Genomic DNA, 288,358 nt, shown 5'->3' on the forward strand with positions numbered 1-288,358 from the left:
TTAAGAAAACAGGCTGTGTAGTCATACAAACCTCAATTTTTAAAAAACTGGTAAAAGTATTTTGAGTCTTTGAAAACTACAGAAAGTGTAACATAAATATTTTAAGTGAGTAATTTTCCACACTTTTTACATAAATCAGTCACAAATGGATAACCCACTGTGTATGATCATCGTGTGCTACAGTTTGGTTTGGTATACTGGAGTGGACCAAATCAACAATGTATTAAAGCCAGTTTTCTTTTAAATACATTTATTAACCAATGTTAACACATTAAATGAATCTATATATTGCTAGTCAGAGCAGCTTACAAAATGCCAGAATGCATCATAGAACTGGACAGCCACAATGAATAATTACAATGTGCATAGTGGCTAAGCTCAACATCTTGATATAGCTTTATGATTTGCAGAAAATTTTTAATAATGATTCCTAAAACAATCAATTGTAATTTTACCTAAAACTTTTACAAAACCAGGCCACAATCTCTTTTTTTTAATTTTGTATTTTTTTAACACACAGTTTTCACACTGTAGTAACTTGGAAATGTGCAACCGTGTCAACGGAGACGAAAAAGCCAAAGTAACACGAATCTTACGTTCATGCAGCTATCAGTAAATAGTACACACTCTGGAATGGTTTTACACCGAAAGTATTTCCACAATAACTTGCTCTCATAGGGGTGGATCGAAGTTTTAAAACTGGAAAAACGATCAAGGGAAGGTTAAGTGTTCTTGGTTACAATATCTCAACCAGACCACGACACCGTGGCAACGCTGACTAATGACACAGCAACAGGGAGGGCCCGAGATGCTCAGCTGCTGTGCAGTTCAGGCGTGGTGTTGGAACAGGGCTGCGGGCGGGCAGTTCTCACAAGCCATGGGGCACTGCTGGGCAGCAGCTTGTCGATTAACTTGTGTCACCGCCATCTGCAACAGCACCAGGACTGGGTGGGTGATTATTTCACAGAAGACTTAAGTTATATTTTCATCTTTAGAGTGACCCTGACAAACCTAGAGAAAACTTTTTAAAAGGTTTTTCTCCTGATTTTTTCACTTCCGTTGTGTGTAATTGCTTTAATAAATATCAAAGGTCTAAATAAATATTTACAAATTATTTCTCTAACCTTAAAAAATAACTAAATGATAAATGGGAATTTGACTTGGTCTAAGATCAGTCTTTGAAAAAACATAAATTGTGAGATTTTTTCTTAAAAAAAAGTAATTTTTCTGGCTGTATTTAATATATCTATGTATAAAAAATCATTATTCAACTATCGATCCATTCCTATTGGTAATGCTTCTTCATCCAGACATTCCGCAAAATACAGACTTTTTACAAACCACGGCATCTTTAATACAAGAAAATTAACATGCATTATTCTTCATTCTGTGTACAGTGATGGGGTTCATTAGTAGGCAATGACCCATTACCACAAACATAACGGCTTCTGTGAAACTTAAGTGCTTTCTTTCCTTTTAGCATTAACTTACAATATATGAGGTGACACCAGATAATAGGCAATCCATATTTGGGGAGGGAAGGGAAGCATTAAATAAATTTGTATGCCTCATCTATAATTTCATGTATGGATTAAGGTAGTTTTTGGCTTATTTTTATTTTGTTACAAGCACTCATGTTAGGACAAAGATGAAATGTGCAAACTTTAAAATTTAAATATTCATTTTCTCTAAGATCCAGCTCAGTAAAAGATTACCCCAGTTCCCTGCAATTTTAAACTACAAGATCAAAGCTAATAATTTGTTATAAAAGTTATATATTGAAAAGAAATAATGAAAAACACAATTGGGAAATATTTAAGAAAAAATATGCAGGACTAGCACCTGCTGTGTCAACCCTGTTCCCTAAATTCAATCATATACCCACTGGCATGACCAATAGATAATGCCTTTAAACAGTAAATTAAGCTGAACAAAACCAGCTCAACAAGGTTAAGAAATAAATTTCACATCAAGGTAGTATGTTTTATTTCTGAAACAGTTCTGTAGTTCTTACATTCAGATCTATTTTAAATGTGTATTTGTTAAACTCACTTTATTCACCTGCTGTTTTTTTAAAGATCTGTTGTTTAAAGTTTAAAATCTCTGTAAAACCTAAAAATGTTTTAAAATTTGCTGTAAATGCAACAAATTCTCAATTAAATTTTATTTAAAATAATACCCTCCACTGATGTTTCTTTTACACCCGAAAAACTCCAGAGGGACGTTAACAAAAGATTTAAACTACTGTGCAAAATCTCTTCACGAAAAGTGTTTAAAGGCTGGTGCAAAATGGGAAGCAAATTCTAAACAATTTTGGCTTCTTGGAAACAAAAACCGTTGTGTCTGAGAAGAGCAATCATCGGTGACTCTTCTGCAAGAACCCGCCTTCATCTTTTCCGGCGACAGGTGCGCTTGTGCTCGGCGTGCCAGTGCTCCTGCTGGCACTTAATGGAGCAGTAGGACGTGTTCCAGCAGCAGTGGTACATGGCCTCCTCCTCACAGTTGTAGCACTGCAGAAGGGAAATCATGAGCAGCGTTTAAACGTGAGACTGAATGCATAGGAAACTGGTTAAAATGCAGACTTTTAAAGTTGTCATTTTAAAGATCTTTCTGGCTCAGTCTTAAACTAACATCACCACCAAGAACATTAGAATATGTTTTATGTGCTCAGTAGAATGGCAGGGAACAATGGAATGACTAAGGCCGCGGTATATAGTCAGGTATCAGCAAATTGAAGCTTACCAGGCATAACAACTTGTTTTATTTCTACGGGGTCATTCCCATCAGCACACAAACATGAACAATTTCTATTTCCCTACAGAGGTCTTGAGAGGAAACTGGAAAGATGACAAAACAGCAATCTGTCTCCACACCTGGACAACAACTACACTGGTGGAATCTGTCCGAAGTAACTATTTTGGAACTCTGCAGTCTACTGGAGGACCACAACTTCCAGGGGAAAACTTGGACAGTAAGTTGCAGTTAATTTTGGTCAGTTTCAGTTGGCTGGGGAGCAGCTACCCACCACCAAATAGGGAAGCCACAGGGGACAAACAGGACCCTGCCCCCAAAGTATCAGAACTGTGCTGGCTGCTACTTCTAATCACAGAAATACACACAGATGGGGTTGGCCAATGATGTCTCTCATTGTTACAAGCCCCTTCCACTCCAGATGAAGTGACCTCAATGAAAGTTAAAAAGGCCAGTGCCCTTTATTTTCCCCTTTTGGGAGCCAGAAATTAAAAATTAGGACATTCAAATCCAACTGCATATACAGGGACTATTAGTGAATGTGCATGCCCTGGCTTGGAAAAGGCCTGGGATACATGTACAGTTCAGGCTGCTTGTTCACACAGCCAACAACAAACCCTGAAGAAAGGGAGAAAGACAGTTTCAGAGTTACCATTATATTAGATTCAAATATCCAGTATTCAATTTAAAAAAATCACAAGGCTTACAAACTGAAAAATCAACAGAAACTGTCCCTAAAAAGGTCCCAATGAAAGACATATTAGACAAAGACTTTAAAACAATTATTACAGACACTCAAAGAACTAATGGAAGATGTGGAAAAAGCCATCAAAATGATGTGTAGACAAAATAGAAATATCATTTTAAAAAAACAGAAAATGTGGAACTGGAAAGTCCATTTACTGAAGTGAAAACTTCACTAGAGGGATTCAAAAGATTTGAGGAAGCACAAGACAGGACAATGGAATTAGCAAGTATGGGAAAGAAAAAGACTGAAGGAAAGTCAATAAAGCCTATGAGACTTTGGGGCACAACACCAAGATACACGTTTTTGGGTTCCTTAGAAAGGGGCGTGGAGAATATTTGAAGGAATAATGCCAGTTGACTTCCAGTCAAGATGGCAGTGTAGGCAGACATGGCTCCCCTCTTCACACAGCCACATCAAAATTTTAACTCAAATATAGAATGATCACTGAGAACCGTCAGATACCGACTTCAATGGAAGTCTCACAACTACAGAATTAAGGAAACCACATCCATCCAGACTGCTAGGAAGGGTGGAGATGCAAAATGGGCTGTTCCCACATCCACACGTGGTAGATAAAAATTTGAGAGGGATATCTCAGGAGCAAAGAGTACCAGCCCAACCCCAGGCCCTCCCAGGCCAGGATTCCCGTGCCAGAAAGATAAGGCCCCACAACTTCTGGCTGTAAAAACCAGCAGAATTGAGTCGAGGGAAGAAACTTAGTCCCAAGCAGTTGTTCCTAAAGAACCCACACACGGACTCACTCCCTCTGAGCTCCAGCACCAGGGGAGAGGCTTCAAAGGCACCAGTGACATACAGGGAGGAACTTAAAGAGTCTGGCATCAAGGCAAGAGCTGGGGGACAGCTCTCTCTCAGAAAGGTGGGCAGAGGCCACTGTCCCCTTCTGAGCCCTCTCCCCACAGAGCCACCAGGCAGGGCCATATCTGAGACTGCATCAACCTGGCTAACTGTTTGCCTGTCCTGGAGAGCCCAAGACCCTGTCCCACCCAACTTACAGGCCACCAAGCTGTTAACCGTGAGTTTTCCACATGAATGTCTGGTCTTGGCCCATGCTTCACAACTTCCTAAATCCTATCAACCAAGCAACAGCTGGCTTCAGTGAGCCCCACAGCATCTGTTTCTCTTGCTAAGTGGCCACAGGCCCAGCACTAGCAGCAGCCTGCCTAGATTCACAGCTTGGCTTCATCTGGGAATCTCCACACCCAGCACAAGTAGCAGCCGTCTCAGATTACTTTATAAGTTAGACAGGGTGGCCCTGGCAAAACACAGATGGGGACTGACCTTGGCCTGCACCATCCGAGAAACCCCAAGGGCAGCTCACCCACTGGGCAGCTACAGACCACATACGTATGTAAGCAATCAAAAACAAAACTGAAAAATCCACAAAATTTTGGAAATTAAACACATACTTCTGAATAACCAATTAATCAAAGAAGAAATAACAAGGGAAATTAGAAAACACAACATACCAGAAGAAATAACAAGGGAAATTAGAAAACACAACATACCAGAATTTAAGAGACACAGCAATGCAGTGTTCAGAAGGAATTTTTTAGTTACAAATACCCACCCCTTAAGAAAAAGATCTCAAATCAGTAACTAAAATTTCATCTTAATGAATTATGAGAAACAAACTCAAAGCCAGCAGAAGGAGGGAAATGACAATAAACATTAGAGCAGAGAGGAAATAGAGAACAGAAATACAGAGAAAAAAACTAATGAAATAAAGTTGGTTGTTCAAAAAGGCCAACAAAACTGACAAACCTGTAGCTAGATGGACTATGAAAAAGGACTTTACAAAATCAGAAATAAAAGTGAAGACCTTACTACTGATTGCATATAAATCAGAAAGGATTATAACAATGCTTTATTAACAATTACAACAAATTGGGTAAGCTAGATAAAATGGACAAATTCCTAGAAACAAAACCCACCAAGACTAAATCACAAAACAGAAAATCTGAAGAAACCAGTAACTAGTAAGGAAATTTAATTATTAATTAACAAAAATCTCCCAATAAAAAAGAGCTCTGGACCTCATGTCTTCTCTAGTAAATTCTAACAAATTCTTAAAGAGTAACTAAACCAATTTTTGTCAAACTTTTCCAAAAATTAAATAGGAGGAAAAACTTCTGAACCTCATCAGACAGACAAAAAAACAGCCCTACAGATCAGGCCTGATCAACACTGGGATAAATTCCTCAACAAAAGCAAGCAAATGGATTTCAGCTGCTGTATCTGAAAAGATGCACCGTGACAACGGGTTATACAATCCTGTAAATACGCAGATGGTTCAAAGGAAAATTAATGTAAATAGACCACATTAATGTGATGAAGAAAAACAGCACATGATCATCCAATTAACGGTCAAAAGAAATAGCATCTGACAAATTCAATACCTTTCATGCTAAAGACATGAAACAAAACAGGAACAAAAGGAAACTACCTCCACATAATAAAAGCCACATGAAAAACCCACTGTGAACATCAAACTAAATGGTGAAAGACAAACTTTTCCCTCTAAATCGGGAACATGACAAGGATGCCCACTTTTTACTTCCATTCAACAGAGTAATGTTCTAGCCAGAGCAATCTGGCAAACAAGTAAAAGCCCTCCAAAAATTGAAAAGGAAAAAGTAAAATTATCTCCCTTTGCATGTGGTATGATCTAGGATGTAGAAAATCAAGATTCCAGAACAAAGCTGTTAGATCTAATTAATGAATTCAACAAAGTGTAGCAGGATACAAAAATCAACTCACTAAAATTACTTTCATTTCTTCATACAACCCATGAACAATCTCATAAAAAAATTATGAAAACAATTCTATTTGAAATAGCTCAAAGAAAGAATAAAATACTTACAAATTAACCAAGGAGGTGAAAGACTTGTACAATGAAAACTAAAAAATATTGCTGAAAGAAATGAAAGAAGACATAAATAAATGGAAATATATCCCGTGTTCACAGGTTTAAAAGACTTCAAATTGTTAAGACGTCAATACTAACAGAGAGAGATCTATACATTCAGTGCCAATTCCTATCAAAATTTCAATGGCATTTTTAGTAGAAAGAAAAGCCCATCCTAATATTCCACATGGGATCTCGAGGGGCCTTGAAGAGTCAAACAACCATGAAAAAAGAAGAGCAAATGTGGAGGACTCCCACTTACTGATTTCAATAGTTACTACAAAGTTACACCACCAAAATTGTGTGGCACTGGCACAAAGATAAAACACAGACCAGTGGAACAGAATACAGCACCCAGAAATAAACACTTACATTTTTGGTTAAATGATTTTTGCCTTTCACACGCCCCCTACTGGGGACCTGGCCCTCAACATAGGCATGTACCCTAACTGGGAACTGAACCTGTGACTCTTTGGTTCACAGCCCATGCTTAATCCATGGAGCTACACTGGGCATGGCTGGTTAAATGATTTTTAATGAGGGCACCAAGACCATTTAATGGGGATCAGTCTTTTAACAAATAGTGCTGGAAAGAAACAATCCTTATTTAACACCCTGTAAAAAATTAACAGTTAATCCCAAGGCGGCAGTGTAGTCAGACATGGCTCGCCTCTTCACATAACCACGTCAAAAATTACAAAACAACCATCACTCAGAACTGTCAGAAATCAGGTTGAATGGAAGTGTGACAACTTAGAAAAACCACATCCATCCAGGCTGGTAGGAGGGGCACAGACATGGAAGGGGTGGTCCCACACCCACCTGTGGGGGATAAAGATTCAGGAGGGAATCTCAGGAGCAAGGAGTCCCAGCCCCCATGCCAAGCCCCCCAGCCCAGGGTTCCAGTGCCAGAAAGCTAAGTCCCCACAACTTCTGGCAGCAAAAACCAGCTGCAACCCTAAGAAGTTCCTCTTAACCCACAGAGAGACTCACTCCCTCCCTCCGAGCTCCAGTACCAGGGTGGCAGCTTGAAAGGAACCAGTGGTGCCCAGGGAGAAAAAAACTGAAGAGTCGGCCATCAAGGTAAGCTGAGGCAATTGTCCCTTTTCTAAATGCTCCTCACACAGAGCCAGCAAGCTGGTGCCATATCTGAGACTCCATCAATCTGGCTAACACTGTTAAACAAGCCTTGGAGATCCTCAGAGACTCTCTCCCACCCAATCAGGGGCCAACCCAAGCTGCTTTTTCCATGTGAATGGCTGATCTTAGCTCATGCTTCACAGATTCCTAAATTATTACAGAAGAGCCATGGGGATGTAAAGGAAATGGAGTAGCCAAAGAACTTATCTGCATGATTGGTGAAACTGAACAATGGTGTGGGAATTGTTTGAGTGGGTAGGGGTGCTAGGTGGAATGGAGCAAAGGGGGAAACATCAGGACAACCTTAATAGCATAATCAAAACAATGGATCAAGGATGTAAATGTCAGACCTAAGTAAGACAATAAAACATTCAGAAGAAAACATCAAATAGTAGCTTCACGACACCAGGTTTGTCAAAGATTTCTTGGATATGACACCAATGGTACAGGTAACAAAAGAGAAAATAGACAATCCTATTTTATGAAAATGATCCACAGAATGGGAGAAAATATTTGTAAATCATTTATCTGATAAGATTACTAGTCAGAATATTTAAAGAGCTCCTAACACTCAAAAGCAAAACTTGAATTCAAACATGGCCAAAGGACTTGAATAGATACTTATCAAAAAAGATACAAGAATGCCAATAAGCACATGGAAAGATCCTCAACACAACTGATCATGCACCTTCTACCCATTTGGATGGCTACCATAGCACTAAAATGCTGCAGCTCCTGTGGAAACACCATTGAGGTTAAAAAAAAAATAAAGATAGCATTACTGTATGACTCAGCAATCCCACCCAACAGAATTTAAAACCAGGGTCTCAGAGATCTGTACAGCCATGTTTATAGCAGCACTGTTCACAACAGTGAGTGGCATGTTAATGAAAAAGCAAAATGTGGTATGTACATACAAATGAAGTAATTTTTAGCCTTAAAGAGGAAGAAAATTCTGCAATATGCCACAACATGGATGAACCTTAACATTATGCTATGTGCCAAAGGACAAAATACTGTATGATTATACTTTTTAGAGGTACCTACAGTAGTCAGAATCATAGTGACAGAAAGTGGTTGGTGGTTGCCAGGAGCTTGAAGGAGGGAAAAGGAGGATTGTTTAACAGGTAGAGAACTTCAGTTTTACAAGGTGAGAAGACTTATGGATACAAATGGTGGTGATGCTTGCACAACAATGCAAGTTTATTTAATACCCCTGAACTGATTACTTAATGATTAAAATGGTACCTTTTGTGTATTTTACCATCAGCCCATTTTTCTGCTCCCCTTTACAAATTCCTTGAAAGAATGCACAAACTTGCTATTCTAAGGAGCTCCTTATATATTCTGATTTGGCCTTTCTTAAAATTACTTCAGTCTCTCAACTGTACTTCACCACTGAACATGCTATTATCAAGGGCACTTATGACCCGAAACCAGTGGTCAATTCTCAGCCCTTACCTTATTGGGCAATGTTGGGGTATATTTTGATTATCACAACTTTGGGGGACAGAGGGGAAGAAGTGCTACTAGCATCCAATGGGTAACAGGCCCAGGATGCTGTTAAACATCCTATAATTTTCAGGATAGCCCTGTCCCCCATGAATTTTTGGTCCAAATGTTAATAGTACTGAGGTTGAAAAAGAGGTCTAGACAAAGAGGAAGAGTGTATATAATTTAGACTGCTTGGACCTGAGAGAAGAAAATGATGGAAGAGTAAAAACTAAGATTTCAAGCTGAGTTGGTAAAAGAATGGTGATATCATTAACAGATACCCATAATGAAGATGAATGGGTAATGGCAAGGGAGACCGAGTTTTGGAAATAAGTACTTGAAAATGCATCCATATAAATATGTGAGTTCTAGAGAGAGACAGCTAGAAAGACAGGTATATACAGACTGATATAGATAGATGGCAGATATATACATATGGATTTGACAGTTGATATTAAGAGTCCTAGGGACAGGACCCAAAGACAAAAGCCTACATTTGGTACCTAAAATTGTACCCTCTGATCTTCTTCATTTCGTATTCTACGTTCTCTCATCACTGATCTTTTGAGGATTCTTGTGATCCGATTACGTCAGCATTGCAACTTCAGTATAGTTACTGTTAGAAAAATGTGGACAGCCTGTTTTAAGTTTTGGAAATGGTTGTATTAAGTCATATCTGTGTTTGAATATTGGGCCTATGTTAATTAGTCATGTGAGTTTGGACCAAATTTATTTAACTTCTATATCTTACTCATTTTAAAATAATTTAAACAGCACTTTCCTTTCTCCTAAATATCCTATTACCTTATTTATGCATTCACTCACATTTTATACCTCTTTTTTGTGGATATATTTAAAAGATATCTTTCTTACCAAGTTTCTCTTTTGTTTTGTATCTCATTTTAAACATACATTTTTTTGGTATCTGACATACCTACATACTTTCTGTCCTACAATATTGTAGCATCTCTTACAATAATGTCAAATTTAATTGTAATACAAGAGTAATTCTAAGTATTTTACTAATCTACTTGAAATGAAATGATGAGCAGAAGCAGCTTAGAAGGGTGAGTTCCAGCTCTACCAACCAGATTTTTAGTCACTTTTTTCCAGCTCGTAAGCCTCAAATTCCTCACCTAAAAAAATGGGTGTGAATCGAAGTGTACAGTATTGGCATAAAAACAAACACACAGACCAATGGAACAGAATAGAGAGCCCAGAAATAACTAATGCACACAGTCAATCAACTTAAGATAAAGAAGCCAAGAATATAAAATGGGGAAAGGGGAGTCTCTTTGATAAATAGTGTTAGAAAAACTGGGCAGCCATATGCAAAAAATTTAAATGAACCACTATCTTACACCATATAAAACAACACAAAATAGATTAAAGACCTGAATGTAAGACTGAAATGGTAAAATTACTAGAGGGAAATGGGTCAGCTCCTGGTCATCGATCTTGATGATTTTTTAAAATTTCTCATCCAAGCAAAAATAAACAAGCTGGGCACATTAAACTAAAAAGCTTCTGTACAGGGAACAAAACCATCAACAAAATGAAAAGGTAACCTGTGGAATAAAACAAAATATTTACATATCATATCTGATAAGGGTTTAATATCCAAAATGTATAAAGAAATCATATATGTAGATAAAAACTTAATAACCCAACTTAAAAATGGGGAAAAGACTTGAATAAACATTTCCCCAAAGAAGATATACTGATAGCCAACAGGTACATGAAAACCTGTTGCCCATCTCTAATCAAAGCCACAATGAGATTACCACCACACACAGGTTAGAATGGCAATTATCAAAAATTTATGGGAGTTCTGGTTAGGATGGAGCCGTAGGTAAACACAGTTCACCTCCTTGCACACCACAGCAAAAATCACAACCAAATTACAAAAACAACTATCACCCAGAAAATCAAGCTGTCTGGAAGTCTGACAACAAAGGAATTAAAGAAGTCACGTTCCTCTAGACAGGTAGGAGGGGCGGAGCTGCACAGAAATGTAGAACAGGCAGTCCCACACCCACATGAGATGGGTAAAAATCAGGAGGGATACCTCAGGAGCAAGGAATCCCAGCCCCACACCAGACCACCCAGCCCAGGGTTCCAATGCCAGGAAGATAAGTCCCCATAACTTCTGGCTGTAAAAACCAGTGAGGGTTGGGGTAGCGTCAGAAACTGGGATTCTCAGGTGTCTCCTCTTAAAGGGCCCACAATGGACTAAGGACTTAAGCAAATTTACTCCCTTTGAGCTCCAGCACCAGGGCAGCAGCTGGCAAAGTACCAGTGGCATAGGGGGAGAAACTGAACTGTCTGGCATCAGGGAATGTGCCGGGGGACAGCTTCCTCCTGGACAAAACTCCAGAGGCCAGGCAGTGGCACTGTCCCCTTTCTGAGTCCTCCCCCACCATACTGGAGACTCCATCAACCTGGTTCACATGGGTTGCCCCACTCTGACAATTACCTAAGGCTCCACCCCATCCAACTTACTAGTGAGCTTTTCTACAATAGGCCACACCACTAAGGGAATCAAAGCAGCTCCACCTAATACATAGAAACAAACAGGGAGGCTGCCAAAATGAGGAGACACAGAAGATAGGCCCAAATGAAAAGAACAAAACTTGAGGGGAAAAAAAACTAAACAAAATGGAGATAAGCAATCTATCAGATACAGAGTTCAAAACACTGGTTATAAGGATGCTCAAGGAACTCATTGGGTACTTTAACAGGATAAGAAATGAAGGTTACACTAAGTGAAATAAAGAAAAATCTATAGGGAATCAACAATGGAGTGGATGAAGCCAAGAATTAAGCCAATGATTTGGAATATAAGGAAGAAAAAAAACATTCAATCAGAACTGCAAGGAAAAAAAAAAACCCAAACCAAGGCTAGCCTGGCTAAGGAGGACAACTTGAAATGTACCAACATCTGAATCATAAGGGTACCAGAGGAGAAGTGAAAGAGCAAGAAATTAAAAATTTTTTGAAAAAATAAGAAAACTTCCCTAATTTGGTGAGGGAAATGGACATACAAGTCCAGGAAGCACAGTGTCAAAACAAGTTGGACAAAAAGAGTACCACACCAAGGCACATCATAATTAAAATGCCAAAGGTTATTAACTTCTTTGAAGTCTAATGTTCACTTTCTGGCTTTCTCTTGTCTTTGCAAGAAGGTAGACACAAACATGGTGTTGGGATACTGTGCTTATTTTATCTTGAGCACAACTTAATTTCCATCTAATGGTATTTATTTCATGTTTTTCCTACCAACTTATTTTCATAGATTCTTCTAAATTATATGCTAAATTTCCCTCTTCCTTCTTGACCAAACTTTATAACAATTTTTATGTTTACCTCCCTAATGAAACGTTTAGTTTTACATGTATTTAAAAATTTTATTTTTTTTCAAAATAGTTCATTTTTATTGTATTTTTTCCATTATCATTTATTCCTCCTGTTTCCTCCTCCACCTCCCTGCTCCTCCCATAAAGACTCTTCCTCAAACACAGTCTGGGTCAAATGAAGTACCACTAGACTCTGTACAGTGACTCATTAAAATTAAAACCAAGTTATGAGCTTTGGGGAGCAAAACTTCTGTTCCCTGCAGATTATCTGAGATCTGTGGAGAATGTATGTGCTCAGAAGTTTGTAATCTAGGTGGGAGACAAAAATCACAAATAGAACACAAAGGAAAATGAACTATTTCTTAGATTCTAACTGTAGTTAGAAACCAGTGAGATGTTACTATTATAAAGTAAAAACAATTAACTTCTTTAAAAGACTCTAACATATAAATGTGAAGTGCAGTAAATTCTGAAAATCCTTCATTTGTTACTGTGATATATACATTTATAATTTCACAATTTAAATATTAGCTATAAGGAGCTACCAGGCAAAAATCAAAGCTGGCAAATTTATCCAAACAAAATACTTGCATACATAGAGAAGTTATATAAATTAATTATACTACATGTTATTAACTAAAGTATCATAATTTCAATTTAACAAGATAATCCTAAACAATACTCACTACTGTGGGATCTGGAGTTGAGAAATTCATAGGATTTTTTTTAATCCTCACCTGAGGACATGTTTCCATTGATTTTAGAGACAGAAGAAGGGAAGAGAAAACCATACTGATGAGAGAAACAAACACTGACTGGCTGACTCTTGTACACACCCCAACCAAGATCAAACCCACAACCTAGTTTTGTGTCTTGACTGGGAATCAAACTGGCAACCTTTTGGTACACAATACAACACTCCAACCAACTGAGCCATGCAGTAAGGACAAGAAATTATAAGATTTGAAATGAAACTTTAAAAATTAATTAAAGCTGACAATTTCACATTTGACCTCACTCATGGATAATATCCGCATATGCCACATGTATCTTTCTGATTTGATTTTCATCATATCTGTGGTACATTTTTGAATAATCAGATGCTGAAATGTATTGGTATTTACCCACTGCTTCTTCTTGGTCTGAGAAATCAGTTGTTTGTGCTGTGTTGCTAGCTTCTTGATTTCCTCTACAAACTCTTCTTTACACTTTTCCTTTACTTGTTTACATTTTCTGTCCATCTCACCCTGCATGTTGGCGACAGCTTTATTTACAGCTTGTCTTTTTTCTTCTTCCATTTCAGAACGCAGCTGAAATGAAAAACAAGTTAACACACAGTATTTCAACTTAAAATTAAAGACCTTAATACATGGTTTCTACTTAAACAATATACCTTTTCCCTTTATATCACTGAGAGCTGTGGATATTTAGGCAAGAAAAGTACTATTGTTGATTAACATATTATAAGAGGTATTTTATTATACTTCCAGTTTGAGTGTAGTTCCAGTTTTAAAAAGTAGCTCCATGGTTGACACAAGAGTGAAAAAAGCTGAACTGTTACACAAAACAAATCACTCACCATGCCCAGGGGTAAGAGGGCAACATGTGCTAGTTGAGTTCCTTACCTTTTCCAGAGCTTCTCGGACAACTCTTTCAGTTTCTCGCTTGTGATCAGACTTCATTCGGTCTTTAAAGTCATTGAAAATTTTGGTGTATTTGTCGTGGCACATGCTTTGACACACTCCATCACTGGTGGTCTGGGTGCTTCGATGCAGCATTCTTGGTGAAGAGGCACTTAACTTCTTGGTCTGCGTTGACACTGAAACTTTTTCAATTGGCTGAGGCATTGTGGGGATTTCCTGGCTAGAACTGACTGCTTCAGTTTCAGGCTCTGGTTCCTAAAGGTAATGAAAGTGCTTCAATGTAAAACAAAACCATTAACTCACTAGGTTCAAGAATAAGCTCTATCAATATAACAGTGATATACATAAATGGCCATATTAAGAAACTATTTTTAAAAACCCATGTAATTAAATGGTAAATTCTATTAGGTGTATTTTACCACAATTAAAAATAAACAAAAATAATGATAAAGAAAACACGTGCAATTAATAGCTACAAAAATTCCAAACAGTAACTTCATCTATACTTTCTTATGTATTAAATACCATAGCTTTTGCATTTAAAAGACTAAACAAAAAATTATCATACAAAGTCATTATCAATTTATACTCACTTTTTTGGACCAGATTCATTAACAAATTCCCTAAAATTCTAAACCATTTTTCATATAACATGTGTTTAGATTACACCCCTGTTTACACCTAGTTTTAAAACATGCATGGATTATACACTTTTAAGAGGCTTAACCATTGTTTTCTCCAGTTTTAAAATGATGGTCTAAGTGACGTACTAGATAAACACCTTGTGTTTAATAATGCTATGAGAACATATCAGAGTTACGGGAAATGCCAAAATGCCCTCTGACTTGGCCAGACTTGGTCAGTGGTTGCTTAATTGAGGCAAAGACTCTTGGCACAAATGCATTACTCCAGTGATTGCACATAATGACAGAAAGACAAGAAGACTGGATTCAAACGTGGTTGGTATTATCTGACTGATGGCAATGCATTTCACAAGTACGCATCACAAGCAATTGTCTTGACCATAACTTTGAAAATATTTCCTGTGTCAATGCTACCTGGAAATTGCAAGGTGCACAACTTACTTCTTTTTTGGGTTCCACACTTTGATTACGTCGCCCTTTCTTTGCTCTTGGTTCTTGAGTGACCTTTAGCTGTGGGCATCATAAAAGAAAGAGCGTATTATTCCAGACACTATGAAGCACTTCTCTGCTGAAAATACTAGCCATGGACCCACCGGTAAGTAGTAATTTGGTCTGTTTCACAAAGCTACTGCTTACACATTACTGCTCTGACATGCAAGGCCTGAAGGAGCTAATGCACCTTCAGAAGGTGAGCAGTGCGCTTAAACTCTCTTCAGACTGGCAGGGTCAGATCAGGGTTGTGGGTGGCTTAGCTATGTGAATTGAGTTCGGTTTCTTTTGCAGAGCACTTTACAAATGTTTACATGAAAGTAAGAAAAAATGTCAGAATCTGCTCGACAGTGAGGAGTGGGCACTAATAATGTTCACATTTACAATAACAACTGATAGATTATTTCTGTGGGGACACCACACACCTGCTCGTTGCTGGTGGAGGAGATACTGGACTCAGCCTCCTCCTCCCCACGGTCTTCATTCTTAGACTTCCAAAATCTTCCTTCACGAAGAAAACGCTGATGCAGTTCCAGCTCATCACAAGCCTTTTTCCAGCCCATACTGCGCTTAACATGCAGCCGATGGACGTTGACTGTGATGTCCTGTATGTTTTCAGAAGGAATCCAAGCCCTAGCAATATTTAAAGGTACAGTCAGAAATACCAAATACTCTAACCACTGTAAAGTATAATTTGTGGATATTAATTTACTGAGGCTGTTAGTTGTGGCTTAAATTAAAACTCTTATCAAGTAGAAAACAGGTGAGGTAACTTTTGTGTTTTCAGTCATCAAAGTTCTCAGACTTGAAATGATTCAAATATCTCAGAACTGTTTAATGCTTTCTTTAACCAGCTTAGGCTTGTCATGATTTTATATATATATTCATTCTACATAAGTCCTTTTTAAAATGTTACTTCTTCTTGATCCAAATACTGTAATTAGTTATTTCGAAATCTAGTTATTTGCAGATGAGAACTATAGAATCATTTGAAAATGTGAAGAAATTTTCAGGGGATGCGTACATTAATATGAGGGCTTTCAAAAACTTTTATCTGTTTACTTATATTGGTATCACACTCCTATTCACTAGATGAACCATGATTAATAGAAGTGTTTGTATCATTTAGCAACCAAGTAGGCAGTTACGAATACAACTTCAAGTGCCTCTGAATTATGTGTAATATTGATCTAAAACTACAGAATAAAAACTGTATTTGGACCCTGGCTGGTGTAGCTCAGTGGATTGAGCACGGGCCTGCAAGCTAAGGGATCGAGGTTTGATTCCCAGTCAGGGCACATGCCTGGGTTGCAGGCCAGTTCCCAGTGGGGGACACACAAGAGGCAACCATATATTGATATTTCTCTCCCTCTCTCCTTCCCTCCCCGCCCTAAAGATAAATGAATAAAATCTTAAAAAAAAACAAAACACAAAAACCCTGTATTTGACTTTATTGGGGAAAATGCTAAAAATTCAAGAAAATTTTCCTACGCACTAATCATTAGATTGGCCTTAAATCAGTACCATGTAGAATGTTGCTTTCTGTGCAGTGGTGGAAGGCCCCATAAAGCATACAAAAGTAAACGAGAACTATCTGATCTTGAGTGTTAACTGTCTCTTTGACAGATGAAGGAGAGAGATGATGTCCAGATGGAGTTAAACTGGGCTGGAGCCCAGTGAGGGTACTCACTGTGCCTAATTACTAGGATGGCACTTATACACATCTTGCCTCTGCCTTTAAGGACTTTACACTTTGTCAGATGAGAATGAAATGCAGCAGGCAGTCAAAGTGATGCTAGGGTGCTCTAGAGAAGAAGAGAATTTCATTTGGTTGTAAGTAGTCACTGGGTTTCATCTGGGCTTGATCTTCAAAGATATGTAAGATTTATATAGGTGACCAATTGAGGGGAGAAAGTTGAGGCAGAGGGAATGTCACAAATGAGAAGAAAACCCCAAAGGTGTGTGAGCAACAGTGGGAAGACATTTTCTAGAGCACAGTATGGGATGGGATATAGCACTATGAATACACAAGGATTTATTCTGTTCGGCCTTCTGTTTAAAATGTATAAGGTGTTACAGTTTTCATTCCTGGCCTATAATTATGGAGTTCTAGAAACATGGGGCCTGTGGCTGTTCTGAAGGAGTCTTAGAGAATCATGGCACATAGGCCTATGTCATAAATAGCAGTTTCTACAAGCAAGTTAGAAGTCAACTGCTTTAGAATTTAAAAGCACGTTTTATATAATAATCCATATACTGTGACAGATAAAATTAAGCTTGAACTGTCATGTAAATATTTATAAATTTCACATCAACAATGTCTACTCTGATGTAAGTGCTTTATTAGAAATCACAGTAAAATACACTTTGAAAACTCTTAACTCTAACACAGAATGCATAGGAAATTTTGCTTGTGGAAGGGTTCCTTGTCACTAAGATCTTGAATGAATATTGTATTTACTCTTTCAGTCCCAAATATTTTAATTATTGATGAAGTACAGTTTTCTGCCTTTTGCACCCCCATTCCACCCCCTTTGTTACTGTCCATGGGTTCTTTATACTGTCAACAAGTATTTATTGAGTGCCTATTATGTACCAGGCAATCAATATAAGTATTTTAGTTCATGTTTTAAAAGCAGTGGGTTTTTAGAGATGTCTGTTATGAACAATGCTGACTACCAGGAACAAACTCCTGAACTATGAGAGTATTTCCCCTTATCCATTTATCCCTTGGATATAATAAAATTGAGTCATACCTATTCTTGATATGGGAATTAATTCTCAATGTAGTTCATAATACATTCCTATGTTTTTTAAAAGGATTTATTTATTTACTTTTTAGAGAGAGGAAAGGGAGGAGGAGAGAATGAAACACTGATGCAAAAATATTGATCCATAAAAGGAACATCTTCTGGTTGCCTCCTGAATGCACCCTGACTGGGGATGGAACCTGCAACCCAGGCGCATGCCCTGACCCAGAATACAACTGCCGACCTTTCACTCTGCGAGAAGACATCCAGCCAACTGAGCCGCATTGGTCAGGGCCCTATCCTCTTTTAATCAATACCATTACTGTAGGTAATCAGATTTCAGTTTTAAAGAGTATCAGTGGGTATGAAAAGTTGATCTACGAAAGATAAAAACCAAAATGGCAAATACTCCATAATTTAAAGAGTTTAATAAACTGAGGTATAATCTAATTTGGCTGTATCTATACTATACATCTGTCAAATCTGAATGGTCTGAATATATGCAGAATAAACGGCTCCGAGATCTGATGGCAAATGAACTCAAAGCGTTCTATTTTCTTCTTCATAGAACCGAATTTCCTGCCAGCTCCTTCTGCCTGTGCTGTCCCACCCTCCGGCTGTCTGCAGCAAAAAGAGTTAGCCTTGTTAGCACAAATAATACCTTATCAGCTTTTCTTTTCCTCTGGCAGGCAAAGCCTTGCAAATCCTACAAGAATCCCACTTATACTCAGAGGGATCACAGTCACCTTTCTTCCTGGAAACTTACAACATGATCAGGGTCAAAGGGATGGAGAAGCACATTCTGAGTGTACAGAAGGGACTAGTCTGATACCATTTAATTTTTTTCTCCTACCTACATGTAAAAATATGATAAACTGGCAAAAGAATATTTATTGCTGGTGACTGCTGCATAGCAATGTCAGTGTATTTAATACTACTGAATGTACACTTTAAAATGGTTATGACACTAAAATAAAATGTTTATTAATGACTTGGCTGGTGTAGCTCAGTGGACTGAGCACGGGCCTGCGAACCAAAGGATCATGGTTCGATTCCCAGTCAGGGCACATGCCTGGGGTGCAGGCCAGTTCCCAGCAGGGGACGCATGAGAGGCAACCATACATTGCTATTTCTCTCCTATCCTTCCCCTCTAAAGATAAATAAATAAAATATTTAAAAAATGTTTATTAATGAAAACTTGCAGCTGGTAGCCCTTACTGACCATCCCTTCTTGGTGTATAAAATACTGTGTAAGTAATTAAAATTCATGGGTACAATTTTTATAAACTTTGTTTTTCAGTAAATCAAATATTCTAACATGATAAGAGTATAATTTTTTAAGGTACTCCCTCATTAATCCTTCACTTCAAATACCTTATTGGTCATTCTGTAACCAGGAAAGGAAAAGACTATACTCGTAGTAAAACTGTAGAGCTTTTATTTTCTAAAATAAAAGCCTCCGAGTCCCACCTGTTAGGAGTTTTCTAGATAAAATCTTCCAGAAAATAAGACATTTCTGGCAAAAAAAACCCCCCTCTGGATATGTAATTTTGTTTTAATTCTCTCTTTAGATGGCATGTTTACTCTAAGGACTCAAGTAGATTAGATTGAGTTTTCTTTTAAAATATTTTCTGCATATTCTACTAAATAACAAAGACATTATTAATAAAGTATCACTCACAATTATAAAGATACTATAAAATCTGTTTGAAAACTGATGAAAAAAATTACAGTTAAAAATTCTGATTGCTATTCTAACTTAGCAGTACGGTCCTAAAAAAATAACTGAATACTTGTTTTTTCTTAGTTACCTGTGTTTCATTTAGTGAAATTTAAAAAATTAAATCAATGTTTTCCTCTGTAGTTTGCACATTTGTATTGTAATGCTAAAATCTTTATAATGCTATATACTAGGCTCTATGCTTAGGTCTCATATATAAAAATTTCTTTAAACCCTGCAAACTCTTATAAGCTAGGTACTGTTGAGGCCCCTATTACACAAGTGAGCAAACAAGGCTCAGAGAGACTAAATAACACGTCAAAGACTGGAGTAGTAAATGATGGTTCAAGGACACAAATCCAACCACTTGACCTTCCTTAGTATCAATTTAGAGATTTCTACAGATTAGTGTTTCTACAGGGTGACTGCCCTTAACTCACAGGCCTGTTTGATGGGAAACTGAAACAAACTGAATATAATGTCCTGAGCATGAAACACTGAGTAAGGAACACAGTAGGTATAAAGGACCCGTGCACAAAGACAATGGGGAGGGAGGCGAGGGAGAAGGACTGAATGTGGGACAGGGGTGGACCTGGCAGGGGAGAGCAATGAGGGAAAATAGGAACAACTGTAACTACACGACAATAAAAAAATTTTTAAAGAAAAAATTACCACTTACTAATCATCTACTTAAAACATTCATTTTCTATTGAATTATGGTTATTATTTAGCTAATGGTTCTTGACATGAAAGCAGTGTCAACTAAGCACACATCTATGAAATAACTACTTTTTAAAGAAACTTAGTACTTTCACAGGTTTCTTAGAACTAAAGTTCTATTTATATGAAGACTAAGCAGTCACTATGGAAAAGAATAAAGTCCCTCATTCTGTAGCTTCTCTTAAAAAAGTAATACCAACTATACAACATACTTTTCCTCCAAGCATGACAGGTGACAAGACACTTCACAGATTGTAAATTTAAATCCTTGTACAGTGTGGGAAATAGATCCATGTGACTGACTTTTGCCACTGTTCCCTTTAATCTAATATTTGTTAAATGAACCCCCCATCACAAATTTCATATGAATTATATTTCCTATTATGCCTTAATTAGTTAGACTCAACCTTTGAGTACTATGATAGTTCGCAATACTTGAATTCACTTTTAGAGTCAATGCTATTATGACACATTATTTAGAACAGTGTTTTAGACTAATTTTCAATGTGAAGTAAAATTTAAGGGCTTAGTATCACAATAAAGGAGGTAGCTCTAATTTTGTACTATAGTTTAGCATTTTTGTGAAATACCTAACTATGCAAACATAATTTTATAGTAACAAGAATAGTCTTTAGCCTTGGAATACATATATTATTATATTATGAAAATGTACATTTTTAGGCTTTGGTGTGTGTGTATATATCCCTAGCAACAGAAACATTAAAATCTAGACTGGAAACATTGTCTGACAGTTGTATGCACATAATTCATATGCACACAAGACAGATATTCTATACATTAGATCACAAGATTGACATTCTCTTCTCTCCTGAGTTGGTTATTTTATCTATAGCTTTTTAACAGAGCCTTGAAAAGATGGTCAAAACAACCATAATACCATTACGATACTACAAAATGGACACATATTAAGAACCATTCCCCTTCCACTGCCCTCAGTATTCAATATGAGCATTAACATGGATTTGACTTCAACAGTGTCAGTTATTAAAATTGCCTTGCTTATTATTAGTAAACAGTATCTGAAATATGCCTAAAATCCTAATTAATGGAAATATCATTGTTAGTTGCCTATTCCAGTTATGTACTGACTTGTTTCTTCAATTTAAAAGAAATTTCATGCTATTTCTGATGAAGAAGCCACCAAACAGCAACAGCAGCCAGACTGGGTCTCAAGAATACCCCAGAAGCTCAGCTATGACTACTGCACATGGGAACATGATTACCTTTGATGGTGGTGACCGAAGAAGCGGACGTCGACCTGATTGTCCTCTTTCTGCATGACTTTGGCTGGCCAGAATCCAAAACCTTTCATTTTAGCCCAAACCAGTTCATGATTAGGTATCTGGAATAAAATGCATTACCCTGTCATATTACTTTCAAAGTATTAAATACAAGTCTATCATTAAATCTGAACTATTTAGTCAAGTATAATTCATTATTTTGAAATATTTCTTTCCAACTTCTAACTAAACACAAAGAGCTTTTTATCCCCCCTAGGATTGACTGGTTTTGCCCCGAAGAAAACCACCAAAAATTAAAATTTGCATTGTAGTAGGATATGGCTCTTCATTTCTGAGAAGAGATAGAAAAAATACTCGCTTAATATAATGTAGCATTACGGAATGAGGTAATGGGGCCAAAAGGAAGGGCCTTATTGTGTTTCGTGAGCCTGTTAGAAATGGGAGAATTTTAAAGCCCTGATTCAAACCTACCTAATCAGAGATCCAAATTTTAATATAACTTTCAAGTGACTGAGAAGCACAGTAACTTCTCAAGACCGGCTGCTCTCAGATGGCCTTTTGTAATACACCTGTACCTTTAGGGACCCCAGAACATTCACAGGCTTCTTGTCAGCACCTTTCCAGAAATGATGTCATTTTAGGGAAAATTATACACCTATAAACCTATATAAAGCCAGAGAGTTCTTATGAAAAGAAGTTTTTCCCATGTCTGTTTTTATACTCATTAAAATCATATGTACTGATATAAATATAATTAGAATCATAATCTTTGAGCAAACTGAAAATAAACTTCCTTAGAGCACCATATATTTAAGAGATAAAAACAAAAATTACAAAATATCACCTACACAAGGATAGCAGAACCAATTATCAGGACGAGCATTTGACAAATAGAAGCAGTTCTTGCAAAGCTGTAGCTCATCCAGCTGAAAAAAGAAAAGCCACTATTTTAGCCTACATAAAATGCATGTGTGCATTAAACTATATAAAATTGATCCAGTAAATTAACATTCTCATTCATCTACATAAATAGCCTTGAATCTTGTTCCTAAGCTTTAGTTTTCAACAATACTGGAAAAGCCTTCCCCTTTCCTGTTCAAACCACCCCCATGGTCACAGCCTGCACTTAAAACAAAAACCAAATGCCTTACACAGGCCTGGCATGTTTGACCTTTCTTTTCCAGCCTCACTGGCGCCTTTGACCATTTAGCACTTGGATTAATGCAATTTCCTCAGAAAGGACTTCCTCATCCATCATATAAAATATCCACTACCAGTAATAGCAGTCCTTACTTTTGCCTCATTCTCCATTTTAGTCCTTGTTTTCTTTCATAACATTCTTTTACAACCTTAAAGAAACATTTTCGTCTGTTTCTTTTTTGAGCCTCCCTCTTCGAAATACAGTTCTATGAGCACAAAGCCAGTACCTTGATCACCATTTCCTTCCTCCTAATGCACTGCATAGCACTTTAGTAGACACTCAAAAAATATTTGCTAAAAGAAATTTTAAATGAATTCAAGGGACAAAACTTTTATATAGTTAAGATACTTTTGCAAAGACTATATTGTTACAGGTGAATGCTTCAAATAAGAAAGACCACACACACACAAACCTTCCCAAAATATGTATTTCATTTATTGTATAAATATGAACTTTGTTATTTGGTTGTTTTGCTTGTGTAGTATCTTTCATTCAATGAGTGTAACATTTGTTGAGTGTCTGCCTCATACAAAACATGTAAATGAATTATGTATCTAATACCTTAAGAGAAGTTAAAGACTAAAGTTTCTTTGCAGAAGTTACTTAGTAACTAAATCTTCCAGGATGTCTCTGAGAATAATCTGTCAGAATCACGCCCCGCATTTGCATTATTTCCCATGTATGCCAAACATGGACATAAAATTATATTTAAAGGAAATGACAAAATTAAAATATATTTAAAATGAGTGGAATTCTGAAATAAATTAATTTGGAATACAGTGAGAGTTTAATGACTAGGCATGGACAGTACCTCATGACAGGTGTCTTTATACAGCATCCTTGCTATGTCAGCTTGCTCACTGTCTGCTATAATTAAAGGAAGATACCTATTACCAGTAATCTAGAAACACAAAACTATCAAAATTAATAAACTCATTCAAATTTTCTTGCAGTCTGACAAATGTGGACATATACCACTTAAACCAAAATGTGTATTTTAAATGAAGTTCAGGCCACAAAATAAAACTGTATAGGTAGCTTTAATTTCACAGCCTTTCTATACCTTTAAATGATAGAGTATTAATGGGAAAACGACCAGAATTAGTCACGGTCCTTATAAAAGAAGCCTCTCAACTAAGTTTATAAATTTATACATAAAACCAAAAAAAGTAATACTTTCATCATTTAGTATACTAGTGTTTTGCTTCTAGACAATTCTATAAGCTATAACTACATTACCAAATATTTTAAAGATTAAACCATAACTATTACTTAGAGATAATTAAAATATATTTTATATTTTATAAAATATATTTCTCAACATAGAATGTAAATGGTATGTAAAAATGCAAAAGAAAAAACAAAAAAATACTCAACCTCCATAGAAAATCACTGTGTTGTGGAGAAGCAGCTGAGCATCAGCTTTGAACTCTTCATAACTTCGGTATTTCCCTTCATTTACTTTCTGCAGCGGTCAAAAACAAAATGGCAAAGGAGTTACTAATGCAAATATTTGTCTGTGTTATGTTAATATGGTTAGAGTATGGGACAATAGAATTTTCCAGAATGACATCATGGCTACTCCCATGTCCCCCAGTATTGATGGACCATGTGTAAGAGAAACCCACAACTTCATGTGCAGTTAGAATGTGACAGGATAGTAAAGTGTGGCAGGTCTGATCTACAGCAGCCACCACCGTCCTCGGTATTAATTTACTACTAGAGTGAACCCGGCACTTGAACATTTCATTGCATAGCAATGATAAAAGCTACTGCTAAGCTTTGTAAATAGTGAAAGCTTTGGCCAGTGTGGGGTTGATGAGACCCTATCTACATACCTGTTAATTTTATAACACAAGACAATAAAGACTAGGGAGTGGAGTGGGAGATGGGGAAGAACTATGACAGTTTAACATAAATAAGAAGACATGTTTATAATTCTGAATTTAGACTAGATACTAATTTATAATTTAAAAATAAAGGCCAAGATGTTCCTGTAGGCACTGAGGAAATGTCAGGGTTTCTCTCCTACATTAGAGTGGTCAAGGATTTCCATTATTGAATTCTAACTTTGTCTTTAACCACCAAAGAAAAGGATTATGGAATAAATTTAAGGGGTTTCTGGAGGACGACAGAATTTTGGGAGGTATGACAAAGTTAACTTGACAGCAAGAAAGCACTTTCTTATCCTGTCAATATTTTCACGAAATAGGTTTGAAAACTGCTTGGCCTCTAAATGCTAAAACGGTAAGGCCTCTAAAATATAATTAAGAACCCACCTTTCTGTTGAAATTCCCCAAAACCCAATTCAGTTGCCCTTTTTACAGGAAGGCATTCCCCGATTCCGAAGCTGAAAGTACCTGCCTCTTATCCGTCATGTAGGGCCACGGGGCTTATTCACAAATACTGCATTTCTAATTGTATTGGGCTCCAGTATGCTCAAGTGTTGGCACTGTCTGGAGATCCCCAGGTGGCCCAATATACACCAAGGTAGAAGAAAACTGCCCCTTTGCAATTTGTGAAGTATGCACGCACCCCAAGGCTTGCATTTCTGTCTAGACTGTAAGCTCCTGAAAGCATAAAAATCATGTCTTCCTCTACTTTCCTTATGGGCTTTTGCTTATGACCATCATTTGCCAAGCACAGGACCAAGGCACCATCCACCCACTTGCTGTTCTCAATGGAGAAAATGGGATCAGACTAGGGGATCTGAGAAGGTAAAATGCAAAGACAGGAAAGGGAAATGGAGTTCATTCTTCAGAGGCTTCAGGGTTTAGGAAAAGAGGCTATACAATCCATCAGAAGTAAGTAAATTTTAAATTACTTGTTTTTATTCCAGCATTTGACAGTTACTTTAGGGGAACAACCTTCATTTACCCTTTCCTTCCACTAAAATAATACACCTCCAGTCTTTCTCATCTGCTAAGGGGTTTAGGAAACTTTTAAGATAATTTCAAATAAATCCTGTGGTCTTCCTGTAAGCTATTATGGCCAACCATAGGATTTGAACATTTCAAAATGACACAAAAAGTACAGAATTAGTAATTTGAAAACCCTAACTGAAAACATGTCAAGTGTTCTATGGAAATTTATTGTAGTCAATAATTAAATATAAACAAACCTAATAATCCTCAGCTAGCATTGGTGAAATGAACTTTAAGAATTTTGTTCAAGTTCATTTCATTGTTTCCCAAGACTCCAGATTAGTTCTATGCGCTGATTTTTCCTTGAAACTCCCAAGTGCTACTGCTAAAACTAAAAATCCATGTCCAGAAATGAATTCTCTAAACCTGAAATTTTAAATTGCCCAGACTTCGATCCATTTCCTTTAACCAGCAAGTATCAAGAATCTACAGGTTGCTTAAAACCAAACCTTTTAAAAGATAACACCCAATTAGCACTAGAGTGAGCATACAAAATTTAAAACAGCAGCCATGCACGTGTGGTGGCCATGCCTGGCCAATTTTACTAAGAGGCTAACTAGGCACCCCCTCGTCAAGAAGGAATGGCAGCCAGAATTACCCTGGGCTGTAAGTCTCTCAGTGACCTGGGAGCCACGGGGTGAGCACAAAGCAGGACAGAAGGCTGGGCTTTACCTCTTGTATGGTGGGGACATCGACCGCTGAGTGCACCAGCCTCCGGTACATCGGGTGTTTGCTGTCCTTCCCCTTTTTATTAAGGTCTATAGCCTGAAAGGTCATTAGATACATCAATTTTAAACGCGGCTAGAGACAGACAGGTAAACATCAATTTCTAAATAAATACTTTAGAACATAATGGGAAAATGTATACAGACTATAGTTTAACACACCATTTCTTAAGGTTTTGATAGAAGTTATTTTGGAAAGTTCTATTTCATTTTAAACACTATCAATGAAAATGTTCATTGATAAGTGAATTTTAAAGATGTAATTATTTCTAGTCTAATGCTGCCAAAGAAATGCCTGCTCTAAAACAAACACACAAAAAATCTAAAAGCCCACTGTAGAATTATCCATTGTACAAAAATAAAAAAGACAGCACTGGTTCCCACCCTTCAAACTGCTTTACACATATTTGTTACTTGTCAGTCATTAACTTTTATACAATGAACCAGAGTGAAATCTAACGGGAGACTTGAAAGATCCCGGGGGACAGGACTCACCCTCTCCTTCATGCGAGAGACAATGAACCTCAGGTATGTGCTCATCTCTTGTTTGTTTGTATTTTTCTTCTTGATGCTCTGTTAAAAACAGAAAAGGCCAGATATAAAATCTGATCTATATGTCTATATTCATGTAAAAGACTTCTAAATATAAAAGAATATATTCTGCAAAGATTTCACTAAAAGATGCACTACTTCCAACATATTTGATACAGAAAAATCTATGACATTTGCATAACAAAAATATTTACTGTACTTAGAATCAGAAAATATTACGTTGTATTTGATGTACTACCTTAGAGAATAATGCATTTGTTTCTTGGCATTTTGAAAACTTAAACCAGTTTTCAGATGAAAAGAAATGACAATAATAATGATAAGAAATAATGACATAATGTAGAATCACTCGTGTTCCACACAAAGAAATCAATGGCTGAAGTCCATTAGTGTGCATTTTAAATTCGCACTAATGAATGGTGAATTTCAAAATAACACTATTTTTCATTAAACATGTTATTAAAAGTCTGTGTCACTTATGAATTATGTGCAGTGCAGTGGCACACACCTACTTATCTATTTTAAAGTGCTATTGATCTATTCAGTAATAACTATTACTCAGGCCTAAAAGCTAATTAAGTTTTTCAATTTATCCTCAGAAAATCTAACTTTATATGAAAAACAAAACAAAACAAAACAGAAATCTACCTCTTATGTTTTTCTATACAGCAAGAAAACAAACATGGCAGGCACTTGGCCATAAGTTAATAGCACAGCAAAGGACTGAGTAGGTCTGGAGCTCTACTAGACAAATGCTTTAACTTTTTCAGGCCACTACATTATTGCTCCCAAAGAAACTTTATACGCAGAAAGTCATCTTAATATGCTATATACAATGTAAGACATTTCTCATGTAACTAAGAAGTCTTAGCTGGAGCTTAAGCAAATTGATTATACACACAATATTAAAATATACCTGAAGAAAAAACCCTGGCCGTACTCAAAGACTCTGGTGGAACGTCTTAAAATGTAGTTGGACTTTACCCTCTGAGAATCTGAGTTGAAATTTCTAGGGAAGGCCCTGCGCTTGTTCATTTATCTATTTAATTCCTCAGGTGGTTGTGACACATGGCTAAGACCAAGCACCATGGGTGTAGATGTGGAGTTTAAAAGGCAATGGCATTTCTTAGACCCCAGGTTTACAATTTCTGAAGGAGGGGGGTTCTGATATGGCTTGTGAATTCTCATTTTTAACAAGATCCCCAGTAATTCTCATGCATACGAACATGTGAGGACTATTAATTAGCCTCGTTCTGTAAACCAGAGCACATCAGAGAACCAAGCTCGGTTCCTGCATTCTGCAAATCACACTGGAATGTAGAGGAGTTCTCAGTGGATCTGACATACAATAAGCTATTAATTTTTTTTTTTTGCAAAATGGGCATCCTCCCATACACTACTTTTTATACTAAACAGTTTGACAAACTTTGGGATATAGGGAAGAGCAATATAAGAGGGCCAAGAAGGCTGCTTTTTTTCCCCCTCACCTCTTAAAAAACCTACTACAATTCCTTTAAAAGAATAAAATAATGCTTCCAGCTACATGCTCTATGACATCAAATATTTTGGGCACAGTACTGAAAAGGCTGATTCCAAACAGCAGTTTGATCATTAACTTGTAAATTTGTACAAATTCAGATATAACAGCAATGTACATCAGGTTAGAAGTCTTGTATGATACTATCTGGGGTTATGTATGGTTCTTACAACAGAGAACACACTTAGGGAAAATATACAACCACCACTTTATGTAGTACTGAAATAAAATGCCCCCAAAATATTGTCTGCAGTCACTTGAGTAGTGATGGTGGGGATGAGAGCCTCACTGCATCTACCCTGACACAGTCCTTGGGCTGTTGTGTATGCCACGTATATGCAGGAATGTTTTTCTCCTTCCTGTGCTCTAAACATCATCCCTGTGAAATATGAAGTAGATTCATACTTCACTTTAGTAGGAATCTAACCTCTTCTGCTTTTAGAGCCTTAGAAAATAAAGCAATTCAATGTTTCTCTAGGGGCAACACTAATGCAGTGCTCGACTCAGAATGTTAGTATAGCCAAAGCATCCTAACTATACTGGTTCTTTGTGACAAAAACACTGAAAATACTTTGAAACAGTAGGGAAAACCCTTTTACTCTACTCAAGTTTAGCTAAATTGTGCACTAAATTGTTTCTGTTTAAATAAAAGTCCATATTAAGTTCCCACTTTCTTTCCACAGAGAATCTACACGAAACGTGGGTGTCACATCTCTTACAACGCTTCACTTTGGATTTACCTGTTTAAACATTCTTAAATGAATTGCTAAATTAGTATAACCATGTGCAGCAACATTTCTTTCTTGTTGGGAAGACTGCAAATGTAGTGTTCAGACTGAGGGCCTTAATTTCACAAAGTCATACAATAAATCTAGGATAATGATCTCATTTGTATCATGTTTAAATTTGCTTAAGTCAAGTTGCTTAGGTATCTCTTTTCTACTATGTGCAATTAAAAGTGGTGATATGACGTTGGAAAAATGACTATTTTGAGCAAAATGTAAACGGAAACACAAGGGAGACAGCTGACTTCCATGGCTAAATAGATATGACCTACCTTATCCTTCACAGACCCAATTCCTTCAAAATATAACTCTAAGAGGTGTTCTACCAGGGTAGATATCAATGCTGATCAATTGTAGTTGTGTGTTAGAACCACCCAAGGAAGCCTTTAAAAAAATACCAATATCCACTTACACAAAGTTCAAGAACTTTCCACCAACATATCTGTGGTGGAAAGTAATAAAAACAATGACTGTCTGGGGGAAGGAGGATTCAATGGTCACATTCTCTGCCTCAGTGGGACTTGGGTGTACAAGTGTGTGTGCATTTCTTCATCAAACGGTACATTCAAGACTTGTGCAACTCCCTGCAAAGTGAATTTTACCTCAAAGGAAAAGCCTGCAGATGTCCAGGGGCCACCCCAGAGAGCTAATAATGCTACTTGGAGAGAGGCCTGGGCACTCACCATGCTGACATCCCAGGTGTTTCTAACATGTGACTCGGACTGAGAACCATGGCCTGGCATTAGTATATAGCAAAGATGCTATTTACTTACACAAACAGGTGCAGTGGTTCCATTTGTAACCACAGCTGCTGCACTGAGAAGTGTCATGTGTAATATTCAAAAGTTCTTTTTAAAGTGATGCCAGATCTTTTTAAAGTGATGGAGATCTTACTTCTCCATCTACTTTTGCTCAAACAAACAGAAATAGATCTATTTTAACTATATATTCATTCTTTGCAGGTACTGTATTAGAAACTTCACTGGTGTGAGCTGTATATAAAGATTCACCTTGTATAAAGGAGTTTCACAGCCAAAAATATATTATTTTGTTGAAAGCCTCTACTACTTGTTTATTTTCTACTGTTGCCCAATATATCTTTTCTGGTGACAAATATGAGATTCTACTGCAGACTTAGGACAAGAACTGAAATGCATACAAGCTCTTGGGTTGGTAAGTAAACAGCTGCCCTGGGGCTTAGAGCTTGGTGCCTGGACCTTCTGTGGCTCAGGGCGTGCCTAGGAGGCTGAAAGGGGCCTGTTTCCCAAACCTGGAGCTAAGGACCCTGAACAGATGAAAAACCTTTCCCAACAATCTGTAGGGACATAACATTTGCTATATGATGCTTTCACATTTGCTAATCTTTTGGGCTTTCTTTCTGGCAGTTCCCAGTTACATTCAGAGAAACTTTTTCTTTCTTTAAATTTATTTAATTATTGTTCAAGTACAGTTTTCTGGAGATTTAGTATTTCACACAAGAAATCAACAAAGCATTGCAGCTTCTGTCCCAGGCACTGCACTCAAAGCCTTCTGGGGATTTCCTAGGTAACATGTTGTGAGCTGCCTTATGTGACTGACATTCACAGCAGAGTGTCTCAGTTGGTACCTGTCAAGTCATTTGAGAAAAAGCTTAAGGAAAAGCCACGCTGACTAAAAGAAATTAAAGGGTTAGCTGTTAAGGTAAATAATAATGTGTTGTCCAAAAAAGTTCATTCAGTTTTTTTTCCATATAATAGCTCTAATAGTGCTTAGCTGTCTTTAACTTCATTCAAAACAATTTTGTTAAGATTATATTGTGACAGCTGTCATGAGTGTGGATTTACAAAAATAATCAATATTGGTGAATTCTTGTGTAGCCATTTTAATGTTGGAGATGGAAGAAAATATACATTTTCATTGTATTATGCTTTATTATTTCAAAAAAGGTAATGCAACTGAAACACCAAGATTTGTGCAGGATGCGGAGAAGGTGCAGTGACTGACAAAACATGTCAAAAGTGGTCTGCGAAGTTTCTTGGTACTACTGACATTTCGGCCAAATACTTCTGTGCTGTGGGGCTGTCTTATGTACTAGAAGATGTTTAGCAGCAGACCTATTATGTCTGTTTAATATGTAGGCTATCTCCCTCTACTGGCACTAGAAGCCAATAGCAGAAGATGGCTGTTATACTAAAAGTATCTAAATCAATAAAGTTATTGGTGAAAATAAAAAATGTGTCTCTTATTTTATGGAAAAAACAGACTTTTTGGCCAACCCAATACTATTATGTTTGTAACATAACTAGGCAGATAGCTCTTGATCAGTTCTGAAAACATGAAAGTAATGCTGTATATTAATCTGCAGATTATCTCAGATCCAATCCTTTCTCAGGCTTTGAAGAATTCTACAATCTACTTGCAGACCTCAGGACTCGGCAGTTAAGGCCTCTCTGTAACAGTGTGCAGCACAGAATCCACCCTACTAAAACCCAGTAAAGTTGTGGTAATCGTTCATATTACCTAGTAGCACATAGGAGTGATTTGGGTCAATATCTGCACATTATCAAGAGACAAACTTCCCATTCCATGGCCAAAGTTGTTGCAACCATTTGGTTGCAACCATTCACAATAACAATGTGCAAAATGACTATAATCACATGGCTGAAGCTGTGTTACAAATGTATGTAAGATACCCACTAAAGTGCAATGCTCATAAGTACATTACAGACAACTGAGGGGCTGCTTTCCTCTACTGTAAGGGAAAAAAAATTAAAAATCTTAAGCATTTTCCTGAATAAGGGATTCTTAAGCCAGTTACAATTAATTGCTGGGATATAGCAAATTAGATGTGTCCAGTTAGATACCATAGACAAAACATGAATAAAGTGTCACACTCAGTGACTTACAATGTTTCTGACTGGAAGAATGTAAAAGTAACTTTTGATCCACATCTGGTCATTGACTATAACATCCAAACATCATTATTCAAAAGGACACTTGGGATTAAATGGTCTGAAATTTTCAATGTTCCCTACATAGAACAGAGACCCTACTTTAAATTGCAGAAACATGTAGAGAATGAACTTGTGGAAGTATTACAACAAATACCCAAAAGTGGGGGTGGGGGGAGAATGTGCAAAATCAGAAATTGCGTTATCTTCTCCTTAGATAATGTATTTACGCTGCTAGAGTTCAAATTCAAGTTTCCAAGTCTGAGACTAAAGACAGACAGAGGCCTCACACTTTTGGGGGGTTCCCAATATCCAGAATGTTCTTCGTCAGCAGGCTCTCCAGGGTTGGCACACTTTATGGAATGCCATACAGTAAATATTTTAGGCGCGGAGGACACACAATTGGGGTCCTTCTCAGCTACTCAACTGCCATGGTGGAGAGGAAGCAGTCATACATAATGCAGATATCCCATAGTGCGGCTATGTTCTAACAAAACTTGTGGAAACTGAAAGTGAAATTTCTTATAATTTTCACATCACAAAATATTATTCCTCTTTTGTTTTTTCTTCAACCGTTTAAAAATATAAATCCCATTCTCAGCTTAGCAGCAGTATAAAAACAGATAAAGGGCTTGATTTGGCCCCTGGGCTGTTGTCTGCCAACCCTTGACTAGTTTTAAGTTCTGGAAAGCAGAGTCCATAATAGCCTAGTCAGTCTTCTTTTGCCAGGCTTTTATATACTATCTAGCACATAGTAAGTGCAAGGTGAATTGAACTCAGTATAGTCAATACTAAATAACTTCACTGCCTACCAGAAAAAAATATTCCATCTCCAGTAGTTTAACTCAACATACAAGACTCATTCAAAATGAAAAACAGTTAATCACATACCCAAGATGTGTTAGCATATTCTAGCCACTATAACCTATTTTGCTTACTTCTGGGTGTGAATCATTTCATTGCTTTATGACACCTAAATATCTCTGTTGGTCTCCAACAACCAAACACTCACTTAAATGTTAATGAGCTCACAAATTCGGGGCACTTGCTAAGAAGCAGATTCCTGAGCCTCAGCCCAGAGTCCTTGTTCTAAACACATTTAGAATACCAGGTGATTCTGGTACAGGTGGCCCCTGTATGTTAGGAGAGAAACACTAATCTGCATCTAAATTACCTGCATTGTTTGAGGAATCAAGATGCTTCGAGCTCTCTTCAATAACAATGTGTAATCACAGAAAAAAAATACATTTCACAATACACTTTATCTACACATAAATTGCCTATGTTGTTACTGAAATCAGACGCTCTAAAGTATTCTCTAAAACCATTTGTAATGACTGCATACAAAGGAATGAAAGTAGTCCTAAGACTCCAAGGTCTGAGACTTTTAACAGTAGAGTTGTTCTGGTGGAAGTGGCCCAAAGTCCTGTCATTTCTCCTCCCATATCACTGGGACTTCAGTAGCTCCATCAATGACAATCATATTCTAGGATAACTTTCTAATAATATACTACATTCCGTCTTTTTCACCCTCAGTACTGAAATTAACTCTCTATTAAGATCAAAAGATCAGAACATCACACCTACTGCCTGTTTTAATGGTGGAAAACGTGGCTTACTCACTTCGGTATGTGAGGTGCACTACACATCTAACCATATGGATTCCCTTTAACTCCAATCCTCAATCTCTACAACCAATCAGCAAATTATCTGCACTTGAGTTTCTGGCAGTAGTTTTTTTTATAAGTTAAAGAAAGGTAAATTTAAGTTTTTAAACACCTCTTAAGCTGTCACAAATATGTCTTCTTACACACAACTACAAGTTGGAACTCTGAGGATAATGCAAATCACTAAGAACATCCTGAGGTGGATACCTGGAGTATGCTAGCAAATGCAGCTCCACTCACAGCCCCTGGTTCCTACTGTGTGAAAACTGGTCTCACAGAACCACTAATGCATAGTATTTCTAGATGTGTTCATCCAGATTTACAAACTGCACTGAATGCTACTCCAGCTCTATCTATATTTATTAATTTTTACAAACTCAGCTCGTTGTACTGATTGAGGTCAGTAATTTATAACTAAGTCCGGATGATATAATCAGTTTTTAGCTTTGAAGCATCCAGTGTGGGATGACTTACAAACTATTAAAGCATCTCTAAATTCTACAGGCCACAAAACCAACTGGTATTGTCAAAATACGTAGCATTTCTAAATCCACTACATCTGCATACTCACAAAAAATTGCTGAAATATTAGCTACAGAGAGGAGTGTTATTATGTATGTCAGAAGTTTTATCATTCAATATTAAAATGCAGTTTGGAGGGAACTTTAAGCTCCTTTGTGGTATTATTATAAGAACTAGAGAATAGAAAAGGCACATTCAGAGAAACTTTTTCTTTCTTTAAATTTATTTAATTATTGTTCAAGTACAGTTTTCTGATTTTTGCTCCCATCCCATCCCACCCCCCCCAAGAGAAACTTTATGCAACCAGGTTTTGTACCTAGTTGTTCCTCATCCTCTACACAGTACTAATTTTTAAAGAAAGAACAAAGTTCAAAAAGCAGAGAGAGAATGTATTCCTCAGTGGAGTAAACCTTTCCATTATTTTCTGAAAATAAGTTACCTGTCTCTCTGTTTTCAGGTCAAGAAGTGAGTATTATTTGTTCTCTGCTCACAGAGGTTGACACCAGCCAAGGGGAATACTACCTGCCCACCTGTCCACATCTCCCCCTCCCACCTCAAGCATTTGCAGACAATACAAGGGGAATTCCCCCCAAGCCCAAAGAATTTATATATAAAAATTGTGTACTTATTCTTACATGTTTAAACTTCAGTCACCACCAAAGTACTCTCCAATTCATGCATTTACACCTATTGAGACTTTTTTCCACCGCTCAAAACACGTTTTAAATTTGTTGATTTTGATGGCCATTAGTGCTTCCGGTGTTTTTTGTTTTACCTCTTTCACATGTTTCCCTTCGAGGGCTTTTTTCATCAGGAGGAACAACAAAAATAAAGTTGCTCAGGACAGGATTAGATGAATAGGGAGGGTGGGGCACAGGCTTCACTCTGTTTTTGGTCAAAAACTGCTAAGAACGGTGTGGGCAGGCGTGATTTGGAATCACCAATCACGAAACAGGCAAATGTGTTGAAAGAGTCTTCAAAAAATTTCACTGAAGTTGCACTCAGCCTCTCACAACACCACCAACTAGCACACTAATACGGATGGGTTTCTAGAACACTCATCAGGGAAAGCATGTACTACAAGAGACCTGCCCTCCGGAAGATGAATCCTTTTTTGGGGGGATCCTACCCTTGTGAAAGCAAACTACCCTTTGTATTATTTTCAGTTCATCATTACTGAAAACACTAAATGAGCTTTCTGTTTATCTAGATTAAGTAGTAAATATCCTAATAGAACCCAGCCCACCTGTATTATATTCTTAATCCCTTAAAATTAAAATTCAAAGATACCCTGTTGGTGTAACTCAGTGGCTTGAACGTGGGCCCAGGAACCAAAGGGCCTCCAGTTTGTTTCCCAGTCTGGGCACATGCCTGGGTTACCTGCCAGCCCCTGGTGGGAGGTGTCGGAAAGGCAACCCACACACTGACATTGATGTTTCTCTCCCTCTCTTTTTCCCTCCCTTCCTCTCTAAAAATAAATAAAATCTTTTTAAAAATCAAAGATAAAATTTAAGATTCTAAACAAGCCACCAAACACATATATCATGAAGACAAAATACACCATTACCCAAAACATTTCACAGTCATATTCAAAGCCTTCCTGACCATACACTGGTAAATTCATCATGGTAAGATAATTAGAAAACATGGGCATTTTGTTTTTCTTTCTTGCTTGGGTCCAGATAGTTTTATGAAGAGATTAGATAACACTACGTGGGATTGTACAGTTTTATATCCTAGATCCAATTTTTAAAACCCTTTGGCGTTTATCAATGTTCCCATTACTTTTTCCTCTAGTCAGGCCAGTGATGATTGGTAAAACTGCATTATAAAGTACTTGATTTAGACAAAGGTCTTTCAAATTAATTTCTACTTTGTTAGAAAAAGGTAATTTGATTCAGCTGGCTTTAAAAATAGTTTAAATACTTCATGTTCATTCATATTCAATACTGTGAATACTGTCCACTGATTTAAAAAAGAAAAAAAGACAACCCCTCCCCTAAAACATGGCTTCTACTTCTATTTTACTTAAAAATCAAATCCCCATTTTGGGGGGGGGGGGCATAAAATCCTCTCAATTTAATAACTATCTTGAAGGCAAAGGTACTTCCTTTTGGGTCAAAACAGTAATAAACTTCCCATATTAACAAAGGAAGACTAACCAGAAAGAACAGTTGCAGTTTCACAGCAAATAAACAATAAAGAATTTATGTTCAAAATACTTTCATTTAGCATTTTGTCCCATTTCATTATGACTATTAATTGAGCATTCTCCTGACTTTTGGAATTAAGAAAATTATACTGCCTACCTTCCCAAAAGAATAGAAAATCAGTTCACAAGTAAATTTCTATCTCCAGCTTTCAAGAAAGCAGCTTTCATGAAGCACCTGTTTCAAGAAACAGCTTTCATCATGACTTTTCTTTAGCTACCTGAACAAGCAGGTCACAGTGCAAATGACTTGGAATGTAACTTTACCCAGAACTAAGTTCACATTGAAAAGTTGGTATGTATCCTTTTATGTACCCATAAAACCCTAAGTGACCTCCTAATAGTAATTTAGTCTTGGTTTGGTTTTAGTAGACCAGTTCAATTTCTTCATTTTCAGTATCTCCCAAATAAGTATAGTATAACTGTGTGTGTGGCGGTTGGGGGGGGGGGAGTATAATATCTAGGACTTACCATCCAATTTCAAACTTAATTTGAAATGCCTTCTATAGCCTTCTTTCTGTACATGTATTTTTAAATTATTAAGATTCCTGTAAAATATATTTTAAAGAGAAGCTGCAGTAGGGAACTTTAGGAATAGTTGTAGTTAATGTTAAAGTACCACTAAGGGGCGCTCTTCCTTAGATCATCAGAAAAACGAGATACAAAGTTGGGAGAGCTTTTTGGATTTGATGTAGCACTAATATATTTTTAAATTATTACTTCTCAGATAAGATCAAATTCAAGGAGTTCATCATCACCAAGCCCTTATTATATGAAATGTTAAAGGGACTTATCTAAGAAAAAGAAGTTAAAGAAACATGAACAGTGAAATGACAACAAACACACAGTTATTAACAACCACACCTAAAACGAAAACAAACTAAAAGGACAGCTAGATCAGGAGTGGAAACATAGAAATGAAGATCTCAAGGAGGGTTAGCAACAGGGGAGTGGGAGGAGGAGAAGGGGGGAGAAAGTACAGAAAATAAGTAGCATAGACAGTAGATAGAAAATAGATGGGGGGGGGCAAGAATAGCATGGGAAATATAGAATCTAAAGGACTTGAGACACATGGTCATAAACTAAAGGGGGGGTAATGGTGGGGATGGGGGGGTAGGGTGGAGGGGAATGAAAAGGGGAATAGAACAACTGTAACAGCATAATCAATAAAAAAATTTTAAAAATAAAATAAAATAAAATCCTGCCACATAGATTTTTCTTCATTTCCTTTACAGTTTCTTGTGTTCGTCTATTTTATTAATGAGCTAGGCTGATTTACCATACAATATGTATATTAACAATTTAAAATTTATGATCCTTAAACAAAAATGCCACCTGAAACATGTTGGGGGATGAGTATTTTCTAGTTTTTAAGGACACACTGGAATAATATGCCCCCATATATTACCCTGAATATCTTTTTCTTTGTGACTTACATTGGTACTTTGCATAAAATTTACAATAAGTATGTCTTAAATGGAATGTAAAGTGAAACAAAGTTTGTTAAAGGATATAAAGAACTTTAACAAAAAATTTTTATATTATAAATACCTAATATAAAAATATTTGGGTAGATTTGAATTGATATTTGGGTGGATTTCACTGAATTAATATTCCCTTTTAGAGGCCCAAATATGGTAAAGGGGAAAATTAGGTAACTGTGGTCTTCCTATTCTAGCACTTTTTATGTAGTTACAGAAAAGGCACATAGTGCAAAAATTCTGCTTCCCTAGTGACAAATTTTAGTCCACATATAAAATTTTAATGTATTTGAATCTAAAAGGAACAGTAATATGAATATATAACTCATCCAAGTTATGAAAACAACATTCATTTTATGTAAAGAACATGAACATGTTAAAAGAGGAAAGAAGAAAATAGTAGTCCACTTTCAAAATACATCTCAAAATTGTGAAGCTGGAAAGTGGCAACTAATTTGTTTGGCCATACATAGTTTCTCTTCCCCAAAAGTTAACTTTCTGACTTATGAGGTACCAGATTCAGGGCAAATGCAGCACTTTCAGGTATTCTAGTCATTAACCTGTGCACTGCCCTGTATTTTACAGCCATGATGCAGTGTCTGCTACACAACCTGCTGTGTACATGAGGGAAACGAGGGGCAGTGGCAAGGAGCGAGCTGATTTATACCCTTCCTTTAGAATTCTTCCAAGTCCTAACTATGGCCTGACAGGGAAAAAAAAAAAAAAAGCCAGACCAGTCATTAGGCAGACGTTTCTACCAGATGTTTCTGTGGGAGTAGTACAGGCATTAAGAATACATGGTTATAAAACTTCACGGTATAATACAGTAGGTAGCCACAGCCACGTGCCAAATTAAATTTCGTTCCTGGGTCTCAGAAGCTACATTCAAGTGCTCAAAAGACACACGAAGACAGTAGTTCCTACTGAACAACTCACAAAGGACATTTTTCATCCCCACAGAAAGGTCTCCCAGAAAGTACTGCTCTAAAAGGCAACAGGGTGCGCCAACATCAGGGGTGATCAGAGAGTTTCTTATGACTACACATGAACCTACCCATATATTGTTCTAAAAATTGCAAGTAGTCAGCACTCTAAACAGTATCATAATGTTCACCAGCAGGACTTGAAGCAAGTGTGTGGTACATGCACACACTTACATCCCCATATGAACATGTGCATGCACACTTACATACACACATCCATGCACATACAACACTGATGTGCATATGTCCCCCCTCAACACAAATACTTGTGCTTGCACAGGCATGCACTACTGTAGGTACATACACCAGCCATGGATGCTTGTGTGTATGTGCATGCACACACAACACGGACATACACACACACACAGGCTTGTGTAACCCACCCAGGACTGCCTTCTGTAACCACAGCATCAAAGGATAAAATGAGCTTATAATTTGGAAAATATGCATAAGAAAATGAAGCAACATTAAAATTAAGACAGCCATTTGTGCCCTTTCAAATTAGCAACAAAAATTCGACAATACTTGCATGTTAACATAACTGGGCATAATCTTCTGCAGGACAATTCAGTGATTTTTATCACAAATCTACAAGTGCCTAGTCTTTAAATTTAAGAATTCCACTTCAATGAATTTATCCTATGAAAGTGATCAGACAGAATCACACAGATATAAGTAAATTAATTTGTCTTTTAAAAAATACAATTGACTATATTGCTTTTTAAAGATATTATCTTCTAGGCAAATAAAATCTCAAAATCTCAAAAAAACTTAAAAGTTAAGGTTTTCTCATTATTTTTCCTGGAAAACTCATGGCTATTTCAAAGAATATAAAATTCAAATATACCCAATATAAAATTCAAATATACCCAGTAATGAGAAGACCACTCCTCAAAGTGGAAAGTGTGGCATGATTCTAGACATAGAAACATGAACAAGACTCCTTCGACAGGTTAAGTTTTTGTGCAATGTTACTGATCAGACAGGCCAGTGGAAACAACATAATAAGCACCAGTGGGGGACTGGTTAAATAAATTATGGCACATTCTGACACTTAGAAAACAGATTGGGACATCACTGAATATAAACAAACCGGCTCCATCCGGCAATGTACATAAAGTTCCACAGATACAGATACAAATGGGTAAGTGGTGGGAGGTGAGGGTATGGGGGATTTGTATGAACATTTGCCTATGTGACAGCATTTTCAAAAATTGTATTTGTTTTATTTATCTTCCTCTAAGTTATTTGAATTTTTACAGCCAAAGCCAACTTTTTTAAAAAATCAAATCTCTCCCCCTTTTTTTTAACTAGTGAGAGTGTTCGGTAACAAGAGTGTTAAACAGAACAATACTCGATTTTCTTCAAAGCAAAATGCTAACTTCATATTTATAAGCTATTTTTCAGTAACAATCTACTACAACTGTAAAGTAATACTTTAATATATTTAGAAAGGCAAATATTTCAAAGAAATATGCTCAGAATCGTGAAGTTTCTAAAAATTATAAAAACTGACTAAATCATTTTAAATTGAGAAAAATTCTTTTATCATTGCTGTCTTGAAATATTTCAGAACAGTCAGGTATCTGAAGCTGCTTCAGCTGAAGTAATTCTGGTAACAACAACTGATAGCTGTGTGAGAAAGAACGTATTCTAAATGACTTTCTAAAACAAATCCTGCTCTGGCTGGTGTGGCTCAGTGGATTGAGCGCTGGCCTGTAAACCAAACGGTCACTGGTTCAATTTCCAGTCAGGTCAATTGCCTGGGTTGTGGGCCAGATTGCCAGCAGGGGGCGTTTGAGAGGCAACCACACACTGATGTTTCTCTCCCTGTCTTCCTCCCTTAAAAAATATTTTTAAAAAATGAATCCTCACATGTACTCTTAGTATTTTTTAATTAGAATTGACATTCTTGGTGACTTTTTCAATGCTGTAAGAGCAGAGATTATATGAAAACAAAATTATATGAAAACAAAAGCTGTTTGGTACTAGAAATGTTTTAAACTTGAATTTTAGGTAGTAATGGTTGGGTTCCTTCTACTATTTACTATATCTGCATTGACATTTGGTTCTGGGCATCTTATCTTCAAAATTCCTCATCAGTTTACCTAATTAATCTATACTCTTTCCAAACTTTAATTTAAAAAAAAATAGAAAATATCATTATTCTGGTTTGGAACCACAATTCTGAAGTTTCAGTCTCTCAGTTGTCTTAGTCTACGAATATTTAAATCTCATGATAGATGAAAAAAATGACTGTTTAAAAATGAATCAAGCAAAACTTTTACCTTAAAGATGTTTAAAATTCCACTCAAATTTCAAGGTTATTATTACCTCTTCTCCCAGGAAAAGAATTGTTAACACTAATCTTTTTTCTTAAAACTAGCAATTAGAATAGAACAGTTCTAAAATAGAAAAAAACTTATTTGGAAGGTTTAAAGCTGAAGATAAAATCCCAACCCAGACATAGGTCTCCTGAGCCTAACCAAAGAGCAGCTAACAGTACATGAAACAAATGTGTAAGTAGCAATTTTTTATTGACTAAGCATCATTTCAGTAAGTATAATAATATCACAACATGACAGTATCTACAACTGACAAAGGCAAAAAGAAAATCAGAGAAAATAAAATAAGACAGAATGGGATAAGCTAAATTCCATTTTTGGCTATCCTGTTTCTGTGTGAGCCAGTAAAACTCTCTGAAATTAAAAAAAAATGTAATTAGTAAAAAGTAGAACAAACACATATAGAAAATGGAATCTGAAAACTTGATGGTAAGTTCTAATGGAAAAAGTATCACATTTTCTTCAGATGTAGAACCGTTCAATTTCCATTCTTCATGTAAAGAATTTAAAACACCCACAATAAAATTTAATTCATGCTCAAAACTCCTGTTGCTGTTTAAATTCTTTACTATGAAAGAATTAAATATCGAATATTAAAAAGCTAAGGCTGTAAAGACACAAGTATGTCCAGAATTGTATTTCCTAAGTTTGTGAGTCCGTATTATTTGATCAGTGACACCATCTCTTTTATATATTTATTATCGTTATTGCTTTTGTTCTTAAGATCCCATTGTTCTTTAGTGTAAAGTGTTACCAGAAAACAGGAAATATCTATTTTTAAAATGCACAAATGAGAATAAAATATAAATATTAAATGCAGTTCCCACATCACCAATTACAGTAATTTTTGTAGACACATAAATTTTTGCAGACCTCAAAGGAAATATCCACAATTTGAGATTTGACTCTTGATATATTCAGATCTAGGAATTTATCACTGTCATCTGTACACATGATTTTTTTAATGCTATCTCAACTGTCTTTTGTCTGCCTGTGGAATATACAAGTATGCAGGTAGGATGAAGTACACTTCAGTAATACAAAACCACAGGCGCTAAGGGAAGACTGGAATGTATACTACATTTTGCTCATCACACTGGTAGAAGATGTTTGGCTGATACTAAACAAAAGAAAAATTATGAAGACAAAACTTTTTTTGGAAGAATAAATGAATCTTTAAGTTACTCCAGTATTATAAAGTATATTTACAAAATGAATTCATTAGTAATCAGGCCAATTTGCATGGTTCCAAGTAAGTACATTCATAATGTTAAGTACAAAATAAAGAGGTTACGACCAAGTAATTCCCTGCTAATCACCACCACTGCCATATGTAATGTAGTATTTAGGTATCACACATCACTTGTATACCACACACACACCACAAGCACATCCATGTATACTTTTCAATGGGGAAGTAATATGAATGAAAATAATTATGGAAAGTACCTATTTTACCTACCAGCCTATTTCATTTTGCTTTACATCAGCATGCTTTATATACACCTGTTCCATCCCCCCACCCTCCAAATGAAATATAAGGAAAAAGAAACTAACCCATGGTATGACAAAAATAAAGGCAATGTTACATGAATATAAATGGGAAGTAGATACAGACATCTCCAACAATGCGCCTTTAGCTGTGTTTTCTGAGTAGCAGAGGACACATTGAACAGACTTGGTATAAAAGAGTTTCTTGATCCCCAAAGGCTATTTACTGAAGCAGTCATACAATCCAGAGGCAAGTGTAAAGTACAGGAAGAGAGGGTATTTTTATGTGATTGCAACTTTCTAAAATCGATACCCTGAATATGTCATGTGTTCTGTGATATCCATTTATGAGTGCTCGATGTTCATATACCATCATTTCAGCAGATAACCCCCACCCTCCAGTATTTTATCCATCAACCTGGCACGACCACCTAGGGTATTTTTGTGCAGCTATTGTCAATAAACTCCAACCCTCTGACCACATTAAAGCTCATATAGGTACTCACCCTGCAAACTGGGCACTGCCAGTGACTACTGCTGTCTCTAAGCCTGTACTCATCAGACAAACACTTGGAATGATACACACGAAAACACAGGTCACATATCAACACCTCTCCAGGCAAATGGCATTCAAAACAATACCAGTCATGATTTTCTGTTTCCCAGTCCTACAAAAAATACAAAATAATTTTGTATGACATTTTGTCAATATCTGCAATAACTAAGAACAAAATTGAAACTAAAGTCCATCAGAAGTTAAGCATTTTAAACAATTTTAGACATTTAATGTGTTAAAACAAGAGGGAAAAATATCTAGAAATTTGCTTCTTTAAATTTTAAATTCTTTCCTAAACAGTATTAATATTCAAAATAACTTAAGGTGATTTGAAAGCAAAACCAGTTAAATCCAAAGCCAATCCCAGTTCTAACATTATCTTCCTTTTTCAAAAAGTATAATCTATGGAATAACTTCTTCAGTGAACTGAAAAGCCCAAACAAACATCTATACCTTAGTATTTCAAATAAACAAACCTCTGTTTTGTTCTGTTTTTAAAAAATATAGAAAAATTTAATTAGCACACTGTGGCAACAGAGAAAATAATAATAAATGGTGATGCTCACTATTCTTATCTTCTCATCCATGGTATTGGATGCTTTATTGAAAATAACCATTAATCAGAAAGTCCATGTTTTGATAGGTTGTCAAATTTTCAGGGTCTGTTGAATTTGGAAAAATAAATTGAAAATGTGAACTAAAGGTTTAATCACATTCTCCAAAGGACATTGCCATAAAAAAACAAAAAAGGAAGTAGGATCATTTTTTAGCATTATTTTCTTACTGGGACTATTCCTGGAAATAAAAGAACATAACTACAGGTATACAGGTTTTCTTCAACCTTTTTTTTTGTCCAGCCAAAACCATTTAAAAAGGAAGATGTTGTAAATTCTCTTAATTTAGAATGCATTCTTCATAAATACCACACTTAGCTTTTGTCAAAAAATACCTGGATTAAGAATGATGGATTAATTCTCAGCTTTCTTTTGTAGATATGGCTAACTAAGAGAATAATGGTTTAATCTACATTTAGCATAATCAAGCTCACTACCAATGAAGGTCTTGAAATTCCAAACAAAGGCTCTGTCATCATTATTTTAAAAATAAATCACTGTCTATACTCTGTTTCTGAAGTTGAGCAGTTTTCTTTTATGTCAATTACTCCCCCCAATAAATGGGCTTCAATAGCACTTGTTTCTGTGACACTCTGGCGGTTAAGGTTGAAATGTATTAATTACTGCCTGACCAACGTGACAAGGCAACTACCCAACCCTTTAGAAGAAAAGAATCGCTAATGTTCCAAAATTCACATTCAGAGTAATGCCTAAAGCACATTAGTAAATTCAGCAAAAATGTAAAATTTTTGGTTTGCTTTTAGTTCAGAAATTGTGGTCTTTACTGACCAAAGTATTAAAGAAAAACATAACATTTCTAGTTATTTGCTGCAGATATAAATACTATAATAAACTTACACTGGAGTAATTTCAGTCAGGATGCTTAAAAAATCTTAAGATACTGATTGGACATAAAATACTAATGTGTGCATGATAGTAAAAAACCTACCTCACCAAGTTTGGCATAGTGGTACCAGAGACAAGTGTGTGTGGTGACTGGCTGTACTAAAACAACAGTCACTGTGTAACATTTCACAAAGTTTACTTATATGTGAGATGAATTTTAGCTATTTTAATTTTTATACTGAAAATCATTGATAGATTAGTTTCCAGTGGAGATAGGATACTTTGTTCTATTCTGAAATAACAGAACTCTTTTCAAGTGGAAAACAAAATTATTTCAGAATATTTCTTCAGAGTTATTCAGAAATATCTAAAGGATTTTGGTGGCTTATACTACACTCATTATTAACAAAACAAACTGCCAGTTTTCATCATTTGAATTTTTACACTAATTCATCTTCCTGTGATTCACAAAACATTCTAGGAAAACTAAGAGAAGGAAGCAAGAGAGTGTTAATTTTGGTGCACAGCTCTTCAGCCTCTCCACATTACCTCCTCCCCTTTTCTATCCTTACCCTCTCCCAAATACCCATAAAGCAAGATGCAAATGAAATCTTTCCTTATGTATGTTTCATGATAGACCTAGTTTTCATAACAATTATAAATGAAAATATAATTCAAATGAAGTAAAAGCAGAGAAACATCTGGATGTATTGTTTACATAATATATGTAACTAACCATTATCTGATCTAAGAGAAAGTATGGGCACAGAATGTATGTGCTGTTCATTTTTTTAACCATAACAGTAACTGTTTAGAATATACAAAACATGCAAAGTTCAAAAGTTATTGAATTGAGCGCGGGCCTGCGAACCAGACAATCGCGGTTCAATTCCCAGTCAGGGCACATGCCAGGGTTGCACACAGGTTCCCTGCAGGCCAGTTCCCAGCAGGGGACGCACGAAAGGCAACCATACATTGATGTTTCTCTCCCTCTCTCCTTCCCTTCCCCTCTAAAGATAAATAAATAAAATCTTTAAAAAAAAGTTACTGAATTATGAACCCAGGGCACTTTTCTGAGGTATAAATGTTATAATCATGTTTATGATAGGCAGAGTTGCCTACAATTTTTCTTTTACTACATAGAATTTACAAAGTGCTCTGACTTAATACTCAATAATGTATACCCAAAAGCTAAGCCTGCATTTTCCCTGGATTTCACCAGATGTCAACAACTACTTTGATACAGCCTGATCAAAGCATAATATGTGAAATGTCACTTTAATACTTAAAGAAAGTTTTTAAAAAGCAAACCTATTAGTACAAAATCCCAAATTAGAAGCAATGTAAAGATAGTATGGTTTCAATGAACAATTCTAACAAGTTAACTAAGCTAGGCTAAAGAAAGATAGAAATGTAGTATTTTTAAAAAGCAGATTTAAAGTAAAATAACATAGTGCAAAATCAGTTCACCTTGTTTGGGGTTGCTGTCCTGAAGAAAGGCTGCATACTGTAGGCCTTTCAAAATAAAAACAAAATAATCTTGGTCTCTCTACTGTAACTTTGCTCAATATCAGGCAATATACACAGCTAAAAGGATTTCATATAGGGTCAAGCTGTTTATTATTTGCTATACAACTTACATTATTTTGAGGATGATATCAATTGATAATCTATGAATGTGCTATTCATGAATGAAAAGACAGTAGCATGCAAACTCAAGAGTCATTACTAGTTTAAGAGGAAACTTTTGATACTAACACAAAAGCTACTACTAATGGACATAGAGAAAATCTGTCTCTTCAGAAAGTCCTGTGCCATGAAAGCTATCATGACGTTAGAAAAACATTTTACTAACAAACGAAAGCAGTGCCATTATAAATTTCATTAAAGCCATGAATGCATGTCTTTTTGATAAAGCTTGATTTTTTTTTAAGTCAGGGCTGATGAGTATGAACATGGTAAACTCAATACTTCACCAGGGATGTGAAACAGACACAGGCTGTCTTCAGAACATACTAGAAAACATTCCACGACTTAAAGCAGCTTGCTGCCCTATATATCTCTGTCATTGTTCACAACATTTGGTTAAGATTCTTAAGCCAAGACTGGCTCAATTCCCAGCTCCAGCACTCATGGGCTCTATCATCTAGGGCACAATATTTAGCTTCTCTGTGTATCAGCTTAGTTACAGATTTTTCATAAGAGTCAACTGAGTTACTATGCTCAGTAAGCATTAGATGGTGTCATTAAGATGATCTGTTTGCTGCGGTCACAAATAGGAACCAACACATCACAAAAAGATGTGACACTTGTAATTATTCATGTGCAAAATTTCTTCAGGACTTTATAATGACAGCTGATACAACATTTCTATAAACTAGATGGAGCAAGAAATACAGTTAAGTCAATTTACAGGTAACAATGAAGCAAGATGGTTTATGAAAGAACACTGTCTGGAACAAAGGCCTCCTAAACTATAATTCACCCTCATTACATTCAAAAGAAAATACAACTTTTAAAGTGATTATTTATATGCAATGAGCAGATAAATCTTACATTATCAGATGCATTCGTTTGATGGGGTATTTTAACATAAATGTTAAATTAATTCTCTATAATTCAAGGTTTAGTTTAATTCAGTTAATCACTGAAGTAATAAGAATTTGATGATTAAATATTTACAGTATTTTAAATATTAATTTTAAATAAAATATTACAACATTGCTTAGTGAAACAATTTAAACAAGAAAGAAAAAAGGTCTCTCATTCACATACACACACACACAGTCAATAAGCTAAAAAGACTAAAACAGAACAGCCTGACCCCCGAAATTCTACTGAGTAAGGTGGATAATATTTACCAAAGCAACAATAATTTTTTAAGTACAAGTACATTGAAGTCTGAATATATATACAGAATCACAGTAAACTGGTTTGTAATTAATGATCACTAATACTTAATATCGTATTTAGTAAATAAACAATTATTTTTGTATCTGAGATAGGTAATGAAACTTGGAAAGAAATACATCATTCTACACATAATTAACATAAATAAAACAAAATATATGTCACTTAAAAAATCAAAGGTATCCAAGTAGCATGAATTTTTCACTTAGGACACTGAAAACATGACTGATTAATTTATGACAGCTGTAATATATAACGAGGAAAATGCAAAGATCTAAACTTCACTATGCTATATTTATGAAGTGGGCTGGGAGAGTCAAGCTGTTTTGAATTCAGCGGGCCTCTCAATATTTCTTCAAGAACAAAGCCAAAGGGCATACTGTTCAACGGTGTGATTTCTGAAGAATAAGACATAAATCCAATCTTACCCCTTATCTAAAAAAGATAGGAGCTTAGCTAAATTTAAAGAGGTACATGAACCACAGTTTCTTTTTGATTGGTCATTCTGAATCAGGATAAGCAGATGACAACAGAGGAGAAGTGTCAACGAGGGGGGACCCAAAAAAACTGGAATTATCTTTTGGAGGGTAAGTCCCTTGTAGTACAGGCTTCCCCTGATAGGTAACTGTTCTAGAAACCCATGTATCAGTGTACCAGATGGCACTGTTGTGAGAGGCTGCATTCAGCTTTAGTGAGTTTTTTCTGAAGACTCTTTCAGCAGTTTGCCCATTTCATGATGGGTAATTAACAAACACACCTGCCCACACTGCACTGAGTGTTCAGCAGCTTTTGACCGAAAACAGTATAACCCCTGTGCCCTGCCTTCCCTATTTACTCCATCTTCCTCTAAATCACTTTTTTTGTTTCACTGATGCAAAAAAGTCCTCAAAGGGAAACATCTTTTGCCAATGTGGAAAAGGTGAAACAAAAATGGCAGAAACACAAAAAGGCATCAAAACCAGCAAGTTCAAGAACTGTTTTGAGCAGTGGAAAAAAGTCTTGACAGGTATAGTGCATGAAATGGAGAGTACTTTGAAGGTGACTGAAGTTTACATATGTAAGAATAACTACACAATTTTTATAAATAAATTCCAGGTTTTTTGAGGGTCCCCTCTCATATCCTGCCTCTGTGTAAGTTAAGACTAAATCCATTTATCCCCAATATAACCTGTTATTTTCTTCAAGAAACCATAAAATATGTATTTTCATTAATTTTGCTTCTTAAAAGGTGTCAAATTTTAATGAAAAAAGCAAAAATATAGAATTATTGCTACCATTTCATTTCAGACTACTTTTGAAGTAGTATGAGGTCCTGCTTTTTGGTGGGACAAACTTGATTATATAAAAAGTAAATACTCAAACTGAAGCAGGCATAATAGCTAAGACCTAAGCTCATGTTTGCAGTTGCTTTTGAAATATAAGCAACAAAACTGGTAGAAGACTTCTAACTGAAAATGCAACCTGTGGTTCCTACACTGATACATTATTTTTTGAACTGGCATTAAGTATGAAAGAAGAAATGAGACCATGAGTCTGGATATGGCAGGTGAGTAAAGACAGAAATTGTTTCATAGCAAACATTTTTTTTTACACTTTTAAGTCATCCTCTACACTGGTAACCAAATTATTTAATGTTGGATCAAAAGTATCTGTCAAATAATAGGACAAATCATAACTTTGTGCCAGAATTTTGAACATAGTTGGGAGTCATCAAGTAAACACTAACTGTCTCAATATCAAAACACATATTTGACATGTCAAACTTATCCACAAATGATCCATAACTCAAGGTTATCTGTGAACCTATATTACATTAAATACTTTTTTATAAGACCTACCTATGTTTAGTGAGCCCTTTATGAGTTAAGAATTTAACTCATAAGAAATTAACTTGTGTTTATTACAAGAGAAGTTATTAAATACCAAACTTAACTGAGCTTAGGAAGTGGTAAAATTCTGTCCAAAAAATACATTTTTCAAGCTGTTAGTATAAGGGCATTTAATACTGTAATCAAATGTGGACTAAATGTACCATTCATATGTATTTATTTCTTTAGAGAAAGCAGATAATGAGGCAATCTATCAGAACATGTATAATTCTTTTTTAAAAAATCAGAAGAAAAAGACCTTGATAGAACAAAACACTGAATGGGCAGGTATTAGAAAGTTTTAGTCTGTAATTTGATCTGTGGCCCTTTACCAATATAATTTCAAAAGCTATAAAAACTATCTGTAGAAGAATTACTTGGACCCTGGCTGGTGTAGCTCAGTGGATTGAGCACAGGCCTGTGAAGCAAAGGGTTGCCGGTTTGAGTCCCAGTCAGAGCAAATGCCTGGGTTGCAGGCCAGGTCCCCAGTAGGGGACACATGAGAGGCAACCACACATTGATGTTTCTCCCTCATTTCCCTTCTCTGTAAAAATAAATAAATAAAATCTTTACAAACAAAAACAAAAAACTTTAAAAATTTATTTGGATTCTATTGGTGAATATTAATAACATACAAATCTGGAAATTTAAGATGACAACAGAAAACTTACAAAAGTTTCTCAGGTTCAGAAAGCTTGTCATTTAAAAAATTGGTGGGTACATACACTTTTGTTTGTTTATTGACTAATATTTATTAGGCAAACCATTTAAACTGAGAGTGGCTTCATTTTTAATAATTTTATTTTTCACTCTACTAGCTCCGACAAGTATAATTGAAATATCACCATAAAGATGCTTTTCTACTGCTTAATTCCATCATAATTTCTCCAAAGGAACTATCATCTCAATAGGGCTCAAAATGGCAGTGGAGAATAGCATTTCAAACTGTCTAAAAGTCACTCCAGTCTTAAAGGAATCTCAGTACAATGAAGGCCACCATGTTTGACTTACACAGGTGTCTTACTCTTATACATGACATACAATTCTATCCTGACATATTAGTAGAGTTAGGCTTATATCATTGCTTAATTTTATAAAAATAATTTTGCTCAAGATATGCATATTTTTCCATTGAATCAAGTTTAAAAAAATAAGCACTGTGGGGGGGGAGCAAAGGTGAAATAAAAATACAACACCAACAAACTCTTTGCTCAACTATAGTTGAGTGACATAAACAAAACTGCACTCTTGCCTACCTTGTCTTTCTCATTGTAATTGTGGAAATGAAGACAAGGAGAGTCCAACCTCTTTGCTAATACAAAGTTATTTCAGGGGATGTAACCTGTGGGACTTTTCAAAAGAAATCAATTTTTTCTACATCTCTGAGATCCTGCCGACTATTTTTAGAGGCTATAGAAGGAAAAGAGGAAGTGCTTTACTACCCATTTTTTCAAATGACAGAATTTCCCTAGGAGAATATTTGTAACTTTGAATTAAATATTTAAAAATGAATAACCAAAAAATCTGATACCATTCCTTCCCAAGGCTATATAGATCTACTTGACTTTTCTTTTTTTGATTGAGTCAGAAAGTTAACAAGATGAATAATATACATCTTTCAATTTAAAAACTCAAATTTTTAGAGGCAGCATATCATATACAAGGTAGAGAAATGACAAAGAAGGGTCCCAGACTCAATTACCAGCATGCAGGGCTGTCACTCACCTAAGATTTCCTTTTGCAAATCAGAAAAGGTGACCCTTCCCTAGGACTGGTTTTATTAGAAGAAGATACTTTTACTGCCATAAGCTAGAAGACTGATGAATAAGCATACAAATATATGATGTATCAGAACTGAATGGTACTTTCTATGTTGTGTGGTTCACAACTGGCCCCATACATAGTGGCCAACCTGCATGTACACACAGTTCCTAAACACAGAACTGCCACGTGTGAGATGACTGTGCTGTGCTGAGTGCAACACAGGTGTCCTTCTACAGTATTTTCAGGGCATGACAATTGTAGCACACGATAGTCCAAGTAGCCAGGTTGTATACCAGCCACAGTCATGAGATACACAAATAATTAATCTCATCATTTTATAGTTATGCCTGAAATACAGATCCAGTGACTATCTATTACACATATAAGACCTTACCTCTTTCTGCTATGTAATGTTGCCTTTGAAATTTTAATATCTGCATATTTTATAAACTAAGCACAATTTTTACATACTCACTTGTACTTACATCATACATGTATACTTTGCATAAAAATGTGAATAAGGACCAACATGAATTAACAAAATCTGTATATCGGTTGTTTGATTTACATATAAGATTTCATCTAGAAAAAAGAAAAGGATGCTGCTATAAATATATGCAGTAAGAACATGTAAAAATAAAAAACAGAATATATAACCTAAAGCAGTTGTGAACATAACTCAGCAACTGCTCATTGAATTAAACTGAACAAGGAAACTTCAAATCAAAGAGGAAAAATGCATGTGGAAAAGCATTAATCTAAAAAGAGAACTAAAATCACTTTTATGAAAAAATGTATGTGATCCACAAACCAAAATCCTGTGGATTAAATTGTATTTGCTACTGGTTAATTACTATATAAATCTCAGAAATTATCAGGATTGCCTTCTGTACTAAATATATAAATTTCCAAGAGTTTTGAGATTAGAAATTTGATATTATCTAGATTATTCTGAGTATAAGTAGAATATTAATTATCAATGGCCTTCTTTCTAATATCCAATATAGACAGATATTATGTGTTGACATCCAGAATTTCTTTGTTGGCAACAAAGCTGTATTTTTCTGTATGGAAGTCAAAAGAAAAATTATTCTGATGTAAATATTTTTTACTTAGGTTTACAAGAACACTTTCAGTATGTAAATCAAATAATACCACTGAAATTAAACATTTTTTCTTCTGTGTTTCATTTGTGGAAAATGTGAATTTTCTTTCCTGAAACTGTGAAGGCACAAACTGACAAAAACAGTGTTAACACTGAACAGGTTTCTCTAAGTTTGTAACTTGTTGTAGCTTCATCATGTGACCCAGCTCTCCACAAGGGATGTGCTATGAACTCACTGTACAGAGCTGACCATTTCAAGTGTGTTGCTGGCTCATCTACTGCAAAGCCAGAAAGTGAAACACTATTAAAAGGTTTTAGGAAATGTTTCCACAAAGAATTAATTTTAAGATTTTGTGTTGTTGATTTCAGAGAATTCATGAGGAAATACTCTTGAAATATCTAATTACTAAATCCATTCCTTTTAGAAACTAAAAAAAACAACATGTATTAAATCTGAAACTTATCATTTTAAATGATGTTCCACTGCAAAAAGACTTTTTAATCAAGGTGTTAGAAATATCAAAAACTAATGAGATAAGAAGATGGAAATTTTATACATGAAATCAGTCTTTACATAAGAAAAAACTGTACTTCTTACATAACCCTGAGTATAAAATTATTTACTAAAAGGAAATAGAAGATTAAAATATAACTTAAAAGAGAATTCAAAATAGTAAAACTAGGTAAAAATGTAAAGGAAATTAACTTTCTTTCTTATGATTTTTGTCCAAGAGCCACAAAACCCACTTTAGTCACACTAATTGAAGACGACATTAGTCAGGGATGTCTAACATTTGGAACCTTGCCCCTGCACACCCTCCTGAAGTTTGGCCCTAGGCTCTGACATGATCCCTAAGAAGACTTAGGGACTCAACCAATTCAATATGTTGAGAGAGCATCAACATTCTCCTGCACTGAAACTTTTTTTACTAATATTTATTAAAGAAACACTCATAAATACCATTAATTGTGTGTACATTACAAGGGCTCTTGCTTGTTTTGTTTGAATTTTTCAGATTCAAGGTAACCTACTCAGAAGTAGGCACTTTGTAAAAGTGAGGTTTCTTTTACTAAAGAAACAAGAAAGCACGTGTCCACCCCACCAATGTAGGTCCTTAATATTAATAAAAACATTTTCAGTGAAATATTACTAAACTTCTGAAAATGAATTTTTAAAGGTTGTATTTAATGTTCAAAAAGTTAAAAGTCAGTTTCTCCAAATTTATCAAATAAAACATACTTACAATCTCATCTCCTGGCAACCAATATCCTTCTTGTTCAATACCAGCTTTTGAACCTTTGCAGCCCACAGTGAGAGTTTCAACAATAAGACCATCTTTGACAGCCAAGCTCAGCTGACGGGTGGTCTCTTTTGGATGCATACCGTGGACTCGTGACATGTACCTGAACACAGAAAAAAAAAAACAACAAAAATCCTTTAGTACTAATACATAAAAATGAACAAAAATAAGAAAGCAGAGGTGATTTATTAATTTTTTTATTACGACTAGTACTTATGAGAGCCCTGCAGGAAGGAAAGAAGGAGGAAAGGGAGTCCTGAATACTGTCCCAATTACTGTATTTTAAACCTCAATCCTATTTTGTAGATTTAGAGGAATATTTGTTCAAAATAGTACCAAGCCAGCAAATATACACATAAATCAGATTATATTCACACATTCCATTTAGTTTTAGTCTCTGAGGCAATTATCACTAACTTGTACTCTGTAGATTCTAAACTCAGAATTTTATAATCTCCAGCCACAGAACTTTAGAATGCAAAATGCTTTTATTCAAAACTTAGGAAATGTCACCAAAGAAAACACAGGAATTACATGAGTGGTTCTTACCATATAAAGAAAACAAGAATATTTATGATTAATAAAGCAAAAACTAATTTTTAATAAATTACACTTTGGACTGGATCACTAAAGCATATAAGCTCTTTCTGACTTGCAGTTACATGGCAATTTTTAAATATGAAAAAAATAATATTTCAAATATACCCTGTACCACACAGAACAGAATACTATCAGAGATTCCCTTATTTTCACCAATTATACTAAACTCATGTTAACTTTTTGTCATATTTGCTTCATATATGACAAAAAGCAAATATATATATATATTTATATATATAAGCAAATATATATATATTTTAACTTTTTGAACATTAAATACAACCTTTAAAAATTCATTTTCAGAAGTTTAGTAATATTTCACTGAAAATGTTTTTATTAACATTAAGGACCTACACTGGTGGGGTGGACACGTGCTTTCTTGTTTCTTTAGTAAAAGAAACCTCACTTTTACAAAGTGCCTACTTCTGAGTAGGTTACCTTGAATCTGAAAAATTCAAACAAAACATATATATATTTGCTTTTTAAGGAAATAAAATGTTAGAGACTGGTGAATTTGTCCCATTTTCCATTCCGCTCAAATCAAACCCTCTATCAGTAAACTATTGGATAGCCCAGGGTCTGTTTGGATACCCAGAAACAAAAATGTATCATGAGCCCTGACCAGTATGTCTTGGTTGGAAGTTACCCTGCAAAGCAAAAGGTTGCTAGTTAGCTTCATAGTCAGGGCGCATGCCCGGGATGAGGTTTCAGTCCTAGGTCGGGACACATATGAGAGGCAACAGAGAAATGTTTCTCTCTCACATTGGTGTTTCTCTCCCTCTTCTCCCTCCCTTTCCTCTCTGTAGAAATAAATAAAAAAGGTCTTTCAAAAAAGTGTTTAAGAAAAGACATGAGAGAAATCAGGCTAGCCCTAGACTCTACAGAGAAACATTCCATGGTGGAAGACTAAGATCAACACTTACAGTCCTCACAGAAAATAAGAAAGAATGTATACCAATTTATTTGTCATTTAAGTACCAGCATTCAAAACAAATCTTTTGAAAAATGCAAGAACGCATCACTGAAGAACCTTCTAAACTCAGAAGACAAATTTCAACAAAGAAAAGTAGTAAACCTTATACAAAGGACTTATGGTGAGCCTTCTGTGTTTGCAGTTTCAGGAAGATAATAAAATGTCTAGTTTCTCTGCCAGTGCATTAACTGAAATGTTAAGAAGAGACATGGGATTATGGTGAAGCTAACATTGGCCCTGACAAAGGAGACTTGCAGTAATAACAAATGGGGGTCGGAGAAGATGAAGGTGAAGTGAGTATACATACACTGATTTTGTCACTTTTACTGACTAATACTAACAGTCTAAGGTGATAAATCATGTATATTTTGATATATAAAGGTCATCACAAACAAAAATAATCAACTGAAGTTTTGAATGTGGAGATGGGAGATAAGCCAAAGTAAAAGTACTAATATTCTCCCTGTTTACTATACGGAGCCAAGAGAGATTATCTTAGGAAATTAAGTATACTATTTAAACTTGTGAAAATACAAGAAAATACAAAGCCCTTAGAAAATACAAACTTTTCAAATTATCTAAAGAAACCCATAAAAGACACATTATCTTTAGTAAAATAAAGATAGTAAAATATTTTAGTAGTAAAATAAAGATAAATAAAAACAGTATATTAAATAATCAGAGGAGCAAAACTAAGTAAATTTGTCTTTTTCATAAACACAAATTGGATAAGTTCAACATTTAAACAGACAGACTAAATCACAAAGCAAAAAAAAAACAATGTTTAGGAGAAACACACTTACAGTGACAAAAAGACTGAAAAAGAATGGGCAAAGTCATAGCACAAAAATACAATCCAAATGAAGCTGTGATCAATACTGCAACTTGGAAGAAATAATTTTTTGAAAAGGCAAACAGGGCACAGGCAGTTAATATAGCAAAACTGGAAGAAATAAGAAAATACTGACAGGAATACAGAATTATGAAACTTTAATTCACTTCTCTCAGTCCACAAAACCATCAAGTGAACAAAATTAAGGACAAAGAAGACCTTTAATTAATTAAGTTTACTGATGAAATAAATCTAGGTGAATTTATTCTGAAACACAAAAACTACCTCTAATAGGTCCAAATAAGGCATTAAAACTGAGCATAAAATCAGCCATAGATAACCTTAACAAACTTCAAAAGTGCGAGACATTTGCTAGTCACCATGAAATTAAACCAGACATTAATAACAAGACGAGAAAACGCTCATAAACCACTGAATCAAAAAGATTTTCTAAAAATTCCAAAAAAGTTATTAAAAAGCTAAAGCAGTGCTAAACAGCAAAAATTATAGAACTAATAATATTAATCCAAGAGCTCCTTCTTAGGGAAAACTAAGATATCATTAGCTAATCAACAATGAAAAAATAAAGTACAACAACATACAAAATAAGAAATGTCTACAGAGACATAACACTATGTAAAAGAAAAGTTAAAATAGCCATAAGCAACTACAATGTTAATTTCTGTACAAAAATATATGAAAAACACTATAATTTTCTAGGAAAATATAATGACCAAAACTTGCCCACAGAAAAAATACAATTGTTAAAAAGGAAGTTTTCAAAGAAAGATGATGTTGAAAAAGAACTTCCCCCAAAACACAAGGTAAGGATAAATTCCTACGGTAATCCTAACAAACTTTTAATGACCAGATAACTGCAAAGTGACTTAAACTCTTCCAACAGAGTAAAAAAGAAAAAGCAAGGGATCCAGCAAAATAATGGTAACAACCCTCCAAAAAAGGCATAGAAAAAGAAAGTCCCATAGAAATACTGGTAAAAATACTAAATAAAATATTCAAATATACAGTCTAATGTTAAATAGGGCCCTAAATTAATAAATGTTAGTAAATCTAAATATCAAAATAATATACCATAACCAAGTGTTTAGTTCCAGGATTTCTAGGAATACTTAAAATATTAAGAAACCTAGAAATATAAGTTATTCAATTCATAAATCAAAACTGAGAGATTAGGAACTCTGTACATGTTAAGAAGGTATTTAGTAAAATTCATTATCCAGCCCCTAACAAAACAGAAATGAGTAAATACTTCCTTAATCCAATCAGTAATATTCAAAGATGTCTTTAACACTCTGCCAAAGATAACCAACATGGCCAAAATAGAGGAAGAAATGGGGTATAAAAGTTGGTTAAGAGTTAAAATGATTATTATTTGCAGATTAAATATCAAGGAAACCAGCTGATGTACAATAATAATCAAATAATTTTATCAATTATTTGTATGAGTACAAATTAATATACTAAAATTAACAGCCTTCATCTATACAAACCAAAAAACTAGTTAGGTTTCAAGTAAGACAAGACCACGATCATTTACAAAAATTGTAAGAAAAATAAAATACCTAGTAAAAAATAGAAAAAATGGCAAGATCTGAGTAAAAAGCCTGAAATTCTACTGATACTAAAGAAGATGAACAGATGGAAGACATATCTGGTATGTGGATGAAAGATAAAATCCAAATTGCCTTTAAAATAATTTAACACCACCCTGGCTGGCATAGCTCAGGCCTGCGAACTAAGGGATCGTGGTTCGATTCCCAGTCAGGGCACATGCCTGGGTTGCAGGCCAGTTCCCAGTGGGGGACACATGAGGCAACCATACATTGATATTTCTCTCCCTCTCTCCTTCCCTTCCCCTCTAAAGATAAATGAATAAAATATTTAATAATAATAATAATAATAATAATAATAATAATAATAATTTAACACCACCACAAAGTAGAAAAGTACACTCTAAATTTCTGTAGAAAATTCAGTAAGAAACTTCCCAGGAAAATTCTTTAATAAGAGTTAAATCACATTTGAAAACATTATAGTACAAAAGTAATTAAAATACCATGGAACCAGTGCATGGAGAGCAAACTAACGGAACAAAACATCAAGTTCAGAAAGAGACTCATATACACATTAAGATTATAATAAAGACAGCATTTTAAGTTAGCAGGTAAAAGACTGATTAATCCATTCATCTCACTGGGACCTTGGTCGAGCTAATTTTTAAAAAAATAGAGATGTAGTCCTAGTCTGTACCAACAAATAAATACTGAAGAGATCAAAATGAAATATTAAAAACAAAACCAAAAATTATTAGAAGGGAAAGACTGAAGAGTAATCATGGTGTGAGAAAACCTCCCCAAGTTTATAAGAAACGCCAAGGAGATATGATAAAAGATTAAAAATTTACCACAAAATCAGCAATTTCTACATAGCAAAAAAACACAAGCAAAATTAAAATACAAATGATGAGCTGGGAAATACAATTTTAAATCCTCATCGAGAATATGTTTATTGATTTTAGAGAAAGGAAGAGGAGAGGATAAGGAGGGTAAGAAGAGAGGGAGGGAGAGGAGGAGAGACAGAGAAAGAAATGTCGATTGACTCCCTCCTATACACACCTCAACTGGGGACTGAACCCTCCAACCTCTTGGTACATGGGATGATGCTCCCACCAACTGAGCCAACCAGTCAGGGCTGGGAAATATACTTTAACGTATAACAAAAGACCTAAGAAAAACCACAAAATAACATTTTGTATCTGTCAGATTCCTAAAGACAGAAAGTCTGACACACTGCACCACTGGTGGATTGGGCTCAGAGGGAAAACACATCACTGGTGAGATTTAAATCAGTACTGCAGAGGCATGTGTGGTAGTACCACAATTCCGCTTTTAGATATAGTTATGTATGCGTGAAATAACGGACAAGAGAAAATTCATTTTGACATTGTTGCCAGCAAGAAAACATTAAAAACAATCTCAATATACATTTTAGGGGATTGGCTAATTTATAAGATAACTGTATCAAGGGTTGTTATATAATCATTAAAGAAATGAAGCAGTATTATAGATGCCTCGATGCCATAGCTCTAACACGTTATGTTTTTAAAAAATCATGATACTGGAGCTAGGATCTGAAATAAATAAAGAATTCATACAACTCAACAGCTTTTCAAAAATCTTGTTTTTAAAATGGAAGAAGATATGAATAATAGATATTTTTCCAAAGGCAGCATTTAAAAAAGGTCAACAAGAGAAATGAAAAGATTTTTCAACATCAATAATCATCAGAGAAATGCAAATTAAAACCAAAGATTTTTTGTGACTATGTACATGTCACAATGTATTTAATATGTGGCCCAAGACAACTCTTCTTCCAGCATGGCCCAGAGATGCCAAAAGGTTGGATATCCCTGATAGAGGGAATTATAGTGAAGTAAGTCAGACAGAGAGAGACAAATACCATATGTTCTCACTTACGCATATGTGGAACCCTCAAGGAAGGAAGGGAGGGAGGGAGGTGGGAGAATAGGGAGCGGAGGGGAGGGGAGGGGAGGGGAGACTGAAATTCACACATATAGAAAACAGACTGGTCATTTCCAAAAGTAAGGAGGTGAAGGGCGAAAACAGGTGTCAAAGGTGCAGACTTTCAGCTCTAAAATTAAGTCATAGGGATGTAACATACAGCATGGTGACCATAGATTATAATACCATATTGGGTATTTCAAAGTTACTAATAAGATTTTAAAATTCGTCATCACAAAAACCAAGTATGGTAATGAATGTCAGATTTATTGTGGTGATCATTTTGCAATACATACAAATATTGAGTTGTTACATTGTACACATGAAATTAATATAAGGTTATTTGTCAATTATACCTCAATTTTTTAAAAAAGAAAATCAGTGGGAAGATCTCATTGTATTAAATGAGAAACACTTCTGGAAAACATTATATAATAATCTCTGTATATGTACAAGAGCTTAAGAGGTATATTCCAGGAACTGTTCACAATATGCCCATCAAGATTTTGTTGATGTATCTATTAGCTAAAGATTAGTTTTATTTTTAAAAGTAATGACCATTTACCATCATCACTCCCGCAGTGTATGACAAGTTCCTTTCTCCCACGTAAGTTTTCCAATCTTAGGTAGTTCCCCTCCGTTTCAAACTCATCTTGGCTCTTCTTGGCCTTTTAGTCACCCAAAAGTATTTTAGCATCAGTTTTCCACTATCCATAAAAAAACACTGCTGAAATTTTGATTAATCTGAGAACAAGCATCACAAAATTAAGTCTTTCCACTGATGAACTTGGTATATCTACTCATTTATTTGTATGTTCCTCTATGTCCTTAATAAAGTTTTATAATATTTTTCTCCATAAAATTCTTACATGTCTTTTGGGTTTTTATAGGTGGTATTTTTTTTATTGTATAATGCCAGTTTTATTTATTTATTTTACTAGTTTGTCTTTATTTTAATTGCTGTTCAAGTACAGTTTTCTGCCTTGTACTCCTATCCCAAGTCCACATCCCCAGCCCTCCTGTCCTCCCTCCCACTTCCACCAGCCCCCCTTTTTGTCCATGTGTCCTTTATACTAGTTCCTGCAAACCCTTCCCTTTTTCCCCTGAAATTCCCTCCCCTCTCTCCTCTAGTCATTGTCAGCCTGTTCTCTATTTAGTGTCTTTGGCTACATTTTGCTTGCTTGTTTGTTTTGTTGATGAGGTGCCTGTTAAAGGTGAGATTATATGGTATTTGTCTTTCAACACCTAGCTTATTTCACTCCTCATAATGCTTTCCAGTTCCATCCATGCTGTTGCAAAGGGTAGGAGCTCCTTCTTTCTTTCTGATGCATAGAATTGCATTGTGTAAATGTACTACAGTTTTTTGATCCATTTTGAAAAAGGGATTTAATATTTTCTGGTTGGTGGTTGCTGATACCTATTCAGAAACCTCATTAAAACTGACTGATTAGTTTTGTTTGTTTAATTTAAGACTGTTGTCTAAGTGAGTCTATTAAACTTATCCTTATTGTACTGATGAGGTCTTCTAGTACAATGTACACCCGAGGTAATAGTGTGTATCATTTCAGATATGGAAGGGATTCTTACAATAGTTCAAGCATTAAACATGACACTTGCCAAAGGTTATTATTGACCAACATAAACTGATAAATATAAATACAAATATGATGCTGGCTACAGGGTATTGGTAGCTATCTTTTATTAAGCCAATTCCTTTTCAGTCCCAGTTTGCTGCATTTTTTTAAAAATGAAAACAAAAATAGCACTACATTCTAGTATTCCTTGTCATATTTTAATCTACTGAATTTAACCACATAGATGGTCTTCTTAGCTTCTGTGCACACCAACATCTTTACAGTTTGGTGTCAAGACACAGTAAAGAAAGAGCTTTCCTTTCCCCTTAGTAATAGCACATTGGGCTCAACTTCCTTAGTTCAAAGAGAGCTGAAGTCAGCTAAAGGCATTTATTATAGATTATTGCTCTTCAATAGCCACAAAAATGTTCATGAGGGAGGGATTTGGGATGGACTCAGGCAGCCCTTTTCACAGGGACAGGATGATCAGCAGAGGATATGGATGAAGGATTGGTTCTATATAGAACATGATGACTCCATTAATGCCAAATAGTGCTTCCTCCTAGTACTGTTACAGTCTGGGAATGTTATAGTCTGGGAATGTAACAGCTCAGACACGGGGATTTCGCTTTCTGAATGAAAAGTCTGAGGTTAGGAAAATTAAAGTGTTAAGTTATCTAATGTGCATTAAAAAGTGTTACCTAGAAACTAAGAACATGCATACATTACTTTAAATATGTTACATTTGCATTTAGTTTTTTTTTAATAGACACTATTTACCTCCCTTTAAGGCCTTCCAATCACAGGACCTATTTGCTGACCCTATCTGCAGTTGCAGCCAGGAAATGTGCCACCAGTGTGAGCAGAAGACAAATTACAGAGGCTTGAATATACATGAGTATTAGAAAATTTCAATGCATCTTATAAAATCTTTCATTTCAAATTCATTTTGCACTTGCAGAAGGGTTGCAAAAATAGTTAAAATTTGCATATAACCTTTACCCAGCTTCTAATGTTAGAATCTCACATAAAATAATACAATTATCAAAATTTCTTTTTAGGCTTCCAGTCAAGATGATGACATAGGCAGACATGGCTTGCCTCTTCACACAACCACATCAAAATTACAACTAAAATATAGAACAACCATCATTCAGGAATGTCAGAAATAGACTTGAATGGAAGTCTGAGACCTAGGAATGGAAGAAACCATATCCATCTAGATTGGGCCCCACACCCATGTGGCTAAAAATTCAAGAAGGTATCTTGGGAGCAAGAAGTCCCAGAACCACACCAGGCCCCCCAGCCCAGAATTCCAGTGCCAGGAAGGTAAGTCTCCACAACTTCTGATGTGTAACCAGTGGGGAGGGATTAAGTCAGTGGAGGAGGCTGCTTGAACCCTACAGTTTCTCTTGGGGAACCCCCACACGTACATACTCACCTACTCAGACTCCCTCCCTCTGAGCTCCAGCACAGAGGTGACAGCTTGAAGGGCATTAGTGGCATATAGGGGGAGACTGAAGTATCTGGCACTGGGCTGAGCAGAGGCCATTACCCCTTTGCTGAGCTATCCCCCCAGAGAGCTGGTAGGCTGGTGCCATATCTGAAACTCCTGGCTAACACTATGTGAGCCACCTTGAAGATCCAAAGAGGCTCTACCCAACTCAACCCAAGGAGGCCAACCCAAGCTGCTTTTCCATACGAATGGCTTGTCTTGGCTCCTGCTTCACACAAAGTCCTAAATCCTACCAAACAAGAGCTGGCTTCAGTGAGCCCTAATAGCAGACAGATTAGAGTCACAACTTGGTTTCATCTGGGAATCTCCAAGCCCAGCTCAAGTAGTAGACATCTCAGACTGCCGTACAGCTCAGGTAGGGTGCCACAAGCAAAACACAGGTGGAAGCTGACCTTGGCCTGCACTACCCAGGGAAATCCCAGGGCCAACATACCCAGTGGACAGCTACAGACCATGATGGAGCACCACCACCCTGCCCCTGAACAGCTGATCCTCCACAGAGGTCAGAGGTCGGTGGTTTAAGTGGCCACAGTTAGTCCTTGCAGCTAGTTGGCCTGGGTAAATCCATCCCACTGATTTGCCAACAGCAACCAAAGCTCAACTACAAGAGGAGAGTTTACTCATCCCACACAAAGGGTATACCTCGAGTACCCAGCTTGGGTGATAAAGGAGGCTGTACCATACAGGGCACCTACTACGTTAGGCCACACTACCAAGACAGAGAGTTGCAGCAGATCAACCTAAGACACAGAAACAAATACAAGGAGGCTGCCAAAATGAGGAGACAAAGAAATATGGCCCAAATCAAAGAACAGAACAAAACTCCAGAAAAAGAACTAAACAAAATGTAGATAAGCAATCTATCAGATGCAGAGTTCAAAATAGTTTATAAGGATGGTCAAGGAAGTTAATGAGGACCTCAGCAGTATAAAAAAGATCCAGTCGGAAATGGAGGATACACTAATTGAAATAAAGAACAATTTACAGGGAAACAGCAGCAGAATGGATGAAACCAAGATTCAAATCAATGATTTGAAACATAAGGAACCAAAAAACAACCACATAGAACAAGAAGAAAAAAGAATCACAAGTCCAGGCAGCACAAAGAGTACCAATTATAATGGATGCAAAGATGTCCACTCCAAGATACATCATTATTAAAAGGCCAAAGGTTAAAAATAAAGAGACTCTTAAAAGCAAGAGAAAAGAAGTTAAATACCAGAAGGCTGTCAGATGGGAGGGAGAGTAGGGGTGAAGAGGTTAAGGGAATTAAGAAGCACAAATAGGTAGTTACAGAATAGTCATAGTGATGTAAAGCACAGTAAAGGATATGGAATACCCAAAAAACTTACACACATGACCCATGGACAAGAAAAATGGTGGGGGGACTGCATGAGGGAGTAGGGTGTGTTGGGTGGATGGAGACAAACGGGGGATCAGAACAACAGTAATAGCATAATCAATAAAATATCATTTTTTAAAATTTTCTTTAGCTCTGGCTTATGTGGCCCAGTGGCTTAAGTGCTGGCCTGAGAACCAAAGGGTTGCAGGTTGGATTCCCAGTCAGGGCACATGCCCAGGTTGCGGGCCAGGTCCCAGGAACAATCCTTCCTCATGAACATGAGGTATGAGAGGCAACCACACACTGATGTTTCTCTCCCTCTCTTTCTCCCTCCCTCCCCCTCTCTCTAAAAATAAATGAAATCTTGAAAAAATTTTTAAATTTCTTTTTAAAAAATTTACTTGAGATATAATATACATACATTATATTAGTTTCAAGTACACAGCATAGTGATTCAAAAATTATATATACTGCAGAATGATCACTACAGTATTGAGTTAACATCCAAACATTCCTTAATTTATTAACTGATTCTAGTACACTGGTATACCTTGAAGATTTTGGGAGCATGGTTCCAGACTACTGCAAATAAAAACAAGTCATAATCTTTTTGGCGAAGGTTGGTCTTGCCTCTCATTTGTAAACATTGCAGCATCTGTTCAGCACAATAAAGCGAAGTGCAATAAAACAAGGTATATCTTGTACTTCAGTATTTTAAACTATGGACTCTATTTAGGCTTTCACCAGTTTTTCCACATTTTTCTGTCCCAGAAACCAATTCAGGATCTCTAAAAATGTGATTTTATGAACTTAAAAAGCATCCAAAAATCAAACAGATGCTATCGTAAAAATGTTTAAAAGAAAAAAAAGAGTAATGAATAATTCTGCCCAATAAAAATTATGATATAACACTGTTAGAAAATGACAATAATAAAGCTAGTATGAAATTGGTTATAGGTGGCAATACCAACAATTTAAAAACAATGCAGGTCACAAAAATTCAAAGAAAAGAACAATACAAAAGGTCAGAATATCTAAAAATGGGTCCAAATACACAAGAATATAAATGTAAAAGATAAGAATTAATAAGGAAGGGAAAGTATAGATGCAGGTGGCTCTGGGGGCAGGCAGTGACTTGGTGCATGGCAGATCTCCCAGAGCTTCCCGAGGAGCCTCCCCAAGACCTATGGGTGCCCTCCTGCCTCGATGGCTTAGGAAGCCCCCCAAGTCTCAGGTAGGTCCCCAATTTTGCAAAGCAGGAGACTGGGAAAGGTAATAGAAGTATGTACAGAAACTTTCAACACAACAAAAAAAAGAGAGAGAAAAATGTAACAATATTTAGCAAGTGACAGTGGAATAACTGAATAGCTAACTTATATGTATATAATTTACATGTAAATTTACATACATATACATTTAAATTTTGAATGACTTGTATAAATATATTACAAAATAAGAATTAGAACAAAGTATCAGCTCTTTGGGGGGCAAACTGTAAATGGAACAAAGCAAAAGGTAGATTTCAACACAAAATTAAGATTATAAATTGTAAGAGTAATAAAACAAAACAGGAAACAATGAATTCGCAAGAAGACGTTACGTATGACAAAGGGTTAAAAACATACTTATCTACACAGCTGATGTGCCAGGTTTCTTTATGTGTGCATGGTCTATGCCGGGGGTTCCCAACCTCCAGACCACAGACTGGTACTGGTACAGGCATGTTAGGACTGGGCTGCACAGCCGGAGGTGAGCTTGAATGTAATGTGCTTGAATCGTCCTGAAACCAAAGCCCCCACCCCCTGTCCATGGAAAAATGGTCTTTCACGAAAATGGTCCCTTGTGCCACAAAGGTTGGGGATCTCTGGTCTACACAATAAATCCAAACCTTATATGAGCAATGTAAATTGCCTGGTTCAATACTTACTGTGACAGAAAACACAAAGTGTCAAGTGTCAACAAACACAAGCTCATAAAGTAATGCCTAAACTTGAAGAATTCCTACTTTTCCCCTACTCTTCTACACTTTTAGAAAATATATTGATTCTTATCAATTTTCTTAAAATGTAGAAATGAGCCAGAGGGCTCTAGAGGTTACTGAGAAGTAATGTCCTTTTACTGTGTATTGCAGGCTAAGTATATCTGAGTAAATCACAAATAAATTCTGAAGAAATGAGTAATTTATTTGATACCTTAAATAAAACAAAGGGTCCCAAATCCACTATTTCTTTCCTCTGGTCATTAAATAGGAAGGTTTTCTGCAAGTACAAATACTTTTGTGCTAATAAATCACGTTAAGGTCACTCCAGATTTCTTTTTATTTTTACAGGATGCCTACTCAGGGACTTTTCTTCTTCAAATAAAGAGGCAAAAATAGCTATTTGGATTTGAGATGCATGCATTTACAGTGGCCTGTTACTCTATTTTAATTTCACTTAGTATAAATCATGAATGGTGTGTAAATATCTATTATTTCAAATGTTATATACAATTTCTGACCTTTTCTTTGACTTTTTAATTTTCTCCCATTCCATCCATTTCCTTTCCTGTAATTTTCCCTATATCTCCCCCAAGATAACACTTCCCAACTGCTGCAGAGCACTAGAGTGTATCCAAGCAACAGACTGCAAAATCCTAATTTGTTTCATGTCCCGTGAGATAACTCAGCATGTTCTAAGACAAAAAACATATAGCTAATGGTAACACCTATTGCGGATTTCACGTTTTTTACCAAAGTAAGAAATTTCAGCCATAATTTTCTAAAAGTAACTGTCTATCTCTAACCCTTATAATGATGATTCATTCTCAGAATTGTGTGTCACACTGTTTGCTATGAACATTTCGGGAGGTGAGCACACCAATAAGAAAACCGTAATTACAATCATATCCTGGGGGAGAAGAAACCACCACAAAATGCAATGATGTTTTCGACTAACTAGAAAACATAATGAGCACTCGTACTGTCCTCTTGTCCTGACAAACAGCTTCACACTATCATGGAATCCAGAGGCCACCACTGTGATGGAAATAGAACAAAGTTAAGTGTCTAGAGGACTTGGATAAGGTTAGTACTGCCCCATAATTTCAGTACCCTTGGCTCCCAACTGGCCCTGGTAAACTGACTCGAGCTGAAAAAAAGACTCAACCAAAAACATCAGAATCATAAAATTTGAAATAAAAATTTAAGTGAATACAGATCTAATCTCTTGATATCGGAGCACATTCTGAATAAATAGTATAGGAAAAACCCAGAGAAGATTTAAAATATATGACTTGGGTAAGAAATGTGGAATTTCTCCATGACATAAGCATTACAAACCCATTTTTTCAAAGCCTCTGGAGAAATAACCATCAATTAAATTCTTCAAATCAACAGCAAACAATAAAAAAAATTTATCATAATATGACAGAGCTTACATCCTTAAAATGCAAAACTAAAAGAACTCAGAAAATTATTTTGCCAGTGAAGCAAGCAAGATATTTAAAATCATTCTCAATGCTGATAAAAATGCATTAAGACAGCCACTCTCAACACAGTGTTACTGAAAACACTTTCTAGAAAGTACTTTTCAGTTATATATCAACACCTTATAGATGACCCTATCATTTGACTCAGTAATTCTACTTCTTTGGAAATATCTGGGATGGTACACAGATTTATGTAGAAAAATATTCCTCACATCACAAAACTGTATAGGGCAAAAAAAGATCTAAATGTCCATAACAGTAAAATAAGTTATGGATATAAAAATAAGTTTTATATATATATATATATATATATATATATATATATATATATATATATATATATCCCACAGAATACATTTAATAAAATTAATGTTTAAAAAAGTAACGTGAGAAAATGCTCACAGTATATTGTTAAAAATAGTAAGGACAAAATTTAAAATTGTGTGTGTGTATTCATACACATGTTTACATAGAAACAGTTCTGCTATCATTAGTGGTTGATTAGCTTATTTAGATCAATCCTTCCACTGAAAATTACAAAAACCAAACCAAACACTTAAAAAAAATCATTTAATTTAGGGGCATCTGCCTGTGCTGAAAGACACAACCTAGAGTCTCAGAAATTAAGTAGAGCTTTAAAACCTCAAGGGGGGCCAGGGAGATAAACACTATAGTTGAGGCCCACCAGGAAAGGAGGCCTTAGTGATTTAACAAAAACCACAGATTTTGGGTTGTGATCATGAGGGACTATACCATGATCCCATTAGAGTGAAACTTATAAAGAGACTAGTTCACAAGAGCAGAAAAAGAGTCTACATCCATGCAACATTCAACAAATATTATTGTAGATTGTTGACTAAATGTCATATACCAGTCACTACTTTTTGGTACTTGGCAAATACCAATACACAAAACAGAAAAAGACCCTTACCTATATAGCTTACACAGTGATGGGAAGAGGTTTCAGAGGCTGAGGGTAAACAAATTGGGCACTGCTAATACATAATTAAACTATACTGCATGCCATGAGGGACCCTAAAATATCTCCCACAGGAGTTTGTAGCTTTAAAGTTTAAATTTTAAAGAAGAAAGCAGACTCATTATGGAGAAAAACACTGGATTACTTCCTACCACCACATAAAAAAAAAGAACTACAGATGAACTGAAGATTTAATTGTGAAAGGTAAAATTATAATTAATAAAAGAAAATATTTGGGAATATTCTTGTGACCTTAAAAGGATTCCTTAAATACAATTTCAAAAGCACAAACATTAGCATAAAAGACTGAATTGAAATAAAAAATTTCTGTTCAACAAACAGATGATAGTATGAGAGAACATGTTTTACAAAGCATAAAGTATATCAGGGACTTAATGTCTAGAGTAACAAGAGCTTCTGCAAATCAACAGAAAAAGAAAACAACTCCAGTGGGAAGATGGGCAAAGGACAAAAACAGGTATCCACAGAAAAGCAAGCCCCAAATCATCTAGGAACACCAGTAGCTGCCTAAAACTCATTACTGCAGAAATGCAAACTGCAATATCTGAGTGACATTTGTGCAAGTGAACAATGTCAAATACATGCAGATGCATGGGGAAACTGAATCCTGGTTCACTGCTAATGAACATGTAGAGTGTAGTGTCCTCTCTTGAAAATCCAGTGAAATGAAGTGTACAGATATTCTATAATCGATGAGAAATATGTTCCTGGATATACACACTAATGAATTCCTCATATAGATAAAAAATAAAATTATTATCGTGGTAGTAAAAAACTGGAGCAATGCTTAGTTATTTGAGGTAGAGGGAAAACTGGAGACAACCTGAATGTACATCATAAGGAAGTAATTCAAAGCATGGGGAAAGACTACAATGCAACATCACTGAACACAGTGAAAAAAATGGAAATACAGAAGTTATTCAAGAATATAACAGTAGCAAAATGGTGATAAAGAAAAGCAAATGATAACAGGTACCTATAGAGTTGTAATGAAAGCTAAATGATGTAATAAACATACAGAGCTCAGCCCAGTGCCCAGCTCTTAATGTGTTCTAAGTGAATGGTTCCTGCATTAATTACCATTTATTCAGCTTTTACCTAATTATTTGTATTACTGGATATTTGTATAATAAATATCGGTTCAAACACTAGCTCTCCAACTTACTAGCTGTAAGATTCTGGACAACTTACCAAACCTCTTTGCATCCCCATGTCCACTTTTGTAAAGTAAAACTCAGTGTCAACACATGCAGTTATTTTAAGGTAAAAAGATTATAATGTAAAGCTTACAATAAATGTTTGTCTTGCTTCTCTCATCCCTCCTCTCTCCCAAAGTATATTAATGAAAACTCTCAACAGAAGACTATCATGCAGCAATTACCAATGGTAATTTATGGTGACCATGTAACAACATGGAAAAAAGGCTAAATAATGAGAGAAATAGACAAGCATGAAAAATGGCCAAAAATAAATTAAAACGGGTCCCTTACTTGAGTTTGGGTAGAAAAATTACAGGCAATTATTTTCTGCTTTCTATTTTATAATTTTTATTGTGTATTTTTATTATATTTTATCATTATATTATATTATATTATATTATATTATATTATATTATATTATATTATATTATATTATATTTTATCATATCATATCATATCATATCATATCATATCAGAGAGGAGAAGGGAGAAAGAAAGGAAGAGAGAGAAACATCAATAAGAGAGAAACACTGATTGGTTGCCTTCTACAAGCACTCTGACCAGGGATGGAGCATAGAGTCCAGAACCCAGGCATGTGCCCTGACTGGGAATAGAACTGGTGACCTCACAGTTTGTGGTTTGTGGGACCTTGTCCAACCACCTGAGCCACAGCCACCACAGCTGCTTTCAATTTTTTAAATATCTGGCAATATGGTTATAATACTTTTAGAAATTAAAAAAAAAAACCTTCAACCATAATGCTCTATCCTGGATGGTTTATAGATGCAAGGCTGTTTCTACCTATACAAATCAATAAATGTGATAGACCACATTAATAAAACATAAAAAATCATGATCAATCTCAACAGATACAAAAAAGCATTTAACAAGATTCAAGAAGCTTTCATGATTTAAAAAACTCCACAAATTAGGTACAGAATGAAACTACCTCACCATAATATAAGCCATATATGAAAAACCCAAAATGAACAACATATTTTAAGACAAAACTTTTCCTCTAAGCTCAGAAAAAAAGGCAACTTTCACCACTTCTATTCAACACAATATTAAACTTCTAGCCAGTGCAATTAGACAAGAAAATATAAAAGGCATTCAAATTGGAGAGGAAGAGGTAAAATTATCTGTGCAAATAATATTACCTTATTTATATGCAGAAAATTCGGAAAACTTCACAAAAAAGCTGTTGTAACTGACAAGTAAATCCAGAAAAGTAGCAGGATACCAAGTTGATACACAGAAATCAGTTCCATCTATTATTTTTATTTACTTACTTATTTATTTATAGACAAGTGGAAGGGAGGGAGAAATAAACAGAGAGAAACATCAATGTATGTTTAACTCTTGCATGCCCTCTACTGGGGACCTGGCCTGCAACTCAAATATGTGCCGTAACTGGGAATCGAACAAGCAACCCTTTGGTTTGCATGCAGGCACTCAATCCATTGAGCCACACCAGCCAGGACATCTTTATCTTAAAAAAAAAAAAAAAACACACACACACACACACACACACACACACACACACTCTCTCTCTCTCTCTTTCTTTCTTATCTGTTTGTTTGTTTTTTAGCCTCGCCTAAGAACACGCTCACTGATTTAAGAAGGAGAAGAGGGCGGAGAGAGAAACATTAATTGGCTGCCTCTCATACCTGCTGAAACCAGGGACCAAACTCATAACCTAGGTATGTGCCCTGACCAGGTTGCAAACCCTGCAACCTTCTGGTTTATGGAACTGAGTCATACTGGCCAAGGCAAATTCCATTTCTATACACAATCAACTATCTGAACAGAAAATATGAAAATAATTTCATTTACAATAGCAAAAAGTATAAACTACTTAGGCATTAATAAGGTGAAAATGTATACAATGAAAACTACAAAACACTGCTGAAAAAAATTAAAAATATAAACAAATGGAAAGATATCACATGTTCATGAATTAGAATAATTAATAGTTAAAATACCAATATTACCCAAAGTGATCTACAGATGCAATGAAATCACCATCAAAATCCCAACTTTTTTTTCAGACACAGAAAACCCATCCTAAAATTCCTATGTAAATCTAAAGAGATCCCAAATAACCAGTCTTGGGGGGGAAAAAACAACCCCCCCCCCCCAAACTAGAAGATTCTTACACTTCCTAATTTCAAAACCTACTACCAAAGCTATAATAATCAAAACTAGGTGGTACTAGCATTAAGACAAATATATAGACCTATGGAATAGAATACAGAGCTCAGAAATGCACATATTACATACATTCAAATGATTCTGACAACACTGCCAAGACCACTCAATGGAGAACAGTCTTCTCAACAAATTGTGCTGGGAAAACAATTGGACATCCATGAGCAATAGAATAGAACTGGACCCTTACATAACATCATATACAAAAAATTAACATTAACATGGATCAAAGACCTAACTGTCAGACCTAAAGCAATGAAACACTTAGAAGACAACATAGGACCAAACACTAGACTTGGCCATGATTTCTTGGATATGACACCAAAGGCACAGGCAAAAGAAAAAAATAAACAAATAGGAATTCCTGAAAATTTTAAAATTTTGTACTAACAGATACTGTTAACTTAGTAAAAAGGCAACCTACTAAGTGAAAGAAAATATTTGCAAATCACATATTTGATAATAGATTATTATCCAGAAAATATAGAAAACCCAGTAATAAACAACTTGATTGTACAAAGGACTTGAACAGACATGTTTGCAAAGAAGATTTATGCATGACAAATAAACACATGAAAAGATGCTCAACATCACTAATTATTAGGGAAATGCAAATCAAAACCACAATGAAATACAACCTCCCACCCATTAGGGTGGCTGCTATTAAAATAACAGAAAACAAGTGTAAATGGGGATAATGAGAAATTCAAACATTTGTACACTGCTGGTGAAAAGGTAAAATGTGGAAAATAGTATTGTGCTTCCTTAACAAATTAAAAATAGCATTACCATATAATCCAGTAATTCTGGGGATATACCCCCAAAAAATGAAAGCAGGGTCTCTAACAGATACTTGTACACCCATGCTCAAAACAACACTTATTCACAACAGGAAAAGCAACCCAAGTGACAGATAAATGGAAAAGTAGAATGTGGTGTATATATTCAAAATGAAGAAAATCCTGGAATATGCCATGATATAGATAAATCTTGAGGGCATTATGTTAAGTGAAATAAGCCAGTCACAGAAGACAAATACTATATAATTCCACTTCTACACGGCACTTAGTCACAATTATAAAGACAGAAAGTAAAATGTTGATTGTGGTTGCCAAGGTTGGGGGTGATGAGTTTGTTTTACTGGACTGAGAAAGTTCAGGAGATGATAGTAGTGATGGCTGCACAATTGAACTGTGCACTTAAAACCAGGTTAAGATGGTAAATTTCATGCTGTATTTTACTACAATTAAAAAATTAAAAATAGTAATGATCTGCCACAAGGTGCTTTATATACGGATAATATACAAGTATTTTATTTATTTATTTGTTTGTTTATTTATTTATTTTTATAGAGAGGGAAAGGGAAGGAGAAAAAGTGGGAGAGAAAGATCAATGTGTGGTTGCCTCTCATGTGTCCCCTACTGGGGACCTGGCCTGCAGGCCAGGCATGTGCCCTGACTGGGAATTGAACTGGTAACCCTTTGCCTCATGGGGCCATGCTCAATCCACTGAGCTACACCAGCCAGGGGATACAAGTATTTTAAAATTGTGTTGAACAAAAATTAATAAACTTCAAAACCTAAACATCTCTGAACCTTAATCAATAAATTTATTTAAAAATTTAGAATATACACTGAAGAACTGGGTTCTTCCTAATTCTAATACATAAACCTGGGACAAATAACTTATTCATACATCCTCATATTCTTTACCCATAAAGTGAGGGTAATTTAAAGACAGTTATTAGGGTGAAATGAGATCATATGTAAGTACCATGTAGAAGACAATGTTTTTAAAACTTCAAAGTGTACAAATATAAATTCATTAACAATCAAAAGAAAACATTTAATGGTTAAGAGCTTAGACTCTGACATCAGATAGACCCTATATTCAAATTTCAGTTCTTTGACAACCTGTGAAGCTTTAGACAATTAATTTTACCTTCTTCATCAGGAAAATGAACATAATGACAACAGACCTCATGGAGTTGCTGTAAAAATTAAATGAGGTGAATCATGTAAAGTACAGTGCTTGTCAGAAAATAATGACTCAATGGCCTCTAACAGCTACTTCAGTTAATGTAACTGAATATTTATTTAAAAGACCTTTTTCTATGCCTTGTCCCAGCTACTGTGCTTCACACTGAGATCCAAAGATAGGAAAGATGTATGCTGTACCCTTGAAAAGTTCACAAGCAGCAAACGAAGCAAAAAGATTTTTAAAAGTTTATAAGAGACTATAATAAATAATAAAATTGAATTTTATATATGTTAAGTTATGAGCAAAGAGTAAGGGGACTGAGATTGATTATATTGAGAAGTGAATCAGAGTCTGAAAGGAAATGAAATTTCAGTTGGCTCTTCTTAAAAGAAAGGGCATGTCTGTTTTGTCCATTAATAAAGGAAAAACACAAAATAAATAATCAAAATAATAGAGCACTCCAGTTAATTGAGAATAGTCTCATCATATGGAGGTCTGAGTGGGCAGAAGCAGGGCATAAAAAGGAAAATATATGAGGGTCTAATAGTGAAGGGCTCTGCACAAAGGCCCTGTTCAGGTATGTGCACTCACATTCCATGGGGAAATCAAGAGGATTTTAAGATCACAGTAAGACTTAAATTAGAATACTAATAAAATGTGAAACGTAAGTTGACTGAAAGATGTCAGGAACAACTATCTAGGAGATTTACCTTGAAAGAAGAGCATGCCTTACAGATGATCCAGAAAGGCACCCCAGACAGAGGGAGAGCCCACTGCTCCTGCAGTGCAAAACACTGAAGAGAAAGGCGAGGCATTAACACCTAGATGGGAAGCTGAACTTCACAGCAACAGAAAAAGGCTTTCAATCATGGAACTTTTAATAAAATGGCATTTTAAAAGAAACATCTCTGACATCAATGATAGGAAGAAACTGACTAGCAAGACCAGGAGCCTGGAAGACCAATTAGGAAGCAATGCCACTGTACAGACAGGAAATTACAAAGGCTAAAACCAGGCCAAAAGAGGAAAGAGCACGCTGACTCAAGAAACTCAATTTATTTGCCATATACTTGGGGAGGAAAAAAAATTAAGCCTGTTTTACCATTTCCATATTTCAAACACATTCACTATTCCCTTCTAACTACAGGATCATAATCTCAAAGCTGGTATAAAGACCCTCCCAATCTGGTCCTAGCCCTTTCATTACCTTTCATTTAAAGCCCTACCAAACCTCTTCCAATTTGCGAGGACTAATTCACTATCTCTCCATAAAGCTCTCCTGACTCTCCCACAGTGACCACCGCGCCCCACCACAGATCTGCGGAGAAATGTCATACATGAAAACAAGTTACACAATCCAAGTCAAGAGGAGTGCCATAAGAATATGGCATACTGGGAAAAAAAGCACTAAGGAACTGTGAATTATGGTTATTTGGAAGTTAGTTCTTCTATAAAGTGTTATTATGTGAAATAACATAATAATGGTAACTAGCAACGGTAAAGTGTATCTGCCAATCTGCAACCATAAGAAGATGTACAAAAGAATAAATCAATGTAGACTGAAGTGAGAATGCAGTTAGTAATGCTGTGAAGAATTCTTGGGATTACATATACAGCATAATATTAACTGGTACTTATTAAAAAGAAACTTATTTCCAAAGAAGTAATTTAGGCAACAGCCTTTTTCCTCCTCTAGAATAAGTCTAATGAGGGAACAGAAATTATCAGAGAGACAAAACAAAATTATAACTTTGGTGAACAGTTACTAGAAATCATATCATAATTAAATTGTAATAAATAAGTAATGTCCTGGCTGGTGTAGCTCAGTGGATTGAGTGCGGGCCTGTTGAGCAAAGGGTTGCTGGTTCGATTCCCAGCCGGGGCACATGCCTGGGTTGTAGGACAGATCCCCAGTAGGGGACACATGAGAGGCAACCACACACTGATGTTTCTCTCCCACTCTTTCTCATTCCCTTCCCCTCTTTCTAAAAACAAACAAACAAAATATATTTTTAAAAAATGCTAAAAAAAATAAATAAGTAATGTGCACCTGGTTGCAACCTACAGAGAAAAAGGACTTACAGTTTGGGTTTATGTCTGTCTGTAGCGACAGGATGAAGATCTCAGAAATCTCAATGCCAAACATGTCACAAGAGGTCAGATGTCACCTTCTCTAACTGGGGGTTGACCCTAAAGTAGGCAATACATGTAATTAATCGATGCCCTAACTCTGAAACATTGACCTGACTGGTACTAGTCTACCAATTCAAGGTGAGTCTAATTATATTAGCCATAAATATGATTACCTCTAGAGACACAAATTCACTGTTAAGAAAGGAAAGAAATATAAAGGGTCAACTGTTTTTTTGGCAACAATCAACAAAAAAATAAAATTCTCTCTCCCAATGATACAAACCGTATCAAATGATACAGCCAATAATACTGGTAGAGACTAATATAAAAGCCATACTTACTTCAAAGTATGTTTTCAAATGATCTTGTAAGTAGTACTGATAATACTTATGGAACTCAAATGCCATGTTATAACCATCCAAACTAGATATGAATAATTTATTTGGATTAAAAAGGAAAAGGAAATTATATATGTAACTTCTTTTTAATATACACTAAAATATAGGTAACATTTTGTAAATACGACAATGAGTTATAAATCATATTGTGATTCTTAGAGATTAAAAGTAAATTTCAGCCCTGGCTGGCATAGCTCAGTGGATTGAGCATGGGCCTAGGAACCAAACGATCGAGGTTTCGATTCTCAGTCAGGGCACATGCCCTGGGTTGCAGGCCAGTTCCTGGCAGGGGACTCAGGAGAGGCAACCGCACATTGATATTTCTCTCCTTCTCTCCTTCCCTTCCTCTCTAAAGATAAATAAGTAAAATCTTTTTAAAAAAAGTAAATTTCATTTGTTTCTCATTTTGTTATATGATTATCCGTTTGATTTAAAACTGTAAAACACTGGCTGCTCTGAAAAGCCATCTTTGCATTGTTCCTGTGTCTCCCCCTCAATTCGCTGTAGCCTCCGCTACACGCCTCCTCAGTCGCCGCAGACTATGGCAACATTTTTGCCAGAATCCTCGAACTCTCACTTTTTTTTTTAATCCGCTGTATAGGATCACCGGCTTGTTTACCATGTCAGACGCGACTGTGGATACCAGCTCCGAGAACACCACCAAGGACTTAAAGATGAAGGAAGTTGTGCAGGAGGCAGAGAATGGAAGAGATGCACCTGCTAATGGCAATACTAATGAGGAAAATGGGGAGCAGGGGAGGAAAATGGGGAATGAGGTAGATGAAGAAGAGGAAGAAGGGAGAAGGCAGAAGAGGAGGAAGAAAATGATGGTGAGGAAGAGGATGAAGATGAGGAGGCTGAGGCAGCTACGGGCAGACAGCTGAAGATGATGAGGATGATGATGTTGACACCAAGAAGCAGAAGACCAATGAGAATGATTAGATAGCAAAAAAGGAAACGTTAAATTTAAAAAAGGCCGCCATGGCCTATTCACCCTCCACTTCCGGTCTCAGAATCTAAAGGTGGTCGCCGTGGAGTGCAGAGTCCGCCCACCGCAAGCAGCGCCACCAGCAGAGGACATGCGCTCTCCACACCCAACCAAAACCACAACATGAATTTGCAACAAGGGAAAAACCGAAACCTCCATGGCCCTGCTTTTAAAAGTATTTTAAAAAGTAAAATGTGTTTGTATTTTTTATTTACATTTTATATTTTTGTACATATTATTAGGGATCAGCTGTTTTTGTTTTTAATGGTCTCGGGATGACCAAACCAGCCTTTGAAGCGTTCTCTGTCCTACTTCCAACTTTACATGTGCTGTGACCATGTTCATTATAATCTCAAAGGAGAAAAAGAACCTTGTAAAAAAAAAGGAAAAACAACAACAAAAAATCTTCTTTCAAGCATTCCAGTAACTTTTTGTGTATGTACTTAGCTGTACTATAAGTAGCTGGTTTGTATGAGATGGTTAAAAAGGCCAAAGATAAAAGGTTGCTTTTTCCCCCTTTTTTTAATCTATGAAGTTGCAGTTTATTTTTTTGGCCTGTTTGATATATATGTGGAAACAATGTTGTCCAACAATAAACCGGAATTTTATTTTGCTGAGTTGTCCTAAAAAATAAAAATAAAAACTATAAAACAAAGGCTAACATCATGATCTTAAGCATAAAAATGTTTTCCAAATATCTGTTTACATAAATGTTAAGTAATGAGATATTTTTAAACTTTCATGACATCAAAGTATCATAAAAATTGATGGAAAAAGTGATAATTATAATTTAGTACTTAATCTTTTTTAATCTTTTTTATTTTTTAAGATTTTGTTTATTTACCTTTAAAGGGGAAGGGAAGGGGAGAGGGAAAGAAATATCAATGTATGGTTGTCTCTGGTGTGTTCCCTGCTGGGAACTGAACCTTGATCCTTTGGTTTGCAGGCCCACGCTCAATCCACTGAGCTACAGCAGCCAGGGCTTTTATTACTTAAATCATTTTTTAACTAAATGAGAAAGCTGCTCTTATATAAACCTATGCTTCTCTTCATCTTAACTACTGTACAGGGTCTTTTTTATGATATAATGACTCTTTGTTTCCATTATGATGATGGAAACAAAACATCCTTCAAATTTTATGAATGTAAAATGTTTTTACTGAGTACCAAAATTTACTATACTTATTTAGCTTCCAAATGAAGATATCTATATAATTTTATACTATCATTAAATCAAACTTTTATAAGAAAATAAGCTTTTAAATCAGAGGAACAGCTTACCCATTAACTAAAAAAAAATTCAAACTTAATCCCATATACATTTAGTTTGATTTCAGATCAACTTTTTGTAAAAGTACTTTCCATTCCCAAATAGAACTTGCTAAAAAAGTTTCTTAGTTATAATTTTTAAGTATCTGAAATAATCAAATGTCAACAGTGAATCTCTAACTCTTAATTCTTTTTTTAATATAACACTCGCAGTTAAAAAAAAAAGACAATTAAAAGAAAGTGGTAAAAAGGAGTCAGGAGTCTTTCCTGAAGAAGTGCAGTGATGCCCAATAGGAAACTACTGCTATGAATGCTTAAGTTAGATATCATCAAATTAGGTGAAGAAAAATCTGCAACTTAGAAAAATTCTCCTGTTTTGTTACAGAAATAAGTTTTTATCAATCTCTAATTGTTCAACTTTGAGAATCTGAGGCTTCTACTTATGGAATTTGTAAATTTTAACATGAGTTAATATTTTAACCATTCCTGTGTTCCAAGATAATAGTGCTATAAAGTATGATATTGTCTAGTGTTACCTAAAGAATGTCCCTTGGATTTGCTTCTGCCAGAAACCTTTATTACTTTTAGTTCTGCTTTTGGACTCTAGAAAATATCCAGTGCCTCTACCAACTATCTTTTTTTCCAAAAAAAAATCACAAAACTGCTGTGAACTGGGAAGAGAGTGAAAGTAGCAGAGTTCTTAATCTCTCACAAGCCTCCTAAAAAGTGTTACTAAAATAGTTAGCAAATAAACAAAAAAACCCACCCTTGGGCAACATAAAAAACAAAATTAAGTGATGAGTAATCCCCATGAATCCCAAAATTCCAGCAGGTGAGGGTAAAATTCCAAAAGCTACAATCCCAATTGGTACTGACACCTGTGTAGGGGGGCACAGATGGGCATAACAGAGTATCTAATGAAAAGAGTATAGAAGAATAAAATAAGCAACAGACAGTCATTGGAAAGTACCATGGGACAATGTAACAGGAGCTGGAAGCAGATACACTTTTACGCACTACCATTTGCGGGTGAAGCGTGGTAATTCATGAATTCATGGTAAAGACTAAGGGGCTGAAGCATAATGGGCCCCATGAACATTCAAACTTAGCCAAAGCTGCCTTCCAGAATGGAGCCCTATCATGCAGAGAAATTGTAAGCAATAAAAATATCAAACACTATAGGACAAAAAGATATTCAATGTAAAGACAATGAGTATAAAGGAAAGGTGGTTCCAGAAAAAAAGCACCGGGGAAGAAAGTGAAGAAACAGCAGGAAATCATGGGAAGTATGAGCCCATATTTTGAGTACTTCATAAAAATGACATAAGGAGTTTCAGAACCATAAATCTAGAAAAACTATTCTAGCCACCTTACCCTGCAACAAGTTCAGAAAAATTGATTTCACATCAAAATGACCAATATGATGGCTGTAATCAAAGGAACAAAATAAAATCCACACAGTGAAAGCAAGTCTGAGATGTGTGCCAACAAGACAAATGAAAACTATAACTGTTATTCCAAACACAAAAAAGGACATGAAGAAAATGATGCAAGACATAAAGGATATACATCAAAATTACAAAAGCTAAGAAATGAGTTAAATACCAGAAGTAAATTTTAAAAGTCACTTCAGCAGTGAAGTCTAAACTAGTAGGTACACAAGAGTAAAAAAACAGAAAAATGTCACAAACAGAAGTTGCAAAAAAGGAAAATGTTAAAAATAAAAAATATATTGCAGCTTTACCCATAATTGTCAGAATGTGCAAGCAACAAAGAGGTCCTTTAAGGTGGGGAGACAAATAGAAGTCCAGCCAGATAATAAAATATTATTCAGTGCTAAAAAGAAATGAGCTATTAGGCCACAAAAAGACATGAAGAAAAATCTTAAATGCATATTACTATGTGAAAGATGATCTGAGAAGATTACATCCTATATGACTCCAACTCCAGGACATTCTGGAAAAGAAAAATGATAGAGACAGCAAAAAAAGTAGTTGTTACCAAGGATATGGGAGGAACAGATAGAGATGGAGCACCAAGAAATTTTAGGGCAGTTGAAACTACTGCCCTAAAATTGTGTGATGCTATAATGGTGGATACATGTTGTTGTACGGTTGTCCAAACCCACAGAATGCATACCGAGAGTAAACGCTAAAGTAAACTATGGACTTTGGGTGAAAATGATGTAGTCCATCCTTGGTAAAAAATGTAGCATCTGGTGATTCATGCTGGTAGCAAAGAAGGCTGTGCGTGTGGAGAGGCAGGGTATATATGGAAAATCTCTTTCTCTCTTCAATTTTTGTGTAAAACCAAAATCTCTGTTTAAACAAAGTTAAAAAAGACAAAAAGAATTCAGTAGAAGCTTACAAATTTAAAAAATGGGAAAAAAAGATACAGTGCAGTATAAGAGAAGGCCCCACTTAATAAATACTAAATAAGTATGTATATAGTAAAATAATAATATATAACTTAAAATTTTTACTTGAAAATTTTATGCATATATAATTTAAAAAACACTGCATATCCAAGAAAATCAACCTAGAATGACCGACTGCAACTTTAAAGAAAAAATAATCTTTGTCAATCTAGGCAAAAGAAAAAGTCTCAACAAAAAGGAAATCAGGTTTTTAAGACTATATTTTACTGATTATACTATTATAATTGTTCCAATGTTTTTCCCTTAATCTCCCTCCACCTGGTACCCCCATTCCCTCCAGCAATCCCCCTTAATTCATGTTTATGGGTCATGCATATAAGGTCTTTGGCTTCTCCATTTCCTGTAATATTCTTGACATTCCCCCTGTCTATTTTGTACCTACCAATTACGCTTCTTAATCCCTGAACTTTTTTGCCATTCTCTCCCCTCCCCTATTGATAACCCTCCACATGATCTCCATACCTATGATTCCATTGCTGTTCTGCTTTATTGTTTAGTTTGTTTTTCATATTCAGTTGTTGAAAGCTGTGAATTTATTGTCCTTTTAATGTTCATTAAGTTTTAATCTTTTTTAAAAAATAAGTTGTTTAACATTTTATAGAATAAGGGCTTGGTAATGATGAACTCCTTGAGCTTTACCTTTTCTGGTAAGCACTTTATCTGCCCGCCCATTGTAAATGAGAGCTTTGCTGGATAGAGTAATCTTGGATGAGTCCTTGCTTTTCATGACTTTGAATTCTTCTTGCCAGGCCCTTCTCCTGCAAATGTTTCTTTTGAGAAATCAGTCAAGTCTTATGGAAACTCCTTCATGGGTAACTTTCAATTTTCCCTTGCTTCTTTAAGATTCTCCCTTTAACTTTAACTTTTGGCATTTTAATTATGTGTCTTGGTGTGGTCCTCTGAGGACAACCTGTTTGCACTGAGTACAATTCTGTGCTTCCTGGACTTGCATGTTTATTTTCTCTACCACATTAGGTAAGTTTTCTTTCATTATTTTTTCAAGTAAGTTTTCAATTTCTTGCTCTTTCTCTTCTTCTGGCCCCATGATTCAGATATTGGTATATTTAAATTTGTCTCAAGAGGTTCCTAAGCCTATCTTCATTTTTCTGAATTCTTTTTTTCTTCCTGTTCTGATTGAACGCTTTTTCGTGTTCCAAATCATTGATTTGATTCACAGCACCATCCTCTCCACTACTGGTTCCCTGTAAATGTTTATTTCACTTAGTGTAACCTTCATTTCTTCCCTAACATTTTTGCCATATTCAATGAGTTCTTTGAGCATCCTGATCACCAGTGTTTTCAATTCTCCATCTGATAGGTTGCTTATTTCCATTTCCCTCAGTTCTTTTTCTGGGGTTTTGCTCTTTTTTTTTTTTTCATATGGGCCTTATTTCTTTATCTCAATTTGGCAGCCTTCCTGTTTGTTTCTGTGTATTAGGTAGAGGTACTTTGACTCCCTTAGAAAAGGCACCTATAAGTTGTATGGGGCAGGGCCTTAGGTAATTGCCAGGGCAGAACCCACTTTACCCCTTTATGGCTCTGTGTGGGAGGAGGGCTTGGAGAGGGGACAGTGCTGCTCACTGGCTTCTAGAGATTTGCCGGGCACTGACCCCATTTCTAGTCACTTCCCCCACTTCACATGTGCAACATGGAAGTAGATGCACTTCCAGCTGTTGTCCTGTGGTGAACCCCAGTGGGTGACCTTGCATACATTCTAAGCCCATGTGGTTCCTCTAAACGGACTCTCCTGAAAATCCTGCAGTTTCTTCCACTGGCCATTTCCCCACTAGTTTTTTTTGTGTTTTTTTTTTCCCATTGAGGCATTTTATTTGCACATATGTATTACATCCCCAGAAAAAGAATCCCAAAATTTTCCCTCCTGTGTGTTTTCATCTTGCTTCTTCATGGTCCATGACGCCTGCTGAGGTGGTCAGTACAATGAAACCAAACTGATGAGATGGAAGCAGGTTGTTCTGCCATTTTTTTAGATCTTTGAGTTGCATATCAAATCTGGGGCTGATTACTCCACATTTATTCAACCTGTCTGTGAGGTTCTGAGCCACCTTCCCAGCTCTGTGGTCATTGATGATTTCAAACTAGCCAATATAAGTATGCTTTATCATGACAGCTAGGGACAGGACAATGACTTTGGAGCATGGCCTGTTAAGAACCTGGCATTTGCCTCTCTTTTCAACATTGTTGATACTCTTGAGACCATCACCAGGACATTCATGAGCACCATTATGGTGGCACAGAACGATGGCAAACAGAGTCCTCACTGGTTTTTATAGCCAGAAGTTATGGGGGATCTATATTTCCATCACTGGAACCCTGGGCTGTGCTATCTGGCCTCGGGCTGGGATCATTTGCTACCAAGGTAACCCTCCCAATTTTTATCCACCGTATGTGAGTGTAGGACCACCTGATTTGATACTTCTGTGCCTCCCACTCTCCACGCCATACCACATCCCCAAGACTCCACCCCTTCGACCCACCTGGATGTACAGGGCTTCTTTAAATCCTTGGTTGTCAGACTTCCATACAGCTTGATTTTTCTGAAAGTTCTGTTTATTTGTTTTGAGATATAGTTGTAATTGTCTATGTGGTTGCACAAAGAGGTGAAGTGTGTCTTCCTATACTTCCATCTTAACCAAAAGTCCCCAAGTTACATTTTTCTACAGCAATGCTTTAAGTGAAAATACGTAATATACAGGGTGGGGGGAAATAAGTTTACAGTTATATATATGGAAAACAATATAATAATAAATAATATTGCAGGAATAAGCTGTTTTCTGTACTCATAACCAGTTTTTATGTCTAAAAATGTTTTTAAAGATTTTATTTATTTATTTTAGACAGAAAGGAAGAGAGAGAGAAAGAGAGGGAGAAAAACATCAATGTGTGGTTGCCTCTTGTGTCCTCTACTGGGGACCTGACCTGGCCCAGAACCCAGGCATGTGCCCTGACTGGGAATCGAACTGGAGACCCTTTGGTTTGCAGGCCAGCGCTCAACCCACTGAGCCACACCAGTCAGAGCTACATACTCACAACTGTTAACCTACTTTTGGCGCCACCCTGTATAAGAACCGCCCCCACACAAAAAATTTATAAGCTCTGGATTCTATATCTAGTCAAACTGATTTTCAAGTAAAAAAGCTGCAGGAAACAATGCAGAACTGAAAACTTGTTTCCATGAAGTCTTAAGAATCTACTACTAATGTTACCACTGTGGAGAAGAGTATCGTGGTTCCTCAAAAAAATCAAAATAGGCCCTGGCTGGTGTAGCTCAGTGGATTGAGCACAGGCCTGCGAACCAGACAGTCGAGGTTCGATTCCCAGTCAGGGCACATGCCTGGGTTGCAGGCCAGGTCCCTGCAGGGGATGCACAAAAGGCAACCATACATTGATGTTTCTCTCCCTCTCTCCTTCCCTTCCCCTCTAAAGATAAATAAATTTTAATAATCTTAAAAAAAATCAAAACAGAATTACCATATGACCCCAAAATTGCATTTCTAGGCATTTATCCAAAGGAAATGAAATCACTATCTCAAAAAGATGTCTACTCCACCATGTTCCCAGCAGCATTATTAACAGCCCAAATATGGAAACAACCTAAGTGCCCAATGACAGATGACTGGATAAAGAAAAAGTGGGGTGTGTGTGTGTGTGTGTATACACACATGTGCACATGCACACACACTGGATTATTAAAGAACCATAAAAAAGGAGGCCTCTATCATTTTGTGACAATATAGATGGACCTTGAGGGCAGTATGCTAAGAGAAGTAAGAAAAAAAAGACATATTATGTAATCTCACTTATATGTAGGATATATAAAAACAAACTTAGTCCTGACCAGATGGCTCACTTAGTTGGAGTGGCGTCCCATTCACCAAAAAGCTGTGGGTTCAATCCCCGGTCAGGGCATGTACAAGAGGCAACCAATCGATGTTTCTCTCCCTCTCTCCCCTACTTCCCCTTTCTCTAAAATCAATATGCATGTCCTCAGGTGAGGGGATTGCCCCCCACCACCAGCACCACACCAAACACATAGATACAGAGAACAGACTGGTGGTTTCCAGGAGCACAAGGTGGGGGGAGGGTGGGAGAAATGGATGGGGGGGGTCCAAATGCACAAAATTCCTGCATATGATAACAAAGTTCTGTGGATATAATGTACAGCACAGTGGCTATAGTTAATAATATTGTATTATACATTTAAAAGTTGCTATGAAGCCCTGGCTGGCATAGCTCAGTGGATTGAGCGCGGGCCTGAGAACCAGAGTATCGCAGTTGATTCCCAGTCAGGGCACATGCCTGGGTTGCAGGCCAGTTCCCAGCAGGGGACGCATGAGAGGCAACCATACATTGATATTTCTCTCCCACTCTTTCTCCTTCCCTTCCCCTCTATCGAAAAATAAATAAATAAAATATTTAAAAATAAAAACTAAATAAATAAATAAATAAATAAAAGTTGCTATGAGAATAAATCTTGAAAGTTCTCATCACAAGGGAAAAACAGTGTAAGTACATGGGGTGATGCATGTTAACTAAACTTAGTACATTCTGCACTATACACTATATTAAATTGTTGTGGTGTACAATCTAAACTAATACATTAATTATATCTCAATAAAATAGAAGAAAAAATTTAAAAATTACTTGACCCTTACTGTGTGAGGAAAAACAAAGATTTTAGATAAAAGTTAAGTAATACCTAGTAGCCATAAACTCAAGTGGAAAATAAGAGTATGAAATCATGAGATTTTTTCTTTTACAATTATACCTATTTCTTAACCGTGTCTTCTAAAGTCCTAGAAAAAGAGACTGACCTAGCATTAATGAGCACAATGAGGACCAGAAAGTAGTTTTGAAATATAGTTCCTAACTGAAAGAGGAAAACAACAGGTCTCTGGAAAAATCTGGGGCAGTATGTATATAAAATGAGCTTGAAAAATCTTGTATTGGAAAGCAGAGTAACTTAAGGAAGCAGTGTGAAGAAGCTCCAACTGGTCAAAGATGGGAAATGTTGAGTATCAATAAAAATTGCATCAACAATGAACTGAAGTCTATCAAACATGTTTAAATGCAGGAATTCCAAATAAAAACTTTACTTTGAAAAACTAATTGATTCCCATTAAAGGACACTATTTTGAAACCTGGCAAATAAAAGACTCAGTTATGCTACTTTTCCAATATGAACCATACAACAGAAAACCAAACAGTAAATGAAGGGAAACTTATGTAGCTTATGTTCTTATAGAAATATTCTAGTTTAAAAAGGAAGGATAAAATTAGATCATCACCATTTTATAACCCTTAATGAGTTACTGAATCTAATTGTTCTGTAACAAGGCCCACTGCCCTCACATGAGAAATAGAGATTATGGCCTCCTAACAGCAGAACACAGTCCCACCTATAAGGGAGTCTCACTCCATCCCCACGCCTGTAGATAAAATATCAATTTCTATGAAAGGCAGAGGGGGAGCAAAAAGCTTAAGTCCACCACAGGGTTGGGATCAGCAAAACCCAGACTATGGGAAACTATGGAGCAAGTGAATCAGTTTCTTCAGTAAATAAATTGCAAAGGAAAATGCCAAAAAAGAGATGAATGAGAAACCTACAGATTAAAAGTGACTTAAGTTACACCAGAGACAAAACAAGCAGAACTAAACTATATACAGGTAAACTATAGTGTTTAAAGTGTAGCTTTCAATTTTATAATGAAATCATTCACCAGTCATAATAAAGAATGAAATGTAATAACTATATATGCACTCTCTATAATAACTTTACTACAGTAAAGTTAGATATCAGTGATTTAAGATATTTGTAAAGATTAAAAGATACCTGTATGTTCAGAATTGGCAGTAACTAAGCAGAGCAAGTTGATATGAAATTAGTCTAAGACTTGAAAAGTTCCTAAATTTAGAATACAGAAGAGGAATGTTACATTAGGCTTTAGAGCAAAATACCCCACCTTCTTATCATGGTCCAATGGTTCTTCTTAACTTACCTTGGCCAAGTGTAATGATAATGAGCAAGCCAAGGCACTGGGATAGGCAATTAGCTAGACAGCCCCTTCCTGGGGTTAATGGTCTAGCAGGGAAGTAATTACACATGTGACTAATGTTATTAAGAAAAATTATGGCACGCTATGAAGCGTGCACCACTAATAAAAAAATGGCATGCTCTCAGATTAGGCAGGAGGAACACTAGGAAACACTCTTAAAACACTTACCCTGATTTACTTAATTTTTCCCACTACCTCTGGATGAGACCGATAAAGTAATGACTATTTGGTAGGTAAATAAACTTATCCATATTTATCCATATTTATCTCAAGATCCACAGACCTTAAGACATGAAGAAAAATAAGCTTGGCATCTTTCAGGCTTACTGATAAAGAAAGGAGCAAAGAAAATGCTTATCAACAATACAAATATACATACAGATAATACGATCATCCAAAGACACCTGCACCCACTGCTGTGGGGTTAACTCTCTGACCCCTAGATCAGCAAGTTGGTACAACCTAACAACAACCTTGACTGCCAAACTATGTACATCTCACAATGGCAACTTCCTGGAGACTGTCCCTAAAACTTTTATAGAAACATTCCATGGCTAACAAAGAAGTAATAGCCTGAAAAATTGATTTAGTTCAGTAAAGTTTAAATAACTTTAACTTTAAAAATTAAATCCAAAGAACAGTACTTTATTTCCACTTTCATCTATAAATAATTTTTATATACATAACCTATGATTTTACCTTTTTAAAAAAATTCCGACCATAGGAAACTAGTTTCAGCTTTTAATTTTTAGATTTTTAAAAAATGTTTTTAATACAATGTCACCTCAAGTAACTTGTATTTAGTTACCATACCTCAACTAATTTAAATTTAATTTTTACATACTATTTATTTTATTCTTATTTTCCACATAGGTTTTACTTTTTTTCTATTAGACTGTAAGAACTATGACTTGTACATGGGCAACTTAAAAATATTCAAAGGGTAAATACAGACTTAAAATAACATATAACATCTTTTTTTCCCTCTCCAGTTCCTTTCCTCTTAACTTTATAATCTTCACCAGAATATATGCAAGGGACAAAAAAATTCACTTTCATTACTTACAAATAAGGACCAACATAAGTATTTAATTAAATGAGATTTTGGAAGTAATCTGTTTTACATCTTTACAGATAATATCTAAAAAATGTGTGGGAGGAATTAAGTATAAACTCTAACTTAGCAAAAATGATTATTTAAACATTTTTAAAAGATAAATTTAGCTTTAGTCCTTTAAAAATACCCAGCAAAACAAATAAAACAAAAATCAAATTCTATTTGAAGACTCCCCTATAACTAATATTTAACAAGTATATCAAGTATTGATAAAGCAATGATTGTTTTCTATATTGACTCTTGGTCTACCAAGGTAAACAGGATTAAAAACTAGAGAAAAAAAAAGAACTTCCTTTTTTATTTGAAGATTTACTTACTGTATTTCTAAACTATAGAATAAAATTGTTAAAAGTTCTTGGTTAGTGAACTATGAACTAAAAAGGTGTTTTTTACTATATGTACCATGCTTGTCCTATATTAAAATAATGAACAATAGATAGTTTTTAGATAGTTTATATAAAAGAAATTAACTAAAAGCCTTTTTAATAAAAGACTTATATACCTTTTCCCCCAGTCTTATATGTAATTTTATAGGGATATTTTTGTTTAAATTTACTTACTTTGTAATACGGTCAATGTTGGCAATTTGCTTCTGATTCCGTATAATTTCAATGGCTGCCCAAAGATGCTGGATAGCTTTTGTATCCGCCTGTCGTCTTTTTGTTAAACGTGCCATGACCTGTTAACTGCTTTAGCTGTAGGAATATACAAAAACATGAGGGAAAAAACCATGGATTACAAAATGAATTACTATCAACATAAGTAACACTATCAGTACCTGTTGATTATTGCTGAGTACACTAATATATTATGTGGTATGGACACTTTTTATTTTGTTTTTGACAATTTTGACAATCATGAAAATTATCATTTACTTTGTTACTTCATAAAGAATGACAGTGTAAGACCCAATAGTTAAAAATGTCTTCCTAAGCACAACTGTCACCTCCTTTATTCTATTATATTAAAAATAACACATTTAAATTTTACTCTAAAACAGAAATATTACAACATAAAATTCCATTTTTGACATTACATGTTACTTTACAGATCAATACAAAATGAAATTTAAATGTCCTAATTATTTGATTGTTTAGTCTATTATACCAATGGCTTAAACATTTCAATTTTATATAGACATACTAATAAATGAATAGAACATTCTCCTGTTAAAAAAATAAAACCATAGCCCTGGCTTTTGTGGCTCAGTGGATTGAACACAGGCCTGTGAACCAAATGGTCACTAATTCGATTCCCAGTCAAGGGCATATGCCTGGATTGTGGGCCAGGCTCCCCAGTTGGGGGACACGCAAGAGGCAAACACATTGATGTTTCTCTCCCTCTCTTTCTCCTTCCCTTCCCCTCTCTCTAAAAATAAATAAATAAAATATTTTTAAAAATAAAATAAAACCATAACAGAAAATATATGGCAGTAAGTTTTTCTGGCTGAGGTGTGAAAGTCTGGGGCAGACAGACCAGAGGAGCCACATCATTAAGATATATTCATATGCTTGGATTAGTATTGGTCAGTCATTACACTGTATGGAAAAATTACATTGCTATTTTATTCAAATTGAAATACTCTGAATGAATGGGGGAAAATGGATACCAATGTGTCCTAGCAAAATGGAAGGAGGGGCAGGGAACCAGGGTTGCAGCATGGATGTCTGACAGGTGATGGCACTACAGGAAGAGGCGCGCCAGGACTCTCAGCCAGGCATGGACCTAACTGTTAGGAATGTCCTAGGCTACTGAGACACCTGATTCCTAAAGCACACTGGTTATGCTCTTGAGGCCAGTAGGCATGAGGTAAACATTAAACTCAGGAATGGCTGAAATCTCCCTGACCTGACCTTTTCTATCTTTTAAAGGAAGAGAATTAGTGAGGAAAACTCATTCTTAACACTTTACTGTGTTCCATGACTGGCCGACAGAGCCTTACAAATCTCATTTTTCTCTGCCTCTATTATTTCTTTTCACAGATATATCAGTTATTCCTCTTTCTCTGGAAAACCCAAATAAATTCACTTCTGGTAAATCTGGATCATATTAAAACTCAGGCTTCTGGAATGAGAAGGTGGTTTTCAGGACTTCACTACTAACAGAAAAAATTTTGAACATGTTTTAAAGTACTGCTGAACATGTTTTAAAGTACTGCTGAACATCCTTCTTCTTCCCTTTGTTCCACGAAAGCAATAATCAAAAAATAATGCCAATCTTCAAGTTTTAAAGAAAAATTAAGGAAAATCATCAGTAAAAAAATTAAACGATATTTTTTAAGACATATAATCCTAAAAGATAACAAAAATCAGTTGGATATAGACTTAAGACAAATAACCCTAAAAACATACTAAAATTTCTAGTGCACGAATGTGTCTGTTTTAGAAAAAAACCCTTTAAAATGTAGGGAGACTTCTCAGTTTAAATGCACTTACATGGGAGTACATTACATGTTACTTACAAATCTAAGAAGCATTAAATACTATGTAATTTACTGATTAAGAATAGGAAATGTTAAAAAGTGACATCTAATGGTGAACTATAATAATACAACTTATAAGATTACACAGTAGATAATACGAACAAAATTTCAGTATTCTTAGAGGTTAAAAAAAATACTTGCCTATTTTGTGTAAGGCACTGTGCTAGACACAATGAAGTATTTAAAAATCAATACTGTAGTCCTTGCCAGGAAAAAAAAAAACCCCTGAAACTAGCACAAAAAAAAAAATGACGTTTTGACGTTATGACACTACATGTCAGACATGACATAAATGGTGCAAAATACGTGCTGTGGTATGTGAGAAAATATAAAAGAAATTAATTTCTTTAAAATGTAACTGGCTGTTTAAAGCAGACATAAAAGTAATTGTTAAGTATAACACATGTAGACTTAAAATAAATTACAATACCACCACAATCGGGGCACAGGTAATAATGAAAAAAAATACATCATGTAAATTCTTACACTTTAATGTGAAGTGGTATTATATTAATTCAAGAGGGACTATGGTAAATTGAGGATGCATACTGTAATCCCCAGAGCAGGCACTATAGAATACAAATAGAAACAGTCAACATTAATTCAACTTTTGAGATCTACATGAACCAATGCACACAGGTGGATAGATATGACCTGTAATGAAAGTACACCATAAGGAAGAAACTCATAATTATCAGAGCCCAAAGAGAACCTTGCAAAGAATGCAAAGGTGAAAACAGTAATACCTGAATCATTAATAGTACCAAAAACAACCTTACTTACTAGGACAACATCTCTATAACCACTAAAATTCTCCTTGCTTATGAAATTTTAAAACCATTCATCTCACTCTTCTATGCTGAGATTATAGCAGTAAGAAAACAGTCAAAGAAATTTCCATTATCTAGTAAATATGATTAGAAATTTGAGTGTTCATCAATAAAAAAGAAAATGAATTTTTTATATCCTACGTACAGACAGCTTCGTTTAAAGTCTTTATTGATGTGGCCAAACCAAACTTTTCCACCCATTCTTCCCTAAATATATTTTATATTAATACTAAGCTGAACTACTCAAAATTCCTAAATATGTCAAAAAATGTCACATCTCTATCCGTTGAATAGTTCTCTTTGCCTAGAATGTTTGCTCTTGCCCCTTTACTAATTAAAAACTTCCTTGTTCTTTCTGAAACTTAATGTAATGCAACTGTTCTGACCAACACTTTCCCCAGAATCACAGTCACTCATACTCAATTATCTCACGTTTTACAGAGTAACTTGTTTACGCATGCCTTCAAATTTCCTCATATAAAATACTTATAAATCCCCCCAAAGAATCCATTAATTCAGATAAGGATAAATCTTGTTTATTTTCATCTGTCTTTCAAGTTGCTGAGCATAGTTATAAACATGATAAACTTTTGATATGGAATTATGAAACAACTTTTCTAGCTATACTGTATAAACAAAGTCCCAGAATAAGCATTCACTTATGTTAGATCAAAGATTAAGACACTAAAATGAAAGATGAGAAGACTTAGAGATATTTAATACAACCCTCAACCTTTTGGGCTTCAACAATCTTTTTTGGAGAGGGGACTCCAACACATTTTTGGGGAATATACTATGACTCCCCTTAGGAGAAGGAGCTCCTTTGGTAGTAATTCTCAAGAGGCCTACAATTCAAAAGATATAAATGCAAGCCAAAAAACTTCCCAATAAAGTTCTTCCATTTTCTTTTATTGTAGTTAAATACATAAAACTAACATAAAATTGCCATTGTAACCACTTAAGTGTACGGTTCAGTGGTATTAAATATATTTACATTGTTGTACAACCATCACCACCATCCATCCCCATATAAACTCACTTCCTCTTGTAAACCTGAAACTCTATACTATTTTACATTAAGTAACTCCCAGTTTTCCCATTACCTCCATCCTTTTCTATTCTAAGGACCTCGCAGAAGTAGAATCATACAGTATTTGTCCTCCCTCTTGTGACTGAGCTATTTCACTTAGCATAATATCCTCGGGTTTATCCATACTGTAGCAGAGTGTAGAATTTCTTCTTCTCCCATCCAAGTACTAACCAGGCCTGACCCTGCTTAGCTTCCAAGATCAGAAGAGATCAGGCATGTTCAGGGTGGTATGGCTGTAGACGAATTTTCTTCTTCTCTAAGGCCAAATAGCATTTCTTTGCACACATGCATCGTTGCTATCCACTCCACTGTCAATGAAACTGGATTACTTCCACGTATTAACTACTGTGAATAATGCTAAGAACATGTGTGTACAAATATTTCCTCTAGATCCTACTTTCAATCCTTTTGGATATGTGAATGACCAGAAGTAAAATTGTGGAATCATATGGTAATTCTATATTTAATTTTTTGAGGAACCACCATATATGTTTTCCATAGCTGCTGCACCATTTCACATTCCCACAAATACTGCAAAAGGGTTCCCATCTCTCAATATTGTCATCAACACTTTTTTAAAAAAATTTATAAATTTTATTTATTTATTTTTTAGAGAGGGTAAGAGAGGAAGAAATGGGGAGAAAGATCAATGTGTGGTCTTTCATGTGGCCCATACTGGGGACCTGGCTTGCAATCCAGGCATGTCCCTGACCCAGAATCCAACCTGCAACTGTTTGGTTCACAGGCTCAATCCACTGAGCCACACCAGCCAGGGCTGTCATCAACACTTCTAATTGTCTGTTTTTTTGATAGTAGCCATCCAAATGGATGTGGTTGTCCAAGTAAACTCTGGCAAGGCCTCAGGTAATACTAATATTCTCTACCCCTGTAATTCCAGATTTAATGCTATCAATCTATTTCATCTATGTAAATATCTTAATATTTTATATCATACAAATGTTATAAACAGAAAAAAGGACAATAGAGAAAGCAAACCAGGAAAAACTTAAAATAAGCAAAATTTAACAACACATTACTTAAATACATTGTATTTATCAAGTTACTTGACAAATACACACAGAAAACTTTATTGCAAGGAAATAATAAACATGATAGAAAAATAAGAAACTATTTGGGGGAAGGAAAGAGAGACTGCATTGAGGAGAAACACCCGGAGGATACATAAGATCAAATACACTCTGATTTTTACTTCCTGGTGGTAGGTTCAAGTTGTCACTGTTTAACATAAATAAGTAACTATTTTCAAGTGTTTATATCCTATATTATATAACATTTAAAATTAAACTCACCATATAATGTATATTTCCTTGTTAATGTGAGGTTAGGTTGAAATTTTCCCAGTATTTATTAATTACTTTAAGTTAGAGATGGAAAGTAAATACATGCAAAGTAAGATGTCATTCTCATTTAGTTCAAAACTTTTTTTCTTTTGGATTTCTTCTTTGACCTTTTTAAATATATCTGTTAAAACAACCTGACCTGTTCTTTAATATCCAAGTATTTAAGGGTCTCAAGGTATCCTTCTGTTACTGATTTGTAGCTTAATTTCACTGTGGTCTAACAGATACTGTATAACTTCCATTTTTTTTAATTATATTAAGTTACATTTTATGGCCCAGAATGTACTCTGCCTTGGTGAATGTTCCATATCAAATTGAGAAGTATGTGCATTCTGTTGCTGTAGGATCAAGCATTCTATACATGTGAATTATACCCAATTGACCGATCCCATTGTTGAGTTAAACTATGACCTTACTGACTGTAGTCTGTCTACTGAATCTGTTTATTTCTGAGAGAGGAATATTGAAGTCTCCAACTATAAAAGGGCATTCATCTATTTCTCTACGCAATTCTATCAGTTTTACCTCACATATTTTGTTAGGTACTTACATATTAATAATTATAATGTCCTTTTGGAGTATTAATCCCTGTGTCAAAATATAATGCTCCTCAGAATTTTGATTAAATACCTTACTCTGAATTCTGCTCTATCTGAAATTAATACAGTACTCCTTTCTTTTCGTTAGCATGCTGTATATATATATATTTTAATTTTTATATTATAGATTATGCCATTACAGTTGTTCTATATATTTCTCTATCAGATATCTTTTTATTATTGTGTTTTATATTTTAAATGGGCTTCTCATAGACAACACATAGTTGGGTCTTGTTTTTGGATCCACCCTGACAATCTCATCTTTCAAATGGTGTAATTAAACCACCGATGTTTGGAAGTTCCAGACAAGAAGAAGGCATAGGTAGAAACGCTTCACTTTCTCTCACAACTAAAAAAAAGGATAATCACCAATTTAAAAACAATAAACAACTAGAACTACCAGAACATCAAACTGCATGAAACTCCAACAATCGAGGAGTTAAAGAAGCATTTATCCAGACCAGTAGGAGGGGCAGAGGTGGGCAGACTCAGGAGAGGAGGGGCTGACTGAACAGGAAACTAAAGACTCAAAAACTCTGGGTGTAAAATACTGTGTGGGCTTCAAAGGAAGGAGAAACTCCCGGTCTCACAGGAGACTTTGTTGGAAAGTGGGGCTAGCACGGAGCCAGAAAGCAGCATTGTTCCCTCTCCACCACATACAGCACCACAATGCAACAAAGAGGGTTGCCCCCAGCCTCGAATATCCAAGGCTCTGCCCTCTTACAACATAACAGATGAGCCAAGACAAAGAAATATGGCCCAAATGAAAGAATAGATCAGAACTCCAGAAAAAGAACTACACAATGACGAGATAGACAACTTATCTGATGCAGAGTGCAAAACTGATAATCAGGATGCTCACAGAATTAGTTGAGTATGGTCCCAAAACAGAGGAAGAAATGAAAGCTTTTCAAAGTGAAATAAAGAAAAACACACAGGGAACCAACAGTGACAGAAAGAAAACTGGGACTCAAATAAACAATTTGGAACAAAAGGAAGAAGTAAACATTCAGCTATAACTAATGAAGAAACAAGAATTCAAAAAAATAAGGAAAGGCTTAGGAACCTCTGAGACAACTTTAAATATTCAACATGTGAATATAGGGGTGACAGAAGAGGAAAAGCAAGAAATGGAAACTTATTGGAACAAGTGATGAAGGAGATCTTCCTCAATCTGGCAAAGGAAACAGACTTCCAGGAGGCCCAGGAAGCTCAGAGAGTCCCCAAAAAATTGGAACCAAGGAAGCACACACCAAGGCACATCATTATTACATTACTTGGGATTAAAGATAAGGAGAGAATCTTAAAAGCAGCAAAAGAAAAAGAGACAGTTACCTTCAAAGGAGTTCTTATCAGACTGTCAGCTGGTATTTCAAAAAAAAAAAAAAAAAAAAGCCTTGCAGGCAAGAAGGGGCTGGAAATAACTATTCTATTCAAAGTCATGAAGGTGAGGACTTACATCCAAGATCACTCTATCCAGCAAAGCTATCATTTACAATAGAAGGGCAGATAAAGTGCTTCCCACATAAGGTCAAGTTAAAGGAGTTCATCATTACCAAGGCCCTTATTGTATGAAATATTAAAAGGACTTAAGAAAAAAGACTATGAACAGTAAAATGACAGACAACAACTCACAACTATCAACAACTGACCTAAAAAACAAAAACAAACTAAGCAAACAACTAGAACAGGAAAACAATCACAGAAATGGAGATCACATGGAAGGTTATCAGCAGGGAAGGGGAAGAATGAGGGAAAATGTACAGAGAATAAGCAGCATAAATGGTAGGTACAAAATAAATAGGGGGAGGTTAAGAATAGTATAGGAAATGGAGAAGCCAAAGAACTTATATGTATGACACATGAACTAAGGAGGGGGGATGCTGGAAAGTGGGGGTGTGCAGGATGGAGGGGAATAAAGGGGAAGAAAAAAACTGGAGAACTGTAATAGCATAATCAATATACTTTTAAAAATTAAATAAATAAAAAATACGTAAGAAAAAAAGAATTTATGAATTCTTGCCATCCACAACAACATGAATGGATCTAGAACCCTCTAGGGTTGTGCTGAGTGAAGTAAGTCACACAATGATTTCACTTCTGCGTGGAATCTATAAAAACAAAATGAAAGAACAAGCAGAACAAAAACAGACTCACAGATACAAAGAACATTCTGATTGGTGCCAGAAAGGGTTAGGGATAATAGGTGAATAAATTAAAGGGACTAAGAACTACAAATTGGTAGTTACATTAACTGTTATGGCAATACACAAGGTCTGTCCAGAAAGTATAAGTTGATAAGCCATGAAAAATAAGAGACATTGTACATAGGACAATGATGCCTCAGTCCCCTTTAAAGTTATGACCTTTTTGAGCAAATCTGGCTCATTGGTAGCATTTGGAATCAAGTCAGCAACTGCAGCCTGATGTTTCTTCTTCTCTAGCAGCAGAAGCCACAGAACAAATTTGGCACAACACGTTTCAAAGACAAGATCCTGAGTCAACATCTCAGATACAGTAGATTTTTGGAATCCCCACATAAGCCTCTTCTTGCACTATCCACTAATCTGTTAAATGAGGCCCATACAACGTTCACCATTCTTAGATGTTCTGTTTGTTGCAGTCCTCCCAGAATGTGGATCACTTTCAACAGATTCTTGACCATGTTTGCAGCATTTGTGCCACACTTTTATTTGTGCTGCACTCATTGCATTGTCCCCAAAAGCTTGAGTCATCCGAATAGTTTCTGCAGAGGAATTTACAACTGTAATGTAAAATGTGATACAGACTCGTTGGTCTACTTACTCAGTCATTTTGAATGCAAGGGCCACAAAGTACACATGCCAACTCAACAGTGTTACTGCCCCCACTGACTAGTACAGTAAAGTTGTCATTGTTCACACATTCCACTCTAGTCTATTCCCCTTGGCTGCCAGGTTACATCAATGTCACACAAATCCTTCTCGGTACAGGAACAACCACTGGACTTTTTCCAGACTGATCTTGGACTAGAGTAGAGGGATTACAGTCAATAATACTATAATAAGTATATAGGTGTAAATTTACTGGAGTCATCACTTTTTAAGTTACATAGATGGCTAATTACTCGATTGTACACCTGAAACTAATATAATATTGTGTATCAACTATAATTTAAAAATAAGTAAGTTTTAGAAAATCTGTTTAAAGGCATTAAAGAATTAAGATGGAAGAAAACAGAACAACTATAAAAGGCACATAGACAAAACCAAGGGGCAGGTAAAATCAGGGGAAGGAGGTGGGGATGGCTGGGGTGGGGGCAGGGGGGAGGGGAAAAGGCAGACAACTGTACTTGAACAATAAAATTTCTAAAACTGAGAAAAAAGTTAGTAGAAACAAAATAAAACATCAAGAAAAATAAAAGATTCATGCCTCCAGTGATCCAGAGTAAGGTTCAGACACATTTCTTTCACATGCTGTTGGAACCATGAATAGCACAGTAGCCAAGGGCATGGGATTTTGAGGCAGTGGCCCTGGGTTTAATAATTTAATAATAATTATAATAAAATCATAACAACAACATCTAATGTTTACTGAGAACTTACTATGTACCTAGCAGTATCTCAAATCCTAGCTCCTTGACTTAGTAGGTATATGACCTTAGGCAAGTGACTTAACCTCCCTAAGCCTCCATCTGTAAAATGGGGGTAAATAATAGTTCCCTTACCATGGGGCTTTTGTGAGCACTGCACACTTGAGTCAATGAAGATGAAACACCAAGCAAAATACCTTGCACATGTATTGTAAAACATTCTTCCTTACCTCATATGCCCAGCTCAAATATCAACTATTTCACACACCCTCCCAGTTGCCCTCCACCTCCCCTGTACTCACATATCACTTTACTACTGCCTGCTTTTGTCTAACCTGATGTTGGCCTGCATTACATTCACCTCCTCCTCACTCCTGGCAAACCATGCCTTACTTATCTTTGGGTTTCTGAAGCATAAATCAATGCCAAACACACAAGAGGATCTCAACAAATTTACATGGATTGCTAGACATAATATTTATTTATCAGTCTCTCAAGAAGAGCAGTCTGATCCGTACATGGCCAAACCTTTTGGTTTTAAGACCTCAGTGGGCATTAGGAATTTTTGTCTGGCAAAACTCTGATGTGTGGTTATAAAGCTGCTCCTCAGATGAAACAGCAATTGCTCAAGTTAAAGTAACAACTCCTCACAACTGGCAGGCTAACCCGTCACTAACCAGCATGGAGGCCCAAGTTAACAAACGCAGTACTGCTGGGTTGGAAGCTGACCAAAGACACAGTAAACATCATGGTTGCCTGGGTGCATTAAAAAGAAAAGAAGAAAATAAAAACAGAAAGGTAAACTTTACTTTTGGGATTACATTTCTCCCATAGAGACACCTTGCAATTCTGTAACAGGCAGTTAAAAACATGAGCAAAGCTTTCAGAGACACAAGGCTTAGGGGATTTTTAAAAACTGGAATTCAGTGTCTACTTAGGAGGAGGGGGACATTATAATCATTCTCAATTTAGGGTTAAAATACCAAAAGTCTTCACCCTAGAAATATGAGAGAACTGCAAAGAGTTCAGTCTTCAGGTACTAAAATAATTACTCAGTAATAAATGAAAGTAACTAATTAACTGCAAAATGAATAAACTACCATTATTCCTAAACTTTGTACCATTAAAACTGTTGATGGGCCCTGGCTGGTGTGGCTCTGTGGCTCGAGAGCCAGTCTGCAAACCAAAGGGTTACTGGTTCAATTCCTAGTCAGGGCACATGCTTGGGTTGCAGACCAGGTCCCCAGATGGGGATGGGTGAGAGGCAACCACACACTGATGTTTCTTTCCCTCTCCTTCCCCTTCTCTCTAAAACTAAATAAATAAAAGCTTTAAAAAAAAAAACTGTTGATGGGATTAATGTGATCTAAGATTACTGGTGCTCCTGGCTATCTGTGAGAACCAAATACAAATCCTCTCTGGGTAACATCATCCTGAATCTCAATTTGTATATTTTTTCTTATACAGTATGTGGAACACTAGTAAAAATAACCAAATAAAAAACAAGCAAGGCAGTATCACCTTAAGGCAAGAAAACAAAACAAACAATGAAAAAAAAAATCGCTGAAATGAACTTAATGGAAGAGTTCCAGAGGACACAATTATTAGAGACAGACTTCAAAACAACTAAGATTGATATGTTCAAGAAATTTTAAAAAAAGCCTGATAATTTCATCAGAGAATAACAAAAGAAGTGAGAAGGAGAGAATTGAAAAATCTTCAATAACTAATAAAGTACTCAATGGATGTGTTTAAAATCAGATTAGAAAAATAAAAAGGAAATCTTACCCTTTGCAACAGCATGGATAAACCAGGAGGGCATTATACTAAGTGAAATAAGCCAGTCAGAGAAAGATGAATACCATACGATCTCACTCATATGTGGAATATGAGCAAAATTAACTAATAATCAAAATAGAAACAGACTCATGGACAGCAGAGATAGCTGTAAGAGGAGAAGGGGGATGAAGGGCTGGAAGAAAACTGTGAAGGAACTGGAAAAAAAAAAAGACAATGAAAAAATTCATAGACACAGAAAACAGTACAGTGATTACCAGAGGGAAAGAAAGGAGGGTAAGGGGAGGTAGAGAAGGTATGAGGGGGATAAATGGTGATAGAAGGAGAGTTGACTTGGGGTGGTAAACACACAACTCAATGTGCAGGTGATGTATTATAGGACTGTACCTGAAACCTACATAATTTTATTAACCACTGTCTCCCCTATAAATTCAATAGAAAAGGAAAAAATTTTTTAATTAAGAAAAAAAGATTAAATACAGATGAAAAGACAATTAGTGAACCTGAGGATTATTTTCAAAAGGAAATATCAAGAAGAAAGCATGGAGAAACAAGAACATAAGAGATATATAGATGTTATATAAAGTTTAACTCACATTTCAATGTAATCCCCAAAGAGAAGGGGGAAAAGAATGGGTAACAACTAACTTTCCAAATAGATAGTGGCAGAATGATTGCTCATCTTCCATTACTGATGAAAAGACATCACACTAGAGTCAAAAATCATTTCTAGAAAGCAAGCCAGACACATACAAAGTTAACTACACTAGGCACTACAGAGTAAACTATTTAAAGAGAATAAAAAAAGAAGAACTACATCCTAGTTGTTATATGAGATCAATGTAACCTTGATATCAAAACCTAACAAAATGACATTGGGAGAAGATCAAATTATAGTCCTATCTCATTCATGATGATAAATATAAAAATCCTAAACAAACTACCAACAAACCAAATTCCACAATACATTAAGGACAACGATACAGCATGACCAAGTTTACTACAATTGCAGCAACTCACCAACTGAAAGAATAAAAGAATCCTGGTTGGTGTAGCTCAATGGTTTGAGCACAGGCCTGAAAACCAAAGGATCGCAGTTTGATTCCTAGTCAGGGCACATGTGTGGGTTTCAGGCCAGCTCCCAGTAGGGGACTCACAAGAGGCAACCATACACTGATATTTCTCTCCCTCTCTCCTTCCCTTCCCCTCTAAAGATAAATAAATAATTTTAAAAAGTAGTTCTAAATAAAGAATAAAGGAAAGTAATAATATAAACAGCTCAATAAATACAAAAAACACTTGGATAAAATTCTTCATCCATTCAAAGAAAACACTCAAAGCAAAATAGAAGTACACAGAGGAAAAACTTCATGTGAAAAAGAAAATACTCATAAAAGAGCAGAAAATTCATACTCAATGAAATGTTGAAAGCTTTCTCTCTGCAAATGAGAATGAGTTAAAATGGCCATATTCATTACTTCTATTAAACACTGTTTGGGAGGACCTAGTCAGTGCAATAAAGCAAGGAAAATAAATGATGTTAGAAAAGATTCAAAACCCATTATTCGGAAATGATGTGTCTATTCATAAAAAAACTTTAAAAGAAACCTACAGATGAACTATTAAAATTAATAAGTGACTTCAATAATGAGTCGATACAAAGCCTGTAGAGAAAATTATTTTTATATACCAGTAACAAATGAGTAAAGAAAAACTTTAAGATATTATTTACAATGTCACCAAAGTAATCCAATAATAAATCTAACAAAAGATACCAAAGATTTCTATCCAGGTGCCACAACATTTTATTGGGAAAAAAATTTAAGTGACCTAAATAGTGAAGTCATAGTCAAAGGTAAGAGTAATACTGTAAAAAGTGCTAATTTCTCAAAATAATTACAAAAATCAATACAATTCTAACAAATATTCTAGTGTAACTTCTAGACTAAATTAACCAATACTGTAATTTATACAGCCAAGAGCCAGTAAATAAGATAAAAAAATAAGTAACAAATAAGACCATAACAGATATAACTGGAAGGTCTGATAACATATATCGAGATTTATTGTAAAGGAATAGTAATTAAGACAGTGTCAAAAAGAACAAGAAAATTCATATAAATTCATGGAAAGTACCAATCCAGAACACACTCATGCATATATGGATACTTGATTTATGTGACAAAGATGGCACTACAGAGCAATGAATTTAAGATAACTCCATAAATAATGCTGGGTAATTAGATATCCATGCTGAGTGGGAGGATCAAACAACCCTTACTACACACAATAAAACAAATTACCTGTACATTATAAACATACAAGCTTCTACAAGAGTATATTTAGCACACACTTTCATGATCTTGAAATAGGGCAGGACTTCTTAAGCAGGATACATACTCCGAAATGTTCAATAGAACAGAATTAAAATTAAAAAATTATTAAAGAGTTATCATGCCCTGGCTCATGTGGCTTAGTGGACTGAGCACAAGCCTGTGGACCGAAAAGTTGCCAATTCAGTTCCCAGCCAACGCACATGCCTAGGTTGCAGGTCAGGTTTGCGGTCAAGGGCGTGTGAGAGGCAACCAATTGATGTTCCTCTCACACATCAATGTTTCTCTTCCTCTCTTTCTCCCTCCCTTTCCCTCTCTCTAAAAATAAATAAACTCTTTTTTTAAAGTTATCAGTAGAACAGTAAAAATTAAGAGAAAAGTCAAACATGAGCAAAGTGAATTCTCATACACTGCTAATTAAAGTGTAAATTGGCACACTGCTTTGGAATACAATTTGGGATTATATGTTAAAGTAGAATGTTCTGCTCCCAGGTATTATTGGCAAAAGAAATGCATGCATAAAGTCACCAAAAGAAAATGTTTAAAAATTTCAAAGCAGCCATATCTGTAATAACCCAAAGACAGAAGAATCCAATGTCCACAATCAGTTGACTGGATATGTACATTGTGGTTTAGCCACAACATGAAACATAATAAAAATTACAGTGAATCTTAATGAACTAGCCCAATGTGGTAAAAATAAATTCCTCCTAAAACCACTCATAGAATAATATGACACCAAACATATAAGGTTCAAAACACACTGAACATCAGAGAAATTCTAAGACCACAGAAGTAAACAGAGTAGGATACATACTATCCCCTACTCTGCAGTGAGGGCATATTCTATTATGCTATAAAAGTCTACTTTTTAAAAAATATTTTATTTATTTATTTATTTAGGGAGAAAGGGAAAGAGGGAGAGGAACTACAATGTGTGGTTCCCTCTTATGTGCCCCCCGGGGACCTGGCCAACAACCCAGGCATGTACCCTGACTGGGAATCAAACTGGCAACCCTTTGGTTCACAGGCTGGCGCTCAATCCACTGAGCCACACCAGCCAGGGCCAAAACAGTCTATTTCTTGATCAAGATGGTAATCATATGGAGATATTTATTTAGTGATGATTGAGCCATATAGCACAATAATGTTGACATGTTCACTTTCCTGTATGATTGTCAATTTAAAAAAATTTTTAAAAGAGAAATAACACAATGTAAACAATTTCCTTGCCTATATTTAATCCATTAAAACACGTTATTTAAGTCGATCACAAGTAGTTCTATACATATTTATCATTTGTATATAAATCTGCAAAAAGAAACTGGGCCTTACAAATCTTTTAAGAGATACTGATAATTCTGTATTCCTTTCAAATTGCCCTGAAACGTTACACTAATAAACACCAAACCATTTCCATCTAGAATGTACGTTTGCCAATTAGAAATCTATTTACAACAGATGAAAATATACTGAATCATACACAAAAATGTGACTCTACAAATTTTATTGCCTTTGAAGTTAAGCCAGTGCCTGAGCTGTTTATAAACAGAATGGATTATTCTCTGACACATTCCAAGGAAATACCTGCTAAAAAGAAAAGAGTAAGACAGTCTCCACAGAGATGTTGTGAGGACAACAACGGAATGGCAGAGACAAAGAAACTTGTCTTCCACCAAGCTGTGTACTTTATACTCCTTCAACTGGAATACAAAACTCTACTTTCAAGATATTTCTAAATTAAACTAATAGTGCATCTGTCCTTTCAGTGATGCTTCCCTTTCTCTACTCACTAACACAGAAATACAAACAGGAAGATATGGGCTCAAAGCAAGGTGGAAAGTAATGATGGCAGCAGCCTCCAGAAACTCTGATCTGCCAGATTCATCAAAAGTGAAAGTATCATAAAGGACCAAATAACCTGGCTGGGGTAACTCAGTGGACTGAGCACGTGCCTGCGAACCAAACGATCACAGTTCGATTCCTAGTCAGGGCACATGCCTGGGTTGCAGGCCACTTCCCAGCAGGGGACTCACAAGAGGCAACCACACGCTGATATTTCTCTCCTTCTCTCCTTCTCTCCTTCCCTTCCTCTCTAAAGATAAATAAATGAAATCTCAAAAAAAAAGGACCAAATAAGTATTATAAAGTCAGAAATTAAGAAAAAATGAAAACCAAAACCACAGTAATACAAAATATAGTAAGAAAATACTATAGCTCTGACTGGTGATGGGTGTCATGCCATAAAGCAAAAGATGCCAGTTCAATTCCTGGTCAGGGTACATGCCTGGGTTGTAGGTTCACTTCCTGATCTGGGTGTGTGCAAGAGGCAACAGACCAATGTTTCTCTCACAATCAATGTTTCTCTCCTTTTCTTTCTCCCTCCCTTCACTTCTCTCTGAAAAAAATAAAGTCTTTTAACAAAGAGAAAATACTAATTTTTTGCAATAATTTGGACAGCCTAGAAGATGAGTAAGTTCTAAGAAACATTCAATGTTTTAAGGCTCAATCAAGAAGAAACAAGGAATGGTAACTATTAACAAAATCAGACCAATTACCAAAATATTCCTCAAAAACAACAACCTTGTACCATAATGAAATCACAAGAGAATTTTACTAAGCATTCCAAAAACAATTAAATAACTATCTTTCTCAAACTCTTTCAAAAAACTGAAAAGAGAAAGATTCCAAATTCATTTTATGAGGCCCATATATTACCAATACTGAAATCAGACAAAGACTCTAATTAAGAAAATTATAGGCTAATATCCCTGATGAACACAGACACAAAAAATCCTCAAAACTACTGGCAAATCAAATTCAGCAATATATTAAAAAGATCATACACTATGATCAACAGGAATGTATTCCAGGAATGCAAGGATGGCTCAATATATGCAAATAAATTAACTAATATGATATGCAACAAACTACATAAGTCATATGATCATATCGATAGATGCACAAAAAGCATTAGAAAAAATCCAGCATCCACTTAGAATAAAAACTCTCAGTAAACTTGGGATAGAGGGCACAAATCTCAATATAGTAAAGGCCATATATGAAAAACCCACAGCTAACATCATACTCAATGGTGAAAAGGTGGAAGTTTTATGATTAGGAATAAGAAGAGGATGTCCATTTTCACCACTTATGTTTAAAAGAGTACTAGAAGTACTAACCAAAGCAATCAAACAAGAAGAAATAAAAGGTTTCTGAACTGCAATGGAAGAGGTAAAACTGTCATTATTTGCACATGACATAATGATATTATAGAGAGAGAGCCCTGTGGGATCTACCAAAATTCTATTAGAACTTACAGATAAGTTCAGTAAAGTAGCAGGATATAAAGTTAATATTCAGAAATTACACTGATATCAAACTGTCAGGCAAAAATTAAGAAAACAATCCCATTTAAAACTGCATCAAAAAGATAAAATAACTGGTAACATAACAAAGGTGGTAAAAGGCCTATGATATGAAACCTGTAAGACATAATGACAAAAAATGAAGACAGCACAAATAAATGGAAGGATATACTGGGTTCATGGACAGAAGGTTTGATATCATTCAAATGTCCATAATGTGCAAAGCAATCTACAGATTCAATGCAATCTCTACCAAAATACAAAATACAATTTTTTTATGAACTAGAGCAAATAATCCAAAACTTTATATGGAATCACAAAAGACCCAAAATAGCCAAAGCAATTTTGCAAAAGAAAAAAACAAAGTTGGAGGTATCATACTCCTTGACATCAAATTATACTAAAAAAGCTGTAGTTATTAAAACAGCTGGCAAAAAAATAGACACAAATCAATGGAATATAATAGATGTCTCAGAAATAAGCCCACACCTATATGATCAATTAATCTATGACAAAGGAGGCAAAAGTATTAAATAGAGTCTCATCAATAAATGCCGCTGGAAAACTAGAAAGGCGCATGTAAAAATAATGAAACTGGATCACTTTCTTATACTATATACGATATAAAATTCAAAATGGATTAAAGATATAAAATGCAAACCCAAAACCATAAAACTCCTAGAAAAAAAACATAGCCAGTAAACTTGTTGACATCCCTCTTAGTAATACTTTTATTCAATATTTGTCTCCTTAGGCAAGAGAAACTAAAAAAATAAATAAACCAATGGAATTAAATCAAACCATAGCTTTTTTGCACAGTGAAGGAAACCACCAACAAAACAAAAGGACGGCCTAATGAATGGATGAAGACATTAACCAATAATCATTTGAGGAATTAATGTCCAAAATATACACAGAACTCATACAACTTACCACCAAAAAAAAAAATCTGATTAAAAATGGGCAGAAGACAGACATTTTTTCAAAAAGGAAAAATTACAGGAGCCACGTTCTGCAGCGTTTCCATTATCCATAACATGAAGAAAGAAAGCACACCATATTATAAAGAGTTTCTAAATCTTCCAAAATAGAAGTGACATAAATCCCTTTTACTCAGATTTCCATGTGCCAGATCTAGTCACATGGCCAAACCTAATACCAGGGCAACAGGGGAAGTGCAGTCCTACCAGTGCCCAGGACAAGAACTAGAACTATTTGGTGAACAACATTAATTAATGACTGCCATAACAACTCTGACCAACCAGTGTAAAGTAGCTGTATTAGGGTCTTCAGAGAAACAGAACCAACAGGGGACAACAAACACAGAGATGAACTGTGAAGAATTTGCAATGTGGTTATAGTACAGAGGCTGACAGGTCCCGTGATGTGCAAGCTGGAAGTCAGGAAAGGTAGTGGTGAACTTCTTGTCCAAGTCTGAACACCAGTCTGAGGTTAGCAGAAGATGGCATGAGATGTCCCAGTTCACCCCTGAGGCAAAAAACAAAAACAAACAGACCAAACAACAACAATAACAAACAAACAAACAAACAAAAAACCCAGGGCAAGTTCCTCCTTGCATCTTTTGTTATGTTCAGGCCCTAACTTTACTAAATCCACTGGTTCAAATATTAATCTCCTCAGAAACACCCCCACAGTTATACCCAGAAACAATATCTAATCAGCTATCTGGGCACCCTGTATGGCTAGTGAAACTGACACTGGCATTCCCCATCACAGTAACTCTCCTCATTGTCTGTTCTTTCATTATTTTCCTTTCTTTATTGCCAGTAGACATATGAAAAGATACTCAGCATCACTAATCATTGTAATAATGTAAATTACAACCACTAGGAGATACCACCTCACACCTGTCAAAGTGGCTGTCATCAATAAAGCAAGGAACAGCTGGCAGGATGAACAGGAAAGGAACCTTTGTTGTCTGTTGGTGGGACTGTACATTGGTATACCAATATGGTAAACAGTATGGAGGTTCCTCAGAAAATTAAAACTGGAAATATCATATGACCCAGCAGTTAGTTCCCCCTGTAGGGATTATTTTAAATAATTAATTATTTTAAATAATCCCTACAGGGGGATTAATTTGGATTTCTTTAAGAAATTCAAAACACTAATTTGAAAAGACATATGCACTCTAATGTTCAAGGCAACATTTATAGTAGCCAAGATTTTGAAGCAACCTAAGTGCCCATCGACAAAGAAATGGATAAAGATTTGGTACATATGAACCCTGCCTTGTGTGGCTTAGTGGATTGAGTGCCAACCTGTGAACCAAGGGGTTGCAGGTTTCATTGCCACTCAGGGTGCATGCCTGGGTTGCAAGCCAGGTTCCTACGAAGGGGGAACGTGATAGTGATAGGCAGTCACACACTGATGTTTCCCTCCCTGCCTTTCTCCCTCTATCTAAAAATAAATGAATATAATCTTAAAAAAAAGACTTGGTACATATGACACTGGAAATCCTCCTTACACCACACACAAGAATGAATTTAAAATGGATCAAAGAATCAAAGACTTAAATGATCCAAAACCATAAAAATCCTAGAAGAAAACATAGGCAGTAAACTCTCAGACAGTGCTTGTAGAAATTGTTTATCTTATATATCTCCCCTGCAAGGTTTACAAAACAAAAAAATAAACAAACAAGGCTACATCAAAATAAAATGTTTTTGTGCAGCAAAAAAAATCAACAAAATGAAAAGACAACCCAGAGAATGGGAAAACACAACTGCCAATACATCTGATAAAGGGTTAATAGCCAAAATTTACAAAGTACTAACAAAGCTCAATGCAGTAAAAACAACCCAATTAAAAAGGGAGTAAAGGGACTTGTACAGACACTTCTCCAAAGACGACATACCAATGGCCACTAGATACGTGAAAAGATGCTCAACATCACTAATCATCACAGAAATGCAAATTTAACCAGAATAAGATACTACCACATACCTGTCAGAATGGCTATCATTAGTAAATCAACAAACAAGTGCTAATGAGATGTGGAGAAAGGCGAACCCTTTTGTACTTGGTGGAAATGAATGCAAACTGATGCAGCCACTATGGAAACAGTACGGAGATTCCTCAAAAATTAAAAATATATCTGCTTTTTGACCCAGCATTCCCAGTCCTGGGACTGTATCTGAAGAAACCAAAACACTAGTTCAAAAGAATGTAAGCACCCCTATGTTCATTGAGGTGTTATTTATAATCACCAAGTTATGGAAGCAACTGATGTGTCTATCAGTAGAGGAGTAGATAAAACAAGTATGGGCCATTCACACAATGGAATTCTACTGGATTTTTTTTTTAAATAAAATAAAATTTTACCCTTTGTAACAGTATGGCTGGACCTGGAGAACATCATGCTAAGTGAAATAAGCCCGTTAGATAAAGACAAATACCATATGATTTCATTTATATATGGAATCTAATGAACCAAACTGAATTAACAAGCAAAACAGAGACAGACTCATAGATGGAGAGCAGACGATAGTGGGGGAGGCAGGCTAAGGGGTAGAGGGTTCGAGCAAAATGATAAAGGACTCATGGATATGAATAAGTGTTGTGATAGCTGGGAGTAGGGGAGTATAAAAGGACTAAATGGTAACGGGAAAAATACAATGAAGATTAAATTAGGGAAAAAAACAGTTTGAAGGCCTAAAAGAAAGAAAATATTTGACTAGTTTTGCTTTTCAAAGTTTGTATAAGCAATATGCTGGATAAACCAATGCTAGAAGAGAAAGAAGCCCTACAAAAAACAAGAAGAGCAAGTCACATAAAATAATATATACTTTATAGAAAGGGCACATAAAAATGTCTCTCCATACAAAAAATTATCTGGTTGGCCAGATAAATGTCAGAAGAGTAGGCATACCCTTGACATGAATAATAAAATAAAAACTAATATTGATTAAATAAAAAAATAGATTTGGCACATATAGTGTGGGACAAAAGTAGGTTTAGAATTTGTATGGAAAATACAATAATTAATAAGAATAAACTAGGTTTTGTGTACCCAAAACTGTAAACATACTATTGCCACACCATCTACATACAATGGAATATTACTCAGCCATAAAAAGAATGAAATCTTGCCATTTGCAACAACATGAATGGACCTAGCTAAGTGAAGTCAAATAGGGAAGCACACACAAAATGATTCCATTTATATGTAGAATCTGAGAAAGAAATGAACAAACCAAACAGAAATAAAGTTAGATACAGAGTCCAAATTGACGGTTGCCAGATAGGAAGGAACTGGGTGGACGGTGAAAAAGAGGGAGGCATTAAGGTGTGCAAACTGCCAGTTATGGGGTTGGCCCAAAAGTCTGTTTCGCTTTTTCTATAAAAATAAATGACAAGAGTTTTCATTTGCACTAATAACTTTATTGATTGGAATATTTTGAGTGTGTCAGCTCTCTCCCTTGTGGTATATGTTGATTGTTCTCAGTGTCTCGATTTGATTGCTGTCAACTTCAACTGGTCTAACTGACCACAGAGCATCATCCAGTGAGAAATCTGTAGGATGAACCTTTGCAAACCACTTCTTATATGTTCAATCAATCACAGCATATATAGAACAAATATTTTTTTTGCATTTCAGTTGCATTTTTACTTTTTGAGATAATAAAGCATAGTATGACAAAAAAGTGCTTTTTCTTCCACCTTCATTAAAATGGCTACACAAAAATTCACCAGTTTTGCTTTTTTTTAATGCACTGTGATATGACAGGTGTCACAAAACAATCTAACAAAATGTTTTGAATGAAGTTAAAGACAACTAAGCACTACTACAGCCATTTTATGGAAAAAGCCAAATGAAATTTTCGGCCAACCTGACATAAAAGCACTCACAGGAATCTAATGTACAGCATAGGGAATACAGTCAATAACACTAATAACTATGCATGGTGTCAGAGTGCTACTAGACTTAGCAGGGTGATCACTTCATAAGTTATATATGTCTAACAACTATGTTGTATACCTTAAACTAATGTACTATTTATTGTATTTCAATTGTAACTGAAAATTAAATTCTTTAAAGACTATCATTTAAAAATGTGATTGAGTTGTTACAATCACAGTTAATGGAAATCACAGCTACAACGAGGCACCACATACCCATTAGGATGTGTTAAAATAAAAAAGGAGCAATAAAATAAGTGTTACTGATATGGAGAAAAGAGAACTGTGGTACACTGCTGGTTAAAATGTAAAATGGTACAGCTGCTGTGGAAACAGTGTTGTTCAAAAAGTTAAAAATAGAAATCTTTTATGATCTGGCAATTCCACCTCAGAGTATATATCCAAGAGAACTGAAAGGAGAGTCTCAAAGAGATATTTGTATACCCATGTTAACAGCATTATTATTTGTAATAGCTGTAACATGGAAAGTAACCCAAGTGACTACTGAATAGATAATCAAAATGTACACACATGCAATGGAATATTATTTAGCCTTAAAAAGAAATGGAAATTCTTACAGATGCTATTATGTGGATGAACCTTGAGGTCATTATGCTAAGAGAACTCATTCACAAAAAGATATGTATTACTTCACTTAATATGAAGAAGGTAGATGACTAAAAATTATAGAGACATAAAATAGTAGTTTCCAGGTGCACAGGGAAGGGGAAAAGATGAGTTATTGTGTAATGAATATATAATTTCAATTTTACAAGATGAAAGGAGTTATATGGGTATGGATGGTGGTGATATGTGCACAACAGTGTGAATGTACTTAATACCATTGAATTATACCTTTTAAAATGGTTAAGGTTGTAAACTATATGCCATGTGTTTCTTACCTCAGCAAAAAAAATTTAATATATTTCAGTGTCCAAGAGTCTTTTAACAGATTGTTTTTAAAATGCCTTTCCCAGTTGTCTCTGCAGTGATTGTTTATCGCTGGCAGACTTTTTTTTTCCTGTTAAGTTAAAGTTACAGATGTTTATATTTGAGTTCTCCAACATTATTTTAAACTATTACAACTTTTATGACATTTAGTTTGTCTGCACTGCTAGCAAAACCACAATCAAACTTCTGGCAAATGTGTCAGACAATAAGAAACCACCACAACTGCAATGCACTGTAGCCAAGAATTTTAAAAAGAAACGCACAATGTTAGTAGAAAACATATAAGAAGCAGGAAGTCACCCTGGCTGGTATAACTGAGTGGATTAAGTGTGGGCCTGCGAACCAAAGAGTGGCAATTAGATTCCTATTCAGCATACATGCCTGGCTTACAGACCCAGGGCCCCAGCAAGGAATGTGCCAGAGGCAACCACTCACTGATGTTTCTCTCCCTCACTCTTCTTCCCTTCTCTCTCTAAAAATAAACAAATAAACTCATAAAAGAAAAAAAGAATAAAACATTTAAAGAAAAAAAGCAGCAAGTATTTTTTTTAATTTCATGCCTTTTACGTTCTATATACTTGATTCACTTTTAGAAGAAATAATAATACTTAGCCATAAAGATAAGTTTACATATAGACTCTAAGACTCCTTTTATTTTTATTTTTTAAAAGATTTTATTTATTTGTAGACAGAGCGGAAGGGAGGAAGAGAAATCTCAGTGTGTGGCTGCCTCTCCTGCAGACCTCAACCCAGTGTGCTGGGGACCTACGTGGTCTGCAACCCAGGCACGTGCCCTGACTGGGAATCGAACTCTAAGACTCCTTTTAAATTACATGTCTTGCCAAAGACTAGGGATGGAGTGCAGCTATTTGCATTTTAATTTCAGAACAGATTCTGAAAGGCAATGAGAAATTTTGATGAGCAGTTATTATAGAGCTTATGTGAATTATGTTTATATTGAATACCTAGGTGGTGTCAGAATTTGTGTGTCATACTAAATTTAGCTTTAATTTAGTTTGAGAGAAGTAGTCCATTAGCCAGGGCTTAAAAACCATTGTTATTTACTTTGTTTTAAAAAGAGCTTTATTTACTTATTTTTAGAGAGAGGGGAAGGGAGGGAGGAAGAAAAAAGAAACATCAGTGTGTGGTTGCCTCTTGCATTCCCCCTACTGGGGACCTGGCCTGCAACCCAGGCAAGTGCTCGGGCTGGGAATTGAACTGGTAACCCTTGGCTTCCCAGTCCAATGTTCAGTCCACTTAGCCATACCAGCCAGGGCTATTATTTACTTTTAACTCTTATATACATATATTCCTCTAGTCACAGATATGTATTGCACACTAACAGGCAGTAGGCTAGACACTGGAGATTAAAGATGCTTGTGTCAGGCATTAGACAAGCCCTCACAGTGCTTGCTGTCTGCACTGGGGGACAGATGTGAGGAGACATCACTCAAGGGATCCACAGAGGTCAGTTTATCATGGGTGGGAGAGGAGAGTGAAGAGGGACGGGCTAGCTTCATTTAAGTCTCAGGAGCAATCAAGTCTCAAAAGTAACTTATGAACACCGTATATGCAGAACTTCTGTTTTTAACCAAACACACTGAAAACCAGTTATTAGTACTGTTACCTGAATCTGTGGAATTAGTGGAGTAGTCTCAATGACCACATGTGCCTTCTGGTTTTGCATAAAAATCTGTGGCCATGTGCACAACAGTTAGTTCTCTGAAATACTGAGCTGGCCAAAAATTTGGTTAGTTTTTCCCATATGAAGGCTCTAGTAGTGCTTAGTTGTCTTTAACTTTACTAAAACAGTTTTGTTAGATTGTATTGTGACAGCTATCATATCAGTGTGCATTTAAAAAAATCAAGACTGGTGAATTTTTGTGCAGTCATTTCAATAGTGAAGATGAAAGAAAACACATTTTGGTGTACTATACTTATTATTTCAAAAAAAGGTAAAAACTCAATTGAAATGCAAGAAAAGACTTGTGCAGTGTATGGGGAAGGTGATGTGACTTACTGAATGTGTCAAAAGTGGACTGTATGTTTCTTGGTACTATTAACATTTTGGCCAAATAATTCTTTGCTGTGGGGCTGTCTTATGCATTGGAAGATGTTTAGCAGCAGCCCTGACCTCTACCCACTAGAAGCCAATAGCAGGAGATAGCTGAATACTCAAAGTATCCAAATCGCTAGTTACTGGTGAAAATGAAAAATGTGCCCTTTATTTTATAGAAAAAACTAAACAGACTTTTTGGCCAACCCAATAGTTCTCTCATTTTTATGTCTCTATCACAAATCATCATCCCTACCATTCTCAGGGGCGCCACCAATAGAATCCAAGCATCCTGATGATACAGTTGTTAATATCCAAGAAAGAAAATAAAATAACCTGTATGTGAATTTGAGCTACAGCCATCTACAACCAGAAAGAGCAAACCTGACTTCACAAAAGGTTAAAAAGAAAGAAAGAAAAGGAGGGGAAAGCAGGGGGGAGAATTGGGAGGGGGATGCAGAGGGCGTAGGTTGGGCAAAATGGGTAAAGGAGGTTAAAAAGTACAAAATTCCAGTTATAAATAGCCCTGGGGATGTAATGTGTAGCATGACTATAGTTAACAACACTGCATTTGTAAATATGAAAGTTGCTAAAAGAGTAAACCTTAAAAAGTTCATTTCTGCAGGAACAGAAAGAACTGGAAATATCTGGAGTAAAAGGTTGCTGGAATTTCTTTAGATCTTGTAATATAAAATTATAATTGCAGATAATACAAATGGCTCTCCTTATAGAGCAAAGATAAATACCATAAGAATATAAAATAGCTAACAAGTGAAAATATTTGCTTTTAGAAAACACTCCTGATTTTGCATTTCCATATTTCAGGGCCAAGAAAGTTCTTTTTACCACTGATCTAAATTGATGGTGCAGTTGGAAGTTTATGAAATTATAAGCATAATATACTGTATTTTGCTGTAACTTTCTGTTTTATATTGATTAATGGTAGTAATCCTTTAACTACTTTTTGTAAAATATCTCAAATACCAAAAATTAACTTTACTGATAAGGAAATTACTCTCAGTTTTCTATAGTAATTCATACTGAAAGAATACCTATTTTTGTTTAATGAACATTAAAAAGTAGAACAAGGAAGCATTTTATGAAAGTATAAATATAAACTCATTTTAGTGGATAATGCTATTAAATGCACTTATTTTAAAAATCAGTCTATAGTTATGTATCTAATGGTTGTGAACACCTGCTCTTAGCACTGCCCTAGATTCTTGGGATAGAGTGGTGAACAATTCAAAAAGGTTTTTGCACTTAAACAGCTGGTGGCAGGCAGACGATAAACATAAAAACAAGATTTATTCATATAGTGATTAAGTTCTATGAGAAAATATGAGAAATAAAATAATAGGCAATGAGGAGAGTTACTGTGATGGGGAATGCCAGTGTCAGTTTCACTAGCCATACAGGGTGCCCAGATAGCTGATTAGATATTGTTTCTGGGTATAACTGTGGGGGTGTTTCTGAGGAGATTAATATTTGAACCAGTGGATTTAGTAAAGTTAGGGCCTGAACATAACAAAAGATGCAAGGAGGAACTTGCCCTGGGTTTTTTGTTTGTTTGTTTGTTTGTTATTGTTGTTGTTTGGTCTGTTTGTTTTTGTTTTTTGCCTCAGGGGTGAACTGGGACATCTCATGCCATCTTCTGCTAACCTCAGACTGGTGTTCAGACTTGGACAAGAAGTTCACCACTACCTTTCCTGACTTCCAGCTTGCACATCACGGGACCTGTCAGCCTCTGTACTATAACCACATTGCAAATTCTTCACAGTTCATCTCTGTGTTTGTTGTCCCCTGTTGGTTCTGTTTCTCTGAAGACCCTAATACAGCTACTTTACACTGGTTGGTCAGAGTTGTTATGGCAGTCATTAATTAATGTTGTTCACCAAATAGTTCTAGTTCTTGTCCTGGGCACTGGTAGGACTGCACTTCCCCTGTTGCCCTGGTATTAGGTTTGGCCATGTGACTAGATCTGGCACATGGAAATCTGAGTAAAAGGGATTTATGTCACTTCTATTTTGGAAGATTTAGAAACTCTTTATAATATGGTGTGCTTTCTTTTTCTTTATGCCATGGGTAACAGGGATACTGCAGATGGTGGCTCCTCCATCATCCTGGGTCCCAGCCAATCCACGAGAGACATGTCAATGAGCAAGACTCATTATTCCTTTAAGGCACTGAGACATGGAGGCAATGTTATACCAACCATCCTAACCAATCCTGTCATAGAACATTTAAAATTTTCTACTTAAGACTTGAATGATAAAAAAGACCTAGCCACACACAGGCTATAGTAACAAAGACATCAGATGTTTGAGGGGCAGAAAGGACAGTGGCTGAACAGTGGAGAGTAGAAACAGCTGTAGTGTGACAAAAGGCAGAGAGGTAAATGAAGATAGAACCAAGCAGGATCCAAAGGCCAGAGTAACCAGCTTGAATTTCCACCTAATTTCCATAGGCAGCAAGTGAGAGAATTCTTAATTTCAGTAGAGTCAGAGGGGTAACATAATCTGATTCAAGGTTATCTTTACACTACAGCTTTTAAAAAGACAGTAAAAACCTTGCTACCTGTCTCTAAAATAACAAAAACATATTTGATTTAAAAATACTCTATAAAAAAATGAAGACAATGGATAGACACAGGAATTTTAAATGTTTTGGCCAAACAGAAGATGAAATTTACATAAGAAATTGGTGATGAGAAGCCAGCCACTTGCACACAACTTGTTGCACACAACAAGATTTAGGAACAGGATACAGAAGATACAGGAGTATTAGAGATGCTGAATAAAGAGTATTTAACAGGTTGGATAAGCATATAAAGCTCTGGATTTGCAGTGCCATCAGGTTCATACAGACAGCTACCCATTCTCAGCCCTGAGGGAAAAGGAGATAGAGGCTATGACTAAGTTTAACCAAAAAGACTAAACCCAGCAACAGAGAAGGGTAGTAGTGAGATTCACACCAAAAAACAGGGCGTTAGATAAAGCTACATCATAAATTATAAACAGCTGGCAATCTTTTGGACTGCCAAATTTAAGAGGCCTGACCTTACACTTAGGCAAGAGTCCAAATGAGACCCTTCTGGAGAAATTAAACTATCCTAGAGAAAGGACCTTTCATACATGGACATTTAAGGGAACTGAAACAAACAGCCACCTAGCCTCCAAACATCCCTCCAGGAAAGCCCATTCACAGAATTTTCAATTAGTTTTTGAGTGTCTCACCCTAAAATATCAACAGACAAACCATGTGCACCAGACATTTACAAATGGCTTCTCCAAGGAAAGCTAACAGAAAAGAGGAGAGTATGCAAATAAAATAGGAGCAGTAAAGACATCAAAATGTAAGAAAAGAAATTGCATCTATGAAGCCACAAATAAGGTACTATAAATAGGAATACTCAGCGGTTCGATTCCCAGTCAGGGCACATGCCAGGGTTGCAGGCCGGTTCCCAGCAGGGGACGCACGAAAGGCAACCATACATTGATGTTTCTCTCCCTCTCTCCTTCCTTTCCCCTCTAAAGATAAATAAATAAAATCTTTAAAAAAAATTAAAAAATAGGAGTACTCAGCAAACTGTTAAATATAATGAATGACAAATTCAGTTAAAGGGAAAGAAAATAAAGTTGAGGCAATATTCCATAATGTAGAACGAAAAACAAACAAGAGAATTAGAGATGAAAACTTTGTGTGGTACAATACCTGAATAACAAAAGCTTCAGGATGAATTTGAAGGGGAGAAAATTACCCAAGAAAAATTCAAGAGTAGTACCTAGCACTGAAAATAGGCATTTGCAAATAAAAAGGGACTTTCAAGGGCCCAGCCTATGAATGGACAGAGGCACAAAGCACATCAACTTAGAATATCAAAATACCAGTAGGAAAAAGAGCTTCCAGGCTCCCACAGTGGTAGGGAGAGGTAATAAACCAAAATGTACCGGATTTCTCAACAGCAACGTAGAAGCAGGAAAAGGTGAGTGCCTTGTAAATTGTTTCCAACATACATTTCTGCATCTATTCAAATGATCAACTAGTGAATGTTGAACAAATTTTTCAGTCATTCAGAAAACTCCAAAATTTATGCCCTATGTACTCTTTCTCAGTAAGATACTAATATGAATAAAGAACTCATGAGATCCTGCATGGTCCAGGAAGCAGGACTAAACACAGGAAGGGGGCAAAGGGAATTCCCAGACCATGAACTCTGACCCAGAGAAAAGGCAGTATTCCTCCCTAAGACAAGCTCCCTTATCCTCTAGGAAATAGCTATTTGATTTCATTCTATGAAATGAATAACTTAAAAACAAACTCTGAAAAACTTCAAGCTTATAAATACAAAAGCAGAATCATACAAATCTTTTGTTCTTCAGTAACTAACATTTTGTGATATACTTTAAGTCTAATTTTTTTTCTGAAAAATTTCACAGACCTACATATCAGGTGTTCACTATTGCACATAGCAATTTATCCTTACTAACAAAAAATAATTAAATGTAAGTTATAAAAGAGTTAAAACAACTGTTATTTTTTTTAACGATTTTTATTTTTTCAATCACAGTTGCTATACGATATTGTAATCAGTTTCAGGAGTACAACCCAGTGATTAGACATTACACAACTTACTAAGTAATCATCCCAATAAATCATACCCATCTGACACCATATGTACTTAGATCACTGACTACATTCCCCATGCTCTACTTTACATCCCATGACTATTCTTCAACAACCAATTTGTACTTCTTAATCCCTTCACCTCTTTTTGCCCATTCTCTCCAAAGCCCCTCTCATCTGGCCACTGTCAAGATATTCTCCGCACTTATGAGTCTGCTTCTTCATTTATTTTGCTTTCTAGATTAAACTCTTCGTAGATATGTATTTACTGACATTTTATTGTTCATATTTTTTCTTTTTTAAAACATTTTCTGTAATAGTGGTTTGGTAATGATGAGCTCCTTTAGCTTTTTCTTGTCTGGGAAGCCCTTTATCTGCTGTCCCATTCTAAATGATAGCTTTGCTAGGCTTCATTGCAGGTACTTGCTTTTTATCACTTTGAATATTTCTTGCCAATCCCTCTGGCCTGTGAAGTTTCTCTGGAGACCTCAACTGACAGTCTTATGGGAGCTTCCTTGTAAGTAACTAACTGCTTTTCTCTCACTACTTTTAAGATTGTTTTTAACTTCTGGCATTTTAATTACGATGTGTCTTGGTATGGGCATCCTAGACTTGTATGTTTATTTCCTTCACCAGGAAGGACAGTTTTCTGTCATTATTTTTTCAACTACCTTTTCAATTTCTTGCCCTCTTCTCCTTCTAGCACTCCCATGATGCAAATGTTGGTATGCTGAAGTTGTCCCAGAGGCTCCTTACACTATTCTCATTTTTTAATTTTTTTTAAAGATTTAAAAAAATTTTTAAATCTTTAAATTTTTAAATTTGTTGTTCTTCTGATTAGGGGTTTTTTTTTAACTTCCTTATATTGTTGATTTTCTACTTCATCTTCTCTACTGTTAATCCCCTATAAATTATTCTTCATTTAAGTGTATCTTTCATTTCTGACTGGGTTTTTTTTTTTTTATGGTTTCCATGTCCTTCTTTATGCTGTTGAAATTCTAAGTTCGCTGAGCATCTTTTCATTTCTACATTTTAGTAGGAGGAAAATATGTATTTTATCAGCAATGCTGAGCCACCATTTCTAAATACAATTGACCATTTGTATTGGTCAGATAGCCTGAGGATGAGGTTCACTCAGGCAATGTCATCTTTCGTCTTTTTCATGTGTCTCTTCAGCAGAGGAGTATGATGTAGCAATCCTGGCTGCTGAGGTATAGGCTTCACCCTTCTCCATTTAGATGAAAAGCTCAACCTTATCAGACAAATCCTTGTTGTATAGCTTCTGTGCCACATTTTTCTTGTGTGTGGCTCTGAGATTTCCATATATATCCCTAAGTCTTCTCCAGAAAATACCCTCCTCCATCTTGCATTCCAGTGAGCATCTCTCACGCCAGAGAAATAAGGAAAAGAAGCCTTGAGCTTCCTTCTGTACCTTCCTTTGATGATGTCCTATGACAAATAGCAACGTGACAAAAAAGTCACAATAAAAATCATTGCTACTGCAATCACAAATACTGCCACAATGAGTTTGTTCTCATACCCATACCCTGGTACTTCTTTTGTGAGCTCACATGACTCCTGCTCTTCCTGCTCACCCTGGGCTTCTGTCCTCTTATTTTCCCATTAAAATCTTCACTTCTTGCTGCTCACTGAAAAGCTTCATCAGGAGGTTCATGAAGGCTGACAAGGATACCCTTCTTGCCTGAAGATACCCTCTCTGGCTCAGCAGTCAGGCTCAGTGCTGGTGTTCTTTACCTAGCCATGTAATACTTTCAAGAACAATCCTTCTTGCCCTGGCTGGTATGGCTCAGTGAATTGAGCGAGGGCCTGCAAACCAGAGGATTGCAGTTCAGTCCCCAGTCAGGGCACATGCCTGGGTTGCAGGCCAGTTCCCAGCAGGGGACTCACAAGAGGCAACCATACACTGATATTTCTCTTCCTCCCTCCTTCCCTTCCCATCTAAAGATAAGTAAAATCTTTTTTAAAAATTGTCTACAGACGTTGCTAAATGTCCCTCGCCTGGGGAGGGTGGCTGGGGGGCTTGGATGGGGGAGAGGCAAGCTCACTCACTAGCTGCAAAACTAAATGGTCGTCTTTTTGCAACTTGGTACTTGATTTTTTTTTTCTTTTTTTTGGGGGGGGAGTTACTTGATTTTAATAATATTCTATCTTTTCCCTCAGTGCTCACCTCTCAATTGCACAGTAAACTCTTTCAAGTATGCATGTTTCTCAGAGAATTTCCTTTTCCTTTTAAAATTATTTTAAATGTATTGTTCACCAAAATATCAGAACACCTCTCTGGTTATAGTTGAAGAGGGTAGAACTCTCATCTGAGTACAGGGTATGAGTTTTCAAATCATAACTCTTACAGATATTATTTAGCCTTTTTAGATAATTTGGTCTTTTTTTTTAAATAAAAAACATCATTGATCATTATTTGATTTGACAAAATCAGCATTATTAAAACACCGGTAACAAAATATGAGTTTAGATTGATTCTGACAAATTAACCACAATAGTACGTAGAATATCACATAAGAAATATCAGCCTTGGCTAGTGTGGCTCAGTGGTTTGAGCACTGGACTATGAACCAAAGGGTCACTTGGTTCCATTCCCAGTCAGGACACATGACTATGTTGCGGGCCAGGTCCCCAGTTGGGGGGCACACAAGAGGCAATCACACATTGATGTCTCTCTTTCTCCCTCCCTTCCTCTCTAAAAATAAATAAAATATATTAAAAATAAAATATTACCTGCCTTTTGTTTCAATTGTTCTATTCTTAAGCTATACTAGTGACAGCCTTTTCTTATTGGCCACTCCAGCCCATCTCTTTCTGGGAACACTGACCAGATAAACACCTGTTTACAGTTCTTCTATTGACTTCCCATATCATAAGGAAAAACAAAGATTTCATATAGTTGAGAATACTGAATTCTATCTTTAGCCTTCTTTTGATCCATGATTCAATGGAAGTTTGGTTTCTAAGAATTATTTTCATCTGGATAAAAAACAACATGCCAATGGCTACAGTTGTTCCTAAGGCTAATCCCAGAGCAAAAATGCAGCTAAATGAAACAAAATAACTGGAAGAGGATCTCTCCAGGCTACACTCACATCAATCTTTGCCCTGTTCCACCCAAATAAGAGCCAGTTATAAAGCTGCATATACACAGTCATAACAAAAATGAAGGCAACATGAATACAACCCCAATGGTATCAGAAGCAGAAATGGTATGAACAAAGCATAGTTTTGGTAACCATAACAATTGTTAATCCAAGGACAATGAGGGTCCATCTTCATCCTGCATCTGTTACATGTTCAGCTATGATGTGAGTCTATGTTTGAGAGACTTGACAATACTGGAGGTACATGCAGTCCTGAGAATTTTCCAATTTCCACCCAGAGGAACAAAGCCAAGACCAACAAACATGGCACTGAAGTAATTATAAAGAATTATGACAGTCCAAAGAATTATAGATTTCCTTTTTCCGTGCACACATTTCCATGTGCCTCAAGTCTATACGTGTTCCTTAATTGTCATGTCTTTAAGTTACACAATTTTTAATGCAGCTTGTGCCATTTTCACTGTTACATTCTCAGAGTTCTTTATTTAAACTATGAGAATCCAGGCTCTGTTTGAAATGAAATCTGTCTGGTCCTTGGTCATCACATTTCTGGGGCACCCCTAGGCTCAGCTTATCTTCTTTTTTGGTAACTCCATCACAGGTACACCTCAGTCCACAGAAAGCAGAAAGCAAATCCTGGTTGCAAGAGGCTGGGGTGCAGGACCCAATACCACCTGCTGGTCTCTCAGCTAGCACTCCAGCTGCTACTTCCACTCAGACCCAGTGTGCAGTGTCTGTGACCTAGCTTATTTGGTATTGTTTTAGTTTTCACCAAAACCAAAACTACAAAAACAGCATCCTGTTTTAATTTGCTTTTCTTATGATTGCCATTGCAGCCAAACATATTTTTAAGAAACTGTTGTTTTTCTTTTCGCATTTGCAGCTCTTCCTTTTAAAAAAGTGCTTGTTAGCCAGGGCTGGTGTGGCTCAGTGGACTGAATGCCAGTCTGCAAACAGTAAGGTCACTGGTTCAATTCCCAGTCAGGGCACACGCCTGGGTTGCGCCATGTCCCAAATTGGGGAAGTGTGAAAAACAACCAACCGCTGTTTTTCTTTCTCCTTCCCTCCCCCTCTCTTTAAAAGTAAATAAGTAATTTTTTAAAAAGTGCTTGTTTGAAATATATGAAGAACTTATATGACTCAACATCAGGAAGCCAAACCACCCAATTTAAAAATGGACAAAAACCTGAATAGGACTTCCGCCAAGATGGAGGCGTAGATTGGAACACTTTTCGTCCTCGCACAACCAAATCTAAAAACAACAAAGTTTCAACAACAATAAACACAACCAAACCACACAGAAAATCGAATAAGGAGTCCGGAAACAACGGACCACTCAGCTAAACCGGTGAGAGGGGCGAAACCAGCAGCGAAGCCTGTTGGGCAAAAAAGATCTCGGCGGTGCACAGGGAGCTGGGGGCGCTGATCCCAGGTGCGGGCTACGGGCGGAACCCAGGTAAGAGGCGCTGCTGGCTGTCCGCAGTCCGTTGGGCATTTGCACGCAGATAAACCAGTGAAGAGGTGAGCTTTGAGACAGATCTCACAGGCCCCAGCGACTGGCGCAGGGTGACAGACTCACACATTTGGGCTTGGATAAGCAGCCGGGGGGTGAGCGGTGAGGCAGAGCACAGAGGACAATGCTCCCTCTCTAACCCCGCCCCCACATATGGCATCACAAACCTGCGACCTGGGTGGCCCCGCCCCGGTAAACACCAAGGAGCCTCTCCTCATATGTAACAGGCACGAACAGATCAAAACATGGCTCAAGAACAACTCAGAGCCCCAGAGCTGATAAATCTAAGTGATGAAGAAATAACCAAACTTTCAGATGCAGAGTTCAAAACACTGGTGATCAGGATGCTCACAGAACTCGTTGATTTTAGTCACAAATTAGAGGAACATATGGAGCTAAACTAATTGAAATGAAGGGAAATGCACAGGAAACCAATAGTGACGGAAAGGAAACTGGGTCTCAAATCAAAGGAGTGGACAAGAAGGAGGAAAAAAAACGACCAAACAGAAAAGGATGAAGAAACAAGAATTCAAAAAAACGATGAGAGGCTTAGGAACCTTCAGAACATCTTTAAACGTTCCAACATCCAAATTATAGGGGTACCAGAAGGGGAAGAGGAATAGCCACAAGTGGAAAACTTATTTGAACAAATAATAAAGGAGAACTTCCCCAATCTGGCAAAGGAAATAGACTTCCAGGAAATCCAGGAAGCTCAGAGAGTACCAAAGAAGTTGGACCCAAGAAGGAACACACCAAGGCACATCATAATTATATTAGCCAACATTAAAATGAAGGAGAGAATCCTAGCAGCAGCAAGAGATAAGGGGACAGTCACCTACAAAGGAGTTCCCATCAGACTGTCAGAGGATTTCTCAAAAGAGACCTTCCAGGCCAGAAGGGGCTGGAAAGGAGTATTCCAAGTCAAGAAATGCAAGGACCTACACCCAAGATTGCTCTATCCAGCAAAGCTTTCATTTAGAATGGAAGGGCAGATAAAGTGCTTCTCAGATAAGGTCAAGGTCAAGGAGTTCATCATCACCAAGCCCTTACTATATGAAATGTTAAAGGGACTTATCTAAGAAAAAGAAGATAAAAAAGATGAACAGTGAAAGGAGAGAGCAAACTCACAGTTATTAACAACCACACCTAAAACAAAAGCAAATTAAGAGGACCGCTAGATCAGGAGTGAACCACAGAAATGAAGATCACATGGAGGTTTAGCAACAGGGGAGTGGGAGGGGGAGAAGGTACAGAAAATAAGTAGCATGAACAGTAGATAGAAAATAGATAGGGGGGAGGGTAAGAATAGTATGGGAAATATAGAATCTAAAGAACTTGAGACACGTGTTCATGAACTAAAGGGGGGGAGAATGGTGGGGGAGGGGTGTGCAGGGTGGAGGGGAATGGAGGAGGGGAAATAGAACAAATGTAATGGCATAATCAATAAAAAAATGTTTAAAAAAAAATAAATTTGAATAGACACTTCTCCAAGGTGGATACAGAGATGGCCTACAGACACACGAAGAAATGTGCAATATCACTAGCCATCAGAGACATGCAAATTAAAACCACGATGAGATACCACTTCACACCTGTCAGAATGGCTATCATTAATAAACAAGTGTAGAGAGAAGGGAAACCTAGTGCACTGCTGGGAGGAATTAAAAAACTAAAAATGGAAGTGCCTTTTGACCCAGTGATTCCACTTTTGGGAATATATCCTAAAAAAAAATCCCTAAACACCAAAAGAATACATGTACCCCTATGTTCAGGGCAGCATTATTACAATAGCCAAGATCTGGAAACAGCCTAAGTGCCTACCAGATGAGTAGATCAAAAAGCTGTGGTACATTTATACAATGTAATACTATGCAGCAATAAAAAACAAGGGGACTCTTACCTTTTGTGACAGCAAAAGGGTAGACCTGGAGACTACTAAATATAGTCATGGGTAGACCTGGAGACTATTAAATATAGTCATTTCATTAAATGAAATAAAGTCAGTCAGTCAAAGACAAACATTATATGGTATCACTTGTATGTGAAATCTAGTGAACAAAATAAATTAATGAGCAAAACAGAACCAGAAGCACAGAAACATGAAACAGACTGACAGCTGTCAGAGGGGAGGGGTGTATAGGGACTTGAAAGGAGGTAAAGGAACTAGCTAAGGAACATAAATATGCATTGCTCACTGACATGGACAATGGTGTTAGGATTGCCAGAGGAAGTAGGGGGGAGGGTAGGAAGGGGCAAAGGTGGAAAACTGGGACAACTATACTAGCATACACAAAATATTTTTTTAAAAAGTGTGTCTGTGTATTGTATTGTTTGCCATTTTCTTAATGATTTTTCAAAAATTCTTTATACACCTGAAGAAAAGTACACTTGGGGTTATCATTTATATTGCCAATATTATCTCAGTTTGTTTGTTTATAATGGCCTTTTTCCAGTTTCAAATGTTTGTGTAATCAAATGTCAATCTTTTAAGATTTTTATCCCTGACATCATCGATCACCTTTTTGAACTTAAAATTTAAAAAAAACATTCCAAAACCATGTACACTTCTCCGCCATAAAAATCTAACTCCTTGGAAGTACATCTGACTTAATCATATGAAATGTTTTCTGAAAAAAAAAAAAAAATTCTAATCCTTTTTTTTAAAGCCAAATTTCCAAGGGCATATGGTTGAGGGAAAAAAATAAAACACAGGAAAAAATGTTCAATTAATAGAACTCAAAATAAGAGAAATTTCCTCATATTTATAGCCATGAAATTTTAGCACAAAATTTTTTATAAAAGAATTAAAAAACATGAAAATTATAAAAACTGACACCGAAAAACTTTGATTTTTATATATCTACAGCAGATTGTCATTGGCAGATTCCACATGTGCCAATTCTCCAACTTGCTAAAATTATTTTTAAGCCCACATTCAATATTGTGTGGCCTTCTGCAGTCAAGCCCACATTCCCAGTTGAAGTGGAGCAGGGGTGACACTTTGTTTTCTCCTTCCAGCTTATACTTTTTGCAATCCAGTGCCATGTTTTTGATATTTTTGTTGCTTTTGCTGTTTAAAATGGCCCCAGGGCCCTAACCAGTATGGCTTGGTCGGGCATGCTTCTGCAAAACCTGGTCACAGCACATACCTGGGTTGTGGGTTCAGTACACAATCATGGCACATGTGAGAGGCAACCAATCAATTTTTCTCTCACACTGATGTTTCTCTCCCTTCTTCTTCCTCCCTTACCTCCACTCTAAAAATAAATATAATCTATAAACTAAAATAAAATGGTCCCAGGCATGATACTGTCTAGTGTTCCTGAGCACAAAAAGGCCATGATATGTTAGATGAGCTTCATGTAGGTCCAAGTTTTGATGCTAACTGCTACCAGGTACATCCAGAACAAGAAGATTGTGTCATCTGTGCCAGAAAGCCTTCTGGAAAAGTGGTACATAATATTTATAGTATATGAAAAAGATGAGAGAGTGGCTAAATTTGTGGATCCACAACCAATAAAAAGTGGAATGGAGGGTCGAGGCTGAAAGCCAAAGAAATTTACAGTCACATTACCCAGGGTCAGGAAAATACTAAATCTCCTCAGCTAGTACTGGCTATCATGTTTCAAAAGGTGGTGAAGAAAAAAAAATACAGGCGAATGTTAGTACATGAAAAAGGTTATGTAGAATAGGTTTTTGACACTGAGAAGTCTCAGGCTTGTTTTACAAGGATGTTGGCAAACGGACCTATAATGGAAATGGCATTTTGGTTTACAAAAATACGATCTGAGGCTCCAAGGGGAAAAGGGTCAGTAAAGACTAAATCAGTGTTTGTGGTGATTTTATGGAACATAACTGGAGCAAATAACAAAAACTGACTAATTATAACAAAATGTGACCTTTACTTTTTACATATTTTGAATAGCCATTTTTATAACATTATAAAATGAACCATCTGAAAACCATTTTAAGTAGAGATGGAAAAAAATGAAACTTTATATTTCCAGTTAGAGATGGCCAACTTTGATGATAAATATCAGCATGATAGAACAGGAATTACTGTACTCCTATACTGTGCTCATAATATTATTTCTTAACAAATCGGTTAAAATAATACAATCACTTGTCTTCCAAGAATTTAAAAATCTTAAAATTCTGGTATATAATGTTTGTATTGTTTTTAATTAACTATTCACTAATTCCATAGCAATCATACTAGCCCAAGCTAAAGGTAACCAGAATGCTCATTTCTCAAATACTTTTTAAAAGGAATTAGTCATAATTTGTGGAATGATAAACTTCAAATCTGAAGAAAATTACAAATAAGAATTCTAGATTCCAAAATTGATGGAATATGAAGCACTTAAGAGTATATAATGGCAACTGCCATGGTGAACGTATTCAAGAGCAAAGAGACAAAAAAAAAGTCAATTTTATCTGACGGTAATAGTTTACAATAAAAGTAACACATCTTGCTTATTAAGTGTTGAACGAATTTAAAAGGTACAATTCAAATAATGATTTGTTTAAACTTTCATGCACAATAATATACACAGGATACTTCTAAAGATAAGATTTAGGTGATGTCTCAATCTGTACTGACCTCTTTCTCCCTAACACATTTACCTTTAAAATTGTCATCTTTGCGCTGGCTGGTGAGGCTCAAGTTGGTTGGAGCATCATCATGTAAACCAAAAGACTGAGAGTTCAATTCTCAGTCAGGGGACATGCCTAGGTTGCAGTGAACCTGGGTTAGGGTGTCTGTGAGAGAGACCCAATCAATGTTTCTCTCCCTCCCTCCCTCCCTCCCTTCCCCTCACTCTAAAAAATCAATGGGCATGTCCTTAGGTGAGGATTAAATAAACAAAATTGTCATCTCTTAATTCATGAAATTACACCATCTTACAAGTAGACTTTTCCACTATTCTGATGACATGAATATTAACTATAATTTTTTAAGACCCCCAATTATTTAGCACTCTACATAAAAGATATTCTACCATAACAATGGATTTACTGTATATTTTGCCATAATGATTAAGCAACAGAAGCAACTAAGAAATTACACAACCACATTCTAGATCAAAGATGGCAAGTCCACGCAGGGGGTGAGAACACCACATGGCACAAAGGCTCCTCATATGCACTCTGCACCAGTGCAAACATCATCCAGAACGATATGCATTGAGGATGACATTCCACCTCTGAGCAGGATTCAGTTATTTTGTTTTCCAAATGTAGCACTGAATTGATGCAATGTACATCTCAAAGTTTATCTTTGAAAAGGTATTAAATATTTTATTAAATATATCTTTGAAAAGGTATAAAATATTTTATTAAATATGCAAGAAAATCTGAAATCTTACAACAATACACTGTAAAGTATATGGCAACAGTGGACACAGGCAACAGCAGACACTGACAGCTTCTGCAAGTAAATATGGCACACTCTATAGCTAAGTTGCCAAATACCAGTTATTTTTAAAATGTCTGTTTCTAAAGTACTTTGCATTTTAATTTGGTTAATATGTTTCCCACAAACTTTCCCATAAAGTTTAATTTCACTTTTCTAATTGATTTGTAGTGACTACCTAGAGCACCATGTTAAGGATTTTGAGGTCAAAAAGTAAACTCAGAGGTTATTGGGAAGGAGAGGGGAGGAGATTGAGTCTCCATGGAACTAAAGAAAAAAGTATGTAATTATTAACTATGGTTAATAAAAGCATATTATTTTCTAAAATAATCCCATCTCATCAGCATTAAAAATGGCCACAGGTTAATACATAGCTCAACTGTCGAAGCTGCCAGAATGGCACTGATCCAGCTCACATCCATCATGCCTCCTTGGCTAACCTTGGTGCAGCTAGCAAACAACTTCCTTCACTTAATAACTACATTTCTCAACTTTCTCCCTCTCTGCTTTTGAAGATAGGGTAGCAGGATAATTGGGGGTCACTCACTAGTCTGAGAAGCAGAGTTTCATAAAAAGGAAGAGAAAAAAAGAGTGAAAATAATTTATTAGATTCTGATTCAGACTTTTTCCTCTCATAGACTAACTGCCCTCCTCCTAAGTGATATAATATATAAAGTATAACACTTGGTAAAATATAAAACTCATTACCAAATATATCAAAACAAACCTAAAAATTTCATACAAAAATATTAAAATGATAAGCTAAAAATATATTTAGTTATACTTTACTACTGTGCTGTTCTCCTAAAAGTAAACTCTTCAAATACATTTAAAAAACAGTAATCTGCCCTGGTTGGTATAGCTCAGTGGATTGAGCATGGGCCTATAAAGCAAAGGGTCACTGATTCAATTCCCAGTCAGGTCAACATGCCTGGGTTTCGGGCCAGGTCCCAAGTAGGGGACATGCAAAAGGCAACCACACATGGATGTTTCTCGCCCTTTCTCCTACCCTTCCCCTCTCTCCAAAAATAAAATCTTAAAAAAAAAAAAAAAAAAGAAGTCTAGGCTTTAAAAAAAAACAATAATCTAACAAGCTAACACAAATGCTATTTGAGCACATGCAACACTAGTTTTGTTTTTTTTTAAGATTTTATTTATCTTTAGAGGGGGGGGATGGAGAGAGGGAGAGAAATATCAATGTATGGTTGCCTCTCGTGCGTCCCCTGCTGGGAACTGGCCTGCAACCCAGGCATGTGCCCTGCCTGGGAATTGAACTGCAATCCTTTGGTTTGCAGGCCCGCACTCAATCCCCTGAGCTATATCAGCTAGGGCTGAAACACTAGTTTTAACCATAAAAGTGACAATAAGGGGTATCTTATAGCTCCCTACCATCAATTCTTTCATTATTGTATGTTAAAATACCTAAGCCACTTAATCAGTCAAGACTTATTTACATTAAACAACAATTTTAGTTGTTCTAAGTACAGATGGTTTAGGAATGCAGAATGGGTAGAGAAACAGTTTGTGTACTTTTACCTCAATTTGTAGGATCATTACAGTATCCCTGAAGAATTGACATTTTACCTGAGATCTCTTGAACATTTAGGATTGGTCAGCAAGGTAGAAGCAAAAAAAAAAAGACTAGATAAAGTTATCACAGTACATAGGGTCAAGTTATTTGTGGAGTTTCACACACCATTATAAAGGACTTGAAGCTTGAACCTAACGGCAATGGGAAATTACTAAAGAATTCAGCAAAACAGACAGATTAGTCTCCTAACAAATATTCAACTTAGAGGTTTAGTCCACACCAACCATTGTAATTTCATCTTTCTTATCACTTGATATCAGGTTCAGCACCTGCTATATAACTCAGTGAGAGAAAAGTGTGCTAGGGTTATTTTTTAGGACAGATACCCTAGCTCTTATAATCACTCAGGCTAGATATGATGCCCCAAACTGATGCAGCCATCTTGAAACTATGAGGGGAACTAGCCTCGGAATAAAGCTGAGAATTATGGACTGGACAAAGGAAAAGTTGGTCCTTTGGCATCGTGGAGGTCAAGACAACCTCTCAGGAGCAGCTCCAATCATATGATGGCTGAAGAAACTGAGCTGGGAAGAAGAAAAATAAAGACAATGCTTTTGATGAATATTCAGAGAGGGCAAAGATTATAAATAGGAGAAAAGAAAACCAAAGCAGTGGGTGTAGAGTTCAGAAAATATTTTTGTTGCATTTGTTTTGTAATGGTACAAGATGCCTGAGTTTATCTGAACATAAATGAAATGTATAGCACCTTACATACAGGTATCATACAGATACTTAAAAAGTAACAGTTTTTTAACTTAGTGAACTGGGAAGACAATTACAGGGATAACATTGAAGTAATAATAAAAGACAACAGAGTAAGAACTAGTTAAGGCCAACTTTAAATGCTATAGAAGTTAAATTGAGAGGAGACATCACTGTGGCCTAACAATAAGATGAATGATGAACTTGACAGAGATCTCAAATGCCAACAAATTTTAAATTAAAGTTTCAGCATTGGGGGTGGAATGAAAGGGATGCCTCAGTAAAAGTTATAAAACAATATTTATACAACCAGTACTATTTGTTTTTTAAAAAAACACTTATTTTAAAAAAACAAACAAAATGGCTGCAGTAAACATTTTACTTAAGGAAACAGGAGATGAGACTGGAAAGTCAGACTAAAACCAGGCTTCAAAATATCATGTATGACAGGATTATAATCTAGGGGAGGCAGAATGAATGAGGAGAGTTTTACAATTACTTCATCTTACTGCCTAGTAGCAAATTCCAGGCCACAGTGCAGGGAAAGAACCAGCAGGAAGTCTGTGACAGAACCTAGTGGCCAGTTTTCCCTTTAGCATTTCAGTTGGTAGAATCCAAACTTTTAAGCCAATTACGTCTATGAATCATACCTCAGATCCTCTTTCTTTCCTATTACTAATAATATTTAGGATTATTCTAGGAAATAGTACCTCTAAGAACAAATACTGACTCATAATAGCATACCCATTTAACATTTCCACACTATTCCTCAAGGTAAAATATTCTATTCATAGCTTCCAGTCAAGATGGAGGTGTAGGCAGATACACCTCACTCCCTCACACAACCAAAAGGAGGATGAGCCCTGGCTGGTGTAGCTCAGTGGATTGAGCACAGGCTGTGAACCAAAGGGTCGCTTGCCAGTTCGATTCCTGGTCAGGGCACATGCCTGGGTTACAGGCCTGATCCACATTGGGGGCCACATGAGAAGCAACCACACATTGATGTTTCTCTCTCTTTCTCCCTCCCTTCCCCTCTCTCTAAAAATAAATAAGTATTTTTTATAAAGGAGGATGACCATCAATTTAAAAACAAACCACAACTAGAACTGCTAGAAAACCGAACGTATGGAAGACCTACAACTGAGAAGTTAAAAGAAGAGACATTCATCTACACAGGCAGGGAAGGTGGAGATGAGCAGCTGCGGTGGGGCAGATGAGCCACAAGGCACCCACTGGTGGATCAAGGCACCCACTGGTGGACCAGTCCCACATTCACATGCAGATAAGCCTGAACAACTGAGGAGCCAGATAGAGCATGCAACACACAGTTTCAGTGCAGGGAAATAAAGCCTCAGAATCTCTGGCTGTAAAAAGCTGTGGGGGGCTGAAAGGGCAGGAGAAACCACCAATCTCACAGGAGAGCCCATTGGATGAGCCCTCGGGGTCCGAAAACATACACAAGCCCACCCACCCAGGAAAAAGCACCAGAGGGGCTCAATTCACTTACAGGTAGCAGGGGAAGTGACTGAAACCAGGGCAGGAGCCAAGCAAGTTGGCATTGTTCCCCCTCTGAATGCTCCTCCACATATAGCACCACAAGGACAGTTTAGTGGGTTGGCCTGACAAATGCCTAAGGCTCCACCACTTAGGTGCACTAAGACAAAAAAATACGGCCCAAATGAAAGAACACATCAAAACTCTTGACAAAAGAACTAAGCAACAAGTAGATAGACAAACCTATCAAATGCACAGTTCAAAACACTTGTAATCAGGATGCTCACAGAACCGGCTAAATATGTGGCAAAACAGAGGAAGTAGTGAGGGTTTTCAAAGTGAAATAAAGAAAAATATACAGGGAACCAACAGTAAAGGGAAAGAAACTGGGACTCAAATAACAATGTAGAGAAGGAAGAAATAAACCTCTAATGAGAAGAGAATGAAGAGACAAGAGTTCAAAAAATAAGAGGCTTGCCCTGGCTGGTGTAGCTCAGTGGATTGAACACGGGCCTGTGAAGCAAAGGGTCGCAGGTTCCATTCCCAGTCAGGGCACATGCCTGGGTTGCAGGCCAGGTTCCCAGCAGGGGACACATGAGAGGCAACCACACATTGATGTTTGTCTTCCACTCTTTCTCCTTCCCTTCCTCTCTCTCTAAAAATAAGTAAATAAATAATATTTTTTAAAAATAATAGTAAGAGGCTTAGGAACTCCTGGAACAACTATAAACATCCCAACATCCAAATCTTAGAGGTGCCAGAATAAGAGGAAGAGCAAGAAATTGAAAACTTATTTGAAAATATAATGAAAGAATTTCCTCAATCTGGCTGAGGAAATAGACATAAAAGTCCACAAAGCTCATAAAGTCCCAAACAAGTTGGACCCAAAGAGGAACACACCAACACATCATAATTAAATTACCAAAGATTAGACTTCACCCAAGATTGAGGCACAGATAAGTACACTTTGTCTCCTGGCACAACTAAAAGAAGGACATAATATTTAAAAACAAAAAGTAACCAAACTGCCAGAAAATTGAACTATATGAGAGTCTGACAACCAAGGAGTTTAAGAAGAAACATTCATTTAGACTGGTAGGAAGGGTGGAGATGGGCAGCTGGGACAGAAAGGACATGTGGCAAGGTAGCAGCTGGAAGACTGGGTGGGCACAGTGGCAGCTGAAGGACCAGACAGACTCACATCCGTGTGCGGATAAACTGGGAGGAACAACTGGAGAGCGAGACAGACTGTGCAACCCAGGGTTCCAGCACGGGGAAATAAAGTCTCAAAACCTCTGGCTATAAAAACTTGTGGGAATTGCAGCAGCAGGAGAAACTCTCAGTCTCAGAAGAATTTGCTGAAGAGATCCACAGGGTCCTAGTATGTATACAAGCCCACACACCCAGAAATCAGCACCAGAAAGGCCCACTTTGCTTGTGGGAAGCCGGGGCAGTGACTGAAAGCCAGCCGAAGAGTCAAGCAAGCAGCATCATTCCCTTTTGGACCCCTGCCCCACATATCCTGCCACAATGCAGCTACATGGGTGTCCTGCCCTGGTGAATACCTAAGGTTCCACCCTTACTACATAACTGGCATACACACTCAAAAAAAATATGGCCCAAATGAAACAACAGATCAAAGCTCTAGAAAAAATATAACTAACTGATGAAGAGACAGCCAACCTATCAGATGCAGAGTTCAAAACACTGGTAATCAGAAGGCTCACAGAATTAATTGAGTATGGTCCCAAAATAGAGAAAGAAACAAAGGCTTTTCAAAGTGAAATAAAGAAAAACACACAAGGGCCCTGGCTGGTGTAGCTCAGTGGACTGAGCATGGGCTTGTGAAGCAAAGGGTCACAGGTTCGATTCCCAGTCAGGGCACATGTCTGGGTTGCAGGCCAGGTCCCCAGCAGGGGACACATGAGAGGCAACCACACATTGATGTTTCTCTCCCACTCTTTCTCCTTCCCTTCCCCTATCTCTAAAAATAAATAAATATTTTTTAAAAAAGAAAAACACACAAGGAACCAACAGTGACAAAAAGGGAACGGAGACTCAAATGAACGATTTGGAGCAAAAGCAAAAAATAAACATTCAACCAGAATAGAATGAAGAAACAAGAATTCGAAAATATGAGAAGAGCTTAGGAACCTCTGAGACAACTTTAAATATTCAACATGTGAATCATAGGGGTGACAGAAGAAGAGGAAAAGCATGAAATGGAAACTTATTGGAACAAGCAATGAAGGAGATCTTCCCCAATCTGGCAAAGGAAACAGACTTCCAGGAGGCCAGGAAGCTCAGAGAGTCCCCAAAAAATTGGAACCAAGGAAGCACACACCAAGGCACAGTATTATTACATTACCCAGGATTAAAGATAAGGAGAGAATCTTAAAAGCAGCAAGAGAAAAGCACACAGTTACCTACAAAAAAGTTCCCATAAGACTATCAGCGGATTTCTCAAAAGAAACCTTGTAGGCAAGAAGGGACTGGAGAAAAGTGCCTAGTTCCAGAAGGGGCTGAAAAGCAAAGACCTACATCCAAGAGTACTCTACCCAGCAAAGCTATTATTTAAAATGGAAGGGCAGATAAAGTGCTTCCCAGATAAGGTCAAGTTAAAGGAGTTCATCATCACCAAGCTCTTATTATATGAAATGTTAAAGGGACTCGTAAGAAAAAGATGATGGTCAAATCTATGAATAGTAAAATGACAACAAACTCACAACTATCAACAACCAAACCTAAAAAAAAAAAACCTAAAAACTAAAACTAAGCAAACAACTAAAACTGGAGCAGGATCACAGAAACGGAGATCACGTGGAGGGTTATCAGTGGGAATGGGAAGGGGGACAATGGGGGAAAAAGGTACAGGGAGTAAGAAGCATAACTGGCAGGCACAAAATAGGGGGAGGTTAAGAATAGCACTGAAAATGGAGAAGCCAAAAAACTTATATGTACAACCCATGGACATGACCTAAGGGGGGAGGAATGCTGGAAGAAAAGGGGTGTACAGGGTGGAGGAGAATAGAGGAGGGGAGAAAAAAAGAGACAACTTCAATAGCATAATCAATAAAATATACTTAAAAATTACAAAGCAAAGGAAAAACTGAAAAACTATCACAGAAGACATTATAACTCAAAGCAATGTAGTAGACTGGACTGGATTCCAATACACTAGTGGAGAAACTAGTGACTCAAATAAAGTCTGTAGTTCACTTAATAATATTAATGAACTGTCTTGGCTGATGGAGGTCAGTGGACTGAGCATTGGCCTACAAACCAAGAACATCCCCAGTTTAATTTCATGCCAAGGCACATGCATGGGTGTGGACCAGGTCCCCAGCTAGGGCATGCAAGAAGCAGCCAATCAACGTTTTTCTTGCACATCAATGTCTCTTTCTTCCTCTTTCACCCTCCCTTCCCCTGCCTCTGAAAATAAATAAAAGTCTTTAAAAAAATTATTCTATTTAAAATGCAATCCTAAATGAAGCAAAGAATTTGACTCTTGATTGTATCTGGTAATCTAAAACTGAGAAAAGTATATATATTTAAGAAAATATGACAACACAGTTTAAAAACAGATAAAACTTTGTTTTATCACATGAGCATGTCTAGAAAATAACAGTAAAAGGACGGACACCAGTGTGGAAAATCAGCTGTGGATGGTGTGTGCCATATGCTCAAAAGAGCAAATGAAACATGACTCAGACTTTGTTGGACACTTCAACAGTCAGTACCAGGCCATGAAGCCTCCTGGGTCACTCCCTCCTCCTTTAAATCCCATCTGCCAGGTATCCTGGCTTTTGCAGAACTGGTAAGACACTGGATCAGAGAGGAAGAAAAAAACCCTCAGACATTATCAGACACTCCAAAGGTTCCTAGAGCCACCAATATAACTCAGTACGCTCAAGTAAGAAATTCAGTAGCCAAGAAGAGGAGCAGACATTGGCCAGCAGTGGTTTGAGTGACAGGGCTTCTTCCCTCATAACTCTTCTGGTACTAAGCTCAAACAGTGAATCTGCTCCTGCAATGCTCATGTCTCTGGGGAACAACATGTAAATGATAACCCCAATCTGAAGAAGCATCACCTGAAATCCAGATAAAGACCAGGGCTAGCCAGATTGCCAAGAACCAGGAAAACCATCTGGTATGGTCTCAGCCCCACCTAGAGACACAATCCACCACAGTTGGCATGACTGTCACAGGAAAGACATCCAAGCTCTGATACCTGTCAGGGTCACTTACTCCAGCACCCGCAAAAACACTAGGCTGCTGCTCAAATCACAGAAAAATCCAGACACACTGAAACTGTGTGGCAGTGTATCTCCTGAACATCATTCACCTCAGACATAATGTAGGACCATCAGGAAACACCAACTAACCCTACCTTTGATATCCACCTTTCTCAACCACAGCAACAATACAGGAGCATTTTAGAGGAACCAGAAAAAGACGTGAGGTTTTCTTCTAGGAAGCATTTATTTTTCAAGTTGTTAATCCTCTTTAAGAAACTTCATGAATATTATTCTTGAAAGACAATTTCTGAGACATAAATATAAAGGTCACAAGGTATATCATTTTCTATAAGCCATTTCATAAAGAAATATGAGAAATATATATCACAGCCTAATTTTAAAAATTTGAAACTAAAGAGAAGTTTTTAAAAATTGTGGAACTTCTAATAATAGAGCTCAGATCCATCTCTGGAGTTTGTGATTTAATGTTTTTCTTAAGGAAAAAAATAATTCAGATGCTCGGTCATGACTGAGAACCAGTGTACTATGAGGGTATGCCAAGCCACTCTTGGTTTCTAATGTGTCAGCTAGAATCCCAAAGAATCTCTTTAAAAGAGTGAGATCCAACTACCACTGCAACTAAAGCTTACAACACGGTATTTTTCATTAGCATTTGTTTAAAATATGCAAATGAACCAGGAGAAAGTCTAGTATTAAACTGGATTGGTGGTTACTCGGATTTTAATTCACTGGAAAATCACTGAGACTAAAGCTAGTAACCCTAAGTAAAATTTAACTTTCAAATTATTCGAATGGGAGTTTCTTACATGAAATAATCCAGCATGAATACAGATCACAAGCAAGAGGCTTCTTAGTATTTTGTGTGCAGAAAATATGTGTGCAGGATAGTAAAATAACTAGATACAGTAATTGCAAACTAAAACGTACCAGGTATTTTGACATAATACTAAATGTGGTATTTTTAAACAAAATATTAATTGTAAGTACAGAAGTAAATCCCCTTAAACTTTATATCCTCTAGTACATAAAAACAAAATCTCTAATGGTAAATAAAATGCTCCAAAAATCTTTTAAATGATATTAATAGAAATCCAACAAAAAATCATCTCACTTGTTTCTACCAAAAGAATGCTCCCCCAGCTGGTGTGGCTCAGTAGACTGAGTGCTGGCCTTGGAACCAGAGATTCACCAGTTTGATTCCCAGTCCGGCCTGGGTTGTGGGCCAGGACCCCAGTAGGGGATACACAAGCAGCAGCTACACATTGCTATTTCTCTCCCTCTTTTTCTCCCTCCCTTCCCTTCTCTCTATAAATAAATAAAATCTTTTTAAAAACTGACTAATTTTTTTAATTCTAGAAAGGCTCCATGTCGAAAATCAAAATTAAAGATCTGATCTCCTAAACCGCATTTCACAGATTCAGTTTTTAGAGAGAAAAAACAAAACAATGAACAGGCAGATAAATCAGTCAATTAAAACTAAAAAGTTCATAATAGCTTTTAAGTTGAGAGTTTCCCCATGCTTAGCCTTCATTATTTTTTAATTTTCCCATAGCTATTTAATAAGGAAATCATATTTACCAAGTAACATCCCTACTGATAAAATGTTAGGATAATAGGAGTCTATGAATGCTACAACTCAGTTGATCTATTTCCCTCCATCCCATGCTTCTCATGTTTTAGATTATAGTAAACACCTACTGAACTTAGAAGCCTTCACACTTAGAGCAACTTTTAAGAAATTAGCTGTTTTAATCCAAAGTGAATTTATCCAGCAGAGGGAATGCTAAAAAATTCCTCAAGACAAGAACTCCCCTTCTCATACAGTGAGAACACTTTAGTGTTGGAATTAATTCAATGTATTTTCAAACATTTCTCTCCTTTACATAAGTATTAAAGTTGTAAGTTCCTCCCCTCCCACCCTATGCCAAGTACCTTCATAATACAAACTGACAAAAGTGACAGCAAGAAAACGAGCCAATTATAGATGCTTATTCTTAGATTACCAATAAAACTGGAATTAAACAGATTAAACCAGAACTTTATGTATGGAACATTCTGATTACCAGGAGGTTTCTAGTATTCCTTCTTTCCACCTCCTACTTTTGTAAAGAAGAGGAGGTTTAGTTTTACATTCTTTTCTTATCCCCAACTTTGGCAGATGTGTAAATAAATGTATATTTGGGAGATGAGGGTGCATCAATATAAAGGCCCAAAATTTTAGGGTACAGAGCAGCCATAGGTTTGGTAGTTATACACTTGAATTCAAATACCAACTTGACTGTGTATTCTGTGTGACCTCAGGCACTGGTAATTTGACCCTACTGAATCTGGTCTCTTATAAGTTATAGAATACTTATAATTGTACTATAACATTGTAACTTATCTAATCATACTGTAATACTACTTCCCTCATGCTGTTGTGAGGAAAATATGGAGTATATAAATTGCCTACCATAGCAGGTACTCAGTAAGTGACATATTTTTTAAAAATGATGCTGCCACAGCAATATTTATGATGAAACCCAGATTTCTAAAAACTGCTTTACATAGATTTCTGGCAGAGCGAAAACCCTGGACTCCAAGATGGCATCAGTCCTACCACTGAAGGAGAAGAGACTCATGGATGTCAAAACAGGGGAGCTGCCAAGCTGGATACTGATGCAAGATTATCACCCCTAAAGGCTATGCTGGAGCATTTCAAAGAGGTCACTACCAGTATTACAACAAGTATGTCAATGTGAAGAAAGGGAGTGCCACTGGGGTTTCTGTAGTGCCGGTGGCCTACCTGCTTTTCAACTACTACCTGTTTTAAAAGGAACTCAAACAGTGACACAAGTTCCACTGAAGAGGATCCAGTGTGGGCTCTATATTCCTGATCATTATTATTTTTGCACAGAACCTCTGAATTCTTTCATATTGTAATTGACACCTAATAAAAGACACCTGATGGCCCTGGCTGGTGTAGCTCAGTGGATTGAGCATGGGCCTGTGAACCAAAGGGTCGCTGGTTGGATTCCTAGTCAAGGCACATGCCTGGCTTGTAGGCCTGGTCCACAGTGGGGGGGTGTGCCAGAGGCAACCACACAGTGATGTTTCTCCCCCTCTCTTTCTCCTTCCCTTCCCCTCCCACTAAAAACAAATAAGTAAAATCATAAAAGATAGCTGGTAAATTGTGTGTGTGTGTGTGTGTGTGTGTGAACTGCTTACATAGATTTCTTTTTTTTTAAAGATTTTATTTATTTATCATTAAAGGGGAAGGGGGGAAGGAGAGAGAGAGAGAGGAACATCAATGTATGGTTGCCTTTCCTGCAACTCCTGCTGGGAACTGGCCTGCAGGGAACTGGCCTGCAACCCAAGCATGTGCCCTGACTGGGAATCCAACTGCGATCATGTGGTTCGCAGGCCTGTGCTCAATCCACTGAGCTATACCAGACAGGGCCTGCTTACATAGATTTCTAAAGGGACCTAATGTCAAATTAAAATATATTTATGCCATTTCAAAAAAACACATTTTAATCCCAATTGTGAGCTATCCCAATTTCAATACAAATCCATTGAAAAATACTTGTATATCACCCTGGCTGGTGTAGATCAGTGGATTGAGCAAGGGCCTGCAAACCAGAGAATTGTGGTTCGATTCCCAGTCAGGGCACATGCCTGGGTTGCTGGCCAGTCCCCAACAGGGGACGCATGAGAAGCAACCATACATTGAAGTTTCTCTCCCTCTCTCTTTCCCTTCCCCTCTGAAGATAAATAAAATCTTAAAAAACATATTTGTGTATCTTCTTTCAGTGTTTACACGATACACGCTTGAACTAGAAAAGAACCTTCTTCCTTCAAATTATTTTCCGAATTTACTTAGTATAAAAGATAGAAAGAACTAGAAAAAGCATCAAAAGTTTTAAATGGGTCTAACTGTAAATACTTAGAAAACATCTGGAGAATATAAAAACTACTAATCATAACAAAGCTGTTTTTAAAAATCCTTAGGTAGTTAATATAGTGAAATCACAAAATTAGAAATCATCAGTGTTAACACCTCAAAAACAATCTTCACTCAAATACAATGTACCATACTTAACTCACATACATAGCTCCACAATACATGTACTTTGTTGTCCCCTTTCATCGCACTTGCTTCAATAATTATGCTACTTAGCAAGAGTCTAGTAAAGTTTCAATAAATGATAATGTTTAATGAATGAACAAGATGTTAAAACATTCTACCCATTAAAAAAAAACACAATATAATACTTTAATGGGATCTTGTTTATACAAGTATTTATTCAAAACAAATCAAGTGTACAAGTTTTCAGGAACATTTTCAAACTAATGTATACTAACACATAATGGGAACTTCTAAATATACTCCTGTAATTACTGAATAAACAAAAGTTAGTATGTTCTCCTAAAAATGTTCATATGAAATAACTTTGTCATTTTCTTCTTTTATTTCACATAAAGTTAGGCAAACATTTAGCTGTTTATTAAAAAGAAAATATACCCCCCAAATAGGTATAAAAACTAAATATCTATAGGTATAAAACTAAACACCTAAATATTACTAGTTCTGTATAAGTTATATTACTTATAAAACTGAACTAAATTATCTGGCATTATGCTAAATTCCCTACCAAACACATAATGAACTATACAAATATTTTACGTTCCCAAGTATTCTTTGTTTTACACAGTATTTATTTGCCTTTGTAAGTAATTTTGATATTAAATATTGTATAGCATTTCCACTACACAAATTAGTAAGTTAAGGTTTAATAAACTAAAAAAATTAATTAAGGATATTCTTAGTGGAAATTCAGTAATAGCAGCTGCACATGCATGCAGAAAGATCTTCCCTAAGGTACTACTTATGTTTACATTGGTTGAGACTTGACTATTCAAAGGCTGCATTACTGGACATTTTCATCTCTTTCCCACTATCTCCATTTTTATCATTTTACCTCTTATTATGAAGATTTTGCTATAAGGATCACATTTTCTCTCAAAACTCCTAGTTCATTTACTTCTTTTTAGAGAGTGTGTGCTGGGATGGGGGTGTGTCATAAGAAGGTAAGACATTCCATAATTAAAGCAAGAATTATAATAGAGGTTCCAGCCAAGATGGAGGCTTGGATTCCTCACACAACCAAAAGAAGGATAACTACCAATTTAAGAACAAAGAATCACCACAAATGCCAGAAAATCATTTGCATGGAAGTCCAACAACAAAAAGGTTAAAGAAACATTCATCCAGACTGGTGCAGAGACAAAGAAATATAGCCCAAATGAAAAAATTGATCAAAACTCCAGAAAAAGAAATAAGGGATGAGGAGAAAGAATCTATCTGATGCAGAGTTCAAAACACTGGTAATCAGGATGCTCACAGAAATGACTGAGTACAGATGCAAAATGGGGAAATGAAGGTTATACAAAGTGAAATAAAGGAAAATATACAGGGAACCAACAGTGAAGAGAAGGAAACTTGGACTCAAATCAACAGTTTGGAACAAAAGGAAGAAATAAACATTCAACCAGAACAGAATGAAGAAACAAGAATTTTTTTAAAAATGAGCAGAGACTTAGGAACCTCTGGGACAACTTTAAACATTCCAACATCTGAATCACAGGGGTGCCAGAAGGATTAGAGGAAGAACAAGAAACTGAAAACTTATCTGAACAAATAATAAAAGAGAAACTTCCCTAATCTGGCAAAAGAAATAGACTTTCAGGAAGTCCTGGAAACCCAGAGAGTCCCAAAGAAATTGAACCCAAGGAAGCACACATCAAGACATATCATAATTAAGTTACTCAGGTTAAAGATAAGGAGAGAATCTTAAAAGCAGCAAGAGAAAAGGAGACATTTACCTATAAAGGAGTTCCCATAAGACTACCAGCTGATTTCTCAGAAGAAACTTTGAAGGCAAGAAGGGGCTGGAAAGATGTATTCAAAGTCATGAAAGGCAAGGACCTACATCCAAGATTACTCTATCCAGCAAAGCTATCATTTAGAAAGGAAGGGCAGATAAAGTGCTTCCCAGTTAAGGTCAAGTTAAAGGAGTTCATCATCACCAAGCTCTTATTATATGAAATGTTAAAGGGACTTATGTAAGAAAAAGATGATCAAAACTATGAACAGTAAAATGACAACAAACTCACAACTATCAACAACTGAACCTAAAAAAGAAAAACTAAAACTACGCAACCAACTAGAACAGGAACAGAATCACAGAAATGGAGATTACATGGAGGGTTATTACCAATGGGGAGAGGGAGAATGGGGGGAAAAGTTACAGGGACTAAGAAGCATAATAGGTAGGCAAAAAATAGACAGGGGTGGTTAAGAATAGTGTAAGAAATGGAGAAGCCAAGGAACTTATATGTACAATCCATGGACATAAACTAAGGGGGTGGGGAGATACTAAAGAGTATAGGGAGTGGTTCAGGGAGGAGGATAAAGGGGAGAAAAAAAACAGACAACTGTAATAGCATAATCAATCAAATATACTTAAAAATAAAAAATAAAGTAAAATGAAAGCAACACTACTATGCTTTTAAGATGATCATGTGCAGTATTTCTAAAAGTGGAAGTATTTGTAAAAGAAATTTTTACAGTGGCTGAGATCATGGTAAAACACACAGTATGTGACAGATGATACTTATTTTGCGTAATAAACTTCTGAATACCAAAACATTTCTAACATCAAGACCAAAGAAGGACATATCACTGATATGAATATACTTCAGATCACTAATGAATATTCACAGAATCACTGTACCAAAGCTGATTTAAACTGTTTCAAAATTTTGACACCACTAGTGCAAGGAAGTAACTGAAAGTTGTCATGCAAGAGACAAAAAAAGCAGAAATTAAACCCATATCAGTTTTTTACTTGTCAAAATTCCTAGTAAAAATGTTAGTGAGGGATTAGTTCCACAATGATCAAATGAAGTAATGCCAAGCAGTGTTTATTTAGAAAGTCCATCTGCTTCAAGCAAAAATACATTACAACCCGAAGCAGTTACAGATAGGGTGACAGATGTGGGAAAAGACAAAAATATTGATTTTAAATCAATGGTTAAAATAAAAATGCTCATGCTATGTACTTCAATTACCTATACTCTTCATCAAATATTAAGAAGTAATGATAGGCAGCTGCTAGAGGCTGGGAAGAGGAGAGATAACCAGTTAAGTGTTATGGATATGGAGTTTCATTTTTACAAGATAAAAAGAGCTACATATGAATGGTGGTGCTGGTTGGACACCAGTGTTAATGTATTTAATACCACTGAAATATACACTTAAAGCATGGTTAAGATGTCAAATACTGTTATGCATACTTTACAATAAAAAATAAGTTTAAAAAGTAACCACAGAAAGAGCCTTCAAGTTGCTTCAAGTAAATGAGGTTCAAGGAATGTAATAAATGCTTCTTTTCCAATCTTCTGAAGTAAATAAAGAGGGAAAAAAAGATTCAGAGGTATGCTACGACACTCCAATTCAAATCAATAATACAGGCATATATGAGAGCCTGCCATCCGGTAATTTTAAAGCTTCAGTCCTTCCCACACTAGTTAAATTATTATTAACACTGTATTTGATTCAAATGAATTGAATTAGTATAATAGTCATTTAAGTCAATAAGCCTATAGTACGATTATTATCATTTTTCAGACAAGGAAAATGACAAGTTTAAATAATTTGCCCAAGATCACTTTGCCAGTAAATGACAGGTGAATTTCAGACCCATGTCATCTGGCCTCCACTATGCTACATCTCTGATGACAAGAAATCTAATTACCTTGTAAAAAATTTTGCGTTAAGTTCAAGTTAAGGCTTTCAAACAGTGAGAAGTTCTTAACTATCACAAGTATGACTATCCATTTTCTCCTTAATTGTTTTTCTAGATAATCCTCTTTGGTTGAGTGTTTCCCCAGCAGAATTCAACTGAAGGACGCTAATGGTAAATAAGGAAAATCTGATGTCAGAAGTTTATGGCTCTAGGCAGTTATTAGGCTGAATTCGATATTGCCCTTACAAATGTTAAAATACTTAATTAGCTTCAGTTATTGTTTTAGTTAAGGTATGCCAGAATGTTTCTATTTTATTATGTGTACCTGAAAAACCCTTAAAGGAAAAGGGAATAGGGTTACAAAAGGGTTAGAGTTCAAACAACTACAGAAACAAGCAAGATAACATCCACTCAAAGTACCAACATAATGCTATCCTAGAAATATTTAGTATTAACAAAAGAGCTAAATTTCAACATTTTAATAGATTTGACTTTGTAAGCTGGGAAGCACGTGATTAAACACCTCGTAACAGGTAGCTGCAAAAATACATCACCCAATTACACAATGTAAAATAGATTCAATTTCCATATGAAAAATATCTGTGGCAAAAATAATACCATGTAAAAGATAGAAATCCTCTATTAACCAAGCACAGGTACAGCTAAGCAATAAAAATATTTTGATTGTCAACATCACATTCCATATCTTGTAATCCTTGATTCACTAGTCTGGCCATCTTATGACAAAAGAGTTCAGCAAAATAACGACTGTAACGAGCATATGTTAGCCAAAGACAAGGAAAATTACACCTACACAACATTCTTATTTTATCTACTGCTTATACAAATTAGAATTCCGAAAAATCAAAGGTAACCTTGCCGACCAGAAAGCACTCAAATTTTTGAGGTACAACCAAGACTACCTCCCCAATAACTTCCAACCATTAGTTAGAACCCATGACACCAAAACCTGAAAAGATTTGCATATATATATACATGTATATATACACACACACGTATATATATATATGCATATATGCATCCCAGGATTACTATACAACTACTATATTCCTCAGTTTAAAAGAAAAGTGTAATTTCTGCCTTTCAACAACAAACATACTAAATTATTTCTAAGCAACCTCGTGCCTCCGTGGACACAGTTTACTGTGGGATGAAGAACACCTGGATGAGGCAAACCCGAGGATCCAGTACCCAAACCTCACAGAGTCAAATGGGCCCCTCCAAGCCATTTGGCACCAGTCCTTGAAGAGGCTATCTTCACAACTGATTTAAGCTCACAGACACTCCATATATGTGCACACCCGGCACCATATAACACCAGTATCACAGGCCCACACCAGGTACTATTAAGACACTGTACATAACACAGGGCACCATGGCACCACGCATACCTTGTGCATCTTGCCCACACCATAGACACACCAGGTATCACGAGCACAGCCCATAAAATATCAGACGCCATGCACAATCGGCGTCTGATATTTTGATATCGGCCATACACACATCCATAATAACACCGGTTACCACGAACACAGCGAGTATCATGAACACACCATGAGCCACGCACACATTGGACACCACGCACACGTTCGGCACCGTGCCCACACCGTAAAGCGCCATCACTGCTGGCCCAGGAGAGGCGTAAGGGGGCCGTCCACGTGGAAGTTGGGTCCCCCGGACATCCCAGGAGCCCCGGTACTGCAGCGGCTCTCCGGACGCCCAGCAGAGGAGTGGCATACGCCGCAGGCAGTCCCAGAGGCCTGGAGGACCTGCTAAGGAAGCTGAAGCTGAAGCCGCGCCGCCTTGGGTTCCCAGCCCCCGGGGATGCGGAGGGAGCCTCGCCTAAGTCCCTGGGGACCGCCACCCTAGCCTGGGTTATGGCTCCCAAACAACAAACCACGACGGCAAACACCCTCTCCTGCCCTCCTCACACTCACAGGGCCGCGTTCCGGCAGACTCCGAATCGGGACCGCGGGCCCTAAGGCCTGGCCGCGCGCGGAGAACGGGCCTTGCGTGCAAAGCTCACGCGACACCCCGGCTTCCCGGCCCAAGCAGGCCCAGCGCGGTCACCCTCCTTCGGCCTTCCCTTCCTGGCCCGCCGTAGGCGAGGGGGCGACGAGAGAACCCCCGCAGGCCCCGGGCCGCGGCACACAAAGCTCCACGGGCAACTCGGGGCCCTTCGAGTGAAGGCATGGGGTGGTCACACCCGCATGGAGCCTCGGGGAGGCTGCAGCCGGCCCGGGCTCCACAAAGCTCGGCGCCAACGCCACGGACGCCCCAGCGATGAACGCCCCCGCCTGCGCCCCCTTGCCCGCCGCGGAGCCTTTCCCTACCATTATGCTCCGGCCCTAGTCGCCGCCGCGGTGCCCGCCCTTCCCCTCCGCGCCCAGCCCCGCCACCGCGCCGCCTCCTCTCGGGTCTGGGCCGCGGGCGCGGGGGGGCCACCGGCCTCCGCCTCCCCGCCCCCCCCCCACAGGCTCGCTCTTCCCGGCTCTCCGCCGCCTTCTCCGGCTCCGGGGGGACGGCCTCCCCATCTACTCATCGCCGTAGGCCGGCCTCCCGCTCTCCCCAGTGTCTCCCCTGCACCGCGAGCCAGGCCTCCCTGGTATCTGCCGGCCGCCCTCCTCCCCGGTTCCATGGGCTGGGCCTCCCGCTCTCCCCGGGGTCTCCCCGCCGCCCCCCAGCCACCCGTAGCTTCACAGGGCGCCATGTTTACAGCTCGCACCTCGGCAGTGGGCGAGCGCCGGCGAGGGAAAGAGCGGCGGTGGTGGGCCGGCAGGGCCGGGGACGCGAAGGCCCCGCAGCCCGGACTTACGGGATCTCCTCGCCGAGCGGCGGGCCCGGGCGGGGCGGGAAGTTGGGGCGCCGCCGCCGGGAAAGTTTCCGTCCAGCGAGGACGCCGCGCGCTGCTCACATGTCGGTGTGGGCGCGGGAGGCCGCTCGCGGGCCGCCTCCTCCACCTCCGCCCGCCCCCGGACTTTATTGTGCGGCGCCGGCCGCACTGTGCGCTCGGGCTCCGGAATCCCTCCCGGCGGCCGGCGCCGCGCACGCCCACACCCACCTTCCCTCAGTCCTGTCCGCAGCGCCTCTACCCGAATTTGTTCCAGCATATTCTCACATCGCTGCACATGCACTTCACATTCACACACGTGGAAGCTACGTACGTGCCGGCGCGCGGTCGCGGAGCGGTGCACAAAGGTCCCGGCCCGCATTGTTCCGCGCGCGGGCCGCAGGTCTTGGCGGCGCCCGCCGGCGTCCGTCTCCTGTTGGAAGGACCTGTTTTATCGCGTGCAGCGAACCGAATTGCAGTCTTTACGAAGCATTAATTTTTATATTAACAGAATTGGAAGAGGTGTTTTAGTATCTCTTTAATTCTACCGACAAAAATAATTGCAGGGCTATGCTGATTCCTCATTCTAAACATACATAAATTGGACTTCGAAAAGAACAGGACCACCCATTGTCAATTAGACAAAAATACTACAAATTTGTGTAAAGAGAGCTAGGTTATCTTTAATGGTTTGTAATTCTAGATCTAACCAGAGAAGACCTCAATATGTGGTATAAGAAAGTCTGGAAGATAGCATACTGTTACGGATTCCACATATTTTTCCCTAAGGACCTTTCTCCACTAGGAGTTTGGATGGAAGACCTGTCAGCCAAAATTTCTGTTCCGATTCCCAGTGGACATATATGTACCTGAAAATCTTTGGGAAGAGACTGTCCAAGAAACTGTAGAATCCTAATCCAATCTTTGGGAAGAGACTGTCCAAGAAACTGTGGAATCCTAATCCAATTCATTAATCTTCTTGCATAGCTGGTCTCTAAGGCTAAGTTAGAATTTAGAAATGGGTGATGCTTGAATAGGTGTTCCTGTGCTGAGGTACACCAGTCAAAGAAGAAATCTTTCAGTCATCATAGCCTGGTTCAGGACATCCCAGAGTGGTTTTGGTTATCTCAAGGGACACCACAAAATAATTTTTTGACTCACTTAAATTTTTCAGATGAATTCAACAGAGGCCTTAAAGGATATCAGATAAAATCAAGCCAGACCTAGTTTGAGTACTGGACCAAAAATTCTAACAATAAACAGCTTTCAGTAAATCACCACCCCCCTTTCTTTGTCATCTGTAAAATAGAGGACTGCATGGCTCCACATATTTCACTGAGGCAACTCGAGTGAGACAACATACAATATATGTATAAAAGGAAGCTTACCTTTTAGGAAAGAAGCAACTGTGTAACTCCACATTTTTCTGCAATTAAATTTTGGGGGCATAACTTCAGTTTTTACTCCCAGATACTATCTCTCATTCCTAATACAAGTTAGAAAGCTTAGCCTCAACTTTCCCATTGATTTTTCCCTAAAATTTAAATCTTGGCTCCCTTTTCCCTTCAGAACAGTTTAATTTACCTCATTTCCGCCTCCACTGAGTATGTGGAAGCCAAGAGATCTGGGGGACAATGGTTTGGGATTGAGAGTTGGGAGGAAGCCAAATAACCAAATAGTTACATCCATACAACTTTGGTTATGTATTTACTTGCCAGATTGCCAAGAGGGGGTAAGGGGTGGAGGTGTCGGGAAATTGAGGAGAAAACAAAGAGCAGCAGGCTACAAGGATTGGTGTCAATGCAAATATTTTAGAGACAGTATCTGCCAAAGAAGGCCCCCCCAACACATAAAACTTCTCATTCTTCCCTAACCCTAACCAACACTCCTTACACTTAGCTAGTACCTGATTTGATTAGCATATCACTTTTTCCAGATTCTGTTTTAACAAATATGTATACAGAATAGGTATGGATTATTCAAAAAATTGATATGGAAATTTTATCTCAAAAAATAAACCAAATTATATATTTTTATCTTATACTACATACTTAAAAATAATCCAAATGACTTAAATAACATAATTGTAAAAACAGAAAGTAATTTTTCAAAAGATAGAAGAAAGTAGAGGTGAATATTTGTAATAATGAGGCTGGAGAAGAATATCCTAAGCCCTAAAGCAATGACTTTAGCACGAAAGAAAAGAGCCATAAAAGAAAACAGTATTAAATTAAAAAGACAACCAACTGTATGGGAAAACATATTTGCCAATGATACCTCAGACAAAGGTTTAATCTCCAAAATATACAAAGAACTTACACGACTCCACTCTAGGAAGACATCGAACCCAATTAAAAAATGGGAAAAGGACTTGAACAGACACTTCTCTAAAGAGGACATACAGAATATCCAGAGACACATGAAGAGATGCTCAATATCGTTAGCTATCAGAGAGATGCAAATTAAAACCACAATGAGATACCACTTTACACCAGTCAGGATGGCTATAATAGACAAAGCAACAAACAACAAATGTTGGAGAGGGTGTGGGGAAAAGGGGACCTTAGTTCACTGTTGGTGGGATTGCAGACTGGTACAACCATTATGGAAAACAGTATGGAATTTTCTCAGAAAAATAAAAATTGACCTGCCTTTTGACCCAGCAATTCCACTGCTAGGATTATACCCCAAGAATCCTAAAACATCAATTTCAAAGAACCTATGCACCACAATGTTCATAGCAGCACAATTTACAATAGCCAAGAGTTGGAAGCAACCTAGGTGCCCATCAGTAAATGATTGGATCCAAAAATGTGGTACATATACACCATGGAATTCTATGCAGCAGAGAGAAAGAAGGAGCTACTACCTTTTGCAACAACATGGATGGAAGTGGAAAGCATTATGCTGAGTGAAATAGGCCAGGATTGAAGGACAAATACCATATGATCTCACCTTTGACAGGAAGCTAAAGAATAAAACAAACAAGCAAACAGAAGAAAAACAAAGACGCTGAAATAGAGAACAAGTGGGCAGCGACCAGAGGGGAGAGGGAAGGGAACTTAAGGGGAAAAAGGGGGAGGGATTTTGAGGAACAAGTATGAAAGACACAGAGATGAGGACTGGGGGGGGGGAAATGGGAGGGAGGGGGGAGACCGGGCGGGGAGGGGGGTGGGATGGGAGAAATAGATTAAAAAAAAAAATGTACTTGAAAAGTAACTAAATAAAATTTAATATAAAAAAAAAATACTGAGGCAAAAAGAGGTTAAACAAATTGCATACAGAGCCACAGAACCAGTAAGCCCAGAGTTTCTGCTGCATTAAACTGTTTGAATTTTTCAAATTATCTTGGGAATACTTTTAAAATTCATATTAAGAAAATTAATTTACAAAATTAACATAGAAGATAAATATATTAAAGAAATTAATTTTATACTAAAAAAAAAAAGAAAAGAGCCATAAATTTAACTGTATAAAAATTTATGAATCCTGTATGTCAAAACCAAAAAAGACATACTTTCAAATATTCCCAGCAGGATAACAAATTTTAAAATTTATAAGTTTCTTTTAATACTCTTTCTTTCATTTTCTTTACATAATTAGGACTGATTCAGATGACTTGGGACTGGCTTAGAAAGGGCAACTTCACCACCATTAGAGTTGGGGTCTCCTGCTAAGTTCTGGCCTCAGAGTGCTCTTGCTCTGCTAGTGTGTAGCAATAATAAACTCACCCACTAACTCCTGAAAAGTGTGACTTTTATTTCTTTACTTTGCCTTTACTATTATGTTAGGTTTTATGATTTTGTTGTGTGTTAAAGGCTGAATTCCATACTCTGTATGCTTTGTTTGAAAACATAGTTTGAAGTATATGGTGCAGAATAAGTATGATAAAACTTCAGGAATGCAGATGAACAACACATTATAGAGAAAGTAGTGAACAGAAAGTGTTATGTGGTATAGTCATAAGTAATGTAAACTAGTGATGTAAACAAGTGTGTTTCAACGACATGGTGCTTTTCATTTATACTGACTCAGGAATGCACAGCATTTTTCCTTAAAGTTAGTAAGTGCATTTTTAATGTACAAGAATGGTTTTTCAATAACAAATTGCCCTTTTGAGGTAGGGAATACTATACAAATAAGGTTAAAAGACAAACAAATTGGGAGAATATATGTGTGTGTATGTGCAAAAATTTAGCAATGAGAAAGAATGCAATTCACAAAGCATTTCTTTTATACCAAGTGTCACATAATACTTCTCCTGTCTTGAGGCCCAGACTGTGACAAAAACTCTAATATTCTAAAGAAAGTAAAATAGGCGACTGAAACTGGCTTTTTTGGTGCTTAACCAGCTCCCATTTCAAGCCTGTATACAGATCTGTCCAGAGGTATCCAGCCATGTAATATGAAAAATAAAGACACTGATTGAAGAAGATACAAGATACAAGAAACATTGTACATAGGACAGTGATGCCTCTGTCCCCTTCAAAGTAGGCACCTTGGGACCTCCACACAGTTCTCCCAATTGCTATCAGCTGCCCTGTCGTATTTTCCTGAATCTCAAGGGTTTGAAATGTCTTCCCTTTCAAAGGTAATTTTAGTTTTGGGAAAAGCGAGAAGTTGCAGGTTGCCCAATCTGGGCTATGGGGGGGGCTGAGTCACCTGGGTAATTTGATGTTTTGCCAAAAAACTCTTAACAAGACAATGAGCAGCCACATTGTTGTGATGAAGCTGCCGATGACCAGTTGCCCATAGCTGTGGCCTTCTGAATCATTCGAGTAGCTTCTGTGGAAAAGTGTTCAAACTTAACACAAAATTTAATGCAGGTTCATTGCGCTACTCAGTCATTTTGAATGTGATGGCCACACAGTACACATGTTCACTCAACAGCGTCTACCACCCCCACTGACTAGCACAGTGCAGGCATCATTGTTCACTCATGCACATTCCAGTCTACTCTGCTTGGTTGTCAGGTTACATCAATGTTGTCCAAACCATTCTTGCTATATTAACAACGGCTGGAAAAATTAACAATTTTTCCACACAGAATATATATATTATATATATTTATGTACATACACACATATACAAACATATATATGGAATAAATAATTATGGTAATGTCTTTAAGTATAAAAAGCTATGTCACATCAATAAAATAAACCTCGACATCCCCCAGCCCCCCAAAAGGACAAAAACCATGGATGACTCACAAAAGAAGTAATATAAACAATCAATAAATATTAACAAATGTTCAAATTCACTCATAATAAAATGACAAAAATAATACAACATTGCTTTCCTTCAAATGTCAGAATTCTACAATGATAATGCTATTTAGAGTTCACAGAATGGACACTCTCTCCTACACTATTGATAGAAAATTGAATTTGTATTACTGCTTTTGAGATACCAAGAGCTTTAAAAGTATTCATGTCTTTGGCTCCCGATGTCCACATTTAGGAATCTCTCCTAAAGATACTACCTGAAAGACAGGCAAAAATGCATAAAGTTATTCATGTTCTTCCCTTCCGAAAAACTGTCAATTATTTCCGTCTGTATCTATAACAAAATCAAACCCTGTTCTCTGGCTCACAAAGCCCAGCATCATTCAGCCCCTGCCTATCTCTTAAATTTAACCTCATTATGCATTTCATTCCCACCTCTCTGACTTGCATCCCGTCTCAGGAAGATACAAAGTTTGTCTCCTCTTTCCAGAACAAACTTACCCTACTCATCCTTCAGGTTTCTATTCAATTGTTTCAAAAAGGCCCTTTCTCAGTCCCCAGTCTAAATTGGCCCACCGTATTTTTCTCCCTAACACAAGATTATTTTTAATGATATATTTACATTAGTGTTTAGAGACTGTTCAGAGGGTTTGTTCTTCATAACATACCCAGGCTCCTCAATAAATGTGGTTAAATGGAGAAATGCCACAGATAAAATTGGCAGTCTCATTGCACTCGACAGAGCACTATCTAGATATTAGTGTTTTGCTCTTACATAACATAATACCTGTGGCTCTCTTCTTAATGCGTATTAATTAAAATTACATATTCATTAGTTGATGTTATACTTAGGCCAATAGCTCAAGGCTGTGAAGTAAAGGATCTTATAACTGTAGTTCTCCCAACCCCCAAGAGGGGCTATGTAATGTTATTCTTGCTCAGGGGTGCAGGGTTGTGTTCACATATAGTTCAGAAGAACTATAGCTATCTGGGATGAGCTTTCTTAAGCACATTAATATGTTTTTCTCTTTTGTATCTCCATGCATGAGGTCTCCAACTGGCCCAAGGCACCCAAGTACCTTGCAGAGCATTAGGATTGTCACAGCAAGAATGTATGTAGAAGAAAAGTTAATATTAACTTGCAGACACCACACATAGAAAATTTTGATCTGCAGCAACATTCAAGCATGGCTTTACTGATGGATAACAGAACCCTCCAAATTATTCTTTCTGTTTAGAAACCCATTTTAACATATTTAGCAGACCACTGATCTTTATGACCCATGGTAGGAGCTAGGGATGAAATTGGAGGAGAGAGGAGGCAGGAAGCTGGTAGTGAGGTGTGTAACTACTCAGTGTTAGGCACTTTTTCCAAACATTTGGAACTCAGAAATATTTGGTATTCAGAACTAGTTGGTGAATTAATGAATGAGGTTTAGCACAATGGTTTTTTTTTGTAATGTCAATAAAATCAAATGGAAATAAGATAAAAATCCAACATTAGAGACTTAACTGAAAAGGGATATTAAATTACATATGAATATGATTTCCATTTTGTTAAGTATTAAAAAAGGGAATGTTAACAATGCATATTTCTTTGGGTTACAGGTATCTTCTTTTTAAAAAACTCTTTGTTCACAATAAGGAAAAAAATTACTGGTATTTAACTAGCCTACAAGACTTTTTTTCCCCATGTATGGAACAGCAAACATAGGTATCCCCTACTGGAAACAATATATACATATAAAATTGAGTTGTATATAATCTTATTTTCCATTGATTTCTTAGTACATTGAGATATTTGTGGCTGCAATGTATACATAGTTTACATTTCAAAATGTATGTAAAAATTCAAAAAATTATAACTTGGGCAATGGAAGCTAATAAAAATAAATGTAAACTACATGTGGATAACTGTCATAGGAACAGCTTGCCACCCACAAGAAAAAGGTTTATAAATGTGTTACTTATCAGTGATACTAAACTACGCTCACATAAAGTGAGTTTAAGTAATTATCACCTTACATTTACTAAATTGTCACGATAACAAGGCAACGAAATCTTATCTGTAGAGTCATGTGATCTGTGATCTCTTTGAGGAACCCAGGGCTCCGTAGCACTCATTCTGGAATTCACCATTCCCAAAAAGGAAAACAAAGAAGTAAAAATCTGTCTGTGTTCAATACTATAAAACACATAGTTTTGTAATGTAAGGTATTACCACGAGCAATTAGTTACTGGTAATTGTAGTATACTGCGGCAAATGACTGCACGTGAGCATGAATCCAGGTGTATCCCTGTGGTCACATCCTCCGCACTCATTGCCCTTAGAAGTATTTTTCTGATATGAGAGAGCAGGAGGGAATCAAAACACATCCGTGGAGATGTGTGGCCTAACGTGAATGTCATCTTGTACATATGCAACAGCCCTTCCTCCCACCCCCCCCATAGAAGGATAAAAAACCAATGGGCACTGTTTTTGTCCATGTGTCCAAAAATTGCTCATGTGGCTATATTGAAACACAGGCTTTGCTTCCATCACAGTAACTTTGTTGCAGTGGTGACAATGAGACCTGTAACATTAAAAAAAAAGAAGAAGAAGAAAAAGAGAAAAGGATAAAAACCCCTATTTAATAAAAGAGAGAGACTGAAGTGAGGGCAGTGGAGCTGGCCATTACAGAGTGCAGAGTGATAATGCCTTGTGGGTCAGCAAAATGTTTTCTAGGGCTGTGCTTCGATTTTTCAAATGTTCTTTGATTTTATTGTTTACCTTTCTGACTTCTGACTCAATTTTTCCATAGTCTTTTGTATTTCAGGTATGAAGTACAAAACATTGATATTTCAGGTATGAATATAGTTGTTCCTATCTTCTCTAAGGATAAATCAGCATTCTGGTATTGTAAGTCACGGCTACATAATGAATTTGGTTAGTGTTGCTTAGTTTCCAAGTGTCAAATCACCTGTGGGTGTTTAAAAATCATGTTTTTGAAACTAGAGAGTTGTGAACCAAACCTTGTAATGGCAATTACCATTCACTGAAGTTGCGATCCTTTGTGGCTAAGCCTGAAGCGCACACTCTGCATCTATTAATTTAAAAACCCTTCCAGTACAAAATGAGAGCTCTATTTTAAGGGACTACTAAAGAAATACCTGGGCCTGGGCAGAAGGGCTCCTCTGGACCATGCTCTTCAGGCCTGTTTCTCCTGCACAGACCCAGGCATTTCCTCAGCACTCCCGGCCTGTGGCTCCTTCAACTTGTCTCCTGACTTTGTCTGCACATGTACAGTACCTACTAGAAGTAGGACCTACCACACTGGGTTAATGTGTGTCAGAACATTTAAAGGAAAGCAACTGATCATACACAATGGGAAGGGTGTTTGTGCATGTGTGTCTTTTCCCCCCAAATTGGGATCTTGCCCCCCTCTCTCTCTTCTCTAGCACAACACAGCAGAAAGCATGGGCTTTGGCATAGAGCACCTGAGTTCAAACTCCAGCTCGCTGTGAGACCTTGAGGAAATGATTTCACCTTATGAACCTCAACTTCCCCATTTGTCAGGAGCATGGATTTTTGGCATCAGATTACTTGGATTAGAATGTCGACTCCACATTCTCTAGCTGTTGAACTTCAACAAGTTATTAACTAATTTGTGTCTCATTTTCTTCATCTTTGAAATAAGAATGATACCATTAACCTATTTCATGGTCACTGTGAGGATTAAACAACAAAACGCATGTATGATTCTCCTAACAGTGCCTGACCAAAATAAATGCTGCTCAACGATTAATAGCACCAGTTGCTATCATCATCTGTAAAATGGGGAAAATAATATCCACTTTACAGAGTAAACACAGATATTAAATGAGCTGAAGACTGTAAAATGTGCTCCCCTTTCACTATGACCTCGAACCCAGCACACAGGACAATAGAAGCAGGAAACCTGATTCTATTGTGAGGATGTGCAGACGTGTCACTCAGGTCCACATCTCTCCTCAGCCAAGTCCCAGGACAGATGCAGGGGTTACCCCTGCTTCTCATCCAACTGCAACCTAATTGCTATAATCTGAACAGAAGAAATTTAAGTAGCAGCCTGGATGGATTTTTCTCCTGTGTAGGTGAGGTTCACTAATGGTGCTCCAAGGTCCCCGTGAGCACTAAAGCTGTAGGAACTCCTGGGCTGTTCTCACATCTGTTCCTCCAAACCTCTTGTCTGCCTGTTCTGACCTAGCCTGTCCTAAGGTCCTTTGTGAAAACTCTTTTATTCGATATTCCTTCTGGTTCACGCACCCCTATTTTTCTTTACCCCTAGTTTCCCTTACTTTCTTTCCCCCCTCCTGGTGATTGTTTTGTTTGGGTTTAAATGACCCCTGGCCTCTGCATCATCAGATTGATCGGCTCTAGGTAGAGTTCTATTTTCCTCTTCTTCATTTAAACATATAAAACTCCAGATAATGCATATTTACATTTTTATATGCATCCCATAACTTCTCATCAGGGATGCCTTTTCAACATGTCACTTTTTTATTTTAAAGATTTTATTTATTTATTTCTAGAGAGAGGAGAAGGTAGGGAGAAAGACAGGGAGGGAAACATCCATGTGTGGCTGCCTCTCCAGCACCCAGCACTGGGCACCTGGCCCACAACCCAGGCATGTGCCCTGACTGGGGATCAACCCTGGACCCTTTGGTTTGCAGGCCAGCACTCAATCCGCTGAGCCACACCAGCCAGGGCCCATATTGTCACATTTTAGGGAGGACAAAATTTAGTTACATTCTACACACAGGACAATATTATGAAGGATTTCGTGTAGGAAGTTTATATAAAAGGAGACGCCAGCATTACCCATTGCTACTAAGGTTCACAGTCTCAGTGTTGGGGAGGAACACCATCTGACTAGGCAACTGCGAAAAGAGGCCTTTCTCAATGCCACACTTTTTGTTGTTGTGTTTTTTCAAGGTGCATTTTATTCTCATTCGAGAGAGAGAAACACTGCTGTGAGAGAGAAACACTGACAGGTTGCCTCCTGCATGCGCCACAGCTGAGGACTGAGCCCGCTCCCTGGGAATGGACTGTGACCCGGAATCTAACTGGTGACCTTTCGGTTCCAGATGATGCTCCAACTCACTGCTCAATGCTAATGTTTTACAGAATTTCTTTGATCTCATTACCACCTATTGTGGTAACAAGTGAGAACCTGTGGGAAATATTCTGGGCTTCTTTAAAACCCCATACTGTGGCCCTGGGTGGTGTGGCTTTGTGGGTGGGAGCGTCATCTCCAACGGAAAGGTAATGAATTTGATTCTGGTCCAGGCGCAGGCCTGGGTTGAGGTTCGACTTGTCAGGGTGCTTAGAGGAAGCAACCGACTGATGCTCCCCTTTCCTCTCCCCTGTCTCCTCCCCCTCTCCTTCTCTCTCTCTTTCTCTCTCTCTCTCTGCCTCTCTCTCGTCAATGTTTCTTTCTCTCTCTTCCTCTTTCTCTTTAAATGCCCTCCGGAGAGGATTAAAAACAAAAATCGTACTAGGTCTCTGGCTAGATGGCTCAGTTGGTTGGAGCGTGGTCCTGTGCACCCCAATGTTGCAGTTTCGATTTCCCCTCAGGGCAGCCACCTAGGTTGTTTGTTCATCCCCCATCCAGGCGTGTCGGCGTGTCCGGAGGCAAGCAATCAATCCCCGTGGGGGCTCCTCGGAGAGGTAAGGAGTTCATGTTTCTCTCCCCCTCTCCGCGGTCCCCACCCCCAGCCCCGCCTTCCTCTCTTCCTCTCTCAAAATCAACAGACACATGCTCCGGTGAGGATTAAAGAAAACAGTACTGTGGAATATAGTATTTAAGATTTTCTTTTTTATTCTCCTCCTTAACGATAGCTGTGACTGGATAGTCATATTGCTCCCCACACAAATTCATATTTAAGAAAACATCGATCTTCCGTCAATGACCTGGGAATTGAATCTCATTCTGAAAGATCCACTATCTTCTAATATCTAGAGAAGATTTCCTCCGTATTTGAATAACTGACATAAAAATAAAAGTGATATTACCTTTATGTATGTTTCAGGTTTGTAATACCAATAGAGTTGAGAGAAGCTTTAGGAGTCTTTTGGAACAGGAACATTACAGGTAACAATGACAAATAAACAGTTCATGAGAACATTACCTTCCGGAAGTAAATATAAAACACCCTTTTGTATTCTTACCTTCTCTCTGGTATTTGAGGGAAATACCCATCTCTCACTGAATTGCCTACTGAAAAGTTCCTTAAAGAGTTGATGAAAAATATATAAAACATTTTAGATCTCTCAGGTGAAATGTGTAGAAAATAAAAAGCTAGGGAAATAGTAAAATGAAAGTAAATAACTGTAGCACTGAATTACACTTTGTTAAAAATTATTACCATCCAAAAGTATTTTCTGAATTATTTGGTCATGGTCACTGCATCTGCAGTTCGATGGGATCTCTCGTTCATGAGCAGGAGCAGTAAAGTGGGAGAAAGGCTGCAAACGGCAGAACTTCCTTTTTCTAGTTAACTGTGCAAACAGGAAGTTCTGCTTCCTCGACAGCTACATGTAGAAACTTGTGAGTGCATTTTTCTGTTTCTGACCCTGGTCGGTCGGCTGCCTCTCGTAGTCGAGGCTTTTTCTGCTTCCCTCCTCACTGGGGAAGCCTGTTAACTTCCGCAAACGTCATTCAGGGTTGACCGTCCTAACTTACCTGTGTACCTTCCCAATTTTCTTACGTCTACTTTGAAAATTCCTGCAGAATATGGACAAAGAAGGTGAAAGAAAAAGTGAAACTCAGCATACTTTTAAAATCAGTAATTGTACTTTTTAAAATTATACCTGTGTTTTAAATGATTTTTTAAATCAATTCCAGAGAGAAGGGAAGGGAGGGAGACAGAGAGGGAGAGAAACATCGATGTGAGAGATAAACATCAGTCGGTTGTTTCTTGCATGTGCCCTGACCGGGGATTGAACCCAAAACCCAGGCATGTGCCTGAGCAGGAATGATGCCCAGGGATCTTTCAGATCTTTCAGTTTGCAGGATGATGCCCAGCCAACTGAGGTACACCAGCTAGGGCTGTAATTGTATTTTTTAAATTTTTATTAATTTTAGTTTTTTTCATTTTGTTATTGCTGTTCAAGTACAGTTGTCTCCATTTCCTACTCCTCCCCCACTCCCTGTGTAATTGTATATTTTTTAAATATTTTATTTATTTATTTTTAGAGAGAGGGGAAGGGAAGGAGAAAGAGTGGGAAAGAAACATCAATGTGTGGTTGCCTCTCATGTGTCCCCCAGTGGGGACTCAGCCTGCAACCCAGGCATGTGCCCTGACTGGGAATCAAACCGCGATACTCTGGTTCGCAGGCCTGCACTCAATCCACTGAGCCACACCAGCCAGGGCTGTAATTGTATTTTTTAAAGGACAGATGCTGAAAGAGAAAGTAATTGGAAATATAGATTACAAGATTTAGAAGTAAGCATAGAATTTCTTATATGTTCACTAATGTACCAAGTGCTAATTATAAAACTGTTTTAGTGTGTGCCTCCACTATAGGTAAATATAAAACTAAAGTAAACTCTTTGTTTATTTTAAGTACACGTGTATTTATTTCTATTTAATATTTAACCAAGAGTTTCTATTATAGGTACCTAGTTGTTATGGGATAAACACATTTTGAAATATTTCTTTTTTTAAAAGATTTTATTTATTTATTTTTAGAAAGAGGGGAAAGGAGAAAATCATCAGTGTGTGGTTGCCTCTCATGTGGCCCCTACTAGGGACCTGGCTCGCACCCCAGGCATGTGCCCTGATCGAGAATGGAACTGGCAACTCTTTGATTTGCAGGCCGTGCTCAATCCACCGAGCTACACTAGCCAGGGCCCTGGAATACTTTATATAATATAAACTGCCTATTTTGTTAGCAAGTTCTCACCCCACCCCCACCATGCACAATAGCAACATGACTACATAAGTTGTGATTTATTCATGGATAGGGTTTGTGAAACAATTATAGATGCTATTTTCCTATATTAAGTCAAAAACTAAATTAAGATATACATCAGATAAAATGATCACATCATATCAAATAAACATACCCTAGAGGGAAATATGATAAAATACTAAATATATTAATGTCTGGGCAATAAAACTATACGTCATTAATTTTCTTTTTATGTTTTTATTTTCTTGATCTTGTATTCATGATTATTTAAAAATTCTGAAAATAAATATCTGATGTTAAAATATTTCCTGTGTAGCCCTGGCTGGTGTAGCTCAGTGGATTGAGCAAGGGCCTGTGAACCAAAGGATTGCAGTTCAATTCCCAGTCAGGGCACATGCCTGGGTTGCAGGCCAGTTCCCAGTGGGGGACACATGAGAGGCAACCGTACATTGATGTTTCTCTCCTTCTCTCCCTCCCTTCCCCTCTAGAGATAAATAAATAAAATCTTTATATATATATATAAAGATTATATATATATAAATTATATATATATAATTTTGCTGTATAACTTTAAATGATATTTAATGGTAATAAGACTACCCTCCAATAGAATAAAATAGACTGCAATAGAATAAACTGGATTCTAATGAAAAGAATGTGGTCATAGTATTTCATGTAAGTTTTCCCTCAAACTCAACTTCTAGAAGTCAGTTCAATAGTTTACACTGAAAATTATGATGTTGAACTCATATAGCTTGTGAAGCTTAAAAACTCTCAATAATATAATGAAGAGTTGTAGTTAGAAAGTTCATTTCTTTTATAAATGCACCTTCAATGGTTTTTTAAAAAGATTTTATTTATTTATTTTTAGAGAGAGGGCAAGGGAAGAAGAAAGAGAGGGAGAGAAAATTCAACATGTGGTTGCCTCTCACACACCTCTAACTAGGGACCTGGCCCACAACCCAGACATGTGCCCTGACTGGGAATTGGACCCTCAACCCTTTGGTTCGCAAGCTGCATTCAGTCCACTGAGCCACGCCAGCTGGGGCCACCCTTAATTATTAAACCCCTTTATCTTTATAATAGGGACATTTATTCACAATAAGATATCTGTAGTTCCATGTGGTAGGGAGGAGGCTATCCTTCATAACAGGAGGAAACTGAGATTTAGAGAAATAAAACATCTTATCTAGGTTCTGAGCTGGCAATTGTCCGACTTGGACTTGAGTCCAAGATTGTCTATTGACAGAATCTGGAGTCTGGGCTATTCCTGATATCATTTGAAATGTATTCCTTAGGAAAATACTTCTAAAAGAATTTACCTATTCACACACACAAGAAACCTCCCTGTATTTGCACTGAAGTTTCTACTCATTTAATCAGAACAAAATAATACAATGTTAAAATAAAAAATGCACAGTGTTCTCTTCGGCAGCACACATAATACAGTTGGTATGATGCAGAGAAGATTAATGTGACCCATCAGGGATGTCAACAAACTTGTGAAGTGCTTCCATACTTTTTATAAAAAGACAAATAGATAAATAAAGTATATTCACTAAACAAATCCATGTGAAGAACTCTAAAACAAACAAAGCAAAAGAAACTCAACATATTGTATTCAGATAAATCACCCAAAGTGAAAAAGAAAATCTTTCCCTTGGACCATTTACTGAAGCACCGAATTTGCAACTGGGTCTATCTTGGTTATTTTGCTTATTTCCTTTGAGACATTTAACATGCTGGGACAAGTGTAATTGAACAATAATAAAGAAATTTACTTAAAAGACATTTAACATGCTTAGATTCTCCTTTGGCAACATTAGGTTGATAATGACAGATGAGGAGAAGGAATTCCAAAGTTAAGGTCAGTTGTGAAAATTACAACTATTATGTTTTTTTAGTAATAATACTCCTCTTTAATCAAAGCACTAAAAATTTGACCAGACTGTAATCAAAACAGCCTGGTACTGGCATAAAAACAGTCACATAGACCAATGGAACAGAACAAAGAGCCCAGAAATAAACCCAAGTCTTTACGGTCAGTTAATATTTGACAAAGGGGGCGGCAACGTAAAATGGAGTAAAAATAGCTTCTTCAACAAATGGTGTTGGGAGAACTGGACAGGTATGTGCAAAAAAATGAAACTTGAGCACTGACTTACACCATTCACCAAAATAAATTCAAGTTGATAAAAGACTTAAATATAAGCCGTGACACCGTTAAAGTCCTAGAGGAGAACACTGGCAGGAAAAGCTCAGATATTTCATGAAGCAACATTTTTACTGATAAGTCCCTGAGAGCAAGGGACATAAGGGAAATAAACAAATGGCATCTCATCAAAATAAAAAAGCTTGTGCATGGCTAAAGAAAACAGCATTAAAATAAAAAGATAACCAACTGTATGGGAAAACATATTTGCCAATAATACCTCAGACAAGGGCCTAATCTCCAACATATACAAAGAACTCACATGACGCCACTCTAAGAAGACAAGCAACCCAATTAAAAGTGGGCGAAGGACTTGAAGAGACATTTCTCCAAGGAGGACATACAGAGGATCCAGAGACACATGAAAAGATGCTCAATCGCTAGCTATCAGAGAAACACAAATTAAAACCACAATGAGATACCACTTTATACCAGTCAGAATGGCCATCATAAACAAAGCAATGAACAACAAGTGTTGGAGAGGTTGTGGGGAAAAGGGGACCCTAGTTCATTGTTGGTGGAATTGCAGACTGGTAAACCATTATAGAAAACAGTATGGAATTTTCTAAGAAAACTAAAAATGAATCTGCCTTTTGACCCAGCGATTCCACTGCTAGAATTATATTCTAAGAACCCTGAAACACCAATCCAAAAGAACCTATGCACCCCAATGTTCATAGCAGCACGATTTACGCTAGCAAAGAGTTGGAAGCAACCTAGGTGCCCATCAGTAAATGAATGGATCAAAAAACTATGGTAGATTTACACAATGGAATTCTATACAGCAGAAAGAAAGAAGGAGCTCCTACCCTTTGCAACAGCATGGATGGAACTGGAAAGCATTATGCTGGGTGAAATTAGCCAGGCGGTGAAAGACAAATACCATATGATCTCACCTTTAACAGGAATCTAAACAACAAAACAAACAAGCAAGCAAAATATAACCAAAGACACTCAAATGGAGAACAGGCTGACAGTGACCAGAGGGAAGAGGGGAGGGAATTTCAGGGGAAAAGGGGAAGGATGTACAGAAATTAGTATAAAGGACACATGGACAAAAACTAAGGGGGGTGGAAATGAGAGGGAGGTGGAGAACACTTGGGGGGGTGGGCTGAGATGGGAGTAAAAGACAGAAAAGTGTACTTGAACAACAATTAAATAAATACAATTTAAAATATATATTTCACTTACCTTAAATGATTCATTTGGTTGAACTGCATGGTATATTAAGAAATAAATAAAGCTCCACTGATTTAAAAGAAAAAAAATTGGCTGGGATGATAAGTTTTAAAATTTCAACTTAAATTGAATACTTTTATTATTGTGCTTTTATAAAATCACATTCACCTTTGTGTGTGACTCTGTGGTAATCCCATTTTCATGTTAGACAATTTGGTTCATATTTAAGTCTACAGCTTCCCAATTGCTTTCACAATGTTATATATAGTAAAAAGATGCGTTAAATTTTGGATGAAAAACCATAAAAGAAACTAATTTTAAAATGAAACGTGAAGTCAGAAACAACTTAGCATACATCATACATAACCTAACTAAGGAAATCCAGTAATATCACATTTTCTTCATCTCTATTAAACCAAATTTACTGCATGTGTTCTTACAAGCTGTATAAAGTGTACTGCCCCTACTCAGCAAAAGATGAAGACTACTTCCAAATGACAAAATATTCAGAAACTATAGAGCTATTCATTCTTCCTTCCTTGCTCTTTTTCTTTCTTTTACCTTATGTGAATGTATTTCTTCTCACTATCCGCAGAGTTCATACTCTTTAAACTAGCTAGACTACTGTGATCTTCCCATAATAAGTATTTCTAAAATACAAGCCAAAAGCATACAATCTAGCAATGAACATCATGTACAAGAGAGGTAGAGGAGGCCTTCAAACCTCTCTTGGTCCAAAACTCTGTCCTTTGACCCCTCGGAGGATGGAAGAAAATAGGTTCCTCGCTAACATCATGGAGTCCGAAATATCCATCCTTGGACTGGGGCAGAAGCTGGACCTGGATGAGAGTCAACACTGTTGTAGTACATTTATGAGGTAGAAGTAACAAGCTTTCTTATTGTCTTAAATTGAGGCAAGGAGGGATAGGAAAAAATTAACTATGTCTCCCAAATTTTTGGACAGAGTCACTAGAAGGATGATGTGGATTCCAACCAGCGGTGTCCACGGTGTTGGGTGGATGCGATAAACAAATTCACACAAACTGCAGAAGTCCTGTGGAGAAAAAGGAATGGCACAGTCACTCTCTGAGTGAGAGAGAGCACCCCAACCCCTGCCTGGACAGGCTTTTATTGCTTCTCTGGGAGCATTACCTCAAGGAAGGTCTTCATTTGTCATTGTCAGACAGTGATGATCAAACAATAGATAATATTCAAAGAACTATAAGGGCTTATCTGAGTCAGGGTCAGTTGGCTAAAGGGCTATAAAACTTTGGGAAACAAACTTATTTCATGCTTGGACCCTTATCAGAAACTTGAGGACATTCTTAGCAAAGCAGTTTTCACAGGATTTTATGCATTCTTTCTCAGGCCTGATCGCCCCCGGGAACTGCCCATTCCTGCCCAGGGCTGCACTGCCCTCCAGCATTGTTTCAGGCTTAAGTCAGGTGGGGGAAGTAAGGCAGCCAAGGGATTAGGAGACTTCTTGCAGGCAGAATGAGAACTCAGGCTATGTCAAAACTGAGGGGTGAGGGCCCATCACCCCCTTTTTCTATAGTCCCCCAAGTCCTTCTCTGAGGGCCCCTTCATGACCATGCCTGTCTTAGGTCATCCCTCCCTTGAGGAATTTTACCTGTCTTTGGCTAACCAGTCATCTGCCCAGAGCGAAGCAAGGTGAAGTAAAAGGGGGCAGAGATGGTGCCTCTGCCAGGGAGATAAGCTTTGTTTCCATAGTAGCTTATGGTCCCAGGTTCTCTCGCTCAGCCTTAGCCATGGTGGGGGGGCAGGGTTACAGCTTCTGAAACCAGGCAGGGCTGTTCCAAACAGAAGGATTCTGCTGCCATTTTTTGGAGGTGGAGAATGTGTTGGAAAGAACGGTTCTTAGAACAGATTCAGGAATTCTATTCTTGAGGTTTAGTTTGCTCAAGACATACAGAGAGGTAAGCACATGGATATAGATATAGGATTCAGGAGCTTAAGAGAAAGGTAGGGACTGGAACAATGCTTCTGAGAATCCTAAAGCGCGTAGATTTACTTAACATGGGACTGGGGGAAGCTGCCTTTAGAGCGTATATACAGGGAAAAGAAAGATACTTGAATAAAAGCCCTGTCAGATCCGTAGGAGGAGTCAGCAAAAGGGACCAAGAAGTTGGCTCATGAAGGAGGAAAACAGGTTTTGTGTGGTGTTGCAGAAATGAAAGAAGAAAATATTTTCATCATAGAGCATGATGTCTTGTAGTAACAGTTGCTGAGAGGCAGAAGGGATATTTGGAGCTTACTGGTGACCTTCACACAAGAAGTTTCACTACTGGAGTGAGTTGAAGTCAGAGCAATGTGGGTTAGATTAATTACTACTACTTTCCTTACTTCAGAAGTGAAATTTGAGAAAAAAAGCTTAATATATTTGAGAATAATCTATTGTCAATTGGGATAGCAGATTATAGAGAAATGTTTTGGTAAAGGGGATTGAGAACTCTGTTCCTGAGCTATTTCAAGTCAATAGTTTGATATTCTACAAATAAAACCATAGTCGAGAGAAAGTAACATGCCATTCATTTTACAATTACCTCTAATATCCACTTTGTTGTATTCGTATATCTGTTCTCCGTTATTGGAACAATAAAAAATAATATTTCTGGCCATTCACTAATGTATAATTGAGGTAGCAATTACATAAAATATACATTTAATATAAATTTATATATAACATATATCAATAACATATTTATAAAGACATATATTATTTTTTCACAGAAACTGTATACATAACATTTAGATATCAAAATTAACATAAAACTTGTGTCTTTGTGTTCCTAAATTTAGGTTCCTAAGGTAAAAAATTAGATGATTGATTTTAGAACTTTCTTCTTCTCTAGTTTATGTACCTAATGCTATCAATTTCCTCCTAAGCTCTGCCTTTTCTGCATGCCACAAATTTTGATGTTGTCTTTTTATTCTCATATATTTCAAAATATTTTCTGCATTTCTTCTTTGAAATGCCAATTTAAGCTTATACAGATTTTGAGAAAATAATATTGAATTTTGCTTACTAACCTGGAGAACTGTAATTCAAATTATAATTCAATATACATCATGTCATGTTATTGTGTATACTAGAGTAAGGTACACATCCTGGTATGTATGACATGACCACATGAATTAGTTGAACATGTAACTAGTATGTAGTATATGTGCCTAACAAACTAGGGACTCAATAAACAGAAACTTTGGGGGCTATTGGGCAAATAATCAGTGCTTAATTAAGATTTGTTCATTTAAGAGATGATAAAGAGGAAAGTGACTTTTCATTATTAATACTTGTAAATTTCTCAAATAACTAAGGTCTTTAGCTGGAACCACCTTTATGGAACATAAGAAAGTTTGGGAGGAAAGGGGATTTCTTTGTATCGAATTCCATGTCACTATGTGATTAATACAGAGGCAAACTTCTTAAGGCTAAGTCAGGTTAAACATTTCCATACCAGACACAGACACTTTTACCTTGCTTAAATTAATTAAAAACACAACGTAAGGGATTTCTTTCCCATTCTCTTGTTTTTCCTGTGCAGAACAAATGCTCGGCAGGAATCGCTAGTCCTTTGGCTTGTTGAAAATGAAAGAACACTAGGAAGGGGATTGTCAATGTTTAATGCTTCTTACAGAAGCATCAATCCCAGTGTGATTTTGCTCTCATGTAGGAAAAAAAGCTGCTAAAGTGCTTCATAAGACACAGGAGCCACATTTCTGCTAAATTAAACAGAATGCCTGCGGGTATAGTTTTCTAGCTGTTTCAACCCTGGCATTTTCCTTTCTGGATTTCTGATTAAAATTCTTAATATAGCTGGTAAATTCTCCCTCCGTCTCAATAAAACTAAAATACTTATAAAATGGATGTGCCTCACAAGTGCAGAGAAACACTTATCTAATACTTTAGTGACTCTAAACTCACAATGAATTCATTCAAATTGTATGGTAGAATCTCATAAACCTTAGAGTTTCATTTCAGTGTGTTAAATTGACCTAAAAATGATAACAATGGTTTGGGGAACTTTATTAGTGCAGGAGGGTGAATGCTGACTATCCTATCCTCTAAGCATCAAGAGAAATGCTAGAGAGGTGCTCACTCACATCCACTCAGATTATACCCCAGGTGATGAAGGACTGTTTTCTAGTGTCCCATTACTTCTGATATCTTATCTTAGAGATTTTATTATGAATCTAATGTTATATTTAAGTAGAGTTAAATGTAACAGAAGACATTTGATAATGTTACATTTCATGATCAGAATCAGTTAATAAAGAAATTCCTCTCCAACTTTCAGGGTTTATTTTCATGTGGAATAACTCTTTTATTTCTTAGCATTCCAAATCAGTTATGTGTCATCTTTTGATGACTAAAGTCATGGAATTCTTTGTCTCCAGACATTACTGCAGATATGAAAGAAAAAACCACAATGTGTTTTTAATTTATTCATTTTAATTTATTCTTTTACCAGCAGTTGAAGTAGATTCTTAAATTAGCAAAGCCACTTGTATTCCTATTTTTTTCTAATTGCTGGAGGCTTTTTTTTATTGTGGTTCTATTACAGTTGTCCCAATTTGCCCCCTCTGCTCTCCCTGTCCCTTGTACAATCGATTCCCACCCTGTTGTCCATGTTCGAGGGTCATTTATACTTGTTTGTCCCTTCTGTCCTCCCCTTTCCCCTCCCCCTCCCTAAATTTTATTTATTTATTTTTAGAGAGAGGGGAAGGGAAGAAGAGAGGGTGAGAAACATCAGTGTGTGGTTGCTGCTCCTAACCCCCTAACTGTGCCCCCAGCTGGCAACCTGGCCCACAACCCAGGCATGTGCCCTGACTGGGAATCGAACTAGAGACCCTTTGGTTTGCAGGCCCAAGCTCAATCCCTGGAGGCTTTTTTAGTGCTGTTTATTCATCACCTTTAGTATAACAATGGTAATAGTTCAGGTGCTAAAAAGCCAGGGGAGAACAACTTGAAATCATTTTTTGTTGTTGTTAATTAAGGGAGCTAGAAAAGTGATTATTGGTGATCACTAAACTTGACTTTAGTGAATGTAATTGCATAGTAAGCAGATACTTTTCATGAATAAAAGTACTTGAAGGACCATATCGGAAAGGGATCTCGTCTAACACTTTGCCTTTTAAGTACATAATTTCCTATTGCTGGTATTTATTACTGCAAAATTTCTACCACTTTGTGTGTCAACCTACAAAATATGCTGTGGTCTTTCTCATCATTGGTGAGACACCAATGATGAGAAAGCAGTAAGCCTTTCTAGAGTTTATGTAATATAGTTATAGTTAAATTTTTGAAGTTTATAAAGGTATTAAAATTTCTAAAAGGTAAATTCCTTATTTTTATTTTTATTTTTATTTTATTTTAAATCTATATTTTATTGATTATGCCATTACAGTTGTTCTATTCCCCCCCTTCATTCCCCTCCACCCTGCACACCCCCTCCCCCACCATTCCCCCCCTTTTAGTTGATCATGTATCTCAAATTCTTTAGATTCTATATTTCCCCTACTATTCTTGCCCTCCCCCCATCTATTTTCTAACTACCGTCTATGCTACTTATTTTCTGTACCTTTAGTATATGCGCATTATTAATTTATAATTTTGTAAAAAAAGAGTGAAATTTAATAGATAATTTATAATTCTGATTTCATTCTCTTCCATGGCTGTTCTCCCTCAGCGTAAGATCTGGAATGCCTCAGAGAAGGGGGCTCTGTGAAGGGCTTGTCCGATGGGTGTGGGCAGGGTGTGCAGCGAGGGTGTTTGAATGTCCAGGATGATTTATTGGGTGATGGGAGATGTGCATATGATTATAATGGGGTGTAGGCTGGGAGGCCATAGGGGCCCCCAAAAGTGGGATTTATAATGGGATCCAGAACTTGGGGTGCCTGGGAATATAAGATATCTGCCATAAATCTGGCTGGGGGATGGGAGACAGGGAGCAGGGCCAGTGAGAGTTATTTTGCATATCAACAGCAGGCTAGCTAGGGAAATGGGTGGTCTCAGCTCAAGAGCTTGGAGATGGTTCACTCCATGCCACCTGGCCACGCCTGCCTGGACTAACTATGGCAGCTCAGAAAGACAGAAACTGCAGGAGTGCAGGAGGTATCCCACGAAATAAAATCCATATTTAGACATGAGGCTAATTTTGATTAATTTTACCAAGGCAATTTATTGGTAATTTCAAAAAGTAGGTGCTGCCCTGGCTGGTGTGGCTCAGTGGACTGACCACAGGACTGGGAAACAAACAGTCACTAGTTCTATCCCCAGTCAGAGCACATGGCTGCGTTTCGGGCCATGTCCTCAGTAGGGGGCGCTCAGGAGGCAACCACACATTGATGTTTCTCTCCCTCTCTTTCTCTCTCCCTTCCTCTCTCTAACAATAAAATCTTAAAAAGTAAGTGCCAAGTTTTAAATCTACATAATAGTGTCATAAGGAGTATTTAAAAATACTTTAAATTAAAACCGGTACAGTCCCTATTTTACATAACCACTGAAGTCAGTGGAATATTGTAATGCTTGTTTCCTTCCCTGGACGATGCAGAATTAAGTCATTTTCACTGAAGTAAGAATAGCAGTTGGCCTTAGCAATCATTTTAGAAATGGTATTAGCAGATATCATTACAAACATTTTAATTTGAAGCATGAAGATACATAATTCTATGTAGGTTTAAAAATAAAATAACATTATTCTACAAAATAATAATTCTAATAACTGAATTTATTGTAGATTACTTAGAACCAAATTAGCATAGCATGTCTGATGAAGTATCAAAACAATGTAAGGCTTACACAGTATATTTTGCTAATTTCAGAAAAGTAAGGCACTATTTTCATCCGAGGCCCACCCGCACACCTGTATCAGTCACGGAACATTTCACTTTTGCCATTTCTCTAGTGGAAAGCACTGGTGTTAAAGTCCTGTGGTTATGAAACACAAAAGCATTCTTTTACAAAATATTTATTTATTTTTAGACAGAGTTGGAGGGAGGGAGAAAGAGAGGGAGAGAAACATCAATGTGTGGTTGCCTCTTGTGCACCCCCCCCCCACTGGGGACCTGGCCTGAGACCCAGGCATGTGCCCTGATTGGGAATCTAACCAACGACCCTTTTGGTTCTCAGGCTGGCACTCAATCCACTGAGCCACACCAGCCAGGGTAAAACACAAAAATATTCTTTGTTCTAGTCTCGGGACTATTTTCTAAAAGTTTGACAATGTAACAACATGAAATAGAAATAAATTCCCACACTGGAACTGACTCCATTCTGATAGAGAAGTTCTCATTCTTTTATCTGAAGAGATCACATAAGAAGCTGCTTTTTAAAAATGATTCATGATTGGCAATTGCCCACTTACTTCATCATTCTAATCAAAGGTTTTCCTTCACTCCTTCTGTAATATTTTCATAGATTGCAGTTTTTTTACCACTGTGTGGCTTAGATCCATTTCCTCAGGGCCAGTGAGCCCCCTCCCCCACACTCCCTGGACATGGAAGTGGAGATGACCTTCGGTTTGTGCACTTGGCTGTCCTTTCCCACAAGAGTGCAATGTGTACCAAAGAGAATTGGGAAGCTTTTCTCTACTAAAATATATTCTTGTCAAATAATGTGCTTTAGAAAGAAGTAAATATGCTTATCATGTATGTTAATATACTTGGGTACAGTTAAATTCCAAGTCCTTGTTTGAAAGTAATCACTGCTAAAGAAGAGCTTAGCAGATCTGCTTAACCCTGGAAATGAACTCAGTAATAGAATCTCTGCATATATTGACAGCACGTTGGGAGTGTTCTCTCCCAGAAGGCACCAGCTCCACATGCTGTAAAGAATTCCCTCTTTTGAATCTCTGTGGCTCTTGGTTAGTGGGCTCCCACTGTAACCATTAAACAAACCTCCTTGTATACTCAGCTTGCATTTTTATGCCTGGCTGGAGGGAATAATGGCCCTGTAGTCACTGTGGCCTGCTGTGTGGTTGCTGGGAGAGTGGATTAGCTATGCCTGTTTTGGTTTTGAATGAATATACCCCCTGGCAAGCCATGTGGCCCAAATAGTTTCTTAGGTGTCACATGTACAGAACTGGTAGCTCACCCTTACAAGTGCCCTGTATTCCTGTGAGGCCAAGCTGCAGTTATCACAAATGTACAGACACAGATACAGCACTCACAGTCGTTCTGCCTGCCTGCCTGCCTTTCTTACTCTCCTCCTTCTATTTGAAAGAAGAATATAGGGAGGGACATGTCTACAGCTTTTATGTTGTTCCATTCCTATCACATTCCCAGGAAAGTTGGAAGAACTAGTTTACAGGAATGACCTACATCAAAAGGTTAAGAATCAGTGAGACCAGCTGGTCCTGAATTTTTGCACTGAAATATATTACTCATGGTGAAAGTATTTGCCTGAAGCCTCTCTGCCCCCCTGATTCCCCTCCAACCTCTCCAACGGAAACGAGTACATTGCCTGAACAAATCTGGGACCAGTGTGTATTCAGGGATAATAGGAAGGGGAAGGGCTTGTGATGCTTTCTCTGGGCGGAGGGTCCCAGCACCCAAGGTCCAAAACACTTGCTGGGGTGGGGTGGGAGGGTGGGATTAGAGAGGAGTCAGTCCCACTTGGGCTGTGGGGCCAGCTAACTTGTGGGGACTGAGTCTCCAGTGCGCTCCATAGTGCATACAGCAGTTATGAGGATGTCTCTCCCTTCCTGTTTAGGTTTGCATATTTAAGGATCAGTAGAGTCCTTGAAGAAGAAAATACATTCCAATGAAACCTCTCTCAAGACAAAAACACTTCTAACAAATTAGAGGGAATAGTTAAAAATGATTGAGGAAAGTTAATAGACAGCATTGTTAAAGTGTTTACAGTACCGATTCCAGTAAAGAAGAGCTCTAATCAGTGTCCCTGCTGGGTGCCAATTTTCAGAGATATTCGTGGGGTGGGGGGGGAGAAAGGTAGACTTCTTTTCTTTAGCTAAAGCAGAGGTATATACTTAATTCAATCATGTATTGTGCTACACTGATTATATTAGGTAGGATAGATAGCCAACAAAGGCAGGGAGGAGAAGGGATACATGTCCCACCCGTTAGCTCAGCAGTCCTTGAAATTCTATGTATCTTTTCCATTATCTGGGAAAGAAAGACTTTGACACTGCTTTCATCCCAAGGCCTGAAGGCCACAGAGGGCCCATGGGGTCTAAAGGAAGAAGCCCATTAATACCTTTGGGTATTCACACCCACATCGTGGAAAGCTTGCACCACCTTTACCTGTGGTAATCAATATTAACTTCTTCACCCTCCCCCACCCGGCCAACTAGGTAAGTCCTCAGGACAAAGGACTCCAGAGTTTGGTGCTCTTGTGTCTCTCGCCACCTGGCCTCTGGCCAAGCGAGGCTTGCCACCCTGGCCTGCAGCCGCCCTTAACTTCACTGCCCTTACCCTGCTTCACGCTGAACCTATGCCTTTCAGTCCCCCACCCCCACCTTAACTAGGCTGGTTCTCTTCCAAGAGAACAGATCACCAATAAACCCTGTGTGCACGTTAATAGACTCGGCGATCTTTAATTCTCTACTGCACTGGTGAGAAGAACGAAGTTTCTCGGAGTTTCTCCCATAACAATTATACCAATATAACCAAGAAAATTAATAATGCTTTTATGTACAAGGAACTATGCCAACTTCCAGAGGGTATCAAAAGGATGAGTTTTAATTTATTATTATTAAAAAGGAAAGGAGTGGAAATTTATCTTTATTCTCCTTTTTCATGCAGAAATATGATTTTTATTTTTTCTTGCTATGTGCATAATTTTTTAAAAGAAGATTTTATTTATTTTTAGAGAGCGGGGAAGGGAGGGAAAAAGCGAGGGGGAGAAACAGCAGTCTGTGGTTGCCTCTCACACAGTACCTGGCCCGGCCTGCAGCCCAGGCATGTGCCCTGACCGGGAATTGAACCTGCCTGCTGTCGATGTGCAGGAGGATGCCCGACCCACTGAGCCACGCCAGTCAGGGCATGCAAGGTTTCTTTCTTGACCTCACTCTAGGTTTATGCAGTTGCTTTCCGCTTTTTAAAGTTTGTTATTTTGTTCTCTCACTTCCTAAAGCCAGTCAGCCCCGCCGCTCTGTGATTTTTGCTTTGCTGTTGAGTATCTTCCCGCGATGAGGTGAGGCCCAGTGGAGGGTTTACTAAGAGCTCTGCGGCTCCCACTGAAGTTTGCCTTCTCGCAGCCTGGTCCCTCCCATGTGACAATGGACCCAGCATGCACACAAGCTCAAGTGCGTAGGGGAATTTTCTACTTCAGTAAATGATTTTCGTACTTTTTTAACTCAGGGAAGTACTTTTGTCACGAAAACACACATCCTTGTTTATCTAGCAGCTGTAGGAAAATAAATGCAATCATCTGGCCCAAGTTCAGAACCTTCTGCATGAAATCATTGAAGATTCTATATCAGTTCCTCTGCAAGGAGTGTTTTTTCTCTCTCTCTCTCCATTTTGGTTATATTTTAGTGTAAATACATTTGCATCCTTTAGTCCCTAAAGTTTTCAACTGAAACATCTTTCCCCCTCTCTTTTCCCAAACTGCCAGTGCCTATTTGAACTTGCTGAGCAGCAGTTTAAAAACCACCCGCATCCTCCGTGCAGAGGCCTTAGGAGGCTCTAGAGCTTACTGATGCTTTTTGTTAGAAGAGGCCACTGATATTTAAGAGAGCACTAAAACGTTAAACTAAACATCTCCCGGTTTGTCAAGGGTATATTTTTCTCTTCTAATTGGATTCCTTATACTCTTGTTAGCTGTTAGTTTAAAGTTGGGTGTTTAAGGTAACTTCACACTGTCTGAGTCTTACTGGACTACATCCTGAATGTGAGGGTGAGGCACCGTAATTCCACTTTTCTGACTGAGCTCAGCACAGGGCAAGCAACATTGCTTTCAGACTTTGAAAGACAGAAAACCGTTTACCTACTTCCTCCCTGATAAAGCGGTATAACTGGTTTTAAATCTGCCTACCGTCCTGTGCTTGGAGGCTTGTCCTTGCAGCAGCGATGACCAAAAGAACTCTCGGAGAGGCCGCCGGTGTTCTGTGTCTGCGCCATCTGGTGTGAGAGCCACCAAGCTACCTGTGGCTATCAAGCCCTTGACCTGTGGCCAAGTGTAAATGATAGACTGAATCTTTAGTTTCAGGTAATTTAAATTTTAGTGATTAGTGGCTGCCACTTGGATAATACACCCTTGTATTTGTTTATCTTTGGCTAGTTAAAGAAATATTTGTTCTCTTCAGATGTGACTTTTTCTTTATTTTTATTTTTAAAAAATATTTTGGACTTCCGCCAAGATGGAGGCGTAGGTGGAAGCACTGTACCTTCTAGCACAACCAAGTTTAAAAACAACAAAGTTTTAGCAACAAAAATGCAGCCAAACCACAGAAAACTGAACTACACGGAAGTCTGACAACAACGAACCCTTCAGCCAAACCGGTAAAAGGGGCAGAGCCAGCAGCAGAGTGGGGTCGGGCAGGAAAAATCCACCAGACGAACCCAGGCACATGACCCAGGTGCACCAGGCAGATCCCAGGTATGGAGAAACCGGCGGACCCACTGAGGGCTAATCGTGGTCACACATTCACACGCAGATAAACCAGTAGAGGGGCTAGCAGTGGTGAGACGGGCCGGCCCCGTGCAGGCCCCAGTGGCGGGAAGCAGCAGAGGGAACCGCCACTGTCCCTCTCTGACCCTGCCCCCACATATAGCATCACAAACCAGCGACCTGGGTGGCCCCGCCCTGGTGAACAACTAAGGCTCAGCTCCTCATACCTAACAGGCACAAACAGATCAAAACATGGCTCAAGAACAACTCAGAGCCCCAGAGCCAATAAATCTAAGCGATGAAGAAATAGCCAAACTTTCAGATGCACAGTTCAAAACACTGGTGATCAGGATCCTCACAGAACTGGTTGATTTTAGTCACAAATTAGAAGAACATATGAAGGCTAAACTAATTGAAATGAAGGGAAATGCACAGGAAACCAATAGTGATGGAAAGGAAACTGGGTCTCAAATCAAAGGAGTGGACCAGAAGGAGGAAAAAAATGACCAAACAGAAAATGATGAAGAAACAAGAATTCAAAAAAACGATGAGAGGCTTAGGAACCTTCAGAACATCTTTAAACGTTCCAACATCTGAATTATAGGGGTACCAGAAGGGGAAGAGGAACAGCCACAAGTGGAAAACTTATTTGAACAAATAATAAAGGAGAACTTCCCCAATCTGGCAAAGGAAATAGACTTCCAGGAAATCCAGGAAGCTCAGAGAGTCCCAAAGAAGTTGGACCCAAGAAGGAACACACCAAGGCACATCATAATTATATTAGCCAACATTAAAATGAAGGAGAGAATCCTAGCAGCAGCAAGAGATAAGGGGACAGTCACCTACAAAGGAGTTCCCATCAGACTGTCAGCTGATTTCTCAGAAGAGACCTTACAGGCAAGAAGGGGCTGGAAAGAAGTATTCCAAGTCATGAAATCCAAAGACCTACAACCAAGATTGCTCTATCCAGCAAAGCTATCATTTAGAATGGAAGGGAATATCAAGTACTTCCCAGATAAGATCAAATTCAAGGAGTTCATCATCACCAAGCCCTTATTATAGGAAATGTTAAAGGGACTTATCTAAGAAAAAGAAGATAAAAAAAATGAACAGTGAAAGGACAGCAAACTCACATTTATTAACAACCACACCTAAAACAAAAGGAAACTAAGAGGACAGCTAGGTCAGGAGTAGAACCATAGAAATGAAGATCACATGGAGGGTTAGCAACAGGGGAATGGGAGAAAAAGAAGAGGGGATAAGGTACAAAAAATAAGTAGCATAGACAGTAGGTAGAAAATAGATAGGGGGAGGGCAAGAATAGTATGGGAAATATAGAATCTAAAGAACTTGAGACACGTGGTCATAAACTAAAGGGGGGAAGTGGTGGGGGAGGGGGTGTGCAGGGTGGAGGGGAATGAAGGGGGAAATAGAACAACTGTAATGGCATAATCAATAAAATATATTAAAATATTTTATTTATTTACTTTCATAGAGAGGGGAAGAGAGGGAGAAAGAGGAGAGAAACATCAACCTGTGCGAAATACATTGACCAGTTACCTCTTGCAAGATCCTAACTGGGGACCTGGCCCACTACCCAGGCACATGTCCTCATTGGGAATCAAACCTGTGACCTTTCAGTTTGCAGGGTGGCACTCAATCTACTGAGCCACACCAGCAGGGCCAGACACACTTTGTAGAAGATTATAATTCTTGTCCTAAAAGAAGAAGAGTAATCTGGGCAGTTATTTCTGGGCGGGGGTGGGGACGGGGCTCTGCCCTCAGGGCCCTCTGTCCACCATGAATGAAAAGAAGTCTATCGAGACATGATCTGCTTGGGGAGGAAAAGTAGCAGATCTCCAAGGAGAAGGGCCAGGAGCCTGTTCTTCGGTGGGTTTTTAGTGGGTTCAATTTGCATAGGAATACAGGTAAAGCTCATCAATCATTGTTAGGCAGTAAGGATCAAACAATAGATAACATACAAAGAACTATCAGGGCTTATTCTGAGTCAGGGTCGGTTGGCTAAAGGGCTATAAAACTTTGGGAAACAAACTTATTTCACGCTTGGACCCTTATCAGAAACTTGAGGACATTCTTAGCAAAGCAGGTTTCACAGGATTTTATGCATTCTTTCTCAGGCCTGATCGCCCCCGGGAACTGCCCATTCCTGCCCAGGGCTGCACTGCCCTCCAGCATTGTTTCAGGCTTAAATCAGGCGGGGGAAGTAAGGCAGCCAAGGGATTAGGAGACTTCTTGCAGGCAGAATGAGAACTCAGGCTATGTCAAAACTGAAGGGTGAGGGCCCATCACCCCCTTTTTCTATAGCCCCCAAGTCCTTCTCTGAGGGCCCCTTCATGACCATGCCTGTCTTAGGTCATCCCTCCTTTGAGGAATCTTACTCATCATTGGCTAACCAGTCATCTGCCCAGGGTGAAGCAGGGTGAAGTAAAAGGGGGCAGAGATGGCGCCCCTACAAGGAAGATAAGCTCCGTCTCCTTAGTGACTTATGGTCCCAAGGTTTTTCATTCAGCCTTAACCATGGTGGGGTTACAGCTTCTGAAACCAGGCAGGGTGGTTTCCAACAGTTATTACAATGTAACAAATTTGACCCTTAACTTTTCTATAGTTTAATTACTTGACACGGACTTAAAAATTTTTGTTACTCTTATGTCTAAGTATGACAATAAGAAATAGAAAAAAGTGATTTCATCATCATTATTATGGTACAATAATATAATTGATATATTTTTTAAAAGGTAGACTTTAAAAAAACTGATTTTTAGAGAGAAACATCGATTGTTTCTTATATGTGCACTGACTGGGGGTCAAACCTGCAAACTTGGTGTATGGGGATGATGTTCTAACCAACTGAGCTACACTGCCAGGGCTACGGTTGATATATCTGGACATTACTAATATATGTTTTTAAAGATTTTATTTATTTATTTTTAGAGAAAGGGGAAGGGAGGGAGAAAGAGAGGGAGAGAAAATTCAACATGTGGCTGCCTCTTGCACACCCCCTACTGGGGACCTGGCGCACAACCCAGGCATGTGCCCTGACTGGGAATCAAACCAACAACCCTTTGGTTCCCAAGCCAGCACTCAATCCACTGAGCCACACCAGCCAGGGTTCCATTACTAATATTTTTATTAATAAAAAGAATTTATCTAGCCAACTTGCTGTTACTATTTTGACTGTCCCCTTAGCTCTTGCTGCTTCTAGGATTCTCTCCTTCATTTTAATCTTGGCTAATGTAATTATGATGTGCCTTGGTGTGTTCCTTCTTGGGTCCAACTTCTTTGGGACTCTCTGAGCTTCCTGGATTTCCTGGAAGTCTATTTCCTTTGCCATCTTGGGGAAATTCTCCTTTATTATTTGTTCAAATAATTTTTCAACTGGTGGTTGTGCCTTTCCCCCTTCTGGTACCCCTATAATTCGGATGTTGGAACGTTTAAAGATGTCCTGGAGGTTCCTAATCTTCTCCTCATTTTTCTGAATTCTTATTTCTTCATTCCTTTCTGTTTTATCATTTTTTTCTTCCGTCTGGTTCTCTCCCTTGATTTGAGTCCCAATTTTCTTTCCATTATTATTGGAATCTTTTGTATCCCCATTCATTTCAATTAATTTAGCTTCCATATGTTTCTCTAATTTGTGGCTAAAGTCAACCAGTTCTGTAAGGATCTTTATAACCAGTGTTTTGAACTGTGCATCTGAAAGACTGGCTATTTCTTCATCACTTAGGTCTATCGGTTCTGGGGCTCTGAGTTGTTCTAGAGCCATTTTTGGTCTGTTCGCGCTGTTAAGTGAGCGGAGCGAAGCCTTAGTTGTTTACCAGGACGGGGCGACCCAGGTCGCTGGTTTGTGACGCTGTGTGTGGGGGCGGGGTCAGAGAAGGAGCAATGGCGTTCCTCTCCGCTAGCCCAGAGCATCCAGTCACACACACAAACGCCTCGGGCTTGCTTATCCGATCCTAATTTTGCGAGCCTGCTGCACTGCGCTCGGGTTTCCCTTCTCACTGGTTTCTCCGCACGCAACTGCGCGCGACCGACCGACCCACCGCGCCTCTTCCCTATGCGCTCCGCAGCCAGCTCACTGGCGATCAGCCCCTCGGTTGCCGCCTCGCGCGCGCCGCGCACCGCCGCCCGGGAATTTTTTTCTTGCTAACCTGCTCCGCTTCTGGTCTCGCTGTTACTATTTTACATGTGACTTTTAGAAGTTGCTATTGCAGCAGTTTGGCAAGGCGCGAGTACACATATGTCATGCTCCCTCGATTCTTCATGAGTTAACAGATTTTTCCTTGTTTCTCTTGTCTTTTGCATGTTTTCTTCTTTTTTTGAACACTTGCTAGGCATTGTCAATCTTACCAATTAGATTCAGACTTTGTTCTATGAAGAGATTATTTATTACATTGGAAAAGCAATCAGTCTTTCACTATCGAGTATACTGTTCATTCTGGTTTTGTTTTTTTAAAAAGATTTTAAAATTTTATTTTTAGCGGGGAAGGGAAGGAGGAAGAGAGGGAGACAAACATCACTGTGTGGTTTCCTGTTGTGTGCTCCCAACTGGGGACCTAGCTCCCAATGCAGGCATGTGCCCTGATGAAAAATCGAACCAGCAACCCTTTGATTTGCAGGCCGGCACTCAATCCACTGAGCCACATCATCCAGGTTTTTCATACATGGTTTTAAATTGTGTAGGTAGTTTCCTTTGTTCTTATTTTGTTGAGTGTTTTTATCGTGAAAGGCTTTGAATTTTGTCCAAGTTCTTTCTGCAATAATCGAGATGATCATGCAGCTTTTTTTGACTTAATTTGTTGATGTGGTGTGTTATGTTAATCAGCTGTGCATCAGTGTTCATAAAGGCTGTTGGTCTACAGTTTTCTTTACTTAAACATTTTTATTAAAGTACAATTGGCATACAACACATTAGTTTTGGGTGGTTTGACATTTATATACCTTACAATGTGATGTCATCAATAATCTAGTAACCATAACAGGTACAAACTTCCAGTTATAACATAAACCCCAGGATGGAGTGTAAAGCACAGGGAATACAGTCAATATTATGGTTTTCTTTTCTTGTAGTTTCTTTGTCGGCTCTGGTATCAGGGTTACACTGGTCTCATAGAATTAGGAAGTAGTTTCTCCTCTTCAATATTTTGGAAAAGTATGAGAAGGTTTGGTATTAGTTCTTCTTTACATTTTTATTTATTGATTTTTTTAAGAGAGAGACAGGAATGGGGAGAAAGAGAGAGAGAGACATCATTTTGTTGTTCCACTCGTTTATGTGTTCATTGGTTGCCTCTTGGAGGTGCTCTGACCTCAGTGGATGGGGATGACACTCCAACCAACTGAGTACCAGCCGGGGCAGTTCTTTAAATGTTTGGTAGAATTCACCCACGCAGCCATCGTGTCCAGGGCTTTTTGTTGGGAGACTTTTGATTACTGATTCAATCTCTTTACTAGCTATAGATCTATTCATGTTTCCTTTTTTTTTATGATTTTGCCTTGATAGATTTTGTGATTCTGGGAATTTGCTCATTTCATCTAGGTTATACAGTTTCTCGGCATGCAATTGTTTATAGTGCTGTCTAATAATCCTTTCATTTCTGTAGAACCAATTGTAATGTTCTGATTTTCATTTAAGATTTTAGCAATTTGAGTCTCCTCTCTTTTATATTTTTAGTCCATTCAGCTATGGTTTTGTCAGTTTTCTTGAGCTTTTTCTAAGAAGTAACTTTTGGTTTTATTTATTTTCCCTATTGATTTTTCTATTCTCTATTTTGTATTCCTGTGTTCTAATCTTTATTATAGCCTTCCTTTTGGTGGCTTTGGGCTCAGTTTGCCCTTCTTTTTCTAGTTTAAGTTGTAAAGTTAGATTGTTTGAATTTTTTAAATGTAATGTTGATAGCTGTAAATTTCCCCCAGCTCTGTTTTCACTTTCTCATAAGGTGTTTTTGCTTCATCTCTCTAATCCTGTCTAAATTCTTCTTGTGACTCTTTTCAGCCATTAGTTGCTCAAAAAAGTATTGCATGATTTTCACAAAATGCCTGTTTTTTTAAAACTTTACCGATTTCTACCTCATCCCACTGTGAACAGATTCTTTTTAAAAAAAAAAAGATTTTATTTATTTATCTTTAGAGGGGAAGGGGAGTGGGAGAGAACATGAATGTGTGGTTGCCTCTCGTGGGTCCCCCACTGGGAACTGGCCTGCAACCCAGGCATGTGCCCTGACTGGGAATCGAACCTCGATCCTTTGGTTCGCAGGCCCGGGCTCAATCCACTGAGCTACACCAACCAGGGCCAGAAAGATTCTTTACATCATATCTCTATTTTAAAATCAATTGAGACTTATTTTGTGGCTTAATGTACGGTCTCTGCCTCCAAATACAGCATGTAACATTTATATGCTGTAATCGGTCCTTCTTTGTACATCATCCACCAATGATTCTCTGAGGGATCAGAACCATTTGGAAGCCATGTCTAGCCTTATGTTGTCACATTCCCTCCCTGGAAGGAAGAGTACTGGTTCCCAGGTGGGTGTGTTTTTGTGAATATAGCAAGATTGATTACTGCGTGTTTAGTGTGACAGAGTAAAACTGAGAAATCTAATGTTGTTCCTGATTTCTTAGCTCTAGGACACCTTCAAGAAATGAAAATGGTTCAGTCAGCCTATGCTTGGAGCATTTGCACAGCATTTGTTCTTAGAAGTGTATGGTGAATATAATCAATATACTGTATTATTCAAAGTTCCCTAACCCAAAGAACTTATCATAAGATGCCATCTAACATGTTGAATTAGTCTGTGAATCAGCTGAGTCTCTTTAGAATACAACTGAATTAGACATTTGAGAAGGGTGAGTGATAAGAAACACCTATGAAATTACAAAACAGTGAGCGATGCAATCAATCCAGGCAGAAGATACATTTTCTGAGCTCACAACACAACTTTTAATTATTGTGTCAAAGGTATCTGTTTATATGCCTTTCTCTATGTTGAGTCTATGATCTCCTCAAGTACACAGACTTTATCTTACTCATCTCTGTTTGTGTCTGGCCAACAGTAAATACTAAATTTATGTCTCAGTAAAAAGATGAATGTTAAATATATTGCGTACACACAGAGAATTACTTATTTAGAGCACATAAACATAGCAAACATATTTTGAGCAAGACCACCAGACCATAAAACAGCGATGGTCTTTGTAAATGACCCTGGGGACTAACCCTGGAAGAGAGCAGTGGTGGAAGTACTGCATGTAAAGCGCGGCAGGTCAGCGTCGGTATTCACTGTATGATGTGCACACAGTGCAAACAGCAGTGTTAGGAACGGAACACCCATTTGTACGCTGCACACAGAACAATCACTTTGAGGTATCTATCTTAAAATGAAGCCGGTGTAATTATTTATGTCTGCATGTAAACCTTTGTTTACAACTGTCTTTCTCTCCTAAATGTGTGGTCCAAGATAAAGTGCTCTTTCGGATTCAGGTTTTTAAGTGATGAAAGGGAAACTATTTCCACAGATGAAATAAGAAATTCATCACCCACTTATTGAAGTTTCATGGAGAGGATGTTTACAGTAAACATATTGCCGAGTTTAGGGACGAGGGCAGAGACCACAGATAAGATTTCATCCGGTACCACGTGTCTAGAAGGACCGTTCTTGAAAACTTGGGAGTACATGGAATGAGGGAGTTACAGGGTTGTGTTGCCAAGGATTCCAGGAGATACTGTGTGAAGAGAAAAGATGTTTGTGCTATGAGAAATCAACTTAAAAGCAGCCTTTTAAAAAGTAACATTTTCCTGGAAGTTTGGAAAATTAAGTAGATTAGATAACTGACGGTAACTATAATACTTACATTGTCTGGAAACTATTATTCCACAACAAAAAATAATTAGTTCTCTCTGCTTTGTAGTTCTTTTAATTCTCTGGACTTGTGTGCACATAATTTCTTCTCCACACTCCTGTGCTCCCACTTCCCAGGGATACTAATGAGGGCTGTGTCCAGGGTCCTGCGTGTGATATTCTTCTCACCCATCTTGGCCCATTTAGGCCATTGCTCTGCCCTGAGAAGTGTGTAGAATCAGTCTTCAGTATAAATATATAAATACCTGTAAAATGGAGATAATAATCGTCCCGGCTTCATCTGACAGGTGGGAGTAGTAGGTGAGATGAAGCCTGTTAAGGGCCTAAAAAGGGGATTTATCTCAAAGTGAGCTTCGCGTCGGGTCTGGATTCTCATTTCAGTGCAGAGTGGTCAGTGCATCCTAAGGTAGAAAAATGATCTTCTCTTCTGCCATCTTGTGTCCATTTTGGGAATAACGCCGGAGTGGAAGTCGCCAGAAAAAAAAACTTGTTTGTTGACATCTAGTGGTCATTTTGGGAATAACATCGGAGAAGAGGTCGCTCTGTTGCCATCTAATGTGCATTTTATGAATGACAACTGGGTGGAAGTCACCAGGAAAAGTTCTTTCCAAAGGCTTCAAAGCCTATAAATATATCCGACGTAGGGCATGCCACAGCTAACAGTAGCGGTGCCCTGGAAGCTGCCCACTGGAATGTGAAGTTCTCAAGGTGAAGCCTGATGCAGTCAGTACTGGCACACCATCAGCTGCGTTCTTGCCTGGCTGTTCCAGGTGTATGCCTTAGGCCAGCCTCCCTTCTTGCCAGAGATGGTCCTGGGGAAAGGTGGGTAAGGAGAGTCCTGCAGGCGATTTCTCCCTTCCGGCTCCAGCCAGTTTGTGAGGGGCAGAGAGGGTTTCTGAGGAAGAAGACAGTAGAGACCTTGGGGTGAAACCTCCATCCTGGATCCTTCCCATCTTGTAACGGGCAGCTTGGGTGCCTGGGATAACGTTTGAGGACAGACTGGAGGTGAGTTTTTCATCCCTGCTTCAGCCAGTGTGTTCTGGGTAAACGGGCAAAAAAAAAAAAAAAAAAAAAAAAGACCAGGATGCATCTCTCCATCTCAACTCCAGGCATGGCGTGAGAGGCAGCATGGGTCTTGGGGTAAGGTGTCAGGAGAGAGCTGGAGACAAATTCTGCATCCCAGCTACAGCTAGTCTGTGAACAGCAGAGGGGGTGGCTGGACCAGTTTCCTGGGTACAGGTCCTCTGGGCCCAATTTAAGTGAGTACTTACTGTGGGACCACTTTTCATGAACACATCCTCCCGACTGAATTTGGGAGTGCGCTACTTCTGGTCCCAGTGTATTCAAGACTATTAAAGAATATTTTTCATTCTGTGTATATATTATAATACAGCACCATGCAATTTTTGGATGCTCAAGTTGTTTCAGATTGGCACAGCAGCATTCCTTGCATGCTGGTCTTGGCATCTTGAAAAGTCCCAGGACTTTTCAAGAAACACCTCGCTCTTTTAAAAAATTTTTATCAATAACATTTCCCTGGTGGGAGTGGGGGGTGGAATAACATTTCCCTGATGCACTTGGTACTTTTGCTTCCCCAAAGTGAAAAGTAGTGATTTTTTTCAAGGAGCCTGGGGAATAGTGTGTAGAAATGGAGATCTCGTACCTGCAGTTCCCATTGAGTGCCGAAAATTGTGTCTCTCCTCTGATATTATATATTTTTAACTTTATTCTCCTACCTAAAAACCAATTTTTTCCCTAAGATATCAAGGGGGACCCATAAAATCCTGGAATTTATTTATAAAAATCATACATTTATTCTTACATGTTTAAACTTCAGTCACCTTCAAAGTGCCCTCCTTTTGATGCAGCACACCCATTGAGATCTCTTTCCCACTGCTCAAAACAGTTTTTGAGCTCGTCGATTTTGATGCCTTTTAGTGCTTCTGCCATTTTTTATTTCACCTCTGCCACATCGGCGAAATGTTTCCCCTTGAGGACTTTTTTCATCCAGCGAAACAAACAAACAAACAAACAAACAGGTCACTGGGGGTGAAATCAGGTGAACGAGGAGGGTGGGGCACAGGGGTCATACTGTTTATGGTCAAAAGCTGCTGAACACTCAGTGCAGTGTGGGCAGGTGTGCTTGTAAATCACCCATCAAGAAATGGGCAAACATGCTGAAAGAGTATTCAAAACAAATTTACAAGCCAAACACAGCCTCTTACTATACCACCGGCTGCTTCACTGACGCAAGTGGGCTCCTAGACACTCACCTAGTGGGGGGCAGCCTGTGCTTCAAGGGGCCCACCCTTCAGAAGGTAATTCCAGGGTTTTTTTAGTCCCGCCCTCACATCTTGTCATTTGTTTACTCAGTTCTACATGCAAAATAATTGCACCATAGAGAGATTGTCCTTTGGATGGAATCTGATTGATTGGCCTCTCCTATATGTTGTTATAAGGCATTTCTTACCACCATGTTTTAAGCTTTACCTCTTTATTTTTAAAATAATATTTTGTTTTTTCTTTGACAGCATTCTAATCCAAAGTAATTTATGACTAAGAATGTTGTGAGGATGAGCCCTGGCTGGTGTAGCTCAGTGGATTGACCACGGGCCTGCAGACCAAAAGATTGCAAGTTCGATTCCCAGTCAGGGCATTTACCTGGGTTGTGAGCCAGGTCCCTGGTGGGAGGCTCATGAGAGGCAACCACACACTGATGTTTCTCTCCCTCTCTTTCTCCCTCCCTTCGCCTCTCTCTAAAAAATAAGTAGATCAAATCTTTAGGAAAAAAAAAGAATATTGTGAGGTTGAGATGTAGGTATTTTTCTTTCAGTTAGTAGCATATTGGCCAATGCAGTTTTTACACACTCCATGTTTACCTGTGATCCGAAAAGTTGTTTTTGTCACACCGTAAATGCACAGATATAAAATCCTCACATTGTCTACTTTCACATCTGCTCTTATATGCATCTGTACCTTTTTTAAGAAAAGATTTTCTTTGTTCTTAGAGAGAGGGGAAGGGAGGGAGAAAGAGAGGGAGAGAAACCTTGATTGGTTTCCTCTCAAAAATGCCCTGACAGAGGGCGGGTCCAAACCCAGGCTTGTGCCCTGATCAGGGAGCGAACCAGTGACTTTTTGCTTTGTGGAACAATGCCCAGCCAACGAGCCACATGGGTCAGGGCTGTCTCTGTAGTTTTGAGGTGATCATTCATCACACCAAACTCTTCTAACCAAATACACATTTATATTATTACTCGATTAGTATTGTGAGAAAACAGTTATTTTCCTAATACTACATTTTCTGCCTGTAAAATTAAGAATACTTTTGAAGAATACTCTTTTACACAAAATTCTGGATCTTATTCAGAAGCTTCATAAAAATCGGTTTGAGCAGTATGGTATACACACACACAAGGAGACTATAATATTTTCAAAATATATTTCCATTAACCAGTAACATTTACAAAGGTAGTTATAAGATTATAACTGCATAATGTTATGTGGTATTTTATATGAAGAAAATGGAAGATTTTAATTTTTATATTTGTAACAGAGGTGTGAAACTTCATAAAACACTTAGTACATTTGCAATCATGTTCTGCACCAATGAACACAAGTAATTTTATTGTGAAGTCAAGTAGGAGGAGTTTGCAGCTCCTGAACGACCCAAATCATGAAATTTGGATCGGGAATACCAATGCATGTAGTGAAGTGTTGGACGAGACTTCTAATAAAGATGTTTCTCCTGGCTGGTGTAGCTCAGTGGATTGAGCACGGGCCTGCGAACCAAAGGATAGAGGTCCGATTCCCAGTCAGGGCACATGCCTGGGTTGCAGGCCATTTCGCAGCAGGGGACTCACAAGAGGCAACCATACATTGATATTTCTCTCCTTCTCTCCTTCCCTTCCCCTCTAAAGTTAAATGAATAAAATCTTTTTTAAAAAAAGATGTTTCTAACAAGTCACTAGCAAGCTGGGTTCCTCAGTGTTCATCCAATAAATGGAAATCGTACCCATTCTGTAATAGAAGAAAGGACTGTTTGACAAGGCTCATAATCAAGGCATTTTTAGCAAAGCACTTGCAAGTTGGGTTAAGTACAGTGTGTTTTTTTCAAGGATTGGAAGTCATGCTCATTCTGTAATACAAGAAGTGAAGCATTTCACAAGATTTATAATAAAGATGTTTCCAACGGGCTACTCAGAACTGCATTCAGCACAGGGTTCTTTCCTTGAGTGGAAGTGGTGCCCGTTCTGTACTGGTCGACAGACTGTAACAACAATGTCTCTTTATCCTAATGTTCTTTTAGCATGTTTTCACAAATTAAAAGATAAGACTTTATAAAGGTGTTAGTGATACTCATTAAATATTAAACACTACAAATTAACAAGTCTCGATTGGTTTCTACTGTCCTACCTGTTTACAGAATGGAGCCAATGTATTGGCAGGTACTGAGTACTAGTGTACAATTATATTCATCGTGGTGAGACATTTTTCATGTGTACTAAAAATGTAACATATATAGACCAACAGATGAGTCTTAAATTTCACTTTGGAATCAAAGCCAGAGATTTTTTGCAATTCTGTAAATATAACAATACTCTTGGCCTAGTCAATGAATTAAAGCTTAGAAAATTATTCTCATTTAAAATTTTATTTTGTAAATTGTTTAAATACATGGCAGAATTGTGTATACTTTGGTGGTTATAATTCTGCACCTAAGTTTACTGAGTCAAAGGAGCATCAGGAAATGCATGAAATTGTGCTAATAGGGGTTTAAAAGCAACAGAATCTCTCATTAAAGAAGGTATGGTTGCATACAGCACATTTAATTTTTATTCAACTCTAGCTTACTCATTCCTTATTTTTACGACAGCTTAATTCATGAAGCACTAATAGATAAAATTAATAAGATCATTCACATATACATCTATCATAAATTTTGGAATCACAATATTATGATAGAATTTCCTTGTATTATTCACATTTTGACAATATAATAATCTGAACTTTTATGGCTTAATGTATGAGCTTCCATGGGTAGTGAACTATTAATATCCTCTTTTATGTGTGAATGTTTATATTTAACAATAATGATTGGCATTTATTTAAAGCTTGCTGTAAGTCACAGTGATAAGCTATGCAATGATGTAATCAGTATGACAATGACCTCATTTTATAGACAAGGGTCTTAGAGTTTAAGGAAATGTGGGTATGGCTTATACGAAGAGTACAGTTAGTAGAGTCATAAATTTGGGTATGACATAAGTGATCTTTTTATCTAAAGGTTTGTTTGTATCATATGTTGTTCTAATATATTCCTATAACTAAGTGGAGAGTTTATGCCTAAATACCATGATAGTTTTAGTATGTAACTGGCTTGGGAGCAGTGTCTTCCTCGATCTTACCCACTCTTAAGATTCCAGGGATAAAATTAGTGGTAAAAGTTACTGTTAGGTGCCTTCAAAACATTCTGGGCCAAGACTGGAGAAAACTCTTTTCAAGTTCCTACTGAATGAACAAGTCTGGCTATTTGTGGGAGGGCTCCACCAGCAGAGCTCCCCTGGCCACTGTGGATGAGAATAATTCTACCAAGACATGATCTGCTTGGGGAGGAAGGCTGATCAGTCTGTCAGAAGAGAAAGGTGTTTAGCCTCTCTCTGTCAACGGGGTTTTATTGAGTTTAACTTGCATAGGGATTCATATCAAAGAAAGGAGGCATGATTTACAGATAACATTTCTAGGATCATGGGGGTCCTTTTGAGTCAGGGTCTGGTAGACAGGGTGACACCAATTGGCTGTAAAGCCTTGGGAAACAAACTTATTTTGTGCTTGGACCCTGAACATTTAATTTGAGGACATTCTTAGCAAAGCAGGTTTCACAGGACTTTATGCATTATTTCTTAGGCCTGATCGCCCCACTCTGGAAACCATCGGTTCCAGCATAGGGCTGCACCCCCCTTTTTCATTGTTTCAGGCCTGAATCAGGCAGGGGAAGCAAGGCAGCCAAGAGATAAGGAGACTTTATACAGATAGAATGAGGACTCAAGCTATGATAAAACTAAGGGGTGAGGGTTTTTTGTTGCTTCTCCACAATCCCCTAAATCCTCCCCTGATGGCCCCTTCCTGACTGTGCCTGTTTTAGGTTGTCCCTCCCTTGAGGAATCTTATCTGTCATTAGCTAACCAGTCATTTGCTCATGGCCAAGCAGGATGAAATAAAGAGGGCAGAGGCTGTGCCGGGAGTGTAATTTTTATGTCCTTAGTGGCGTATGGTCCCAAGGTCCCCTGGTTGTGGGGCCTTTTCACCTGTCCATGGTGTTACAGCTTCTGAAACCAGGCAAGATGGTTCCCAACTGCTGTTAAGGTCTTTTGTGTGAAAAATAAGCAGGAAAGGACCGCTTAGGGCCAAATCTCCAAGTCATCAGTCAGTTGCAATAGTGTGCTGGGAGCGAAAGGGACATAGTTTCTTTACAAGTGAATTCTGCTCTCCCATTATAAATCTTATTTTAAACATGCTCCAAAAGTTTGAGGATTCCAGCTGCTTTGGAACTTGGGAAAAGGGCAAGATAGCATGAACCAGACTTATTTACATCGAGATTTAAATCTACTCATCTTCCAAAACACACCCGATGATGGCTTGCCTGGAGTCTTCTGAGGTGCTATTTGGGGGACTTAGTAGCTTAAGTGTTAGTCTAAGCAGTTTACATGCATGGATTTCCTTCTCCTTTTAATGAATGGTGTTTTATGTCAATCATGTATTCACCTGTTCTTAATGCCTCCAAGCCTTTGTGGACCCCTGGGCATACTGTTTACTCAGCTGAAGCTTTCCCTTAACTGGAGTCCCAAATTTCGTAGTTGAAGCAGTCAACACGAGACTTAATGCTGTACCTCCAATTTTTAAATCCATTTTTAACCTGTAAGTTTATGATTCAAATTAGTCATCTTCACACTGTACTTTGAAGAGTGGTTTTCATGGAAGTGATTCATGGGAAACAAAAATATCTGGGTCTGTCACAGGTGGGCACAGGTAACCAGGTTCTTGGTGATCGGAACAAAGAATTGAACCAAACACCAGAATTTATAATAGAGAACATGTAAGTAGGCCAACTCCAAGCAGAGAATGGCCTCATGGGCTGGAGGGACTCTATTCTTATAGGCCAAATCCTTCCTGGCTAGTTTTGGCAGGCTTTTCCTACACATGTACAAGTAGTTGTATTACTTTAAAGCTGCTGCACATGTGGTCTCCCATGATTTTCCTGACTGGCCGCTAGAGAAGGAGGTTCCACAATGTTACCAAATTGACCCCTCCTTCTCCTGGGATACCCCTGTAGTAGGTTCGCCTTTCCCATTGCCAGAGAATTATAGCTCTCCATGTTAGAGATTGGTGAAAAGGAAAGGAATTATGTATTGAAGTTATACAGACTTAAGAGTAATAACTTAATGTCTTCATCAAAATTCCAAGGTCCCTTAAAACACCCACAAACACACACAGTTCTTCCTTTCCTGCTTTGCCCAGTCTGGGGTATCGTATCTCAGGAAAAGAAATAAAAGTCCATGGCTCAGGCATCCCCTGGTTCTTCCCAGTAATCCATGCTTGGCCGGTAGGCCTCCCTTAGTTCCCAGCACCATCAACTCAGGATCTCCAATTAATCCAAAGTCATGTGGCGCCTTCCCATGGCCCATTGGTAAAAGTCCTTTCTCCTTTTTCTTCCAGGCAAAATCTCTCCTGTTTCCTAAGCCACGTGCCAAAGGAAGCACCCCAAAGCCATGGGGCCCTCACTCTCGCAAAGCTGAGGGGGTCCGCCATCAAAGCTGCGGGGGTCCCCACTCTAGCAAAGCCGCATAGTTCTCCCTGCAGCAAAGCTGTGTGGGGGTTCTCATGCTAAAGCTGCATGATTCTCTCTGCTGCATGGTGATTCTCCCTCACATGGCTGCAGGAGTCCCCACTGTGGCCAAAAGCTCATGGGTCTCCCCTCAATGGCTGCTGCTTGTGGGTTTAAATCCCCAAGCCAATCTTCCTCTGCAGCCCCATTTCTGACTCCTCCCACAATTGGCTACACTTGCCAGGACTCCCATATCCTTCCAGCTTCACTGGGCTGCCATAGGGAGTCTGGGCAGGTGTGGCCCCATGGCGTGGAGCCAATCACCTCCAAGCTCTCATGCAGGAGCTATAACGGGAGCTGGGAAGTTACCTCCCAGTTACATCTTGGGTGGAAGTCACTCCCTTCTCCCTGGTTCAAAGCTTGGCCACAGCTATTTAACAAAGCTATGAAACCAGTTAAAGGTTAGAGATATGTTAAATGACCATTGTACAGATTATCTGCAAAACTGTTACTATTCAAAACAATTCTCAAAGGCCCTGCTCCATGTGTCCCATCCCCCAGCTCAGACTTGTGGGGGTGAGGACATCCCATGCTTTTAATATTTCCTGGACACCCCGAGTTCTGGACCCCATTACAAATCCTCCTTTTGGGGGCCCCCAGGCTGCACTCTCTTACACTTACGTGTATACTCATGTTTTTAAAAGCTGAAAATAGTCTTGGCTGGTGTAGCTCAGTGGATTGAGCATCAGCTTATGAAGCAAAAGGTTGCCAGTTTCATTCCTGTTGGGTCGGTTGGGGCACACACCTAAGTTGCAAGCCAGGCCCCCAGTAGGGGACGTGTGAGAGGCAACCATATGATGTTTCTCTCTTTCTCTTTTTCCCTCCCTTCCCCTCTCTCTAAAAATAAAATGAAATCTTTTTAAAAAGCTGAAAATATATTAATAAAATCACGAATGTTTTTGATATTACCTATGTAAAACCCCTAACATATACAAAAGAAGCAATCATGACAGACCAGAGGGCATTCAGCAGATGGAGCGTATTCTCAAATATTTTATGTATCCGATCCTATCTCTATCCCCCGCCCAAAGGATTTTAAGAGTTTGTCTTAAACTATGGTATAAATAAGTATATTATATATAGTTAAAAAAACTCATTAATAAGTATATTAATAACTTATTCATAAGTATATTATAGTTTTTTAAAAACTCACTCATTAATAAGTATAACTTATTCATAAATAAGTATATTATATATAGTTTTAAAAAAACTCATTCATTAAAAAAATTCTCATTAAAAAATATACCATCAACTAATTAACCTCTTGTAATAGAGGAGTGAACCAATAACTGAAGAGGTGAATGGTCATACGATAAAAGTCACTGTATTCTGTGGTGCTTTGGAAAACTAGCACGGAAATGATCAACTAATTAAGTTGCTGAAAGTTTAAGTGATAACCTTTAGCTGCTAAAAACATAATTCAAGTTTAATGAGCATATGAATGACTAAGTTCCGGATTTTAGTAGGCTCCTGTAGAGCTCGCTCGGCAATTCTGATTTGTGCAACAGTGAAGAAGAAATACAGCTCGGACAGAGGTTGATTTTAAATTGGGTTTTCCTACTTCCTTATTGCCTGGGAAGCTACCCACACAGCAGGCCCTGGCTTCCTGGGCCAGCCATATGGAGAAGGAAAATAAATACGGAGAAGGAAAATAAATAAGCTCTATCCTGTCTTCAGTTGTGTTGTTGCTTTGGCAATTTTCAAATCTGATGTGGCGGCAATGAACTGATTAGTAGAACATGATGTAGGCAGTCAGAAGAGAGACTCGGAATGCAGAGCTGTGAAAGAATATTATTTATTAGAGAGAATAATGAAGTATTTTATATATACACATTTGTGTTATTTAACATTTATTATCTGGGCTACTACACATTCTAGTAATGAATTTATTCTGGAGCCTAAGATACCAAACTTGGATATTTGAGAATTCTTGCTCACAACTTCTAAGCTTTTTAAAAGATAAAAATTTAGTACATAAAGGACTATTGAAAAATACTGGAAAAATATGAAGTTTAGGTAGCACCACTGACCATAAGCATGTTAAAATATCTTTTCTGGAGAAACGGTGATTTAGTCAAGCACTGAAAATACATTTTTACCAAGGTGAAAGGATTGAGAAACACAAATTTCCAGGTATAAAAACAGCCAGAGGGATATAAATTACACCATAGAGAATACAGGCAATAATAATGTAATAACTGTGCATAGTGCCAGATGAGTGATCACGTCATAAGTATGTAAATGTCTTATCACTATTTTGTACACCTGAAACTAATACAATATTATACATCAACAGTAATTGGAAAATTTTCAAAAGAGAGTACATTTTATCCTAAAAATGGAAGTGTATAATAGCAATACTGTACACATGTAACAGTAATATTCTTCTGGCAAAGGTGAATAAACTTTATAAATGACAACATATAAATTTATCTACTCTCTTTATACACAACAAGTATTCTTCTGAGTCCTAGAACTCTCAAGTACAACAAACTCTAGGTCTATTTGTTAATGCACGATAGGGACAGCATGAATACATGAAGTTGATTTATTCCTTTGACAGATATTTTGAGCACATGAGGTCTGTCCAGAAGGTATCCAGCCATGTACAATGAAAAATAGAGACATTCACCGAAGAAGATACAAGATATAAGAAACACTGTACATAGGACGAGGATGCCTCAGTCCCCTTCAAAGTAGGCACCTTGGGACCTCACACAGTTTTCTGAATCACCATTAGCTGCCCCATTGTATTTTCCTGAATCTCATAGATGGTCTGAAATCTCTTCCCTTTCCAAGGTGACTGTAGCTTTGGGAAAAGTCAAAAGTCACAGGATGCCAAATCTGGGCTGTAAGGGGGCTGAGTCATCTGGATGATTTGATGTTTTGACAAAAATCCCTGCACCAGACAGGATGCGTAAGAACGTGAGTGTTGTTGTGATGAAGCTGCCAATCACCAGGTGTCCCTAGCAGTGGCCTTCAGAGTCATCTGTATAGTTTCTGTGGATGTTCAAGCTTAATGCAAAATTTGACGCAGATTCATTGCTGTACTCACTCGTTTTGAATGCAACGGCCATACAGAACACATGCTTATTCAACAGTGTCTACTGCTTCCATTGACTAGTACAGTGAAGTCATTATTGTTCATGCATGCACATTCCAGTCCTCTCTCCTTGGCTGCCAGGTTATATCCATATCACACAAACCATTCTCATTATATTAACAATGTTATATTAATAATGGCTGGACTTTTTCCGGACAGACTTCGTATGCCAGGCATTGTGTTAGGCAATGAAATTATGAATGAGATAGTCATGTCTTCCGCCCTTGTGAAGCCTATTGTCCAACAGAAGCAGCTGACAGAAAGCTATTGTAATATAGGGTGACAAATGGTGATAGGGAGAAGTACAGGGTTCTCTGATACCACACTCAGTACAAAAACTGGGTCTAAAAGCATTGGAGAAATTTTCCTGGGAGGACATGTCTACATTGAAGCATTAAAGTTGTGCAGCTGTTGGTGGGGAGGTGTTAAAGAAGATAAAACGTGCACAGAATTCTGAAAGTCAGAAAGCACTTCTCTCTCATGGAACTGAAGAAATAATTCGGTGTAGCTGAGTCTTGGAAAGGGAGGGTGGTAGCACAGGGAGATGTAGTGTGCAAGACCCAGTTCGTGAAGAGCCCTGCAAAACATATTAAGGAGTAAGGACTTTGTCATATGGCCACAGGAATCCATCAAAAAGGTTTAGGCCAAAGAGATCAAAGTTATGTTTTAGAAAGATTACTCTGACTCTAAGGTGGAAAATTGAAGGCAAAGAGGCCAATTAGAATTCTGAGACAGCAGTCTAGGTGAGATGATGATGATGACATAAAGTTAGCAATACAGGGAATGTTAAGAAGTGGAAAGATTACCATTTTAGGAAGTAAAGTGTTTGGGAAATAGGCAGGGCTTGGTGTTTAGTTAGATGTGGGCGCAGTAGGAGATTGTGTCATTCGCTGAGATTGGGAACAGAGAAAGAAGGGTTTGGGAGGATACTGTTTCTTTTTTGAACATACTGAATTTCAGGGACTAATGTTATTGTAAACAGTCAGTCTGAGCGCTGGGGTGTCTCCCTCATTGGTCAAGATGACAGTAGGGGAAGATTCTTATACTGAACCTGCCAAAAGCTAGAAAGATGCATGGATAGAGCCCCAAGCAGGCCAAAAGCTAGCAAGATATTTGGATAGGAAAAATTCCCTCCCCTCCCTATCTCTGGAAGAATGGGAGGCTGGAGCTGGAAGAGGAGATGGTCTTTGAGACAGGAGTCCACCAGGTTGCATAGCACCTGAATAAAACTTTCCTTTCGGACTAGCCTAACCTGCCTTACGAGTTAGGCTTCTGTTGTGGCAGGCAGCTGAACCTGTTTCATTCCATTCTACTAAGGGATAAGCAAGTACAAATGTTGGGCAAACAATTAATGTTTAGGTCTGATGCACATTTTGAAATGGAGGTGCAGGAGAGCTGTTAATGTGACATGGTGACTAAAGCCACGGGAGTGGCGACATTGTCCAAGGCAATGTGTAGAGTGATGAGAGAATGGCTGTTGGGAGAAACTCTAAGGAACACTAAAATTAAGGAGAAAAATAAGAGCTTCAAGTCCAGCAATTATTCTGAATCTATAATTTGTACATTAGTTTATATTCTCCTTGGCCAAGTCTATTACTAGAAGTACTAGCAGGTATGAAAGCCTTAGTTCATTTTTTTTCTTTTCTTTTACCTTGTAAAGCCATAAATTTGCAATAAAAACTTTTAAAATACCTGACATCGAAGAACAATAAAAAAATAACTGTTAAAATATAATCCACAAGTCAAAGAAACAGCTCTTGGTTGCTCATTCCCTAGCTTTGGCTATGCTGAGCTTTCTACTTTACGATAATTTTTTACTCATGGTGTAATTTGTTCTCCAACAGTTCTGTTTACTTCCCGATTGTCTAGATAGCTTTTAATGGACTTGCAGCTCAGTGACAGCCTGTAGAGATTTTTCCGATCAAAACATGTGAGTAAATAGGGATATGTCAGTTAGGACATGGCCACGGTCCATCATTTCCGCATGGAAAAGAGCCAGATACAGTTTTGGACAGGTGGATGGGGATTTGCCCCGATACACTTCATTTAGATCTGGGGGAGTAGAAACCAATGTGGCCTCTAGACGGTTAACCGTTGGTGTGCTTGAGATGTGTAACAATTGCCTGGCAAGAAAAAAGAAGCCCTGATTTATTGTGTTTGCCAATTTTTTACAGTGTAAACACCATCTCCACCCCTGACAGTTACAAGTTATCAACTCGCTGTCACTGAAGACAAAACAGAGAAAGAAGTACAGTCAGCTCCTGCAAACCAGTGCAAGCGGGCCCAGCACACTGCTGCACCAAGAATGCTCTGATCTGCTAGGTGGCCAGGAATGGGAAATTATCTTTTATGTGACTATTTAAGGTACGAGATGAATAAATTCTACAAATACTGAGCTTTTCCTTTAATGAAAATTGACTTATTCACCTATATTCATTTTATTGGTGGATGTTAAGCTTTGCCTTTAAACTGAGGGCTGGTGGTATGAGCAATGTATCATTAATCTAATAACTTAGCATTTGTTAAATTACCTATCTTTTTTTGGTAAGTGCTAAGTTTCTAAAGTTCGTTTGTATCTAAAATTGAAATGATTGAGAATCATTTTAAAGCTAATTCCTAATACCATGAACCGCTCCCCCTGCCAAAAGAGACCAGTTTCTTTTCATTTTGGGATATCAGTATACTTTGCATTCTAATATACTTTTTTTAAAAGAAGATTTTTATTTATTTATTTTTAGACAGAGAAGGAGGGATGGGAAAATAGAGGGAGAGAAATAACAATGTGTGGTTGCCTTCTGAGTGTCCCTCACTGGGGACCGGGCCTGCAACCCAGGCACGTGCCCTGACTGGGAACTGAACCAGCAACCCCTTGGCTTGCAGGCTGGAGCTCAATCCACTGAGCCACACTAGCCAGGGCCTAATATATTCCATAAAAAAATACTTTATATCTATTAAATAAGCAAAGTTTGTTTTTTTCCTATCAAACAATTTGATGGTATACTGCTCTAACCAATAACATATGCAGAAAGAATAGCAGCAAAATATCTCACTTCTTTATATAATTTAATATATACACTATTAATACAATGTGCAGCTACATAGTATTGTTAGTACTAAATAATTACAATTAAAACTTAATTTGAGCTATTTTCAACATCAGGCATGGGTGGAACCAGAGTTGCTATTATGCATATTACATCTTTTTCACATTCCAAAGGGAAATTAAAATTCCCGATACCACAGAAATGAATGCACTTTTTAATATTTAATGCTGATATAAAAATCTCATGGCTTCTATTAAAAACTTCATAATTCTATTGTGCACAGATGAGGACACCATTTTCAAATAACTTCCACATATGCTGAGTTTATAAAAGGGACCATAAAAACACTGCAAGGTCACTGAGAACACAGTGATGTAGTACAAAGTTGTTTCTTAAAAGTCAGACTTAAAAGGTCTGTGTTTATACAAATGCACAATGCATGTTAGTGTCCTATGACTGGTATTTTTTTTAATCAGGATTATCTAATTTTAGAAATCTACCTCGAACATTTTTCATTAATTTTCTGCTTCAGAATGGAAGACATTGAGGACTTGAAGAATAAATTTTTAAAACAGGATTGGGTAAAAACTTCACAAAGTGGAATAGTAAACATTTTACATACTTTAGTTATTGCCCTGCCAAAGGTAAAAATGCCCCAAATGTCCCATTTTCCTCTTATTTAACTTGAATTTTTAGATAATTATCTTAACTACTACCTCTCCTTTGCATATATAGAAACTCTCTGAGACAAAAGTATAAAAATTTTAGGTTCTCTAACAGAATCTAAAATATCACTTAGCCATTTTCCATTTTCAAAGTGTATTTAAAGAAATGCTTATTTCAATATAAACCCCCAAAGTGCTGAATTAAGACACATTAATAACTTTGTTTTAGCCTCAGAAAAATATTATTACAATTGGCTAAATTCCAAATTCGAGCATTTGTTTTTTATTCTGTAATACTTTAACTTCCAATACAGACATCAAAAAAAAAAAATGAGCTGATGCTTCTCCCTCAAAAGAATAGTTGTGTTTCAGCCATAATACAAATCAATTTTTTGGGGAAAAAGATAAATCAATTACAAGATAAATCAAATTTTAAAGTCTTAAAATAACTGCTATAAAAGAATTATAAAATATAAAAATTTGAAAAAAATACATGGAAAATGTCTCTAGAAAAAAATATGCAACTTGTTAGATACAAGAAAATACAGCATTATCCTGGGGTACAAACAACTATGAATCTGGCTTATGAGACTTTAAAAATTCACAAAAAGTAATTAGCACCAAAATTATATAAAACTTCAAATGATATACTTAAGTGATTCCAGGCCCAAGTATTTCATTATAAAAAAGAGTTATATTTAACTTGGGAAGTTTCCCAAGCAATAACAAATGTGTTATTTTCAATCTTTAGAAGATGTGTTAGTTTTACTGATTTTCATCAAAATTGTAAGGTAGTGTATAATAATTATTATTTACATTGGTTTGGGCTGAGCATGGACAATAGACATCCAAATCTTTTCCCAAATAATATGGGATTATTTGGTGGTGGTGGGTGGGGAGAAATTTCCCGAGTAAAACATTTTTAGTTCATTGGTTCATCGTTTTTCTTTTTAAATATCTTACTCTATAAGACCTATCTTGCTCAGTTTGAACTCCATATCCTGTTACTGTCCCTGCTCATTTGGTGGTGTTATTTAAGATCTGGCATGGGAATAGCGCTATTTAAAAGTGGGCACAGATTATATTAAAACAAGAGTTTTAATAAGCTGTAAGATGTATATTGAACCCTGTTATAATCAAGAGTTGAATTTTATTTTAAACAACACCCACTTATAATTATATTACAAAACAGCACACAATTTGAAACAAGGCAAACTTTTTGGCTTTCATGTAGTAAAATATATAACTTTACTAATTATGCATATGGGTACCAAATGTTAACCAATAGCTCCCTCAGCCATACTTTAATGTTGTACATAAATAATGACAAGGCAAAGAACAGCAACTAGTCCAAGGGCTTGTAGGCCAAGGAACCACAGCATAACCCAAAAGAAAATGACCACCACTGGTTCCACAATTCGTTCTCCAAAATACATTCTAGTAAAGCCCATGTTGATGAGGCTTTTGTTCAGTTCACCAAAAAGTGTTCCCATCTTTCTGTAGTCGTCTCCAACGGGATCGCCAGCGTGGTTCTGTGATTCTTCACAATCCTTTAAAGACAAATAGACAAAACATAAACATAAAATGAGAAATAGGTGAAGATTTTTAAGAATAAAGAATATCTTATAACTATTCTTTATCTTCCAAAGCACTGGACATACTTCTCATAATCATTCAATAAATACTTGGGAATGTTCCTTTTGATTGACATATAATGGAACAATTGTCTGTGCCTACCTTTTATATATATATATATATATTTTAAAGATTTTATTTATCTTTAGAGGGGAAGGGAAGGAGAGAGGGAGAGAAACATCGAGGTATGGTTGCCTTTTGTGTGTCCCCTGCTGGGAATTGGCCTGCAGGGAACCAGCCTGCAACCCCGGTATGTGCCCTGACTGGGAATTGAACCGCGATTATCTGGTTCGCAGGCCCGCATTCAATCAACTGAGCTACACCAGCCAGGGCCCGTGCCTACCTTTTAAGAATTGGGAAAGCACTGATATATTTTCTGTGCAAATCAACACTGACTGTACCTTCAAATACCAGAATACTGATTTACAAGATGAAGGAAGGAGCTGATTTATTCATTTTCTAGTTTCCTGTAATCGCACAAAGACAGCTAACTGCTTACATGAAGAATCCAGTTTATATGTATTGCTCTTATCTGTGGCCATGATTCCAACCACCTTTTCCCACCAATTTCCTGTTTTGAGACACAGCCCTGAATTTGTAAGTAAACTTTTTAGTGCATTTCTTTGACACTACCACTTTAAGGAACGTAGCCTCAGCTGACTGGAGCATGTCTTGCTGCTAATATTGAGCAATCCTCAGTCATTACTGCTAGATCTTTCAGCCTTATCCCCAGATAAAGAGATGTCAGTGTAGGCCCTCCAATAGTTTCCTGTCCAAATTCTATGAATGTCTTAAATGCCTCTTATTAATCTCATCAGGGGATATAAATAGTTTACAAATAGAAATAATTTTGTAAATAAGCCAGAAGTCCACCTAGATGTCAGTTCTCCAGAAAATGTCTATGCATATCCAATTATACATGACAAGAGAAAAATTCTGAGATGCTCCCCAATTATCCAGCTGCTCATGTCAGTACTTGCAGACTTAGGAATCACTTTCACATTATGTAATGAATAATGATTCTTCACTTGTGTAAGTCACCCAGAGCTAGCTGTAAATTCAACAGTGTAGCAGGGTCTGGCCTTTTCGGTCAATATCACAAACTTTTTGTTTGGCTGTGGCTGTCATGGTACTTGAGAGGGACACCTTCTGTGTCTGCTCTCACTCCATGTCATTACAAGTTTCTCTCTGTCTGACATAGGCTCTCCTTGACTTTTTGTTAATCTCCTTGTCTTCAGTGAAGCAGATACTTTAACAGCTTCCATCATTTTGTTTTTGTTAAGACTGCAGGTATGGTGACATGAGACATGCCTGACTGACAGACTGTGACCACCACTGATTTTCCACCCTCACAGTGCTTAGTCACTTTTCATTTCATTTCCAGGTCAATCAATGGACAAGACCTCTTACTGGCAACATCAGCAAGTGGATATTGCATGCTTAGGAACAAAACAACATGGGATTGTATCAAGCACAAGAGAAAATGATGCAAGCAAGAGACACAGTAAACATAAGATGTATGAGTCGCTGCCAGTATAACACGGCATACTAATTTTTTGTAAGTATAAAGAATACACTCTATATGATAACAAGTATAGTGTAGTAAATACATAAACCACTAACATAGTCTTTTATCATTATCAAGTGTTATGTATTGTACATAGCAGTATGTGCTATACTTTTTATACAACTGGCAGCAGTGTGTTTACACCAACATCAGCACAAACACGTGAGTAACACATTGCACTACATCATGGTGGTGACAACAAGTAGGCAATAGGAACTTTTTGGTTCCATTATAATCTTGTAGGACCACTGCATGTATGTGGTCCATCACTGACTGAGATGTTGATATGCAGTGCATGACTGTAGAATATGGCCCAATGATCATACACAGGTAGCTTTTATAAATATCAATTTTTGACTGAATTATGGACAGACAAACACTTGGAGGAAGAACAGTGATAGAAACACATTTCAGTCAGTTTCAGAGAGCTTTTAGACTGAAGAGTCTTCCCTCCACCAAATACTAGAATTCAATCCACTCTACCATCTCACTCAACCTCTCAAAAGACAGACATTTTTTAAGATTTTATTTTTATTTATATTTAGAGAGAAAGGGAAAGAAACATCAATGTGTGGTTGCCTCTTGTGTGCCCCCAAGTGGAGAGTTGGCCTGTAACCCAGGCTTGTGCCCTGACTGGGAATCGAACCAGCCACACTTTGGTTTGTAGCCCGTGCTCAATCCACTGAGCTATGCCAGCCAGGGCTTCAAAAGACAGACATTTATTGAAAAAGATCTTATTATCGTCTTAAAATTTTTTTCTGTTTATTTCTAGGGAGAGGGGAATGGATGGATAAAGACAGTGAGAGAAACACTGATGAGTTGTCTCTCGCATGCCCCCAAGTAGGGACTTGTTCTGCAACCCAGGCATGTGCCCTGCCTGGGAATTGAACTGGTGACCTTTTAGTTTGCAGGATGACAACCAACCCACTGAGCCACACCAGTCAAGACCTTTTACTTTCATTTAAAAGGGCAGGAGTCTCACATCTGCAAAACACCTAGAATGATGTTTATCACATCATTCTGTGATAAATACATGAAAATAGATATTAAAAAACAATAGTTATACATTTTAAAAACCTTTGACCAGTTATATATTTAGCCCTCTGGACCTTTATTTTTTCTCTTTGCTATGTAGAACCAACAATCTACCATTTCAACTATGAATTCACAGCCACATTCTCCTCTACTCCCTGATCTTTGCTGGCCTCTGATTTCCCTGCTCTCCTCCTAGGCTAAGAATCGTGTTCAGAGCTGTTACCTCGGTGTTCTTGGTACTCCTTCCATATGCTCAAATCCTTTCAGTCACCTCTTGATAACTGTCCATCCAATTCCTCATATTTATTGTTTTAAATCTTTCCCACTGTTCTGCTTTCTCTCTCTTAGAGGTACTGCCATTTTTTTTTAAGGGTAACCAATTTCGTAATCCCAAATGATCCCATCCATACACCTAAGTACGAAAATGGATTTTATATTGCAATACGCCTTTTTATTCCTGAAGCAAAAGAAGCAAAATAGCAATCCTGATTAGAACTGGAATACTTGTCTGTTAGGCAAGTCATATTTCCTCTTAAGACAAGGAAAAAAAGTTATTACAAAAATCAGAGGCATCAGTCCGAATCTGAAGCACTAACTAGGTGAGGACTGATTCTTAAAAGTACTGGATCTATCACTGATGCTGTTTGACCATACAGAATCTATTGAAAGAGTCACCAACATTTATGACTTTGTGAATACCTTTCAAGTCTAATTTTAGAATACGAGTTTTAACATCTAGGTCAGCGATTTTCATCTGGTGTGCTGTAAGAATTTTTAAAACATGCAACACCACACCTGTTGAAAATTGCTGCTCTAGGCCAAAGAGTACTTGTATAGCTTTATGACAGTCTGAAAATTCTACTTGCTTATTCTATTATATATCTCTTCCACATTACATTTGAAGAGTTAAAGATTAACATGACTTGTATGTTTAATAGAACTCTGCAAATATATGAGCCATCCTTGTTATGGTTATATTGTCTTTAAAATTAATTTTTGTCATCAATTTCTCACTCAGATCTATAAGGGATTTTGCCTCAGAGCAAAGTTAACAGTACTTAGGAATCTGAAAACTTTTCAAAGTTATACAAAGGCCACTCATATAACAATGTCTGGGAGTTGTTTATTGTGTTCTATACGTAACACATTCTTGTTTTATACACTGCAGTTTTTGTCAAATACAGTGATTGGCTGATTTTTTTTCTTTGCAATCATGAATAATTGTAGTGCATTTCTTATTAAATAAAATGCCTATTAAATTACCAATCAACCATTTGAACAAAGTGGGAAAATATTCAATTGGTTTTTTAAAAATATTTTCTTGTTGTTCAAGTACAGTTGTCTGCATTTCCACCCTCCCCCCGTCCCTCCCACCCCAGTCGTCCCCACCTCCCTCCCTGATTCCACCCCCCTTTGGTTTTATCCATGTGTCCTTTATAGTTGTTCCTGAAAACTCTTCCCCCTCATCATCCCCTCCCATCTCCCCTCTGGTTACTTTCAGTTTGTTCTTAATTTCAATGTCTCTGGTTCTATTTTGCTTGCTTGTGTGTTTTGCTGATTAGGTGCCTGTTAAAGGTGACATCATATGGTATTTGTCTTTCACCGCCTGGCTTATTTCACTTAGCATAATGCTTTCCAGTTCCATCCATGCTGTTGCAAAGGGCAGGCGCTCCTTCTTTCTTTCTGCTGCATAGTATTCCATTGTGTAAATGTACCATAGCTTTTTTTACCCATTCATTTACCAATGGGCACTTAAGTTGCTTCCAGCACTTGGCTATTGTAAATTGTGCTGCTATGCACAGTGGGGTACATAGGTTCTTTTGAATTGGTGTTTCAGGATTCTTAGGGTATAAGCCCAGCAGCAGAATTGCTAGGTCAAAAGGCAGTTCTATTTTTAGTTTTCTGAGGAAATCCCATACTGTTTACCACAGTGGCTGCACCAGTCTGCATTCCTACCAACAGTGTACTACAGTTCCCTTTTCTCTACATCCTCTCCAACACTTGTTGTTTGTTGATTTGTTTATGATGGCCATTCTGACTGGTGTAAAGTGGTAACTCATTGTGGTTTTAATCTGTATCTCTCTGATGGCTAGTAATGGTGAGGATCTTTTCATATGTCTCTGTGCCATCTGTATGTCCTCCTTGGAGAAGCATCTGTTCAACTCCTTTGCCCATTTTTTTAATTGGGTTTTTTGTCTTCCTGGAGTAGAGTTGTGTGAGTTCTTTATATATATATTTTGGAGATCAAACCCTTGTCTGAGGTATCACAGGCAAATATGTTTTCTCATACAGTTGGTTCTTTTTTTTCCTTTTAATGATGTTTTCTTTTTTAAAAAATATATTTTATTGATTATACTATTACAGTTGTCCCATTTCCCACCCTGCATTCCCCTCTACTGTGCACACCTTCTCCCACCCGCATTCCCCTCCTTTAGTTCATGTCCATGTGTTGTAAGTTCTTTGGTTTCTATATTTCCCATACTATTCTTGCCCTCCCCATCTATTTTCTACCTATCATTTATGCTACTTATTCTATCTTTCCCCCCCCTTCCTCCCACTCCCCTGTTGCTAACCCTCCATGTGATCTCCATTTCTATGGTTCTGTTCCTGTTCTACTTGTTTGCTTAGTTTCTGTTTTTGTTTTAGGTGTGGTTGTTAGTAACTGTGAGTTTGCTGTCATTTTACTTAGATAAGTCCCTTTAACATTACATAGAATAAGGGCTTGGTGATGATGAACTCCTTGAACTTGACCTTATCTGAGAAGCACTTTATCTGCCCTTCCATTCTAAATGAAAGCTTTGCTGGATAGAGCAATCTTGGATGGAGGTCCTTGCCTTTCATGACTTGGAATACTTTTTTCCAGCCCCTTCTTGCCTGCAAGGTCTCTTGAGAAATCCTCTGACAGTCTGATGGGGACTTCTTTGTAGATTACTGTCCCCTTATCTCTTGCTGCTTCTAGGATTCTCTCCTTCATTTTAATCTTGGCTAATGTAATTATGATGTGCCTTGGTGTGTTCCTCCTTGGGTCCAACTTCTTTGGGACTGAGCTTCCTGGATTTGTTCAAATAACTTTTCCAATTGTCCCTCTTCCTCTTCCCCTGCTGGTACCCCTATAATTTGGATGTTGGAACATTTAAAGATGTCCTGCAGGTTCCTAAGCCTCTCCTCAGTTTCTTGAATTCTTGTTTCTTCATTCTTTTCTGTTTGTTGTTTCTTCCTTTTGGTCCACTCCATTGATTTGAGTCCCAGTTTTCTTCCCATCACTATTGGTTCCCTATGCATTTGCCTTCATTTTACTTAGCATATTCTTCATATTTTCATCTAATTTTCAACCAAATTCAACCAATTCCATGAGTATCCTGATTACCAGTGTTTTGAACTGTGCACCCGATAGGTTGGCTATCTGTTCATCACTTAGTTGTATTTGCTGTGGAGCTCTGATCTGTTCTTGTTTGAGTCATTTTTTTTGTCTTGTCATGCCTGTTATGTATGAATAGCGGAGCCTTAAGTGTTCACCAGGGTGGAGCAACCCAATTGCTGGGTTGTGACTCTGTATGTGGGGGTAGGGCCTGAGAAGAAACAATGGCGCTTGCTCTACTCTTTCTTGGATTTCAGTCCCCTCCACAACTTCCCTCAAGCAAACTGGGCCTTTCTGGTGCTGATTCCCGAGTGTGTGGGTTTGTATACGTTCTAGGACCCTGTTGGTCTCTCCAAAGAACTCTCCTGTGAGGCTAGGAGTCTCTCCCGGAACCTCAACCCTTACAGGTGTTTTCAATCGGTGTTTTGAGGCTTTATTTCCCAGTGCTGGGACCCTGGATTGTGCAGTCTGTATCGCTCCCCAATTTCGTCTGGTTTATCTGTGTGGGAATGTGGAACCGCCTGGTCAGCCACCTTGTGCATAGTGCCTTGCTTCCCAATTGCCACTTCACTGGGTCTGCCCATTGCCACCCTGCGCCCAGGGTCTGCCAGCCGCCACCTGAATGCCCAGGGTCCACCCACTGCCTTCTTGCGCACCCAAGGTGCCTTTCGTGCCCAGTGCCACCACTTTTTGTGCTGAGACCCCTCTGTATCCAGCTGCCCAACTCTGCCCCACTTACCAGTCTGGATGAATGTGTCTATTTTATATCCTTGAATGTCCGACTTTTATATAGTTCAATTTTCTGTCAGTTCCGGTTATTTTGTTTCTAAATTGTTCTTGTCCTTATTTTGGTTGTGTGAGGAAGCTCAGTGTATCTACCTACGCCTCCATCTTTGCCGGAAGTCCTAAGGCTGTTTTCTTTAGCCATACAGAAGCTTTTTAATTTGATGGGGTCCCATTTGTTTATTCTTTCCTTTATATCCCTTTCTCTAGGGGACATATCAGTGAAAATATTGCTGCATAGAATGTCTGAGATTTTCCTACCTATGTTTTCACCTAGGACTTTTATGGTGTCACAACTTATTTTTAAGTCTTTTATCCACCTTGAATTTATTTTTGTATATTGTGTAAGTGTTTAATTGGTTTTCACTATTTATGGCACTAAAGAATCTACATGAATCTGGTCTTGTAGATTAAAAAAGAGTATGTGGGTTTATTTTATTATGGAAAAATTCTTTTGAAAAAGTATGTGTATCTACATAAAGCAACCTTATTTTATAATAAAAGTATATTAGTTGTTTTAATTTTAGGTGAGTGGTGATACAGTGAAAAATGACAAGTTTTTTGCTTATTGTAATAGTCTGTAGTTACATTCTAAGGTTCTGATTCTTGCCCTGGCTGGTGTGGCTCAGTGGATTGAGTGATGGGTCCATGAACCAAAGGGTTGTTGGTTTGATTCCCAATCAGGGTACATGCCTGGGTTGTGGGCCAAGTCTCCAGTAGGTCTGTGTGAGAGGCAACCACACATTGATGTTTCTCTCCCTATCCCTCCCTCTTCCTGTCTCTAAAAATAAACAAATAAAAAAGTAAAGTTTTCATTCTCTCCTTTCAGCACATTTCATACCTGCATTTTATTCAAATGCACCACTTCCAGCAAGCCTGCACAGTCCTGACTGATTTGCCAGACTGACAGCTACTTACTTCCAGAAAACCACACTTTTGTTCTTAGTGTGCGTCATGCCCTCACAGAGTACCTCTAATCTTTGATTACTGAAAACTCCAAAATTCATAGTTTTTGACTCGCAGAATGGTCTGGCTTGCAAAAGAAACCATTTAGCTAATTAAGTTCAATTCAATAAATATTTGAATGACGACCATGAGCAAGGTAAGTGCTGTGGAGTACACTAAATAATCCATATTCTCTGACATTAAGCTGCTTAATATATATGAAAAGATAGGTACTCAAATTACTATATTAAAATATTGCTGCACACTCTCTTATTAGTTAAAATAATGTGTAATTTTATAAAAGATTCATAGTTTTACCTTTCTGAGCATTACTTCTCAGCTCAGGGTACTGTCAGATTTCTAGACTTGTATGCTCAACTGTCCATCCAGCATTTCCACAGCGATGTGTTAAAGGAACCTCAAACTCAACATGCCCTGTACCAAACTCATAATCATCTGCCCTAAATTTGGTCTTCCTTCAGGATCCCCTGCCTCAGTGAGCAGCATAACACAGAAATGCACACAAGGAGCCTGCTGTCTTCACTTCCTTTGTCCTTTTTGGTCAACTGTTTAAATTCTCACCAGAGGACACACTTATTGATTTTAGAGAGAGGGGAAGGGTAGGAGAGAGTGAGAGAGAGGAGAGAAACAAAATGTGAAAGAGAAACACTGACGGTTGCTTCTTGTACATGCCTGGACTGGGGACTGAATGGGATGAACCTGCAACCTAGGCATGTGCCCTGATCAGAACCCACAACATTTTGGTTTAAGGGACAAACTCCAACCAACTGAGCCACATCAGCAAGGGCCCTTTTTGGTCAACTTTTGCTAGTTCATTTCCCTCAGAGACTTATCTGTAGGTTACCCTCTCTTCAGACTGTACAGTCTCTCCTGATGAAGATTTTATTAATGTTTCTATGGTTTATATGTTGAAGATTTTCAGTTTTTAAATCACACTCTGGCCAAGAAAAAATTATTAGTGAAATATTTTAAAATATTTTGATCTCTTCAAAAAATCATACCTATAGTTTTAATTTCATTTTCCCCCATTTTAAAATGGAATGTCCCTGAATTTTTTAAAAGATTTTATTTATTTATTTTTAGAAGGGAAGAGAAGGAGAGAGGGAGAGAAATATCAATGTATGGTTGCCTCTCATGCATCCCCTGCCGGGAACTGGCCTGCAACCCAGGCATGGGCCCTGACTGGGAATCGAACTGCAATGCTCTGGATTGCAGGCCCACACTCAATCCACTGAGCTACACCAGCCAGGGCTTCTTGAAAATTTTAAAAAGAATTTTATTTATTTTTAGAGATTAAGGGAGGGAGAAAGAGAGGGACAGAAACATTAATGTGCGGTTGCCTCTCACATGGCCCCCACTGAGGGCCTGGCCTGCAACCCAGGCCTGTGCCCTGACTGGGAATCGAACTAGCAACCCTTTGGTTCACAGCCCGTGCTCAATCCACTGAGCTACACCAGCCAGGGCTAAATTTTTTTAAAAGATTTTATTTATTTACTTTTAGAGAGTGGGGAAGGGAGGGGAAAGAGAGAGAAACATCCATGCAAGAGAGGAACATCAACTGGTTGCCTCTTCTGCATGCCTCACCTAGGGCCAAACCTGCTACCCAGGCAAGTGCCCTGAGTGGGAACAGTACTGGCAACCTTTCACTTTGTGGGATGATGCCCAAACAACTGAGCCACGTTGTTCAGGGCCTCTCTGATTTTTTATTTGCTTATGCCATTTACTCAATTAAACACACACATTCTAAGCATTTGCTTCTCACAAAAACACCACATGGCAGATATTATTAAATACCACATGGCAGATATTATTAAACTACAGTCAAGTGACTTCCCCAGGATCAGGTAGGCATGCAGCCAGGATTTGAACTTAGGAGTCTTCTGATGATAAATTCTAAGCTCTTTCCAATAAACTGCTCTTCAAACCTCTAAACTCCTTAGTGCAAAGAAACTCAACCAAGTAGTAGACTTCCAGCCAAGATGGAGGCGTAGGTGGAAACACTGTACTTCCTCGCACAACCAAGTGTATGAACAACAAAGATTTAGAAACTAGAACGCAACTAAAACAGAGAAAATTGAACAGTACCGAAGTCCGACAACAACGAACCATTCATCCAGACCGGTAAGAGGGGCAGAGTTGGCGGCTAGTGGAGAGGGGTTGTGGTAGAAAAAAGCAGCTGGACTGACCCAGGGTGCAGGTGGAGGCTGGCAGATCCCCGGTGTGGGGTGGCAACATGCAGACCCAGTGAGGGCACAAGGTGGCTGGCTGACCGTGGTCACACATTCACGTGCAGATAAACTGGGTGAAAAAATGGACAGTGAGACAGACCGCGCAAACAGGGCCCCATTGCTGGGAAATAAAGCCTAAAAGCACCAACTGGAAAAACTTTCGGGGATCGAGGTGCTGGGAGAGGCTCCTAGGTTCAAAGTGTTCCTTGGAAAGACTCACAAAGTACTGAAGGGTGCACAAGCCCACACATCCAGGAACCAGCACCAGAAGGGCCCAATTCGCTTGTGGGAAGCAGCAGAGGGGGCCGAAATCCGAGAGAGAGCAGAAAAATGCCATTGCCCCTCTCTGACCCCACCCCCACATACAGCATCACAACCCAGTAACTTCGGTTGTCCCACCCTGGTGAACACCTGAGGCTCTGCTCCTCATATATAAACAGGTGCAAACAGACCAAAACATTATGGCTCAAGAATCAGAACAGCTCAAAGCCCCAGAGCCAATACTTCTAAGTGACCAAGAGATAGCCAACCTGTAAGATGCACAGTTCAAAACACTGGTGATCAGGATGCTCACAGAAATGGTTGATTTTAGTCATAAATTTAGATGAAAAAATAAAGGCTAAACTAAGTGAAATGAAGGGAAATGCACAGGAAACCAATAGTGATGGGAAGGAAAGTGGGACTCAAATCAACTGAGTGGACCAGAAGGAAGAAAAAAAACAACCAAACAGAAAACAATGAAGATGCAAAAATTTTAAAAAATGAGGAGAGGCTTAGGAACCTCCAGGACATCTTAAACATTCCAACATCTGAATTATAGGGGTACCAGAAGAGGAAGAGCAACAAGTGGAAAACTTATTTGAACAAATAATAAAGGAGAACTTCCCCAATCTGGCAAAGGAAATAGGCTTCCAGGAAATCCAGGAAGCTCAGAGTCCCAAAGGAGTTGGACCCAAGGAGGAACACACCAAGGCACATCATAATTACATTAGCCAAGATTAAAATGAAGGAGAGAATCCTAGAAGCAGCAAGAGATAAGGGGACAGTCACCTACAAAGGAGTTCCCATCAGACTGTCAGAGGATTTCTCAAAAGAGACCTTACAGGCAAGAAGGGGCTGGAAAAAAGTATTCCAAGTCATGAAAGGCAAGGACCTCCATCCAAGATTGCTCTATCCAGCAAAGCTTTCATTTAGAATGGAAGGGCAGATAAAGTGCTTCTCAGATAAGGTCAAGGTCAAGGAGTTCCTCATCACCAAGCTCTTACTATATGAAATGTTAAAGGGACTTATCTAAGAAAAAGATAAAAAATATGAACAGTGAATGGACAGCAAAGTCGCAGTTATTAACACCCACACCTAAAACAAAAGCAAACTAAGAGGACAGCTAGATCAGGAGCGGAGCCACAGAAATGGAGATCACATGGAGGGTTAGCAACAGGGGAGTGAGAGGAGGAGGCGAGAAAGAAGGTACAGAGAATAAGTAGCATAGACGGTAGGGGGGAAGGGCAGGAATAGTATGGGAAATATAAAATCTGAAGAACTTGTGACACATGGACATGAACTAAAGGGGGAAATGGGGGGAGTGGGTGTGCAGGGTGGAGGGGAATGAAGGGGGGAAATGGGACAATTGTAATGGCATAATCAATAAAACATTAAAAAAAAGAATCTCAACCAAGTATTAAAAAGAAAGCAGTATGTTTAACCAAATTTCTTATGTGATTACATGATACTCCTTAGGAAATGTAAAAGATGAAATTTGCCAACTCAAGTCAGTCTGCAATTAATTTACTCTTCCTTCTTATCTTTCCAGAAAGGATTTGAATTGCCTCATAGAACAAAAAAATTAGGTAAAATAGTAATAGAAAGCAGAATAGAAAGAGGGAATGGGTGAGAAAGAATTGAGAATCTAGTTTGGGGAAAGATATTTTACCTCAGTTACTAAGATGTGGCCTCAAATTTGGCTCTCCCTTCCTAGGGAGCCAAAGTAAAAGGAGGGGCAAAGGCAGGCGAGTACTTTTCACTTCTTTCAGGTCTGTGCCCACATATCACCCCAGTAAGCCCTTCCATGGCTGCCTTATTTAAAATAGCAACCCTACCCCATACCCATGTCTCCTATCTACCTTCCATACTTTATATATTTTTTCCAAAGCACTTATAACCCGCTGGTGTGTTGCTCATTTGGTCACTGTTTCTGTCTCCCTACTACAATGCAAGATCAATGAGGAGGAGAGTTGAGCTTCTTTCTGTTTGCTTTTATGTATCATGAGTGCTTATAGCAGTGCCTGGTAAACAGCAGGAGCTCAATAAATTACTTTTTTCAAATTAAATTTACTGGGGTGACATTGGTTAATAACATTATATAAATTTCAAGCATACAATTCTATAATACATCATTCATATATTGCATTCTGTGCTTGCCACCCAAAGTCTAGTCTCCCCCCAGCACCAATATATTTGACCCCCTTTACCCTCCTCATCCTCTCCTGACCCCTCAATAAAATTTTTGAATCCATGGTGAGAAGCTATCAAGAATATGTTAGCCAGCACAATAAGGACCAAACAAATACAGAAAACATATATAATACAATGACTATAATTAGTTGTTAAAGCAACTGATATCCAATACCAGTAAAGAAAGAAAATATATTCAGTATATGGCAAAGTGGTTAGCACAACTGAATTCTAAAATTGTAGCCAATAATAGAGTGCTCAGAGACTGATTTCCAAATAATCATTTAAACTCCAAAGGAAAAAATACTGTCATCAAAAAAAGTAGAATCATTATAGCCTTTTGATTATATGACTGTAAAATAAAGTATGTATGCATTCATTTTAAATAATTAAGCAATACATTTGGTATTTTGATTTTTCTTCATATATTTATCAAGTGTTTTATACCATGTACCTTTTGATACCAACGATGATTATTCTGTTTAATTCTCTCTGAAGAAATCACTTCATTCTTGCCCTTCTTTAAATTTAAAAGCTTGCCCTGGCTGGTGTAGCTCAGTGGATTGAGCGTGGGCCTGCAAACCAGAGCATTGCAGTTCGATTCCCAGTCAGGGCACATGCCTGGGTTGCAGGCCAGTTCCTGGCAGGGTACACCTGAGAGGCAACCATACACTGATGTTTCTCTTCCTCTCTCCTTCCCTTTCCCTCTAAAGATAAATAAATAAATAAAATCTTTAAAAAATTTAAAAGCTTAAACTGTGCTTCTATACTCCTGTGAAACTGTTCAGTAGACAAAGTTGCCTCTGAAACCAATAGCCATTCAACATATGGATACAATATGCTAGATGAAATGAACAAGAAATTGGGATTTGTATGCTATAAAAAGTAGTCATAGCTATAGAATCCTTGAAGCAGCAATACTGTTCTTATCAAAACTTGTTTTTTTAGTAGTTATCTGGGTATCAGGCTAATTTTAGTTATATAACTCATCAGAAAGAACTGCATATATACATCAATCCCTGTTTTCACATGAGTATAAATCATGCATTTTCACATGCACATTGAATACTGCATTACAATAAGAGCATGAAAGAAGATCAGAATTAATTTTTCTAGCAGCATGAGACATTACAAGTATAAAGAGAGAAATCAAGTACCTTAATAATCTATGTAGTAATTTTTAGAAATTACTTTATTACTGTAAAATAAATAATAAGCAAAAAAAGGGATGTTTCCATGAAAAACTATATATTGTTTAGAATATTCTATAGTCTTCATGGCTTTTGAGCTATTCTGCAGGTTTGTAGATAACTGATAGCAATACAAAATAATTCTTATCTATACAAATGCAAACAAATTCTGTTCCAATGAAGGTTCAATAGTCTTCCCTCCCTCTGCCTATGGGCCAGTAAGTTTCATGTCCATGTGTAAGTTCAACATACCTTTTTTCATATACATTTTTATATATTAAAGATTTTATTTATTTAATGTAAGACATTATTTAATGCCTTACACTTAGCTAGTTCCTGTTGTATTTCCAGCCTGTATTCTCAAAGGCTTTTGTAGATGAGTTTAAAAAAAAAACCTTTATTTATTTTTAGAGAGAGGGGAAGGGAAGTTGAGGGAGAGCAACATCAATGTGTAGTTGCCTCTTGTGCACCCCCTACTGGGGACCTGGCCTGCAATCCAGGCATGTGCCCTGACTGGGAATCAAACCAACCCTCTGGTTCACGGGCTGGCACTCAATCCACTGAGTCACACCAGCCAGGGCCATTTTTGTTTCTTTGACTTTTCATTTGAATCAGTTGTAACATTTATTTGATTTTCTCATTAATGATGAGGTAAATAAAATCCTTAACATGTGTTCATTTTACATGTAACAAAAGCTATAACTTTACCTCTTTTTGAAAAATTATCCTTTATAATTACCATTATTAAAATGGCTAATCAGAATTTTAACTGTTTTTTCCTTTTTATTGAATTTATTGGGGTGACACTGGTTAAAAAATTACACAGGTTACAGGTGCACAGTTCTATTACATTCCCTTTATCCTCCTCCACTCCCCTAATTCCTGCAATCACCACACTGTTGTCCATGTCCATGAGTTTTTTCTTTTTTTCCTCGATCCCTCCACACCTCCCAAACTAGCCCCTACCCCCAACTGGCACCCTGCTCTCTATGAGTCTGTCACCATTTTGCTTGTTAGTTCCTTTTGTTCATTAGATTCCACATGAGTGAAATCATCTGGTACTTGTTTTTCTCTGATTGGCTTATTTCACTTAACATAATAATTTCCAGGTCCAAGCATTCTGTCACAAAGGGTACAATTTCTTTCTTTTAATGAGTAGTATTCCATTGGGTAAATGTACCACAGATTTTTTTATCCACTCATCTACTGATGGACACTTGGGCTGCTTCCACATCCTGGCTATTGTAAATAACACTGCAGTGTAATAGGGGTGCATGAGGGGGAACTACTTAAAACTGAAATTGTCTTCTGGAGGGAGAGCCCCTTGTAGTACAGGCTTCCCCTGCTTGGTGAGTGTTCTAGGAACCCATCTGCATCAGTGTACCAGCTGGTGTTGTTGTGAAAGGCTGTGGTAGGCTCCAGTGAATATTTTTTGGAGATTCTCTCAACAAGTTTGCCCATTACATGAGGGGTGATTTATGAGCACACCTGCCCACACCACACCGAGTGTTTATCAGTTTCTGACCATAAACAGCATGACCCTTAGGGTGCCTCACCCTCCTCATTCACCTGATATCTCACCCCTGAGTGATTTTTTTTTGTTTCCCTAGATGAAAAAAGTCCTCAAACGGAAACATTTTGCTGATGTGGAAGAGGTGAAATAAAAAAATGGCAGAAGCACTAAAAGGCATCAAAATTGATGAGTTAAAAAACTATTTTGAGCAGTGGAAAAAAGTTTCAATAGGTATGTTGCATGAAATGGAGAGTACTTTGACGGTGACTAAAGTTTAAACATGTAAGAGTAAGTACACAATTTTTAATAAATTTTGAATTAGTATTTCAGGTTTCTTTGGATATATTCCCAGAAGTGGAACTGCTGGGTCGTAAGGTAATTCAATGTTTAATTTTTTGAGGTAACTCCATACTACTTTTCACTGTGGCTGCACCAATGTGCATTCCCACCAACAGGGGACTAGGGTTCCCTTTTTCCTACATCCTTACCAACACTTGTTTGTTGATTTATTAACGATAGCCATTCTAACAGGTGTGAGGTGATATCCCATTGTGGTATGCCATGAAGTGAAGAGTGTGATTAATTCAAGCTGTAAGTTAAACATTTCTACATTTTGTACTTTTCCTAAAATCTAATATATTTAAAAATTTTTATTTTTTAAACAAATGATTTATGTTTAGGGACACAGAAAGGAGGTAGAAAGGGAGGGAGAGAAACATCAATGTGTGGTTGCCTCTCACACACTTCCCCCACCAGGGACCTGGCCCACAACCCAGACCTGACTGACCCTTTGGTTCTCAGGCTGGCACTCAATCCACTGAGCCATACCAGCCTGGACATTTTTTTAAAAGAAATGAAGCCTCTAGTGACATTATTGAGTACCTTATATATGCAGGCCAGTACTGCAGTCCTACCTTATCTGAAAGGAATTATGTCCTAAGACCCCTAATAAATACCTGAAACCAGAGCACCGAACACTATGTACACTGTATTTTTTCCTATAAATACTTGTGAGGCACAATAAGAGATTAACAACAGTAACTAATAATAGAATAGAACAATAACAATATGGTATAATAAAAGATGTGAATGTGGTCTGTCTCTCAAAGTATGTGCATTACTTTTTTCTGGTGATGGAGATGATATAATGCTGATTGATGAGTTGAACTGAGGTGACTGATGTAGGCACTGTGACAAAGCATTAGGCTATGATATAAGGGGAACTTGAACACAAACACAGCAATACCTTAACAGTTGATCTGACATCCCAGAGAGCTACTGTGTGACTGATGGGTGGGAATATGTACAGTGTGGGGAAGCTGGACAAAGGGATGACTCATGTCCTGGGCAGGAGGAAGGGGGTAATTCTGGGGACTTCATCATACTACTCACAGCAGTGTGCAATTTAAAGCTTATGAGTTGTTTATTTCTGGAATTTTTGTTTAATATTTTTTGGATTCCCACTGACCAAAGATAATTGAAGGCATGGATAAGGGGGAACTACAGTATGTTACCACAGGATGGAATAGCTTATCTACTGAAAGTAGCCAAAATCAAACATCTTTCCTGAAAAACTTTCCTTCTCAATTCTCAACTTCCAGCAATGACGACAGCTCCTTTTATGTGTAATTACCTCTGAAAATCATGGAATAAGGAACTCTGATTACAATCAGCCTAAGGAAATTTGCCAGTCACAAAAAAAAAACCAATCTTAAATTCCCTGCCTGGGTAGATGACGTGCATATATCTATGTAAAGTTTTCATCAAAAGGATAAAAAGCAAAAATCATTCTTTTCATATTAATCAGAAGAGGGGAAAAATCTAAAACACAGATGTTACAAAAAATTGTATCAAAGTATAGTGAAAAATAATTTAGTTTTCTTAACAGTGTTTACATATTAAGTATCTTTCATTTTCTAAAAGTTTCAAAACATTTTCACCATGATTTCTCTTTGCTCAGGATTCTGAAAAACTATCGTTGCTGTAAGAAAACAGCAGCAACGAATAAAGCCAATCATTTCCCCTTCCTCTGCCAAGGTAGGCACAGCTGCTAGTGGGGTTAAATGGAAAAAACAATAGATATGGAAAAAGAATTAGATCAGAGGATAGGAAGTACCTTTTGTATCAAGTTAATTAGAAATTCAGTTTCTATGTTCAAAATAAAACTACTCTTTGATTGTCTTATCAATTCCCTTAAATATACACACATATGCCTGCATACGCACCACTCTTAATCAACTAAAACATGAGCATTTGGGACTCTCAAGGTTTTTGAAGCTATGCGGCTGCTAATTGCAACATAACACAGAGAAGGCAGAAACTGAAGATAGTGTGGTAAAGGCTTAAAGAAGACATGAATAGAGATACAGAGTCTCTACTCAGGTCTCTTAGGGCAAAAGCCAAAACTAGTGTCATGGTATGTTTTGATTTCCCTTTAACGTTGTTTTCGCACTTCTCTGGAATAAGAAATTTAGACTTGTACAGAGGATGGACATTCTTTTTCCTAGGAAGAATAAGTGATCTACAACAGAAAAAAAAATCAAGTGTAAATCTACACAAAATGCAATGTAATGTAGGCTGGCAGGTTAATTAATTTTTTAGATAAATATGAAATACCTTATTTGATTTTTAGATTCAGAAATCTTAATACATTATTCAGTAAATAAATATTTATTCTTGAAATCTAAAAATTACATATATTAAAATTGTGGACAAAAAAGGTTTTATGGAAAGCAACCTCACAGGGAGATCTGATCATAAATTTGTAACTGGGAAGGTCATGGTGGGTAGTCACACCCCAGGCATATAATTTCTTTACTGAAAGGCTTATTTTTGACAAAGGTTTACACACCTTTGGAATGCCCACCTTCAGACCCTTCCTTATGATACCCTGACCATCCTTTCCGACTCCTCCTTTTAAAGCATGACCACCCTAAAGGCAACCTGTAATCCGGTGCCCCCACCAACATGCTTAAGAATTTAGCTATTCTGTACATCTGATTCCTGCCATTTTCCCCTCCCATCTTCATGTTTTACGGTGCCTCCTTAACCTCAAATGTATTAAAGAAACTCTAAACTTTTTCCTTAGAAGCATTTTTCTTAGTCTGTCGAGATCTTGCTTCTTATTTACTAGGTGCATTCTGTTTGGCTCAAATAAATTATAAAAATTCTCTCCAGGTCTGAATAGTCTTATGTGGACAAAATTCAGTACTATCATGTGGTTGGTTGAGAGGAATAAGAAGGGGACCAGGGAAAAAGATGAGGGGGAAGATGAAGGCAAAAGAGGGAGCTAATATTCACTAAGGGCCTGCTATAAGCATGTTGTATACAAAATGCCACTGAATTCTCCTAAGAACTTTAAGAAGTGGGTAGTATTATGTCCATTACAATGAGAACAGTGAGTCTCTCAGGCAGTGATTTTCAACACGTGTGCCACAAGGATTTTTAAAACATGTGATACCTGACTATTTAGTCAGGGACACTGACCTCCTTTCCCTTAGATTGTCAAATAGGAAAATGACAACGGCCAACACAACAACAGTTGTCCATCTGGTGTGAATGAGTTAAAATTATACCTATATATTTTTTGGTCAGATTGGCCTAATATATATATTTTTTGGTGTGCTGCAGAATTTTAGTAATTAGTTCATGTGTACCACGAGATGAAAAAGGTTGAAAATCGCTGCTCTAAGGGATTAAGCAATCAGGATGACAAGGCTAATAAAGTAGTAAAGCTAGGACTCCACCTTGGAACAGTTCTACTCCATAACCTTTCTCACCGCTCTATAATTCTCTGATTCTACAGAGGAGAAGATACAGTGGGGAGGAGATGTGTGGAGCAAACCAGAAAGTGGCTGAGAAGAATAAAAGATAGAATGAGACACCTGACATGGAGAGAGGTAAAAAGATGAGTCGTAGGATAGGGGCAGAAAAGGATTTGAGAGAGAGAGCAAAATAGAGAAAGGTGCACTGAGGGAGCTGCTAGAAGAGATGAGAGGAAAGATCAATTGGGAGACTACCTCTGGACTATAAGCTTAAAAAATAAACACTTTTATATATACCTTGGAATATCCATGAACAGAGTAATTAATCTATGAACAGAGTAATTAATCCTGACAAGTGAAAGCACTAAACCTGGCCCAAAAACCTATAATAGTGCTTAATAACACACCTTGAGCCAGATGATGCTTTCTGAAGGAAATGTTGTGTGCATCAGAGGATTTCAGCAGTATCCCTGAACTCTTCCTATTAGAGCCAGCTGGCACCCCATCAGCCTTAACAATCAAAAATGTCTTCAGACATTGGCAAGTGTCCCTTGTGAGCAAAACTGCCTCTAGGTAAGAGCCACTGATTTAGAGTTCACATTCTGAATAATATTTAATAAATTAACCCAAAATGTCTACCATATGTAAAATTATTCCTTGAGTTACTCTAGTGACTGGATGTCCTTGGGAACAACATGAGCTTAAATTTAGGGCTGAATTAATCTAATCTCATAGCATGTGTTATAGTACGGCTTGCAAACTGCATTTAAGAGAAAGCGGGTATAAACATCTAGCTTAGAATTACACAATCAAAGATTACAAATAAGTGATCTTCAATTGTGTAATTATCTAAGGATGTAACTTTGGGATGTTTCTAGAAATTTTAAAGAGTATGACTCATTGGCCTAGTTCTTTCACTGACAGGAATTTACTTCAAGGTAGAACTGTGAGAATTTACAAAGGTTTTCATTACAGCATTGTTTATAAAAGAAAAATTGAAGAAACATAAATGTGCACTGTTGAAGGAATGGAATATTAGGCAGCCCTAAAATAATTTTTCAAAAAGAATTTTTGATAACACAGGAAAAAGACAAAACACATGAAGAGCAGATAAAACAAGGTACCAAATTCAAATACTACATTAAATCATGTTAAAAATATATCTGTGTAACCCTTGCTGGTGTGGCTCAGCGGACTGAGCTTGTGCCTGTGAACCAAAGGGTTGCCAGTTCAATTCCCAGTGAGGGAATAAGCCTGAATTGTGGTCAGGTCCCCAGTGGAGGATGCATGAGAAGTAACCACACATTGATGTTTCTCTCCCTCTCTCCTTTCCTTCCCCTCTCTCTAAAAATAAATAAAATCTTAAAAAATATATATCTCTGTGTACACATATATACACATATAGAGAGATATATTATAATGTAATAATACCAAATTTATGAAATTTTATAACACAATCTAAGAGGACGAAAGATTTGTCAGTGACTATTTACACATCATCCAGTGCTCTCTGTATATGTGAATAAACACTGGCTTTGGAGTTTGGGGGCCTGCATTCTGGTCTGCTCTAGTACTACTTAGCTGTAGGAACTAGAACAGAACACTTGGTGTGGGGACAAACTGTTGGCTAAATTACCTCCAGGCACATATATTACAGGTAGTATGATGAACACTGTGGATTCTCTTTCTTATTCTCCTCTAGTCTCTTGTCACTCAGTGTGGTCCATGGGCAGAGACAGCAATAGCATCTCTAGGGAGCTTGTTAGAGATGCAAAATGTCAGGCCTCGCCTTAGACCAATGAAATTACAATCTGCACTTAACAAGACCTCTGTATGCAGATTAAAGCTGAGAACTGTTCTATTCCCCTTTCCTCCTAAGGTGACCTTCTGACTGCAGAGTCCGCAAAACCTAATAATGGCATTTTTTTAGGTTTCTTTCCGTCAGTGTTCTGGTTGAAAATTAGGTCCAAAAGCTAATTCACATGCTAATTATGTGCTAGGGGCTGCTCTAAGTACTTTACATGTATTATTAATTTGTAATTCTCCCAACAACCCTGACGTTCACACAATTATGATTGCCATTATATAGATGAAGAAACTGAAGGCCAGGAGGTTAATGAACTTGCTTAAATATCTACGAGACAACACTGATCTGAAAGTTCCAGGCATTGCAAAAAGCAGAATGAAGCATTACCACTGGAAGGGAAGCAAAATCAACCTTGTCTATACACTGGATGATTATATACCTGGAAGATACAAAAAGTCAAGTCTAAGAAACACTAATATTTATCAGTATTAAAATTAATAAAAGAATTCAGAAAGGTAGCTAGTTAAAAACTCTATAAGGACCAACAGCTAGAAACCAGGAGCAAAAACATAATGTGGAAAAAATCCCTTTCATAATACCAACAAAAATATAAAAATTTAATACAGACTTTAGTATTTATATCTATTATAAAGATTGTAAAGCCAGGAACAAAATGGATTTTCAATGATTATAAAACCATAAGAGATTAGCTCAATACCTCACATTATACATAAAGTCATTCTAAAGTGATTAAATACATAGGATAAAAATATAAAACCATAAATACATGCATAGAACACAGATAATATTGGTGGATATTTAAATAACTTTAGAATGAAAAAGAATGCTCTAAACAAATATATATAGATATTTGTATGTATATGGGGAGTGTATATGTGTGTATATGTGAGTATGTGTAATGTCTTTGAAATAAAAAATGCCTTTTGCCAATAAAAATTTAAAGGATTTCTAAATCAAAACAGCATAATGTTATAAAGTAAACAGCAAACAGAGAAAATATTTCAAATCAATGTGAAATGAGTAATGAATATAATAATGCCAAAAGAAAATATCAAAGAGTGTTATTAAAAAGAAATACAAATATGTGCGCATACATACATACAACAGTGAGCAAATGTAGGCTTACAGTTGTGAGTTGTATTACTATTTATTACTATTTTACTACTAGTGTTTACTACTTATTAATTATTGTATTATTTATTTGTATCACCTTTTTCCATATGAACACCCGTAAATCTACTTGTGCCTACTCCTGTATATGGTTTAAAAAACCTTTGCACCAATGTCTTACAACAGTAAGATAATTTTTGCCTATTAAACTGGCAAAGATTAATCTATAAATTACACTGTTATTTGCTGGCATGAATGGTTTCTAATCAGCACTCTAACATACAAATGCTGGAAGCGAACACTGGTGTGCTGTTTCTTGAATGTAATTCTTTAGGATATTTCAAGAGGCTTTAAAGAGTTTGACTTACTGAACCACTTCTAGGAATCTATTTCAAGGTAGAACTGTGAGTATTTACAAAGGTTTTCATTATAGCATTGTTTATAAAAGAAAAATTGAAGAAACATAAATGCGCAGTATTGGAGGAATGGATTATTAGGCAGCCCCAAAAATTTTTCAAAAAAACTTTTGATAACATGGGAAAATGACAAAACATGAAGAGCAGATAAAACAAGATATCAAATTTAGATACTGCACTGAATTATGTTTAAAATATATCTGTGTATATATACACATATGCACATATAGAGATACATTAATGTTTTAATACCAAATTCTGAAATTTTAAAACAAAATATTCTTCAGTGTGGGATTTGAAATACTTTTGTTTTCTTTAGATCTTTGTATATTTCTGCATTTTCTAAAGTACACATTACTTTTATAATTATAAAGAAAAAATTTAAAGCTAAAGATAATGATTCCAAGTCAATCTGAGGACAATGGGATTTCTGTATGCTCCATGTAAGCAAGGCTGTCTTAGGTTATACAGACGACGAACTGCTGTGTCTAAGGGGATGCCACTCACAATACAGACATATAATGAATGGACTAGAGATGTTTAACCTTCCAGCTATGCAGTGGGGCAGACTCTCATACATAAAGTTACACGGCCTTCACAGTCACAAACACACTTGGATAATCTCTCATGCACACAATTACAAAGAGGCTTTACCTCTTTGTAAACACACATGTAAGAGAACTGTGCCCTATCCATTCAGTTCCTCGGGCATTTTGCTTCTTTTCCTTGTGTATCTCTCTGAGAGGCCTGACATAATTCCTTCTCTGACATAATTCCTTCATCTTGAGGACCTGGTCCATTCTTTAGAGTCCTCCTTTCCTAGGATACTTGAGTTTAACCAGGCCTCCTCTGTCAATCATTTGGAAAGACTCAAGCCAAAAGGACAGAGGAACCTTAGTTTTCCCTCAGATAGAGAGACATCTAAAGACAAATTACAAAAATGAGGCTGAAAATATCTGTTATTAAAATATCTATATTAATACCAGTAGTTCAGTATTTTGTGAAGTAAACACCCAAGTACAGATACATTTTGACTTAGTATCTTAATAACAATGAGCCAAAGACAGACTTTGTACAGTCAAATCTGATGCAAGAATCTTACAGTTTGGGGGAAGGGCGAGTGCTTTTCAGACAGAGGAGGAAAGAAAAATCAGCAAAGGAAAATTAGCCTGGGGAAGAAACCTACTTCATCAAATTATCAGGTAAGAGCAAAACTCTGTGAAGGAAATAGACATAGAAAGGGATTTAATACAGAAAATTGGGGGTTGACAAAAATCACTGAAAGGGCTGGAAGAAAAAAGTCAGGTACCTTCTGGAGCTATGGTGGTAAAGAGAACGCCACCCTAACCTGTCCCAGATATAAAGGAGCTGCCACTGCGCTGCTCCTGCCGCCACCACCACTGCTGCAGCCATGTCTGTCCCTGTGTGTGCAAGGCTACGCAGCTCTGAGACACCAAGTGATCCTGCTAAGCACAACGGACAGCAGGACAACTGTCTCTGCCTCATTTCCAGCTAATTAGTTGTGGTCTGTTTCAGTTTATATCATTGTTTCTATGGAAAAGTGCACTTGAAGTTCTAAACAACAAGTTTACAACCAAGTTTTCAGAAATATTGTAATTTTCAGTTCACCTGCCCTTAAAATAAAAAAACACATACTGGCTTCCTAAAGAAAAACTAAATAAAACAACTCCCTAGGATATGCTTTATAGCTGTTAATTCCATTTTTCTCTCCCTCAAATATCTTTGTATCTGTTGTTATCTCTACCATCAATACAAGGCAGTGTACACAACATTTTAAATTTCATTTGCAGTTTAAAAATGGAAAACAAGCCTTTAAAATATAGTACCAAGAAATGATTAATCACAGACACTTGCTTCTTACACCAATGAATTGGGTTGTACCAATTTTTTTGTTTATTTTTGGCTTCTTGATAAATTCTTTTTTGGTGCTGATGTAGGAGGAAATGCATATCTCAAGTGTTATTTTCAATTATTGTGTATGTAGACTTAGAGCACATAAATAAATCCTGTGATAAAAATAAAATAACACTTGCAAAGGAGTACAGGAAAATGAATTCCCATGACATGTAACAAAAGAAGCAGGTATGCAAAGTGATACATGTTTTCTAGAATATATTGTTTCATTCTTCTTTGTTTTAGCTTTTTTCTTTGTACCATAAGCAGTGCTGGTGAGACCAGAGCAACTGATGATGTGAAAACCACAAAATCTTAAATAAAGTGTATTTTACATGTTCTCTTATAACCACTTGAAAATTTACCCTGGGAATCTTAGCTCAAATGCATCATGCATCCTTACTTCTCCCACCCCTCAACTCTTGCCTTCACCCAGTGGGTTTCCATTGCCTTTTTCTTTACCTTTCCAGTTGAACAATAAGAGGAAACTAAGCACATTAGTTACTGAGTTATGGTATGATTAATGCAGAAAACCACCATGAGGAGAATCAGGAAGATTTCCTAGTTACCATTCATTTGCTTCAGTCACCAGGTCTTATATTGTCATAAAGATGAAAAATTACACTTCCATACGATGAGCAAGCCTAATGCTAAGGCATATTTTGTGTGCGCTTTACACTCTTATTTGTTTCCTAAATAAAATAACAACATACTAGAAGTTGCACTTAATCTCTTAACGCATTTAGTGCTGATACTGGGAGTTTGTAAAATAACAAAAAAAGAGATATGAAGAATAATAATGACAGGAGACAGGTGTCAACTGGTTTTCCCAACAGTATAGGCTGCAGTAAAGGCAAATAATCATGTGAATTCCTGCTCCTTAATGTAATTCTGATGGTTGGCTTATCTCGGGTATTTTTGAATGTCTAATTATATTTTCTGGCGAAAGTTCATTCCACCTGTAATTCGTTTTTTTTTTTTTAAATTAAATTTCTTGCCTAATTTTGAACATACCTGATGTGTTAGAATGCCTTTGGTACAGACTGAAAACTATTTTATTTTATTTTATTTTTTTTACTTTTAAAATGAAGCTTAGCTGTCCCGATCCCGTGAAGAACTTGCCTCGGGATAGCCCCCGCCAAGCCGGCTACCGCAATACCCGTGTCAGAGGCACCGGCCGAACGTGCGGAGAACCCCACCCACACCTCACAGCGACACCAGGGGTGCGTTCAGAAACGCCAGGCTGGAGGGCAGGAGGCGGGCGGCGGTCCCCTAACACGCAGCCCCCGGGGACAGAGCTCAGTTGAAAAAGGAGTGTTTACGTGGGACACTCCGAGGTATGTGCCGACCGACCAGGGCTCCAGGCCCCGAGGCAGGCCGGAGCGCGGCCGTTTAACCGCTCTTCCGGGCGGACGCCGGCTCGCGGGCCCGCGGGGCCACGCCCTCGGCCGCGGGTGCAGCTCCGACACCAGCCGCCGCGCCCCACTCTCACCTGCTCTAGCTTCTCTGGTGGCCGCCGCCCGCGCTGCCGCGGGCTCGCCCCGGGTTCCCACTCGGTCCCCGCCGCCGCCGCGGGCTCGGCCAGCGTGTCCCCGTCCTCGTTGCGTGCCCCAGCGTCGCCGCTGCTGCTGTCGCTTCCGCCTCCGCCTTCAAGGAGCTCCCGGGCCGAGCACATCCCTGCACTGGCGACCCGTGCGGATCAGCGGCGCGGGCTCGCTACCGAAGTCTCCCCCGAGAGCCCGCCGTCCCGGCAGCCGGGAGTACTAGCTCCGCCTCAACCCCCAGCCGCCTGGGCGGAGCCCGCGGGGGAGGGGCCACGGCGGGGGCGGGGCCGACGGGCGTCGGCGAGACGGGAGACCCGGGGTAGGTGTGTTTTCGCGCGTTTGTCAGATCTACAGTGTACCTTAACTGACTGCCTGTGTGAGAGAGTGTGTATACGAGATTGGACTTGTAAGAGACTGTGAGATCACGTGTGTATCAGTGTGTGTGTGTGTCTGAGAGACACACGCGCACTTAACTCTCCAGTGGGATCCCCTGGTCTTGTCTTGCCTGACACCGGGCACGTGGGGATGTGCTACTGGCCGCCAGTCCTGAGTAACTGTCCATCCTTTCCAAGTAATACTTGTTCTTCACTTTTTGTTCTTTTTGTCTCTTCTCTAGGATCTCTCTGAAGGTCTGTGTCTTTCTTAGAGTGCTCCCCTAGTGTGTGTTGGTTGTTGGAGGCTTGGGAACATGTGGTGATGTAGCTGTCTGCCTTTGTGTGTATTTTTATAAATGGGTAAGAATATGTCTCTCTCAGTGGTTGGTAATGGGGACACAATTAATTTATAATTCCTTTATAAAGGGCAGGGCAGAGCTTCTGGCGCCCTGTGCTGTGGAGTGGAGCTGAGCAGCACTCTGGTGTGTGGAGCTCAGCTGTCTCAGCAGTGGCCTGCCTCAGTTATACCTTGAAAGTGGTGGACTCATCCCTCTGGGCCTCTTGGTAAGTATGTTGGCACCCCTGATGGCAAGTGGGGAATTTCCCCAGGAACCTATCTATGGGTGGTCCCACTCTGCAGACATGGCTGTTCTGATCATGTGTGCAGATATCTTAGGTGTGTCTCCATGCCAATTGTGTCTAGCATGACTTAGGTACTGTATTTTGCTGTATATGGTGTGCACTTTTTTGTCCAAAATTTGAGGAAAAAATAAGGATGTGCATTATATGTAATAGTACTACTTCTTTATCTATATAAACACTTTAACTTCTTTTATTTATGCTTATGCATTAAAAATACAACTCCTGAAAGCAATAACAATATCCATATACAAAATAATATTCTGGATTATGATAATTTGTTTTATAAATATAAATAAGTAAAAATTTGAATTAAAAAAATTAAAACAAAAGGGTTTTTTTCTGAAAGTTTGGGCCAAAAACATGGGTGTGCAGTATACATGGGAGTGCATCATGCACAGCAAATACAAGTTTCCCTCCGGAACCAAAGTGTCATAGCTGACTAGCAGCCATCTTGATTGACATGAGTGACTCCATGTTGTTTTATGTACTTGATTGGTCTTGCCCTTCACATCTCCCAACTTAATTGATCCTGAGGAGGGTCTATGGAAACCTTTAATTTATGGCCAGCTTGGTTAGAAGCACAGGTAACAGTCTGGACTTGTGATTGGCATCTAAAATTGGGTGTCTAGGGGAAGTCTTGTAGGACTGAACCTTTAATGTGTGACATCTGTGATCTATCTTCAGGTAGATAGATCAATTTAATTGCTTGGTGGTGTTGGAATTCATGTATCAAACTGTAGTACACATTTCGTTAAAGGGAAGTTGGGCATGTAAACAAAATATCTAATTTTGTACATTTCTTGTACTTTGCAAACATAATAGATTATTGTATAGATAAATCAGGCTACTTGACAATGGAAAGTAAGTATGCCTAGGTATGAAGAAGAATAAGAACTGCTTGGGATCTTCTATTAAAATGTGTTCGGGCTCAGAGAGAGATTTTTTTCTTTTTTTTTAGAGATGATGAGGGTTTTTTTTTCAGAGAGAAAGGGAGAAAGTGTGGTGGGGGAGGGGGAGAAAGAGAGAGATTGGTTGTCTCCCTTGCACTCTGGGGACTGAATCCACAACGTAGGCATGTGTCATGACCAGGAATTGAACCCACAACCTTTCAGTTTACAGGATGATGCTCCACACTAACTGGGGCCAGAGAGCGAATTAAAGTAGTCAGGAACTTAAAGAATTATTTTAAAGACCTGTTTCTTGTTTCTGGTAATCAAGACTGTAAAAACTGGAAAACACGCCTTTGGATGACAAATTAAGATAAAGTGAATATGGTTTATGTCCTTTCTTAAAAGCCTTTAAAAATGGAAATTACAGTTGACCCTTGAACAGCATGGGTGTGAACTTCATAGGTCCACTTGTATGCAGATGGTTTTCAATAAGTATACAGTCAGCCCTTCATATACCCAGGTTTTGGCTAACCTTGGATTTTTGATCCACAGTTGGGAATCTACATATGCAGAGGGTTGACTCAAGTTACAAATGGACTTTCACCTATGCAGGTGGTTGGCACCCTCTAACTCCCCCATGTTGTTCAGGGGTCAACTGTGTATATATGATCAGAAGCAAATGTCATCGTGGGAACTCCAGAACTACCTGCCAGCCCTCATTGCTTTCCTCTAATATCACTATTTTTATTCTTGAAATTTTGCTTTGGCTCTTAGTATTCTTTCTCATAAAAAAACTGGCCTTACATTTCTAAAAATAAAACTCTAAGATTCTAGAACTTTGATGTTCTAGTGCACAGATAACATCAGCCTTTTACCACAAGCTCTAGAGCTTAAGGCACATTAAATTTTTAATTTTCAATTATTGTTTACTATCAATATTATTTTGTATTGGTTTCAGGTATACAGTATATTGGTTAGACAATTACATACTTTACAGAGTATTCTCCTTGATATTTCTAGTACCCATCTGGCACCATACATAGTTATTACAATATTATTGACTGTATTCCCTATGCTGTACTTTATTTACATCCCCATGACTATTTTGTAACCACCAACTTGTACTTCTTAACCTCTTCACCTCTTTCACCCAATCCCCTAACCCCTTACCTTCTGGTCACCACCCATCTGCTGTCTGTGTCTATGAGCCCATTTTGCTTGTTTGTTTATTCTGTTCTTTAGATCCACGTATAAGTGAAATCATATGGTATTTTTCTTTCTCTGACTGACTTATTTCACTGAGCATAATATCCTGTAAGTCTATCCATGTTGTTGCAAATGGTAAAATTTTCTTATTTTTATGACAGAGTAATATTCCATTGTAAACATACCATCTCTTTTTTTATCCTCTTGTCTATGGATGGGCACTTGGGTTGCTTCCATATCTCGACTATTATAAATAATGCTGCAGTGAACATAGAGGTGCATATATTCTTATGAATTAGTGTTCGGAGTTTCTTCAGATAAATACCCAGAAGTGGAATTGTTGGATCATAAGGCAGTTTCAAGTTTAGTTTTTTGAGGAAACTCCATACTACTTTCCACAGTGGCTGCACAAATCTGCATGCTCACCAACCATGCACAAGGGTTCCCTTTCCTCCACATCCTCACTGGCATTTGTTATTTGTTGATTTATTGATGGTAGCCATTCTGACTGGTATAAGGTGATATCTCATTGTGGTTTTAATTTGCATTTCTCTGATGATTAGTGATGTTGAGCATCTTTTCATATGTCTATTGGCCATCTGTATGTCTGTCTTCTTTGGAGAAGTGTCTGTATAGGTCTTCTTCCTGTTTGTTAATTGAATTTTTTTTGGTATTAAGATGTGTGAGTTCTTTATAAATTTTAGATATTAACCCCTTATAGGATGTATTATTGGCAAATACCTTCTTCCATTTAGTAGGTTACCTTTCTATTTTTTTTTATGGTTTCCTTTTGCTGTGCAGAAAAGTTTGTTGCAGTCTTATTCATTTATTTTTCTTTTTTAAGGCACATTTTGAAGTTCTCCCTCTTTTGGCTTGTGTATGATAACTTGATAATCAAGAAGCTATGCACTCTTCAGTCAGGCTACAGAGTGAACAGAAACGCCTTGTGTACATGAGGACTCAGAAGGCACAGCATGTATGTATGTATATGTGTATATACACACATATGTACATATATATGGTTATTATATATATATGGTTATACAGAGCTTAGCTTTCTTCAGCTTCAGCAAAAGTCTTACAGAAGTCCTTTAGTCTATACTGTCTGACTTTTTGATAATTCAGGCTTCTTCTTGATAGATTGAGGAGTATATTTATTCAGTTATTTAGCAAATATTTATTGAACATTACTAGGCAGTAGACCCAGGTCTAGGTCCTTATTCTAGTGAAACTTCCGTTTTATTCTCTTTTTAATGCTACTTTGCTTCTTTGGGCAAAAACCAAAGGCTTTCATTAAAGGGTAGCCAGAATCCTCTGACCCCATCCTAGAACTAATGTCAGAACTTTTTCTTTTTCTTGGTATAATCTACCTTTTATTTAGTGAATTAAGTTTCTGTTTAAACTGTTCTTTTATTCACAGAGACTTTGGTCTTTCCTGGAGATTTAGGGACTCACCTCTTTAAAAAAATCTAGTAGTAGCATTTTACATACAAAAAGTTATTTGATTGCATGACCAGATAACACAGTTTCAAGCATATCTTAAGGCAGGGGAGGGTTGTGTGTTGTGTTTGGTAGCTATGAGAACAAAGACTTTTAATGTTTCAGCTTTACACCTTTAATATCTTATTTGAAATTTTCTTCCACTTGTATTTGTACATATTTCCAGAGGGAAAAGTGAATAAATCAGAATGATCTGTAGTTGTTCAGTAAAACAAATACAGTTATTTGTGGAAATCACGCCAAACTTCATTTTTCTGTTTGGTTTTTTTTTTTTTGATGTAGTATGATGTTATTTTATCATATGACTTCTGGTTTAATGGTTTAATTTTTGCTTTTCATGGAGTTTTTATCTGTTCTTTCTTTTTTTGTTTAGCAGAGCTGTTGGTATGAAACATCTTTTTTTTTTTTATACTTGGAATCTTAATCAAAATCCCAGGAAAAAGTATGGTTTCTGAACAACCTACTTTAAAGGAAAGTGATTTTAAAGGAAAAGGAACTTATTGGAGAACCCTTCCTTACTTTAGATTCCTTCAGTTTCTGGAAACTATAGCAGAGAGATGCTGAATCAATGGTTGTTCAGTGTTCTCTAGCCTTCCCAGAGAGTCCATTCTGATTGGGAGGAGAAATTTGCCCATCTTCTTGGAAGTAACTTCTATCCTCTTTGTTTTTAAAGAACACAATTTAACTGAGTAAATTTTAAGTGTCTTAATGGCTGTATTCAGCAATTTAAGAATTAAGAAGCATCCAATCTAACAAAGGATCTCCAAAGAATTGTACAATTCAGTGTTTTATAGAACAAAGTGAGCAGGAACAAATACATTTTACTGGGTATTTTCTGATTGGTTAAAGCAGGGTTACATCTCTTATATGGAGCAAAGGGAAGTCTTGGAGCTGGATAACTTGTGTTTAGTAGGCCAAGTGCTGATTCGTTGACTTAGTTAGGCCTTCCTTTTTGGGGAGAGCTGAGCATAGAAACTTTGTTAAGTTTTGAGTTGCTAATGGGGGGCTTACCATGAGTGACTCTATTTTGGGCGTAGTCTGGTCACTTTACCACTGTTTTATTCCATCTCTCTGGTGTGACTTCCTTGTATCAAAATGCACTGCTGAGTTCTCCTTCTCTGGTAGGAATGTGAATTGTCTTTTAGTTTTTTAAAAAAGATGGATTGAGCGCTGGCCTGCAAACCAGTCTACAGCAGTTTGATTCCCAGTCAGGGCACATGCCTGGGTTGCAGGCCAGTTCCCAGCAGGGGACCCATGAGAGGCAACCATACACTGATATTTCTTTCCCTCTCTCCTTCCCTTCCCCTCTAAAGATAAATAAATAAAATATTTTTTAAAAAGAGTTAAGAAGACTATTCTATACTCTTGTATACAATATACAAGAATATACTTGTTTATTTTAACTCACTTGTAGAAAACAAAATGGAAGTGTGGAAACATAAACCATTAAAAGCACTACTTAATATATGTTATCAAATGTGAAAATATTGAATAAAACCTAATGTGGACAATGCCTTAGGGAAATGGTTAAACTCAGTTATTGCCAGTAGCATTGCAAATGATGACCTTCTTCTGTCAGTAGGTATTCAAAACTCATACCCCAAACATTCATACCCTTTGGCCCACTAGCCTCACACCTAGAAAATAATTTAAAAGAAGGGAAAAGCTGTGTAGATAAAGATGTTTGAGGCAAAACTATCATGAATAGTTGAAAGAAGCCTAAATGTCCTCCAGTAAGGGCATGGCTGAGTAAACTATGGTATACCAATGCAATTAAATGTGTAAATTCTTAAAATGGTAGTGATGAAGATTATGTATGAATGTGATAAACATATTTAATTTTAAGTGAAAAAGTGTAGCTTGATAGTAGCAGAGCCACTTAGCTTGGGGTACATGTGTGACAAAAGTAAAAATATGTAAACATATTGAACAAATTTGAAAGCTATATTAAAATTATTTTGGGGTGGTGCATTTCCTTATAAAATTAATTTTTTTAAAAGATTTTATTTATTTATCTCTAGAGGGGAAGGGAGGGAGAGAAGGAGAGAAACATCAATGTACGGTTGCCTCTCATGTGTCCCTCACTGGGAACTGGTCTGCAACCCAGGCATGTGCCCTGACTGGGAATCAAACCGCGATACTCTGGTTTGCAGGCTCGCACTCAATCCCTGAGCTACACCAGCCAGGGCATAAAATTAATTTTAATGTTATAACTTAAAAATAATTGTTTTAAACATTTGTATCTGTTTTCTTTATAAAAATTAGAGCCTGGGACCCTAAATTTGGTTAATTCAATTTCATAGATAAAAATTCTATTACCTTTCATTAAATAATTTAGTTTTTGAAAATGTTTAAATGTTTTAACCATGGTGTTGTTAATAATTTAGAGTCTAAGAGTCAGTTTAAAGTAACCTCCCACCCATTGTAGGAACCCTGTTTATGACCTTCCTGACAGATGGTCATCCGTCTTTTGTTGAAAGCTTTCAGCTTTGGGAAACTCATTACTTCGTGATGCCATCTGTTCAATTACGGGATATTTCTAATGATTAGAAAGTTACTTTTTCAAGGTTTTATTTATTTCTTAGAGAGAGGGGAGGGGAAGGGAAGGGAAGGATAGGGAAAGAGAGAGAGAGAGAATAGGAGAGAGAGAGAGATGCACGAGAGAAACATTGATTGGTTGTCTCTTGTGAGCCCACAACTGGGGACTTGGCCTCCAACCCGGGCATGTGCCCTGACTCGGAATGGAACCAGTGACCGTTTGGTTTGCAGGCCAGCACTCAACCCCCTGAGCCACACCAGCCAGGGCTGGTTAGAAAGTTCTTTACATTTACTGAATTCAATCTATATCCTCATCTCCTCTGCCTATTGGTCTTAATTCTTTCCTGGTATAAGAAAACAGATTCATCTTTTTTTCCCTCAAGACAATTAAAAAATATTTTTATAAGGCAATTTTTGTCTTTTCTTAGCTTTTTTTCTACTGTTATTTATGGGTAGATGTTGTAGAATTTGTGGATTTTGCCATTTGTTATCTGTACCAACATTTTGTGTTAACAGTATCCCAGCTTTTTGCTATTGATCCAACTCTCTCCCACTCTCAGTCTGTGATTTCAGTGACGATAACTCTAATTCTGCATCCAAGAGTAAAGAATATGACCTTTACTAAATAAATCAAATGCATTTTATCTTCTCTGCTTCCCGCAGTGGACCACAGTGATTGGTTCAGGGATGGGCACATAACCCATGTCAGGCCAGTCGGGGCCAATAAAACTCAATTTTGTGACTTTTGTTTGTATTATAGGAAAGCAAATTCTTATCTACAGAACTGGTGTGTGATGGTATGAGCCTAGAGCTAACTACTGGAGAACCACCTTATAGGGCCTAAGAATGAAGTCGACCTAGAAGAATACATGACAGAGGAATGAACTTTTTTTAGCTGGCTACTCCAAATGGTAAGCTACCCCTGTGTGCCTTTTTCAGTATATCTATCACCATAATCCTGACTTAACTTCCTGGCATTGGGAACCTGGGATGGGTTGTCTGGGATTTCTTGCTCCTGAGGTATCCCTTCTATTTTTTATCCACCACACACAGATGTGGTGGATTTCCATCTCTACACCTCTCAGTGCTGCTTTGTACCTCTATGCCTCTCTGTGCCTGTTTGCACACCCCCACCCCCTACCCATCTGAATGTATGTGGCTTCTTTAAATCCTTGGTTGTCAGACTTCCACATAGCTCGATTTTCTGACAATTCTTGGTGATACTTGTTTTGTAGTATAGCTGTATTTTTTTTGTTATAGTTGTGTGTGAAGGCAAAGTGAATTTATCTATGCCTCCATCTTGACTGGAAGTCACGATCCAGAGTCTTAACTTCCCTTGAATTCCAATCTGCACACTGCTTCCCAGTTTTCATATTTACAAAGTGTTGATATCAGTGGCATCTAAGTTCATACTCAAAACATGTTAGTTAATGTTAATAACATGTGATTAGAGTTCACATAAAGCGTGCATGGGGGAAACTATAGTGAGCTGTGCTCTGTGAATGAGCTTGAACCTTGAGTTTACTCACATAAGAAATGAAAAAGTGGTTGGCCCAAAGGGGAATGCAAAAAGCTGAAACAGAAATTTAAAAATATGTGTTTTGGGCTGGATAAGAAATTAGACTCCATGCAGAAAATTTCAAGTAGCATCTGCCAATACGATATTAGTGGCATTAAGTCTCGATGAGAGAAGCAGAGGGGTTTCACCTCATGTTCCTCTTACTGGCTTCCTGGTGCACTGTCTAAAATACCTATGAGAACTTTTTAGGAAAAGAATGACTGCCATGGCGTGAGAGAGCTGAACAATGGCACAGGCACATGTATTTGCTATCTCATATCTAGTTGTGAAAGACAGAGAAGGCAAACTTCAGGAATTGGGAGTGAACTTGATAATGGCTAGTAAGTACTATTAAGACTAAGGGGATCCCTGGCTGGTGTAGCTCAGTGAATTGAGTGCGGGCTGTGAACTAAAGGGTTACTGGTTCAATTCCTAATTGGAGCACACATGTCTGGGTTGCAGGCCAGGACCCCAGTGGGGGCCACATGAGAGGCAACCATACATTGATGTTTCTCTCCCTCCCTTCCCCTCTCTCCAAAAATAAATAAATTAAATCTTCAAAAAATACTTGTTTAAAAAAAAAGACTGAAGAGAGAAAAAAATTTGTAGATGTAAAGAAAATATTTCATCAAACCTGTTAGTAAACCAAAAAATGTGTCTATGTCTGCCCCCACATTGACCACATTATAGTAACTTCTCTGTGTGTTCCTCTCTCCAATGGGACTATCAGTTTCTAGAGGGAAGATCCACTATTATCTTTTGTGCTTTGCAAAGTGCCAGGTATGTAATCAATGTTTGAACTGATTCAGCAATATATAAATTTTGCTTAGGTTTGGGCTGACAGTCCTTACTCTGCAAAACTTACTTCATTTCTATGCTTATTTTTGAAGTTTTCTGCTTTGCTTAGTTTCCTATTAAAACTATCTTTTGTAAATTCTCATCTTATATTAAGTAAATTACAACCAAAAATATGTTTGCCAAACTTTAATTGTTGTAGAAAAGTAGCAATAAGCCCCTGACTGAAAACCTTTTCATGGAGTTCATGGAGGACAGAATTCAGATAGGAAAGAGACTTGGAAGACCCCAGAGAAGCAAATTTTAGGTCTTCTGTGAATACTAAACAGATCCTTTCTGCTTCTGAAACTCATTAGACAAAGTATTTATTAAAACCCCCAAAACAAAATCGAAATTCTTTGATTCTTTATCTTTGTAAATATTTAAATTATAGGCAGTCCCTCACTCATAATTTCCAAGATTTTGCCCAACTTGCACTTTGCACATCATTCATTGACTCTCGTATATAAAATGTTTACTGTTGTATTCAGAGGATGGAGAGTGATTATTCTGAGCTACTAGAAGAAGAGGGCCAATAGCTCAGTTTGACTCCATTGCCTTTTTTTTTTCTGAACAAAAGTGACAGTCCTGGCCTGTGTGGCTCAGTTGGTTGGAGCATTGTCCTGTAAACTGAAAGATCATGGGTTTGGTTCCTGGTCAGGCACATGCCTGGGTTGTGGGTTTGGTCTCGGTCAGGGCGTGTACAAGAGGCAACCAATTGGTGTTTCTCTTCCTCAATCCCTCCCTCCCTTCCCTTCTCTCTAAAAATAAATAAATAAAATTATTAAAAATACCAACAATTTAGCTACTCTATTGACTTTTGACATAACATTTTTATAGTTGTAAGAGGCAGTGTGCTTGAAAAGTAAAAGTTCTGTTCTGTTGAAACATGTAATAGGTATGGGCCTCATTAACTTAATGGCAGTGAGCAAAGGTCAAGTAATCAGGCACGTCCCTAATGGAACAATATTGGCATAAAAAAACATATTATTTTGCTTTAACTTGTTTAGTTCACCTCTGAAGTTCAATTGTCAGGAAGGGTAAAAATAGAGTTGGTATAAATTGCTAGACATATGTTTTCAAATAACACCAATAACAAGTACTTAGAGGATTTTAAAATAGTTTTTGGACCCTAAGAATGTACATATTAGCCCTCATGTAGATTTTCAAAAATCCATTCGGTGCAAGAGTAGGGGACTGCTTATCTTTATTTTCTTTCATAGTTGCCTCTTTTCTAAAATTGTACCTGAGTATCTCTACTGTTCATCCAGCGGCACGAAACAGCAGTGTCAGAAAGCCCCGTTTACTTTCCCATGGAGGTTTTTTAGGTGCCGTTTTTTATATTACCCTCAAAGAACTTCATTGTGGCACTGGAGAAGGCTATTTCCCTCTGACCCTCCAGAAATCCACTAGGCAAAAAACGCCCGGCCGGGCTCCTGAGCTTTGTCTCAACTGGTGAGTGACCAGGGCTCCTTTCCATTTTCCAGTCTACTTCGCAAGCCCAGTTTTCATATTTTAGTCTCTCAAAACTGAACGGGGCACTGGAGAAGGCGATTCTTCTATATGAAGAACTTGAACCAAATTCCAGGAAACCCTCCTGCTGTCCTGTAATGCTCCCGACGGTTTTCTTAACTTCTCAGTGAGCAAGGCTCTTTGTGACATGGATCTGGGCTTGGAAACTGGCCTGGGAAAACTGTTCCAGTTTTCCCAGGACAGTTTCCAAGCCCAGTTTTCATATTTTTGCATCCCAGAACCCTGCAGGGCACAGGAGGAGGCTGTTTTTCATATTGAAAACCTGAAACCCATTTGGCAAAAAACAACCACCCCTCAAGGATACCGACTTCTCTCTTCCCTGCAGTGTGAGAATGGCTCCTTTACCTTTCCAAGGCTAGTTTTCCGAGCCCTCCTTTTCTCCTTTAGTCTCAAACAACTGCAGAGGGCACAGGGGATGGCTATTTTTCATATTAAAGGCCTGAAAGACATTTGGCAAAAATAAACACCCGGCAAGGCTCCAGAGTTTTGTCTTAAGTCCAGTGTCAGAAAGCCCACTTTACTTTTTCATGCTGGTTTTTAGGCCCCGTTTTTTTAATTTTACCCTCAAAGAACTTAATCGAGGCACTGGAGAAGGCTATTCCCCTTCCGACCCACCAGAAATCCACTAGGCAAAAAAACGCCCGGCGCGGCTCCTGAGGTTTTTCCTAACCGCTGAGTGACCAGGGCTCCTTTCCATTTTCCAGTCTACTTTGCAAGCCCAGTTTTCACACTGCAGTCTCTCAAAACCTAACGGGGGTGGCGGGGGACTTCTGCCAAGATGGAGGCATAGGTGGATTTGCCGGGCCTTCCCACACAACCAAGTTTACAGACAACTAGATATTGGCAACAGAAAACACAGCCAGAACACAGAAATTTGAGCTTTTCGGAATTGTCTTCACAAGGAATTCTTCAGGCTGATCCGTAAGGTGTGAAAGCGGCAGGTGGCTGAGCGGGGTAGCACAGGACAACTGGGCCAGAGGAACTCAGGTGCGCGGAATCCAGGCCCAGGGTGGGACCTAGTGAGCGACCCAGCGAGCGACCAAGCAAGCCACCGCGGGCAAACAGCCGGGGAGCGGGGCTGCGGGTTGACTGTGGTCGCGCCTCTGTGCACGGATAGACAAGCGAGGGGGTGGGCGATTGGACTGGGACGGAGCGGGTCCCCGCAGCCAGCGGCAGGGAGGGCGCCGCCATTTCCCTGCTCTGACCCCACCTCCACAGACAGCGTCATGACCCAGCGACTCTGAGAGGCCCGGCCCTGGTGAACCACCTTAGGCTCTGCTCTTCACCCACCCCCCCCCCCCCCCCCCCCCCCCCCCCCCGCCACGAAACAGCAGGATCAGAAAGCCCCCTTTACTTTCCAATGCCGGTTTTTTAGGCGCCATTTTTTATTTTACCCTCAAAGAACTTCACTGTGGCACTGGAGAAGGCTATTTCCCTCTGACCCTCCAGAAATCCACTAGGCAAAAAATCGCCCGGCGGGGCTCCTGAGCTTTGTCTCAACTGGTGAGTGACCAGGGCTCCTTTCCATTTTCCAGTCTACTTCGCAAGCCCAGTTTTCATATTTTAGTCTCTCAAAACTGAACGGGGCACTGGAGAAGGCGATTCTTCTATATGAAGAACTTGAACCAAATTCCAGGAAACCCTCCTGCTGTCCTGTAATGCTCCCGACGGTTTTCTTAACTTCTCAGTGAGCAAGGCTCTTTGTGACATGGATCTGGGCTTGGAAACTGTCCTCGGAAAACTGGAACAGTTTTCCCAGGCCAGTTTCCAAGCCCAGTTTTCATATTTTTGCATCCCAGAACCCTGCAGGGCACAGGAGGAGGCTGTTTTTCATATTGAAAACCTGAAACCCATTTGGCGATAAACAACCACCCCTCAAGGATACCGACTTCTCTCTTCCCTGCAGTGTGAGAATGGCTCCTTTACCTTTCCAAGGCTAGTTTTCCCAGCCCTCCTTTTCTCTTTTAGTCTCAAACAACTGCAGAGGGCACAGGGGATGGCTATTTTTCATATTAAAGGCCTGAAAGACATTTGGCAAAAATAAACACCCGGCAAGGCTCCAGAGTTTTGTCTTAAGTCCAGTGTCAGAAAGCCCACTTTACTTTTTCATGCTGGTTTTTAGGCCCCGTTTTTTTAAATTTTACCCTCAAAGAACTTAATCGAGGCACTGGAGAAGGCTATTCCCCTTCCGACCCACCAGAAATCCACTAGGCAAAAAAACGCCCGGCGCGGCTCCTGAGGTTTTTCCTAACTGCTGAGTGACCAGGGCTCCTTTCCATTTTCCAGTCTACTTTGCAAGCCCAGTTTTCACACTGCAGTCTCTCCAAACCTAACGGGGGGTGGCGGGGGACTTCTGCCAAGATGGAGGCATAGGTGGATTTGCGGGGCCTTCTCACACAACCAAGTTTACAGACAACTAGATATTGGCAACAGAAAACACAGCCAGAACACAGAAATTTGAGCTTTTGGGAATTGTCTTCACAAGGAATTCTTCAGCCTGAGCCGTAAGGGGTGAAAGCGGCAGGTGGCAGAGCGGGGTAGCACAGGACAACTGGGTCAGAGGAACTCAGGTGCGCGGAATCCAGGCCCAGGGTGGGACCTAGTGAGCGACCCAGCGAGCGACCAAGCAAGCCACCGCGGGCAAACAGCCGGGGAGCGGGGCAGCGGGTTGACTGTGGTCGCGCCTTTGTGCACGGATAGACAAGCGAGGGGGTGGGCGATTGGACTGGGACGGAGCGGGTCCCCGCAGCCAGCGGCAGGGAGGGCGCCGCCATTTCCCTGCTCTGACCCCACCTCCACAGACAGCGTCATGACCCAGCGACTCTGAGAGGCCCGGCCCTGGTGAACCACCTTAGGCTCTGCTCTTCACCCACCCCACCCCCACCCCACCCCCCCCCCGGCACGAAACAGCAGTATCAGAAAGCCCCCTTTACTTTCCAATGCCGGTTTTTTAGGCGCCATTTTTTATTTTACCCTCAAAGAACTTCATTGTGGCACTGGAGAAGGCTATTTCCCTCTGACCCTCCAGAAATCCACTAGGCAAAAAATCGCCCGGCGGGGCTCCTGAGCTTTGTCTCAACTGGTGAGTGACCAGGGCTCCTTTCCATTTTCCAGTCTACTTCGCAAGCCCAGTTTTCATATTTTAGTCTCTCAAAACTGAAGGGGGCACTGGAGAAGGCGATTCTTCTATATGAAGAACTTGAACCAAATTCCAGGAAACCCTCCTGCTGTCCTGTAATGCTCCCGACGGTTTTCTTAACTTCTCAGTGAGCAAGGCTCTTTGTGACATGGATCTGGGCTTGGAAACTGTCCTGGGAAAACTGGAACAGTTTTCCCAGGCCAGTTTCCAAGCCCAGTTTTCATATTTTTGCATCCCAGAACCCTGCAGGGCACAGGAGGAGGCTGTTTTTCATATTGAAAACCTGAAACCCATTTGGCGAAAAACAACCACCCCTCAAGGATACCGACTTCTCTCTTCCCTGCAGTGTGAGAATGGCTCCTTTACCTTTCCAAGGCTAGTTTTCCCAGCCCTCCTTTTCTCTTTTAGTCTCAAACAACTGCAGAGGGCACAGGGGATGGCTATTTTTCATATTAAAGGCCTGAAAGACATTTGGCAAAAATAAACACCCGGCAAGGCTCCAGAGTTTTGTCTTAAGTCCAGTGTCAGAAAGCCCACTTTACTTTTTCATGCTGGTTTTTAGGCTCCGTTTTTTAAATTTTACCCTCAAAGAACTTAATCGAGGCACTGTAGAAGGCTATTCCCCTTCCGACCCACCAGAAATCCACTAGGCAAAAAAACGCCCGGCGCGGCTCCTGAGGTTTTTCCTAACTGCTGAGTGACCAGGGCTCCTTTCCATTTTCCAGTCTACTTTGCAAGCCCAGTTTTCACACTGCAGTCTCTCCAAACCTAACGGGGGTGGCGGGGGACTTCTGCCAAGATGGAGGCATAGGTGGATTTGCGGGGCCTTCTCACACAACCAAGTTTACAGACAACTAGATATTGGCAACAGAAAACACAGCCAGAACACAGAAATTTGAGCTTTTCGGAATTGTCTTCACAAGGAATTCTTCAGCCTGAGCCGTAAGGGGTGAAAGCGGCAGGTGGCAGAGCGGGGTAGCACAGGACAACTGGGTCAGAGGAACTCAGGTGCGCGGAATCCAGGCCCAGGGTGGGACCTAGTGAGCGACCCAGTGAGCCACCAAGCAAGCCACCGCGGGCAAACAGCCGGGGAGCGGGGCAGCGGGTTGACTGTGGTCGCGCCTTTGTGCACGGATAGACAAGCGAGGGGGTGGGCGATTGGACTGGGACGGAGCGGGTCCCCGCAGCTAGCGGCAGGGAGGGCGCCGCCATTTCCCTGCTCTGACCCCACCTCCACAGACAGCGTCATGACCCAGCGACTCTGAGAGGCCCGGCCCTGGTGAACCACCTTAGGCTCTGCTCTTCACCCACCCCACCCCCACCCCCCCACCCCCCCCCAGGCAGGAAACAGCAGTATCAGAAAGCCCCCTTTACTTTCCAATGCCGGTTTTTTAGGCGCCATTTTTTATTTTACCCTCAAAGAACTTCATTGTGGCACTGGAGAAGGCTATTTCCCTCTGACCCTCCAGAAATCCACTAGGCAAAAAATCGCCCGGCCGGGCTCCTGAGCTTTGTCTCAACTGGTGAGTGACCAGGGCTCCTTTCCATTTTCCAGTCTACTTCGCAAGCCCAGTTTTCATATTTTAGTCTCTCAAAACTGAAGGGGGCACTGGAGAAGGCGATTCTTCTATATGAAGAACTTGAACCAAATTCCAGGAAACCCTCCTGCTGTCCTGTAATGCTCCCGACGGTTTTCTTAACTTCTCAGTGAGCAAGGCTCTTTGTGACATGGATCTGGGCTTGGAAACTGTCCTCGGAAAACTGGAACAGTTTTCCCAGGCCAGATTCCAAGCCCAGTTTTCATATTTTTGCATCCCAGAACCCTGCAGGGCACAGGAGGAGGCTGTTTTTCATATTGAAAACCTGAAACCCATTTGGCGAAAAACAACCACCCCTCAAGGATACCGACTTCTCTCTTCCCTGCAGTGTGAGAATGGCTCCTTTACCTTTCCAAGGCTAGTTTTCCCAGCCCTCCTTTTCTCTTTTAGTCTCAAACAACTGCAGAGGGCACAGGGGATGGCTATTTTTCATATTAAAGGCCTGAAAGACATTTGGCAAAAATAAACACCCGGCAAGGCTCCAGAGTTTTGTCTTAAGTCCAGTGTCAGAAAGCCCACTTTACTTTTTCATGCTGGTTTTTAGGCTCCGTTTTTTAAATTTTACCCTCAAAGAACTTAATCGAGGCACTGGAGAAGGCTATTCCCCTTCCGACCCACCAGAAATCCACTAGGCAAAAAAAACGCCGGCGCGGCTCCTGAGGTTTTTCCTAACTGCTGAGTGACCAGGGCTCCTTTCCATTTTCCAGTCTACTTTGCAAGCCCAGTTTTCACACTGCAGTCTCTCCAAACCTAACGGGGGGTGGCGGGGGACTTCTGCCAAGATGGAGGCATAGGTGGATTTGCGGGGCCTTCTCACACAACCAAGTTTACAGACAACTAGATATTGGCAACAGAAAACACAGCCAGAACACAGAAATTTGAGCTTTTCGGAATTGTCTTCACAAGGAATTCTTCAGCCTGAGCCGTAAGGGGTGAAAGCGGCAGGTGGCAGAGCGGGGTAGCACAGGACAACTGGGTCAGAGGAACTCAGGTGCGCGGAATCCAGGCCCAGGGTGGGACCTAGTGAGCGACCCAGCGAGCGACCAAGCAAGCCACCGCGGGCAAACAGCCGGGGAGCGGGGCAGCGGGTTGACTGTGGTCGCGCCTTTGTGCACGGATAGACAAGCGAGGGGGTGGGCGATTGGACTGGGACGGAGCGGGTCCCCGCAGCCAGCGGCAGGGAGGGCGCCGCCATTTCCCTGCTCTGACCCCACCTCCACAGACAGCCTCATGACCCAGCGACTCTGAGAGGCCCGGCCCTGGTGAACCACCTTAGGCTCTGCTCTTCACCCATCCCACCCCCACCCCCACCCCACCCCCGGCAGGAAACAGCAGTATCAGAAAGCCCCCTTTACTTTCCAATGCCGGTTTTTTAGGCGCCATTTTTTATTTTACCCTCAAAGAACTTCATTGTGGCACTGGAGAAGGCTATTTCCCTCTGACCCTCCAGAAATCCACTAGGCAAAAAAATCGCCCGGCCGGGCTCCTGAGCTTTGTCTCAACTGGTGAGTGACCAGGGCTCCTTTCCATTTTCCAGTCTACTTCGCAAGCCCAGTTTTCATATTTTAGTCTCTCAAAACTGAAGGGGGCACTGGAGAAGGCGATTCTTCTATATGAAGAACTTGAACCAAATTCCAGGAAACCCTCCTGCTGTCCTGTAATGCTCCCGACGGTTTTCTTAACTTCTCAGTGAGCAAGGCTCTTTGTGACATGGATCTGGGCTTGGAAACTGGCCTGGGAAAACTGTTCCAGTTTTCCCAGGACAGTTTCCAAGCCCAGTTTTCATATTTTTGCATCCCAGAACCCTGCAGGGCACAGGAGGAGGCTGTTTTTCATATTGAAAACCTGAAACCCATTTGGCGAAAAACAACCACCCCTCAAGGATACCGACTTCTCTCTTCCCTGCAGTGTGAGAATGGCTCCTTTACCTTTCCAAGGCTAGTTTTCCGAGCCCTCCTTTTCTCTTTTAGTCTCAAACAACTGCAGAGGGCACAGGGGATGGCTATTTTTCATATTAAAGGCCTGAAAGACATTTGGCAAAAATAAACACCCGGCAAGGCTCCAGAGTTTTGTCTTAAGTCCAGTGTCAGAAAGCCCACTTTACTTTTTCATGCTGGTTTTTAGGCTCCGTTTTTTTAAATTTTACCCTCAAAGAACTTAATCGAGGCACTGGAGAAGGCTATTCCCCTTCCGACCCACCAGAAATCCACTAGGCAAAAAAACGCCCGGCGCGGCTCCTGAGGTTTTTCCTAACTGCTGAGTGACCAGGGCTCCTTTCCATTTTCCAGTCTACTTTGCAAGCCCAGTTTTCACACTGCAGTCTCTCCAAACCTAACGGGGGGTGGCGGGGGACTTCTGCCAAGATGGAGGCATAGGTGGATTTGCGGGGCCTTCCCACACAACCAAGTTTACAGACAACTAGATATTGGCAACAGAAAACACAGCCAGAACACAGAAATTTGAGCTTTTGGGAATTGTCTTCACAAGGAATTCTTCAGCCTGAGCCGTAAGGGGTGAAAGCGGCAGGTGGCAGAGCGGGGTAGCACAGGACAACTGGGTCAGAGGAACTCAGGTGCGCGGAATCCAGGCCCAGGGTGGGACCTAGTGAGCGACCCAGCGAGCGACCAAGCAAGCCACCGCGGGCAAACAGCCGGGGAGCGGGGCAGCGGGTTGACTGTGGTCGCGCCTTTGTGCACGGATAGACAAGCGAGGGGGTGGGCGATTGGACTGGGACGGAGCGGGTCCCCGCAGCCAGCGGCAGGGAGGGCGCCGCCATTTCCCTGCTCTGACCCCACCTCCACAGACAGCGTCATGACCCAGCGACTCTGAGAGGCCCGGCCCTGGTGAACCACCTTAGGCTCTGCTCTTCACCCACCCCACCCCCACCCCACCCCCCACCCCCCCCCCGGCAGGAAACAGCAGTATCAGAAAGCCCCCTTTACTTTCCAATGCCGGTTTTTTAGGCGCCATTTTTTATTTTACCCTCAAAGAACTTCATTGTGGCACTGGAGAAGGCTATTTCCCTCTGACCCTCCAGAAATCCACTAGGCAAAAAATCGCCCGGCCGGGCTCCTGAGCTTTGTCTCAACTGGTGAGTGACCAGGGCTCCTTTCCATTTTCCAGTCTACTTCGCAAGCCCAGTTTTCATATTTTAGTCTCTCAAAACTGAAGGGGGCACTGGAGAAGGCGATTCTTCTATATGAAGAACTTGAACCAAATTCCAGGAAACCCTCCTGCTGTCCTGTAATGCTCCCGACGGTTTTCTTAACTTCTCAGTGAGCAAGGCTCTTTGTGACATGGATCTGGGCTTGGAAACTGGCCTGGGAAAACTGTTCCAGTTTTCCCAGGACAGTTTCCAAGCCCAGTTTTCATATTTTTGCATCCCAGAACCCTGCAGGGCACAGGAGGAGGCTGTTTTTCATATTGAAAACCTGAAACCCATTTGGCGAAAAACAACCACCCCTCAAGGATACCGACTTCTCTCTTCCCTGCAGTGTGAGAATGGCTCCTTTACCTTTCCAAGGCTAGTTTTCCCAGCCCTCCTTTTCTCTTTTAGTCTCAAACAAATGCAGAGGGCACAGGGGATGGCTATTTTTCATATTAAAGGCCTGAAAGACATTTGGCAAAAATAAACACCCGGCAAGGCTCCAGAGTTTTGTCTTAAGTCCAGTGTCAGAAAGCCCACTTTACTTTTTCATGCTGGTTTTTAGGCTCCGTTTTTTAAATTTTACCCTCAAAGAACTTAATCGAGGCACTGGAGAAGGCTATTCCCCTTCCGACCCACCAGAAATCCACTAGGCAAAAAAACGCCCGGCGCGGCTCCTGAGGTTTTTCCTAACTGCTGAGTGACCAGGGCTCCTTTCCATTTTCCAGTCTACTTTGCAAGCCCAGTTTTCACACTGCAGTCTCTCCAAACCTAACGGGGGGTGGCGGGGGACTTCTGCCAAGATGGAGGCATAGGTGGATTTGCGGGGCCTTCTCACACAACCAAGTTTACAGACAACTAGATATTGGCAACAGAAAACACAGCCAGAACACAGAAATTTGAGCTTTTGGGAATTGTCTTCACAAGGAATTCTTCAGCCTGAGCCGTAAGGGGTGAAAGCGGCAGGTGGCAGAGCGGGGTAGCACAGGACAACTGGGTCAGAGGAACTCAGGTGCGCGGAATCCAGGCCCAGGGTGGGACCTAGTGAGCGACCCAGCGAGCGACCAAGCAAGCCACCGCGGGCAAACAGCCGGGGAGCGGGGCAGCGGGTTGACTGTGGTCGCGCCTTTGTGCACGGATAGACAAGCGAGGGGGTGGGCGATTGGACTGGGACGGAGCGGGTCCCCGCAGCCAGCGGCAGGGAGGGCGCCGCCATTTCCCTGCTCTGACCCCACCTCCACAGACAGCGTCATGACCCAGCGACTCTGAGAGGCCCGGCCCTGGTGAACCACCTTAGGCTCTGCTCTTCACCCACCCCACCCCCACCCCACCCCCCCCGGCAGGAAACAGCAGTATCAGAAAGCCCCCTTTACTTTCCAATGCCGGTTTTTTAGGCGCCATTTTTTATTTTACCCTCAAAGAACTTCATTGTGGCACTGGAGAAGGCTATTTCCCTCTGACCCTCCAGAAATCCACTAGGCAAAAAATCGCCCGGCCGGGCTCCTGAGCTTTGTCTCAACTGGTGAGTGACCAGGGCTCCTTTCCATTTTCCAGTCTACTTCGCAAGCCCAGTTTTCATATTTTAGTCTCTCAAAACTGAAGGGGGCACTGGAGAAGGCGATTCTTCTATATGAAGAACTTGAACCAAATTCCAGGAAACCCTCCTGCTGTCCTGTAATGCTCCCGACGGTTTTCTTAACTTCTCAGTGAGCAAGGCTCTTTGTGACATGGATCTGGGCTTGGAAACTGGCCTGGGAAAACTGTTCCAGTTTTCCCAGGCCAGTTTCCAAGCCCAGTTTTCATATTTTTGCATCCCAGAACCCTGCAGGGCACAGGAGGAGGCTGTTTTTCATATTGAAAACCTGAAACCCATTTGGCGAAAAACAACCACCCCTCAAGGATACCGACTTCTCTCTTCCCTGCAGTGTGAGAATGGCTCCTTTACCTTTCCAAGGCTAGTTTTCCCAGCCCTCCTTTTCTCTTTTAGTCTCAAACAACTGCAGAGGGCACAGGGGATGGCTATTTTTCATATTAAAGGCCTGAAAGACATTTGGCAAAAATAAACACCCGGCAAGGCTCCAGAGTTTTGTCTTAAGTCCAGTGTCAGAAAGCCCACTTTACTTTTTCATGCTGGTTTTTAGGCTCCGTTTTTTAAATTTTACCCTCAAAGAACTTAATCGAGGCACTGGAGAAGGCTATTCCACTTCCGACCCACCAGAAATCCACTAGGCAAAAAAACGCCCGGCGCGGCTCCTGAGGTTTTTCCTAACTGCTGAGTGACCAGGGCTCCTTTCCATTTTCCAGTCTACTTTGCAAGCCCAGTTTTCACACTGCAGTCTCTCCAAACCTAACGGGGGGTGGCGGGGGACTTCTGCCAAGATGGAGGCATAGGTGGATTTGCGGGGCCTTCTCACACAACCAAGTTTACAGACAACTAGATATTGGCAACAGAAAACACAGCCAGAACACAGAAATTTGAGCTTTTGGGAATTGTCTTCACAAGGAATTCTTCAGCCTGAGCCGTAAGGGGTGAAAGCGGCAGGTGGCAGAGCGGGGTAGCACAGGACAACTGGGTCAGAGGAACTCAGGTGCGCGGAATCCAGGCCCAGGGTGGGACCTAGTGAGCGACCCAGCGAGCGACCAAGCAAGCCACCGCGGGCAAACAGCCGGGGAGCGGGGCAGCGGGTTGACTGTGGTCGCGCCTTTGTGCACGGATAGACAAGCGAGGGGGTGGGCGATTGGACTGGGACGGAGCGGGTCGCCGCAGCCAGCGGCAGGGAGGGCGCCGCCATTTCCCTGCTCTGACCCCACCTCCACAGACAGCGTCATGACCCAGCGACTCTGAGAGGCCCGGCCCTGGTGAACCACCTTAGGCTCTGCTCTTCACCCACCCCACCCCCACCCCACCCCCCCGGCAGGAAACAGCAGTATCAGAAAGCCCCCTTTACTTTCCAATGCCGGTTTTTTAGGCGCCATTTTTTATTTTACCCTCAAAGAACTTCATTGTGGCACTGGAGAAGGCTATTTCCCTCTGACCCTCCAGAAATCCACTAGGCAAAAAATCGCCCGGCCGGGCTCCTGAGCTTTGTCTCAACTGGTGAGTGACCAGGGCTCCTTTCCATTTTCCAGTCTACTTCGCAAGCCCAGTTTTCATATTTTAGTCTCTCAAAACTGAAGGGACACTGGAGAAGGCGATTCTTCTATATGAAGAACTTGAACCAAATTCCAGGAAACCCTCCTGCTGTCCTGTAATGCTCCCGACGGTTTTCTTAACTTCTCAGTGAGCAAGGCTCTTTGTGACATGGATCTGGGCTTGGAAACTGTCCTGGGAAAACTGTTCCAGTTTTCCCAGGCCAGTTTCCAAGCCCAGTTTTCATATTTTTGCATCCCAGAACCCTGCAGGGCACAGGAGGAGGCTGTTTTTCATATTGAAAACCTGAAACCCATTTGGCGAAAAACAACCACCCCTCAAGGATACCGACTTCTCTCTTCCCTGCAGTGTGAGAATGGCTCCTTTACCTTTCCAAGGCTAGTTTTCCCAGCCCTCCTTTTCTCTTTTAGTCTCAAACAACTGCAGAGGGCACAGGGGATGGCTATTTTTCATATTAAAGGCCTGAAAGACATTTGGCAAAAATAAACACCCGGCAAGGCTCCAGAGTTTTGTCTTAAGTCCAGTGTCAGAAAGCCCACTTTACTTTTTCATGCTGGTTTTTAGGCTCCGTTTTTTAAATTTTACCCTCAAAGAACTTAATCGAGGCACTGGAGAAGGCTATTCCCCTTCCGACCCACCAGAAATCCACTAGGCAAAAAAACGCCCGGCGCGGCTCCTGAGGTTTTTCCTAACTGCTGAGTGACCAGGGCTCCTTTCCATTTTCCAGTCTACTTTGCAAGCCCAGTTTTCACACTGCAGTCTCTCCAAACCTAACGGGGGGTGGCGGGGGACTTCTGCCAAGATGGAGGCATAGGTGGATTTGCGGGGCCTTCCCACACAACCAAGTTTACAGACAACTAGATATTGGCAACAGAAAACACAGCCAGAACACAGAAATTTGAGCTTTTCGGAATTGTCTTCACAAGGAATTCTTCAGCCTGAGCCGTAAGGGGTGAAAGCGGCAGGTGGCAGAGCGGGGTAGCACAGGACAACTGGGTCAGAGGAACTCAGGTGCGCGGAATCCAGGCCCAGGGTGGGACCTAGTGAGCGACCCAGCGAGCGACCAAGCAAGCCACCGCGGGCAAACAGCCGGGGAGCGGGGCTGCGGGTTGACTGTGGTCGCGCCTTTGTGCACGGATAGACAAGCGAGGGGGTGGGCGATTGGACTGGGACGGAGCGGGTCCCCGCAGCCAGCGGCAGGGAGGGCGCCGCCATTTCCCTGCTCTGACCCCACCTCCACAGACAGCGTCATGACCCAGCGACTCTGAGAGGCCCGGCCCTGGTGAACCACCTTAGGCTCTGCTCTTCACCCACCCCACCCCCACCCCACCCCCACCCCCCCGGCAGGAAACAGCAGTATCAGAAAGCCCCCTTTACTTTCCAATGCCGGTTTTTTAGGCGCCATTTTTTATTTTACCCTCAAAGAACTTCATTGTGGCACTGGAGAAGGCTATTTCCCTCTGACCCTCCAGAAATCCACTAGGCAAAAAATCGCCCGGCCGGGCTCCTGAGCTTTGTCTCAACTGGTGAGTGACCAGGGCTCCTTTCCATTTTCCAGTCTACTTCGCAAGCCCAGTTTTCATATTTTAGTCTCTCAAAACTGAACGGGGCACTGGAGAAGGCGATTCTTCTATAGGAAGAACTTGAACCAAATTCCAGGAAACCCTCCTGCTGTCCTGTAATGCTCCCGACGGTTTTCTTAACTTCTCAGTGAGCAAGGCTCTTTGTGACATGGATCTGGGCTTGGAAACTGGCCTGGGAAAACTGTTCCAGTTTTCCCAGGACAGTTTCCAAGCCCAGTTTTCATATTTTTGCATCCCAGAACCCTGCAGGGCACAGGAGGAGGCTGTTTTTCATATTGAAAACCTGAAACCCATTTGGCGAAAAACAACCACCCCTCAAGGATACCGACTTCTCTCTTCCCTGCAGTGTGAGAATGGCTCCTTTACCTTTCCAAGGCTAGTTTTCCCAGCCCTCCTTTTCTCTTTTAGTCTCAAACAACTGCAGAGGGCACAGGGGATGGCTATTTTTCATATTAAAGGCCTGAAAGACATTTGGCAAAAATAAACACCCGGCAAGGCTCCAGAGTTTTGTCTTAAGTCCAGTGTCAGAAAGCCCACTTTACTTTTTCATGCTGGTTTTTAGGCTCCGTTTTTTAAATTTTACCCTCAAAGAACTTAATCGAGGCACTGGAGAAGGCTATTCCCCTTCCGACCCACCAGAAATCCACTAGGCAAAAAAAACGCCCGGCGCGGCTCCTGAGGTTTTTCCTAACTGCTGAGTGACCAGGGCTCCTTTCCATTTTCCAGTCTACTTTGCAAGCCCAGTTTTCACACTGCAGTCTCTCCAAACCTAACGGGGGTGGCGGGGGACTTCTGCCAAGATGGAGGCATAGGTGGATTTGCGGGGCCTTCTCACACAACCAAGTTTACAGACAACTAGATATTGGCAACAGAAAACACAGCCAGAACACAGAAATTTGAGCTTTTGGGAATTGTCTTCACAAGGAATTCTTCAGCCTGAGCCGTAAGGGGTGAAAGCGGCAGGTGGCAGAGCGGGGTAGCACAGGACAACTGGGTCAGAGGAACTCAGGTGCGCGGAATCCAGGCCCAGGGTGGGACCTAGTGAGCGACCCAGCGAGCGACCAAGCAAGCCACCGCGGGCAAACAGCCGGGGAGCGGGGCTGCGGGTTGACTGTGGTCGCGCCTTTGTGCACGGATAGACAAGCGAGGGGGTGGGCGATTGGACTGGGACGGAGCGGGTCCCCGCAGCCAGCGGCAGGGAGGGCGCCGCCATTTCCCTGCTCTGACCCCACCTCCACAGACAGCGTCATGACCCAGCGACTCTGAGAGGCCCGGCCCTGGTGAACCACCTTAGGCTCTGCTCTTCACCCACCCCACCCCCACCCCACCCCACCCCCCCGGCACGAAACAGCAGTATCAGAAAGCCCCCTTTACTTTCCAATGCCGGTTTTTTAGGCGCCATTTTTTATTTTACCCTCAAAGAACTTCATTGTGGCACTGGAGAAGGCTATTTCCCTCTGACCCTCCAGAAATCCACTAGGCAAAAAATCGCCCGGCCGGGCTCCTGAGCTTTGTCTCAACTGGTGAGTGACCAGGGCTCCTTTCCATTTTCCAGTCTACTTCGCAAGCCCAGTTTTCATATTTTAGTCTCTGAAAACTGAACGGGGCACTGGAGAAGGCGATTCTTCTATATGAAGAACTTGAACCAAATTCCAGGAAACCCTCCTGCTGTCCTGTAATGCTCCCGACGGTTTTCTTAACTTCTCAGTGAGCAAGGCTCTTTGTGACATGGATCTGGGCTTGAAACTGGCCTGGGAAAACTGTTCCAGTTTTCCCAGGACAGTTTCCAAGCCCAGTTTTCATATTTTTGCATCCCAGAACCCTGCAGGGCACAGGAGGAGGCTGTTTTTCATATTGAAAACCTGAAACCCATTTGGCGAAAAACAACCACCCCTCAAGGATACCGACTTCTCTCTTCCCTGCAGTGTGAGAATGGCTCCTTTACCTTTCCAAGGCTAGTTTTCCCAGCCCTCCTTTTCTCTTTTAGTCTCAAACAACTGCAGAGGGCACAGGGGATGGCTATTTTTCATATTAAAGGCCTGAAAGACATTTGGCAAAAATAAACACCCGGCAAGGCTCCAGAGTTTTGTCTTAAGTCCAGTGTCAGAAAGCCCACTTTACTTTTTCATGCTGGTTTTTAGGCTCCGTTTTTTTAAATTTTACCCTCAAAGAACTTAATCGAGGCACTGGAGAAGGCTATTCCCCTTCCGACCCACCAGAAATCCACTAGGCAAAAAAACGCCCGGCGCGGCTCCTGAGGTTTTTCCTAACTGCTGAGTGACCAGGGCTCCTTTCCATTTTCCAGTCTACTTTGCAAGCCCAGTTTTCACACTGCAGTCTCTCCAAACCTAACGGGGGGTGGCGGGGGACTTCTGCCAAGATGGAGGCATAGGTGGATTTGCGGGGCCTTCTCACACAACCAAGTTTACAGACAACTAGATATTGGCAACAGAAAACACAGCCAGAACACAGAAATTTGAGCTTTTCGGAATTGTCTTCACAAGGAATTCTTCAGCCTGAGCCGTAAGGGGTGAAAGCGGCAGGTGGCAGAGCGGGGTAGCACAGGACAACTGGGTCAGAGGAACTCAGGTGCGCGGAATCCAGGCCCAGGGTGGGACCTAGTGAGCGACCCAGCGAGCGACCAAGCAAGCCACCGCGGGCAAACAGCCGGGGGAGCGGGGCTGCGGGTTGACTGTGGTCGCGCCTTGTGCACGGATAGACAAGCGAGGGGGTGGGCGATTGGACTGGGACGGAGCGGGTCCCCGCAGCCAGCGGCAGGGAGGGCGCCGCCATTTCCCTGCTCTGACCCCACCTCCACAGACAGCGTCATGACCCAGCGACTCTGAGAGGCCCGGCCCTGGTGAACCACCTTAGGCTCTGCTCTTCACCCACCCCACCCCCACCCCACCCCCCCCCGGCAGGAAACAGCAGTATCAGAAAGCCCCCTTTACTTTCCAATGCCGGTTTTTTAGGCGCCATTTTTTATTTTACCCTCAAAGAACTTCATTGTGGCACTGGAGAAGGCTATTTCCCTCTGACCCTCCAGAAATCCACTAGGCAAAAAATCGCCCGGCCGGGCTCCTGAGCTTTGTCTCAACTGGTGAGTGACCAGGGCTCCTTTCCATTTTCCAGTCTACTTCGCAAGCCCAGTTTTCATATTTTAGTCTCTCAAAACTGAACGGGACACTGGAGAAGGCGATTCTTCTATATGAAGAACTTGAACCAAATTCCAGGAAACCCTCCTGCTGTCCTGTAATGCTCCCGACGGTTTTCTTAACTTCTCAGTGAGCAAGGCTCTTTGTGACATGGATCTGGGCTTGAAACTGGCCTGGGAAAACTGTTCCAGTTTTCCCAGGACAGTTTCCAAGCCCAGTTTTCATATTTTTGCATCCCAGAACCCTGCAGGGCACAGGAGGAGGCTGTTTTTCATATTGAAAACCTGAAACCCATTTGGCGAAAAACAACCACCCCTCAAGGATACCGACTTCTCTCTTCCCTGCAGTGTGAGAATGGCTCCTTTACCTTTCCAAGGCTAGTTTTCCGAGCCCTCCTTTTCTCTTTTAGTCTCAAACAACTGCAGAGGGCACAGGGGATGGCTATTTTTCATATTAAAGGCCTGAAAGACATTTGGCAAAAATAAACACCCGGCAAGGCTCCAGAGTTTTGTCTTAAGTCCAGTGTCAGAAAGCCCACTTTACTTTTTCATGCTGGTTTTTAGGCCCCGTTTTTTAAATTTTACCCTCAAAGAACTTAATCGAGGCACTGGAGAAGGCTATTCCCCTTCCGACCCACCAGAAATCCACTAGGCAAAAAAACGCCCGGCGCGGCTCCTGAGGTTTTTCCTAACTGCTGAGTGACCAGGGCTCCTTTCCATTTTCCAGTCTACTTTGCAAGCCCAGTTTTCACACTGCAGTCTCTCCAAACCTAACGGGGGGTGGCGGGGGACTTCTGCCAAGATGGAGGCATAGGTGGATTTGCGGGGCCTTCTCACACAACCAAGTTTACAGACAACTAGATATTGGCAACAGAAAACACAGCCAGAACACAGAAATTTGAGCTTTTCGGAATTGTCTTCACAAGGAATTCTTCAGCCTGAGCCGTAAGGGGTGAAAGCGGCAGGTGGCAGAGCGGGGTAGCACAGGACAACTGGGTCAGAGGAACTCAGGTGCGCGGAATCCAGGCCCAGGGTGGGACCTAGTGAGCGACCCAGCGAGCGACCAAGCAAGCCACCGCGGGCAAACAGCCGGGGAGCGGGGCTGCGGGTTGACTGTGGTCGCGCCTTTGTGCACGGATAGACAAGCGAGGGGGTGGGCGATTGGACTGGGACGGAGCGGGTCCCCGCAGCCAGCGGCAGGGAGGGCGCCGCCATTTCCCTGCTCTGACCCCACCTCCACAGACAGCGTCATGACCCAGCGACTCTGAGAGGCCCGGCCCTGGTGAACCACCTTAGGCTCTGCTCTTCACCCACCCCACCCACACCCTACCCCACCCCACCCCCCCGGCAGGAAACAGCAGTATCAGAAAGCCCCCTTTACTTTCCAATGCCGGTTTTTTAGGCGCCAATTTTTATTTTACCCTCAAAGAACTTCATTGTGGCACTGGAGAAGGCTATTTCCCTCTGACCCTCCAGAAATCCACTAGGCAAAAAACGCCCGGCGGGGCTCCTGAGCTTTGTCTCAACTGGTGAGTGACCAGGGCTCCTTTCCATTTTCCAGTCTACTTCGCAAGCCCAGTTTTCATATTTTAGTCTCTGAAAACTGAACGGGGCACTGGAGAAGGCGATTCTTCTATATGAAGAACTTGAACCAAATTCCAGGAAACCCTCCTGCTGTCCTGTAATGCTCCCGACGGTTTTCTTAACTTCTCAGTGAGCAAGGCTCTTTGTGACATGGATCTGGGCTTGAAACTGGCCTGGGAAAACTGTTCCAGTTTTCCCAGGACAGTTTCCAAGCCCAGTTTTCATATTTTTGCATCCCAGAACCCTGCAGGGCACAGGAGGAGGCTGTTTTTCATATTGAAAACCTGAAACCCATTTGGCGAAAAACAACCACCCCTCAAGGATACCGACTTCTCTCTTCCCTGCAGTGTGAGAATGGCTCCTTTACCTTTCCAAGGCTAGTTTTCCGAGCCCTGCTTTTCTCTTTTAGTCTCAAACAACTGCAGAGGGCACAGGGGATGGCTATTTTTCATATTAAAGGCCTGAAAGACATTTGGCAAAAATAAACACCCGGCAAGGCTCCAGAGTTTTGTCTTAAGTCCAGTGTCAGAAAGCCCACTTTACTTTTTCATGCTGGTTTTTAGGCCCCGTTTTTTTAAATTTTACCCTCAAAGAACTTAATCGAGGCACTGGAGAAGGCTATTCCACTTCCGACCCACCAGAAATCCACTAGGCAAAAAAACGCCCGGCGCGGCTCCTGAGGTTTTTCCTAACTGCTGAGTGACCAGGGCTCCTTTCCATTTTCCAGTCTACTTTGCAAGCCCAGTTTTCACACTGCAGTCTCTCCAAACCTAACGGGGGTTTGCGGGGGACTTCTGCCAAGATGGAGGCATAGGTGGATTTGCGGGGCCTTCTCACACAACCAAGTTTACAGACAACTAGATATTGGCAACAGAAAACACAGCCAGAACACAGAAATTTGAGCTTTTCGGAATTGTCTTCACAAGGAATTCTTCAGCCTGAGCCGTAAGGGGTGAAAGCGGCAGGTGGCAGAGCGGGGTAGCACAGGACAACTGGGTCAGAGGAACTCAGGTGCGCGGAATCCAGGCCCAGGGTGGGACCTAGTGAGCGACCCAGCGAGCGACCAAGCAAGCCACCGCGGGCAAACAGCCGGGGAGCGGGGCTGCGGGTTGACTGTGGTCGCGCCTTTGTGCACGGATAGACAAGCGAGGGGGTGGGCGATTGGACTGGGACGGAGCGGGTCCCCGCAGCCAGCGGCAGGGAGGGCGCCGCCATTTCCCTGCTCTGACCCCACCTCCACAGACAGCGTCATGACCCAGCGACTCTGAGAGGCCCGGCCCTGGTGAACCACCTTAGGCTCTGCTCTTCACCCACCCCACCCCCACCCCACCCCACCCCCGGCAGGAAACAGCAGTATCAGAAAGCCCCCTTTACTTTCCAATGCCGGTTTTTTAGGCGCCATTTTTTATTTTACCCTCAAAGAACTTCATTGTGGCACTGGAGAAGGCTATTTCCCTCTGACCCTCCAGAAATCCACTAGGCAATAAAACGCCTGGCCGGGCTCCTGAGCTTTGTCTCAACTGGTGAGTGACCAGGGCTCCTTTCCATTTTCCAGTCTACTTCGCAAGCCCAGTTTTCATATTTTAGTCTCTGAAAACTGAACGGGGCACTGGAGAAGGCGATTCTTCTATATGAAGAACTTGAACCAAATTCCAGGAAACCCTCCTGCTGTCCTGTAATGCTCCCGACGGTTTTCTTAACTTCTCAGTGAGCAAGGCTCTTTGTGACATGGATCTGGGCTTGGAAACTGGCCTGGGAAAACTGTTCCAGTTTTCCCAGGACAGTTTCCAAGCCCAGTTTTCATATTTTTGCATCCCAGAACCCTGCAGGGCACAGGAGGAGGCTGTTTTTCATATTGAAAACCTGAAACCCATTTGGCGAAAAACAACCACCCCTCAAGGATACCGACTTCTCTCTTCCCTGCAGTGTGAGAATGGCTCCTTTACCTTTCCAAGGCTAGTTTTCCGAGCCCTCCTTTTCTCTTTTAGTCTCAAACAACTGCAGAGGGCACAGGGGATGGCTATTTTTCATATTAAAGGCCTGAAAGACATTTGGCAAAAATAAACACCCGGCAAGGCTCCAGAGTTTTGTCTTAAGTCCAGTGTCAGAAAGCCCACTTTACTTTTTCATGCTGGTTTTTAGGCCCCGTTTTTTTAAATTTTACCCTCAAAGAACTTAATCGAGGCACTGGAGAAGGCTATTCCACTTCCGACCCACCAGAAATCCACTAGGCAAAAAAACGCCCGGCGCGGCTCCTGAGGTTTTTCCTAACTGCTGAGTGACCAGGGCTCCTTTCCATTTTCCAGTCTACTTTGCAAGCCCAGTTTTCACACTGCAGTCTCTCCAAACCTAACGGGGGTTGCGGGGGACTTCTGCCAAGATGGAGGCATAGGTGGATTTGCGGGGCCTTCTCACACAACCAAGTTTACAGACAACTAGATATTGGCAACAGAAAACACAGCCAGAACACAGAAATTTGAGCTTTTCGGAATTGTCTTCACAAGGAATTCTTCAGCCTGAGCCGTAAGGGGTGAAAGCGGCAGGTGGCAGAGCGGGGTAGCACAGGACAACTGGGTCAGAGGAACTCAGGTGCGCGGAATCCAGGCCCAGGGTGGGACCTAGTGAGCGACCCAGCGAGCGACCAAGCAAGCCACCGCGGGCAAACAGCCGGGGGAGCGGGGCTGCGGGTTGACTGTGGTCGCGCCTTTGTGCACGGATAGACAAGCGAGGGGGTGGGCGATTGGACTGGGACGGAGCGGGTCCCCGCAGCCAGCGGCAGGGAGGGCGCCGCCATTTCCCTGCTCTGACCCCACCTCCACAGACAGCGTCATGACCCAGCGACTCTGAGAGGCCCGGCCCTGGTGAACCACCTTAGGCTCTGCTCTTCACCCACCCCACCCCACCCCACCCCCCCGGCAGGAAACAGCAGTATCAGAAAGCCCCCTTTACTTTCCAATGCCGGTTTTTTAGGCGCCATTTTTTATTTTACCCTCAAAGAACTTCATTGTGGCACTGGAGAAGGCTATTTCCCTCTGACCCTCCAGAAATCCACTAGGCAAAAATCGCCCGGCCGGGCTCCTGAGCTTTGTCTCAACTGGTGAGTGACCAGGGCTCCTTTCCATTTTCCAGTCTACTTCGCAAGCCCAGTTTTCATATTTTAGTCTCTGAAAACTGAACGGGGCACTGGAGAAGGCGATTCTTCTATATGAAGAACTTGAACCAAATTCCAGGAAACCCTCCTGCTGTCCTGTAATGCTCCCGACGGTTTTCTTAACTTCTCAGTGAGCAAGGCTCTTTGTGACATGGATCTGGGCTTGGAAACTGGCCTGGGAAAACTGTTCCAGTTTTCCCAGGACAGTTTCCAAGCCCAGTTTTCATATTTTTGCATCCCAGAACCCTGCAGGGCACAGGAGGAGGCTGTTTTTCATATTGAAAACCTGAAACCCATTTGGCGAAAAACAACCACCCCTCAAGGATACCGACTTCTCTCTTCCCTGCAGTGTGAGAATGGCTCCTTTACCTTTCCAAGGCTAGTTTTCCGAGCCCTCCTTTTCTCTTTTAGTCTCAAACAACTGCAGAGGGCACAGGGGATGGCTATTTTTCATATTAAAGGCCTGAAAGACATTTGGCAAAAATAAACACCCGGCAAGGCTCCAGAGTTTTGTCTTAAGTCCAGTGTCAGAAAGCCCACTTTACTTTTTCATGCTGGTTTTTAGGCCCCGTTTTTTAAATTTTACCCTCAAAGAACTTAATCGAGGCACTGGAGAAGGCTATTCCACTTCCGACCCACCAGAAATCCACTAGGCAAAAAAACGCCCGGCGCGGCTCCTGAGGTTTTTCCTAACTGCTGAGTGACCAGGGCTCCTTTCCATTTTCCAGTCTACTTTGCAAGCCCAGTTTTCACACTGCAGTCTCTCCAAACCTAACGGGGGTGGCGGGGGACTTCTGCCAAGATGGAGGCATAGGTGGATTTGCGGGGCCTTCTCACACAACCAAGTTTACAGACAACTAGATATTGGCAACAGAAAACACAGCCAGAACACAGAAATTTGAGCTTTTCGGAATTGTCTTCACAAGGAATTCTTCAGCCTGAGCCGTAAGGGGTGAAAGCGGCAGGTGGCAGAGCGGGGTAGCACAGGACAACTGGGTCAGAGGAACTCAGGTGCGCGGAATCCAGGCCCAGGGTGGGACCTAGTGAGCGACCCAGCGAGCGACCAAGCAAGCCACCGCGGGCAAACAGCCGGGGAGCGGGGCTGCGGGTTGACTGTGGTCGCGCCTTTGTGCACGGATAGACAAGCGAGGGGGGTGGGCGATTGGACTGGGACGGAGCGGGTCCCCGCAGCCAGCGGCAGGGAGGGCGCCGCCATTTCCCTGCTCTGACCCCACCTCCACAGACAGCGTCATGACCCAGCGACTCTGAGAGGCCCGGCCCTGGTGAACCACCTTAGGCTCTGCTCTTCACCCACCCCACCCCCACCCCACCCCCACCCCCCGGCAGGAAACAGCAGTATCAGAAAGCCCCCTTTACTTTCCAATGCCGGTTTTTTAGGCGCCATTTTTTATTTTACCCTCAAAGAACTTCATTGTGGCACTGGAGAAGGCTATTTCCCTCTGACCCTCCAGAAATCCACTAGGCAAAAAACGCCTGGCCGGGCTCCTGAGCTTTGTCTCAACTGGTGAGTGACCAGGGCTCCTTTCCATTTTCCAGTCTACTTCGCAAGCCCAGTTTTCATATTTTAGTCTCTGAAAACTGAACGGGGCACTGGAGAAGGCGATTCTTCTATATGAAGAACTTGAACCAAATTCCAGGAAACCCTCCTGCTGTCCTGTAATGCTCCCGACGGTTTTCTTAACTTCTCAGTGAGCAAGGCTCTTTGTGACATGGATCTGGGCTTGAAACTGGCCTGGGAAAACTGTTCCAGTTTTCCCAGGACAGTTTCCAAGCCCAGTTTTCATATTTTTGCATCCCAGAACCCTGCAGGGCACAGGAGGAGGCTGTTTTTCATATTGAAAACCTGAAACCCATTTGGCGAAAAACAACCACCCCTCAAGGATACCGACTTCTCTCTTCCCTGCAGTGTGAGAATGGCTCCTTTACCTTTCCAAGGCTAGTTTTCCGAGCCCTGCTTTTCTCTTTTAGTCTCAAACAACTGCAGAGGGCACAGGGGATGGCTATTTTTCATATTAAAGGCCTGAAAGACATTTGGCAAAAATAAACACCCGGCAAGGCTCCAGAGTTTTGTCTTAAGTCCAGTGTCAGAAAGCCCACTTTACTTTTTCATGCTGGTTTTTAGGCTCCGTTTTTTAAATTTTACCCTCAAAGAACTTAATCGAGGCACTGGAGAAGGCTATTCCACTTCCGACCCACCAGAAATCCACTAGGCAAAAAACGCCCGGCGCGGCTCCTGAGGTTTTTCCTAACTGCTGAGTGACCAGGGCTCCTTTCCATTTTCCAGTCTACTTTGCAAGCCCAGTTTTCACACTGCAGTCTCTCCAAACCTAACGGGGGTGGCGGGGGACTTCTGCCAAGATGGAGGCATAGGTGGATTTGCGGGGCCTTCTCACACAACCAAGTTTACAGACAACTAGATATTGGCAACAGAAAACACAGCCAGAACACAGAAATTTGAGCTTTTCGGAATTGTCTTCACAAGGAATTCTTCAGCCTGAGCCGTAAGGGGTGAAAGCGGCAGGTGGCAGAGCGGGGTAGCACAGGACAACTGGGTCAGAGGAACTCAGGTGCGCGGAATCCAGGCCCAGGGTGGGACCTAGTGAGCGACCCAGCGAGCGACCAAGCAAGCCACCGCGGGCAAACAGCCGGGGAGCGGGGCTGCGGGTTGACTGTGGTCGCGCCTTTGTGCACGGATAGACAAGCGAGGGGGTGGGCGATTGGACTGGGACGGAGCGGGTCCCCGCAGCCAGCGGCAGGGAGGGCGCCGCCATTTCCCTGCTCTGACCCCACCTCCACAGACAGCGTCATGACCCAGCGACTCTGAGAGGCCCGGCCCTGGTGAACCACCTTAGGCTCTGCTCTTCACCCACCCCACCCCCACCCCACCCCCCCGGCAGGAAACAGCAGTATCAGAAAGCCCCCTTTACTTTCCAATGCCGGTTTTTTAGGCGCCATTTTTTATTTTACCCTCAAAGAACTTCATTGTGGCACTGGAGAAGGCTATTTCCCTCTGACCCTCCAGAAATCCACTAGGCAAAAAATCGCCTGGCCGGGCTCCTGAGCTTTGTCTCAACTGGTGAGTGACCAGGGCTCCTTTCCATTTTCCAGTCTACTTCGCAAGCCCAGTTTTCATATTTTAGTCTCTGAAAACTGAACGGGGCACTGGAGAAGGCGATTCTTCTATATGAAGAACTTGAACCAAATTCCAGGAAACCCTCCTGCTGTCCTGTAATGCTCCCGACGGTTTTCTTAACTTCTCAGTGAGCAAGGCTCTTTGTGACATGGATCTGGGCTTGGAAACTGGCCTGGGAAAACTGTTCCAGTTTTCCCAGGACAGTTTCCAAGCCCAGTTTTCATATTTTTGCATCCCAGAACCCTGCAGGGCACAGGAGGAGGCTGTTTTTCATATTGAAAACCTGAAACCCATTTGGCGAAAAACAACCACCCCTCAAGGATACCGACTTCTCTCTTCCCTGCAGTGTGAGAATGGCTCCTTTACCTTTCCAAGGCTAGTTTTCCGAGCCCTGCTTTTCTCTTTTAGTCTCAAACAACTGCAGAGGGCACAGGGGATGGCTATTTTTCATATTAAAGGCCTGAAAGACATTTGGCAAAAATAAACACCCGGCAAGGCTCCAGAGTTTTGTCTTAAGTCCAGTGTCAGAAAGCCCACTTTACTTTTTCATGCTGGTTTTTAGGCTCCGTTTTTTAAATTTTACCCTCAAAGAACTTAATCGAGGCACTGGAGAAGGCTATTCCACTTCCGACCCACCAGAAATCCACTAGGCAAAAAAACGCCCGGCGCGGCTCCTGAGGTTTTTCCTAACTGCTGAGTGACCAGGGCTCCTTTCCATTTTCCAGTCTACTTTGCAAGCCCAGTTTTCACACTGCAGTCTCTCCAAACCTAACGGGGGTGGCGGGGGACTTCTGCCAAGATGGAGGCATAGGTGGATTTGCGGGGCCTTCTCACACAACCAAGTTTACAGACAACTAGATATTGGCAACAGAAAACACAGCCAGAACACAGAAATTTGAGCTTTTGGGAATTGTCTTCACAAGGAATTCTTCAGCCTGAGCCGTAAGGGGTGAAAGCGGCAGGTGGCAGAGCGGGGTAGCACAGGACAACTGGGTCAGAGGAACTCAGGTGCGCGGAATCCAGGCCCAGGGTGGGACCTAGTGAGCGACCCAGCGAGCGACCAAGCAAGCCACCGCGGGCAAACAGCCGGGGAGCGGGGCTGCGGGTTGACTGTGGTCGCGCCTTTGTGCACGGATAGACAAGCGAGGGGGTGGGCGATTGGACTGGGACGGAGCGGGTCCCCGCAGCCAGCGGCAGGGAGGGCGCCGCCATTTCCCTGCTCTGACCCCACCTCCACAGACAGCGTCATGACCCAGCGACTCTGAGAGGCCCGGCCCTGGTGAACCACCTTAGGCTCTGCTCTTCACCCACCCCACCCCCACCCCACCCCCCCCCGGCAGGAAACAGCAGTATCAGAAAGCCCCCTTTACTTTCCAATGCCGGTTTTTTAGGCGCCATTTTTTATTTTACCCTCAAAGAACTTCATTGTGGCACTGGAGAAGGCTATTTCCCTCTGACCCTCCAGAAATCCACTAGGCAATAAAACGCCTGGCCGGGCTCCTGAGCTTTGTCTCAACTGGTGAGTGACCAGGGCTCCTTTCCATTTTCCAGTCTACTTCGCAAGCCCAGTTTTCATATTTTAGTCTCTGAAAACTGAACGGGGCACTGGAGAAGGCGATTCTTCTATATGAAGAACTTGAACCAAATTCCAGGAAACCCTCCTGCTGTCCTGTAATGCTCCCGACGGTTTTCTTAACTTCTCAGTGAGCAAGGCTCTTTGTGACATGGATCTGGGCTTGAAACTGGCCTGGGAAAACTGTTCCAGTTTTCCCAGGACAGTTTCCAAGCCCAGTTTTCATATTTTTGCATCCCAGAACCCTGCAGGGCACAGGAGGAGGCTGTTTTTCATATTGAAAACCTGAAACCCATTTGGCGAAAAACAACCACCCCTCAAGGATACCGACTTCTCTCTTCCCTGCAGTGTGAGAATGGCTCCTTTACCTTTCCAAGGCTAGTTTTCCGAGCCCTGCTTTTCTCTTTTAGTCTCAAACAACTGCAGAGGGCACAGGGGATGGCTATTTTTCATATTAAAGGCCTGAAAGACATTTGGCAAAAATAAACACCCGGCAAGGCTCCAGAGTTTTGTCTTAAGTCCAGTGTCAGAAAGCCCACTTTACTTTTTCATGCTGGTTTTTAGGCTCCGTTTTTTAAATTTTACCCTCAAAGAACTTAATCGAGGCACTGGAGAAGGCTATTCCACTTCCGACCCACCAGAAATCCACTAGGCAAAAAAACGCCCGGCGCGGCTCCTGAGGTTTTTCCTAACTGCTGAGTGACCAGGGCTCCTTTCCATTTTCCAGTCTACTTTGCAAGCCCAGTTTTCACACTGCAGTCTCTCCAAACCTAACGGGGGGTTGCGGGGGACTTCTGCCAAGATGGAGGCATAGGTGGATTTGCGGGGCCTTCTCACACAACCAAGTTTACAGACAACTAGATATTGGCAACAGAAAACACAGCCAGAACACAGAAATTTGAGCTTTTCGGAATTGTCTTCACAAGGAATTCTTCAGCCTGAGCCGTAAGGGGTGAAAGCGGCAGGTGGCAGAGCGGGGTAGCACAGGACAACTGGGTCAGAGGAACTCAGGTGCGCGGAATCCAGGCCCAGGGTGGGACCTAGTGAGCGACCCAGCGAGCGACCAAGCAAGCCACCGCGGGCAAACAGCCGGGGAGCGGGGCTGCGGGTTGACTGTGGTCGCGCCTTTGTGCACGGATAGACAAGCGAGGGGGTGGGCGATTGGACTGGGACGGAGCGGGTCCCCGCAGCCAGCGGCAGGGAGGGCGCCGCCATTTCCCTGCTCTGACCCCACCTCCACAGACAGCGTCATGACCCAGCGACTCTGAGAGGCCCGGCCCTGGTGAACCACCTTAGGCTCTGCTCTTCACCCACCCCACCCCCACCCCACCCCCCCCCGGCAGGAAACAGCAGTATCAGAAAGCCCCCTTTACTTTCCAATGCCGGTTTTTTAGGCGCCATTTTTTATTTTACCCTCAAAGAACTTCATTGTGGCACTGGAGAAGGCTATTTCCCTCTGACCCTCCAGAAATCCACTAGGCAATAAAACGCCTGGCCGGGCTCCTGTGATTTGTCTCAACTGGTGAGTGACCAGGGCTCCTTTCCATTTTCCAGTCTACTTCGCAAGCCCAGTTTTCATATTTTAGTCTCTGAAAACTGAACGGGGCACTGGAGAAGGCGATTCTTCTATATGAAGAACTTGAACCAAATTCCAGGAAACCCTCCTGCTGTCCTGTAATGCTCCCGACGGTTTTCTTAACTTCTCAGTGAGCAAGGCTCTTTGTGACATGGATCTGGGCTTGGAAACTGGCCTGGGAAAACTGTTCCAGTTTTCCCAGGACAGTTTCCAAGCCCAGTTTTCATATTTTTGCATCCCAGAACCCTGCAGGGCACAGGAGGAGGCTGTTTTTCATATTGAAAACCTGAAACCCATTTGGCGAAAAACAACCACCCCTCAAGGATACCGACTTCTCTCTTCCCTGCAGTGTGAGAATGGCTCCTTTACCTTTCCAAGGCTAGTTTTCCGAGCCCTGCTTTTCTCTTTTAGTCTCAAACAACTGCAGAGGGCACAGGGGATGGCTATTTTTCATATTAAAGGCCTGAAAGACATTTGGCAAAAATAAACACCCGGCAAGGCTCCAGAGTTTTGTCTTAAGTCCAGTGTCAGAAAGCCCACTTTACTTTTTCATGCTGGTTTTTAGGCTCCGTTTTTTAAATTTTACCCTCAAAGAACTTAATCGAGGCACTGGAGAAGGCTATTCCACTTCCGACCCACCAGAAATCCACTAGGCAAAAAACGCCCGGCGCGGCTCCTGAGGTTTTTCCTAACTGCTGAGTGACCAGGGCTCCTTTCCATTTTCCAGTCTACTTTGCAAGCCCAGTTTTCACACTGCAGTCTCTCCAAACCTAACGGGGGGTTGCGGGGGACTTCTGCCAAGATGGAGGCATAGGTGGATTTGCGGGGCCTTCTCACACAACCAAGTTTACAGACAACTAGATATTGGCAACAGAAAACACAGCCAGAACACAGAAATTTGAGCTTTTGGGAATTGTCTTCACAAGGAATTCTTCAGCCTGAGCCGTAAGGGGTGAAAGCGGCAGGTGGCAGAGCGGGGTAGCACAGGACAACTGGGTCAGAGGAACTCAGGTGCGCGGAATCCAGGCCCAGGGTGGGACCTAGTGAGCGACCCAGCGAGCGACCAAGCAAGCCACCGCGGGCAAACAGCCGGGGAGCGGGGCTGCGGGTTGACTGTGGTCGCGCCTTTGTGCACGGATAGACAAGCGAGGGGGTGGGCGATTGGACTGGGACGGAGCGGGTCCCCGCAGCCAGCGGCAGGGAGGGCGCCGCCATTTCCCTGCTCTGACCCCACCTCCACAGACAGCGTCATGACCCAGCGACTCTGAGAGGCCCGGCCCTGGTGAACCACCTTAGGCTCTGCTCTTCACCCACCCCACCCCCACCCCACCCCCCCCCGGCAGGAAACAGCAGTATCAGAAAGCCCCCTTTACTTTCCAATGCCGGTTTTTTAGGCGCCATTTTTTATTTTACCCTCAAAGAACTTCATTGTGGCACTGGAGAAGGCTATTTCCCTCTGACCCTCCAGAAATCCACTAGGCAATAAAACGCCTGGCCGGGCTCCTGAGCTTTGTCTCAACTGGTGAGTGACCAGGGCTCCTTTCCATTTTCCAGTCTACTTCGCAAGCCCAGTTTTCATATTTTAGTCTCTGAAAACTGAACGGGGCACTGGAGAAGGCGATTCTTCTATATGAAGAACTTGAACCAAATTCCAGGAAACCCTCCTGCTGTCCTGTAATGCTCCCGACGGTTTTCTTAACTTCTCAGTGAGCAAGGCTCTTTGTGACATGGATCTGGGCTTGGAAACTGGCCTGGGAAAACTGTTCCAGTTTTCCCAGGACAGTTTCCAAGCCCAGTTTTCATATTTTTGCATCCCAGAACCCTGCAGGGCACAGGAGGAGGCTGTTTTTCATATTGAAAACCTGAAACCCATTTGGCGAAAAACAACCACCCCTCAAGGATACCGACTTCTCTCTTCCCTGCAGTGTGAGAATGGCTCCTTTACCTTTCCAAGGCTAGTTTTCCGAGCCCTGCTTTTCTCTTTTAGTCTCAAACAACTGCAGAGGGCACAGGGGATGGCTATTTTTCATATTAAAGGCCTGAAAGACATTTGGCAAAAATAAACACCCGGCAAGGCTCCAGAGTTTTGTCTTAAGTCCAGTGTCAGAAAGCCCACTTTACTTTTTCATGCTGGTTTTTAGGCTCCGTTTTTTTAAATTTTACCCTCAAAGAACTTAATCGAGGCACTGGAGAAGGCTATTCCACTTCCGACCCACCAGAAATCCACTAGGCAAAAAAACGCCCGGCGCGGCTCCTGAGGTTTTTCCTAACTGCTGAGTGACCAGGGCTCCTTTCCATTTTCCAGTCTACTTTGCAAGCCCAGTTTTCACACTGCAGTCTCTCCAAACCTAACGGGGGTTGCGGGGGACTTCTGCCAAGATGGAGGCATAGGTGGATTTGCGGGGCCTTCTCACACAACCAAGTTTACAGACAACTAGATATTGGCAACAGAAAACACAGCCAGAACACAGAAATTTGAGCTTTTGGGAATTGTCTTCACAAGGAATTCTTCAGCCTGAGCCGTAAGGGGTGAAAGCGGCAGGTGGCAGAGCGGGGTAGCACAGGACAACTGGGTCAGAGGAACTCAGGTGCGCGGAATCCAGGCCCAGGGTGGGACCTAGTGAGCGACCCAGCGAGCGACCAAGCAAGCCACCGCGGGCAAACAGCCGGGGAGCGGGGCTGCGGGTTGACTGTGGTCGCGCCTTTGTGCACGGATAGACAAGCGAGGGGGTGGGCGATTGGACTGGGACGGAGCGGGTCCCCGCAGCCAGCGGCAGGGAGGGCGCCGCCATTTCCCTGCTCTGACCCCACCTCCACAGACAGCGTCATGACCCAGCGACTCTGAGAGGCCCGGCCCTGGTGAACCACCTTAGGCTCTGCTCTTCACCCACCCCACCCCACCCCACCCCCCCCCGGCAGGAAACAGCAGTATCAGAAAGCCCCCTTTACTTTCCAATGCCGGTTTTTTAGGCGCCATTTTTTATTTTACCCTCAAAGAACTTCATTGTGGCACTGGAGAAGGCTATTTCCCTCTGACCCTCCAGAAATCCACTAGGCAATAAAACGCCTGGCCGGGCTCCTGTGATTTGTCTCAACTGGTGAGTGACCAGGGCTCCTTTCCATTTTCCAGTCTACTTCGCAAGCCCAGTTTTCATATTTTAGTCTCTGAAAACTGAACGGGGCACTGGAGAAGGCGATTCTTCTATATGAAGAACTTGAACCAAATTCCAGGAAACCCTCCTGCTGTCCTGTAATGCTCCCGACGGTTTTCTTAACTTCTCAGTGAGCAAGGCTCTTTGTGACATGGATCTGGGCTTGGAAACTGGCCTGGGAAAACTGTTCCAGTTTTCCCAGGACAGTTTCCAAGCCCAGTTTTCATATTTTTGCATCCCAGAACCCTGCAGGGCACAGGAGGAGGCTGTTTTTCATATTGAAAACCTGAAACCCATTTGGCGAAAAACAACCACCCCTCAAGGATACCGACTTCTCTCTTCCCTGCAGTGTGAGAATGGCTCCTTTACCTTTCCAAGGCTAGTTTTCCGAGCCCTGCTTTTCTCTTTTAGTCTCAAACAACTGCAGAGGGCACAGGGGATGGCTATTTTTCATATTAAAGGCCTGAAAGACATTTGGCAAAAATAAACACCCGGCAAGGCTCCAGAGTTTTGTCTTAAGTCCAGTGTCAGAAAGCCCACTTTACTTTTTCATGCTGGTTTTTAGGCTCCGTTTTTTTAAATTTTACCCTCAAAGAACTTAATCGAGGCACTGGAGAAGGCTATTCCACTTCCGACCCACCAGAAATCCACTAGGCAAAAGAACGCCCGGCGCGGCTCCTGAGGTTTTTCCTAACTGCTGAGTGACCAGGGCTCCTTTCCATTTTCCAGTCTACTTTGCAAGCCCAGTTTTCACACTGCAGTCTCTCCAAACCTAACGGGGGGTTGCGGGGGACTTCTGCCAAGATGGAGGCATAGGTGGATTTGCGGGGCCTTCTCACACAACCAAGTTTACAGACAACTAGATATTGGCAACAGAAAACACAGCCAGAACACAGAAATTTGAGCTTTTCGGAATTGTCTTCACAAGGAATTCTTCAGCCTGAGCCGTAAGGGGTGAAAGCGGCAGGTGGCAGAGCGGGGTAGCACAGGACAACTGGGTCAGAGGAACTCAGGTGCGCGGAATCCAGGCCCAGGGTGGGACCTAGTGAGCGACCCAGCGAGCGACCAAGCAAGCCACCGCGGGCAAACAGCCGGGGAGCGGGGCTGCGGGTTGACTGTGGTCGCGCCTTTGTGCACGGATAGACAAGCGAGGGGGTGGGCGATTGGACTGGGACGGAGCGGGTCCCCGCAGCCAGCGGCAGGGAGGGCGCCGCCATTTCCCTGCTCTGACCCCACCTCCACAGACAGCGTCATGACCCAGCGACTCTGAGAGGCCCGGCCCTGGTGAACCACCTTAGGCTCTGCTCTTCACCCACCCCACCCCCACCCCACCCCCCCCCGGCAGGAAACAGCAGTATCAGAAAGCCCCCTTTACTTTCCAATGCCGGTTTTTTAGGCGCCATTTTTTATTTTACCCTCAAAGAACTTCATTGTGGCACTGGAGAAGGCTATTTCCCTCTGACCCTCCAGAAATCCACTAGGCAATAAAACGCCTGGCCGGGCTCCTGTGCTTTGTCTCAACTGGTGAGTGACCAGGGCTCCTTTCCATTTTCCAGTCTACTTCGCAAGCCCAGTTTTCATATTTTAGTCTCTGAAAACTGAACGGGGCACTGGAGAAGGCGATTCTTCTATATGAAGAACTTGAACCAAATTCCAGGAAACCCTCCTGCTGTCCTGTAATGCTCCCGACGGTTTTCTTAACTTCTCAGTGAGCAAGGCTCTTTGTGACATGGATCTGGGCTTGGAAACTGGCCTGGGAAAACTGTTCCAGTTTTCCCAGGACAGTTTCCAAGCCCAGTTTTCATATTTTTGCATCCCAGAACCCTGCAGGGCACAGGAGGAGGCTGTTTTTCATATTGAAAACCTGAAACCCATTTGGCGAAAAACAACCACCCCTCAAGGATACCGACTTCTCTCTTCCCTGCAGTGTGAGAATGGCTCCTTTACCTTTCCAAGGCTAGTTTTCCGAGCCCTCCTTTTCTCTTTTAGTCTCAAACAACTGCAGAGGGCACAGGGGATGGCTATTTTTCATATTAAAGGCCTGAAAGACATTTGGCAAAAATAAACACCCGGCAAGGCTCCAGAGTTTTGTCTTAAGTCCAGTGTCAGAAAGCCCACTTTACTTTTTCATGCTGGTTTTTAGGCTCCGTTTTTTAAATTTTACCCTCAAAGAACTTAATCGAGGCACTGGAGAAGGCTATTCCACTTCCGACCCACCAGAAATCCACTAGGCAAAAGAACGCCCGGCGCGGCTCCTGAGGTTTTTCCTAACTGCTGAGTGACCAGGGCTCCTTTCCATTTTCCAGTCTACTTTGCAAGCCCAGTTTTCACACTGCAGTCTCTCCAAACCTAACGGGGGGTTGCGGGGGACTTCTGCCAAGATGGAGGCATAGGTGGATTTGCGGGGCCTTCTCACACAACCAAGTTTACAGACAACTAGATATTGGCAACAGAAAACACAGCCAGAACACAGAAATTTGAGCTTTTCGGAATTGTCTTCACAAGGAATTCTTCAGCCTGAGCCGTAAGGGGTGAAAGCGGCAGGTGGCAGAGCGGGGTAGCACAGGACAACTGGGTCAGAGGAACTCAGGTGCGCGGAATCCAGGCCCAGGGTGGGACCTAGTGAGCGACCCAGCGAGCGACCAAGCAAGCCACCGCGGGCAAACAGCCGGGGGAGCGGGGCTGCGGGTTGACTGTGGTCGCGCCTTTGTGCACGGATAGACAAGCGAGGGGGTGGGCGATTGGACTGGGACGGAGCGGGTCCCCGCAGCCAGCGGCAGGGAGGGCGCCGCCATTTCCCTGCTCTGACCCCACCTCCACAGACAGCGTCATGACCCAGCGACTCTGAGAGGCCCGGCCCTGGTGAACCACCTTAGGCTCTGCTCTTCACCCACCCCACCCCCACCCCACCCCCCCGGCAGGAAACAGCAGTATCAGAAAGCCCCCTTTACTTTCCAATGCCGGTTTTTTAGGCGCCATTTTTTATTTTACCCTCAAAGAACTTCATTGTGGCACTGGAGAAGGCTATTTCCCTCTGACCCTCCAGAAATCCACTAGGCAATAAAACGCCTGGCCGGGCTCCTGTGCTTTGTCTCAACTGGTGAGTGACCAGGGCTCCTTTCCATTTTCCAGTCTACTTCGCAAGCCCAGTTTTCATATTTTAGTCTCTGAAAACTGAACGGGGCACTGGAGAAGGCGATTCTTCTATATGAAGAACTTGAACCAAATTCCAGGAAACCCTCCTGCTGTCCTGTAATGCTCCCGACGGTTTTCTTAACTTCTCAGTGAGCAAGGCTCTTTGTGACATGGATCTGGGCTTGGAAACTGGCCTGGGAAAACTGTTCCAGTTTTCCCAGGACAGTTTCCAAGCCCAGTTTTCATATTTTTGCATCCCAGAACCCTGCAGGGCACAGGAGGAGGCTGTTTTTCATATTGAAAACCTGAAACCCATTTGGCGAAAAACAACCACCCCTCAAGGATACCGACTTCTCTCTTCCCTGCAGTGTGAGAATGGCTCCTTTACCTTTCCAAGGCTAGTTTTCCGAGCCCTCCTTTTCTCTTTTAGTCTCAAACAACTGCAGAGGGCACAGGGGATGGCTATTTTTCATATTAAAGGCCTGAAAGACATTTGGCAAAAATAAACACCCGGCAAGGCTCCAGAGTTTTGTCTTAAGTCCAGTGTCAGAAAGCCCACTTTACTTTTTCATGCTGGTTTTTAGGCTCCGTTTTTTAAATTTTACCCTCAAAGAACTTAATCGAGGCACTGGAGAAGGCTATTCCACTTCCGACCCACCAGAAATCCACTAGGCAAAAGAACGCCCGGCGCGGCTCCTGAGGTTTTTCCTAACTGCTGAGTGACCAGGGCTCCTTTCCATTTTCCAGTCTACTTTGCAAGCCCAGTTTTCACACTGCAGTCTCTCCAAACCTAACGGGGGTTGCGGGGGACTTCTGCCAAGATGGAGGCATAGGTGGATTTGCGGGGCCTTCTCACACAACCAAGTTTACAGACAACTAGATATTGGCAACAGAAAACACAGCCAGAACACAGAAATTTGAGCTTTTCGGAATTGTCTTCACAAGGAATTCTTCAGCCTGAGCCGTAAGGGGTGAAAGCGGCAGGTGGCAGAGCGGGGTAGCACAGGACAACTGGGTCAGAGGAACTCAGGTGCGCGGAATCCAGGCCCAGGGTGGGACCTAGTGAGCGACCCAGCGAGCGACCAAGCAAGCCACCGCGGGCAAACAGCCGGGGGAGCGGGGCTGCGGGTTGACTGTGGTCGCGCCTTTGTGCACGGATAGACAAGCGAGGGGGTGGGCGATTGGACTGGGACGGAGCGGGTCCCCGCAGCCAGCGGCAGGGAGGGCGCCGCCATTTCCCTGCTCTGACCCCACCTCCACAGACAGCGTCATGACCCAGCGACTCTGAGAGGCCCGGCCCTGGTGAACCACCTTAGGCTCTGCTCTTCACCCACCCCACCCCCACCCCACCCCCCCCGGCAGGAAACAGCAGTATCAGAAAGCCCCCTTTACTTTCCAATGCCGGTTTTTTAGGCGCCATTTTTTATTTTACCCTCAAAGAACTTCATTGTGGCACTGGAGAAGGCTATTTCCCTCTGACCCTCCAGAAATCCACTAGGCAATAAAACGCCTGGCCGGGCTCCTGTGCTTTGTCTCAACTGGTGAGTGACCAGGGCTCCTTTCCATTTTCCAGTCTACTTCGCAAGCCCAGTTTTCATATTTTAGTCTCTGAAAACTGAACGGGGCACTGGAGAAGGCGATTCTTCTATATGAAGAACTTGAACCAAATTCCAGGAAACCCTCCTGCTGTCCTGTAATGCTCCCGACGGTTTTCTTAACTTCTCAGTGAGCAAGGCTCTTTGTGACATGGATCTGGGCTTGGAAACTGGCCTGGGAAAACTGTTCCAGTTTTCCCAGGACAGTTTCCAAGCCCAGTTTTCATATTTTTGCATCCCAGAACCCTGCAGGGCACAGGAGGAGGCTGTTTTTCATATTGAAAACCTGAAACCCATTTGGCGAAAAACAACCACCCCTCAAGGATACCGACTTCTCTCTTCCCTGCAGTGTGAGAATGGCTCCTTTACCTTTCCAAGGCTAGTTTTCCGAGCCCTGCTTTTCTCTTTTAGTCTCAAACAACTGCAGAGGGCACAGGGGATGGCTATTTTTCATATTAAAGGCCTGAAAGACATTTGGCAAAAATAAACACCCGGCAAGGCTCCAGAGTTTTGTCTTAAGTCCAGTGTCAGAAAGCCCACTTTACTTTTTCATGCTGGTTTTTAGGCTCCGTTTTTTAAATTTTACCCTCAAAGAACTTAATCGAGGCACTGGAGAAGGCTATTCCACTTCCGACCCACCGGAAATCCACTAGGCAAAAAGCGCCCGGCGCGGCTCCTGAGGTTTTTCCTAACTGCTGAGTGACCAGGGCTCCTTTCCATTTTCCAGTCTACTTTGCAAGCCCAGTTTTCACACTGCAGTCTCTCCAAACCTAACGGGGGGTTGCGGGGGACTTCTGCCAAGATGGAGGCATAGGTGGATTTGCGGGGCCTTCTCACACAACCAAGTTTACAGACAACTAGATATTGGCAACAGAAAACACAGCCAGAACACAGAAATTTGAGCTTTTCGGAATTGTCTTCACAAGGAATTCTTCAGCCTGAGCCGTAAGGGGTGAAAGCGGCAGGTGGCAGAGCGGGGTAGCACAGGACAACTGGGTCAGAGGAACTCAGGTGCGCGGAATCCAGGCCCAGGGTGGGACCTAGTGAGCGACCCAGCGAGCGACCAAGCAAGCCACCGCGGGCAAACAGCCGGGGAGCGGGGCTGCGGGTTGACTGTGGTCGCGCCTTTGTGCACGGATAGACAAGCGAGGGGGTGGGCGATTGGACTGGGACGGAGCGGGTCCCCGCAGCCAGCGGCAGGGAGGGCGCCGCCATTTCCCTGCTCTGACCCCACCTCCACAGACAGCGTCATGACCCAGCGACTCTGAGAGGCCCGGCCCTGGTGAACCACCTTAGGCTCTGCTCTTCACCCACCCCACCCCCACCCCACCCCCCCGGCAGGAAACAGCAGTATCAGAAAGCCCCCTTTACTTTCCAATGCCGGTTTTTTAGGCGCCATTTTTTATTTTACCCTCAAAGAACTTCATTGTGGCACTGGAGAAGGCTATTTCCCTCTGACCCTCCAGAAATCCACTAGGCAATAAAACGCCTGGCCGGGCTCCTGAGCTTTGTCTCAACTGGTGAGTGACCAGGGCTCCTTTCCATTTTCCAGTCTACTTCGCAAGCCCAGTTTTCATATTTTAGTCTCTGAAAACTGAACGGGGCACTGGAGAAGGCGATTCTTCTATATGAAGAACTTGAACCAAATTCCAGGAAACCCTCCTGCTGTCCTGTAATGCTCCCGACGGTTTTCTTAACTTCTCAGTGAGCAAGGCTCTTTGTGACATGGATCTGGGCTTGGAAACTGGCCTGGGAAAACTGTTCCAGTTTTCCCAGGACAGTTTCCAAGCCCAGTTTTCATATTTTTGCATCCCAGAACCCTGCAGGGCACAGGAGGAGGCTGTTTTTCATATTGAAAACCTGAAACCCATTTGGCGAAAAACAACCACCCCTCAAGGATACCGACTTCTCTCTTCCCTGCAGTGTGAGAATGGCTCCTTTACCTTTCCAAGGCTAGTTTTCCGAGCCCTGCTTTTCTCTTTTAGTCTCAAACAACTGCAGAGGGCACAGGGGATGGCTATTTTTCATATTAAAGGCCTGAAAGACATTTGGCAAAAATAAACACCCGGCAAGGCTCCAGAGTTTTGTCTTAAGTCCAGTGTCAGAAAGCCCACTTTACTTTTTCATGCTGGTTTTTAGGCTCCGTTTTTTAAATTTTACCCTCAAAGAACTTAATCGAGGCACTGGAGAAGGCTATTCCACTTCCGACCCACCAGAAATCCACTAGGCAAAAGAACGCCCGGCGCGGCTCCTGAGGTTTTTCCTAACTGCTGAGTGACCAGGGCTCCTTTCCATTTTCCAGTCTACTTTGCAAGCCCAGTTTTCACACTGCAGTCTCTCCAAACCTAACGGGGGGTTGCGGGGGACTTCTGCCAAGATGGAGGCATAGGTGGATTTGCGGGGCCTTCTCACACAACCAAGTTTACAGACAACTAGATATTGGCAACAGAAAACACAGCCAGAACACAGAAATTTGAGCTTTTGGGAATTGTCTTCACAAGGAATTCTTCAGCCTGAGCCGTAAGGGGTGAAAGCGGCAGGTGGCAGAGCGGGGTAGCACAGGACAACTGGGTCAGAGGAACTCAGGTGCGCGGAATCCAGGCCCAGGGTGGGACCTAGTGAGCGACCCAGCGAGCGACCAAGCAAGCCACCGCGGGCAAACAGCCGGGGAGCGGGGCTGCGGGTTGACTGTGGTCGCGCCTTTGTGCACGGATAGACAAGCGAGGGGGGTGGGCGATTGGACTGGGACGGAGCGGGTCCCCGCAGCCAGCGGCAGGGAGGGCGCCGCCATTTCCCTGCTCTGACCCCACCTCCACAGACAGCGTCATGACCCAGCGACTCTGAGAGGCCCGGCCCTGGTGAACCACCTTAGGCTCTGCTCTTCACCCACCCCACCCCCACCCCACCCCCCCCCGGCAGGAAACAGCAGTATCAGAAAGCCCCCTTTACTTTCCAATGCCGGTTTTTTAGGCGCCATTTTTTATTTTACCCTCAAAGAACTTCATTGTGGCACTGGAGAAGGCTATTTCCCTCTGACCCTCCAGAAATCCACTAGGCAATAAAACGCCTGGCCGGGCTCCTGAGCTTTGTCTCAACTGGTGAGTGACCAGGGCTCCTTTCCATTTTCCAGTCTACTTCGCAAGCCCAGTTTTCATATTTTAGTCTCTGAAAACTGAACGGGGCACTGGAGAAGGCGATTCTTCTATATGAAGAACTTGAACCAAATTCCAGGAAACCCTCCTGCTGTCCTGTAATGCTCCCGACGGTTTTCTTAACTTCTCAGTGAGCAAGGCTCTTTGTGACATGGATCTGGGCTTGGAAACTGGCCTGGGAAAACTGTTCCAGTTTTCCCAGGACAGTTTCCAAGCCCAGTTTTCATATTTTTGCATCCCAGAACCCTGCAGGGCACAGGAGGAGGCTGTTTTTCATATTGAAAACCTGAAACCCATTTGGCGAAAAACAACCACCCCTCAAGGATACCGACTTCTCTCTTCCCTGCAGTGTGAGAATGGCTCCTTTACCTTTCCAAGGCTAGTTTTCCGAGCCCTGCTTTTCTCTTTTAGTCTCAAACAACTGCAGAGGGCACAGGGGATGGCTATTTTTCATATTAAAGGCCTGAAAGACATTTGGCAAAAATAAACACCCGGCAAGGCTCCAGAGTTTTGTCTTAAGTCCAGTGTCAGAAAGCCCACTTTACTTTTTCATGCTGGTTTTTAGGCTCCGTTTTTTAAATTTTACCCTCAAAGAACTTAATCGAGGCACTGGAGAAGGCTATTCCACTTCCGACCCACCAGAAATCCACTAGGCAAAAAAAACGCCCGGCGCGGCTCCTGAGGTTTTTCCTAACTGCTGAGTGACCAGGGCTCCTTTCCATTTTCCAGTCTACTTTGCAAGCCCAGTTTTCACACTGCAGTCTCTCCAAACCTAACGGGGGGTCCGGGGGACTTCTGCCAAGATGGAGGCATAGGTGGATTTGCGGGGCCTTCTCACACAACCAAGTTTACAGACAACTAGATATTGGCAACAGAAAACACAGCCAGAACACAGAAATTTGAGCTTTTGGGAATTGTCTTCACAAGGAATTCTTCAGCCTGAGCCGTAAGGGGTGAAAGCGGCAGGTGGCAGAGCGGGGTAGCACAGGACAACTGGGTCAGAGGAACTCAGGTGCGCGGAATCCAGGCCCAGGGTGGGACCTAGTGAGCGACCCAGCGAGCGACCAAGCAAGCCACCGCGGGCAAACAGCCGGGGGAGCGGGGCTGCGGGTTGACTGTGGTCGCGCCTTTGTGCACGGATAGACAAGCGAGGGGGGTGGGCGATTGGACTGGGACGGAGCGGGTCCCCGCAGCCAGCGGCAGGGAGGGCGCCGCCATTTCCCTGCTCTGACCCCACCTCCACAGACAGCGTCATGACCCAGCGACTCTGAGAGGCCCGGCCCTGGTGAACCACCTTAGGCTCTGCTCTTCACCCACCCCACCCCCACCCCACCCCCCCGGCAGGAAACAGCAGTATCAGAAAGCCCCCTTTACTTTCCAATGCCGGTTTTTTAGGCGCCATTTTTTATTTTACCCTCAAAGAACTTCATTGTGGCACTGGAGAAGGCTATTTCCCTCTGACCCTCCAGAAATCCACTAGGCAATAAATCGCCTAGCCGGGCTCCTGAGCTTTGTCTCAACTGGTGAGTGACCAGGGCTCCTTTCCATTTTCCAGTCTACTTCGCAAGCCCAGTTTTCATATTTTAGTCTCTGAAAACTGAACGGGGCACTGGAGAAGGCGATTCTTCTATATGAAGAACTTGAACCAAATTCCAGGAAACCCTCCTGCTGTCCTGTAATGCTCCCGACGGTTTTCTTAACTTCTCAGTGAGCAAGGCTCTTTGTGACATGGATCTGGGCTTGGAAACTGGCCTGGGAAAACTGTTCCAGTTTTCCCAGGACAGTTTCCAAGCCCAGTTTTCATATTTTTGCATCCCAGAACCCTGCAGGGCACAGGAGGAGGCTGTTTTTCATATTGAAAACCTGAAACCCATTTGGCGAAAAACAACCACCCCTCAAGGATACCGACTTCTCTCTTCCCTGCAGTGTGAGAATGGCTCCTTTACCTTTCCAAGGCTAGTTTTCCGAGCCCTGCTTTTCTCTTTTAGTCTCAAACAACTGCAGAGGGCACAGGGGATGGCTATTTTTCATATTAAAGGCCTGAAAGACATTTGGCAAAAATAAACACCCGGCAAGGCTCCAGAGTTTTGTCTTAAGTCCAGTGTCAGAAAGCCCACTTTACTTTTTCATGCTGGTTTTTAGGCTCCGTTTTTTAAATTTTACCCTCAAAGAACTTAATCGAGGCACTGGAGAAGGCTATTCCACTTCCGACCCACCGGAAATCCACTAGGCAAAAGAACGCCCGGCGCGGCTCCTGAGGTTTTTCCTAACTGCTGAGTGACCAGGGCTCCTTTCCATTTTCCAGTCTACTTTGCAAGCCCAGTTTTCACACTGCAGTCTCTCCAAACCTAACGGGGGGTTGCGGGGGACTTCTGCCAAGATGGAGGCATAGGTGGATTTGCGGGGCCTTCTCACACAACCAAGTTTACAGACAACTAGATATTGGCAACAGAAAACACAGCCAGAACACAGAAATTTGAGCTTTTGGGAATTGTCTTCACAAGGAATTCTTCAGCCTGAGCCGTAAGGGGTGAAAGCGGCAGGTGGCAGAGCGGGGTAGCACAGGACAACTGGGTCAGAGGAACTCAGGTGCGCGGAATCCAGGCCCAGGGTGGGACCTAGTGAGCGACCCAGCGAGCGACCAAGCAAGCCACCGCGGGCAAACAGCCGGGGGAGCGGGGCTGCGGGTTGACTGTGGTCGCGCCTTTGTGCACGGATAGACAAGCGAGGGGGTGGGCGATTGGACTGGGACGGAGCGGGTCCCCGCAGCCAGCGGCAGGGAGGGCGCCGCCATTTCCCTGCTCTGACCCCACCTCCACAGACAGCGTCATGACCCAGCGACTCTGAGAGGCCCGGCCCTGGTGAACCACCTTAGGCTCTGCTCTTCACCCACCCCACCCCCACCCCACCCCCCCCCGGCAGGAAACAGCAGTATCAGAAAGCCCCCTTTACTTTCCAATGCCGGTTTTTTAGGCGCCATTTTTTATTTTACCCTCAAAGAACTTCATTGTGGCACTGGAGAAGGCTATTTCCCTCTGACCCTCCAGAAATCCACTAGGCAATAAAACGCCTGGCCGGGCTCCTGAGCTTTGTCTCAACTGGTGAGTGACCAGGGCTCCTTTCCATTTTCCAGTCTACTTCGCAAGCCCAGTTTTCATATTTTAGTCTCTGAAAACTGAACGGGGCACTGGAGAAGGCGATTCTTCTATATGAAGAACTTGAACCAAATTCCAGGAAACCCTCCTGCTGTCCTGTAATGCTCCCGACGGTTTTCTTAACTTCTCAGTGAGCAAGGCTCTTTGTGACATGGATCTGGGCTTGGAAACTGGCCTGGGAAAACTGTTCCAGTTTTCCCAGGACAGTTTCCAAGCCCAGTTTTCATATTTTTGCATCCCAGAACCCTGCAGGGCACAGGAGGAGGCTGTTTTTCATATTGAAAACCTGAAACCCATTTGGCGAAAAACAACCACCCCTCAAGGATACCGACTTCTCTCTTCCCTGCAGTGTGAGAATGGCTCCTTTACCTTTCCAAGGCTAGTTTTCCGAGCCCTGCTTTTCTCTTTTAGTCTCAAACAACTGCAGAGGGCACAGGGGATGGCTATTTTTCATATTAAAGGCCTGAAAGACATTTGGCAAAAATAAACACCCGGCAAGGCTCCAGAGTTTTGTCTTAAGTCCAGTGTCAGAAAGCCCACTTTACTTTTTCATGCTGGTTTTTAGGCTCCGTTTTTTTAAATTTTACCCTCAAAGAACTTAATCGAGGCACTGGAGAAGGCTATTCCACTTCCGACCCACCAGAAATCCACTAGGCAAAAGAACGCCCGGCGCGGCTCCTGAGGTTTTTCCTAACTGCTGAGTGACCAGGGCTCCTTTCCATTTTCCAGTCTACTTTGCAAGCCCAGTTTTCACACTGCAGTCTCTCCAAACCTAACGGGGGGTTGCGGGGGACTTCTGCCAAGATGGAGGCATAGGTGGATTTGCGGGGCCTTCTCACACAACCAAGTTTACAGACAACTAGATATTGGCAACAGAAAACACAGCCAGAACACAGAAATTTGAGCTTTTGGGAATTGTCTTCACAAGGAATTCTTCAGCCTGAGCCGTAAGGGGTGAAAGCGGCAGGTGGCAGAGCGGGGTAGCACAGGACAACTGGGTCAGAGGAACTCAGGTGCGCGGAATCCAGGCCCAGGGTGGGACCTAGTGAGCGACCCAGCGAGCGACCAAGCAAGCCACCGCGGGCAAACAGCCGGGGAGCGGGGCTGCGGGTTGACTGTGGTCGCGCCTTTGTGCACGGATAGACAAGCGAGGGGGTGGGCGATTGGACTGGGACGGAGCGGGTCCCCGCAGCCAGCGGCAGGGAGGGCGCCGCCATTTCCCTGCTCTGACCCCACCTCCACAGACAGCGTCATGACCCAGCGACTCTGAGAGGCCCGGCCCTGGTGAACCACCTTAGGCTCTGCTCTTCACCCACCCCACCCCCACCCCACCCCCCCCCCGGCAGGAAACAGCAGTATCAGAAAGCCCCCTTTACTTTCCAATGCCGGTTTTTTAGGCGCCATTTTTTATTTTACCCTCAAAGAACTTCATTGTGGCACTGGAGAAGGCTATTTCCCTCTGACCCTCCAGAAATCCACTAGGCAATAAAACGCCTGGCCGGGCTCCTGAGCTTTGTCTCAACTGGTGAGTGACCAGGGCTCCTTTCCATTTTCCAGTCTACTTCGCAAGCCCAGTTTTCATATTTTAGTCTCTGAAAACTGAACGGGGCACTGGAGAAGGCGATTCTTCTATATGAAGAACTTGAACCAAATTCCAGGAAACCCTCCTGCTGTCCTGTAATGCTCCCGACGGTTTTCTTAACTTCTCAGTGAGCAAGGCTCTTTGTGACATGGATCTGGGCTTGGAAACTGGCCTGGGAAAACTGTTCCAGTTTTCCCAGGACAGTTTCCAAGCCCAGTTTTCATATTTTTGCATCCCAGAACCCTGCAGGGCACAGGAGGAGGCTGTTTTTCATATTGAAAACCTGAAACCCATTTGGCGAAAAACAACCACCCCTCAAGGATACCGACTTCTCTCTTCCCTGCAGTGTGAGAATGGCTCCTTTACCTTTCCAAGGCTAGTTTTCCCAGCCCTGCTTTTCTCTTTTAGTCTCAAACAACTGCAGAGGGCACAGGGGATGGCTATTTTTCATATTAAAGGCCTGAAAGACATTTGGCAAAAATAAACACCCGGCAAGGCTCCAGAGTTTTGTCTTAAGTCCAGTGTCAGAAAGCCCACTTTACTTTTTCATGCTGGTTTTTAGGCTCCGTTTTTTAAATTTTACCCTCAAAGAACTTAATCGAGGCACTGGAGAAGGCTATTCCACTTCCGACCCACCAGAAATCCACTAGGCAAAAAAACGCCCGGCGCGGCTCCTGAGGTTTTTCCTAACTGCTGAGTGACCAGGGCTCCTTTCCATTTTCCAGTCTACTTTGCAAGCCCAGTTTTCACACTGCAGTCTCTCCAAACCTAACGGGGGGTTGCGGGGGACTTCTGCCAAGATGGAGGCATAGGTGGATTTGCGGGGCCTTCTCACACAACCAAGTTTACAGACAACTAGATATTGGCAACAGAAAACACAGCCAGAACACAGAAATTTGAGCTTTTGGGAATTGTCTTCACAAGGAATTCTTCAGCCTGAGCCGTAAGGGGTGAAAGCGGCAGGTGGCAGAGCGGGGTAGCACAGGACAACTGGGTCAGAGGAACTCAGGTGCGCGGAATCCAGGCCCAGGGTGGGACCTAGTGAGCGACCCAGCGAGCGACCAAGCAAGCCACCGCGGGCAAACAGCCGGGGGAGCGGGGCTGCGGGTTGACTGTGGTCGCGCCTTTGTGCACGGATAGACAAGCGAGGGGGTGGGCGATTGGACTGGGACGGAGCGGGTCCCCGCAGCCAGCGGCAGGGAGGGCGCCGCCATTTCCCTGCTCTGACCCCACCTCCACAGACAGCGTCATGACCCAGCGACTCTGAGAGGCCCGGCCCTGGTGAACCACCTTAGGCTCTGCTCTTCACCCACCCCACCCCCACCCCACCCCCCCCCGGCAGGAAACAGCAGTATCAGAAAGCCCCCTTTACTTTCCAATGCCGGTTTTTTAGGCGCCATTTTTTATTTTACCCTCAAAGAACTTCATTGTGGCACTGGAGAAGGCTATTTCCCTCTGACCCTCCAGAAATCCACTAGGCAATAAAACGCCTGGCCGGGCTCCTGAGCTTTGTCTCAACTGGTGAGTGACCAGGGCTCCTTTCCATTTTCCAGTCTACTTCGCAAGCCCAGTTTTCATATTTTAGTCTCTGAAAACTGAACGGGGCACTGGAGAAGGCGATTCTTCTATATGAAGAACTTGAACCAAATTCCAGGAAACCCTCCTGCTGTCCTGTAATGCTCCCGACGGTTTTCTTAACTTCTCAGTGAGCAAGGCTCTTTGTGACATGGATCTGGGCTTGGAAACTGGCCTGGGAAAACTGTTCCAGTTTTCCCAGGACAGTTTCCAAGCCCAGTTTTCATATTTTTGCATCCCAGAACCCTGCAGGGCACAGGAGGAGGCTGTTTTTCATATTGAAAACCTGAAACCCATTTGGCGAAAAACAACCACCCCTCAAGGATACCGACTTCTCTCTTCCCTGCAGTGTGAGAATGGCTCCTTTACCTTTCCAAGGCTAGTTTTCCGAGCCCTGCTTTTCTCTTTTAGTCTCAAACAACTGCAGAGGGCACAGGGGATGGCTATTTTTCATATTAAAGGCCTGAAAGACATTTGGCAAAAATAAACACCCGGCAAGGCTCCAGAGTTTTGTCTTAAGTCCAGTGTCAGAAAGCCCACTTTACTTTTTCATGCTGGTTTTTAGGCTCCGTTTTTTAAATTTTACCCTCAAAGAACTTAATCGAGGCACTGGAGAAGGCTATTCCACTTCCGACCCACCAGAAATCCACTAGGCAAAAGAACGCCCGGCGCGGCTCCTGAGGTTTTTCCTAACTGCTGAGTGACCAGGGCTCCTTTCCATTTTCCAGTCTACTTTGCAAGCCCAGTTTTCACACTGCAGTCTCTCCAAACCTAACGGGGGGTTGCGGGGGACTTCTGCCAAGATGGAGGCATAGGTGGATTTGCGGGGCCTTCTCACACAACCAAGTTTACAGACAACTAGATATTGGCAACAGAAAACACAGCCAGAACACAGAAATTTGAGCTTTTGGGAATTGTCTTCACAAGGAATTCTTCAGCCTGAGCCGTAAGGGGTGAAAGCGGCAGGTGGCAGAGCGGGGTAGCACAGGACAACTGGGTCAGAGGAACTCAGGTGCGCGGAATCCAGGCCCAGGGTGGGACCTAGTGAGCGACCCAGCGAGCGACCAAGCAAGCCACCGCGGGCAAACAGCCGGGGGAGCGGGGCTGCGGGTTGACTGTGGTCGCGCCTTTGTGCACGGATAGACAAGCGAGGGGGTGGGCGATTGGACTGGGACGGAGCGGGTCCCCGCAGCCAGCGGCAGGGAGGGCGCCGCCATTTCCCTGCTCTGACCCCACCTCCACAGACAGCATCATGACCCAGCGACTCTGAGAGGCCCGGCCCTGGTGAACCACCTTAGGCTCTGCTCTTCACCCACCCCACCCCCACCCCACCCCCCCCCGGCAGGAAACAGCAGTATCAGAAAGCCCCCTTTACTTTCCAATGCCGGTTTTTTAGGCGCCATTTTTTATTTTACCCTCAAAGAACTTCATTGTGGCACTGGAGAAGGCTATTTCCCTCTGACCCTCCAGAAATCCACTAGGCAATAAAACGCCTGGCCGGGCTCCTGAGCTTTGTCTCAACTGGTGAGTGACCAGGGCTCCTTTCCATTTTCCAGTCTACTTCGCAAGCCCAGTTTTCATATTTTAGTCTCTGAAAACTGAACGGGGCACTGGAGAAGGCGATTCTTCTATATGAAGAACTTGAACCAAATTCCAGGAAACCCTCCTGCTGTCCTGTAATGCTCCCGACGGTTTTCTTAACTTCTCAGTGAGCAAGGCTCTTTGTGACATGGATCTGGGCTTGGAAACTGGCCTGGGAAAACTGTTCCAGTTTTCCCAGGACAGTTTCCAAGCCCAGTTTTCATATTTTTGCATCCCAGAACCCTGCAGGGCACAGGAGGAGGCTGTTTTTCATATTGAAAACCTGAAACCCATTTGGCGAAAAACAACCACCCCTCAAGGATACCGACTTCTCTCTTCCCTGCAGTGTGAGAATGGCTCCTTTACCTTTCCAAGGCTAGTTTTCCGAGCCCTGCTTTTCTCTTTTAGTCTCAAACAACTGCAGAGGGCACAGGGGATGGCTATTTTTCATATTAAAGGCCTGAAAGACATTTGGCAAAAATAAACACCCGGCAAGGCTCCAGAGTTTTGTCTTAAGTCCAGTGTCAGAAAGCCCACTTTACTTTTTCATGCTGGTTTTTAGGCTCCGTTTTTTAAATTTTACCCTCAAAGAACTTAATCGAGGCACTGGAGAAGGCTATTCCACTTCCGACCCACCGGAAATCCACTAGGCAAAAGAACGCCCGGCGCGGCTCCTGAGGTTTTTCCTAACTGCTGAGTGACCAGGGCTCCTTTCCATTTTCCAGTCTACTTTGCAAGCCCAGTTTTCACACTGCAGTCTCTCCAAACCTAACGGGGGTTGCGGGGGACTTCTGCCAAGATGGAGGCATAGGTGGATTTGCGGGGCCTTCTCACACAACCAAGTTTACAGACAACTAGATATTGGCAACAGAAAACACAGCCAGAACACAGAAATTTGAGCTTTTCGGAATTGTCTTCACAAGGAATTCTTCAGCCTGAGCCGTAAGGGGTGAAAGCGGCAGGTGGCAGAGCGGGGTAGCACAGGACAACTGGGTCAGAGGAACTCAGGTGCGCGGAATCCAGGCCCAGGGTGGGACCTAGTGAGCGACCCAGCGAGCGACCAAGCAAGCCACCGCGGGCAAACAGCCGGGGAGCGGGGCTGCGGGTTGACTGTGGTCGCGCCTTTGTGCACGGATAGACAAGCGAGGGGGTGGGCGATTGGACTGGGACGGAGCGGGTCCCCGCAGCCAGCGGCAGGGAGGGCGCCGCCATTTCCCTGCTCTGACCCCACCTCCACAGACAGCGTCATGACCCAGCGACTCTGAGAGGCCCGGCCCTGGTGAACCACCTTAGGCTCTGCTCTTCACCCACCCCACCCCCACCCCACCCCCCCCCCGGCAGGAAACAGCAGTATCAGAAAGCCCCCTTTACTTTCCAATGCCGGTTTTTTAGGCGCCATTTTTTATTTTACCCTCAAAGAACTTCATTGTGGCACTGGAGAAGGCTATTTCCCTCTGACCCTCCAGAAATCCACTAGGCAATAAAACGCCTGGCCGGGCTCCTGAGCTTTGTCTCAACTGGTGAGTGACCAGGGCTCCTTTCCATTTTCCAGTCTACTTCGCAAGCCCAGTTTTCATATTTTAGTCTCTGAAAACTGAACGGGGCACTGGAGAAGGCGATTCTTCTATATGAAGAACTTGAACCAAATTCCAGGAAACCCTCCTGCTGTCCTGTAATGCTCCCGACGGTTTTCTTAACTTCTCAGTGAGCAAGGCTCTTTGTGACATGGATCTGGGCTTGGAAACTGGCCTGGGAAAACTGTTCCAGTTTTCCCAGGACAGTTTCCAAGCCCAGTTTTCATATTTTTGCATCCCAGAACCCTGCAGGGCACAGGAGGAGGCTGTTTTTCATATTGAAAACCTGAAACCCATTTGGCGAAAAACAACCACCCCTCAAGGATACCGACTTCTCTCTTCCCTGCAGTGTGAGAATGGCTCCTTTACCTTTCCAAGGCTAGTTTTCCGAGCCCTGCTTTTCTCTTTTAGTCTCAAACAACTGCAGAGGGCACAGGGGATGGCTATTTTTCATATTAAAGGCCTGAAAGACATTTGGCAAAAATAAACACCCGGCAAGGCTCCAGAGTTTTGTCTTAAGTCCAGTGTCAGAAAGCCCACTTTACTTTTTCATGCTGGTTTTTAGGCTCCGTTTTTTAAATTTTACCCTCAAAGAACTTAATCGAGGCACTGGAGAAGGCTATTCCACTTCCGACCCACCAGAAATCCACTAGGCAAAAGAACGCCCGGCGCGGCTCCTGAGGTTTTTCCTAACTGCTGAGTGACCAGGGCTCCTTTCCATTTTCCAGTCTACTTTGCAAGCCCAGTTTTCACACTGCAGTCTCTCCAAACCTAACGGGGGGTTGCGGGGGACTTCTGCCAAGATGGAGGCATAGGTGGATTTGCGGGGCCTTCTCACACAACCAAGTTTACAGACAACTAGATATTGGCAACAGAAAACACAGCCAGAACACAGAAATTTGAGCTTTTGGGAATTGTCTTCACAAGGAATTCTTCAGCCTGAGCCGTAAGGGGTGAAAGCGGCAGGTGGCAGAGCGGGGTAGCACAGGACAACTGGGTCAGAGGAACTCAGGTGCGCGGAATCCAGGCCCAGGGTGGGACCTAGTGAGCGACCCAGCGAGCGACCAAGCAAGCCACCGCGGGCAAACAGCCGGGGGAGCGGGGCTGCGGGTTGACTGTGGTCGCGCCTTTGTGCACGGATAGACAAGCGAGGGGGTGGGCGATTGGACTGGGACGGAGCGGGTCCCCGCAGCCAGCGGCAGGGAGGGCGCCGCCATTTCCCTGCTCTGACCCCACCTCCACAGACAGCGTCATGACCCAGCGACTCTGAGAGGCCCGGCCCTGGTGAACCACCTTAGGCTCTGCTCTTCACCCACCCCACCCCCACCCCACCCCCCCCCGGCAGGAAACAGCAGTATCAGAAAGCCCCCTTTACTTTCCAATGCCGGTTTTTTAGGCGCCATTTTTTATTTTACCCTCAAAGAACTTCATTGTGGCACTGGAGAAGGCTATTTCCCTCTGACCCTCCAGAAATCCACTAGGCAATAAAACGCCTGGCCGGGCTCCTGTGCTTTGTCTCAACTGGTGAGTGACCAGGGCTCCTTTCCATTTTCCAGTCTACTTCGCAAGCCCAGTTTTCATATTTTAGTCTCTGAAAACTGAACGGGGCACTGGAGAAGGCGATTCTTCTATATGAAGAACTTGAACCAAATTCCAGGAAACCCTCCTGCTGTCCTGTAATGCTCCCGACGGTTTTCTTAACTTCTCAGTGAGCAAGGCTCTTTGTGACATGGATCTGGGCTTGGAAACTGGCCTGGGAAAACTGTTCCAGTTTTCCCAGGACAGTTTCCAAGCCCAGTTTTCATATTTTTGCATCCCAGAACCCTGCAGGGCACAGGAGGAGGCTGTTTTTCATATTGAAAACCTGAAACCCATTTGGCGAAAAACAACCACCCCTCAAGGATACCGACTTCTCTCTTCCCTGCAGTGTGAGAATGGCTCCTTTACCTTTCCAAGGCTAGTTTTCCGAGCCCTGCTTTTCTCTTTTAGTCTCAAACAACTGCAGAGGGCACAGGGGATGGCTATTTTTCATATTAAAGGCCTGAAAGACATTTGGCAAAAATAAACACCCGGCAAGGCTCCAGAGTTTTGTCTTAAGTCCAGTGTCAGAAAGCCCACTTTACTTTTTCATGCTGGTTTTTAGGCTCCGTTTTTTTAAATTTTACCCTCAAAGAACTTAATCGAGGCACTGGAGAAGGCTATTCCACTTCCGACCCACCGGAAATCCACTAGGCAAAAGAACGCCCGGCGCGGCTCCTGAGGTTTTTCCTAACTGCTGAGTGACCAGGGCTCCTTTCCATTTTCCAGTCTACTTTGCAAGCCCAGTTTTCACACTGCAGTCTCTCCAAACCTAACGGGGGGTTGCGGGGGACTTCTGCCAAGATGGAGGCATAGGTGGATTTGCGGGGCCTTCTCACACAACCAAGTTTACAGACAACTAGATATTGGCAACAGAAAACACAGCCAGAACACAGAAATTTGAGCTTTTGGGAATTGTCTTCACAAGGAATTCTTCAGCCTGAGCCGTAAGGGGTGAAAGCGGCAGGTGGCAGAGCGGGGTAGCACAGGACAACTGGGTCAGAGGAACTCAGGTGCGCGGAATCCAGGCCCAGGGTGGGACCTAGTGAGCGACCCAGCGAGCGACCAAGCAAGCCACCGCGGGCAAACAGCCGGGGAGCGGGGCTGCGGGTTGACTGTGGTCGCGCCTTTGTGCACGGATAGACAAGCGAGGGGGTGGGCGATTGGACTGGGACGGAGCGGGTCCCCGCAGCCAGCGGCAGGGAGGGCGCCGCCATTTCCCTGCTCTGACCCCACCTCCACACACAGCGTCATGACCCAGCGACTCTGAGAGGCCCGGCCCTGGTGAACCACCTTAGGCTCTGCTCTTCACCCACCCCACCCCCACCCCCCCCCCCCCCGGCAGGAAACAGCAGTATCAGAAAGCCCCCTTTACTTTCCAATGCCGGTTTTTTAGGCGCCATTTTTTATTTTACCCTCAAAGAACTTCATTGTGGCACTGGAGAAGGCTATTTCCCTCTGACCCTCCAGAAATCCACTAGGCAATAAAACGCCTGGCCGGGCTCCTGTGCTTTGTCTCAACTGGTGAGTGACCAGGGCTCCTTTCCATTTTCCAGTCTACTTCGCAAGCCCAGTTTTCATATTTTAGTCTCTGAAAACTGAACGGGGCACTGGAGAAGGCGATTCTTCTATATGAAGAACTTGAACCAAATTCCAGGAAACCCTCCTGCTGTCCTGTAATGCTCCCGACGGTTTTCTTAACTTCTCAGTGAGCAAGGCTCTTTGTGACATGGATCTGGGCTTGGAAACTGGCCTGGGAAAACTGTTCCAGTTTTCCCAGGACAGTTTCCAAGCCCAGTTTTCATATTTTTGCATCCCAGAACCCTGCAGGGCACAGGAGGAGGCTGTTTTTCATATTGAAAACCTGAAACCCATTTGGCGAAAAACAACCACCCCTCAAGGATACCGACTTCTCTCTTCCCTGCAGTGTGAGAATGGCTCCTTTACCTTTCCAAGGCTAGTTTTCCGAGCCCTGCTTTTCTCTTTTAGTCTCAAACAACTGCAGAGGGCACAGGGGATGGCTATTTTTCATATTAAAGGCCTGAAAGACATTTGGCAAAAATAAACACCCGGCAAGGCTCCAGAGTTTTGTCTTAAGTCCAGTGTCAGAAAGCCCACTTTACTTTTTCATGCTGGTTTTTAGGCTCCGTTTTTTAAATTTTACCCTCAAAGAACTTAATCGAGGCACTGGAGAAGGCTATTCCACTTCCGACCCACCAGAAATCCACTAGGCAAAAAGAACGCCCGGCGCGGCTCCTGAGGTTTTTCCTAACTGCTGAGTGACCAGGGCTCCTTTCCATTTTCCAGTCTACTTTGCAAGCCCAGTTTTCACACTGCAGTCTCTCCAAACCTAACGGGGGGTTGCGGGGGACTTCTGCCAAGATGGAGGCATAGGTGGATTTGCGGGGCCTTCTCACACAACCAAGTTTACAGACAACTAGATATTGGCAACAGAAAACACAGCCAGAACACAGAAATTTGAGCTTTTGGGAATTGTCTTCACAAGGAATTCTTCAGCCTGAGCCGTAAGGGGTGAAAGCGGCAGGTGGCAGAGCGGGGTAGCACAGGACAACTGGGTCAGAGGAACTCAGGTGCGCGGAATCCAGGCCCAGGGTGGGACCTAGTGAGCGACCCAGCGAGCGACCAAGCAAGCCACCGCGGGCAAACAGCCGGGGAGCGGGGCTGCGGGTTGACTGTGGTCGCGCCTTTGTGCACGGATAGACAAGCGAGGGGGTGGGCGATTGGACTGGGACGGAGCGGGTCCCCGCAGCCAGCGGCAGGGAGGGCGCCGCCATTTCCCTGCTCTGACCCCACCTCCACACACAGCGTCATGACCCAGCGACTCTGAGAGGCCCGGCCCTGGTGAACCACCTTAGGCTCTGCTCTTCACCCACCCCACCCGCACCCCCCCCCCCCCGGCAGGAAACAGCAGTATCAGAAAGCCCCCTTTACTTTCCAATGCCGGTTTTTTAGGCGCCATTTTTTATTTTACCCTCAAAGAACTTCATTGTGGCACTGGAGAAGGCTATTTCCCTCTG

The 288,358-nt window shown here is 40.2% G+C and overlaps 2 protein-coding genes, 1 non-coding gene and 3 pseudogenes across 17 annotated transcripts; 2 read left to right on the forward strand and 4 right to left on the reverse strand.

Annotated features, from left to right (window-relative positions):
* Positions 1–233: 233 nt before the first annotated feature.
* ZMYND11 (zinc finger MYND-type containing 11) lies at positions 234–147,693 on the reverse strand. Of its 14 annotated transcripts, none has more exons than XM_053665854.1 (16): positions 147,675–147,693; positions 89,173–89,307; positions 53,903–54,062; positions 46,482–46,526; positions 43,502–43,663; positions 26,989–27,066; positions 26,441–26,533; positions 24,222–24,309; positions 23,656–23,711; positions 22,492–22,569; positions 21,626–21,744; positions 15,617–15,824; positions 15,144–15,212; positions 14,041–14,313; positions 13,540–13,725; positions 234–2,510 (listed from the first exon to the last, which is right to left on the reverse strand). In XM_053665854.1, the coding sequence occupies exons 2-16, from the start codon at positions 89,286–89,288 to the stop codon at positions 2,388–2,390; spliced, it is 1,854 nt and encodes a 617-aa protein (XP_053521829.1). In that variant the 5' UTR covers positions 89,289–89,307; positions 147,675–147,693; the 3' UTR covers positions 234–2,387. The 14 variants fall into 14 exon arrangements, with proteins under 14 accessions (XP_053521829.1, XP_037012207.1, XP_037012211.1 ...); XM_037156312.2 differs by lacking the exon at positions 147,675–147,693 and adding an exon at positions 147,572–147,656; XM_037156316.2 differs by lacking the exon at positions 147,675–147,693 and adding an exon at positions 147,326–147,416 and having other exon boundaries at positions 23,656–23,708.
* On the forward strand, positions 77,348–77,669 carry LOC119057569 (prothymosin alpha-like; annotated as a pseudogene).
* On the reverse strand, positions 81,797–84,752 carry LOC128627525 (40S ribosomal protein S15a-like; annotated as a pseudogene).
* On the reverse strand, positions 118,434–146,247 carry LOC128627516 (palmitoyltransferase ZDHHC6-like; annotated as a pseudogene).
* Positions 147,694–155,009: 7,316 nt separating the features above from the next.
* LOC119057939 (small nucleolar RNA SNORA1) lies at positions 155,010–155,152 on the forward strand. Its single transcript, XR_005084165.2, has one exon. It is a non-coding gene; the product is annotated as a small nucleolar RNA SNORA1 (small nucleolar RNA).
* A 44,034-nt stretch (positions 155,153–199,186) lies between these two features.
* Positions 199,187–225,582, reverse strand: LOC119057849 (uncharacterized protein FAM241A). Of its 2 annotated transcripts, XM_053665827.1 has the most exons (3): positions 225,307–225,582; positions 199,339–199,606; positions 199,187–199,307 (listed from the first exon to the last, which is right to left on the reverse strand). In XM_053665827.1, the coding sequence occupies exons 1-2, from the start codon at positions 225,487–225,489 to the stop codon at positions 199,361–199,363; spliced, it is 429 nt and encodes a 142-aa protein (XP_053521802.1). In that variant the 5' UTR covers positions 225,490–225,582; the 3' UTR covers positions 199,187–199,307; positions 199,339–199,360. The 2 variants fall into 2 exon arrangements, with proteins under 2 accessions (XP_053521802.1, XP_037012681.2); XM_037156786.2 differs by having other exon boundaries at positions 199,187–199,606.
* Between the last annotated feature and the right edge of the window lie 62,776 nt (positions 225,583–288,358).

Source organism: Artibeus jamaicensis, unplaced genomic scaffold (assembly GCF_021234435.1).
Source record: "Artibeus jamaicensis isolate MK-2021 breed Jamaican fruit bat unplaced genomic scaffold, CSHL_Jam_final contig_426, whole genome shotgun sequence".
NCBI lineage: Eukaryota > Metazoa > Chordata > Mammalia > Chiroptera > Phyllostomidae > Artibeus > Artibeus jamaicensis.

Bases quoted from the DNA above. Each gene is read 5' to 3' on its own strand.
- LOC119057849 (XM_053665827.1), bottom strand. From the start codon at position 225,489: ATGTGCTCGGCCCGGGAGCTCCTTGAAGGCGGAGGCGGAAGCGACAGC. The intron at 199,607-225,306 runs GTGAGAGTGGGG...TTGTCTTTAAAG, and splicing joins CACCAGAGAAGCTAGAGCAG to GATTGTGAAGAATCACAGAA.
- ZMYND11 (XM_053665854.1), bottom strand. From the start codon at position 89,288: ATGGCACGTTTAACAAAAAGACGACAGGCGGATACAAAAGCTATCCAG. The intron at 21,745-22,491 runs GTAGGTGATATT...ATTTTATTCCAG, and splicing joins ATTGGTTCTGCTATCCTTGT to ATACCTAATCATGAACTGGT. The intron at 14,314-15,143 runs GTAAGTTGTGCA...CATTACCTTTAG, and splicing joins GTGTGGAACCCAAAAAAGAA to GAACCAGAGCCTGAAACTGA.